The 260,231-nt window shown below is 42.5% G+C and overlaps 7 protein-coding genes across 14 annotated transcripts; 3 read left to right on the top strand and 4 right to left on the bottom strand.

The window, feature by feature from the left end:
- Positions 1–20,818: 20,818 nt before the first annotated feature.
- sost (sclerostin) lies at positions 20,819–26,243 on the bottom strand. Its single transcript, XM_055657194.1, has 2 exons — positions 25,899–26,243; positions 20,819–22,976 (listed from the first exon to the last, which is right to left on the bottom strand). The coding sequence occupies exons 1-2, from the start codon at positions 26,143–26,145 to the stop codon at positions 22,561–22,563; spliced, it is 663 nt and encodes a 220-aa protein (XP_055513169.1). The 5' UTR covers positions 26,146–26,243; the 3' UTR covers positions 20,819–22,560.
- A 6,677-nt stretch (positions 26,244–32,920) lies between these two features.
- Positions 32,921–109,780, top strand: LOC129710299 (ras-related protein Rab-18-like). The gene is made up of 8 exons (XM_055657196.1): positions 32,921–32,926; positions 90,524–90,606; positions 96,104–96,159; positions 96,276–96,337; positions 99,518–99,590; positions 106,406–106,524; positions 107,444–107,510; positions 108,428–109,780. Exons 1-8 carry the CDS (start codon positions 32,921–32,923, stop codon positions 108,595–108,597), a joined length of 636 nt encoding a protein of 211 aa, XP_055513171.1. The 3' UTR covers positions 108,598–109,780.
- dusp3a (dual specificity phosphatase 3a) lies at positions 48,717–89,382 on the bottom strand. Of its 4 annotated transcripts, none has more exons than XM_055657199.1 (4): positions 89,243–89,382; positions 79,506–79,762; positions 62,600–62,826; positions 48,717–51,429 (listed from the first exon to the last, which is right to left on the bottom strand). In XM_055657199.1, the coding sequence occupies exons 2-4, from the start codon at positions 79,625–79,627 to the stop codon at positions 51,224–51,226; spliced, it is 555 nt and encodes a 184-aa protein (XP_055513174.1). In that variant the 5' UTR covers positions 79,628–79,762; positions 89,243–89,382; the 3' UTR covers positions 48,717–51,223. The 4 variants fall into 4 exon arrangements, with proteins under 4 accessions (XP_055513174.1, XP_055513172.1, XP_055513173.1 ...); XM_055657197.1 differs by lacking the exon at positions 89,243–89,382 and adding an exon at positions 82,603–82,866; XM_055657198.1 differs by lacking the exon at positions 89,243–89,382 and adding an exon at positions 79,888–79,997.
- Positions 109,781–125,073: 15,293 nt separating the features above from the next.
- LOC129710301 (deoxyribonuclease-1-like) lies at positions 125,074–145,990 on the bottom strand. Of its 2 annotated transcripts, none has more exons than XM_055657202.1 (10): positions 145,945–145,990; positions 141,595–141,742; positions 141,434–141,522; positions 138,881–138,964; positions 137,610–137,725; positions 135,804–135,916; positions 131,884–132,041; positions 131,680–131,776; positions 130,720–130,771; positions 125,074–125,294 (listed from the first exon to the last, which is right to left on the bottom strand). In XM_055657202.1, the coding sequence occupies exons 2-10, from the start codon at positions 141,730–141,732 to the stop codon at positions 125,089–125,091; spliced, it is 1,053 nt and encodes a 350-aa protein (XP_055513177.1). In that variant the 5' UTR covers positions 141,733–141,742; positions 145,945–145,990; the 3' UTR covers positions 125,074–125,088. The 2 variants fall into 2 exon arrangements, with proteins under 2 accessions (XP_055513177.1, XP_055513176.1); XM_055657201.1 differs by lacking the exon at positions 145,945–145,990 and adding an exon at positions 144,824–144,843.
- A 1,074-nt stretch (positions 145,991–147,064) lies between these two features.
- LOC129710302 (deoxyribonuclease-1-like) lies at positions 147,065–160,224 on the bottom strand. Of its 2 annotated transcripts, XM_055657203.1 has the most exons (12): positions 160,186–160,205; positions 157,936–158,062; positions 156,849–156,989; positions 156,686–156,774; positions 154,166–154,249; positions 152,330–152,445; positions 152,074–152,186; positions 150,451–150,608; positions 150,245–150,341; positions 149,458–149,509; positions 147,865–148,071; positions 147,065–147,174 (listed from the first exon to the last, which is right to left on the bottom strand). In XM_055657203.1, the coding sequence occupies exons 3-11, from the start codon at positions 156,984–156,986 to the stop codon at positions 147,866–147,868; spliced, it is 1,053 nt and encodes a 350-aa protein (XP_055513178.1). In that variant the 5' UTR covers positions 156,987–156,989; positions 157,936–158,062; positions 160,186–160,205; the 3' UTR covers positions 147,065–147,174; position 147,865. The 2 variants fall into 2 exon arrangements, with proteins under 2 accessions (XP_055513178.1, XP_055513179.1); XM_055657204.1 differs by lacking the exon at positions 157,936–158,062 and having other exon boundaries at positions 160,186–160,224.
- A 10,964-nt stretch (positions 160,225–171,188) lies between these two features.
- On the top strand, positions 171,189–198,774 carry haus7 (HAUS augmin-like complex, subunit 7). The gene is made up of 10 exons (XM_055657205.1): positions 171,189–171,330; positions 179,118–179,233; positions 180,000–180,082; positions 182,424–182,485; positions 190,326–190,435; positions 194,354–194,503; positions 195,038–195,140; positions 196,318–196,524; positions 197,430–197,541; positions 198,000–198,774. The coding sequence occupies exons 1-10, from the start codon at positions 171,229–171,231 to the stop codon at positions 198,068–198,070; spliced, it is 1,116 nt and encodes a 371-aa protein (XP_055513180.1). The 5' UTR covers positions 171,189–171,228; the 3' UTR covers positions 198,071–198,774.
- A 1,780-nt stretch (positions 198,775–200,554) lies between these two features.
- On the top strand, positions 200,555–226,980 carry LOC129710305 (uncharacterized). 3 transcript variants are annotated; one of them, XM_055657207.1, is made up of 13 exons: positions 200,555–200,682; positions 202,773–202,861; positions 205,615–205,724; positions 206,314–206,428; positions 209,912–210,030; positions 212,181–212,223; positions 212,437–212,555; positions 215,403–215,496; positions 217,775–217,887; positions 221,472–221,571; positions 223,240–223,358; positions 224,756–224,861; positions 226,501–226,980. In XM_055657207.1, the coding sequence occupies exons 3-13, from the start codon at positions 205,651–205,653 to the stop codon at positions 226,555–226,557; spliced, it is 1,059 nt and encodes a 352-aa protein (XP_055513182.1). In that variant the 5' UTR covers positions 200,555–200,682; positions 202,773–202,861; positions 205,615–205,650; the 3' UTR covers positions 226,558–226,980. The 3 variants fall into 3 exon arrangements, with proteins under 3 accessions (XP_055513182.1, XP_055513181.1, XP_055513184.1); XM_055657209.1 differs by lacking the exon at positions 200,555–200,682 and adding an exon at positions 201,364–201,381; XM_055657206.1 differs by lacking the exon at positions 202,773–202,861.
- Positions 226,981–260,231: the final 33,251 nt, after the last annotated feature.

A 260,231-nucleotide genomic window follows, 5' to 3' on the forward strand; every position in this document is an offset into this window, starting at 1 on the left:
AAAACCTTATGGTTGGGTGACGAGCCAAACCATTTTGAAATGGCTCAAGCAGGTGCTAAAAGCTGCTGGGATAAACACTAACATGTACAAATTTTATTCCGCCAGGGCAGCATCCACGTCGACGGCTAAAAGAATGGACGTGCCTATAGACCACATCCTGGCTACAGCAGGATGGTCGGGGGAAAGACCGTTCAGAAATTTTATAATAAGCCGTTGGCAAAACCTGTTTTATTTGCAGAAAAGATTTTACAGACTGCAAATATTTAATTTAAGCCCAGGGGAGCAATTTAATTTCTTTGTTGTTATTGTTAAAAAATACCATTGTGTTTTTCTACAAACAGATTCATTGGTTGATTACGATAACACACTTCCTCCCTCAAGGACTTCGGCAGTGCATGAAATAATACCTGTTACACGGTTTGAAATCACAGAGCTTTGAAGTCTTCATGTAGTCACTCAAGTGACTCCGAAGTAAAATAGTAAGATTAAACGAGAACTTACCAGTTTGAAGTTTGATCTGTATTTTATGAGGAGTTACGATGAGGGATTATGTGCCCTCCGCTCCCACCCTCATTAATATGGTTCAAAATGTTAAACTGATGTCTCCTTTTCTTTACTATGTTTACTTCAATAACTGTGTCTATCTGTGATTCCACACCGCTGCTTTGAAGTATGCCGCGCATGCGTGCTGAGCGGGTTCTTCACGTAATCCCTCATCGTAACTCCTCATAAAATACAGATCAAACTTCAAACTGGTAAGTTCTCGTTTAATCTTACTATTTTTCTTGTATGGAAACTAGTTGCTTACGATAAATTTAATGTTAAAGTAGAAAACCAGCAAGAAAATCAAATGAATGAAAAAAAAAAGCAAAAGCACAGAAAACAATGTTAGACAAAGCTATCGACATTGCTAAACACACTCAAAGGTTCACACACAGCACTTTCTTTGTATCTATTTCTCCAGGGCATCTTGCTATTTGACGGTTCCTTACCTCATCTGTTTGTTCAGGCGATGGCATCATACTCTCCTGTGTGAATATTTGTCAGTGTCCTCCTGAAAAACACTGAAGCATCCATTTCATTCCAAAGATTTTTAATCCTTTAAAAAAATATATTGACAGATGACTTCTACATCCAAGTCGTCCTGAGACATGTGTGCAAAATAAATGTCAACACTTTATTGGAAACACTTTCATTGTCACAGCTGGTTTCAACATAACCTGCATCCCATATATCCTGTGTGGAAAGAAAATGCAGATGCTGGTTTATACCATAGATAGACGCAATGTGCTGGAGTAACTCAGCGGGTCAGGCAGCATCTCTGGAGAAAAAGGATTGGGTGATGTTTCGGGTCGGGACCCTTCTTCAGACTGGTCTGAAGAACCAGTTTCTGGTCACTGAATTACTCCAGCACTCCAGCACTCTAAAGTCGCTGAGTTACTTCTGCATCTTGTGTTTATCTTACCATATATCTCTTTCAAGACTTAAAGGGTTTAACTCATTTTCTTCAAGGTGCAAATGTAACCATTTAATTTTTGGTAGCTTTTGAATATTGAACCACATCGAACTTCGCGGCATTGCAGCTGGTCGAGCTGTTGCCTCACAGCGCCAGAGGCCCAGGTTCGATCCTGATCTTGCGTGCTGTCTGTGTGGAGTTTGCACATTGCCCTTTTGATTGCATGGGCTTCCTCTGGGTGCTTCGGTTTCCTCCCATACTCCCAAAGATGGGCAGGTTTGTAGGTTTATTGGCCTCTGTAAATTGTCCCTGATGTGTGGGGGGTAGATGTGAAAATGGGATAGCATAGAACTAGAGCGCTAGAGACCAGGGTTCGATCCTGACTACGGGTGCTGCATATACGGAATTTGTATTTTCGCCACACTCCAAAGACGTACAAGTTTGTAGGTAAATTGGCTTTAGTTAAAATTGTAAAAAATGTTCCTAGTGTGCAGGATAGCGCTGGTGTATAGGGGTGAGTGCTGGTCGGCACAGACTCTGTGGGGCCGAAGGCCTGTTTCCATGCTGAATCTCTAAAGCCTGAAGTCTAAACTCTAGTGTGAATGGGTGATTGATGGCTGCCGTGGGCTCAGTGGACCGAAGGGCCTGTTTCCATGCTGTATCTTTCAATTAATTCCATCAATCAAAAAACTATTGATGATAAGCTTTGGGGAAAGACTGCAACACTTGTTTCCCGGATTGATCTACTCATGAATCCTGAATAAAATGTGAGTTTAAGAACTCCGATCACGCAGAACATTAACACTTGAAACAACACGCGTGTCATGTAGTTGTACAGGGTCTTGGTGAGACCACACCTGGAGTGTTGCGTACAGTTTTGGTCTCCAAATCTGAGGAAAGACATTCTTGCCATAGAGGGAGTACAGAGAAGGTTCACCAGACTGATACCTGGGATGTCAGGACTTTCATATGAAGAAAGATTGGATAGACTCGGCTTGTGCTCGCTAGAATTTAGAAGATTGAGGGGGGATCTTATAGAAACTTACGAAATTCTTAAGGGGTTGGACAGGCTAGATGCAGGAAGATTGTTCCCGATGTTGGGGAAGTCCAGAACAAAGGGTCACAGTTTAAGGGGGAAATCTTTTAGGACCGAGATGAGAAAAACATTTTTCACACAGAGAGTGGTGAATCTCTGGAATTCTCTGCCACAGAAAGTAGTTGAGGCCAGTTCATTGGCTATATTTAAGAGGGAGTTAGATGTGGCCCTTGTGGCTAAAGGGATCAGGGGGTATGGAGAGAAGGCAGGTACAGGATATTGAGTTGGATGATCAGCCATGATCATATTGAATAGCGGTGCAGGCTAGAACTATTACAATCACTTATCATTCACCTGGCTATTTATACCAATAGGTTCAGTTGAGGTGTTCAGTGAGATGAACCCCAAGGTAATGATATAACTGCAGGGGTAGAATATTGGCCTAAAAATTCAATCACAGCATGTTATTTTTCCAGCATTGCATAATTTACACTTGACTTTCATGTAAGTGCAACAAGTTTTTTTTCCGGGTCTTTTCTGGAATTTCAGCCAGATATTTCCCAGACTGACTTACCCTTGTGATACAGACATGAATTCCACATCGGATAAATTGGGTTGGATTCACAACTCTCCGCAATTTTCTTCTGGCTTTGGGCAGAATAGTTGCCATATCAAACAGTGATGCATTGCGATAGGTTGTTTTGTATGCTGCATCAGTAGAAATTGGTAAGAATCATTGGAGACACACCAAAACATCCGTTGCCTTCTAAGGACATAGGGGCATTGGCATGCTTTTTAAAGGTACATCTGTAGAAATTGGTAAGAATCAATGAAAGCGTTGGTGCGTTTGTTTCTGGCCGTAGCATCAACATGGTGAGATCAGGACAAATTGTTAGAGATATTTACACACGGGTAAGTCAATCTTGGTTGGACTTCCAGAAACTTGAAACTCTTAACCATCTCCACTTCAGCACCATTGATAGAGACAGGGGCATACATTCCACCCTAATTCGATTACCAGAACCTGCATTTTGCTAACATTGAGGGAGAGGCTATTGTCGTGATGCCATTGTACAATGCTGTCTATTTACTTCCTGTACACCATCTTGCCATTGCTTGAAATCCTGTCAATTACAGTGGTGTCTTCTGCAAACCTGTAAATTGTCAGAGCAACTGCCCCCCCCCCCCCTCCCCCCCCCCCCCCCCCCCCCCCCCCCCCCCCCCCCCCCCCCCCTTCCCCCCCCCCCCCCCCCCCCCCCCCCCCCCCCCCCCCCCCCACCCTGGTGTACACCAAGGGGCTTGCAAACACACCCTGTGGGGACTCAGTGTCGAAACAATCATGGTGAATGTTTGGTGAAGAGTCTGATGAAATGTCTCGACCAAAAACGTCACCTAATCCTTTTCTCCAGAGATGCTGCCTTACCCGCTGAGTTACTCCAGCGTTTTGTGTCCACAGTGTAAATCAGAATCTACAGTTCCTTCTTACACATGGACAACGTTTTACTGCCTATCATTACTGATTGTGCTCTACAGGTCAGCAAGTTCTTATGGATAGGAAAGGTTTTAGAGAGATATGGGCCAAACCAGGCCAAGCAGAGACTAGCATAGTTGCAGTACCTTTGTTGACATGGACGTTGGGCCGAATGGCCTGTTTCTGTGCTGTATGACTCTATGCCTCCCTGTGACTCGGTGAAGTCAAGGATCCAGTTGCAGAGGGGTCCATTGGGTCCTACATTCAGAAATTTGGAGATGCGTTTGGTTGGAATTATGGTATTGAAGATGGAGCTACAGTCAATAAATAGGAGTCTGTTGTAGGTGTCCTTGTTATGCGGATGATCTATGGTGAAGTACGGGGGCAGGTCCAATAGTTTGCTTAGTCATTCCATCTCAATAAAGAAATGACTACTCAACCATAAGAATACTCACAAATTTCCTCTTAACTGCGATCAAAACAAAATTTGCTCCATCTAAGTTAATTAAAATGAAATAACATTTCCTTTTATTTTTCAGTCACTTGAAATATATAGTAGTTTATATTTTATGCTTCTGTCCTTTCTTTTTATTGTTCTCAACTCTCGTGTATTTAACACTGATACTTAGCGTGCTTTGAAGTTGAGTTTGTGTTGGCCATTAGACCATTGATCCCAAGATGTGACATTAGATTCCAAAGTAATGTCCATGTGGATAATAGATCTGAATATTTTGGTTGATTCACGTTTGGTTTTAATTTTTAGGTGATCCAAAACTTTGAACGTTGAATTGTTCCAAGCTGAAGTCAACCCACATTCCTTTGTCTGGATTATACTCCCACTAAACTCCTGAGCAACTTGGACAATTTCTGGAGGGATATTTTTTTTCCTTCTCAGCAAACGACTAAGTGCTAAAAAAGAAAATGCAGATGTTGGTTTATACCAAAGTTAGACACAAATGCTGGAGTAACTCAACGGGTCAGGTAGCATTTATGGAGAAAATGGATAGATTGCATTTTGGGTGACATTCACATGGCAACCTGAAACAAAACAGGATCAGTCTGAAGAAGGGTTCCAATCCCTAAACCCAGACTGATCAGTCTGAAGACGGGTCCCAGCCCGAAAGGTCACCAATCCATTTTCTCCAGAGATGCTGCCTGACCTACTGAGTTATTACAGCATTTTTGTGTCTATCGAAGGACTAGGTGATGTTTGTTTTCATGATAATTGACAGAAGGGGAAAATGCACATGAATCTCCCAGTCCAGAGCTTCACACAACCATGTGCACATCACCAATTAGGCGTGGGTGTTAACAATGCCCCCATGATATTCTGAGCCGGTTTTCAGTTACCCTAATCCTAGGAAAAACGTTACTTGACATTCAAAGTCATTCCTAAATGGGCTAGCTCTGCATTATGTAATGCTGCAACCCCCTATCTGGGGAAAGAGCTTTCCTGCATAAATCCTATTGAATTATTTTATCATTGTGATGTTAATCAAAATCAAATCTTTTACATGCCTGTATGTTTCATCTCATCGGAAACTCACCACTGTCCTTGCTTTAACAGGTCATATCTTACTAACGATTGAGTTTTTGGGGAGGTGATGAAAGTGATCAATGGGTGGAACTGCAGATGCTGATTTAAACTGAAGATAGACACAAAATGCTGGAGAAACTCAGTGGGACAGGCAGCATCTCTGGAAAGAAGGAATGGGTGTTGCTTCGGGTCAAGACCCTTCTTCAGACTGGAGAGAGGAATGGGTGACGTTTCGTGTAGAGACCCTTCTTTAGACTGGAGAGAAGGAATGGGTGATGTTCAGGTCAAGACCCTTCTTCATGCGAATGTTGACCATGGATTTTAGTGAGGCATTTAATGAAAAACTTCAACGTAGGCTGATCCAGAAGATTAATGTACATGGGATCCACAGTGACTTGGTTACTTGGATTCAGAATTGGCTTACCCATTGAAGACAGAGGGTAGGCTGTTATTCTGGTTGGTCTGAGAACAGTGGTGTTCTGCAGGGATCTGTGCTGGGATCTCTGTTATTTGTGATACGTATAAACATGTTGGACGTAAATGTAGATGGGTTTCCTGGTAAGTTTGCTGGTAACGACATCAAAATTGGTGGAATTGAGGACAGACTGAAGAAGAGTCCAGACCTGAAAATCTGCCTGGCCATTCCTTCCAGAAATGCTGCCTGATCTGCTGAGTTCCACCAACACTTTGCTCTTTTTTTTTTCTGGTGCCTTTAGAAAAATTATTAACACGAACAATCTTAATTGTCTGTCCGCATATCTTATGCCAATCACAGGGGTCTAACATTTCAAATTCTGTCTTCTTGGTTGCTTTTCTGAAATTTATGAAGCCAAGCACATTATCTGAAGTGCCTACTGTTGATGGATTATTTTGCAAGACACAAGGTTGTCAATTTGAGTAAGATTGGAATGTGGAATACCTCATTGAAACACACAGGATAATGAAAGGAATAGACAGAGTGGTTGTGGAAAGGATGTTTCCACTGGTGGGAGAGTCTAAGACCAGAGGTCATACCCTCAGAATTAAAGGGTGCTCTTTTAGAAAGGAGGTGAGAAACCTCTTTAGTCAGAGGGTAGATAATTTGTGGAACTCATTGCCACAGAAGGTTGTGGAGGCCAAGTCAGTGGATATTTTTTAAGGCAGAGATAGACAAATTCTTGACTAGAACGGGTGTCAAGGATTATGGAGAGAAGACAGGAAAATGGGATTAGGAGGCAGAGATCAGCCATGATTGAATGACGGAGTGGACTTGATGGGCCAAATGGCCTAATTCTACTGCTATAACTTGTGAACTTGTGAACTTGTTTCTTCAGTGTGTGTGCTGTAAGTAATTAAGACATTAGTTGCAAACACATTTTTGTCAATTATTCCTGTGGTCGTATTGGAGCCAGACTCAGGACATTGGTGATGCTGATAGAAGAACAAGTACTAGTTGGAATCTCTGACAAGGCTGTTTTTGCTTTCATTATTTTGTTGTCCCATATTTTGGCAGCAAGTCTCCCCCCAGGTTCTCCCAACCAACAGTGTTTGAATAAGGGAATACTGCAGAGATTGGTGGGTCTTTCTGGGTTTTTTTTTTAAGAGAAACGTCTTTGCCGTGAATAGGCTTACTGAAATGCTAACCATTAAGCTTTTTCTACCCCCTTGGTTAAATTTTACTAAGTAGCTGGTAGCCACAGTCACAAGGAGAAGTTGCTGATAAATTCATAAGTTCATAAATTAATTGTCAATTTGCCAGAAATTACAGGAGATGGTCGTTATTCTTTACAAATTCATCTCATTCCAGAATTTTAAAGATTCATAAAATTTAAGGCTCAGGATAAATCCAGTTGTTGCCTGTGTGTCTGTGACAGCTCATAGCGAACTTTAGGTTAATCCCTTCTCTTGGTCCATAGATCCCATCAAGTGATTTTAAATGTGCCACGAGGCTCTTCACAGAGTGACTTCCATACCCCACTATGCGATGGAAGACATATTTATTTCTCAACTCCGGCACAGTGACACAGCGGTTAAAGTTGCTGTCTCACAGCGCCGGAGACCAAGTTTCTACCCTGACTATGAGTGCTGTCTGTACGGAGTTTGTACCTTCTCCCTGTGACCAAGTGGGTTTTCTCTGGGTGCTCCGGTTTCCTCCCACTCTCCAAAGACATACAGATTTGGCTTCAGCAAAATTGTAAATTGTCCCCAGTGTGTGCAGGATAGTGCTAGTGTATGGGGATCGCTGGTCGGCACGGAGCTGGTGGGCTGAAGGGCCTGTTTCCATGCTGTACTGCATCTCTAAAGTAAAAGTTAAACTAGAGATTAAAGTTCTAGTTGTTCAAATTTGCCCACAAAGACTCATCTTGCTTTAAGTTCCTCATTATTTTACATGACTCAATTTAATCTCTCCTCAGACTCCCTTTTTCGAAGAAATCCGTCCCATTATACAGCCTCACCTCAGAACTACAAGTCTGCAGCATCTTTTTAAATCTTTTCTACATTCGCTCACTTGTGTCAGAGTCAGAGTCAATTTATTTGTCATTTGGACCCCTGGAGGTCCAAACGAAATGCCGTTTCTGCAGCCATGCATTACACACAAATAGACCCCAGACACAACACAATTACATTTAACATAAACATCCATCACATAACTGTGATGGAAGGCCAAATAGACTTATCTCTCCACTGCACTCTCTCCCCCCCGATGTCAGAGTCAAAGTCATAGCCCCCGGCTGGCGATGGCGATTGTCCCGCGGCCATTAAAGCCACGCCGGGTGGTGCGAGGTCGCACACCGGGTCTTGATGTTGGAGCCCCCGGTGTGCGCTCGCAGAGTCCGCGGCCATTCCAGCCGCACGGGGCAGTGATGTAGGCCCCGCTCCAGGAGCTCTTCGACCCCGCAACTCGGGCGGGAGAAGTCGCCGCCGCAGAAGCCCCGAAAAGCGGTCTCCCCCCAGGGAGCCGTGGGCTCGGCGCCGTCGTCCGCAGACCTGTAGAGAGCCTCCGACTCTCCGGCAGCAGCAGCAGCAGCAGCAGCAGCAGCATCAGCAGCAGCAGCGCTCCTCCACCGCTCCGGACTCGGCCAGCTCCGCGACGGCAACGGTGAGTCGACACCTGAGTCCCCGGTCTCTTCCTGTTGGAGGCCGCTCCTCGTTGCGGCCTCAACGACGACTGAGACCCGACGAGAAAAGGTCGGGTCTCCAGTGCAGGGAGAGATTCAAAAAGTTTCCCCCCCCCCTCCACCCCACCCCCCCCCCCCCCACACACACACCCCAACATAAAATAACAAACACTACATAAAAACACAGACAAAAATAATAAAAACGCGGACAGGCTGCAGAGGCCGCTGCTGGCCAGAGCCGCGCCGCCTACCGGACCGGAAGAGGTGTCATCACCTCTTTCCTGCACACGTATTCCTAGTTCTAATTATCTTTTTATGTATTTCTAGAAAAAAATCCTGCCTTCTATATTTTTTTATCTCGGCCAACAAAGGCTACCTTATCTACTTTATCACCGGGATTTAAAGATGTACATTCAAACTACCCTCCACAACAGAAGAAGGACCTCGACCTGAAACATCATCTGTCCATGTTCCCCAGAGATGCTGCCTGACTTGCTGAGTTACGCGAGCGCTTTGTGGCCTCCCCAATTCATTCCCCTGCCACACCCCCCCTCCCCCACCCCCCCCAGTGTCCACACACATCTCCCCCCATCTCCCACCAACCCCAGACATCCTGTTCCTTTCCCCTCCTCCACAAACTCATTGCCCATCCCCGAGTCCCCATATTTCCCTTTTATGCCCCCTCTCTCCCTTCCCTGTTCCTTTCCACCTACATCCCTCCTTCTGGCTTTACATTTTACTCCTCCTCTCCTTTCCTTATCTGACTCCCTTTAATCTCCTTTTCACCTCCCGCCTTTGTCATTTACCCCATCCAGTGGTTAACCACCCCATTTCCCCTCACCTGTAGTATGTTCCTATCATTTGCCAGGCAGGCAGTTACACCGACATAGGGCAAACTCGAGACAGGCTGGACCCGAAGTTAAGATCGAACCTGGGTCTCTGACCGAGTGAGGCAGCAGCTCGACCATCCTTGCCACCCTGCCACCCTATTGTGGACAGATTTCTTAACCGTAGTCCTCACCTTCAATCCCAAGATCAATCACAGCACGTGCCATGAGGTCCCTCAAAGTACAATTAACGAGTGAACCATTAGAGAAAATAACCTGATACACTAACATTGCTGCACTGATCAAAGGCTTAAAGGTCACCTCAACACCAAATTCCCCTTGAATCTTTATTCTCAATGCACCTCCCACAAATTAAGTGCAGTGCCTCAAGCTGAACATTTGTTCGTTGTTGAGATGCATGCATGCGCTGTACGGCTGCCTCTTTCAATAGTAGCTTCAGGCGCGGAGAAATGCAATTGTCAGGAAGATTAGTAGTCAGCACCCAAGAGGAATGACTTCAACTCCAAGCTGAATTTGAGAAGAGCTCACTACATCATTAGGAGTCGATCAGGGTAATTCTATGTTTGGATCTTGGAGCCAAAGAAAATTTTACACTGGAGTGGAAATTGATTCCATTGCTCTGGAATGTTCATCGCTGTAGACTTATCTTCTGGACTTGGTCCTATTCCATCTCACGCATATGAAGTGCACATTTTAGAAATGCATTTCCATTTTAAAGATAGCCTTGAGCATTAGCTCAAGTATCTTAGTAAACAAAGCCAGCTTAAGTGTGGTTGAAGAACTCTTGCTTTTTATAAAATTTAGCATGACTGGAGCCCCCAACATTCTCACTTCTAAACTTTTTGTTTTAGTTTAAAGGTGCGGCATGGAAACAGGCCCTTTGGCCCACCCAGTCTGCGCCGACTAGCGATCCCCACACACGAACACTATCCTGCACACACTATCCTGCACACACATAGGACAATTCATAATTTTACCAAACCACTTCGCCTACAAACCTGTTTGTCCTGAGTGTAGGAGGAATCAGGAGTACTCGGCGAAAACCCATGCAGGTCACAGGGAGAACATGCAAACTCCGTACAGACAGCACCCGTAGTCAGGATCGAACCCAGGTCTCTGGCGCTGTAAGGCAGCATCTCTACTGATGCGCCACATAATCTATTTCTAAAGAGAAGGGCATAACATCCTATTTTTTAAAATATATATTTCAAAAATTAAACTTTATTCATCATAGAAAATACATATAAAACAAAAACCAGCAAAGTGGCATAGCGGGTTGAGCTGCTGCTTCACAGCACCAAAGACCCTATGTTCAATCCTGACCTCGGATGCTGTCTGTGTGGAGTTTGCATGTGCTCCCTGTGACCATTCCTCTGGGTGTTCCGGTTTCCTCCCACATCCCAAAACGTACGGGTTTGTAGGTCAATCGGCCTCATAGAACTAGTGTGATCGAAGGTCAACATGAACTCAGTGGGCTGAAGGGCCTTCTTCCATGCTTTACCTCTAAACTAAACCAAACTAAATTAAACAATATATTATGAAGGTACTCAAAAATGCTGGAGAAACTCAGCGGGTGCAGCAGCATCTATGGAGCGAAGGAAATAGGCAACGTTTCGGGCCGAAACCCTTCTTCAGACTGATGGGGGGTGGGGGGGGGGGAGGAAGGAAAAAGGGAGGAGGAGGAGCCCGAGGGCGGGGGGATGGGAGGAGACAGCTCGAGCGTTAAGGAAGGGGAGGAGACAGCAAGGGCTAGCAAAACTGGGAGAATTCAACGTTCATGCCAATCGGACGCAAGCAACCCAGGCGGAATATGAGGTGCTGTTCCTCCAATTTCCGGTGTTGCTCACTCTGGCAATGGAGGAGACCCAGGACAGAGTGAGCAACCCCCACCCCCCATCAGTCTGAAGAAGGGTATCGGCCTGAAACGTCGCCTATTTCCTTCGCTCCATAGATGCTGCTGCACCCGCTGAGTTTCTCCAGCATTTTTGTGTATTTTCGATCTTCCAGCATCTGCAGTTCCTTCTTGAACAATATATTATGAAGTTGCTTGGTAATCTATCTTTCAAAAAGAACTGTGCAAACTTTTAATTTATTCTTAGTGCCTATACATTCAATTTTGCTGGTATTATATCCAATAGCGTTAGTGCCTTCCTTTTCCTTTGCACGTCTCACCATTGTCACTCGTGGGGACCCCTGAGGTGATATCCACACAATAGCCTGGTTTGCACCACGTGATGTTTTCTGCTCATCTGCACATCTTTTAGCCAGACTCGCAGACATTTTTTTTACCTTCTCTTTTATTGCATACTGACAAAATTATTCATTTTTCTCCTAAGCCTATCATTTAGAGGATGTTTTTGTTCCTCATTCGTGATACTAATAGGTTTCTGTAATGAAGAGCTAATTTTCTCCACCTTCTAACCTTGGAAAATGCGACTGCCCATAACACAGAAAAACTGTTATCATCCATCACTCCCATCCAGACATGTGTTTTCAATATTGCACATCACGTAAAGAGATATTTCCAAAGCAATGTAAAATATTATGTAAATAGTGCCACAGATGAAATCAGGTTCTGTCTTTTGACGACGGAATTTTTATTCATAAAGGTCGCTGTATATATTTTTTAAATATACAACTTAAACTGAGCAGAGGAAATCACAATATCACAATGAAACACATTGACTCATGACTTTACTTTAGCAACTTTAGAGATTTCACCAAGACAATTAATAGCACCAAAGTAAAAGTGAAAGGTTTTTCATTTGAAATTTTTTTAAATGTAACATTTTCATTTTTTTGCCTGATTAACATTAATGTGCTGATTAATATTGATGTTTAATGGCTAGAATGCCATGCTTTTTACTTCATTAATCCAGTTTTAAAAATCAAGGTGAGGGAGGAAAGATTTAATAGGATCCTGAGGGGTAACTTTTTTACACTTGGTGAAATATGTAAATGCAACGAGCTGCTGGAGGAGGTAGTTGAGACAAGTACTATCATAACACTTAAGAGACGTTTAGACAGGTATAAGAGTAGAAAAGGCTTAGAGGGTTGATGAAACTAATGCGAATGGGGCATGTTGGTCGGCATGGGCAGGTAAGGCTGAAGGGCCTGACTCCACGCTGTATGACTCTATGATTCCATGACTCCGGTATGTTGAAGGATTTACTTTTTTTATTCATCACTGCACAGTAAACATGAAATAAACAATGGAAATCCGGAAATTTACAAAAATGTTCAGGAAAATACAATAGATTTCCCAGCATCTAGTATGAAAAAAAACTATTAACAATTGTATATATGTATTTGTCAGAACTTGGACATGGTCAGTATAGTGGCGCAGTGGTGGATTTAACGCCTTACAGCGCGAGAGATCCGGGCTCGATCCTGATGACGAGTACAGAGATTGTACTTGCTCCCTGTGACTGTAGGTTTTCTCTGGGTGATCCTGTTTCCTCCCAGACTCCAAAGACGTACAGGTTGGAGTCTTTGGAGTCCATAGAGTCCAAAAACTGTGTAGGATAGTTAATGGAGTGATCACTGATCAGCGCGGACTCTGTGGGCCGACGGGCCTGTTTCCACGCTGCTGTGTGTGTCAAAAGTTACTAAATTTACGAGCCAGTGTGTTTCATTATCAAATGTACCAGTAATGGAACAGTGAAATTCATACTTGCTGTAGCTTTGCAGACTTGTAAATGCAATAACACACGAATAAATATACAATGATCAACAATATCATAAATTAATTAGAATAGTGCTCGGTAAGCATAGTAGTGCACAACCAAACTCTGTTTTGCAACCAATAGGCAACCCATAGTAATCACAGTTACTGAGATTAATGTGCAATGGTTACTAGGGAGCAGCTGTTCTTGAACATGGTGGTCATATTTGCATGCTCCTGTACCTCTGTCTTGATGGTAGTAGCGATATGAGAATGTGGTCAGGGAGGAGTGGGTCTTTCATGATATCATAATCATAATCATAATAATCACAATCATACTTTATTAGCCAAGTATGTTTTGCAACATACGAGGTATTTGATTTACCATACAGTCATACCAATAAAAAGCAACAAGACACACAAAATACATTTTAGCATAACAATCCACCACAGTGACTCCTCCACATTCCCCACTGTGATGGAAGGCAAAAAAAAAGTTTGATCTCTTCCCTTCTTTGTCCTCCCACAGTCGGGGGCCTCTAGCCTTCCGTTGATGGGGCGATCTTGGCTCCAATAGCCGGCGGTCGGGCCCTCTGCGTCGGGGCGATTAAAAAATTGGGAAGAATAACATTGAAACATAGAAACATAGAAAATAGGTCCAGGAGTAGGACATTCGGCCCTTCGAGCCAGCACCATCATTCAATGTGATAATGGCTGATCATCCACAATCAGTATCCTGTTCCTGCATTCTCCCCATATCCCTTGATTCCACTTTCCCTAAGAGCTCTATCTAACTCTCTTTTGAATGCATTCAGTGAATCGGCCTCCACTGCCTTCTGAGGCAGAGAATCACACAAATTTACAACTCTTTGGGTGAAAACGTTTTTCGTTATCTCAGTTCTAAATGGCATACCCCTTATTCTTAAACTGTGGCCCTTGGTTCTAGGCTCCCCCAACATTGGGAACATATTTCCTGTATCTAGCTTGTCCAATCCCTTAATAATTTTATATATTTCCATAAGACTACCTCTCATCCTTCTAAATTTCAGTGAATACAAGCCCAGTCGTTCCATTCTTTTATCCTATGACAGTCCCGCCATCCCAGGAATTAAACTCGTGAACCTACTCTGCACTACTTCAATAGCAAGAATGTCCTTCCTCAAATTAGGAGACCAAAACTGCACACAATACTCCAGGTGTGGTCTCACCAGGGCCAAGTACAACTGCAGAAGGACCTCTTTGCTCCTATACTTAAATTCTCATGTTATGAAGGCCAACATGCCATTAGCTTTCTTCACTGCCTGCTGTACCTGCATGCTAACTTTCAGTGACTGATGTACAAGGACACCCAGGTCTCGTTGCAATTCCTCTTTTCCTAATCTGACACCATTCAGATAATAATCTGTCTTCTTGTTCTTGCCACAAAAGTGGATGACCTCACATTTATCCACATTGAACTGCATCTGCCATGCATCTGCCCACTGACCCAACCTGTCCAAGTCACCCAACATCCTCATAGCACCCTCTTCACAGTTCACACTGCCACCCAGCTTTGTGTCATCTGTAAATTTGCTAATGTTACATACTTCATCTAAATCATTAATATCTATTGTAATTAGCTGTGGTCCCAGAACGGAGCCTTGCGGTACCCAAAATAGAGAGAGTACAGAGGAGATTTACTAGAATGTTGCCTGGGTTTCAACAACTAAGTTACAGAGATAGGTTGAATAAGTTAGGTCTTTATTCTCTGGAGCGCAGAAGGTTAAGGGGGGACCTGATAGAGGTCTTTAAAATGATGAGAGGGATAGACAGAGTTGATGTGGACAACCTTTTCCCTTTGAGAATAGGGAAGATTCAAACAAGAGGACATGACTTCAGAATTAAGGGACAGAGGTTTAGGGGTAATATGAGGGGGAACTTCTTTACTCAGAGAATGGTAGCGGTGTGGAATGAGCTTCCAGTGGAAGTGGTGGAGGCAGGTTCATTGGTATCATTTAAAAATAAATTGGATAGGCATATGGATGAGAAGGGAATGGAGGGTTATGGTATGAGTGCAGGCAGGTGGGACTAAGGGGAAAAAATTTTTTGTTCGGCACGGACTTGTAGGGCCGAGATGGCCTGTTTCCGTGCTGTAATTGTTATATGGTTATATGGTTATATGGTTACCCCACTAGTCACTGACTGCCTTTCTGAAAGGGACGCGTTAATTCCTACTTTTTGTTTCCTGTATGCCAACCAATTTTCAACCATGTCAATATCCTACCCCCAATACCATGCGCTTTAATTTTGCTCACTAATCTCCTATGTGGGACCTTATACACTACATCAACTGGCTCTCCCTTATTCATATTACTTGTAACATCCTCAAAAAATTCCAGGTAATCCAAAGGTGTGTTGCAAACCTTTCAAAAGAAATACTGCAAACAAAAACTTTGCATATATATGGTATTAAACATTCAAATGTCCTGATTCACAGTACAAGGCATATCATGATAGTCATTTGCAAGATGTACATGATATCAGTGTAACATCAGTTGTTCCTGCACATGACTGATGAGCCCAAGGTTTATAAAAAAATTGGACTTAAAATGTAACTGTTTTGGTAGAGACTTTGTAGTGCCCAGAACAAACTACAGCACATTCGAGAGTCAACTTATTCTGACAATGATCGATGGTTTGTCATTGAATGATCTGTTTTGTCCTGGATGGCAATGAGCCCCTGTTGCTGCCACATGGCACCAGAGACCCTCGTTCAAACTTGACCTCAGTGGCTGTCTGTGTGTAGTTTGAACGTTCCCCTACTGACTGCGTGGGCTTTCTCTGAGGGGCCCGGTTTCCTCCCACAACCGAAATACTTGTGCATTTGTAGGTTAATTGGCTTCTGTAAATCGCCTCTCGTGTGTAGGGTATGTGCAAAAGTGGGATAAGTTAGAACTAATATGAGCAGATGATTGATGGTCGGCGTGGACTCGGTGGGCTGATGTGCCTGTTTCTGTGCTGTATCTTTCAATTCCATTTTTTATAGTCATAGAGAGATACAGCACTGACCAACTAGCACGCATTTTTACACTAATCCTACCCTACCCTACCTGATTTTCTCATCCAATTAACCTCTCTCCCCCCTGCAAATTCTACCATATGTGTTTGATAGGCCAACATGGTATTCAGAGGGCAAGGACTCTGAGTACTTCAGCTATAGTCTTCATTAGTTTTGCTGGATGATTTTTGAGGTACTAAGTTTGGACAATATGCTACAGTTATATAAAGCCCTGGTCTGATGACTCCTAGAGCATCGTGTGCAGCTTTGTACTCCATGCCTTATGATACATTAACTTTAGAGGAAGTATTGCTTAAAATTATCATATCTGATCCAAATCAGATATGAGGAGAGATTACACCATGTGCGTGTGTTTTTTCCAAGAATGGAATGTGATAACTTTAAGGTTACAATTGAAATTGCTGAGGCAAAGTGAGGGAATGTAGACATTTAGTTTAGTTTAGTTTAGTTTAGAAGTACAGAAACAGGCCCTTTGGCCCACAGAGTCCCCGCCGACCAGCGATCCCTGTACACTAGCACTATCCTGCACATTCGGGACAATTTGTACAATTTTACTGAAGCCGATTAACCTATATTTGTGTATGTCTTTGGAATGTGGAAGGAAACCGGAGTACCCGGAGAAAACCCACACAGGGAGATTGCACAGACTGCACCCGTAATCAGGATCGAACCGGAGTCTCTGGCGCTGTAAGGCAACAACTCTACCGCTGCGCCACTGTGCTGCCCAAACTGATGTTTAAATCAAGTTCACACGTCCCTGGAGAGAGATTGGATCAAACGTGCATACAGAGTACAAATTCCCTTCTGCAAATAGCAATTGATTTTAGGTTAAATGCTAATATTTAATTTGCAATGGATGGATATTTTAAATTTAAAGGCAGTAAGTAAATATATTGTATCCATAGTTAGGTCAGGGATCAAACAGAAAGGCATAAAATGTGTGTTCTTGAGTTCATATTCCCATGTTTCTATTGATAGAAGTCAGGCCATCAGGAGGTGAAAAATTTAACAAAAAATATGAAGAATTTGACATTTTCATGGCTGTTGCATTTAGGTGGTTAGACCAATGATGTTTCTGGTCAATAATAACTCAAGATGTTAATGCTAATGGATTTGGCAATGAAAATGCCTTCAGGAAGAAAGTACAATTGCCTGAAAATGCTGACCTCCTGGTTGAAGAACAACTTCTTCACAGCAACAAGTAGGATTGTAAACACTGCACAACACTAACCTCAGCAACAAATTACTTTGTTTTGGTTGCACTGAAGAATTAGGGTGTTGCGCTGTTATGGTCTGGTTACCTGGTAATACTGATTATTGATTTATTGTATTCTTGACATATATATTTATTACTGTGTTATTGCATTCGTGGATCTGCTAAGATGCAGCAAGGAATAATTTAATTGTTCTGTTGACAGTACATATGACAATTGAACACCTTGGAATCTCTTAACACTCTTGACACTTGAACTGTTGTTTAATGTTAATGAGAGCTGAGTAGACTGTGTTGGGTCCCAGCACTTACATGGCACTAGTCAAATTTAGTCAGAAATATTGTTCTTGCCATATGCAACAAGACCTGCTTTGGAAATTTTGGAATTGAGAACATAATTATCAACAAAATCCCTTTATTCTTTCCTTTGGATATCAACCTGTGGAAACATCTACAGCCGTGTCCTAGTGTTTGATATTCAATAATGAAAGCCTTTCTTTAGGATAATGCCAGTGGAACTTTGTTGTTTTGTCAAGGCAGAGTGTGGTAGTATTATAGTTGTGTGACAAAAATGCCAAGCCAGAAACGTCTTCCATAGATTTGGAGGCATGTGTTAAAACTAAACACAGTGATCTGGGAGATTAGAGTTAAATTGATTAAAATATTTTTTTAACATGGTCTCAATGGCGGTGACCATGAAACCACAGGATTGCTATAAAATACCATCTGTTTCAATAATTCACTAAGATCACTGATGATGTTATAGTGGTGTATAAAGACCTGAGGGAATTAGATAGAATGAATGCATAGAGTCTTTACCCAGGGTCTTTGTCAAGGGCATAGGTTTAAGGTGAGAGGGGAAAGATGTAACAGGAACTGGAGAGGCAAATTTTTTTTCACACTGTTGGTGGTGAGTATATGGAACAAAGAAGTATTTGAGGCAGATAAAATAACAATGTTTAAAAGGCATTTGAACAGGAAAGGAATATGGCTAGAAAAGGTTGGCAATGATTTGGGCCAAACATGGGCAAATGGGGCAAGGTTAGAAGTGGCATCTTGAACGACATTGATAAATGGGTTGAAGGGCCTGTTTCCATGCTATTTGTCTCTGATTCTAGAGGGAATAAAATTATTTTCTTTGCCTAATCTGGTATATATCAGTCTTGCAGCTGTCCTTCTGAAATAATCTAGCAAACCATTTGGTTCTCGGGCAATGCCATAATTTCCAGCATACACATATAATCCATTGCATGAGTATCTCACCTCTGGAGTTCAACTATTTTGTTCATGTTTAGACCAAGGGTGCACTGATTATGAGCTGAGTGGTCTCTGCAGAGCCCAGTTGGAGGTGTACAGGTATGATACATTTGATAATATGTTACTTTGCTGATAATCGAGAATAGACTGGCTGAGCCATGAATGGGCTAGTTAGATAGAACATTCTCGGACAGTACATACTTGGCAGGTTTCCACCAAGTCAGGTACATGATATTAATTTGCAGCCGCACAGAAGCAGCTCAGTTAGAGACACAGATTAACCTGAAGCAAAAATCACCAATGGACAATTTAGGTTTAGCCAGGATGACTATCTCGAGGCATCATTGCCATCTTGATGCGAGAGATGAATTCTGTAGATGGAATGATAGTTACTGCCCTTGATATCAAGGCAATAATTGGTTGAATGGGACATCGCAGAGCCCTGATTAAACAGAAATCAGTGCAAATCATAGAGATGGTGGGGGGTCTGGTCTTTGTTCTTGTCAGGAAATGAAGTAGTTCATACCTGAACCAGAACTAAAGAACTAATCTTCAGGAAGAGATTGTTCAATCAACTACCTTTGGCACTCAAGTAAATTACCATCAACCATCCTTCATCGACTCTATTGACAAGAAGTTTTAACTAGAACAGAAACATAAATACAATAGGTAACAGAGCAGATCAGACACAAAGTAAATGGAGAGGTGAGTGACGCACAGCTAAATGACCCAAAGCATCTCTGTCATCCAGAAGGCTACATTCAGAATGAAAAACTCTACATTTGCCTTAAAATTGCAACACTCAAAAACTGTACCTCTTGGAGGCCAAAGCAGCCCAATTGATTGGCACCATAAACAGTCTTCTCCACACCTCAGTGATCAAGTTCAATTGCAAAAAAAGCAAAGCCAACTCGTCCAACTGATCCATCGTCCCCCAAATGCCAAGATGGGTTCAGAGAAGGCAGTGTATTGGATCGGATAACCAAGGTGAAACTGAAGTTGGAGATGTAGAAGCAGCACCCCCTTTCAATTGCAGAATAGAAGATGGTCGTGAAGCTTGAGGTGCTCTTGCTGCTGCTGTTATGTAGGGCAGGCGTTGCCCACATGGGCAATCACGCAAGCCATACTCCATTTTGTCTGGAGACCTAAAATGGAGCAAGTGTCCGGATCCGATATACAGGTCTCCAGAGAATGAAGGATAGAATGCGCCCAAGATAGACCTCGTCCTAACAGCCAACTTTGTGTGCAGCTGCATTAAGCTGGGCACAGAGCCAGAATACCATGTGTTATTGGAGCTGGAGTTCTGCCTGTCTTTGGTGTTGTAAAGGATAGGACAAGGCATGTTTTTGTAGAATGCTGCATTCAGTTGGACTGTGCCACACCACCAGACCCACACAGAAAAGCTTTTGCAGAGGAGCGGCTTTGCCTATAAACAATCATGCAGCAATCTGCATGGAATGTGTTTTCTCAACCAAAGTGTCAAAGCCCCAAGAACTTTCAAATGAGCAGCAAAACCACACGAAGCTGCAGGGCTGTGCTCATGCCACAAAAAAAGGCCTCAAGATGCATGCTGTGGTCTTTGTCAAGAATCATGATATTGGACTGTGTAGTTGATGTGCTTTTCTAAGTTGTGACAAACATCAACTGCTGCTGGAAGGTCATCCTCAGTTGAAGACATACCTTGCTGTACCCAGAACTGGTCAACCAACCTATGAAAGGGAACTTCCACATCAAATGGTGTAGACTTTCACATTCCAAGGTGCAGGAGTACTTGGTGAGGGAGAATCTGAAGCTTGGAGCAGCCACCACAGAAGTTCTGTGGAGAAAGGTCACAGTCTATGGACCCCCCCTCCACCACTGGACATTGAGGGACTGTTCTATTCCTTCATGGAGCATCTTAAGTATTACACTGAAGAAATGTTTAGGAATTAAACAGTAGTGACATTTTGAGCTATGTTAAATATGGTAAACAAATAATGTGCAGTGATTGCCCACAAAGTCATGTCCCACTTGCATTTTATGAAGAAATCTATGGGAAAGATTATGCTGGGGCATTCTGCAGTCAAGAGTCAGGAGGTTTGTATTCCAGTGTTGATCATTCCAGCATTTTGTCAGGTATTGGCAAAGCGTTGGCCTTAAGCAACTGAGGTCATTAATGACACTTGAAACAATACAAGGAGTTGCTGTTTGTTTTAACTTTTATTTTCATGACATTTAAAAGTCTGCAAGTAAACAATACTTTACATGGCAAGAATAGTTCTCATACATCTGCACATGAAACATGGTGCTTTAAATAATTTAAATGAGAAAAATAAATATGATTCATACTTTAAAAACAATTACTTGCGTCTATGTATTTTGGCCACATTTCATAATTCCATTAGGAGGCTACGTTAGTTTCCAGTACCATTTATTGGACTGTGGAAACTCAACACATTAAACTTCATACAAAATCTCTCAAATACAAGTTCACAAAATAGCCTTGTGTGGATTCACGTCCTATTGTGATATTAAATTAAAGAACTGCGCAGTATAGCGGCTGCGATATTTACAGCAATTTAACATTTATTGTTTCGTATTGCAGATATAAAAAGCAAAGTACAGAAGATGCTAAAAAATATTGTGAGGGGAAAAAAAAAATCACAATTAAAAATAGAATTGTGCTGGTCAAAGATATTTCTACCGTCACCCTGTCATCAATAGGTAACAGGAGCACTTCGGCATCTAGATACTTTTCAAACACTGCTGCACAAATCATTTGGTACAAAATATCTAATATATACAAACTTGAAATGAGTAATAATTTACAAATGGTTCCTGGAAGATTTCCTTTTTCACTTCCATTCTTTACCCCAATCGAGTGTATTTGGGAGGTTTTGTCAGCATTAATGGATCAATAAGATGGCAGGGAAATCTCGGAATGGGATTCGGACTCCTATCACTCTGATTTGCGCATTTAGTATTTAGCACACTTCAGCGGATTCGCTCTGAAATCGCGTCAGCTTTTGGCTGATTGTTATTGCAAACTTGCCAGTGTCCCTTTGAAAGACGGAAAGTAAATTGAATTTGCATTTGTCACTGCTGTTTGTGGACATTGTAAAATGACTGAGGTAAACACATTGAATGATGGAAAAGGCATTTAGACAGCTGGAAACATTAATCTGAAAATCAAAAGTACTGCAGATGCTTGAAATCTGAAACAAAACCAGAAAACGCTGGAGAAACTCAGAATGGTTGACAAAGTTTATCTGCCACGACAATGAGCGACTCATAATGTCAAACCAGTTTCTCTCTCTACGTATGCTTGGTGACCTGACAAGTATTTCCAACATTTTGTGTACCTTATTTCCAACATTTTCTGTTTTTCGAAATTAGGAAGGGCTGGACTCTTTTTTTAAATTTTATTGTCAAAAAAAGTGGTCTGATATTAGTTTAGGGACCCCAATTTACCTTGGTTTTCCTGGAACAGATAGATACCGGCTCAAATGAAGTACAACCTCTTTCAAATGAAAGTTGATCTGTGCCTGTTAATAGTTCCAATATGCATTATACATTAAATATTATCACACAAAAACTATCCTACAGAGTAATATTATAACCTGTTGGAGGAAATATCACTAGCATTTACAAGTTCCCTGTCAAACATGGGTAAGTAGTTTTACAGAGAAATTATGGATTAGTCGCTTTTGTATGGGATATCCTATAATACATTTTGGTCAGGATATATCATTGAATTTGGATATATTTCATCTCAGACCAAGTAGGAAGTGCAATGTTCCCATCTATTTAAGAGAATCATGATTATATGCTAAACAATACACACTTTAGGGTAAGTGCTTTAGAAAATGAACATCATGGACTTTCCATATAGTAAGAAACATTCATAATGTGAAACAATATTACACAGTTATAAAGTTTAATATCAGTCAGAATTATCATGTTGGTTGGTTACCCCTCTATTTTTGGATCGTGCTACCTTCTTGCTTTTTCTCCTCCTGGTTGCTTCCATCTCAAACTGCTTCTTGTCTGACTGGTTATGATGGCGGGAATAGCGTTTGCACTTGCAGGAAGTCACCACTTGGATTTTGTAGGTCCTTGTTTCCCGGTTTTGGCACTCGAGGCGAACCCGTTGGGTGCGGGAGTGGGCAGCGACGCACCGATAGTCAGAGCTCTGGTGCCGGCTCCACCACCTAATGCGCCCAATGGAATTAGGGAGGAGATGAGCTGGCATACACTGACCAGAGCAAACCAACTCCTTGACTGGCTTCACGCTGCGACACATCCCGTCCGATATGTACCTGGTGGATCGCAGCTCTCTGCAACTGAACTCGCCTGCACCTAGAGAGGAAGGGACATGGCAGACCAGTTAATAATACAAGAACACAGCCAACTACATGGAAGACATTGGAATGCATCACACCATTAATAACTCATTAGGGCAATTTCATGCAGACGTTGAAAAACTGAAATTTGTTCAAGTGGCTTTTAGATGGGCACAAAGATATGCAGGGAATGGCAAAATGCAAGGATATTGATCATGTGCAGGCTGCACTGTTCTGTGCAAGCACTAGAAATACTGCACAGCATCTTCAGAGAGAGAAAATTAGTTAGTATTTCACTTAATGACTTTTCACAGAATTGAAGTTATACAACTGAAGACAGGATAACATTTTGATAGTATTGATGTTATTCGGTTGCTCTTTGATTGGAAATCTGCTAAATAAAAAGAAAATCAGCTCAGTACTAAAAATGTTAGGAGCAGGCAATAGGGAAGGCAGCTTCAAATAGGAAATAATCCAAGTTTCCAATTGAAATCACAAAGATTCCAATGCATAGGAAAGAACTGCAGATGCTGGTTTAAATCGAAGGTAGACACCTTCATGACAGGCAGATGGGTGGAATACGTGACAAAGGTTAAAGGTAATAATCAGATGAGGAGGTGGAGGGTGACATTTAGGGAGGGATATGGTGGAAAGGGATGGGGATGGGAGATGAGTGTACAAAGTTGGGGAAGACCAGGGTGATTTGGATGGTGGAAGATGTATGGCACCAAAAAGGGGGGTGTGTTATGTTTTTATTTTTAAATTGGAGAATTCAATGTTCACACCATTGGATTATTTAATGTTAAATAGTTCATTGGACTGTTTTAATATACTTTACTGGTATCCTTACTAAGCTGAAATCCAGCTACATTATAAATTATAATGAGTTACAATTTCAGCCTGTATGACCTTAAAAACAGATGAGCTGTTCAATATAGCTATAGTCGTGCTTTTTTGTGAGGTGTCTCGCCATCTTCGCAAGGGAAATCCACACTAATTCACTCACAAGATAGAGAAATACTGATGTTAGAAGTGTATTTGCGACAGACACGTGTCGGGATTCACTCCCACAGATGCTGCCTGACCCGCCGAGTTCCTCCAGCACTTTGTGTTCTGTTCGAGAATCCGGCATCTGCAGTTCCTCGCGTCACCGCGTTTAACGACATGGCCGTTTCAGATGTCATCAGCAAATACATGAAAATTGTTTCGGTTTTAAAAATATGATAATAGCTACTGGGAAGCAAGACACCAAGCGAAATGTTATACGCCGGGAGACCTGTACAACCTACATATGTGTTTAAAACTCCTAATATATGAGAAATTATTACATTTTTCTGCGCTGTGCTCCTCTATTGATTATTAATATATTGCATTATTATTATATATTTATATTGCGTTATTGCAATAGACCTGTTAAGCTGCAGCAAGTAAGAATTTCATGCTCGCATTGATGGCACTGCGACAATGAAACGCTTTTGATTGTACCTTTGCCTGCCGCTCTATTTACACAGTTGTACTCCTTCAAAAAAAAGGTACGAAACTCTTGTTGTGGATTTTAGTTCAATATTTCCAGGTGAACACTTAATTTACACCCCCAAACCTGATCGCGCCTTGGCATGCCGTGAATCACGGAGACACAAGGCACTGCAGACGCTGGGATCTTGAGCAAAACACTAAACGCTGGAGGAACTTCCAACGGGTCGGGCAGCATCCGTGGAGAGAATGGACAGGCGACGTTGCGGGTCGGGACCCTTCATCGCGAATCCAAACATCCCTCCTCAGATGGTGCCTGACCCGCTGAGTTCCTCCAGCATTTTGTGTTTGAATCCTGAAATTCATCGCACTTCAGATATCTAATTCTATAAAACATCTTGAAATTATGCCCAGGTATATCAACTCATCACCGAACCATCTTAGAGAGTCAAAGCTAAAGAATGAGTATGCATTGGAGATACACGATGGATTGCATGAACACAGTAAAGTACCGGGAATGTGAATAAATGGTGGCGGGGCGCATGTGTGTGTGTTTCCTTGACAGCTATTTAAAATACAATGCATTGAGCAGAATCAACACGCCTTTGCAACGCGTTATTAGTTGTGAGACACAGTTTACGGTGTTGGTTTGACGGTGATTCGGGTGGAGGAGATCGCGGGGCGAGCATGTCAGACGGAAAGGCAAGTAACTGCATTGGACATGAAACAAAAACACGTGTGATAATTCACACAGCAACGTTCTTCACAGGGATGATCCAGATAAAGAGGAGACACAAGGACCTGCAGATACTGGTTTCCAATCATTCTCAGATCATTGACCCGCCGGGTTCCTCCAGCACTTTGGGTCACGATCTCGATAAAAGTTTCCATTTACCAACCAGGACCAACAATGGATAGTGTTAGGAAGGAACCGCAGATAGACACAAAAAGCTGGAGTAACTCAGCGGGACAGGCAGCATCCCTGGATAGGAATGAGTGACGTTTCGGGTCTCGACCCTTCTTCAGATGGGTCCCAGCAATGGATAAGGTCTGACGAAGGGTCCGAACCACAAATGCCATCATCTGTCCATTCCCTCCACAGATGCTGCCTGGTCCGCTGAGTTCCTCTAGCATTTCGTGTTTTGATCGCCATTACAGCATCTTGTGCACCGATTGTGATTCTACTGTTGGGGACTGTAGATGCTGGAATCCTGATCAAAACGCAAAGTGTTGGAGGAACAGACAGCATCGGCGGAGGGAATGGAAAGGTGACATTCCGGGTTCTGACCTTTACTGGGACCCGTCTGAAGAAGGGACATGGAAGATGGACACTAAAAGCTGGAGTAACGCAGCAGGAAAGGCAGCATCTCTGGGTGACGTTTCGGGTCGACCCCACTGGGAATATAATTTTTTTTGTGTGTTTTGACTGATCATTTGCAAAATAACTGCGAGGTTGCGCCCTTACCTCGCACCGCCAACTGCAGACGTCCTCTGCCCCCGAGTTTCGCCTGGTTGGAGCTGTGATTCCTCAGATCGCTGCCAATGTCAGTGTACTCGTGAACGATTTCGGTGGCGTCGTTTTTCAGGGATCTCCATCCTTCAGGGAGGCTCATTCCGCCCCGGACCAACAAGGTACAGAGGCTGGCGACGATCAGGTAGGGCTGGAGGTGCCCCATGTTTAATCCTGACTTTGGACAAACCATCGCCGGCATCCAGCTTTATAAAGGCAGCCCCGACCCCAGCGCCGCTCCACGTCGGGGGAGTACAGTTACGTAGCCTTCCCCCACACCAATCTTCAAGGAGGGGACTGCCCTGCCAATTTGCCGAGAGGCGTGACAAAGTGCAGAGATCCGCAAACTTTCACATGCGCAGGGAAGTAGATTTCATCTTCTCCATATGTCTATCACCAATAACTATCCACACCAGACATCACCTCCCCCTCTCCCTCTCCCTCTCCCTCTCCCTCTGGTAGACGCGTTCTCACACACTTCCATGCAGACAATCGCATTTCTATGTAATATGCACTCATAGACGTCTCCATTCGCTGAGAACTGGGTCAGGGGGTAAATGCTGCCGGGTCCGCTGTGCCTGTTACTGTGTTATTCGTAAATGCAATCCAGTTTTTTCCCTTTCTCAGAGGGTGACACGCACAGCAGAATTTGCAGATACATGTATCCGTTTCTTGCTAAATATTAGATTAACATTCCCTTCATTCTAATTCTCCAATTGATTTTTCACATAGGTATTAAAATAACTTCTGCACGCTAAGAAGTGTATCGCCGTGGAGTTACTCAGCGGGTCAGGCAGCATCTCTGGGGAACAGGTAGAGGCGAAGTTTCAGGTCGAGACCCTTCTTCAGACCTGAAACATCACCTATTCCTTTTTTGCAGAGCAGCTGCCTGACCCGCTGAGTTTACTCCAGCACTTTGTGTCTATATCTTCAGTATGAAACCAGCACCTGCGGTTCCTTCCTGCATTATACGTACATCATTATGGGCTAAATAATTGCAGGATTCAAAGCCGTTTAATCTGAAACAAGAGTCGTGTAATTGTTTGAATTAATCGCAGCCAACGTGGTGGCGTCGTTCATCTGAGGTAAACAACTCGCCCCAAAGAATGCGAGATATTGGGTTTTAATTTCAGTCTCCAGTTCAAGCGTGACTCGGTCACATTGATAAGCGGAGTCGCCAATCCATCCCCTGGGGTTTGGGGCAGCGGTGGGCGGGGGTTACACAGTCCTGCAGCTTCCTTTTCCTCTGCAGAGCCACGTTTCGTTAAATAAACAGTGGTAAAGCCTCGCTGCTTTTAACAACTTCCTGGAATTTTGTTTTGGAATAATTACCACTTGATGATTGCATTTAAATATGCCGCAAAAAAAATTAAATCATGATCATAATGTGAAAATAGGGCACAGGCTTTCCTCTGCACAAAAACCTCAAGCCGTCACAAACCAACATTAAAAAGTGGTTTTGCAGACCAATGTTTCCCTTAAGCTCCCTATTATAGTTCCTCTATCCACTGAACATAGACAATGTCAGCCCACAATGTGCTGAGCATAATGACAGGATAAACTAATCTCACCTGCATGCACCTGATACATATTACCTCCATTTCCAGCATATCCACGTGCCTGTCGAAAAGCCTCTTAAATGCCATGACCATATCTGCTTCTTTCACCTCCCTGAAAGCATATACCAGGCGCCTAAAGGGCATACGCGACCTTTACAAGCGACTGCCGGCAACCGTCATGGGTTGTCGAAATTTTCAACATGTTGAAAATTCAGTCTCCTATTGGTCATGAGAGGTCTCCAAAGAGCTGTAGCATCTTTCTGGTCACCACTGAATTTTCAACACGTTGAAAATTTCGGCTACCTATGACGATTGCCGGCAGTCGCCTGTAAAGGTCGCGTAAGTGGGACAGGCCCTTTACACTGTCTCTGTAAAAAAAAAACTTGTCCCGCTCATCTCTTTTAAACTTTGTCCCATTTAGTTTAAAGCTATGCTCTCTACTCTTTAACAGTTCCGCCCTGGGGGGGAAATATTCTGACTGCCTAGCTGATCACTATTTTATATACTTCTATAAGATCTGCCCAGAATAAAACAATCCAAATTTGGCAAACATCTCATTGTAGTTAATCGCCCCTAATCCAGGCAGCATTCTTATCATATCTTCATCGTAGCATCTTCCGCACCTTCCAAAGCCTCCACATACTCCCTGTAATGAGGTGAACATAACTGCATGTAACGCTCCAAATGTGGCCTGATTAAAGACATCTAGAGCTATATCATAACTTCCTGACTCTTATCCTCAATGCCCTGTCCAATGAGGGTGAGCATACCATGTGCCTTCTTTACCACTAACTACTTTTCTTGCCACTTTCTTTTAGTTTATACTTGAGTTTGGCTTGATTGCATTGATGTATAGTTTTATCTGATTTGATTGTTTAGCATGCAAAACCTCTATTCACAAGACAATAATACACATAACCCTAAACCTCTGTGTGAATAAGTTTCCCTTCAGGTTCCTATTGAAAGCTTTCCCCTTTCATCTTAAATTTATGTTTTTCTTGATTCCTCCATCCTGGGAGAAACTCCCTGTGCATTCACCCTATCAATTCCCCTCATGATTTTGTACACCTCTATTATGCCACCCTTCAGCTTAGAAACATAGAAACAGAAAATAGGTGCCATTCAGCCCTTCGAGCCAGCATCGTCAAGCAATATCAAGCGGTGGAGTTGCTGCCGTACAGCGAATGCAGCGCCGGAGATCCGGGCTCGATTCCGACTACGGGTGCTGTCTGTACGGAGTTTGTACATTTGTACATGACCTGCGTTGGTTTTCTCCGAGATCTTCGGTTTCCTCCCACACTCCAAAGACGTACAGGTTTGTAGGGTAATTGGCTTGGTAAATGTAAACAATGTCCCGAGTGGGTGTAGGATAGTGTTAATGTGCAGCGATCGCTGGTCAGCGCGGGCCCAGTGGGTCGAAGGCGGTGTTTCTGCGCTATATCTAGAAACAAAACTAAAATATGATCATGGCTGATCATCCAAAATCAGTACCCCGTCCCTGCTTTTCCCCCATATCCATTGATTCTATTAGCCCTAAGAGCTATATCTAACTCTCTCTTGAAACCATCCCGTGAATTGGCCTCCACTACCTTCTGTGGCAGAGAATTCCACAGATTCACAACTCTCCAGGTGAAAAAGCTTCCTGCGCTCCAAGAACCTTGCCTGCTCAACATCTCCTTGCCTGCCCACCAGCGGCCTCGGAACAGTTATACCATGTTAAAAGAAACTATTTGCAGCAATAATCTAATGATACTAAAGGAGGCAAGGTGGCACAGCGGTAGAGATTCTGCCTTACCAGGGTTCGATCCCGACCAAGGGTGCTGTCTGTAAGGAGCTTGTACATTCTCCCTGCGACTCGGTGGGCCGAAGGACATGTCTCCATGCTGTATCTCTAAACTAAACTAAACTGAACTATTCAGGTAACTTTCTCCGGTGTAGATCATAGGACACATATGGTAATACCAGACAAATCATTGTGACCCATGCCATGTAATGAAGGGGTGACATCATATTCTCTGACCCACGCCAAATTGTTTAGCAGAGGTAACACAGTATAAACCAACACGGGTGAAGGCAGACATGGGTGAAATTATTATGGGCAACAAGGAAATGGCAGAAGAGTTGAATAGGTACTTCGGATCTGTCTTCACTAAGGAAGACACAAACAATCTCCCAGATGTACTGGAAGGCAGAGGATCTAAGGGGGTAGAGAAACTGAAATAAATTTTCATTAGGCGAGAAATAGTATTGGGTAGGCTAATGGGACTGAAGGATGATAAATCCCCTGGGCCTGATGGTCTGCATCCCAGGGTCCTCGGGGAGGTGGCTCTAGAAAGAGTCGACGCACTGGTGATCATTTTCCAATGTTCTATAGATTCAGGATCAGTTCCTGTGGATTGGAGGATAGCTAATGTTATCCCACTTTTCAAGAAAGGAACAAGAGAGAAAACGGGGAATTACAGACCAGTTAGCCTGACTTCGATGGTGGGAAAGATGCTGGAGTCAATTATTAAAGAGGTAATAATGGGGCAGTTGGATAGCAGTAAAAGGATTAGTCCAAGTCAATATGGATTTATGAAAGGGAAATCATGCTTGACTAATCTTCTGGAATTTTTTGAGGATGTGACAAATAAAATGGATGAAGGGGTGCCAGTGGGTGTAGTGTATCTAGACTTTCAGAAATCCTTTTCAGAAAGTTGTGAATTTATGGAATTCCCTGCCACAGAGGGCTGTGGAGTCCAAATCACTGGATGGATTTAAGAGAGAGTTAGATAGAGCTCTAGGGGCTAGTGGAGTCAAGTGATATGGGGAGAAGGCAGGCACGGGTTATTGATAGGGGACGATCAGCCATGATCACAATGAATGGCGGTGCTGACTCGAAGGGCCGAATGGCCACCTCCTGCACCTATTTTCTATGTTTCTATGTTAGTTAGTTAGTTAGTTGGGCTCCATCAAGGTTGGATCAGGTAGGCAGGTGGTCTGGTATTCTCTCACTCTCTCCCACTGTCTCACAACCTCTCTCACTTTCTCTCATTCTCCCTCCTTCTCTCACTCTATCTCAGACTCTGGAGAATTATCTCTAGAGAACTTGGATGGACTTGACTTCATTTGGAATCACTGCAATCTTGTACTTGATTCTTGGAGCCACGTTATACCTCCTTTCTTTTTTTATTTTCAAATACATTCAACCCAATCTCCAAGCAATGGTTCAATGGTTGCATGGTACTTTATTTGTCACATGTATTGAGATGCGGTGAAATTATTTTTTGTATACAGTTCAGTACAAATATCACAATGTTAAAGGGGCTATCTGATGGCGCAGCGGTAGAGTTGCTGCCTTACAGCGCTTGCAACGCCAGAGACGAGGATTCAACCCCGACTACCAGTGCTGTCTGTGCGGAGTTTGTATGTTCTCCCTGTGACCACGTGGGTTTTCTCCGAGATCTTCGGATTCCTCCCCCGCTCAAAAGACGTACAAGCTTGTAGGTTAATTGGCTTTGTATAAATGTAAATTGTCCCTAGTACGTGTGTGATAGTGTTAATATGCGGGGATCGCTGGTCGGCGCGGCCTGTTTCAGCGCTGTATCTCCAAACTAAATTAAAGTAAAGTAAACTAAACTAAACTAAAAGCACTCAGACACATCTTAGATAAGCATCTCGGATTCAGTACAGGTGCATCGTAGCTGTACACTGAGACAGTCTCAGGAAGGCCCATTAACCGTTGCAGGGTTGGTCTGGCCAAGCATGGTAGTTGGTGTCCTCCACCGCTGCTCTGTGACACTGCCGGCCAGGGAACCATCTCGGGATGTTGGAGCATGGCAGTTTACTAAACTAAAAGCATGTAATCCACCAAGTGTTTGATTTTTTTTCATGTATTATATATTATCTGTGTTTTGTGCTCACAGATCTTTTATGCTGCTGCAAGTAAGATATCATCATCTCGGGAGCCGGTCCCGCACAATCCGAGCCACCTTTCCTCGACACCCTTCATCTCCCTCCGAGACGCAGGGAGGCGTCTCCTGTGCGGGCTCCTCCTCCACACCCTGCACTTCCTCGCCCTGGTGCACCACATGGACACAAAATGGCAGTCGGAAGGGGCGGAAAACCGGGGGGGGGGGCCAGGGGGGACACGTCCTCTCCATATTTTGATAGCGAGTTCCGTGCCTGGTGGACCGTGTTGCCTTTTGGTCGCGAGAGCGCCCCCCATTGGGGGTCCCTCTACGCAGGTATTCTGCCCCTCTACATCAGGGACCTGGGGTGGATTGTACTGCACTGAGGAGTCCCTTGTAACCTGTTTCTTTCGCGGTTTACGGACTTGCCAGCCGCCTGCCACTTTTCCGGATCTGGAAGAGTCTGTATTCCACATGTACATGGAGTGTGTGAAGTTCCAATATCTAAATATCTTGTGGCTAAAGGGATCAAGGGGTATGTAGAGAAGGCAGGTACAGGATACTGAGTTGGATGATTAGCCATGATCATATTGAATGGCGGTGCAGGCTCGAAGGGCCGAATGGCCTACTCCTGCACCTATTTTCTATGTTTCTATGTTTCTAAAGGGGCTGCTCCTTGCCTTCTGGCTGCACTTCACACCCACCATCTTCATCTTTGGGCACCCTGGGCGTAGGGGAGAGGCTGGAGCTAAAGATGTCCTGGTTGGGTTGCTCCTGGGCCTGGCCAAGCTGGCAATCTGCGAGTCATGGCACCAGGCAGAAGAGGGCTCTGCCCGAGCCAGCTGCCTAACCCTATTTCCGGAGTTACGTCCATGCCTGGGTAGTGCTACAAAGGGACTACGCGCTGCCCACGGGTGCCCTGGGGGATTTCTGGGACAGCTGGGCACCTAAAGGGGTAGAATGTGCCCTCAATAAAGATGGTGATATAGTTGTATAATTAGTATATTTGTTTGACTTGACTTGGGATTTAAAAAAAATTATTTCGTACTGTAAATATTATTGTAAATAATCTATTAAATTATTTTTGGTTGAAAAAAAAGTAAAGGGGCTGTCCCACTTGGACGACCTAATTGGCGAGTTTAGAAGAGTTTAGGAGAGTTTGAAAAAATGTCAGGTTGAAGACCTCCTTCGACTATGTAGAAAACCTCCTTCAACCTCCTTCGACTATGTTGAAGATTGGATTTGACTAGCTACATCTACGACTAACTTTGGAAAAATTGGACACCGAATAGTGGACAGTGAAGACGATCTCCTTCGATCTCCTTCGACCTCCCTTCGACTATGATGAAGACTATCTCCGACTACCTTCGACTACCTTAGACTACCCTCGATTACCTATGACTAACATGCCAACCTACTACGACCTACTACGACTAAATCTACGCGTAAAAAAGTATCGATTTTTCCATGGCGACCTTTTTTTACTCACGAGCATTTTTCAACATGACCTAGCTGAGGCCTCGAGTACATGGGGACTACTCTCGAGCATGAAGAGAGTTACAAAGACCTCCACCGACCTAGTGTCGACCATGCTGCGAGTATGAGTCGAGGGCAAACTCGCCAGAACTCGCTGATTAGGTCGCCCAAGTGGGACAGGCCCTTAAGAATATCATTGTTCCGTTGTCAGTATAATTGACAATGAAACACTTTTGACTCCAGATTCTTCAGTTACCGTCATCAAGGTGTGAAATCTATATGTGTTAATGTTCCGTTATTCCACAGCAAACCCTTGGTCTCCAATCATTCCTTCACCTATTTATCTTCGCTCATCACAATATCTGGTGATCGTTACTAAAGAGGTCGTGCAAATAAACAAAAAGATTAAAGCTAATCTTAAAACATTGTTTGATTGGATAAAATGAAAATGGAGTCAATCCAGGCTCAAATACACTGACTATCTTGAATAAATATAAATGGACTGAAAGTGGTAAGTCAAATGTCACTAATTAACTCACATTTCAGGCAAGTCCATTGATAATATTAAATATTTACACACTTGAGATGCAAGGAGGTTATAGCCCATCTAGCTTCAAATCTGAGAATGACTGAAAATGTGAATAGAATATGAATGTCCATTTTGGTTGTCAACTTCATTTTGTTGGCCATGTCAGGCATTAATTCTACAATAGTCAACGTTCACACATGGTCACAAAATATGGTCATTTTCGTAAGAACCTTGTCCAGCTTTGGTAGTTTTATTTTCCTTTTATTTAAAGTTGGAAAGGATTGTTTTTAAAATGCACGCACACCATAACAAGAATCTGCTGCCAAATAGGCTGCGTGAGATTAAAATTTATTGAAAATCAGCAAAGTTTTAAGACACATTATAAGTAGAGATGCTGTACATTTTCACCACTAAAGGATAGCAAAATAACAAATGTGTTTAGATCAGTGTACCACTGACCCAGGGAATCAGGAGGTTCTGGATTATATTTCCAATCAGCGCTGTACTAATTCATTTCAGCTGAGATAACATATATCCGAGTTGGCCTCAGCATCTCCCATCAAGGAACACCACAACCAGCCAGTGTTTCTGCTCCTGATTGCTATCCAGTGATGCTTGCTGGATTCCAGTCCGTATCTCAGTGGATGAAACATTTCATTCTTGGCATCCAACTTCTTCAAGTTAAACATATTTCCAATGTTCATCTTCTCAGCTCTCACTGGAAATATATACACTCAGATCAAGTCCTGACTCTCTGCCAGGTCCTGTGGAACTGTAGAGTATTGTGAGCCAGTGACTGCCAAATACAGCGGAGAATCTCAATGCATTAAGACTTTGTGAACTTACATAAAGTGTCTCTTAAGAACAAAGCCAACTGAGCTGAGGGATATAACAACATGCTCTGTCCTGTAAAAAGCTCCGAAGTATGATGAAGCAATATATTCAGCAACTTGCACTGGGCCATTGCATACAGCTCTGGGAATCCAATAACTCTAATGTTGTAAACTTTACGATGAGCTCAGAAGAACTGTCCATCTTCCCTATACAAACCCTGGGAGAATATCATCACCTCTTCCAGCCTCTATACCATGAGCTGCAAGTACCTTCAGGATCTTGGCTCCGATCTGCCTATGATATCAATCAACACTGCATCAGCATGCATTTGAATGTGAAAATACATCCAAGCTGCTAAACAATAGTACTTTAAAATTGATTCTGAGGCCAAAGAGAGTCAGAACCTTTTCCCCAGGGTGGAAATGTTAAAGACTAGTGAGCATAGCTTTAAGGCAAGTGGGGCAAAGTTTAAAGGGCATGTGTGGGGCAATGGAAGTGGTGGGTGCCTAAAATGCACTGCCTAGGTTGGCGGTGGAGGCAGATATGATAGTGGTATTTATGCGACATGGATATGGAGGGAATAGAGGAATTATGGATCATGTGCAGGCAGCTGAGATTCATTTAGTTTGACATTATGTTCGGCATCATGTTCCTACGCTGTACTGTCCCGTGCTCCATGAATATTTATTAGAAAACAAGGCGAAGCTAGGCAGATAAAGAGTAGAGACCAGTGATGAAGTAACAGAACGGTAGAGTCTCCAATTCAAGATTTGGTGCATGTTGGGAAAGGCGCGGCAGAGTTTCGGAGTGGAGAGAGGTTTATACACGAAAACAATGAAATGGCTGCACCTGGGTGTGGCCACAGAAAAGTGGAGGCTATTGAATGCGGGTGCAGAGAAGCAGAGCAGAACAATGTCATGTTGAAATGGTGGAAGCAGGTAGATTTCATGCCAGTGAAGATGTGGACTCAGATGATCAGCTCAGCATCCGGCAGAGAGCTGAAGTAATGACTGGTTGGTTTGACTCAAACAATCAGGGTCAGTGGAGTCAAGAGTAAATTATAACTTCTGTCTTTCTTATATTTAACAACGGGCATTTGCAGATCAGGACAAGACAACAGCAGTGGAAGAGTTAGGAAACACGTGATGAGTTGTGCAACATGAATGCAAAGATAGAAGTGAACCCACTCAGGGTAACAGTGGGGGAGGACAAGGTGATCTCAGGTGGGTCCTAAGGAGGCTCCAGGGCTAATAGATCAGACAAGTGCAATATAAGCTGTCCCTAGACAAAACAATAGAGACAAAATGCTGGAGTAACTCAGTAGATCAGGCAGCATCACTGGAGAAAGTGGATAGGTAACGTTCTGGGTCGGGATCATTCTTCTCTAGTCATGCTGTGGCACAACGTGGATGCACGTCACAATCTGCATTGTGGTTTTGAAGTAGAGATGGTCAAGAACTTCAAGTTCCTCAGCATACATGTCACCTACAATTTTCCCTGGACTAAACACATTGAAACTGTGGCCAAGAAAGCTCTATATCCTCCTAAGTCGAAGGTTGTTCGGCATATCTCTGACCATAGCAAGTATCCTCTCGGGATGCACCACAGCTTGGTTTAGGAACAGCTCTGCCCAAGACCACATGAAATTGCAAAGAGTTGTAGATGTAGCCCAGTCCATCACACAGACCAGACTCCCCGCCATTGATTCCGTCTACACTTCATGCTGCAACCAACATTATCAAACACTTTTTTCACCTCAGTCATTTCCACTTTCTCATTCTCCAATCGGGCATAAGATACAAAAGCCTCATAGCATGCAACACCAGACTTAGGAACAGCTTCTTTGCTCCTGTTATCAGAACATCAAACAGCACTCCCATTTGTTAGTGTATTGACCAGGAATCCCAATCAATCTCATTGCAGATACTGGACATTTTCTGTGTAACTATAATGCTGCAACTATATAACACTAAATGATGTAATTGTACTTGTGTATATTCATGATCTGATTTGCTGGAAAGCACACAAACTACGTGTGCTGTCTGTGTGGAGTTTGTACATTCCCTCCGTGACTGCGTGGGTTTTCTCCGAGATCTTCGGTTTCCTCCCACACTCCATAAAAAGTACCAATTGTAGGTTAATTGGCTTGGTGTAAGTGTGAATTGTCCCTAGTGCCCTAGTGTGTGTGGGATGGTGTGAATGTGCGGAGATTGCTGGTCGGTGCGGACTCGGAGAGCCAAAGGGCCTTTCTCTGCAATAAACTAAAAACAAATGTTTTCACTGTAGCCCAGTACACGGGACAATAATAAACCAATACCATAGGAATTAAAAGAGTAAATGTGGAACCAAAGTGGATAGTGAAGGTATAGGCTCAATAATCACACAGGATACCATTTGTGACGGGTTCAAATCATTCCTGGACTCTGTCAAATATGGAAATCCGACAGAGATTCAGGCTTATAATTGTAAAGACCAGTGGATGTGTGTTTTGGAGTAGAGAAGATAGTTAAGGACATCAGCACTGATTTTCCATTTGATTTATTACTTTCGCCTCGGGTTTTATTTTCTGTCATTCTTTTCTGTCTCATTCCATTTCAGAATGACATGCCAGCAACAAAACCATGATTGAATGGCGTAGTAGACATGATGGGCCGAATGGGCTAACTCTGCTCCTAGAACTTGTGAACTTAAGAACGTTGAAAAAAGTTCTCCATGTGAAAAATAAAATGCCATGAGATATTTCATGCAAGGAATTTGCAGAAAGCCACAATCTGTCTCTTCCAGCAGCCTGTCAGTGAAAAGGCAGACAACACTGCCCTCCGGTGCCCAGTAATATGTTTAAAATATAAAAACGAGGAACTGCAAATGCTGGAATCTTGCTTAGAACACAAAAGCACTGAAGTAAGTCAGAGGGTCAGGCAGCATCTCTGGAGTACGGGGATAGAGTCATAGAATCATGCAGCATGGAAACAACCCCACCATGCCCAAGTTGACCAAGATACCTCATCTACACTATTCCCATGCACCCACACCAGGTCCATATCACTCTAAACCTTTCCCATCCTAATGTCTTTTAAATGTTGTTATAGACAGGCATTATTTTGGGTTGGGACCTTTCTTCAGACTATGAAACATTGTCAGCGTCTCCATTCTCTCCAGAGATGTTGCCTGACCTGCTCAGGTACTCCAGGCTTTGTGTTTGACGCAACATATTTAAAATACATACCACTTGACCTGAGACGCAGGATATAGACATGAAGATTGCATCACGTGGTAGGGCCTGAGTCCAAATGGATCTGTCTACATGTGTTGGATTTAGGTTGGGGTCAAACTTTTTTTCAAAATCCTAAATCCTTGTGAGTGATGTAATTTCCCTGGAGAGAGAGCAACGACTTACAAAATCTTGCCTAGTCTAGAAACTCGTAGCAATGAGAAAAGATTGGATAAATTAGGATCATTTTCTTTGGAACAAAGGAAACTGAGGGGAGGCTTAACTGGGATGCCTGAAACTACAACGGGCTGAAATAGAGCAAATGAAGAACTTACTCAGAAGACAGACACAAAAAGCTGGAGTAAAGGGCCTGTCCCATTGTACGCGGTAATTCTAGAGTTCCCCCGAGTTTTCCCAGATTTGCGCGGAGAATGTCCGTAGCGGGTCCGTTTGAATTTGTGGATGTCTCATAGCGGCTCGTACGAGTGAAAAGTAACCATTTTTTTCATCACAAGTATTTTTTTACTCGTGGACATTTTTCAGTGTTGGAAAAACGTCACGAGTTTACGGATTTCCTGAGAACCTACTGTTACTCGTACGAGCCGCTACGAGACATCCACGAGCTCCTGCTAACCCGCTACGGACATTCTCCGAGTTCGAATCAGGGGAAAACTCGGGAGAACTCTTGAATGACCTTGTACAGTGGGACAGGCCCTTACCTCATCACATCAGGCAACATAGAAACATAGAAAATAGGTGCAGGAATAGACCATTCAGCCCTTCGAGCCAGCACCGCCATTCAATGTGATCATGGCTGATCAATTAAAATCAGTACCCCGTTCCTGCTTCTTCCCCATATCACTTGATTCCGTTAGCCCTAACAGCTAAATCTTAGAGCATCTCTGGAGGAAAGGAATAGGTGACTTTTTGGGTCAATGCCCTTCTTCAGGTCTGATTGAATCTGAAGGTCTGAAGACCCAGGAAGTTCAAAAGAAGGGTGTCGATCCAAAAAAAGTCACCTATTCCTTTCCTCCAGATATGCTGCCTGACCCAGTTGAGTTACTCCAGCCTTTTGTGTCTGTCTTTGCTTTAAACCAGCATCTGCAGTTCTTCCCTACACTAAGAACTTACTCACCTTGGTAGAGCAGCCAAGAAGCAGGAGGCATCAATTTATTGTAATCGGCAGGAAGATGAGACGACAGATCAGAATAAAATATATCAATCAAATTATGGCAGTGATGTTGGGTTAGTTGTGTGAACCTGGTGTTAGTGGTAGAAACCTTCTCATGATCAATGAAGATGGGCAAATAACGTGGACAGGTTGGGCTGAAGGGCTCACTTCAAAGACCCTATGGAAATCATACTTCAATGTGTATTTGAAGAGTAGTGACCTGCAACCCTGAATCCAGTGTAAGAAAGAGGGGTTAGACTGGGTTTTTTCCCCCCTCCATTTAGCATAGACCCAATGGGCTGAATGGCCTTCTTAATGTGTCACGATGATGTTTATTGACTCCATGAATTGCTCAGGTTGAGATTGGGCTGGGCCAACCAGGCATGGAGGTGAATTAAACCATGAGAGGAGAAGATTGGGGTGAGTGCATGGCTGGTATATGAAACAAGCTGCCGGGGGAAATAGTTGTGGCCGGTACAATACCATTTACCGTTTGGACAAGTAGATGGATAGGAAAGGTTTAGAGGAAGACACACAGTGTTGGAGTTGCTCGGCAGGCCAGGCAGCATCTCAGGAGAACATGGATAGGCAATCTTTCAGGTTGGAACTCTTCTTCAAAGCCCCTCCCCATCCCCAAGAACCGGAGAGAAGCTGGAGGAAGTCAAGCGGCACGGTGGCGCAGCAGTAGAGTTGCTGCCTTACAGCGCCATGGATCCGGGTTCAATCCTGACTATGGTTGCTGTCTGTACGGAGTTTGTTCATTCTCCATGTGACTGCGTGGGTTTTCTCCGGGTGCTCCGGTTTCCTCCCACCTTCCAAAGGCGGACACGTTTGTAGGTTATTTGGCTTCGGTAAAATCGTTAAATGATCACTAACATGTTGGATAGTGCTAGTGTACAGTGTGATCACTGGTCGGCGTGGACTCGGTGGACCGAAGGGCCAGTTCCTGCGCTGTATCTCTAAAGTCTAAGGAGTCGTCGACGATGGATGCAAGAACAAATGACCAGTAAGAGGAACCTGGCACTTACCTTCCTCAAAATCAACAGTGTGAGGTGCCCCCAGGCACAAAGGCTGAATGGTGGCCGGGCGAGGAGAGGGACGGAGATTTACTGGATGGCTGCAATGGGCCTCTTTGGCCAGCTGCAGCTTGGACTTTGAAAATGGTGCCAAAGATTGGCGACTCTTGTATATGGTCTCAGTGGGCTATCTCCATACACTTTGTATTAAATCAGGAATTGTGCATTGTATGATAATAATTTAGTGACCTGTATGCAAAAAAATAATTTCACTGTATCTTGGTATATGTGATAATAAAGAACCGTTGTAACGTCTACCAACAGACAAAGGCTTCAGGTACATGGGATCATCACCCCCTGCAGGCTCCCCTGCAAACTGCAGGCTGTCCGGACTCAGAAATATGTCGTCCATCTTTCAATGTCACTGTATAATGGGACGATCTTCACCAGAAGGAGGGCAGCAAGACAGCTGGTCACCACCATCTCAAGGGTAATAAGTGCTTGAACCAATTAATTTGTTGATCAATTAATTTGATTAATTAAATCAATTAAGTTTTTGTTTTTTTGGAATTGTTAAAATATTAACATAGACGTAGCGCCAAGGCACGTTGGCACCAAGTGTCACTACTTGCTGAGGTTCTACCTGTCCCTGGTGTTGCGAAGGATGGGCCTGGCGCAGATGCCACACAATGTGCCAGTCAGTTGGACATTGCCGCACCGTCAGTCATTCGTGGAAAGGTTCTTCCGGACCAACACCTTTGATCACAGGTCCATTGGGCAGTGGTAAACAGGGAACGTCCTGCAGGCACTGCAGGGAAATGACTCCATGGGTCCGGTGCCGTGGTTACCAGAGCAGACTGCCCAGCTTGTCTGGCGAAATGCCTCATCGCCAGAACTCACCAACATGCACCGTCTCGGCTTGGCTGGCGGTGAGGGGAGCCCTCCCTGTCAGATCCTTCCTGCAGTCGGAACCTCACCACTGGCGCACGCTGCCCTCGGGACGGCTGCTATGGAGAGGAGACAGTTGCCCACCTCAATTGTGGATTTGTGGATTTGCAAAGAAAGTCTGGAGAGGTTTGCAAGGATCCGTCGTGATTTATTCCAAACTGCTGTCACAGAGGACTCTGTGATTTACTGACTGTTCCCATGGACGCATTCAGAGACTGACATCGAGTGCTGCTGGAAGGTCATCAACTCGGTGAAAGACGCTCTTTGGTCTGCCTGAGCTTTGTTGACCTCCCAGTGGAGCAAGAAGTCCGTCGGGGAATGTTACCGACTGGCTCGCTGCAGATTGCAGGAGTATGTGCTGGGGGACGGACTGAAGATGGTGCAGCCAATGCCAAGGCTCTGTAGTGGAGGACCACAGTCTAGGGTCCTTCCGCTGCTGGACATGGAGGGCAGGGTGTGGTGGAGACGCCCCTCAAAAATAAGGGAAGGGATTCCACGCCAGTGAGCCACATGAGTGGCAAGGGTGGGGGAGAAATTTGTGAAGTTTGGGTAATGTGTGTAAACAGTATTGAATGTTTGTATAGCCTCCTAGAATGTTGGATGAATTTGTTGCACGGTTCCTGTATTGTATGAATTTATTACTTGAATAAAGTTAATTTGAAATTTAAAAAAAAACAAAAAAGTAAACATTATTCCCTTATCATGTATCTAAAACCTGTAAATGGCTCAACTATAATCATGTATTTTCTTTCTGCTGACTGGTTAGCACACTGCAAAAGCATTTCACTGTACCTTGGTACACGTGACAATAAACTAAACTAACTGAATAAACTAAACTAGAGTTTGGCTTGAATGCATTAATGTATAGTATTATTTGATGTAATTAGATAGCACGCAGTACAAAAGCTTTTCACTGTAGCTCGATACATGTGACAATAATAAACCTAAACGTAACTATAGAAGGAAGATGAAAGCCCCTTACAAACTTAGCGATCACACAAGTACAGATAATAGACATTGTACAATATATATGCAGAATATTTCCCCCACTGCAACATAGTCAACTTCACAACATTAGAAACAAATAGCCAGAAGTTTGCCTTTTTATTTTTAAACAGAAAATCCTTGCGTAGAACAGATCTCAAGGCAAGTACATTTGCAAGAGATTTCAGATTTTTTTTCCTGTTTTTGTCAAATCACACACTTCTTTTACATTCAGAAATAAATACAGAAACTCAGAAATATATACAAGATTTTTTCAAGTTTGAAGCTTCAGGAACATATAAACCTAATTTCTTTAAAATATACTTTTATATGGCAGCTTGTAGCCTCTGCTTTCCGCTTACAGAAGACACTTATATTCAAAGTAGATATTCTCAATGGTTACCACAGCCTGCAGAAGATACATCCCTCACCATCTTCTCGGCTTGTAGAGTCCCACAATGGAAGTACTAACCAATTCCCAAAATGCAGCATGGTGAGCTTAATAGTTCTCCTTCAAACACCCTCCATGGCCTTTCCGATCAGACGGAAATGGAGACACAAGGAACTGCAGATGCTGGAATCACGAGCAAAGCACAAAGTGCTGGAGGAACTCAGGAGGACTGGCAGCATCTCTGGAGGGGATGGACAGATGACGTCTTGGGACAGGGCCCTTCTTAAACTGTAATGGGGAGAAAGCTGGAAAAGAGATCTAGGGGCAGGCCAAAGCCTGGCAAACGATAAGTGGATACAGAGGAGGTTTGATAAGACAGTTTGGTGGGGATAGTGACAAAGGAAAAAAAATGGTATGAGGTAAGAAAGGAGGAGTGAAATGTAAAGCCAGGGGGAGGGATATGGGTGGAAGGAGACAGGAGGGCGGGTAGAGAGAGGATAGACACAAAAAGCTGGATAGACACAAAAAACAGGCAGCATCTCTGGAGGAATGGGTGACGTTTTGGGTCGAGACCTTTCTTCAGACTAGAGTCAGGGGAAAGGGAAACGGGAGGTATAGATGGTAAGATAGATGAAAGGGAAGGAGAGATGGAAAAGACTTATACTTGGGCTATCTCATAGAAATTCCTTGACTTTGACTTCAATAATCAAAAACTCATCAAAAACTAATAAGCTTTCACCAGAACGATTCTTTTGCTGCTGAAATTCAATGGTTGCATCGGATTTGGTTGTAATGCACTGTTATTAAAGCCTATAGAGTTGGACCTCTTTGCCTACGTCTTAAATGACTCGCAAAGTCACCCACTTGCATTGAAAACGTACAAGTGCAAGCCAGTCGTGCAGATTAAGATGCCACGATTAGTCCGCAATTTGAATATTTTCCCCTCACGGTGTCAGATGGATCATGTACGGGAATTGGCAAATTATTTAAATGCAAATCATCGTGACAAGTTGAACATAAAATAATTTGGCATCTCTGACCAAAATATACCTGTCAAGAAATAAGAAAGAAGGCAGGAGGAAATCATTGGTTCAGACATCTGTGGAGGGAACGGACAGGTGACATTTCAAGTCGGGACCCTTCTCCAGTCTGAAGGGTCTGTAAATATAACTCCAGGCAGACCAATGTGATTGATGTAGGGGAAAAATAAATACCATCCTTGCTATCAATCCACACATCCCAGCAATGGATAACTATGCAGGGGAAAAAACTGTTGCATTAGACTGAAGAAGGGTCCAAATCGAAACATCGTCTATCCATTCCTTCTACCGATGCTGCCTGACCCGCTGAGATTCCCCAGCACTTTGTGTTTTGCTCAGGACTCCATCATCTGCAGTTTCTTGTGTCTCTGTGAGGTAATACTTCTATTGCTAGAATGCATGTCCTTCAGATGTATGAAAAGTATGGGTTGCGGTGATATGCATACGTCAGTCTTGTGTAACATACTTATAACAAATGGTCTGTAGTTATTAATGGCAGGAGGAAAGGGAATTGCTTATCTTGTTTTATATCTCGGGCATCTGAATTTGTTCCCTTCTAAACCAAGCTCTATTTTGGTGGTTATTTTCATTCATTACACAACAGTGCAGAAGATGCTTTCCCACTGAAAAAAGTCACAAAGGAAGAGAATCGGAAGCGAAGTGGAAAAATAACAACGTAAGTGGCGTGGATTAAGAAGACATTGCCAACAACCCAACAGCTCTAGAAACTGGCAATACACAAGATCTCAGGTTGTGCCGAGAAAATATAACTCCACTGGAAAATATGGGATACATTTTCAACTTTGTGAGTATGAATGAGTGGAGAACCTGGACCACGATCAGCGTATTTTTTACTGAATTGGTTTGAAAGATGCAGCATGGAAACAGGCTCTTCGGCCCACTGAATCCATGCCAACCATCGGACATCCAGTCACACTAGTTGCATTTAATCCCACTTGTTCATCCACTCCCTGTACACTAGGTGTAGGAAGAAGCTGCGGGTGCTGGTTTACACCAAAGATAGACACAAAATGCTGGAGTAACTCAGCGGGACAGGCAGAAAATCTGGAGAGAAGGAATGGGTGAAGGGTCTCGACCCGAAACGTCGCCCGTTCCTTCTCTCCAGAGATGCTGCCTGTCTCGCTGAGTTACTCCAGCATTTTGTGTCTCTCTTCCCTATACACTTGGGGCAATTTACAGGGGGCAATTAACCCACACCTTTTTGGGATGTGAGAGGAAATCAGAGCACCTGGAGGAAAACTAGGTCCATGTTATCCCACTATCTCCAATTTACAGGAACCAATTAACCTACACATCCTTTGGACGTGGTGGGAGGAAACCGGAGCTCCCGAAGGAAACCCACGTGGTCACAGGAAGAACGTGCAAACTCTATGCCGGCAGCACCCAAAGTCAGTATCGAACCCGTCCGTGTCTGTGGCACAGCGAGGCAGCTGCTCTACCAGCAGAGCCACTATTTCTCTATTCTTTGCAAAACACCAGTCATGGGGAAACTGAAGATTAGAGGCCGTGGCACTGCAGTGGTGAGATTCAAGATTGTTTTCCACCCACATCAATGTCGATGGAGGTAAAAATGGGAGACAAGGAATCTGTAAAATTACATTCATGTAGCGTATTGGAGTTAAAACTGCACCATATCATCGAGCTGTACAGCCTAGGGCCACATCTTGTCCATACACTCAGTTAATGTCCATAATAATGCTAACTAGGCAGGGTAAAGGAAGAAGCTATGGCTTAAATTGTAAACTGACATAAAAACTGCATCAATTTAATGATCTATTTCACTGCCAATTTATTATCTGCTTCACTGAGCACCACAAGATAAGCAAGCACATTCTCCTCTCTAATGTGCATTCAAGCATCTGACCTTCAATCTTCATTAAACCTACATTTTCTTGTTGGTGTTGCAATTGCTTTCACAGGGATATGTGAACCTCCCCGGCAAATTGCCCTCTCCCCCATGTTGTGGTAGTGATGCATTGCTGCCCTATACTCTGCTGACCAAGATGGATAATTACAACTGCCAAGGTTCAGATGCAATTGATTTTTTTTTTAAGAGTTGAAAAGCACCTCCACAAGATCTGTAATAGTAAAACATGAAACACATAGATTTCAGTCCAACTGCTTTGGCGTCATGTTGATTAACCTTGTAGTTTAGACACAAAATGCTGGAGTAACTCAATGAGAAAGTATCACTGGACAGAAGGAATGAGTGAAGTTTCGGGTTGAGGCCCTTCTCGACCCGAAACGTCACCCATTTCCTCTCTCCTGATACTGCCTGAGTTATTCCAGCATTTTGTGTCTATCTTAAAGCAGCAGCTGCAGTTTCTTCCTACAAACCTTGTAGTTTAGTTTAGTTTCAAGATACAGCGGGGAAACAGGCCCTTCGGCCCACCGAGTCCATGCAGACCAACGATCCCCGTACACTAGCACTAATCTACACATGAGGGACAATTTACAATCCCTGCCAATTCCAATTAACCTACATACCTGTACATCTTTAGATTGTGGGAGGAAACCAGAGCACCTGGAGGAAACCCACCTGGAGTGAATGTAAAAACTTTGTACAGACAGCACCCGTAGTCAGGATTGAACCCGGGTCTCTGGCGCTGTAAGACAGCAACTCTACTGCTGCGCCACCGTGCAGTGTAGCTGCTTATAGTTTTAGAATCTTCAGAGTGAATTCACATCTTCTTTCATTGAGAATTCCTTTGTGCAGGGAATAGAAAGGGATGCACCACGTACAGGCAGATGAGATTAGTTTAGCACATAGCGTTCTGCACAGACTTGTGGGCCGAAGGGCCTGTTCTTGTGCTGTACTTTTTCCATGTTCTATGTTGTTTGAAGGAATGTGGCTTCAATAAATATATTTGTTAGTTCAAAGTTAGGGTTTGAAACATCAATGGCAAAGACAAACTGTTTCTGTGAGTGTATTAGAAGTCAACCAATCTTTAGCAATGCAGCTAAAATAGAAACATGTTCATAATCATATTTGAGTAGAAACACACCAATAATTGTCGGGAAAATCTGGTCATCAAGTTTTGGGACTGTGGAAATCAGAGATCATATGAAAGAAGTTGGATAAATAAAAATATACTCCTTTTTGATAAAACTCATTTGGCAAAAAGAAGCCCATAATAACTACAGCTATTTGAAGCATCTCCATTTTAGTTATTTGTTAATCACAGATCATTTAACCAGGCCAGATGTTCACCAATTGCTCTTCACTCTCAGACAAATCAGACGTGTTACCTCCTGAAACTACAGCAGCGCAGAATAAAACATTGGCCCATGAAACTGCAGACGCTGAGATTCTGAGCAAAACACAAAGTGCTGGATGAACTTCACGGGTCAGGCAGCATCTGTGGTGGGAATAGACAGCAACGTTTCAGGTCCGGGCCTGTCTTCAGACTGATTGGAGTAGGTGGAGAGAGATCTGGAAAAGAGAGGTGGGGGCAGGGCAGGACAACACATGGCAAGTGATAGGTAGATGCAGGTGAGGTAAGAAAGAACAGTGTTAATAAATGAGGATAAATGGGATGGGAGATGATAGTACGACGGAGAAGAAAGGAGCAGGGTGACTACGGGGAGGGGGGAGGCGGGAAATGGTGGAAGAAATGTGTACACACATGAGAGTGAGGTGCGGGGTGTGTGTAAGGGGCAGGTGCCGTTTATATCCTTGAGATCTGATCTACCGCTACAACACGTGACTTAACACTATTGAGGTTACCACGGTAAGATTATCAAATTCTATATTAAGCAGTGCTGCTCAATTAATTTAGGCTGATAAAACATACTAAACTAACAAATACTATTCTGTGCTGGGAAAGACCCCTTAAGCAGATGATACACAGCAGAATGACCACTGATAGATATCTAGTACAATTTGCCATCGTCTCTGTCGGTAATCACAGCCAAATCTAATCAGTCTTCAGCTGACAACCATTCCAGTCGGTGCACTATGCAGTTACTTCCACTGACTAGTGATCAGGAAAAGCAACCTTTGCTGACTTTTGATTGATTGAATTGATTGAAAGATAAAGCTTGGAAACTGACCCTTCGGCTCACCGAGTCCACGCCAACCATCAATCATCCGTTTACATTAGTTCTATGTTATTCTACTTTCTCGATCCATTCCCTACAGGCTAATGACAATTTGCAGAGGCCACTTAGCCTACAAACAAACCTGCACGTCTTTGGGATGTGGGAGGAATCCCGGTGCACCCTGAGGAAACCCACACGATCACAGGGAGAACATGCAGACTCCACACAGACAGCTCCCAGGTCAGGCTGTTGAGCCCAGTTCACCTCTCTTTTGCAGCATTCTCCCCATGCTACAATCAGTCTGAAGAAGGGTCCCAACCAGAAACATCGCCAATCATACCCTCCATAGATGTTGCCTGAGCCGCTGAGTTACACCAGGACTTTGTGTCTTGCACAAGATTCCAGCATCGGCAGTTCTTTGTGTCGTAACTTCAATCGTTCTTCATTTCTGCAAGTGGCAAGAATTTTTGTTGGATAAGAAGGGGAAATATGTTGTCACTGTGATAATCACAGATCTTTGGAAGACAAAAGAAAGATCCCAAACCAGCCTTATACGGCTTTCAATTTGTTCATTCTACTCAACTTTCTGGAGTCCATTGTATATGGGCGTTCAGCTACAATGTCATCTAAAAAGAGCCTCATATGAATTAAATACAGTAACAACACATTCTAAGTCAAAGCATGATCGTCGAATGAGATAAACATCAGAAGCCATTAAATTTGTACTTAACTTTAATTTTGCACACCTTCCAATCTGTTCTCACTTTCCTTCTTTGATTGGGCATCCTGGAGTGTAGATAAATGGGTTCTGGAGGCTACAATTCCCATGTGAACGTTCTTTGTGGGTAAGCAACCATCAGTTTCCTCTCTGAACCTGTTCCTGCATTCATTCACTCAATATTATTGAATAGACACCTTCCGACATCAGTCTCGTGATAGTGAACTGGGGTGGGAAGGGCTTCCTAGCCCCACTCATGATTCCTATGAACAATTTAGTTTAGTTTACTTTAGAGGTGCAGCATGGAAACAGGCCCTTCAGCCCGCCAAGTCTACACCGACCATCGATCGATCGCTCATTCACATTGGTTCTATGCTATCTTATTTGCTCATCCAATTTACAAAGGCCAATGAACCTGCAAATCTTTGGAATGCGGGACGAAACCGGAGCACCCGGAGGAAACACACGAGGTTATAGGGAGAGTGTGCAAACTCCATACAGGCAGCACCCGAGCTCAGGATCGAACCCGGGGGTCTCTGGCACTGTGAGACAGCAGCTCTATCAGTTGTGCCACTGTTCCGCCCAGATTTCTAGTGCACAGCCACTGTTGGCCAGCAGAACCTAGAGTAGTTGTGAGCTTACCAGTTTATGTAGGTTACCGCTATACCTGGGACTGAGTATGTACCCACTGGGTCATTGGGAAAACCCATATGTGTTAGCACACCAAACATTTAAGATGGCGTTTACTTCTTTTCAATACTGAATGCACTTTGCAACCTCAAGTTTTCTAAGCCACATGAATTGACTTTTCTTTGTGAATCTGGACCAAAAACACTGAACAGTTTAGCAGGAGGATGAAGCAGATAAATAGCAGGGATTATGTTAGTATCTGCAATGTGGGTGATGGTAAAGAGGTTGAGGTCATGCAAGATTCAGATGTTGCCTACAATGTTAAAAACCCAGTTTATATTACAAAGTACACAAACAACTGACAATATTAAAGGCATCTTATTGCTACAGTCCTAACAACACACACTTTTTAGATATAGAAATAGTCACAACATCTTGCAAATGCAAATTAGTTAGACATGGCTGGGACCAAAGGTGTTTTTCAATTTTCTTCAGCGGGTCCATTAAAAAACCTATTTAAACAAAGTACTGGAAGAGCTCAGTGGGTCAGGCAGCATCTGTGGAAGGAATGGACATACAACGTTTCAGTTCAGGAGCCTTCTTCAGACTCTACTAAAAACTGGGGATTATGTCAGAAGAGGGGTCCTGACCCGAGACGTCGTCTGTCCATTCCATCCATAGATGTTGCCTGACTCGCTGAGGTACCTTGTTTTTTTGTTCACCAAATATCCAATCTGCTTCTCCAACCCTATTTTCCAATACTCTCTACTTGAAATAGAGTTTTCTCCAACTGACAAAGTAGCACGCTGAGCCATTATTGGCAACTCTCCACGGCTGAAGCTTTACCATAATTAAAGGGATTAGATTCTCCAACTAATTTGTCAAGGAACATATTTTACAAAAATGGGATCTGTGTTGGGAGCAGCAGGGACGAGAAAGGTCACAAGATCTGAATTGGACCCAATTGTTCACAAAATCATTGCAGATTTGTATCAATTTCAGCTCACAGCCTCCAAATCCATTACCAATTGCGACTTTTAAAAGGTACATGGATAGGAAGAGTTTACAGGCAAATGCGACTAGCCCAACACGCCAAATTGGTCGGCCAAAAGAACTGTCTCTGTGCCGTACGGTTCTTTGACGCTATAACGACTCATAACCAAGTGATCGAACTACCTGCAAATTATTGATTTCAAAGCTTTTTCTATCCCCAAGCACAGGAACATATACTTAGGCACATGTAAGAATGCAAGTCTTTTACACAGAGGATGGTGGGTGCCTGGAATGCGCTGCTGGGGCAGATGGTGAAGGTAGGTACAATGGAGGAGTTTCTGAGGCTGACAAAAGTGCTGGAGAAACTCAGCGTGTGCGGCAGCATCTATGGAGCGAAGCTGCGGCTCCATAGGTGCATGGTAACACAGGGAATGGATCACACAGAGTAGTTTAACTTGACATCATGTTTGGCACAGACATTGTGGGCTGAAGGTCCTGCTCCTGTGCTTTTCAGTTCTCTGCTCTATAATGCAACAGTTAGGAGAAAACACATTTGGTCAAAACATAGAGTGTTCATGTAGATTAACTAAAGATAAATGTAATTTAAAAAATATACAAAAAAAAAACATTCGGCTGGGCAGGAAGATTCTTTGGAAAAAAAAATAAAAGTCAGGAACCCTTTAGTTTTTGATTTTCATTCGTGGCCAAATGTCATTATCTACCAGTTACACCATTCATTTGTTTAAGGACCCAGCGCTAAAATTGAGAAGCCTGGGGAACACCTAGAGTTTAACTGGAGAGCTTCATACCTTGTTGCACAGTGTGCTAACTTGTCAATGGTGCTGGGCAGTACAGCCCGCAGGTGAAGTGAAAACAGAACGGAAGTTAAATTTAAGTTCACTGAAAATGCAGCCACTTCGTAATGCAAGAAAATTTGCAGGTTTATGATACTCACTCGGTAACTGCATCAAGTCCAAATAAATGAACTAATTGCAAAACAGTAAACTACTATTGTGGGCTTATCTCCGAGGGTCACCACTTTGTGGTGGTGGAGATGCATGCGTGTGCCTATGATCCTCAGAGCTAAAAACAGTCAAGTGCTACGCTCTTGGCAGGGTCACCCGTGGTGGGCGGGTCGAGGGGGAGGTCCCTGACCCAAGCGTGGCCCAGGAAGAAGACCTCAACGGTGGAACAGGAGGAGGACGGTGAATGGCCAACAGGTGGAGCACCACAACGGCTGAGAAGGTGGAAGAAGGGAGGGACTCCTAACTGTAGTGGAGTCCTTGCTGTTGCACCCGGGTCTGTCTCTGTCAAGGACCGTGTGGTAGTTGTCCGTGCGCCAGTCTCCCCCACAGTAAACGATGCCACACACGGGCATCCATCTGAAGGAACACACCACCTGAACGTCCCACAAAGAGGACCCACCAGGAGGACAATCATACTCGACTTCGAGAGATCGCCAATGATGATGGTGGGCTATCTCTAACCGGTTCATTTCATTAGCTGTAACATGATACAATAACCAAGCACGATAAACCAAGAAATTTCCCTGCATGATAAACGACCAAAGACCAACATTCCCCAATCAGATTCTAAGGGTGCTACGAAAGTTGTTGGTAATAAAATGATGTGTTAAATGTAACGCAGGACTATTCATATCTTGCCCCCTCTCTCTTTCTCAATTCCTATTAACAAAGTTAGTCCCACTGAAGAAATTATTGAAAAAATGAAACTTTGTCCCAGCCCTAAATTCAACACACAACATTTGGTACATCGAAACCTCAGGCATCTATTAATTCTGATCAGGCACTGGCTACTTCCAAGATGATTAAGATTTAATTTTACCCTCCTTAACCAATTTCTCATTTAACTGACAGAGCTGTCGCAAGAATCCATCATTTGGGCCGATCTCCCGTTTCTGACGGACGGTGAGGAGGGCCAATTTGACATCCATTTTCTGTCGGAGCATGAGGTAGGCGATGACGAGAGTGGGTGAACGGCTGTACCCTTCACGGCAGTGCACGAACACTCGCCCTGGGGGGGGAAGAAAAGGAACGGCGTACAAATTAGTTTCTGATTCTCCCCAAATCAACAAAATGGCCAACTCACTGTCAAATGCACGCAAATGGTTGCCAACCATTTAAACTCCCCTTCACAATCCCACACCGACCTTGTGAGAACCGCAGATGCTGGTTTACACAAAAGGACACAGAATGCTGGAGTGACTCAGTGCTTCAGGCAGCATCTCCGGAGAATGTGCGTAGGTAACTTTTTGGTTCTTCAGCCTGATTTAGTCCAAAATGGCACCTATCCATGTGCTCCAGAGATATTGCCTGACCCAGTGAGTTACTCTAGCACATGTCCCTTTTCCAACGACCACTTGCCAGGCTGTGTCCTGCCCTCACTGCTCTTTACCAACTTTATTCCCCCTGGTCTCCAATCAGTCTAAAGAAGGGTTCCGACCCAAATGTTGTCAGTCCATTCCCTCAACAGACGCTGCCTGACCCGCTGAGTTCCTCCAGCACTTTGTCCATTGCTCCCAGTAAAATATTTTCTCCCAGACCCGAGCTGAAGTTGTGATGGGGCACAACCTTCCCCCAAACATTTTCCATCACGTTTCAACGTCCAGCATCATGACCATCACCCTTTGTTATATAGATTATGTCATTCTTATTCTTGCTCGGTTAAGTATAACAAAAAAAACTAATTGGACACTTACAAAAGAAGAGTGTGAATAGATTCACATTTCTGGTGAGTTTGGAGGATGGTTTGAATCCTTTGCACTTCAGGGTGAAATCATGTTTATTAGCATAAGGTCTTGCAACATTTTTAAAGTTAGCGGACCCCTGAATAAAAGACCTCGCATCCATAATATAATCTAAAGAATAGGCACTGCCCATTATCAAGCAACTTCATGTTCACTCAATGGCCACCAGGGGCGCCGGGGTGATGGCAGCCGCCGACAATCTGTTCATTTTTTCATTCTTTGTTATTTTTTTAGTGTGTAAAAAGTTTATTTTAATGTTCTTCGGTTTGTTTTATGTAGGGGGAGGGGATCGGGGGAAACTTTTTTTCAAGTTCTTACCGTGCCGGAAATGTGATTAATTTTTGGATCACATTCTCCGGGCACTCTGCGGCCTTCCATCGATGTAGCTGGAAGCCTCCCCGGACTGAGCCCTATCGCGGGCCGCGAACTTAACATCGGAGCTGTTAAGCCCTTGCCTGGGATCGCTCCCACTGCGGACTTACCATCAAAAGCTCGCAGTCTTCGGGAGAGGCTAGTCGAGAGCTCCAAAGTTGCAGTAGGTTCAACCAGCCCCGACGTGAGGTTCGATCACCCGGCGCGGGGGATCTGACATCCCCCCCCCCGATGCGGGAGCTGATCGCCTCGACGAGGAGGGCCCGAACGCTGCCGGCTACGGGAGTCAAGGTCGTCCCGTCAACAGGGGCTCGAGGCCCACGACCGGGGAAGAACTAAGGGAAGGGGTGGAACGGGTAGAAGTCACTGTGGTGGATGTTTATGTTAAAATGTGTTTTTGAGTGATCTATTGCTTTTAATTGTGTGACTGACCTGGCCAATGAAATTCCTCGTATGTTGCCAAACATACTTGGCGAATAAAGTGTGATTCTGATTCTGATGTTATGTGGTTAAGTTTACTTTGCTATAGTTTAGAAATATAGCATGGAAATAGGCCCTTTGGCCCACTGAGTCCAAACTGACCATCGATTATCATTCACATTAGTTCTATTTTGCACCCAGTCCCTACACATTCGGGGCAATATACAGAGGCAAATTACTTTACAAAGCTGCACGCCTTTGGTATGAGGGAGGAAACCAGAGCACCCAGAGGAAACCCATGCGGTCACAGGGAGAACATGCAACCGCCACACAGACAGCACCCAAGGTCAGGGTCGAACCTGGGTCTCTGGCGATGTGACCACTACTACCAGCTGTGCCACTGGGACACTATTGCTATTAATACTAAGGGTAAACAAAAGTGATTAATTCAATAAGAAAGAATATTACTGGATCTGAGTATTACTGGTTAGATCAACATTTAATGTCCATCCCTAATCACCTTTGAACAAGTGGATAGGGCAACTATCTTGAACTGCCACACTTCACAAGACGGTTCTGCCACAGTGCTGCCGGGGAGGGAGTTCCAACATTGCAACCCAGTAAATCATTCGCAAGTCAGGATACTGTACATCCTTGAAAGGAACCTGCAGGTGAGGAGATGACAGGAACCTGCTGCCCTTGTCTATCTTGGTAATGGAGGCCTGAGTGATTAAATGCAGTACATCTTGTGGAAACTCTTAACCTAGGCCTTGTGGATAGCAGAAAGCCTGTTGGTATCAGGAGGCATGTTACTCATCACAAGTAACTCAGCCTCTGACCAGCACATGTAGCCACAGTGTCTATGTGGCTGGCCCCCGATCATTTCATGGTCAATGGCAACCCCAGGTATTGATAGTGGGAGACTGAGCAATTGAAGGTCAAGGGTTGGCAGTTGGACAGAGATGAATAACAGAAGTAACTCTTGGTGTAAACCCAAGCTACCCTAGGGGCGCTGCACTGGCAGCAGCCTCTGCCTACAGCCTGTCTGTTATTTCTATCTTTTTTATTATTTTTAGTTAGCCTAAAGTCTTGTGTTGGGGGAAACTTTTACTTTTCTATGTGGGGGAGGGGGGCAGGGTAAGGGGGAAACCGTTTCCCAGTCTCTTCCGGGCAGGGACTCGACTATTTCTCCGAGTCGCGTCCTCGCCCCCCACCTCGCGGCCTACCAGCTGGATTGGAGCGGCCTTTCCTGCCGGGGACCGGGAACCGGACTGGGGCTGCTACAGCGGCGGCGCAGTGCTGAAGTCACCGCGGAGCGGGCGATACCTACCCGGGACGCCGTTTGGAGCTCCAAAGCGTTGAGCCGCTGCTCCAACATCGTGGAGCTCTGGTGCGGAGAGCTTCCAACGCGGGAAGCGCTGACCTTTGTCATCGTGGAGTCCTGGGGCGCCTTGCAGAGGGTCTCCAGCAGCAGTATCCACCCGGCGCGGCCTGCGGACTTTGGAAGCCGCCGACTCCGGTAGGAGGGGGCCAACACTGTGTCCACGCCGCTGAGGACGTCCCGCAGCCCCGACGTCGGACTTACATCACCCCGGTGAGCGGTCCTGAACATCGGGCCGCCCGTGGCTGCAACTGCGGAGGGCACGGGGAGGCCCTGACCACGGGGAACAATGGAGGAAGAGACTGACTTTGGTGCCTTCCCACACAGTGGGAAACTTTGATTCTGCTGTGTGGGGATGTTTTATGTCAAACCCTATAGTGTGTTGTGTCCCTTTTTTATTGTATGGCTGTATGGGAATTTCATTTCACTGTGCCATCTGGCACATGTGATGAATAAATCTATCTTGTATCTTGTATCCTGTAATTGAGTCCAGCCTGGCAATTTTGCCTTTGTCTATCCAAATTCAAGTCGCATTCCACTTCGCTCAGAACAAATCTGCAGAATAGAACGGCAGAAATTTTCCTTTAAAACTCAGCATCATCAGCAACCTTGCCTACGTGGCAAACTTGCTGGAGATACAGAGAATAGTTAAAATACAGCAAAGAAGTAAGCTCACATCTGTAGCTTGACTTGGTTACCATGAACATTAATCTAAACATCTGAGGCACATTTAATTGCAAAATTGCATCTTCAAATTGACAAAGAAATATTACAAACAAATCTACATTAGATAGCCGAAAATATCTGTGATGCATTAGTTGGTTGATCTTACTTGAATGAATAATGTACTTATTTACTTATGTACATTAATGTACTTATTTATCCATAAAATATAAGTCATGCAAAAGTTACTAAACTATTTATTGTATAGTTCTTCCCCACCCACACTATAGTCCTCATGCCCCGCTCCTCCCTGACAACCCACCACCCCCCTACCAGACATCGCCTCCGTCTCAGTCCACTCACCTGCCTTCCTCCGGCACCAACCTCTATCCTTGCCGTGTGTTCACCATCCCCCCTGACCTCCCTCTCTCAGATAGCTAACGGTCTGTCCTCAGCAGAGGCCTCACCTTTGTTCCCCTCCGTCCCCACCTCAATGAGTTCCGCGTCCACCACGATGTGGAGCTCTTCTTCCTTCGCCTCCGCATCCAAGCGTTTTTCCATGGGAAGGAGTCCTCACCCCCCAGCGATGACCCCTTCTCCCGTCTCCAACCGACCCCCTCCTCTTGGACTCCTCCTCATGGCCATCTACCGGCTTTAGACCTTTATATTTTCAACTGCCGGCGGGACATCAACCGCCTCAACTTCTCCACTCCCCTTTCTCACTCTAACCTCTCCCCCCCGAACGCATAGCCCTCCACTCACTCTGCAACAACCCAGAGTGGGTGGAGGGCTATGCTGGGTGAGCAAACCTGCCGACAAGGGAGGTGCCATGGTAGTCTGGCGTGCCATGGTAGTCTGGCTCTACAAGGCTGAGGCCACGTGCCAACTCTCAGACACCTCCTCCTACTTATCCTTGGACCATGTCACCACAGACGAGCACCCGGCCACTATCTCTAACACTATCATTGACTTCATCACTTCCAGCTCCCTGCCCTCCCAAGCCTCCAACCTCATGGTTCCCCAGCCCTGCACAGCCTGATTTTTACCTTCTCCCCAAAATCCACAAACCTGACTGCCCTGGCAGACCCATTGTTTCTGCCTCGTGTCCTACCGAACTTAATTCCCCATACCTCGACTCCATCCTATCCCCCCTGGTTAAATCCCTCCAACCTCCCTTCAAGACACCTCACATGCTCTTCGTCTCCTCCATGACTTCCGTTTTCTAGGCCCCCATTACCTCATCTTCACCATGGATGTCCAGTCACTCTACACCTCCATCCCCCACCAAAAGGGCCTTAAAGCCTCTTCCTCGACCGCAGAACCAATCAATCCAGTCTACTGATACTCTCCTCCACCTAGCGGAGCTGGTCCTTACCCTTAACAACTTTTTGTTTGACTCCTCCCATTTCCTCCAAATCCAGAGCGTAGCTATGGGCACACGCTTGGACCCAAGCTATGCCTGCCTCTTTGTAGGATACGTCGAACAATCCTTCTTCGAGGTGTACCATGGCCCTATCCCCGAACTCTACCTCTGCTACATCGACGACTGCATTGGTGCTACCTCCTGCACCCACACACAACTCGCTGACTTCATCCATTTCACCACTAAGTTCCATCCGGCACTCAATACACCTGGACCATTTCCGACATTTTCCTACCGTTTCTAGATCTCACTATCTCCATCGCAGGTGACAAACTACTGACCGACATACACTATAAACCCACTGACTCCCATGGCTTTCTGGACTACACTGCTTTCCACCCGATTTCTTGTTAGGACCCCATCCCCTACTCCCAATTTCTCCGTCTACGCCGCATCTGCACCCAGGATGAGGTGTTCCAAACCAGGGCAACAGAGATGTCTTCATTCTTTACGGAACGGAGGTTCCCCTCTTCTACTATAGATGAGGCTCTCACCAGGGTCACTTCTATACCCCGTAACTCTACTTTCACTCTCCATCCCCCCACTCGTAACAAGGGCAGAGTCCCCCTTGCTCTCACCTTCCACCCTACCAGAACTCACGTACAACAAATAATCCTCCAACATTTTCGCCACTACCAACAGGTTCTCACCACTTGCCACACCTTCCCATCTCCTCCCCTTTCGGCTTTCCGCAGAGACCACTCCCTCCGTAACTCCCTGGTCAACTAGTCCCTTCCCACCCTTCCCACCTCCTCTACTGGCACTTTCCCTTGCAACCGCAGGAAATGCTACACTTGTCACCTTACCTCCCCCCTTGACTCCATCCAAGGACCCAAGCAGTCTTTCCAGGTGCGGCAGAGGTTCACCTGCACCTCCTCCAACCTCATCTATTGCATCTGCTGCTCTAGGTGTCAGCTGCTCTACATCGGTGAGACCAAGCGTAGGCTTGGCGATCGCTTCGCCTAACACCTCCGCTCGGTTCGCAATAACCAACCTGATCTCCCGGTGGCTCAGCACTTCAACTCCCCCTCCCATTCCAAATCTGACCTTTCTGTCCTGGGCCTCCTCCATGTCCAGAGTGAGGCCCACCGTAAATTGGAGGAGCAGCATCTCATATTTCGCTTGGGTAGTTTACACCCCACCGGTATGAACATTGACTTTTCCAATTTTAGGTAGTCCCTGCTTTCTCCGTCTTTCCCCTCCCCTTCCTAGCTCTCCCACAGCCCACTGCCTCTTCCTTTCTTCTTGCCGACCCCCCCCCCCCCACCCCTACATCAGTCTGAAGAAGGGACTCGACCCGAAACGTCGCCTATTTCCTTCGCTCCATAGATGCTGCTGCACCCGCTGAGTTTCTCCAGCATTTTTCTCTACCTTCAATTTTCCAGCATCTGCAGTTCCTTCTTAAACTATTTATTGTGATCGCTCTACATTTAAAATGCAGATCTTTATGCTCTCTCTTGCTCTCTCTCCTCCTCTCTCTCCCAACTACTCACAACGGCTTAAATCAGCATCTGCATTTCTTTCCTACACATATTTACTTCAATTGAAAAGATTCGATTTCCCAGTATCAATTCATTGATTCAATTCAATGATGCTTTATTCTCACATGTACCTACGTACAGTGAAATTCTTTGTTTTGCATACAACCGATAAATTCATACAATAAATAAGCACAATCAGAGATAAGAACAACAATGCAACGATTGTAGTGTAAGAATAGTATTCACTGAGGCAGCACATAAAGTCACCATGATTCTTGCACCTTGAACAAGGGGTTCAGAGTTTGCAAACCAGAATTGTTTGAACACAAGGAGAAGCGAGGCATTGAAATGTACAGCTGCTACATATGCATACATATGCATACATGCTGAAGCATATTTTCAATGTTATCTCCTTACTAATGGGTGGCAAATTCACAACACCCCTGACATCTGATACAGAAGAATGAAAAGTGTGTCAGACAACTGAACCAGCATTCATGTTCACAAGATGCAAACCTTATCAAAAAAAACTACTACAGCTGATGTAAATCTGAAATTAAAATAGAAATTCTGGAAACACTCAACATGCCGTGCAGCATCTGTAAAGAGGGAAACGGAGCTAATGTTTTAGGTTCATGAACTTTCATCAAAGTTTCATCAAGGAAGAACAAAGGAGGACCTGACGTGGGGGAAATAAAAGGGGGGGGGGGGGGGGGGGATGGGGAGGGGGATGGAACAAAGGAGGACCTGGCGTGGCATGCTTTGTAACTTTGCGGCACCATTGGTCTTTCCATACCTTGGGTTTGTGAAACAAAGTATTTCACAGTTACTCATCAGATGTGACAATAAAGTTAGGTAGTATTCATTCATTCATTCATTCAAATCATTAATTAATTCAAGTTTTGCATCACCTGCATATTCAATTTTTATTTGTGGTCTTGTCATAACTCATCTGCAAGCCTAGGAATGGAAATTACACCACCACTCCTCAACAAAGGTACTGCATGGTCACAAAACCTCAGGGCCATTACACTGAAACATATCATCAAAAAAAAAGATTTTTGTTTTCCCTCTACAAAAAACTCAACGCCCTATGGGAATGATGTTGGTGTTTTATGTTAACATATTAGAAAAGTTTTCAGATGGGCCTTAAATTCTCTGATTTATTAACTGTGTCTTTGCCAAATATTATCTGTATTTCAGTGATGGATTATATCATTATTATATCAGCACCGAAAGAGAAGAGAGATGGTTGCCTGATATGCGTGATCATTAAAAAAAAAAATCATCAACCTCCTAACCTTGACCAGAGGAAATGCTTAATGGGTCATCAAAAGTGGAGATCATTACAAAGTCACAGGTCAGAATTAAATAGCCAACATCAATCTCCATTATATTCTAATAGTATTTATTATAAATTGCAGATGACCTATAAGTTTCAGTTTCCTAATTTCCCTTTCTTTATTACCTAATTATTTCTATTACACAGCATAAATTGCATACCTTTTTTTTACTGTGGAGTTATGCAGTTTCATCAAATTTGGTTCCAATTCATAGCAAGGACTGATATTTTAGGTAGACAAAAATGCTGGAGAAACTCAGTGGGTGCGGCAACATCAATGGAGTGAAGGAAATAGGCAACGTTTCGGGCCGAAGCCCTTCTTCAGACTGAACAGATATTTTAGTGCCACCATGCTGTCCAGACAGATATTTTAGTGCCATCATGCTGTTTTACATTCTGTTTAATTCAGTACAACGTCTCATTTAACTTTACTCCACAATGCCAAGAGCCAGTACTTTATTTTGTGATGGTAAAAGCCATCAGCTCTAAAAAGTAAAAAACTACATTTTAAATGTTTTAATATTGCAGTCTGAAGGATCTCGACCCGAACGCATTCCTTCTCTCCAGAGATGCTGCTACTCCAGCATATTGTATTTATCTTCTGTGCAAACCAGCATCTGCAGTTCCTTCCTGTACACTTAAATTGCTTAACAGCTTATAAAACAACGATCCTCCACAGACACCAACAGCAAGGAATGAAATCCATGCAGGAACCTGTTTGTCCTCAAAAGATGCACTGCCCAAGAATCAATGGATTACTTGCACAGAAAAATGAAATAAATTTGTTTTTTTGCAAAATGAGAACTGGTTTGCTTTTGATTTGGATTCAGTTAATATACATGAAAAACAACTTGGTAACATAAAATACTCATCTCTAATTGTCCTCAAGCTGATCATTTATTGAGCTGTGCCAGAGGTCACCTCTAAACATGGTCTGTGTGGGCAAGCTGGGCCTGTTTCCACACTGAATGACTCTATGACACCTATCTGTTACCACAGTGATGGTCACAGTTATTCAATGCTAGGAGTGAAGGATGATTGTCTTCCTTAAAGAAACAGGTGGATTTTTAACCAATACTTTTTTTAAACTCCAGTATTTTTATTTAAATCACTGAATTATATACACTTATTTTTTATTGAAAACACTTAATTTATTTTTTGAACCAATAAGTTCAAGAATAGCTTCTTCCCAACAGCCATTAGCCTGTTGAACATTACACAATGCTAATCTCAATCATGAACTTTGTTGGACTGCATTATGTTGTACCTTTATATACCCATGATTAAATAGATACCCAACTAATTGCAGCTAGTCAGAGTCATACGGTGTGGAAACAGGCCCTTTGGCCAATTGACCACACCAGCCAACATGTCCCAGCTACACTATTCCCACCTGCCTGCGTTTGGGGCCATATCCCTCCAAACCTGTGCTATCACAGTACCTGTCTGACTGTTTCTTAAATATTGCAATTGTTCCTGCCTCACTCTGTCCTGGGCCTCCTCTGTCCTGGCCAGAGTGAGGACCACCGTAAATTGGAGGAGCAGCACCTCATATTTCGCTTGGGCAGTTTGCATCCCAGCGGTATGAACATCAACCTCTAATTTCAGGTAGTCCCTGCTTTCTCCTCCTCTTCTCAGCTCTCCCTCAGCCCACTGGCTCCTCCTCTTCCTTTCTCTTCCCCCCCCCACCCCTCACATCCGTCTGAACATGGGTCTCGACCCAAAACGTTGCCTATTTCCTTCGCTCCATGGATGCTGCCTCACCCGCTGAGTTTCTCCAGCAATTTTGTCTACCTTCTCTGGCAGTTCGTTCCATACATCCACCACCCTTTCTGTGTTAAAGTTACCCCTTAGATTCCTATTAAATCTTTTCGCCTTCACTTTATCAGCTTATAGGTATTATCAGCTAGTTATGTGCAAGGCTGCTGGACAATGGAACTAGAGCTTACTATTGTGTCGAACATCAACTCAGTGCATTAAGTAGCAACAAGTGTTGTAGCTGAGATAACAAATTCACAACCACTACAGCAAGTTATCTATAGCAGTGCTTCTTAAACTATTTCAGTGTCATTCACCCTTGAGTCTTTATCACAAAATTTCATTCACGACTAAATTTTCCTATGTTTTTTGGTAACTTTCGTCTTATTCTCCCTTGTGTATAATTTTATATATCATTTATTTTATCACATGAGCAAAAAACATAAATTAACTAATTTCTTAAGAGTTTATTTTATTCAACATTTTGAACATCCTAAAAATATGTAAAGAAAACTGTAAAATATGTAAAGGAGTGAAAAAAAAAAGTTTAATTACCACTGCTGTTGGAAAATCATTCTATTAGAATGATAAAGAACCATTCCAACATCTCAACACTGGGTACCTTCGATTTTCCAGCATCTGCAATTCCTTCTTGAACTCTAAACACTGGGCTTCTGCCCCATCCTACCCTTTCGGGCTTTGATTACTGCAGTTTTTTTCTTGGAAAACTTACTCAAAAAACCATGGAGTATGTGATTTAATATATTAGTATCCAACTTTTTTTTTGGAATACTTAGAAATCAAAATTTAAAACTGAAAATGCCACCAATCAGTTAACGACTGCACCACAGAGCAAATATTTTAATAATATTTTTAAAGAATGTATGTGAATTTCACAATGGCCCAGGTGTTGTTCCCGCGCTGCCCTGCCCTGCCCTGGTCTGCAGCAGTGGTGGTGTAACCAGGGTTACCAAATCAAACTCACAAAATACTGGTCGCTAGAATATAAAATGCAGAATATCAAGACAGGAAAATAGCACAATCTGACCTTAGATTGCCCAAAAACCTGGCTCAAATCTCCTTAATATAGCTAGAATTCATGTTGCTTGATGCAAATAAGTGCTGGTAGATTGAAGTACAGTAAATATATATAGAATTCTAGTTCTAGCAGAAAAGTAGCTAAATTGGCAACACAAAGTAATGTTACAGTTCAACAGTTGCCCACGGCCAGCCTCCAGTGTTGCCATTTCTACATTTATGATCCCACAAGCTCGTCTGGTCTTCCGTTAAAGGTTATATCACAGTAAATTTGGGAAATATCCTACTACTTTGAAATGAGAAAATCATAGGTAGAGAGAAAAAAACATATCAAATTTCAAGCTCCACTGCCATTAAAACCAATAAGAGCTTACTAACCACTTTAATGGCCATGCCTTTTTTAAGTATAGAAAATATATATACATATAAATAAATTAAGTAATTCACCCCTGTAGTTTCATTCACCGCAAAATAATTTCATTCGCCCTTGGGTGGACCCTTCATCAGTTTAAGAAGCACTGATCTATAGTAACAGTTTTGTGACACACGTCTGACTCACCATCCTTTTGCATCAAACTCTTGTCGATGAAATCAGCAGCTGCTTCAAAATAGGAGCTCAGGTTGAATGTCTCTGTGTCGTTGGCTTTGATCCCGTAGTAGATGATCCCTGAGCCTGCGTAGAACTCTGCATTGGTGTTAACATGCATGAATGATTTTCCTTCTGCACTGTTTAACACGTGCGTTATCCCCAGTCGCTCCAACCTCATCAGATTTTGTGCAACAAACCTGCAGAGTGAAAGATTAAAAGCCTAAATCTCTCAAAGGTTGTCAGAAACCAATAACGGAGGTCATCATTCTAAACCTGCATCAATGTTTCCTTCTGCACAGTTACTGTACATATGACATAGGAGCAGACTTAGGCCATTCGGCCCATCCAGTCTGCTTCGCCATTCTATCACGGTTGATCTATTTTCCCTCTCAACCCAATTCTCCTTCCATCTCCCCATAACCTTTGATACCCTTACTATTATCAACCTATCAATCTCTGCTTTAAAAATACCCAACAAAGCAAGAACCACAAGAATACCTGAAGTTAATAAAGAACATAAACTACAGGTAAGTAACAAGCCCTTCGACATATCTTTGTATGCATTACCTGTGCTGAACAAGATGCCAATTAAACTAGTCTCATCGGCCTGCACCTGATCCATTCCCCTCCTTTCATTGCATATCTATGTTCCTATCTAAAAGCCTATTAAATTCCACTCTTGCATCTGCCACCAACACAACCACTGGCAGTGCGTTCCAGACACCTACCAATCTCCGTTTAAAAAAACTTACCCTACATGTCTCCTTTGAATGTTGCTCTTCTCATCTTTTATGGAATTCCCTGCCACAGAGGGCAGTGGAGGCCAAGTCACTGGATGGATTTAAGAGAGAGTTAGATAGAGCTCTAGGGGCTAGTGGAGTCAAGGGATATGGGGAGAAGGCAGGCACGGGTTATTGATAGGGGACGATCAGCCATGATCACAATGAATGGCGGTGCTGGCTCGAAAGGCCGAATGCACCTATTTTCCATGTTTCTATGTTTCATCTTCAAACCATGCACTGTAGTCCTGAATATTTCCATCCTGGGAAAAAAGTTCTTACCGTGTACCCCATCTATGCTTCTCATAATTTTATATACTTCTATCAGTTTTCTGGTTTTATTTTCTATGTCCAGCATACGTGGCAGCAATTATTGAGAAACAAAATGGGTCCCACAGTCAAAATACTGGCTCACATGTTTGCTTGGGAGGAACTGCAGATGCTGGTTTGCACTGTGGACACAAAATGCTGGAGTAACTCGGCGGGACAAGCAGCATCTCTGAAGAGAAGGAATGGGTCACCCATTCCTTCAATCCAGAGATGCCTCCTGCCCCGCTGAGTTACTCCAGCACTTTGGGTCTATCTTCAAATGTTCGCTAATTCCACTGGACTGAAAAAGAATTGAAAAGCAAAAAAACGCAGATCTTGGAAATTTGAGATAAAAATTCATGGAATAAGAATTATGGAAATACGCAGGTTGTTGGGCAGCTTCCATAGTGAGATAGGGAAACACCCAACATTTCAGGTTGGTGACCTTACACAGGAATGTTGATGATAAAAAGAAATTAATGCTGGAAGCACACATTAGGTACGCGGAAAGAGAAGTGGTTTTAATGCACCGTAAAGCTCTTGATAACGCTGAACTTTCACACAGGAGTAAGCAGAGATGGGGAATTCGCTAAACCTGCCCCTGCTCTTATATTTCCCGCAACCTTTGTTGCCTAATGGCAACACGAGATTCGGATTATTCTAAGCTATCAATTCAAAGGAGGGGCCGTTAACAAATGAGGAATTCTAAAACAATTGACCCACCAAACCTGTAATACAAGTATACCCAGAAGCAACTGATCACGACAAATATTGCACTGAACTTGCTCAGTATTGCAATGCCAATTACTACTTTTAAAACTGGGACATTTTCATCCTGAATTTGATTTCTAATGGAGATACAAGGAACTGCAGATACTGGAATTTTGAGCAAAACACGAAGTGCTGGAGGAACTCAGCGCGTCAAGCAGCATTGGTGGTGGGAAATAGACAGCCAATAGACAATAGGTGCAGGAGTAGAACATTCGGCGCTTAGATCCAGCACCGCCATTCAATGTGATTATAGCTGATCTTCGCCAATCAGTACCCCGTTCCTGCCTTCTCCCCATATCCCATTTCAGACGTTTCAGATCGGAACCCTTCTTCAGACTGGAAAAGAGATATGGGGGGGGGGGGGGTGGGGACAAAGCCTGGTAAGTTGATTGGCAATGCATGGAGATAGTGTCAAAGATTGGAGATGAAAAGGAGACAAAATGGTGTCAGATAAGGAAAGAAGATCACACTTCAGTCTCATGTGCTCCAAGGGATAACTCCTGCCCAACCCCTCCCTATGGCTCAGGCCTTCAAACCCTGGCTTGGATTTATACAGTATATAAATAGGCCCATTGGTCCAACTCATCCATGTTGACCAAGATGCCCCATCTAAGCTGGCACGGTGGTGCAGCCTAGAGTTGCTGCCTTACAGCGGCAGAGACCCAGATTCGATCCTGACTACGGGTGCTGTCTGTAAGGCGTTTGTACGTTCTCCCCATGACCTGCGAGGGTGTTCCCTGGGTGCAGGTCCTTGGAGTTTCCTCCCACGCTCAAAAGACATACAGGTTTGTAGGTTATTTGGCTTGTAAATTGCCCCTTGTGTGAAGGATAGTGTTAAGGGCCTGTCCCACTTGGGCGCCATTTGCGCGTCATTTACGCAACAGGCCGGTAGTGACTGACTCGCGACAGTCGCGCGAAAATCATCTAGTGCGAGCCAAGTGTCCCTGAGGGCCCTACCCCCTTTGGGAGCCATTTGCGATGTCGTTCGTACCTAGTCCGATCTCCGTGGCAAGGATTTTCCCAGTGAAAATCAAAGATACTATGGTCAAAAATTTTCAAAACTACGCGCGCTACACACGTGGTCATGTGGTTCGGCGCTCAAATGGCACGCCGACGGCGTACGGGCGGCGCATGATTACAGACGTTGACGCACGGTGGCACATAATAAATTAGCATAGGCAATGTTCTTGCGTCACCGTGTGTAACCATGCGTCACCATGCACTACACGTACACCGTCAGTACGTCAGCGTACGCCATCAATACGTCAGCTTGCGCAAGGGATGCGTCACGCAGGTGGCGTGCAAGGATTTTGAGCCTCACAATATCCTAGGGCGCCGTACGTTACCGCGTGTCACTGCATACGCCACCACGCTTCAACACACGCCATGTACACGTCACGACGCGCCAACCAATTTTTAGGATGTCGCGTAAATTATGCCCAAGTGGGACAGGCTCTTTAGTGTGTGGGTATCGCTGGTCGGCATGGGCTCAGTGGGCCGAAGGGCCTGCTTCCGCGCTGTATCTCTAAAACTAAACACGAAACGAAGCAAGTCCCCATTTGCCCGTGTTTTACCCATATCCCTCAAAACCTTTCCGACTTGTGTATCTGTCCAAATGTCTTTTAATATCTAAGTCACCAGGGGAGCTTAGTTTTGTTTTTAAAAATAAGTACACGTAAACTCCTTGGCATTAGAATAAGGAAAAAATGAAACTGAAAAATTATTGTAAGTTTTTTAATCCCAGAAACACAATGGATTCCGAGATAGCAGCTGGTTTTTGGAATCAATGTGACGGGAACATGCCTTAGCTTTTCCCTGGAATACTCGGCAATGTCACAGTCGTAAGCAATGGGATTTTATTCAGTGTTTTCAAGAGAGGTTTTTGTTGGCCAATTACACAGAAATCCTACTGGACTACCAAAGTCCTGAGAAGTCAGGCATGGCGAACAGCCTCTCTGGGGATGGCCTGACTGCTCAGCAAGTGTCCACAGCACTCTCACAAACAGTGCAGCTGCCTGACGCTGTGAGCTGACGTGATTCCTATAATTAGCTGCGTATGTTCCCGGCAGATGTTACATTTCGCCTGGGCCGTATTACCGTTATTAACAAATAAATGAATCTAACCGTATTGCAAAGACCTACTGCATTTCTTTCTAATGCACTTACTTTTTAAAATTCAAGGTAACTTTCAGCTGTTATAAAATGCAACAGTGGTAGAGAACGTAAATTCACAAATGAGAATTTATGCTGTAATTAATACAATTAAATGAACCAAATGAACCATATGACCTTGAAATAAATGTTTCAATTTATGCAAACACTCCCTGGTCAATTCTAAAACTAATACGAGTCAAATGGCCTCAGAAATAATCTCCTTGTCGAAAAATTCCTTCCCACCAAACCGTAACGGATTAAATTCCAGTCACATAAAACGTGGGATTAGTGTAAATGGGTGGTTGATGGTCAGCGTGGGCTGAAGGGCCTGTTTCTATGCTGTATCTTTCTATGACACTTGCCTCAAAGTGCACTCAGTGCACTAAATTTCATTCTCTCTTGAGTAAAAGGCAGTTTGATTGACCAACACGATGGAAGGTGCAATAGTGAAAGGTGGAGTCACAGGTGGGGTGGTGCAAAAGGCTTCTGGCACGCTGGCACTCATCAGTCAAGGGCTGGAGTACAGAAGTTGGGATGTTATGTCACAATTATATAAGATGTCGGTAAGGCCGCACTACAGGTGGTTCAGCATCTCCTTTCATCTGGACAAAATATGAGAGCTTACTAGAACCCCCCCCCCCCCCACCCCGAAAATATGGTTACTAAGCCAGGTGAGCCGGCCGATCTCAACCTCATCAGGTCTTCCGCGCCGATCGATGGGTTGAATTTGCCCCGTTGCGGCCAGGGCTCTGGAAGTCATGGATCCGTTCCCACAGCCGACTTCCAAGGCTGAGTCTGCGGCCTGATATCTGGGCTCCCCAGCTGCCTAGGTGGACCGGTACCATTGGACCCCTCTCAGAGGCCGTGAACACTGATCCTCTAGCAAAACGGATGATCCAGAAAGGTTCTGGAACCAAGGATGCTGGAAAATCGGTGGTGGACCTGTAGTAGAACCGCGTTCAGTCTTGGTCTCACTGACAAAGGAAAGATGCCATTAAGCTGGAAAGAATGCAGACAAGATTTTCGAGGATATTGCCAGCACCCAAGGGCCTGAGCTAACAGGGATTGATTAGGCAGACTTTGGCTTTGTTCATTGGAGCACAAGAGGCTGATGGGTGGTCTTTTAGAGGTGTGTAAAATCACGAGGGGAATAGATATGGTGAATGCACATAATTTTTTACCCAGGGCAGGGGAATTAAGAACTAGAGGGCATAGGTTTAAGGTGAGAGGGGAAAGGTTTAATAGCAACCTGAATTGCAGCTATTTCACATAGAGGGTAGTGGGACGAGTTGCCAAAGGAAGCACAAAGGATATAGATCAGTACAGTACAGCACAGGAATGGCCCTTACAGCCCACAATGTTTGTGCCGAACATGATGCCTAGTTAAACTGATCTCATCTGCCTGTACATGATCCATACCTCTCTATCCCCTCCCTTCCATGTGCCTATCAAAAAGCCTCTTGAATGCCACTATCGTGTCTGTCTCCAGGCCCCCCCACTCTATGTGTTAAAAACTTGCCCCGCACATCTCCATTAAATTTTCTCTCTCTCACCTTATATCTATGCCCTCTAGTGTTGGACATTTCCACCCTGGGAAAGAGGTGGAAATGTCCTTCGGCGCACTGAGTCCATGCTGACCATCAACCACCCATTTACACTAATCCCACTTTTTATGTGACTGGAATTTAATCCGTTAGGGTTTGAAAAAGTTCTGACCGTCCACCCCACCTATGCTTCTCATAATTTTATACACTCCTATCCATTCTCCCCTCAACCTCCAAAGTAAGTGAGGCAGGTACAATAACAACATTTAAAAGACATTTGGACAGATACATGAATCAGAAAGATTTAGAGGGACATGGATCAACTGCGGGCAAACAGGATGATCTAAGATGGGGCATCTGGACCGAGAGGCCTGTTCCTGCTCTATATGACTTTATGTTTTTAAGATAAAGATTCCTTCTGTGAAGCTGTGAGGTGAGAGAGTCATGCCCGCACTTTGGCATCCAGCATCCTTGGATCCATGCCCTTCGTTAAACAGAACGCCACTTTCCCACGGGGCATGAGAAACGAAGGGAATGCAGGTCACCGATGGGCCGAAACAGTTCCAGCAATCCACTGATTCACATCAAGAACCACGTTGCCAACCCTTGCTCTCTGATACTGTGTGTGATATAAAGAGACCTGGAGAATATTACTAAAAGGATTCATACATTTTTCAAAAAAGTCTTTGCATTTGAGACCAAGCCAACATCAAGTGACTGGTCACACTTGTCGATGGTCCATGCACATCCATCTCAGAGAACATTCTTCCTCTTTCTCTGACAAAGCAGTCAATATCTACATGTCGAATGATGATAAGGTCACCAAGCCGTATGACTTGGTTTTCCAATCGCCATGAGAATGGAAGATAGACACAAAAAGCTGGAGTAACTCAGCAGGACAGGCAGCATCTCTGGAGAGAAGGAATGGGTTTCAGGTCGCTGCCCCGCTGAGTTACTCCAGCATTTTGTGTCTATCTTCGATTTAAACTTGCATCTGCAGTTCTTTTCGTCACGCCATGGGAATGGAGCTCCCTAACTATTGCCTTCTGGTTTTCAGCTGCACCTAAGTCATTTTGCGCAAAAAGACAAAGTGCTGGTGGAACTCAGCTGGTCGGGCAGCATCTGTGGAGGGTAATGGACAGACAGCAATTTGAAGCTCACCCATCTGTTAATTACCCCAACCTCTCTCACGTGTATCTGCCTATTACCTGCCACTCACTCTTGTTCCCCCTCATTCAATCAGTCTGGAGAAGGAGCCTGACCTGAAATATCCACTGTCCATTCCCTCCACAAATGTTGTCTGACCTGCCGAGTTCATCCAGCACTTTGTTTTTTGTATCTGCAGTTCCTTTTGTCCCCAATAAATAACCTTGACACATCATTAGATGTTGCTCAAACCAATATGCGAACATAGGAAGATGAAAGTCTACAAATAAAATTCTATTCATAAATGGTTCATGAGGCAAAATAGTAAGATTAAACGAGAACTTACCAGTTTGAAGTTTGATCGTTATTTTATGAGGAGTAACGTTGAGGGAATACGTGAAGAACCCCGCTAGGACGCATGCGTGTCATTCTTCAAAGCAGAGGTGTGAAATCACAGATAGCTGTAATGACTAAACATAGTAAGATTAGAGAAGAGATACCAGTTGAGTATATGATCAAGGGTGGGAGCGGAGGGCACGTATTCCCTCAACGTTACTCCTCATAAAATAACGATCAAACTTCAAACTGGTAAGTTCTCGTTTAATCTTACTATTTTACTTCGGAGTCACGTGAGTGACTACGTGAAGATTTTAAAGCTCTGTGATTTCATGCCGTGGAAAACGAGTCCATGCATCACATCTGCCTTGATTATGGGGAGAATAGTGTTAACATCATAGTAGACATCAATGCGATATTGAAAACAACGATAAATTTATTAACACCAAATCATAGCCCCTATTTGTGGGGTAAAATCATATTACAGAACTTAACATTGTTTCTGCAAATGTTCCAGGTTCAATGACTGGTTTATTATAAAATCGTTGGAAAGTTATCTCCGTTGACCATCCTGCTGTCTTGAGGATTTAGTCCATTGGAACATCCAACTTCATAGCTGCCGATGTAGCTGCAGCCCTGGTGGAGTGAGATTTAAAAATGTTAGTGTCTACTCCAGCCTTTATTAGGACCTGTCTTAGTGATCTCGAGATGGTCTGGACTGTCACTTTTTTGTGTGGCTGTTTGTAGCTGATTAAAAGTGCCATTTCTTTGCCTCTGATGATCTTTGTATACTGCATATATAATAGTAAGTGAGTTACAATACAGAGACGATCATCTGTCGGGTAGGCCCTGAATTCTATTTTTAGCCCTGCTGACCCCTGTCTGTTCTGTTTGACTAATTCATAGATGTGAAAAGTCAAATTCCCAGATGAAATAGTCATGTTGTCCAGCCTTAGTTTCTGTAGCGACTGGACCCTTTGTGCCGTGACCAAGGCCATCAGCATGACTGTTTTCATAGTCAGTTTCTGTAGGAACAGAGCTGTAGCTGGAGACCAGTTTCTTAACATGGTCAGTACAATGCTCACATCCCATATTTGGGAGTACCTGGTTCTTGGGGGATTAGCATTTAAAATGCCCCTCATGAGTTTGGTTACCAGGGGGTGTGTCCCTACAGAATGCCGCTCTGTTCCTTGCCACAGGTATGTTGACAGAGCACTTCTGGCGCAGTTGATGGCACTATAACTGAGCCCCTCATCGTAATGGAGGCTTGCCAGGAATTCCAGAATAGATGGGATGTTCATAGATCTGTGCGTGATGTTATTGTTGTGACAGTACATTCCCCATTTCTTGATGTACACCAAGTACTGTTTTTTGGTGGACTGTCTGCGATCATGCGATCATATCCACTGTTCGGTCTGTCAGTCCCAGGTGTAGTAGAGGTGCTTTCAAACTCTACAAATTAATAGGTTTGTATAATTATGACATGGGTGACTTTCCTTTGTGACGGGATGAACCAGTAAATTAGGTCTATGATGGATGGTGATGCATGGTTCTAATACCATGTCGAGTATCACCGGGAACCATGGTTGAGTAGGCCAATCAGGTACTATCAAAATACCAGACGCAGAGTCTTGCTGTATTTTTCTTAATACCCGACTGATGAGGCAGAAGGGAGGGAATGCATAAATAAACAATTTCCCCCAATGCAGCGAAAATGCACCTGTTGCCGCTGCCCCAGGGTATGGTTCCCATGAAACATAATTCGTTAACTGGTGATTGAGCCTGGATGCGAAAAGATCGATATCTGGTGTTCCATACCGTGCTGTAATTTCAGCAAATACATTTTTATCCAACATCCATTCAGTGTTTTCATTGAATTTGCGTGACCTGGTGTCTGCCACTAAATTTTGTTTACCTGGTAAGTAGGTAGCTGATATCCAAATATCTCTCTGGATACACCATTGCCAAATTGTGTTGGCCAGATTGTCACATGATGTCGATTTGTTTCCGCCCATATGGTTGATATATGCTACCATGGTGGTGTTGTCAATTTGTAGTCTACCATGCTGGTGATATAACCCAGAACAATATGACTTAAGGCCATGGAATGCACTTAACATCTCCAGGTAGTTTATGCCCAGTGTTTGTAATAATGATGCCTCCTGTGCATTCCATCTCCCTCCACAGCTGGAGATGGAATTGGTAGCACCCCAACCAAGTGCACTGGTATCAGTTTGTAGTACCATAGACGGGTTGCTGATAATGATTGGATTGGAACAATGCCTAATGTTATGTTCCCACCATTTTAGTTCCATTATGGCTTCTGTTGGTAGCTTCATTGGTCTGTCAAATGACCACCATTAATTTTGACTGCTCTTATTTTTGCTATCTGTAAATTTCGATAATGTAAAGGTCCAAATTGTGTGCCTGGAAACGCAGCCACTATCTTCCCAATTATTCTTGCTACCAGTCTGATGGATGGTTTAGTGATGTCAATGATTTTGCTGCAAGCCTCTATTAAGGCTGTAACCTTTTCTTTCGACAAAGTCAGAAATGTGAACTGAGTTAATGGTGAACCCCAGATAATCCATTTTGGTTGAAGGCATTAATTTAGACTTAACTGGATGGATGATAAACCCCAGTTTTTCAAATAATTGTTTTGTGGCTGTTACCGCTTGTTTAGCCAATTCCAAAGTTTTGCCCATAATAAGTATGTCATCTAGATATGCCATTACCATGTGTTTTTGTTTCCGCAGAAACGCTAGGGCTGGTTTCAAAATTTTTGTGAACAGACTGGGGGCTGATGTTAGCCCATTAGGGAGTGCCCTGTATTTCCAAGGCTGACCCATCCAGTTGAATTTAGCGCCAAACGCGAGCTTTGGTGTGCAGACGACATCCTAGAAAAAATGGCCGGTTTTCGGAGTTTTTGCCCACAATAAGTATGTCATCTAGATATGCCATTACCATGTTTTTTGTTTCCAAACAACATCTGTGGTCACCTCTTATGGGTACTGTATAGTAAGCATCTTTTTAAATCGATGCTTGCCATGTAGTAACCTTTGGAAATAAATTGTTTAGCAGTAACACAGGTTTCCATCTTGAAATGAATATATTGTACGAAAGTATTCATAGTAGTTAAATCGATGATGATGCGGCAACCACCATCTTTCTTGTTTTTGATAAAGATGTTGGACACGAATTCCTGTGATTCGTGTTGGGTTTTCTCAATTACTCCTTTTTTATAAAGCCGCTGTAGTTCAGCATGTGCTTTAGATTTTTCTATGCCTGTAAGCACGAACATTCGGTTCAGTACATGCTGAACTGGAGGGTTATGTTTTTGTATAAATTCTATGGTATAACCCTGGATACTGCTTAAAATATGTGTCAGTAGTTAACTTATTCCATGCATCCAGATAGTATTGTAATCTCCCACCAACCTCCATGCTCCTTTCAATTCGTAAGGAACCAGACCCACCTACCTCCATGGTTACCAGTGGTAGGTTTGTTACGTTTTCGGCATCCTCCGTGGACGTTGAGGCGCCGGTGTCTGGATCTGTAGTTGGGTTGATGTTGGGGGCTTGCGCATTTTCCAGGAAGGTCGGTCTGGTCCATGGCCTAAAAAAAGACCGATGTTGAGTGTTCCTGGCCTTTGCACTTTCTCCAGTTTGTCTTGGCCGACTGGTGGGTGCGTAGGGGTGCTGTTTCTGGCCGAAGTAGTTTTTGGACGCTGCTTTTATGAGCCCCAGGATTTTAGCCTCTTCGTCACGTTCTTTGACCTGTTTGGATAAGTCCCCTCCAAATAGTATTATTGGTGGTTTGGAGGTTCCAGGTTTGCAGAGGCCTGCAAATTTGGGGTCTAATGCCGGTTGGATAGCACTCTTCCTAATACTGTTTAACTCATATTGGGAGTTGCAAAATAAAGCCAGTGCATCTTGGTGATCTTGGGTCATGTCTTGTTCGTTCAATGTGCGGGCGAAAGCCATAATTCCTGCTGTTAGGACTTTCAGAACTTTTTGTAATTTCAAGTCCCTGGCTGATCAATGCCCCGTTCACGGGCACTGGCCGCTCGCGGCTGTTCAAAGTCGGACTCATCGGAGTCAATGACTCTGTCTGTTTTTTGCTTCGCTTTACCGCCCGGCCGTGTGGCCGGGGCGGGAGCGAAGTCGGGCACAGCTGTTCCCATTACGGGAGATTGGCGTGCCATCGGCTGCTGCTGCTGGCTGCCCGCAACTCCGCGGTTCTCCCCCGCCAGCTTTTTCGCAGCCTTCTTTCTCGTGGATCTGTCCATGCCTCCACCTGTAAAGTAAGTGGGAAGAACGCAGAGTCTCCTTACCTGCTGTTCCCGGTTTTTAAATTCTGCCGCTAAGGGGAACAACGTTCCCCCTGCTGTGACTCGTTACAATGCGTGTAGCGATATGACACACATGCGTCCTGGCGGGGTTCTTCACGTAGTCACTCACGTCACTCCGAAGTAAAATAACTACTCGTGGCTTACAACATAGAACAGTACCGCACAAGAATAGGCCTTTCGGCCCACAATGTCTGTGCCGAACATGATGCCAAGACCATCACATATCTGCCTGCACATACTTCATTCAGTACTTCATCAGAGGCAAAAGCATTTTTAAACAAACTTGGTTGCTTAGATCTGATACTATCATCTTTGGCAAAGTACAAATAAGTAAGGATAATTTGCAACGAAGATAGACACAAAATGCTGGAGTAACTCAGCGGGACAGGCAGCATCTCTGGAAAGAAGGAATGGGCGGCGTTTCCGGTCGAGACCCTTCTTCAGACTCGACCCAAAACGTCACCCATTCCTTCACTCCAGAGATGCTGTCTGTCCCGCAGAGTTACTGCAGCATTTTGTGTCTACCTTCGGATTCAACCAACATCTGCAGTTCCTTCCTACAGATTAATTTGGAAAATGGTTAGGTGAAAGGAATAACATCGCAACCACGATTCTTGTTTCTGATGAAGAATTCTGGCTCATGGTCCTTGTGCCACATTGTGTACAGTTCTGGTCACCCCATTACAGGAAGGATGTGGAGATTTTGAAGAGGGTGCAGAAGAAGTTTGCCAAGATACTCTCTGGAATATCAGGAGAGGTTGGACAAACTTGGATTGTTTTCTCCAGAGCGTTGGAGGTTGATAGAAGTTCCCAAAATTATGAGAGGCACAGAACGGGTGGAAAGTCAAAACCTTTTCCCCAGGGTGGAAATATCAAATACAAGAGGGCATAGCTTTAAGGTGAGAGGGGGAAGTTTAAAAATGATGTGAAGTTTTTACACAGAGCAGCGTATGCTTGAAACAGGCAACCAGGGATGGTGGTGAAAGCAAATCTGATAGTGGCATTTAAGAGGCGTTTGGATAGGCACACGGATATGAAGGGAATAGAAGAATATGGATGATGTGCAGGCAGAGAAGACTACTTTAAATTAGCATTATGTTTTGGACAAACATTGCAGGCTGAAGGGCCCCTTCCCTGTATTGTAGTGTTCTATGTTTTATCTTCCTTATATCAGCTTTTCTCCAATGTCAGAATTAGCGTGAAGATATCTGGACATAATTTGCAGACGGCAGTATTTTTGATCCTATTTTTAATCTGTGAAAGATGATCCAGTGCAGTACTTCAACTGTGAATGCTTCCAGCTAAAATAAATTGCAATCTGTACACACTGAGCCTCCCATGTACTGCCATTTTCAGTGTCTTTTGCATTACCTCTGCATCCAAAACTATACAAAGGCATTGTGAAGTTTTAAGATTAACTTCCCAATGTTTAAATAAATTATTAATGATAGTATTCAACAGATCACCAAATGCAATTGGTACCTCGCACTTAAGATACAAAGAACTGCAGATGCTGGAATTTTGAGCAAAACACAAAGTGCTGGTGGAATTCAGCGAGTCAGGCAGCATCAGTAGAGGGAACGGATGGGTTATGTTTCAGGTCACGATCTTTCTTCGGATTCAAAATGTTGTCTGTCCATTCCTTCCAAAGATTCTGCCTGACCCGCTGAATTCCTCCGGCATTTTGTATTTTCTCAATATTTTGGACTAGTTCAGCTGCCACATATATTATGGCAATTTCAAAATGTAGAAGCTGGTCTTTTTACGATGTTGTTTCAAACAGCTGCAGCTGAATTGCCTGCTCCCTATTCAGCAGTTTTCAAGCATAAATCTGTCTTCTGAGAGTGAACTGAGAGACAAACAGATTCATCTCCCTTCACAACATTTGGGAATAGCCCCAGTTCAGACGATCATTATTTATTTTTCCAGAGTAAATCAGAGTCTAAAAACAAATGCTAAAGAAACAGACGGAGGAACATAAGAAGGCAAGATCACCCATCAAGCTCTGTAATCAGATCATGGATGCCTGTCCCGCTGAGTTTTGTGGTTTAAACCAGCATCTGCAGTTCCTTCCTAAGCATGGATCCACCTTGGCTGTTTAATCCCTGACACTGTTGATATTACAAACCCTATCATTTTCAGCCTCAATGGACCCAGTATCCACAGCATATTTGGGACAGAATTCCAGATTATGACCGCTGTGTAAATAAGTATTTCCTGATTTCACCTCCTGACGTGTGTTTCCGTGCTGTGTGGCACGATAACCTCTCAGCCGAGATGCTCCAATAATCAGCCCCTTTGTTATAAATTCTCCAACCAGAATAAATTGCTTATCTGCAACAACCCTATCCGAACCTTTGGTTTCAAAGAATTCACCCTTCGGTCTTGAGAGCTGAATTTTTAACATAGTCCTTATAATTTAACCCTTGAAGACCTTGAAGCATGGAATTTCAATTCGAAATTCCCCACCATCCCAACGGCTACACATTAGACTATATCTTAAATCATTCAAATTCTTCACACATTTGCTAAGAGTAATTCATTAGAATTAAAACATCAGTCTTGGTGATGAATTCCTAGCTGTCTCGCGGCAGAAAAAAAACCTTCTGAAGGAAATCCTCTGAAGGCAACGCTTTAGAAACATTTAGACAGGAACATGGATAGGATAGGTTTAGAGGGATACGGGCCAAACGCAGGCGGGTGGGACTAGTGTCCATAGGACTTGTTGGCCAGTGTTGGCAAGTTGGGCTGAAGGGCCTCTTTCCATGCTCTATGACTCTAAAAACATTACAAATTACAATTAAAACACAGACTACTTGCGCTATAACACCAGGATAAGCATTCAACTATGAAAACCAAGCCCAAAGCCAAAGTACTATCAAACTATCTAACTGAATATACCAACTTATGTTAAGGGCAATAACTAACTCCATATGCAATTATCAGCTACCTATATTTTAACTGGTTCAACATGTTAATAATGTTCACTTTTGGAAAGTACAGGTTGTTTTAACATTGCATCTGACATCATTGCATATAAACTCTGCTAAATCAATCAATCTCACCTTCAGATTTAGCCTTGATTGACAGACTACAACCACTCAAAAGGTTGAGAATCAATATCACAAGGGAAGTTGCAGAATTTACAGTAAACCACATCATGTATATTTTTTAAGCTCATCTGTGGCCTTTTTGAATGCATACTATTTTTGGCCAAAGAGCGGTCAATCTGTGGCCAGGTCCTCACCCGCTTCCTCCTAAGGTCAACCCACGGTTCTCTCACCCATTGTGTGAAATCACTCCTGCTGAGATACTGACACATGGACAACTACAAAAAGCTGGAGCAACAGCATCTCCGGAGAGAAGGAATGGGTGACGTTTCAGGTTAAGACCCTTCGAAGGGTCTCGACACGAAACATCACCCATTCCTTCTCTCCAGAGATGCTGTCTATCCCGCTGAGTTATTCCAGCTCTTTGTGTCTATCTTCGCTTTAAACCAGCATCTGCAGTTCCTTCCGACACAAGTCTGACAGATTGCACCTGCACAATGACTGGTTACATCACGGTTTGGTTCGGCAACACACAGGAACAAAGGAGACTGCAAAAAGTGGTAGACACTGCCTGGTCCATCACAAGTACTGACCTCTCTGCCATTTAAGGAATGTATGGGAGGTGCATCCTCAAAAAACCCAGAGAAAATACACGCAGTCACAGGGAGAATGTTCAAACGCCATACAGACATAGTTAGGATCGAACCTGGGTCTCTGGTGCTTTAAGGTAGCATCTCGACCACTGTGCCACTGGTGTTTAATTGTCAGTACACATAACAATTAAACAATCTTGATATTTGAATCTCTTTTGAGGTAAACATGCACAGTAAAATTCACTATCAGTTAAATTATTTTTTTTCCCCAATATTCCCAATACTTTTTTTCTTCAGGAGCCCAGCAAGAGCCATTTCCTAATCCGAGCATTAATAATAAAAGACTAGGTTATTTTCTTAATCATCATCAACTTTGATCTGTTTTTTTCCACACTTCACATGTTCTTTGTACCCTCCCAAATCTCGTTTCCCTCTCCACTGACTCTCAGTCTGAAGAAGGGTCTCGACCCGAAACGTCCCCCATTCCTTCTCGCCAGAGATGCTGCCTGACCCGCTGAGTTACTCCAGCATTTAGTGTCTACTTGACTGACATGCCAGGTTCAATGTCTGCCGATTTGCCACAAAACGCATGTGGATTTTCTCAAAGGATCATCAGACAGCATTCATGAGGCCGTTCTCCCCAAACACATTAGTCCAGCATTCACCATAGCAACATCCCTTCCCCAAGACACCACCCAGGAGAATAAACCCAGGCTGATCTGTGCAATTCATTGCCACAGACGGCTGTGGAGGCCAAGTCAATGGGTATTTTTCAGACGGAGATTGATAGAGTCTTGATCAGTATGAGTGTCTGGGGTTATGGGGATAAGGCAGGAGAATGGGGTTGAGAGGGTAGAGGAAGATAGATCAGCCATCATTGAATGGCAGCGAAGACTTGATGGGCCGAAATGGCCTAATTCTGCTCCTATAACTAATGAATTTATAAAAATTATTACACAGCAATCAGGTTAGGGAACTCAACCTCTGGAATTCACTTCCGATTATCTTTTTAACAAGAGACTCATAAAGTTAGTAAATACCTATTATGTACTAGACACCTTGGGCTCTGTTGCACATCCACTGCCACCGCACAGGCATTTGAATTGACTTTTGCCCACGAGGTCTCACTTCCACTGTGAAGTCATCTTTACACCTGCTTCGTTTTTGTAAAAAAAAGCCTCCATTGTTGCAACCTCCATCCTCTCCCGGGTAGCAACAGGGCGGGATGCAAACTACAAGCGGCTGCACAATCTCACCTCTCTAATTCAATCCACAAACCCATTTCCCAAACATAACCAGAACCTTAGATACCCTTGCAAAAAAAGATTAGCTGCACTTAAAAAAAAAAACAGCAAGGCAAATATCTAATGCACATTTTATATTAATATATATAAATGCCATGCATTGTATATATTAGGTATGTAACGTATTTGTAGACGTAGACAAATATATTCATACACATATTCGATTCCACCACCGCGAAAATGTAAGTAGGTTGGTGAGATTGCAATTGATAGCTGAAAGGATAGAAACAATATTTTATAAGGTTCAACTGAAGCAGACGAACGGGAGCAGCGGGCTCACTGTCAGATCAATTACACCCACCATCGATTTGCTAGTAGGGAACCCAAGAGGGAGGGGAAGAGGGAGAGAGAGTGGGAGGGAGGGAGGAAGAGAGAGAGGTGAGGGAGGGAGGGGGTTGGAGAGGGGAGGGAGAGAGAGAGAGAGAGAGGAAGGAGAGAAAGGGAGGGAGGGAAGGAGAGGGAGGGAGGGAGAGGGAGAGAAGAAGGCGAGTGGTTGCAATGCCTTTAAGTGTGCAGCAAGCGGTGAACAAAACACTTACGCATTGCCCACATAGATCCTGGAGTAAACTTCGTTACAATGCTGCGCCGGGAGGCTGTAAAAGCCGCTGTCGCTTGCCAGCAGCTCGTTGAGTTCCTCCACCATAAGCCGGTGCTCTGACATGGTCCGTGGCTGCAGCTCGGACGCTCCGAGACGGGGTGGGGTGGGAGGGGTAGGTGGTGTTGTGTTGTGGGGGTGGTTTGTTGCACCGGTGCGAGGCTCGCTTACAGTGGCTGCCGCCCGCTGCCAAACTTCACCCTGGAGGATAGGGGGCAGAGAGAGAGAGAGAGATAGTGAGGATCAGCCCTTGCCAAGCACAGCAGCGATGCCCTTCCCTGGCTGTCACCTTGGTATCGACACACACACACAGAGGCCACACATACCAATCCCCCGGACTACATCGATTGCAAACACTAAGCTGCTGCAGCATCCGACTCCCACCGCCGGGCGGTCGGCTCTTGCGCACCGAAGCTGGCTGCACCCCCTTGCAGAATGAATGCAACAAACTTTGAAGCCTGAGCCCCGAGGGAGGAGGAGAATGCCATGGGCCAGACTGATAATGCCAGCATCATTGTGGGGATCTGTGTGCACGAAGGCGGCAGCACTGTCATGTGCATGCTTTGCATTTCAAGATACCCTGGCTGGTCCCAGTTTGGGGATGGAAAGGGATCACGACCGCCTCAGAAACGGGGCGAGTCTCCAACCTCTTCCTTGCTCCCAACTATCACGACGTTTAAGAAACGTTTAGTGGATAGGACATGTTTAGAGGGATATGGACCAAACGCAGGCAGGTGGGACGAGTGTAGATGGGACATGTTGGTTGGCCTGGGAAAGTTGGGCCAAAGGGCCCGTTCCCACACTCTATGGCTCTGCTGTATAGGTTTCAGAGAAGATCCATAGAGCCTGTGATGACCTTGACGATAACAAACCAACATGTATACAGTCCCAAAGATAGACACAAAAAGCTGGAGTTACTCGGCGGGACGGACAGCATCTCTGGGGAGAAGGAATGGGTGACGTTTCGGGTCGAGACCCTTCTTCCTCGAACCGAAACATCACCCATTCCTTCTCCCCAGAGATGCTGTCCGTCCCGCTGAGTTACTCCAGCATTTTGTGTCTACCTTTATCAGTTCCTTGTTCCATCAACTAATCCTTCAAGGCAGGAGAATGGGATTAGGAGGGAGCGATAGATCAGCCATGATTGAATGGCAGAGTAGACTTCATGGGCCAAATGGCCGAATTCTCCTATCCCTTATAACTAACCATGTTATAGCTACTGCTTACAAAAAAATCCCATGCCTCTTTCTTTCTTCATTTTAGATCGCATCAAAAGCACTCATTGCAAAGGTGGGTTCATTAATACATTCACGGCATGTGGGTTCCATTCGCAATGGCATCCGTCAATCCACATCCTTCAGTGTTCCTGAACTTAGTTGGTTCCTGGGCTATTTTAGGAGGCACTTATATCTGCCATCGCACATTGGACTGGCAACTTCCGATCGCTGATTATATTTTTCAAAACACATTGGTCATTTAGTTGGGTTTATGCAGGGATTTGCAATTTCAAGTCACAGTTATAGTTTTTAATTCCAGAACCACAGGTGGGATTTGAACTCATATTTCCCAATGCTGAATCCAGACTTCTGGATTATTAAAATCACAGAAAAGAAAGTTGTGTAAACTTTACAACATAGGAGACCCGTTAGACAATCTTGGCCATGTTGGTCAAAAGAGAGCTACCCTGCCTGACCCGACCTTCCAATGTTAAACCTAGAGCCTTGCAGATCACATCTCTTCATGGACACGTGCAGGTATCTTTTAAATATGGAAAGAATTTCTACCCTTTTCAGTACTGAGATGCAAAGTAGTCCTATCGCGCGTTTGCTGGGGCTTGAGGGCCTGAGATATAGCGAGGGGTTGTGCGGGCTAGAACCTTATTTCTTGGGGCACAGGGGGTTGAGGAGTGATCTTATGCAGGGGTACAAAATCATGAGATGAATAGGTAGGCTGAATGCACAGAGGGTAGGAGCATCAAGAACTAAAAGCCAGAGATTTAAGCTGAGAGGGAAAGATGTAATATGAACTGGAGCGGCAATATTTTCACAAAGTGGGTGGTGGCTGAGAAGTCCGCAGAAGTCAACTCTACAAAGAACCGATTCCTTAATTTTATCAGTTGAAGCAGAAGTTCAGAATTTAAATGGAATTAAAAGCAAAACTATTTAACTGGTGTCTGGAATTGAATTTATATTATCTGGTTATTCCCTTGTATTGGCTTACCTGTCAAGCACCTAATTTCATGATTGTATTTCTCTGCCATTCTACTAAGTTAGATCTTTGAGTTGACCACTTTGATATCAGTCCTGTGATCCGAATATTATCTATTTTGAGGACTTACTCCGCAACATAAATAAAGTCCTTTATTGCTGATGTGTTTGTAATGTTCATTGGAAACTTATTTAAACTGGTGATGAACTTTCACTGCAAATATTTGATTTTTGAATCTGATTTGATTTGAAAGGTATAGCATGGAAGCGGATCTTTCAGCCGACTGTGTCCATGCCGACCATTGATCACCTCGTTCACACTACATTAATGTTATCCCACTTTCGCATCCACTCTCTGCACATCTTTCCACAATCAGGGCGGCACAGTGGTGCAGCTGACAGAGGCTCTGCACCAGAGACCCGGGTTCGATCCCGACCTCGGGTGCTGTCTGTATGGAGTTTACATGTTTTCCCTGTGACCTGCATGGGTTTCCTCCGGGTGCTCTAGGTTTCCTCTCACATCCCAAGAACATGTGGGTTTGTGGGTTAATTGACCTCTGTAAATTGCCCCTAATATGTGGGGATTGGATTCGAAAGTGGGATAACATGAAGCAAATGTGAATGGGTGATCTATCGTCGACATGGACTTGTGGGCTGAAGAGCCTATTTCCAGGCTGTAACTTTCAATCAGTCGACCATATAAACGAGGGACAATTTACTGAGGCCAATTAACTTACAAACACGCACATCTTCGGGATGTGGGAGGAAACAGGGGAAGCCAGAGGAAGCCCACACGGCCACAGGGAGAACGTACAAACATGACACAGAACGCACCTGAGATCAGGGTCGAACATGGGTCTCTGGCGCTGTGAGGCAGCAGCTCTACCAGCTACACCACTGTTCTCAATCCGAAGGCTGGATTAAAAAAAAAGATTCAATGACTCCTGAGAATAGAAGTCTTCACTTATCTGTGTTGATGTGAGGGAGTGGGGAACCGCAAAGCGGAAATCATTTCAAATTAACGATGTAATTAATGCCACATTCTGCTCTCTTTCCCCTCTATTTGTCCCTCATTTGCCGGTGACCTCCAGATGTTGACTACATGATGACTACCCCACAATGTTACTCTAATGACAACCGATGATGTCACAAGGACAGCTTGGTGTACAACTCCTGCCTCATTATATGTGTGTGTGTGTATGTGATTCTGATCTTAACTGCTTTCTATTGGTGCTCCAGCTGTCTCCCACATTGCAAAGATGTTCCAGCAAATTACCGCTTTGCTGTGGATGACTGACAAATGCATCAATGACGAGTTTTTGAGGATGTAAGAGGAAATGGATTAAATGGGGGGATTTAGGGAAATAATAAGAGATATGGGATGACTCAGATGGGAGATGTAATAGACCAGACAGCTGAATATCCTTCCACTTCATAATAGCTTAATTCCGTCAAAATGCCATCTGAGCAAAATCCATTGCATTTCAAAATTGTAGTACAGTACATGCATTTATTAGGCCTTATCTACTTTTACCTGCTCCTCGATTGTAATTCCCTGACCAGTGATCGTCTTGATTAGGTTCTTGATTAGTACGGGTGTCAGGGGTTATGAGGAGAAGGCAGGAGAATAGGGTTGAGAGGGAAAGATAGATCAGCCATGATCGAATGGCGGAGTAGACTTGATTGGCCGAATGGCCTAATTCTGCTCCTATGACATGAACTTAGGATCATGAATTGAATAGTGATCCTAGACATTATCCAAACAGTCAAGTCAGCAGATCTTGACCAGCTTTGAAAGATGGAAGTTATATCAGGTGAATCCAATGCTAACTCCAATTTGGGCAATTTAACATTTAATGGGTTGTACACTGTGAACGTGATATGCATGATTCAAGGGTAAATTGCATTAGTAAAAGCTGAACATGCAAAAACAGCAGATGCTGGAATCTCAAGCAAAAAAAAACAGAAACTGCTGGTAGAACTCTGTGGGACAGGCAGCATCTGTGGAGAGAAAGGACAGATGTTTTGAGTCGGGGCACTTCTTCAGACTGGAGGAGTAGGGGAGAGAAAGCTGGAAAAGAGATGTGGGTGAAGCAAACCCTGGCAAGTGAAAGGTGGATACAGGTGAGGGGTGGGGGGGATATGATTGTCAGATGGGTGAAGAAAGTGACAAAGGCTAGAGGTGAAAAGAAGACAATAGGATATCAGATAAGGGAAAAGGAGGAGTGACATATAAATCCGTAGGAAGGAATATGGGTGGAGGAAAAGAGTGGATTAAACGAAATATGGGACTCGTGAATTGGAGATGACTATATGGTGGGAAAATGGACAGTGGGACAGGGGTTGTGGGAGAAATGTGTGCCCTTGGGTGAGGGGTGCTGGGTAAAGAGAGTGGAGATAGGGGAAAGATGACTTGAAATTGAAAAATTAAATGTTCATACTATTGGGTGTAAGCGTATTAAGCGGAAGATAAGGTGCTATAGTTTGCTCTACAAGCATGCAACAGATGTGGGCAAATTAGTGTAGATAGGCATCTTAGTTTAGTTTTGTTTAATTTAGAGATGCATTGCGGAAACAGGTCCTTTGGTCTGCCGAGACCGCACCGACCAGCGATCCCCGAACACTAACACAATCATACACACACAAGGGTCAATTCACAACTTTTTCCAAAACCAATTAAACTACAAACATGTACGTTTGTGGAATGTGGGAGGAAACTGGAGCACCCGGAGAAAACCCACGCAGTTCACGGGGAGAACGTACAAACTCCGTACAGACAGCCCCCGTATTTAGAATCAAACCCGGGTCCCTGGCGCTGAGACAGCAACTCTACTGCTGCGCCACCGTGCCTCCGTTGGTCTAGGTCAGCATTGGCCAGTACGTCTGTACAATGAATCTCCAAAAGACAAATTAGATTGACGACTTAAAAACAACCCTAATTAATGACTTGAAAACATGCCTTGCACCCTCTGTTGACATAATTGCTATGAATTTTATGCCAAGTTCTCATTTCTCGTGCTAATTAAATTTCTGACAGAAAGTCAAAAGTTACATTTGGCTTCTGGCATTAACGGAACTGGAAATAGTTACAATTTTGCGCTACCCTTGAGTTTAACTATTTCAACTGCATGGTATTCTTTGTCTTAGCACTAGGCCAAGAAGTGATAAAAAGCAATAAAGGAGCCAAGAAGTTGACATTTCTCAGTTCACTCCATGACCAGAGGCAAAAACTCCGTGAAATCCGTGAAGGATGGATGGTCATAACTGCACAGCCTCCAGCCAGATGACTAATACTTTGATGAGACGTTTGCTAACGGGTTCATTATTAGAAAAATGCTGCAGGAGAATACAAAGGCCTTGTCTCAAGGCGCCGGGCTGAATCCATTAAATTATTCCAATATATTTGATAGTTTGTCAACTGTTGGTGGAGTGCTTGAATGTCTGGCAGATTCAAAGGTCATAGTTATTAAGTAACTATGATTCAAAAGACTAGTTTTAATCTACAATCCACAATGCAGCAGTAAAGGCACACTGCACTGTGGATAATGTCTTAATCTGTTAAAAAGAGTTCATTAAATATTTACAAAATGTAGAATCATACATTTTGCCAAGTTAATTTCAGATGAAGAATCAATCACTTTAAACAGGTAACCACAATCATTCAATATTATTCATCCCAGTCTACATTTGCTACAGAATAGAACTAATTAAATATCTTAAAAGTAAAAATGAATGTCTTTAAGTAAATATATCGATATAAATTATACATTTTTAACTCTCACTTTTGTTCCATTGTTTAAGATCAAAATAAAACAGGCATCAATATAAAATGCTTTACAAATAAATCCAAACCAATGTTCTTAAAATAGATTACAAGCAGTTAAACACAAAATGCTGGAGTAACTCAGCGGGACAGCCAGCATCTCTGGAAAGAAGGAATGGCTGACGTTTTGGGTCGATACCCTCCTTCAGACCAAAGGTCTCGACCCAAAGCGTCACCCATTCCTTCTCTCCAGAGATGCTGCTTGTCTTGCTGAGTTACTCAAGCATTTTATGTCTATCTTTGGTGTAAACCAGCATCTGCAGGTCCTTCCTACGCAGTTAGGAATCTAAAGTTGCTTTAAAGATTTCTTTCAGATACCTCAACATGAATAAGTAAGATACAACAGATCGTGTTCCTATCTTTAACCGGATGAACATGTTTGGTTAAATCCATTGGTTCTGATGTTTTATTGTAGTATGGGTTTGATTAAGGTCGCTTTGCTTCATGCACAGGGGAAAAGCATGTTTGCCTCAGAAATGGCAGACATGAAAGTAAAGGACTGTCAAACAAAGATCTGATTGACAATGTCCTTCAAGGAAGGACATCTGCTGTCCTTGCCAGGTCTGGCCTGTTATCATTCAAGATTTGTCAAGGTGATTGTCTCTTAACAGCTTTCTCAGTTCAAACAGTAAATATCAACTTTACCAAGATTGTAAATATGTAAATATATGTAGACAGTGAATGAATAAAGAAAAACGTCATTTAAGACAAAATCATTGTTTTGCAATGTTTTATTTTTGGAATTAATGGATCAATTTAAATACCATGAATGACACAAAGCCAGTTGGTCAACATTAAACTGTCTAATCACAAACTATACCCCATTTGCTGAATTACCGTTAATTTCACTTTATAAAATTAATACACAGAAGGCAGATTTTATCATTGTAAAGGAATGAACAATATCTTTACTTTAAATTTTTTTTGTCAATTTGTCAAGAATGCCTTTTTGTGAATGATGTTTTAAGATACAAGATACAAGATTCAATTTATTTGTCATTTGGACCCCTTGAGGTCCAAACAAAATGCCGTTTCTGCAGCCATACATTACAAACAAATAGACCCAAGACACAACATAATTTACATAAACATCCATCACATTGCTGTGATGGAAGGCCAAAAAAACTTATCTCTCCACTGCACTCCCCCCCCCCCCCCGATGTCAGAGTCAAAGTCAAAGCCCCCGGCTGGCGATGGCGATTGTCCCGCGGCCATTAAAGCCACGCCGGGTGGTGCAAGGTCGCACACCGGGTCTTGATGTTGGAGCCCCCGGCGTGCGCTCGCAGAGTCCCGCGGCCATTCCAAGCCGTGCAGGGCGGTGCCGTAAGGCCCCGCTCCAGGAGCTCTTCAACCCCGCAACTCGGGCGGGAGAAGTCGCCGTTGCGGGAGCCCTGAAAAGCGGTCTCCCTCCAGGGACCCGCGGGCTCCCGGTGCCGCCGTCCGCCAGACCCGCAGTTGCAGCCTCCGAATCTCCGGAGGTCGGGCCGCAGCAGCAGCAGCGCTCCACCACCGCTCCACCCACTCTGGACTCGGCCAGCTCCGCGACGGTGAGGTGAGTAGTCGGCACCAGAGCCCCCAGTCTTCCTGTTGGAGGCCGCTCCTCGTTGCAGTCCCCAACGACAACGGAGACCCGACAAAGAAAAGGTCGGATCTCCCGTGCAGGGAGAGTTTTAAAAGTTACCCCCTCCCTCCCACCTTCCCCACACACATACCCCAACAAAAAATAACAAAAACTACATAAAAACATAGACAAAAAATAATAAAAACGCAGGCGGGCTGCAGAGGCCGCTGCTGACGAGTCGCGCTGCCTACCGCTCTAAGATCTTTATGGCAGTTGATCAAAATAAAGCAACAAAGCCTTTTCTACCAACAAACAGTTCAACTTGATAAAATCCCATCAGCAACCTGGTGTGAGAGTCTTACATTGATCTTGTGTTGTTTATTGAATGTAGAACCATAGAGTGATATAGAACTGAAATAGACCCTTTGGCCCATTTTCTCCATGCTGACCAAGATGCCCATCTAAGATAATCCCCTTTGCCTGTATAAAGCCCATATCCCTCTAAATCTTTCATGTCTTTTAAATGTTGTTATTATACCTGCCTCAACCACATTCTCTGGCAGCTCATTCCATATACCGACCACCGAATTTTCCCTCAAGTTCCTATTAAATTTTTACCCTCTCATCTTAAACCTATGCCCTCTAGATTTGATTCTTCTTCCCAGTGATAAATATTGTGTGCATTCACTATATCAATGGCCCTCGTGGTTTTATACACTATAGGGTCACCTCCAACTATATTCTAAGCAATATTTTACTCAAGTTAAAATCATTTTAGTCAATATTTTAATTGCTGCAATGATAATTACTCCAGTTAAAATGTGCGTGAATTATCATTAATTGTTCTAGAACCATCTCAAATAATAAATCGATCATCCCTACAATGACTGTCAAATTGGAAGTTAACTGCTTTCCAAGAGATATCCATGTAAATCATTTGAGAGCAGCGCACCACTTTTGCAGAAGAATATCAGTAATTCAGTTGTTGGCGAGATAATGTAATAGCAATGTCTGATACAGATTGCTTGTCCTGTCGATATTCTTGAAATGGATGCCAGCAAAGTCTTGCCAATAGTCTATGCAACTTTGGTCTGCCAAGTCTCTCCCTTTAACTTCTGAAAAAATGCAGTGGTCCATTCGTGCACAGCAGTTTAAATAAAAAGGATTTGTACAGGGATTGAGGAGTTTGAGTTTAGTTTATTGTCACGTGCACCAAGGTACACTGAAAAGTGTTTTTTGCATGCTAACCAGTCAGCGGAAAGACAATACATGATTACATTTGAGCTATATATGCCTTCCACATATCAATAAGTGCATTCATGGTTTGTTCATACATGCATGAATATAAAATACATCAGTGTCTGTGCCGAACATGATGCCAAGTTAAACTAATCTCCTCCGCCTTGATATCGTTCATATCCTTCCATTCCCTACATATCCATGTTCCTACATACATGCCCCATAAATCCCACTATCATCTCTGCTTCCACCATCACCACCTCCAGCAGAGCATTCCAGGCACCCACTAATTTCCATGTACAAAACCTGCCATACACATATCATTTAAGCTTTAAACTAAATTAAGTGGATTAGCTGGGCATATTCAGCGAGTCTCACAACCTAATTTGACCAAAATGTTGGCCATTGACACAAACATTTCCTTTTAAGGCTCTGCATTTTCATTTGACCACACTCCACTGAAATCCCTTGGAATGTTTTTGCTCTACAAATAGATACTTTAAATATTTTACTGACAAGCTTCTGGTTATAAAAAAATGAAAATATTATCTTTTCTCGACACATTTACCATGGCACCCGAATATGTTAGCCACTAGAGCAAGCCCAAGCATGTACAAATGGAGATACAAGGAACTGCAGATGCTGGAATCTTGAGCAAAACAAAAGTGCAGGAGGAACTCAATGGGTCAGGCAGCAGCTGTGGAAGGAATCCACACACCACATTTTACGTCGGGACCCTTCTCCAGTCTAAAGTCTATCCATTCTCTCCCCAGATGCTGTCTGACCCACTGAGTTACCCCAGCACATTGTGTTTTGCTCAGAATTTAAACAAATATTCAAATATAACATACTTCAATCTTTTCCGTTTTGAGATTATTCGGAAATCTACAACTATGTTATTGTATTTACGGAGAATAAACGAGCATCATAAAGCACATTCACATGCACATCAGGTTTAACCAGCATCTGTAGTTCCTTCCAACACTTTATGAAAGCTCCCCTGGAAATGATCCTTTCACTGCAAACTGATACTGACACGACCGTGACCCACAACATTGACACCCTTCCGGTCACATGTTGTTTACATCATAAAGTTCCCCAAGATTTTAAACGGAAAGTAAAATATAAAAGTTATAAAATCTTTGGAATTGTAGAATTTCAAAATTTGCAAGAGGCTGCATTTACAACAAACTCCCAGGCAGCAGAGTATATTAAATTACATTGATCAAGTTGTAAAGGAAAGCAATCTGTTAGCAAATATGCATTACATTAAAAAAAACTATATGTGTGTGTAGGAAGGAACTGCAGATGCTGGTTTAAACCGAAGACAGACACAAAAAGCTGGAGTAACTCAGCGGGACAGGCAGCATCTCTGGAGAGAAGGAATGGGTGACGTTTCGTATCGAGACCCTTCGTGTGCGTGTGTAATTGTGTGTGTGTGTAGTGTAGCATATATATATATATATATATATATATATATATATATATATATATATACAGTATGTGTGTATGTATGTTTAAGGGTTCCTGACGTGTTAAAATATTCTCGGTTAATATAAAAACAAAGAATAAAAGCAAAGATTACAATTTAAATTTAATTTATATAAAGATTACAATTTAAGTTTAAACAGAATATAATACAAAATAACTTTGTTTTACTGTTAGCTTAAAAACAACTAACTTAATAGCAAAAAAAACAGTAACTGTTCTTTTAAGATTGGAAACTTATGATCTCCATACATTCTTGTTTCACGTTGATTAGATAATGGAAATATTATTTATTTGGTTAATTTGAAATGAGAATAACTCATTGTCTATTGAATAACTTCTCAGCACCAAAAACTGCAATCGGAATGCATGTGAACAGCCCTGGAGACTAAAGTGAAGGAAATGCACAATTTTATTTTCCTGCATAATTACATTATCGCGATGAACAGCTTCCCATATTTTTCAAGAAAAGCCAAGCAAAGCTTGCCTTCAGAATGACTCTTTGCGGGAACAAGGGTTAAAGACACGTGGAAAGCAGGGGAGTTACGACATCGCTGTGTTGTGGCGATACATCGAAGAAGGAAAAGATACATTTGTCCCGTCCCCGGAAGGGGCGCGTCTGAGCAGGGGCTCGGTAAACTGATACATTGGCCCAGACAATGGACGAGGAGGTTGTCGCTACATTGAAGATGCTCTTAATCGGTGAGAGCGGAGTGGGCAAGTCGAGGTAGGAAAGCGGCAAGTAACCTGTCAGTTTCAGTTGTGAAATCGACACCCCAAATCTGCCGGCCGACGACATTCATTGCACTTGGTCGGTCCTCCTTTCCAGCATTATTCTAGCTGAATAAGTAACTGGCAGTCAGTCTCTTGACGAGAGATATATTTGATCGGGTAATGGCTGTCTTATTTTAAATCTAATCCCGGTTTGATCGTGGAACGAAATGAGAGTGCCAAATATACTGAATAAATGTACACCTACTTGGAGTGCGTAAGACATGTATGTGTAGATTCAGAATAACTTTAGTCCAAACTGAAGGCCCCACTGAGGCATAGAATTGCCCAACCTCAATATCCTCTCTCCACTTTGGCTCATTTGACCAGAGATCTCTAGTTTTTAACTTAAAAATGAAACGTTATTTGTAACAAAAGATATACAAAACAATAAAACGTGCAGAATTTATTAATACATTCGTAGTGTGTCTCTACTTGAAATATTGCTAGTGTTAGCACTGCTCTCTCCACATAACACCGTTGCCACTCATGTGGTCTCCTAGGGTGATATTCCCGTTCCCTACTTTGAGGGGTGCCCCCCCCCCCCCCAATGGCCAGCAGCGGATGGACCCCAGACTCCCACATAATCTTCGTGGTGGCTGCACCGAGCTCTCTCCTTCCTTCAACACTCACTTAGACAGGTAACTATCTTTAGACAGGTCCTCTTGATGAAAACACTCTATCATTGTTGTCAGGCATTTCAGAACAAGCTAAAGGCTACTACTATCCTGGTTCAAAAATGGTTGGGTTTTTTAAAGAGTAGAATAGAAAGCAGAGGAATATCTTAAATCGTAGTTGTTGGCCGATGTGAGCAAGTTGAACCGAAGGGCCTGTTTCCATGCTATAAGACCACAACTCTAGTACTCTGGAGTGGAGACACAAGGAATTGCAGATACTGGAATCTTGGAGTAAAACACAAAACGTCTGGAATATCGTGGGTCAGGCGGCATCTGTGAAGGGAACGGGCAGACAATGTTTCAGGCCAGGTCCCTTGATTCTGAAGAAGGGTCTTGACCCGAGATGTTGTCTGTCCATTATCTGCAGTGCTGCCTGACCCACTGATTCTTTGTGCTTTGCTCAAGAACGCTCCTGATATGGTCTAATATGGGTGTTGTGTGTTCATCGTACCTGATGCTTGGCTCGATTATGTCGTGAATGTTCTTTCTCTACTTAGAAAAGTTATGGACAAGAAATTAGACCTTAAGGCATAGGAGCAGAATTAGGCCATTCAGCCCATTGAGCCTGCTTCACCACTTGATCAGGCTGATCTATCCTTCCCTCTCGAGCCCATTCTTTGCCTTCTCCTCTTAACCATTGACTCTCTTATTCCCAGGATGTTGCCTTTTTCTCAGCGTGGCCTGAATCACATCCTTGTATCTTTTCTTCTGTCTGCTCAATAATCCCCTCCAGTGACAGAGGTTGGGCGTCTAACGTCACACATGGAAACAATGTGACCTTCCAAATATAGCAGCAGAGCGTAACTAGGCCCTCGATGCTGCAGATGTGGATCGTAGAGAAGGGAAGAGAGAGAGAGAGAGAGAGGACATTGATGTTGCTTCACTGGGCCTTCTTGGGCATCATTTTGGACAGGACATTCTGAGCTTGGAAGAAATGAAGATTCAAGAGAGTTTATTGTCATATGTCCCTGATAGGACAATGAAATTCTTGGTGTGCAATGGTTTGAAGCACGTGTTCACCAGAATGTTGCAGATCTCCAAGGGCAGGAACTATGTGGAGCAATTAGTGTACAAAATCATGAGAGGAATAGGTTGGGTAAACGCACAGTCTATTGCACAGAGTTGGGGGAATCGAGAACCAGAGGATATAGGTTAAGGCGAAGGGGAAAGGTTTAATAGGAACCTGAAGGGTAACTTTAACTTTTTTTTTACACAAAGTGTGGTGAATTTATGGAACGAGCTGCTGGAAGAGGTAGTTGAGGCAGGTACTATCACAACCTAGGATAGGTTTAGAAGAATATGGGCCAAACACAGGCAGGTGGGCCCATTCCCAGTGTAGATGGGACATGTTGGCCAGTGTGGGCAGGTTGGCTGAAGTGTCTGCATGCCTCTGACTAATTACATAAACTAGACGTAATCCTTGAAATAGAAGATGAATGAATGAAGTAAAGGGATAATTCTGAAGAAGGGCCCCGACGTGAAACACCATTTGTCCATTCCCTGCACAGATGCTGCCTGACCAATTGAGTTTCTCCAGCACTTTGTTTTTTTGCTTGTGGTGATTTGATTTGAGGATTTTGAGATGTGGAAAGGGGCTGATGGAGTGTGAGAGCAATCTTTTAATCTTGCGGAACTGCAAGGGGACTTTGCCATTCTTCTTGCATAGAATGCCAGACAGGCCTTCCTGTCAATGTTGGGTTTTTTTGGAGCAACTCCGTCAATCTCATTACCTCCCCTTAATTCCACGTTACCTAGTATTTTGTGTGTGTCCATTATCTCACTCTGAATTTCCCCCTGGACTGTGAATAATTTACAGTGCAGGCAGTCCCCACATTATGACAAGGAGAACTGCTCCCAAGTCGGAAATGAACAAAAACAGTGTGATGGGAAACAGCTTTGTAGGACTGAGAAAGTCTAAAAATATTTGGTTTGGTTTTAGTTTTAGAAATACAGCATTGTAACAGGCCCTTTGTCCTCCCAAGTCTTTGCTGACTATCGATCACCTGTTCACACGCGTTCTATGTTATCCCGCTTATTCAACCACTCCCTACACACTGGGTGGGAGTAATTTACAGAGACCAATTAACCTACAAACACGCACATCGTGGGGATATGGGAGTGAGCCAGAGCTTCCGGAGGAAACCCACACGGTCACAGGTATAACATGCAAACTCCACATAGACAACATCCAAGGTCAGTATCAAACTAGATTCTCTGGCGCTGTGAGGCAGCAACTCAACCAGCTGTGCCACTGTGCCACCCTTTGTTCAGATCGCAATGTCCTTAACATGTGGAATTGTTGCTTGCATTTTGCCTTGCATTCTAAGAGTTCCTACTGTGGTATTCCGTACCAGATTACCATTTGCACATTAGGCCGCTACTTGTTGTGCAAGACAGGCACTGGATGTGTTGTTCCAGATTCCACTTCATTAGAATGTAACTGGCAACAACTATTTCTAAGTACCAGATCGTGATTCAGTGCGTAGTCAAACAACCCACAACTCATTTCATGAATGGGCACATTGTTGATTAGGTTAATGCACCAACTTTGAACAGCAACTTTGAACATACCTATTTTCAACAAAAAGCAAGAATTATTTTGTGAGGCGTGACAAACCTTGACTGTCGCAACAACCTGTCTCCCAAAATTAATCCTGATAGGGTTGAAATCGTGAACGCTTTGGATAATACCTCTTGGGCCAAATAGCGTAATCCTGCTATTACCTGGTGTTCCAGTAGTTCACTACCATCTTCCTTCAATCCATCAGTCCAATACATTTAACCAGTGCTCTGTTCATAGACAAAAATATGCCGGTATGTAAGATTAATAAATGTGTGTCACGTGGTCAGAAAACAAAGTAATGATGTTTAACCTTTAAAGAGTCAAGAGTGTTCAATTGTCATTTGCATAAACAGGCTGTGAAATTCTTAATTGCAACAGCTTAACAGGCTGTAAATACACATAGATAATATATCATAATTTTAAAAATCTATAAATTAATAGCCGCAATTCTAGTGCAAAAGAAACCCGCAGCCGGAGTGCAACCAAAGACAATCCATTGAAATTCATGGTTGCGGTTAGCATTGTGCATTGTTAAAGAGCCTGATGGCTGCCAGGAAGATGCTGTTTTTGAACATGTTGACCACGGTTTTCTTCCTGATGGTCGGGGTGAAATGAAAGCATGGCCAGGATGTGGGTCTGATTATGTTGGGGTCTGTCAGAGGTGCTGGTTTGCCCTTCTGGCTCCTATCTTCATAACAAGAGCACTGCATTTAACTTGTGTACACACCTCCGGTATTTTTCGGTGATGATGTCTTCCTAAGACACAGGTTTGCATTCCATTCCAGATAGAGTTTTCAGATGGAGTTCTACTGTGGGATGGCTGCATGGTCTTGAGAAATCCATCTCGAGTTTACTGTGTGTTTTCTCAATTCATTTTCCAAATGATTTAGTTGCCATTCTGCTTTTGTCCCTATTTAATTTATTCCTCTTCTGTCTATGATCTTGGCACTGCCCCCCCTAACAAATCAATAACCCCACTCTCACCATCGACGGCACCACTGTCTCACCATCTCCCCAGGCCCACAACCTTGGCGTGATCTTTGATTCCACCCTCCCTTGAGCCTCACATCTGCCATGTCATTAAAACCTCCTTCTTTCATCTCCGCAACATCGCCAAACTCAGACCCTCTCTCACACCTCCCGCTGCTGAAAGACTCATCCATGCCTTCATCTCCTCCCGGCTGGACTATTGCAACTCACTTCTCCTTGGCATCAGCTCCACCTACATCAACCGACTCCAACTGGTCCAGAACGCAGCCGCCCGACTCATCACCCACACCAAATCCTGGCATCACATCACTCCAGTCCTCAAACAACTTCACTGGCTTCCCATCTCCCACCGGATCACCTACAAAATCCTTATCCTCACCTGCAAAGCCTTCCACCATCTGGCCCCCCCATATCTCACTGACCTTCCTCTCCAACCCTCACGGTCCCTCAGATCCACATCAGCCGGTCTCCTCTCCATCCACAAGTCCAACCTCCGCAGTTTTGGGGACAGAGCCTCCTCCAGGGCAGCTCCCAGGCTCTGGAACTCCCTCCCCCAACTGATCCGCAATTCCGTGTCCCTCACCATCTTCCAGTCCCGCCTCAAGACCCTCTGCCTATCCTTAGCCCCACGTCCCCCTCCCTTTTCATCTGTGCATTAATTGCCTCATATTGTGTTTTGAATTGAATTCTGCTTTTACTTTGTGTACTAGTCATGTCTCTACTATTTATTTCATTCCCTTACATGTTTTTCCTCTACCTGCTAAATTTTTGTAAGGTGTCCTTGAGACTCTTGAAAGGTGCCCATAAATACAATTTATTATTATTATTATTATTATTATTATTATTATTATTATTATTATTAACATAAATGGTTTCATTTTGATTTTCAAGTCAATTTAAACTTTGATGGTCAAAAGTGTTTCATTTACCTTGTTGCTTTTTAAGCATTTCCTCATCATTACTGCATGTCTTAGGGGAATTTACATAGGGGATACAACGTCATTAATACAATTTTCTGCAAGGATGCTTGCAGGAGATTGGCTGAGCCTGAACTGTAATTTTTGGAGTGCTCCCCCTTTGGAAAGGGAATGTGTTCCTCACACAGACTGCAAATAGAACTTGTCTTTTGAAATTCTTAAATTGATATAACTGGAAAAATAATATTGCAGTAGAACATCTTTGTGAAAAAAATACTTATTATTCTGCTTGTCTTGTGTCTTTAGCCTTCTACTGAGGTTCACAGATGGCACATTTGACTCTGAAATTGGCTCAACTATTGGTGAGATTTAATCTTTTTTTGTATTTACTATACGCTTCAGTTTTAGAAGATGCTTGGAGGACAGTTTGATGATGTGGGTGTTGACTTGTTTTAAAGCATTTTGTGTGTCGTTTTAGGGGTTGACTTCAAAGTGAAAGCGATGAAAATTGAAGCAAACAATGTAAAGCTTGCAATCTGGGTAAAGAGTTGAATAATTTTTTTATACTTCTGTGTGTGAAAGGTGTTTCTTTGCGTTTTCCCACAAACAATATGACCTTTGTACCATACACATTTTCTGGACACATGGGTTGACTTCCTGATTTAATACTCTATGGTGCATTTACAATTCTTTTGTAGCATTATTAAAGAAAGAATAGTGCAGCACAGGAACAGGCCTTTTGCCCCTCAATGTTTGTGCAAATTTAAACAAATCTCATCTGTCTGCACGTGGTCTATATCCTTCCTTCCCATGCCAATTCATGTGACTGTCTAAATGCCTCTCAAACGATTGCTATTGCATCTGTTTCCACCGAGGTCCCAGCAGTGCGTTCCAGGGACCGACCGCTCTTTAAAAAAACTTGTCTTGTAAAAAAACTTTTTTTTTCTCTCCTCTGACTTTCAAACTATGTCCTCTAGCATTTGACATTTCCACCCTGTGAGAGAGACTCTGGCAGACAGAGTTTAATCTGAGCAAATGTTAGGTGTTGTACTTTGGGAGGTCAAATGTAAGAGGAAAATAGAGAATTAATGGAAAGACCCTTAATAGCAATAATGTACAAAGGGATCTTAGGGACCAAATCCATACCTCCCTGAAAGTGACAACACAAGTAGAGAGAGTGATAAAGAAGACATATGGTATGCTTGTCAGGAATTTTTAGTGCAACATTACAGGACCTTGATTAGGCCGCATTTGTTGTATTCTGTGCAGTTCTGGACATCCCAATACAGGAAGGTTGGGGAGGTTTTGCAAAGGATGTTGAGGAGTTTTTAACCAAATTATGCCTGGATTAAATTGACTCTTGATTGGAGGGTAATAGCTACAATGAGAGGTCGGACAGATTTGGCTTGTTTTCTCTGGAATGCCGTGGTTGAGAGGATATAAAATTATGAGAGGCATAAATATTGTAGACAGTCAGAACCTTTTTGCCAGGATGAAAAAAAATCAAATACTTGAGGACATAGCTTTAAGAGGGCCAAAGTTTAAAAGATGTTTAGGGCGATTTTTTTATTTTTTACACAAAGGGAGATGGATGCCTGGAACACAGTGCCCTGCGTGGTGGTGAATAGACAATAGATGCAGGAGTAGGCCATTTGGCTCTTCGAGCCAGCACCGCCATTCAATGTGATCATGGCTGATCATCCCCAATCAGCACCCTGTTCCTGCCTTCTCCCCATATCCCCTGACTCCGCTATCTTTAAGAGCCCTATCTAGCTCTCTCTTGAAAGTATCCAGAGAACCGGCCTTTGCCGTCCTTTGGGGCAGAGAATTCCACAGACTCGCAACGCTCTGTGTAAAAAAGTGTTTCCTCATCTCTGTTCTGAATGGCTTACCCCTTATTCTTAAACATTGGCCCCTGGTTCTGGACTCGCCCCAACATCGGGAACATGTTTCCTGCCTCTAGCGTGTCCAAACCCTTAATAATCTTGTATGTTTGAATAAGATGCCCTCTCATCCTTCTGAACTCCAGAGTGTACAAGCCAGATACGGTAGTGGCATTTAAGAGGCTTTTGGATGGGCACACGGATCTGAAGGAATAAGGATAATGTGCAAGCAGATAAGAATTGGTCCTGGCAACATGTTTGGTACAGGCGTTATGGGCCGAAGGACCTGTCCTATGCTGTACTGTTCTATGTACCATGTCCATGCCTTCTTTAATCTTATAAACTTCTGTCAGATCTTCCCTCATTATCCGATGCTCCAGAGAAAACAATCTTTATAACTTATACTCTGTGATGTAGGCCACTTCCTTGTGAATCTCTACTGCACCCTCTCCAGAGCTTCCACATCTTTAATGCAGTGACTAGAACTGCACATAATACTCCTAGTGCGGATAGAACAAGATTTTATACAGTTACAACAACATGATTTCCCTCCTTTTATACTCAATGCCCCGACTGATGAAGGTATTGAGCTCTCTGGTAAATTTTGGGCATTGATATCTGGGAGGAATTACACTATAAGTTACAAGGGGTATTACTGGAGTTAATGAATTAAAACATGTATTTAACTTTTACTGGTTACATGTATTTAACCTGCTACTGGTGCATTAGAGAGCCACTGGGGTGGGAGATTGCAACCTTCACGTGGTCCACCCTGTTTCGACTAGTTCAATCAACCCGACGTGCACAAACAAATAGATCAAATAGAACAAGTTGACCTACAAGTTTAGGCTGTGCACGCCATACGCAAGAAGAAGAGAGCCACTACGTAAGTTCTTTAAGACCAGATGTACCTTGAAAGAGTATACAATCAATTCCATATAATGTGATTGATTGGGAATGAGTTCAACAATATTCTTATCAAACAACAAACAAATGAACTTAGCATCTGTGGACGGAAATAGACGGATGTCATTTTGGGTCGGGTCCTTCTTCAGATGAGCATGTTTCAGGAAAGGTTGAGGTTAAAAAGATAGTAAGAGAGATATTGCTACAGCTCTTATTTTAGTGATGCAACTAGGAACAACTTTCTGGCAGTTTATACTTTTCCCAAAATTGCAATACTTCCTAGAAACCCAATGTTTCCATGTGTCCATCAGGAATTCTGTCCCCGTGTGGTTATTTCCTTGTGTTCTCTCTCACCTGTTTTAAGCTGCTTTGAATGATCAGAAATGGTGCTACAGCTAATTTATTCTCATGTGAACTGCCGCCTGAATTCTGCTGAAGATAGACACAAAAAGCTGGAGTAACTCAGCGGTCGGGCAGCATCTCTGGAGAAAAGGAATAGGTGATGTTTCAGGTCGAGACCCTTCCTCAGGCTGAAGTCCCAGTCTGAGGAAGGGTCTCGATTCAAACCGTCACCTATGCCTTTCCTCCAGAGATACTGCCTGATAATATATACTCCAGCTTTTTGTGTCTATCTACCAGTTTAAACCTGCATCTGCAGGTCCTTCCTACACGCCCGTATTCTGCCTCCTACTGATCTCACAGCCACTGTCCCGTTGGGAAACATGTAGGATAGGCCGCGCCAGAGGCCTCCACTCCCCAGCCCGTCCACGGAGCAGAAGGAACCATGAGTTCAGAACCCGACTAAGCCTGAAGCCCCATCCCCAGACACTCCCAATGACCTTTAGTCGGCTTGCCGCTGTCGCGCAAGTCTTTCACCATGTTCTTTGTCTCCGATTGTCTCAGCCCTCATTGTCGATTTCCCAATTGACAGGACACAGCTGGACAAGAGCGATTTCGGACATTAACGCCCAGCTACTACAGAGGGGCTCAAGGTGTTATTTTAGGTAAGAGGTATCGATCAGTATTTTGGGTGGGGTCCTGCGAGTTGTGTATTGCTGTCAGTTTTTGTTTTGTCTTCCTTGGAAGGAGGAACTCCTGGGCAGATCTGACTTGCTGAGCAAAACACAAAGTGCTGGAGAAACTCAGCGAATTAGGCGACGTCTGTGTAGGAAATTGGCAGGCGACGTTTTGGGTCAGGACCCCTTACCAAAAATGTCGCCTATCCTGCCCGGCCCGCGCGGAGTTCCTCCAGCACTTTGTGTTTTGCTCAAGATTCCAGCAGTTCCTTGTGGCTCTACCATACTTGCTGATGTTGCTTGTGCTGATCTGAAGGGAAGGAGAATAATCTGAACCATCCATGTTGTCTTATAACTGAACTGCCTGCTTGCAAAGTCTTGAACATAAACAGGTCATGCTGAAATGCTCGGAAGGTCAGGCAGTGTCTGTGAAAATAAATTGTTGTTATTTTGATTTGTAAACATTTCTATTTCCACGGATGCTGCTTGACCTGCTGAGTATTTCCAACATATTTTTATATTGAATTTCTAGCCTCTGCCGTTGTTTGAATTTCACTTGTGAAGTAGCTGAGTAGCGGTTGTTGCAGTCTACTGCTTCACATCATGAGTCTAAAAGTCTGAAGAAGGGTCTCGACCCAAAACGTCACCCATTTCTTCTCTCCAGAAATGCTGCCTGTCCCATTGAGTTTGAGTTACTCCAGCATTTTGTGTCTATCTTTGGCGTAAACCAGCATCTGCTGTTCATTCATGAACATGAGTCAAAGAGTGTTTAATTGTCATGTGAATCGGCAACGGAACAATGAGACTCTTACGTGCTGCATCATTACAGAACTGTTAATGCAAAACACACACATAAATATAGAATGATCAGTAATACAATAAATTAATAATCAGTAATACTGGGTAATTAGACTATAATAGTCCAAAAATTGTTTTCTGGTTTATTTTGACGGCATAAACGTGTATAGTTTTGAAATAGATTATGGTGTTTAATAATGGACACACGTTTATAATTCTGTAAAATCTGGATGGTGGAAATGACTTTCATATGACATTGCAAGAGACCTCTGGTTTCTGATGTGCAGGTTTCTACAGCCAGTGGAAGGTTGAAATCAAACAGAAAAAGGTTGAAAATAATCAGCAGGTCAGGCAGCATCAGTGGAGAGTCAATGTTTCAGATCAATGTCAGGTCAGGTCAAATATTGTTTCAAATGTTGAAAATACAGAGGGTTCGGAGAATGGTGCCAGATGATATGTTGGGTATAGATGTAAATAGGAGAGTGGAAAGGTTGGGGGGGGGGGGGGGGGGGAGAGCAGCTCGTACTGAGAGAAGCAAAACGTACAGACACTGTAAATCTGAGATAAATCTGAAATATTCCAGATTAGGTGTCATCTGAAATCGGAGGCAGAATTAACATTACATGTAACATGTAAGGCAGGAGGCAGAGAATGGTAGCACTCTGACCCAAAATGTAGGGGAGAGAGAAGAAAGAGAAAATAAACAGAGAATAAGAGATGGTGCGTTTCTTAAATGTGTATATTTTAATGCTAGGAGCATTGTAAGAAAGATGGATGAACTTAGAGCCTGGATTGACACCTGGAAGTATGATGTTGTGGCGATCAGTGAAACATGGTTGCAGGAGGGCTGTGATTAGAAACTAAATATTCCAGGATTTCGTTGCTTCAGGTGTGATAGAATTGGAGGGGCAAGAGGAGGAGGTGTTGCATTGCTTATCAGGGAAGATATTACAGCAGTGCTTTGGCAGGATAGATTAGAGGGCTCGTCTAGGGAGGCTATTTGGGTGGAACTGAGAAGTGGGAAAGGTGTAGCAACACTTATAGGGGTGTATTATAGACCGCCAAATGGGGAGCGAGAATTGGAAGAGCAAATATGTAAGGAGATTGCAGATATTAGTAGTAAGCACAAGATAGTGATTGTGGGAGATTTCAATTTTCCACACATAGACTGGGAAACACATTCTGTAAATGGGCTGGATGGGTTGGAGTTTGTAAAATGTGTGCAGGATAGTTTTTTGCAGCAATACATAGAAGTACCTACTAGAGAAGGGGCAGTGCTGGACCTCCTGTTAGGAAATGAGACGGGTCAGGTGGCAGAGGTATGCGTTGGGGAACAGTTCGGGACCAGTGATCACAATACCATTAGTTTCAATATAATTATGGAGAGGGTCAGAACTGGACCTAGGGTTGAGAATTTTGATTGGAGAAAGGCTAACTTTGATGAGATGCGAAAGGATTTAAAAGGAGTAAATTGGGACAGTTTGTTTTATGGGAAAGATGTGGAAGAGAAATGGAGGACATTTAAAGGTGAAATTTTAAGAGTACAGAATCTTTATGTCCCTGTTCGGTTGAAAGGAAATCGTAAAAATTGGAAAGAGCCATGGTTTTCAAGGGAAATTGGACACTTGGTTCGGAAAAAGAGAGAGATCTACAATAATTATAGGCAGCATGGAGTAAAGGTGCTTGAGGAGTATAAAGAATGTAAAAAGAATCTCAAGAAAGAAATTAGAAAAGCTAAAAGAAGATATGAGGTTGCTTTGGCAAGTAAGGTGAAAGTAAATCCTAAGGGTTTCTACAGCTATATTAATAACAAAAGGATAACGAGGGATAAAGTTGGTCCATTAGAGAGTCAGAGTGGACAGCTATCTGCAGAGCCAAAAGAGATGGGGGAGATATTGAACAATTTCTTTTCTTCGGTATTCACCAAGGGGAAGGATATTGAATGATGTGAGGTAAGGGAAACAAGTAGAGTAGCTATGGAAGCTATGAGGATCAAAGAAGAGGAAGTACTGACACTTTTGAGAAATATAAAAGTGGATAAGTCTCCAAGTCCGGACAGGATATTCCCTAGGACATTGAGGGAAGTTAGTGTAGAAATAGCAGGGCTATGACAGAAATATTTCAAATGTCATTATAAACGGGAATAGTGCCGGAGGATTGGCGTACTGCACATGTTGTTCCATTGTTTAAAAAGGGGTCTAAGAGTAAACCTAGCAATTATAGACCTGTTAGTTTGACGTCAGTGGTGGGCAAATTAATGGAAAGGATACTTGGAGATAATATATATAAGCATCTGGATAAACAGGGTCTGATTAGGAACAGTCAACATGGATTTGTGCCTGGAAGGTCATGTTTGACTAATCTTCTTGAATTTTTTGAAGAGGTTACTCGGGAAATTGATGAGGGTAAAGCAGTGGATGTTGTATACATGGACTTCAGTAAGGCCTTTGACAAGGTTCCTCACGGAAGGTTGGTTAAGAAGGTTCAATGGTGTGGGATTAATGGAGGAGTAGCAAGATGGATTCAACAGTGGCTGAATGGGAGATGCCAGAGAGTAATGGTGGATGGTTGTTTGTCAGGTTGAAGGCCAGTGACTAGTGGGGTGCCACAGGGATCTGTGTTGGGTCCACTGTTGTTTGTCATGTACATCAATGGTCTGGATGATGGTGTGGTAAATTGGATTAGTAAGTATGCAGATGATACTAAGATAGGTGGGGTTGTGGATAATGAAGTAGATTTTCAAAGTCTACAGAGAGATTTATGCCAGTTGGAAGGGGACATGACATGAGAATTAAGGGACTGAAGTTTAGGGGTAACATGAGGGGGAACTTCTTTACTCAGAGAGTGGTAACTGTGTGGAATGAGCTTCCAGTGAAGGTGGTGGAGGCAGGTTCGTTTTTATCATTTAAAAATAAATTGGATAGTTATATGGATGGGAAGGAAATGGAGGGTTATGGTCTGAGCGCAGGTATATGGGACTAGGGGAGATTATGTGTTCGGCACGGACTAGAAGGGTCGAGATGGCCTGTTTCCGTGCTGTAATTGTTATATGGTTATATATGGTTATTACAGTCTGATGACTGAAGAAGTTAACTGAAACTCCTCAGTTCTTGCTCTGAATCGGGCTCTGCACACACAGCTCACAGCAATTAAGTTCCAAGGGGTGTACTGTGCTGAGTCAGAAACGATTCGGCACAGTACAGCCTTTGGAACTTAATTGCATCGAACCAGCCTGCGTTGAACTTTGTTGGAAGAATGCAAGAGGCCAAAGGTGAGTGAGAGTGACGTGGAGAATTAAAGTGACGCACAGCTGGATGTTGTGGACCGAATGGAGTCGTTCTCCAAAGCAGTTACCCGATCAACGTTTGGTTCCCCCAGTGTAGAGGAGATGTCATTGTGGGTGCCGAATTGTGAACATGACACTAAATTGGAAGAAGTATATGTGAATTGCTGCTTCACCTGGACAATTGTTTGACTGCCCGGATGATTGAAAGGAAAGATTAAAAGGACTCATGGCATGGCTGTTTGAGCTGCTGCCTCACAGCCACAGGCACCCGGGTTTGATTCTGACCTAGGTTGCTGTCTGTGTGGAGTTTGCAGGTGGATCCTGTGATTGCGTAGGTTTCCTCTGAATTCTCTGGTTTCCCCCCACTTCCCGAAGGTGTTCAGGTTTGTAGGGTAAATTGGCCTCTGTAAATTGTGTGGGGAGTGGATGAGAACGTGGACTAACAGAAAACTTTAGTGAACAGGTGATCGATGACCAGCATGCACTCGGTTAGCTGAAAAGCCTGCTCCATTCTGTATCTCCCAAATAAATACTAAAAAAAACCTGTATGCGACTTTATTGTAAGAAAGAGAATCGATGTTGGTGGTTCTGCAAGAGAATTGAAAAAGAGAGAGATAGAGTGTTTAATTGTCATATATACTAGCAACCAAACAATGAAAAATTTCTTTGCTGCATGCCAACAGGCCCAGTAACAATCAGATAAATAAAAAATGAATCATTGTGCAGACGAATTGTGCAGATTCCGATAACATGAAGTCATAGTCTTAAAGCACAGACGCCCAGGAGCTTCGGCCCAACTTGACCATGCTGACCATGATGTCCCATCTAGTCTAGTTATTTATGTCTGCGTTTGGCCCATATCCCTCTAAACCTTTCCTATCCATTTACCTGTCCATATGTCTTTTACAATGTTGTTATAGTACCAGCCTCAACTACCCCCTCTGGCAGCTCGTTCCATATAACCACCATCCTCCGAGTGAACAAAAACAGAACGTCTATTGACCTTGTGAGTTGCCTGTCTCTAATGTTGCTCATGAATTATGTGGCAAGCCTAATATGGCGCCCCAGTTGGTTGACCAAGTCCCTTAGCTCGACTCTGTACTGTGTGAGGTATCGCATTGAATGTACAGTCCAGGGGGCTGCATCTGTGGAGTTTGCATGCTCTCCTCATGTTTCCTTGGCTGGTTTGGGGTTTTTTTTCATCCCAAACATGTTAATTGGATACTCCCCAAGTTTTCTCTTGGTGTGCATGTGTGGCCAAAGGATGAAGGGGACGTTGATAAGTATATGAGGGTGAATATGTTGCAGGGCTTCAAGGCGAGTAGGGAAGATGCTAGTGTCTTAAAGGTTTATGATCGGTTCAAGAAACAAAACCTCTGCGCAGGGGCGGCTGCGGGAGGTGGCGTGCGGCGCGGTTGCAAAGCTCAATGAGGGGACCGTGGGAGAGCCTACAGCAAGTGGGTGAGCAAACCAACCGAGCGCAGCCTGCAGCTACTGGACAGAGCAGCGGTAGAAGGAACAAACAACATCGTGTTGGACCAGGCCAACTCTTACTGCATGGATCCAGTGAGAAAATAAGGGATTGCACAACTCGTTCAGCCAAGATCAGATTCTTCAGAGACTTAGAAGTTGCAAGATGGTGCCAGAACGTGGCGACTCTTTGTGTGCTGTTTCAGAAGAGGAACTACTTACAATCGTTTAACTCTCTTACTTGTGTATCATGTATAGTATGATTTGAAGATGGACACAAAAAGCTGGAGTAACGCAGTGGGTCAGACAGCATCTCTAGAGAAAAGGAATAGGTAACATTTCAGGTCGAGACCCTTCTTCAGGCTGAGAGTCAGGGGAAAGGGAAATGAGAGAAATAGACATATATCACGCTTTTCCCTGTATCTCCCCTGTACACGTGACAGTAAACTAAACTAAACTAAACTGGAGTTGGATGAATAGCATTGTTTTGCTGGGAGCTGATTGAACTTAATGGATTGAATGGTCTTGCCGATCCCATTATAAATATTTTTGGCCTAGCAAGCCCATACTTGTGATTTAGCTCAGTGCACTGTCTCCCTCCTCTAACCTTATTAGTATTCTCCATTCTCTACCTTCTCATGTTTAACTAACTGCATCTAAGCTAATTACTTCAGGCATTCTCTGTGCTAACAGATTCCACATTTTCCTTGTTCTCTGAATAAAGACATTTCTGTAGAGTTTTATAATTAGTTTCTCTGTGATCATACATTATTGATGGCCTTAAATTTTCCCTTCCTCACAAGTGGGAAAACTCTGGATGGCACAAGGTAGAGTTGCTTGGGACCTGGGTTCGATCCTGACCACGGGTGCTGTATGTACAGAGTTAATAAGTTTTCTCTGTGAGCGCATGTGTTCTCTCCGGGTGCTCCGGTTTCCTCCCTCACTCCAAAGAGTTTGTAGGTTAATCAGCTTCTGCAGATTATCCCTTATGTGTAGGATAGAACTAGTGACCAGGTGTTCGCTGGTTAGCCTGGACTCCAAGGGCCATAGGGCCTGTTTCCACGCTGTTTCTCCAAACTCAACTAATCTGTGTCAATTCTTCTCAAAATCTTTCGTAAAACAACAATTAGATCGCCTTTTGTAGAGGAATTTGGAAATAATCAGTAATTACCCTTGCTTAGTAAATTTAAGCGGAGCTGTTTTGACAGACTTGGCCTTTTCACTCAATTATATTTAATTTTATTTTTAGTGTATGATGTCACAAGAAGAGAAACCTTTGCCAGGCTTGAGAACTGGTTGAATGAATTGGATACCTACAGCACAAAACACGGCGTTGTAAAGATGCTGGTTGGGAATAAAATTGACAAGGTAAACATAATAGCATTTTGTCTTACAAAAATGATGAGCATTTAATATGCGTGCGTTACTGATTCTGTTTTATCTGTATGCATTTTTTTTTCCACTGGTTAAAGGCTGAATTTATGTTAAAATGTAATGAAACAACTTCATTTTACTCATGACTGCAAACACGTGGGTTGGCTTGAGGGTCAATTAAGAAGAGAGAGATTGTGCAAAGCAAGTCAGAATTTTTAAATTGTTACGTTGGTTAGAATTATAGACTCATTCAGCATGGAAACAGGCCCTTCAGTTCAACTTGTCCATGTCATTAAGATGTTCCATCTAAGATAATCCCATTTGACAGTGTTTTGTCTAAAATTAACCCTTATTCCAACAGGCTTTTTGGCCACACCATCCATCAAGCACCCACTCACATTAATCCTAAACAAATCCAATGTTATTCTTCTCTGATTCCTATCAACTCCTTCCAGATTTTCATACCTAGGGGCAGTTTTCTGTTGCCAGTTAACATACTGACTATATGTCTTGGGGATAGGCACAAAATGCTGGAGTAACTCAGTGGGACAAGCAGCATTTATGGAGCGGAATGGGTGATGTTTTGGTTCGAGACCCTTCTTCGGACCCGAGAACTCCACACAGCTGTGCTGCTCTGCCACCTCGTGTGCCATCTAGTTTGCTGCTGTTGAAATCAGAAAGTGAGAAACTAAAAGAAGATCTATGTGCACTGTGTCCCACATTCCATTTGTGAATTTGAACGCAGAAATATTGGAGCTCATTCATTCTAATGAATTTTCCATGTATTTAGCAAATATTTCTTGGCCATTCTCTGAGCATTGAAAATAACTTAAAATGTTATGATAGGGCCATGAGAACGTGCTATGCATCGATAATACAGATTTAAAAGTTATTTAAACATGTGTTTTCTTAGCAAAATCATGAAGTTGACCGAAATGAAGGACTGAGATTTGCCAGAAAGCATTCAATGCTTTTTATCGGTAAGTGCTACGTCTTTGGGCATTTTTTTTTCTTCTAATTTAATTTTCTAATCCAACAATTTACACTTTAATCCCAAAGGCAGGGGGATGATATTGCCTCTGGTCACAACCATTAAATTGAGGGAATATTGTCAATTGCACATTTTACATTGCTATCTTTCACACAGAGGGTAGCTGGTATGTGGAATGAGCTGCCAGAGGAAGTACATTCACACAAAACTGCAGATGCTGCAATCTTGAGCAAAACACAAAATGCTGGAGGAACTCAGCGGGTCAGGCAGCATCTGTGGAGGGAATGGGAAGATGATATTTTGGGTCGGTACCGTTTTTCAGACCGGGAACGTGGTCAAACAGCAGGAGAGCAGCAGGAATCAAGAAGGGTCCCAGCCCCAAACGTCATCTGTCCATTCCCTCCACAGATGCTGCCTGACCCGCTGAGTTCCAACAGTACTTTGTGTTTTGCAAAAAGGGTACAGGGTTTGTCCATTAAAGTGGATGGGTCAGACATTTAAGGCTGCATGGTCTGCTTTTGCGTTTGTATGATCGTTCCACTATGAGTGAAATAATGTGGTTTAAAAACTAATGGTTGTAAAAACAATCTTAATGTTAATTGTCATTAGGAATTGTTTTCATATTTGTTAAATATGAAGGTGGACCCAGTGAGAAGAAGATAAGAGTATTCAATGAACTTTGTGTAACTTTGTCGGGAACTCTTTGCATGCTGCCTAGGTGAGGGCTGCTGTATCATTGTATCCAGAATTTCACTATGCCTCGGTACATGTGACAAATAAGAACCATCATCATCATCCAATTTTCTCAGCTGCTCTGGTGGGGTTTGGGCCAGTCTCTAGGCGAAATTATTGTGGATTAACAGTATGCTCCAGTACTCCTGTAATTCTTTTGCTTTTTGTGTGCAGAGGCCAGTGCTAAAACCTGTGATGGAGTCGAGTGTGCGTTTGAGGAAGTGGTAGAAAAAATTATCCAAACGCCCGGACTCTGGCAAGCCGAGAATCTGAAAGGGGTGATATTATCCGACGCTGCGACGAGTCCAGGTGGAGCATGCAGTGGCTACTGTTCCCTATTATAAATGGATGTGAAATACTCCACCTCTTAATGCTGTCATTGTCAACAGTATTGTAAGAATGATTTCAGCTCTTCCTGTAAATACAGAAAGCTACCGTCAGCTTGGATCTGGAACACTAAGGATATGGGAGACGTGTACTCTGCCTCAATGAATCCAGTCATATTCCAGTTGTAATCTCCCTCTGGGAGACTTTCACATTGTCTTGCCTTAACTTAGACCTCTGCCCTTTTAACTAATTTTGAAGCTATCAGGTTTGTTTCGACCTGCAAACGATGTAAAAAATGGAAGGCAGTGGTACAGTTTAATTGTCTCAAAAGTTGCGGGAATCAATGTCAATAGTGAATAACGCCGCAATTTAATACATTTCCATTACTTTTTCACGCATGTTGCTTCATTTATGTACTTCCATCTGTCTGCTGCCACTCTGAGCCTGATGTCGGGAGGCTCTGAGATGTCTGATCTGATGTTTTTCCTGTTCTATGATGTGGAGGGATAAATTAAGGTGTTGATAAGTAAAGGGCTTCTGATTCGATCAAACGATGATTCAAATCTAATCTTGGGACCTCGACAATTTGATAGATCTTTCTACCTACCCACTTAAACATTGCAAGAGTACCTGGTTTTAGTTGTAGCCTTTTGTAACAGCATCCTTTGGTGCCATAAATATGAAACTAATGCAGAATATTTCATTGTATAATCACTTGTATCAAGGCTATTTAATAATTATCATAGAATATTGCTTGAATATTATGGTGTTGAAGATTTAACTTATGTGGATGAAATGGTATATGTTGTGATTTTTACTTTGTGCAGGGTCTTACTGATTTCTGCATTGGTTTGTTTGCAGTATTAATCAGAATTGAAAGCACATTCATAGGTAGAGGCGGTGAAAGTAGCAGGACTTGTGATGCCATCTTGATCATGGATGGTTCAGAAACACTATTTTCAAAACTTTTCAAGACTATATTCATTTGTGTTTTAAACCATTTGCACAATTTATAAATGAAGCGTAATCTATTTATTATCACGTTTTTCCAAATGATCCACCACTTGTTTAGATCTGTGAGATAAGTATTTACAAGCTCTTTTCTAGGATGGGAAATGTGGATAAATTGTTCAATGAACCTTTCCAAATGTAATTGTTGGAGTGAATAAATAGCTGCTTAATACATCTTTACTTTTAAAATGCTGGTTCTTGTGTATTTAATGTTACAGTATTAACATATTGGGGAGGTAACGTACAGGGGCAGCGCAGTGGCGCAGCTGGTAGAGCCGCTGTCTCACAGTGTCAGAGACCCAGGTTTGATCCTGACCTCGGGTGCTGTCTGCGTGGAGTTTGTACATGGGTTTACATCAGGTGCTCCGGTTACCTGCCACATCCCAAAGACATGCGGGTTTGTGGCCAATTGGCTTCTGTAAATTGCCCCTAATGTGTAGGGAGTGGATGCAAAGATGTGAAGAACAAAGAACTAGTGAGACTGGATAACCGATGGTCAGCATGGACTCCGCAGGCCGAAGGACCCGTTTCCATGCTGTTTCGTCCATCAATTGATGAAACTGTTTTCTCAAAACCAGGTAACAGACTGGGTTTTGTTCCTTTCCTGTTCCTGGATGTGTTGGCTGTTTGTTAGATGCTGGTGCAAAGCGGGCAATAATTAGCCAATCTTTCATTCCTTCCGTCAGGTTAGACTTTAAAGACTTGGTATCTTTTCTCTTGGCTTCCACCAAATTGGGGAGGAATTTGGGAAAAACTAGTTGGTGGGGTCCAGCTGCCACCCTGACCGTATTACCTTCGTTAACCGAGTCAAGTTTTGTAGCGACAGAAACAGAAAATGATGGAAAATCTTCACAGGTCAGACAGCATCTGTGCTAAAAGAAACAATCAGTGTTATGAATTAGAATGAGTAGAACTTCAACACTACTTTGGCACTATCTGAGCTGACATTAAATAACCTGATACCAGCTGGAGTAATACCCGCAAGTAGACAAAAGTGCTGGAGAAACTCAGCGGGTGCAGCAGCATCTATGGAGCGAAGGAAATAGACAACGTTTTGGGCCGAAATGCTTCTTCAGACTGGTTCACAACTCTCTGGGTGAAAAGGTTTTTACTCATCTCCATTCTAAATGGCTTAACCCTTATTCTTAAACTGTAGCCCCTGGTTCTGGACTCCCCCAACATCGGGAACGCGTTTCCTGCCTCGAGCGTGTCCAAATCCTTAATAATCTTATATGTTTCAATAAGATATCCTCTCATCCTTCTAAACTCCAGAATATGCAAGCCCAGCTGCTCCATTCTCGCAGCAAATGATAATCCCGCCATCCCAGGAATTAACCTTGTAAACCTACGCTGCATTGAATATAGATAGCCAACTAAATATAGATTCATAGAAGCATACAAAAGCATAGAAAATAAGTGCAGGAGTAGGCCATTCGGACCTTCAAGCCAGCATTGCCATTCAATATGATCATGGTTGATCATCCAAAATCATTCCTGCTTTCTCCCCATATCTTTTGATTCTGTTCGCCCTAAGAACTATATCTAACTGTCTTGAATACATCATAGAATTATACAGTGTGGAAACAGGCCCTTCGGCCCAAATTGCCCACACCGGGCAACATGTCCCAGCTACACTAGTCCCACCTGCCTGCATTTGGTCCATATCCCCTCAAACCTTTCCTATCCATGTACCTGTCTAACCTGTCTTCTTAAAAATTAGGATAGTCCCAGCCTCAACTACCTCATCTGGCAGCTTGTTCTATACACCCACCACCCTTTGTGTGAAAAAGTTACCCATCAGATTCCTATTTAATCTTTTCCCCTTCAACTTAAACCCATGTCCTCTGGTCCTCGATTCACCTACACTGGGCAAGAGACTCTGCATCTACTTGATCTCCTCTCGATTTTATACACCTCTTTAAGATCACCCTCATCCTCCTGCGCTCCAGAAAATAGAGTCCCAGCCAATCAACCTCTCCCTGTAGCTCAGATCCTTTAGTCCTGGCAACATCCTTGTAAATCTATAACATGGTGCCCAGAACTGAAAACAATACTCTAAATGCGGTCTCACCAACGCCTTATACAATTGCAACATGACCCCGCAAATTCTGTGCTCTGACTGGTAAAGGCCAATGTACCAAAAGCTTTTTTGACCATCTTATCTACCAGTGACTTGACCTTCAAGGAACCATGCAACTGCACTCCTAGATCCCACTGCTCTCCCAACACTCCCCAGACATTTCCATTCATTATGGAGGTCCCGCCCATGTTAGACTTCCCAAAATGCAAAACCTCACATTTCTCTGCTAAATGTTAGATGGTTTAATATGCTAAATTAAAATACAAATGTCTGTTACAAGCACTGTGGATTGATATTTGCTTATATTACTATTACCTTGGTGGTCTACAATGAGCATTGCATATGAAGGGAAGATTCTCTGGATAAACAAATTGCAGGCAATGCAATGTCTGGAACTGCCTTTGCTGAATCTCACCACCTCTTTACTCTGACTCATTCTCTGGTTCCCTTGACTTGCTGTGCCCCACCTAATCAGCACAGAGCCACTTGAGAAGTCCCGGAATAAAATAACTTTGTTATTTGATCCAACCTTCAAACAAAATGCTAGCACATGTTGGAGGTCAGTTCGCTGATTCTCAAAATATTTTTGTTGCACCCCCTCTCCTTATTCACCTCTTCATCCTGCACTCCAGATTAGCATTATATATTAATCTTTAGCTAATTGCAAACATATACTAACATGAGAACAAGCTTCCGCGTTTGATTCAACAAAGAGCTTGCATTAACATTCCTTTCAACTCCTGCCTGCTTTTTATTTTAGTTTAGCGACACAGCACAGAAACAGGCCCTTCGTCTGCACCGACCAGCGATCCCCGCACATTAACACTATCCTACACACACTAGGGCCAATTTTATATTTATACCAAGCCAATTATCTGACAAACCTGTGCGTGGGAGGAAATGGAGCACCCGGGGAAAACCCACGCGGTCACGGGGGAGAACGTACTAACTCCGTTTGAATCAGCACAATGAAAATACTGGTGTTCTAAAATCTTTATTATAACTTTTATGTGCAAAAAAAATCTAGATTTTGCCCAAAGCATTTAATTGTGTGAGTTTAACCAATGTCTCCCCCCAGTGGATATTGTATTCATAACTTCATTGGATTTCTAATTGATGATCACATGATATTTTTCAAATACTTAATTGCCCAATTATTGAGCATCACAAGGGAATGGTTTATTTACCGTGATCAGCCGTAATGCCATCCTTTCCAGTAAACCTTTCAATGCCCCCAAAATCTCTGGTTGCGAGTTTAATTTAGAGGTACAGCATGAAAACAGCCCCTTCGGCCCAGCGAGTCCACGTCAACCATCGATCACCCATTCACAATAGTTCTGTGGTATCCCACTTACTCATTCACTACTTGCACACGAGGGGTAATTTACAGTCTAATTAACCTACAAACCCACACGTCCTTGGGATGGGGGAAGAAACTGGAGCACCCGGAGAAAACTTGTGGGGTCATATGGAGAATGTGCAAACTTCACACAAACGGCCCCTGAGGTCAGGATTGAACCTGGATCCGGGGCACTGAGGCAGCAGCTCTACCAACTATGCCACTGTGCTGCCTCTGGTGTTTCTGTTCTATTAACCTAATGGATGCTTCTGTAAGCTAACATCCAGGCAACAGTTTACCATTGTTAATTAGTTTGTAAAGTGATATTATCGTTTTAAAACATCAACACATATCTTTTTATAAAAATCCCAAGCAAATTTTATTTTTATGTAATTAGCAAGAACAATTAAAACAGTAAATCCTTACTTTCATAATAATGCCACTGGAACTTTTAATATGTCATTAGTCTTCATGATATCAAATGATATAGGGAAATAGAGTTTACTGGCAGATTAATTAAAATTCTGCGGTAGGCCTGATGAAATAGTTTAAAAATCAAATGTGTTTCTATTTGGCATTCTTGAATGCCACTTGCACACATGAAAGTACATGTACACGCGTGCTTACATACATGACATGAATCATGCATAGCAACTTGCCCATTATCCCTTTGCATAATCTGCCATTATGTTATCTCGTATCAGGAAGATTTGTCATGCGCATCAGAGTCTTATTTGCCATTGAGAGCCATTCAATATCATGCGGCGATGATCTTTAATGAGCTGAACTTGTTAAAGAATCCTTCAATACGGAAGTAGGCCCTTCGGCCCAATTAGGCCCTGTTGACCAAGATGCCCTATCCACACAAGTTTAACCTGTTTGCATTTGGCTCATGTCACTCTAAACCTTTTCGATCTAAACCAATCGATCAAACCTAAACCAAAACTCTTAAAGGATTGGACAGGCTAGATTTAGAAAAAAATTGATGATGTTGGGGGAGTCCAGAACCAGGGGTCACAGTTTAGGAATTACGGGTAGGTCATGAGATGAGGAAAATAATTTTCACCCAGAGAGTCGTAAATCTGTGGAATTCTCTGCAGTGGAGGCCGATTCACTGGATGTTTTCATATGAGAGTTAGATTTAGCTCTTGGGGCTAAAGAAATCAAGGAATATGGGGAGAAAGCAGGAACGGGTTACTGATTTTAGATGTTCAGCAATGATCATATTGAATGGCGGTGCTGGCTCAAAGGGCCGAATGGCCTTCTCCTGCACCTATTTTTTTATGTTTTCTCTTTCTATGTTTTCTACGATCCATGTATTTGAAATGCTGTTCTACTACCAGCCTCAACTACCTCCTCTGGCAGTAGTATTAAAGAATTATAGGTACTGGTACCTCCTCTGAAAGCTTGTTCCATATACCCAACGCTCTCTGTGTGAAAAAGCTTCCCCTCAGGTCCCAATGAAATCTTTCCCCTCTCATCTTTAACCTGTGACCTCTGATTCTTGATCCCTACTCTGGATTAAAAAAAACTCTGCCTTTTAGGTATCCCAATGTCACCAGAAGCTATATGTTAACGTCTTGTTCGTTCACAATGGCTGCCTCATTGACGCTGGAAATTAACGACTGATAAGTGTTAAGTTTAGAATCTTGTGGATTAAATCACTTTATATTTAAACAGTAAAAATGTAACTTTCTTTTATTTTCATCTTTCGTTCCTTTCTCAACATGTTTTTTCTCTCCCTGAGTTATTTCTTTTTGCAGTGAATTCACCCACTTTAATTTACAACTCCTTCTCAGTCCTTCCACTGGTAATCTCACAACCGTTCAATGTGACAGGTTAAAGCAATGCCCCACTCACTCAATGTTTCATAGCCTTTGTCCCTGCCTGCAAAGTTATCAGTGCTCGCTCTGGGCAAGTTGATGTGCAATATATTAAAAATCTAAACCTTCAAGGTCAAGCTAAATTACCAGCATACTACCCTCCATGCTCAGATGAACAAGTTATGGCCCAGTGGTCGTGGGTTCTTATTATTTTGCTATATATCTTCCAGTTTAATGAAGACCATTTTCTATTACATGTCAAATAAACACCGTTTTAATATAACCTCAATTATCTGACCTGTCGTCAGATGCTTCCAGCAAGAAATATTTAACTTGCGATGAACCAAAACTGACTGAACGTTCCAGCCCATGATGTTGTGAGGAATCTTCAATATTATTCCGATCAGAAACCGAAAGGAAATGTAAAGATCTTTGCACAAACACTGACTTCTGTCTGGCCCCTTGCAGAGTGCTAATATCACGAGTGGTGCCAGTATATTTGCTCCGACCTTCGATGTCTATTTGTGTTATTATACTGTGATAATTATGATAAAAGTAAATGATTTGTGAATCAATAAAACTGCTCTCTTTTGTGACCCTGTGGGCAACCTGTGATCTTTGGAAAAGGTTAACATCTATTTCATGGTTACTACAATGATGGTGAGTTGCACTCGATGGCCCTGATGTTGCATCATGCACACGTTTGCCCGCATCTCTATAGGTTTACAGCTGATGCCAATTTCCATTCAGGATAGGCCATTTGGTCCATGGCAGATTTATCTTTCACTCTTAATCCCATTCTCCTGGCTTCTCCCTGTAACCCCTGACACCTGTACTAATCAACACCTGTGGCAATGAATTCCACAGATTCACCAACCTGTGACAGAAGAAATCGCTCCTCATCTTCCTAAAGGATCGTCCTTTTATTCTATGGCCTCTGGTCCTATTCTCTCCCACTAGTGGAAACATCCTATCCACATTCACTCAATCCAGGCTTTTCACTATTCGGTATGTAAATTGCTGATGCAAGTCTCTTGAATCTTTATTATACAATCTATGGCAGTATCTAATGGCATTTCAATATAATTGCTTACTTAACAAACCTCTTCACTTAATCATCTGTCTGCTGGTGTTATGGCGTATATACTGTGTGATCCGAAACAATTAACTTCCAAACAGTGAAGTCCTCATATACGTATATTGAATTGTCCCTGAAATTAGCTTTGTTGCCTGTCTTAGATGGAACTGCAATCTGTTGAAATGTGATCTTTCTTTTGGCAGCTGGCTGTTTTCCCTAATTTCTGTTAGTTTATATTAGTGGTTATACATTTTTCCACATTATAATATTAGCAGAAAAGGGTGGCATCAATAAAATTGCACAAGCATATTGGTCATATTGGACATGTTATTCCAATTGCACGTGAAAGATCCTTGCTGTTGTATGAAGCATTTCATGTTATTAACCAGACAATAGGCATGCAGAATAAGTGTTGCGGTTTACTTCATAGATTGCTGCAATGGTAAGGAGCTGTAGACACTATTTATTTCAATGTACCATGCACTCCATTTGCTGTAATGCCCATAAAACATCATTGGGCTGTACTGATTAATTGGGAGCTGAACTCCCAGAGGAAGACAGTCCCAGGACCACATTGGAAGAAAAAAACTTGGTCTAAGTACAGGCTATCGCCTCCCCCTCCGTGTCTTTTCCTATGGGATGGAATCCTCACCACCCAGTGATGACCCCTTCTCCCGTCTCCACCGGTCCCCATCCTCTTGGACTCCCCAGAACGGCCTTCTTACCCTCTCTGGACCTCTTTATTTCTAACTGCCGGCGTGACATCAACCATCTCAACTTTTCCACTCCCCTTACCTACTCTAACCTCACCCCCTCTGAATGTACAGCCCTCCGCTCACTCTGCAGCAACCCGAAACAAAAAAACACAAAAAGGTCTGAAGAAGGGTCTCGACCCGAAACGTCACCCATTTCTCCTCTCCAGAGATGCTGACCGTCCCGCTGAGTTACTTCAGCTTTTTGTGTCTATCTTCGGTTTAAATCAGAATCTGCAGTTCCTACACCTATCGGCAAGCTCGGCAGTTTAATTATTTTACACTAATTTTTTTACATTATTTTGCACTAGTTTTTTATTACATTAGTTACATTGCATTTTGTACATCACCTATACATACAATAGTTAATGCACCGCATATTTAAGGTAATGCAACTTCTCGCACTATTCTTCTCACTGCCCACTCCAATTCTATTTTTAAGGAATTCGACACTTTTTTTGCTATAAGAAAACAAACTGCTGCAGGAACAGAGCAGGACCTGTCACATTGTGGAGGGAAACAGCAGGTCAGACAAAGTCATTCAAATAAATGGCTCCAAAATCTGATGAAGGATTATCAACCTTTCTCCACAGACTCTGTCTGCACCCATTTTTAGTAGTTAATTATTTTAATTTTAGGTTTCCAGCAGTATTTTGCTTTTTGTGTTTTCATAAGTATCTTCTTGTACTGTATGGGTTAAAATGTAGTGTGGAAACAGAACCCTTATTTATAGGTCTTTTTATTTGTTTTCTGTTGCGATGAATCACTCGGTGTTGCCTTGGGGACATGACAGTCAGTCGCTTCTTTCTGTTTCTTTTTTGTTTTACGTCCCTATATCATGTTGCTGCAAAGATACCCAGTGATTTAGTGGTGCATGTGAAGAACCTTTGTGCTCTCCAATGAGGATGAAATGGCCATTTAACATTCCAATACTCGTCATATATTTGGCTTTCTGGACCAAATTTATTACACTGTCATTTCCATTGCATGACAGGTAGGCTCAGCGAAGAAACAGAATGCTTGCAAAAGTTAACCTCGACAAGTGTAAGTATAATTACTTTCGAGTTTAGTTTATTGTCACGTGTACCGAGGTACAGTGAAAAGCTTTTGTTGCGTGCGAACCAGTCAGCAGAAAGACAATACATGATAACAATCAAGCAGTCCACAGTGCGCAGATACATGACAAAGGAAATAATGTGAATAATGTTTAGTGCAACATAAAATCCAGTCAAGATAAAGACTTTTCATTATATTTTTTTAAAAAGTGCGAACTTAGTGGGTCATGCAGCATCTGTGGAGGAAAATGGACAGACAACTGTTTAGGTTGGGACCCTTCTTCCGTCTGATTGTAATAGGGTGGGGGGGGAGCTGTAAAATAAATATTGGGGTGAGGCAGTGGAACAAAGCCTGGCAAGTGATAGGTGGATACAGTTGAGGGTTGAGGGGGACGGGGGGGGGGGGGGGGGGGGGATTGTTAAATTGGTGGAGTAGGTGATGATAGCTCAAAGTGAAAAGGAGACAAAAGGGTGTTGGACAAGGAGAGAAGAGGAGGAATAAATTGTAAAGCTGGAGGGAGGGATATGGGTGGAAGGGGGATATGGGGATGGAATAGACAGGGCAATAGATGCTTGATATATATTCAAGGTCGAAAAGCAGCTGTTGATACTAATCAAATTGCAGAATGCACACTCTTTGATGTAATAAATGAAAGATTTGTTATTAATTTCCAGGTATCTATTAATGATATTAATTCACTCAAGATACAATAAATATAAGGTGTTGCTTGGCAGTTTATTACCAGGAAATAATAAAGATTATGAGATTACAGTTTTGCTATTAATGTGCTTGTATTATTTACCACACTTTCACTCTGTTGTTATATAAAATAAATAGAAATACAAATGTTGGAATCTGATACTAAAGCAGAAATGCTGGAAGAACTCAGCCAGGCAAGTGACATCCGTGAAAAATAATATTTTAATGTCAAAATTAAAATGTATTCATAATAAAAAAATATACAAAACCAATGCGTGCAAAACTCTTAATACATTCGTAATGTACCTCTTTCGCTCATCGAGTCAGCGCTGACCAATGATCACCCGTACTCTAGCTCCGTTATCTCTTTTTCACATCCTACACACTAGGGGCAATTTACAGAAGCCAATTAACCTGCAGGTCTTTGGGTTATTATAGGAATCCGGAGAACCTGGAGAAAACACGCACTGTCACAGAGAGAACGTACAAACTCCATACAAACAGCACCTGTAGTCAGGATCGAACCAAGGTCTCTAGCATTGTAATGCAGCAATTCTACCACTGTGTCACTGTGCAGCTCTTTTAGAGAATGTACAAGTTCTTGTGATGTGCACAAATCAATGTTAGCACCTCCCTTTCTCCTTGCGCATAAGACCATTGGCACTTAGGGTGATACCCCTTTCTTGTTTGAGGGGTGTCCTCATCAGACTTAGCTCCTCAATGTCTAGACTGTGGTTCTTTCCCACAGAGCCTTCATATTGGTTGCACTGAGCTTCAGTCCATCCCTAAGCAAGTACTCCTGCAGTCTGGAATGGACATGTCAGCAATTGTCTCCAACGGACATTTTCTTGTGCTGCAAGTCCAATAGACCAAAGAGCGTCACTAGAAGTCCGTCTGTAAAATAAATCAGTCGATGTTAGATCTATGGCCCTTCCTTAAAACTGAAGGATGTATAGAGGGTTTACGGATTACAAAGCCTAGCCTGGGGGAGGAAACATAGACAGAGAAACATAGAAAATATGTGCAGGAGTAGGTCATTCGGCTCTCCGAACCAGCTCCGCCATTCAATATGACCATGGCTGATCATCCAAAATCAGTACCTCATTCCTGCTTTTTCACCATGTCCCTTGATTCTGATAGCCCTAAGAGCTAAATCTAACTATCTCTTGAAAACATCCAGAGAATTGGCCTCCACTGCCTTCTGCGGCAGATAATTCCACAGATTCACAACTCTCTGGGTGAAAAAGCTTTTCCTCATCTCAGTCCTAAATAGTCTATCCCTTATTCTTAAACTGTGACCCTTGGATGTGGACTCCCCTCAAAACTAGGGGCCACAATTGAAGCATAAGGGGTAGGCCCTTATTCCTTACAGGCCTTTACAGCTGTAGGCCCTTATATCTACAAAGCCTAGCCTGTGGGAGGACCAGTGTTTAGCCTCGCAACCAAGGCCAGAATAATTCTGAGGTTTCCTAATGTTACTTTTCCTCCAATTTCTTCCAAAGTATGCGGTAGTCCAGTTTCTCGGTAACATATTAGCAAAGACATGTAGTTCTCAGCAACAATTATTGAGTTGAGAGAGCCACCTATGAGATTGAATTTTATGAAAATTATATTTTATTGTTTGATAGTGTGATATTTAATTATAATTGTTAATGTTCATGTTCCCTTCAGGCAGCTCATCGGCAGTGCCACTGAAACTTAGAAATAGGCCCACTAAGTCCATGCCAGTGGATGGACCAAAGATAAACAAAAAGCTGGATAACTCAGACCCTTCTTCTCAACCCAAAACATCACCTATTCCTTTTCTCCAGAGATGATGTCTGACCCGCTGAGTTACTCCATCTTTTTGTGTCTATCTTCGGTTTAAAACAGCATCTGCAGTTCCTTCCTACCCACCATTGGATAGACCACCTATTTACATAGATAGTATGTAGGTAATACATACCTATCTACGTAAATAGGTACATCGACCACCTACTTACATTAATCTTACATTAATTCCATTATTTATTATCCCCACGGTTTCATCAACACCCCTCCAGATTTTACCACTCACCAACACATTAGCAGTGACATACATGCTCTAATTAACTTACCGATTTAAAAGTCTTTTGGATGTGGGAAGATACTGGAGCACCCGGAAGAATTCCACACGATCCCAGGGAGAACATTCAAACTCCACACAGACAACATCCGTGGCCAGGATTGAACCAGCATCTCTTGCACTGTGAGCCAGCGTCTCTACTAGCTGCATTACTGTCCTGCTATCCTGCAATGTTTTAACTCACAAGAATGCATGAATTTGAGTAAATTGTCACCTGGAGCTATGGTTGCAACAGCATCTCAACAGTAAAGTGAATCCTGGGCACATGACTAACTTCCACTCCTCACTTAGTTGTGAATAGTACTTTATGCAAAGAGTGGGCATTTGTAATTTGTAATATGGCAGTGGGCAGAATAACTCAGTGCGGAGGGTTGATAGAATTCTGCAATGGATGCTTCGGGTTAATGTCAACTGTCAGAACGATTTCATGCTGCATTTTAGTGCGGAGTGATTTAATGTTGTTATGCTAGACTCGTATAACTCAAGGCCAATGGTGCCTTTCACAATGTTGTCTTAACTCTAAGCATTATATCCTTGCAACTTACAATTCTTGGTTATATTTAATGCATTGATTGCATATGAGTAGGAATAAATGAAACAGTCCAGTAAAACTTTGATAACCTCGTTCATTTGGGATTTTGGAAGTGCATTACTGGCAGACTATTGGATATTGTCCCTATTAGTATAGTTTAGAGATACAGGGTGGAAGCAGGCCCTTCGGCCCACTGGATCCATCCTGACCGATGATCACTCATACACTAGTTCTATTGTAGACACTGGGGACATAAGCCAATTAACCTGCAAACTTTACTTTATGGATAAAGTGTGGAAACAGACCCTTCGGTACACTGAGTCCACGCCGACCAGCAATCACCCCAATCCTATATCCTAGGGACAATTTACAATTTACAGACACCAATTAACCTACAAACCTGTACGTCTTTGGAGTGTGGGAGAAAACCGGAGCACCTCGAAAAAAACCCACGCGGTCACAGTGAGAACGTACAAACTCCATATAGACAGCACCCATAGTCATGGACGAACCCAGGTCTCTGGCGCTGTAAGGCAGCAACTCTACTGCTGCACCACTGTTCCAACCCAACAATCTTTAAATTCACTATTTTTAGATGTAACGGAGCATTACAATAAATATTCCAATGAACCCAGTAAGTTTAAAGGGTTCAATGGAAACAGGGCTCCAGTGAGTTCCGGGGGTGGATAGGAAACATCATCTGTTAGACGCTTAACCAAACCTTTGGAATTTCAGAACGGTCATGCACTGATTCAATTAATCTCAATTTGGTTCATGGTGATGGTCTTAAAAAAAGATTTTTTTTTTTAAATCTTCCTTGGAAAGGAAAGGATAAATCAGTCAGGAATCTCCCTTCCTGCTACCAAGCAGCAGCTGGTACAGTTGTTGCCTCTCAACATCAGAGAGCCGGGTTCGATCCTGACCTCGGGTTCTGTCAGTGTGGAGTTGCACATTCTATCTGTGATTGTGTGAATTTCTTCTGGGTGATCAGGTTTTCTCCTACATACCTAAAGACATGTGGGATTATAGGTTAATTGGCCTCTGTAAATTGCCCTGCGTGTGTAGGGATCCATAGAACCAGTTATGTTCGGTGTGGGTCGCTAGGCCAAAGGACCCATTTCCAGGCTGTATTTCTGTAAGAAAATTCCTGATGAGTTTTCTGTCAAGAGCTTGGGTGGCTACTTGGTTAAATGGCTGCTGACTATCATTGGTTCACAATGGGGTCACTAGAACAGTATATTAAATGATCATTTCTATATGTGATATGTATCTCAAAGTTTGTTAGCTCCATTAAGAGTATAGGAGGACATTTTTATGAAAAGCACTGGAAATGTGGAGACACAAGAAACTGCAGATGCTAGAATCTTGGGCAAAACCAAAGTGTTGGAGGAAATTAGCGGGATTAAAACTATTCAAAACCACGTGTCAGAATCCAACAGGATCTATATTTAGTATTCTATATTCCAACTGTAAATTAGTATCATGAGATTACATGTTTTGCAGAACTATTTCCATGCTTAGATCTTCTATTTTCATTTGAACAATGAGTGGTTTAGTTCCTCAAGTTCTTTCTTGCTAGAATCTTGGTCAAAACCAAAGTGCTGAAGGAAGTTTGCGGGACAGGCAGCATCTGTGGAGGGAATGGATAAGCAACATTTCGGGTAGGGACCCTTCTTCAGACACACTTTGAAAACTAGTCACCTGGCAACATTAGAACTGCAATAACCAAATCTAACATACAACACTGCTGTTAAAAATTAAATTTATATTTTCTCCTCTGGTACATTTTTTTCTGTGTGGTCTCTTTGGAACGAGGCAGACAGGCGATAGGTTTATTTGGTCAATAATACCCAAACACATAGTCATTGCAATTATTGGATTTATTTTCATTTTCTTGAATGTTTTTTTTAATTAAACGTTCCTGCCCCTGGCAACTTTGTTACCACAATAATGTGGAACCTGGAAGTAAAAGAAATAAATAATTATCCAAGGGTGAAGAGAAGTACACATTCCTGATACATTGCAGTAATGAGCATTTATGTTGTGGATAAGTTACACGTTGCTCAGGAAGTTATGCAGTAAGTTGGTGAATTTGAATACCATCCACCTAGATTTTGTTTCTTGCCAAAACGACTCGAGTTTTGTCATTACAATGCAAACCACATCAAATGAGGCAGTGAATAGTTTAGTTTAGTTTAGAGATGCAGTGTGGAAACAGGCCCTTCGGCCCGCTGAGTCCGCGCCGACCAGTGATCCTTGCACATTAACGGTACCTACACACACTAAGGACAATTTACGATTATACCTAGCCATTTAACCTACAAATCTGTACGTATTTGGAGTGTGGGAGGAAACTGGAGATCCCGCAGGTCATGGTGAGAACGTACAAACTCCGTACAGACAAGCACCAGTAATTAGGATCAAACCCGGGTCTTTGGCGATGTCAGGCAGTAACTCTACCGCTGTACCACCGTGTCACCCACTTACTGTACACCAATGTTCAGCTCATTGTTTGGTTGAACAGTACAAATAAAATGGAACAGCACTGGTGAAGTGGCAGCCGTAAATAGATTCATGATTAGTGCGGGTGTCAGGGGTTATGGGGAGAAGGCAGAGGAATTGGATTAGGAGGGAGAGATAGATCAGCCATGATTGAATGGCAGACTTGATGGGCCAAATGGCCTAATTCTGCTCCTGTCACATGAACTTGTGACCATGTTATTGATGTTAAAAACAGTACTTGCCGTTCTTAATCTCTGCCAGTTTGTCCCAAATACCTTGGCAGCCAACAAAGCTCTTTTGAAGCTAATGTTATGGCACACATATCTTCATGGGCGATAACCTAGCTAGCTCAGTGCTGACAAATATTTTAGGTTAAAAAAATGATGTGATCTTCATAATAATTCCATTCATTAGGATAAGCAGAATTAATATTAGTTTGCATTTGCAGATTACAGTTCTGTCCAAGTATTAATGCAGGATTTTTTACATAACATCGATACTACAACACATGAATTTGCACTATCCTCACCAAGCTAGGTTTCATTTAATTAGCTCCATTGAGTCATAGAGTTATACGGTACGGAAACAAGCCCATCGGCCCAACTCGTCCATGCCAACTAAGATGTCCCATCTGAGCTAGTCCCATTTATTCATGTTTGGTCCATATCCCTCTAAACCTTTCCTATCCATGTACCGTTTCAATTTAAAAGTCTTTTAAATGTTGTTATTGTACTTGCCTCAACTATTTCCTCTGGCAGCCCGCTCCATATACCCACCACATTTTGTGTAAAAGTTGCCACTTGGGTTCCTATCTTTCCCTTCTCACCTTAAACCTATATCCTTAAGTTCTTCATTTCCCAACTCTGGGGTGGGGATGAGGGGGGGGGGGGGGGGAGACTGTGCCTTCATCCTATCTATCCCCTTCATGATTTTATACCCCTCTGTAAGATGACCCCTCTGGTGACTCTGTCTTGTTTATGAGCACTTGGCAACTGGTTTTGTTTTGTTTGTCGGTCATTATCATGTCGCCAATCTGCAATCTGATCCATGTGTGAGGTAGTTGTGTTAATGTTTGAATGGAAACTCAGTAACATACTTTCTTTTCCTCAATTGATTGAAGGGTCAGGTTTCTCTCAATTGATTGAAAGTACAAGGTTGTGCCTAGAATCATTTAGATGGGATATCACAGGTTTTGGATGGAGACTTTGCTATTGGGCACTGCAATTACTTAGAACGTACAACAGTATAGCAGAAGAATGGGCCGATCGACCTATATTGTCTATGATGAATATGATGCCAAGTTAAAGTAATCTTGTCTACCTGCCTGCAATCCATATCCCTCCATTCCCTGCATATCGGGATGCGCTTGCCCAAAAACGGATTAAATGCCAACTTTTGTATCTGCACCATCTCCCTGGCAGTGTATTCCGGGCACCCACCAGCCTATATGCAAAACAAACTTGCCCCACACTGCTCTTTTAAACATAGCCCTTCTTACCTCAAAACCTTAAAGCTACGTCCTACGACAAACCTTAACAGTGGCTGCGATAGTCAGCACAGCAGTCGTTAATTTTTTTGCAGCTTTTCGCGCAGCTGCAAGGAAAGTCACTTGAAAGGGCACCACATCTCCCAGCGCAAGAGTACACATCAACCTCTTGGCAACTACAGGGGCCACCAGAGGTACCACCACCGATGCCGATTTTCACCTTTGTCAAATTGTACTTGACCAAAGATTCAGCTGCAAGAGGGAGACAAAAGGTAGATGAGAGACGAGGAATCTTTACTCTGCAAGGATTATGCAGCAAACACTTTAACAATACATTTCTCATTGTCCACTCCCCCAGGTACAGGTACAGGTATCTCTTCATCATCATCATCGTTGAAAACATTAGCGACGCAGTGGTGCTGGTTTCCGACACTGGGGCACGGTGATGGACTCACCACACATCTCTGTCCTCTGGCAAGCTTCTCTTTTGTCTCTACACATGCATCTTCCATCAATGTCTTCAGCATTGGCCGTCCCGGGTCACGTCTTCCATGGGTGGGTTCCCACAACACAACCTTGTTTGCTGGCATTTCTGGGTGACGGTGGCAGTGACCAGCGAGCCTCATCCTTCTCCACCTGATCTTCTCCCCATAGAGCTGGGCATTGCTGCTGTGGTCCCTCCAACTGACATTTTGAACTTTTCTGAGTGTAGGTACCATCGCAAAACTTGGACAGTGCTCAAGTGAGAGTCCATGCCCCACACCCGTACAATAATATGGTCTCCACAGCTGCATGGAAGAATCTCAGTTTGAGACCCTTAGACATCCGAGAAGTCCAGATTTACGCCATGTTGTTGAGGGCTTTCCGTGCGATGTCATTGATGTCTTGATGTCATTCTCCGAGATCTGCATCCTCGCTCCCAGGTACTTGGTCCTCCACTTCCTTGAGAGATGCACTGCCACTGGTCTTGAGAGGCTCGTGGTCACCAACGTTGTACGCCATGTACTCCGTCTTCTTGGCATTGAGGTGGAGGGCCACTTTCCTGCACTCCGTCTCGGCCCTGCCGAGCAGCTCCTGTGCATCCCTAATCTGGTCTGACACCAGGACGATGTCACCAGCGAAGTTGAGGTCTGACAAGTTGACTGGTCCGATTCTTCTCTAACGCCTTGGGGTGATTGTAAAGCCTCATGTTCTCATGTTCCTTGAGCGCCTGCCTTATGGCATAATCAAGGAAAATGACGAAGAGAAAGGGCGCCAGGAGGGGCTCTCTCTGTAAGACCCCCGCGAAGATCGCGAACCATTTTGCTCTCGCCATCCAGGGTGACAACTTTGGCCATGGTGCCCAAGTACATATCCTCAATTGCTCTAAGGAGACGAGGAGGGATACCGTAAGCCTTCAAAATCCTCATCAATTTGCATTGATGAATCAAGTCAAATGCCTTCTTGAAGTCTATGAAGTTTAGGAGGCCGGCAGGTTGTTATTCTTCACCTCCTCAATGATTCTTTGCAGGCCAAGGATCTGTGTGACCCTGCTCCTCTTCTTTCTGAAGCCGTTCTGATTGTAACGTAGTTTTGGGTCGATAGCAGCCCTAATCCGGTTGAGAATCAAGCGGTTGTAGACTTTGGCCATAACACATGTCAGGCTGATGCCACAATAGTTGTCAGTCTTGTTCAGGCTCCCAGATTTGGGGAAGGGGATGATGTTGGATTGTGACCACTGTGTTGTCTTATTCGTCATTAGCGCTGCGTTGCAGAACTTGAGCATGATGTCGTCGAGCTCACAGTTTTTCAACACCTGTGGAGGGATGTTATCAGGGCCCGGACTCTTCCCTTGCTTCAGCAAGGCCTTCACTTTTCGCAGCTCCTCCATGGTGAAGGGGTTGTCGTGAATCTGTGCATCCATGAGGACAGTCTCGATCTCCTCGTCTTCCTCAGTGACAGTTGGAGGAGACCCAAGCAAGTTCTTGAAGTGGGTGAACCAAGTGTTGATTCGGTCCTCTGGAGAGTTCCTGTTGACTTGACCTGACTTGGCCTTCTTCCTGCCACTGATCTCATTCACAACCCTCCCTCCATCGCTATACCGCTTGCCATTGTTGGCTGCCTCTATCATTCTCGCTACCTCCTCCTCCTTCAGTTTGTCATACACCTCAAAGAGTTGGGATTTGGCCGCCTTCAGGTCCACCTTGTGCTGCTCCATCCTGCTCCTAGTGTAGGCCTCCTGGCATTCAACAACTTTCCGTGCTGCAACAACTTCCGGGAGCTCAGAGTTGCGACTTGTCTTCACACGCTTCACTTTGGGTAGACTCTTCATTGCTTCAGAGTTGGCCTCTATGAACTGTTCGTAGTGAGCCGTAGCATTTTCCCTCTTATCTTTTGCAGCTTGGTTTCTGGTAGACAATTGCACTGAGAGTATTGGCCAGTGTAACATGCAGATTGACCCAGCACACAAACCAATCTGCACACTCACAAAATGGCTTTGACAACTGATAAAGTCCTGCAACAGCCATTAATAAAAACAGCACAAATATCTCCTGATCTCAACAGCCTGAAAGAAATGTTATTAATAATTGCAGAAAGGCTTTAAAAAACAGGATAGAGAATAGAGAATGTCAGTGATCTGAGAAAACTTCAAGTTTCAAATTGTATCTAAGTTTCTCAACAGTTTCAGTATCCAGTCCCACCTTCACCTTGGTTAATAAACAATGTAAATCAACCCATTTGGAGACACACAAAAACTGCAACTGGAATCTTGAGCAAAACACCAGGTGCTGGGGAATCTCTTGCGGGTCCAGCATCTTCCTTGGAGGGAACTGACAGATGACGTTTCGGGTCAGGAACCTTCTTCAGACCAAATCCTCCTCAATCTGTAGTCTGGAGAAGAGTCCCGACCCAAAACATTGTCTGCCCATTCCCTCCATTGACGCTGCCTGACCCACTGAGTTCCTCCAGCACTTTGTGTTGAACCCATTTTGGGATTTCTGTATATCTGAGATGTCTAATCACAAATCAAATGCCTGAACAGTGTTTTTACAGTTAAAAAAATTACTGATGTTTATCAAGGTCTTTCTGAAAATTTTTAAAAAAGCACAAGTAAAATGCAAATTGTTTTGCATTCTGCATCTTATGGGATGTGTGTAATTAACAATAGATCTTGTGGAAATTATTCCACCTCTTTTCACTTGTCAGAAAGAATAGAAAACCTCATGTGTGCAAAAACCGCATGATTTATTTTGTTTAGTTTCGAGATATAGCGCTGAAAGGCCCTTCGGCCCACCGAGTCCACACTGACCAGCGATCCCTGCACATTTTTTAAAGATGTTTTTATTGCATGACTTTGATGTTACACCAGAATTTAAGCATTTGTTCATTCTGGAGAATAAATTTCTTGCTGTGGAAATAAATGTTTACTAAGTAGTGGGTCAAACCTGACACCTTTTTGGTCCTTTATTGTTCTTTGGCATTGTCTGAGTAACACTGCGTCTAAAAATGGCAGAGCATTGTTTTGTTGTCGACAGTCAGTCGACCGCACCCAGGCTTCATGCTAGCAGGGCCAAGTAGCCAACTTGCAACTATGAAACCAGTGAAAGTTGTCAGGGCCTCAGTGGGAAGAGTGAGTCTCTTCTTGTTTATTGTACAATGCCATAGTTGCTGGATAATTACAATATCAATGTGGAGTCATGGAGTCATGCAGCACAAGAATAGGGGCAGCGTTAGCGTTGCTGCCTTATGGGCCCGTTCCACTTACGTAACTTTTTAGGCTACTACAGGAGACTATACAGGCGCCACATGGTCGCCACATGTTCGTTGGTGGTTGCCGGTGAGTTGCTTTCATGGTCGTGAGGAGTTCCCACATTCTGGGAACTAGTCGAGGCCTCATTATGGTCGCCATGGAGAGTAGCGAGAATTCTCATGCCTGGGTGGGTCGCTAGGAGGTCCTAGTGGATTGTCAGGAGGTTGAAGGTTCTCTTAGTTTCTCATAGGTTGTAGCTGATGCAGACCGTTGAATTTCATTGGCTCATTGGGGAACAAAAAAAGCAGTCGTTTTCAGAACCAAGGATAACCGACCAGTAACGTTAAATGTCCGCCGAACTTCACAGCTGTGTATCTCTGGCTTATTAAAAGTTGTCTGGCTTCTTAAAAGTTGTCTCCACTCCTTCTCCTTCCATCTCCCCCCCCCCCCCCCCCCCCTCCTCCCCCCCTTTTAAAGGACTGACTGTACACTGTACTTTAGCTGTCTTAATTATAGCGCCAACCTTCCTGTTCATCGAGGTGTGTGTCTGTATCACCTTGGCTTTGCACCGTGTGAATTTCAGACAGTGCACCCCCCACTCGCCCTGGCCCCCACCTTTGCGATGTGTGTGTGTGTGTGTGTGTGTGTGTGGGATGTGTGTGTGTGTGTGTGTGTGTGTGTGTGTGTGTGTGTGTGTGTGTGTGTTGTGTGTGTGTGTGTGTGTGTGTGTGTGTGTGTGTGTGTGTGTGTGTGTGTGTGTGTGTGTGTGTGTGTGTGTGTGTGTGTGTGTGTGTGTTGTGTGTGTGTGTGTGTCCACTCTGACAGTCGCCGTTCCAGTTGCCGGGTTTTTCAGGCGACTGCCAGCAACTTGACAGTCGCCGGCAGACCGCTGAAAAACCGCCAAAGTGGGACAGACCCATTACAGTGCTTGCAGCGCCAGAGACCCGAGTTTGACCCCGACTACGTTCTCCCCGTGGCCGTGTGGGTTTTCTCCGAGATCTTTGGTCTCCTCCCACATGTATAGGTTTGTAGGTTCATTGGCTTGGGTTTGTATACTTGGTATAAGTGTAAATTGTTCTTAGAGTGTGTAGGCTTGTGTTAATGTGCGGGGATCACTGGTCGGTGCGGACTCGGTGGGCTGAATAACCTGTTTTTGCGCTGTATCTCTGAACTAAACTAAACTAAACTAAAGAGGTCCTTCGGCCCAACCTGTCCGTGCCAATCTAGATGCCCCATCAGAGCCGGTCCCATTTGTTTCTCCTATCTCTGCAAGCTGCAGTCTTTTGAACTCAACATCAAATCCCACAATATCTTGCTTTCTCTGTCCGTATCAGAACTGGTCAGCTGATGCATGACATTTCACTTTCAGCCCAGCTTGTCATGTCCTACATTTCGCAAATGTAATATTCCTTTGCTTGTTTTCTCACTCTCCAACTAGCTCATTGACAGCTTATCCACATGGCAAAAAAAGAAATTGTTGGAGGAACTCAGTTGGCCAGGCAGCATCAGTGGAGGGAATGGACAGAGGACATTTTGGGGCGGGATCCTTCATGAGACCTGACATGAAACGTCTTCTGTCCATTCTATCACGAATGCCACCTGAACCCCTGAGTTCCTCCAGCATTTCGTGTTTCTCCTCAAGATTCCAGCACCTGCAGTTTTGTGTGTCTCCATTATCCTCCTGGCAATCTGGTTTTCCTTTTCAGAAATGTTATTTTTGTCATATCATCTGACCTCCAACCTCTACAACTTAAAATCAATTTTTTTCTCTAATTTCACTCAGTTCTGACAGATTCATATTCTTTGACCCAAAGCATTAACTTTATTTCTCTTTCCATGGAAGCTGCCCAACCTGCTGAGTTTTTCAAGTATATTCGGACATATTATTTTGCCCGAGCACCATGCAGTTCGAACGCTGTCATTAAGAGGTAATATTTATATACTTACGATCATCTTGTAGCTCAAATTCAATGGGATAATGATCTGAGACTCTTTGGCCCTGTAAAGAGAATTATATCTAAAGCTTGCAGTATGTATATTGATCAAATATTCTTATTTCTCACATCTAATCAAAGACCAAATATTGCGGATGCTTTCTGAACTTATGATGGAAGGATTGAGTCAAATTTCTGGTATCTTAAATCACGCATGGATCCCTATCACGTATATCTCCTCAACTCATTTGATGACTTTTGACATTTTCACAGGATGACCAGTGGGATTTCTGAAGATGTTTTCTATGAAGAACTAGCCTCTGAGAAGAGACCAATTGGGAACCTACATCCAATTATTGAAGACATCTGTAAGAGGAAGTTAGAAGCATCGGAAATCAAGATGGAAAACCAGGAGGTAGCATCCTGGGAATGCAGTCTATGGAACCACAAACTCTGAAAAGGCTTCCCAGAAAGAAAAGAGAAGCAAATGCTACATGCAAAGGGGGGGGGGGGGAAAGCCCTCAGAAGGAATGAACATGGTACAGATATAGCTAAGTCCACCTAGAGATATACTTGATCTAATAGAGCTGTCATTCCCATCTGGGCCTTTATAACTAAGGCAAACACTGCTCTCCAGCAATGGAAGGCGCTCTCGTAGGCACATGGCCATCATCTGTCAAGGTGCTTACACAGATATAATGCACCCAAATTAACTACTTCAATTTGTGTCTTTGGTATTTTGTTGGTAAATAGTTTATAGATTAATAGATAGATATATGGATAGGAAAGGTTTAGAGGGATATGAGCCAAATGTGGGCAAATGAAACCAGCCCAGAGTGCCAACTTGGTTAGAATGAACAGGGTGAGCCAAAGAGCCTGTTTTTGTTGTATACTGCTCTAGGACTCAAACAGCATTTAGAAATAGGATTTCTCTTCCAGGTTAATAAAGATGCCCAACATTTTTTATTCTTACTGTGTGATATGAGAGGTTAAAAGCTCTCTGGAAATTGAAAGCTTTTGCTGAGCCAGGAACTATGGTGTCAATGAGTCCTTCCCCGGTCACCACAAACCTAAGGAATGAATACAATGTCACATTACGATCAGAAATGTGAAGCGATCTTTGAATGACTAAATACATGCAATACAAATACTTGAATCTCTGTGTTCCGGACAATACCTGTCATAGGCACAGTGTGTGTTTGTGTTAAATGTGGTATCGACTTCATCTCCAATCAACCAATGGAAAATAGGATATTGACGCAATCGTATGTTGGGCCAATCTTCGTTTGTGACGTAGCGACAAGCTGCATTGTAATCTCCGAGGATCAGGATGTCCTGCATCAGCAACCAAGAGACAATAAAGTGCTTAGAGAAAACAGACACAAAATGCTGGAGTAACTCAGCAGGATAGGCAGAATCTCTGGATAGAAGCAATGGGTAATGTTTTGGGTCGAGACCAGTGATGGAAATGGGGGGGTTCGCAGGGGGATGGCGTTCCCCTAGTTTTCAATTTCCTGCTCGGGTTTAATCAGTACTGCAGAAAGATGCGAGTCGTTTATCACTTTATTCAACTCAGATGAAAATTATTTGTTAACTGCCACTGTTAGTACTTGTTAACAGCCAGTAGTTAACAGACAGTAGTTATACAATGTGTCACCAATACACCGATCCACATTCCTCAGTAAATGTATTACTCAGATCATGTATTAATGACACCGAGTTCCTTTGAATACAATCCAAGGGAGAATTTCTTAAACTCGCTATCAGGGCTACCGGACCGCGAGCACGGGCTCAGGCAAAGTCATGTTATTTTATTATTCTACATTATTTTATTTGCCGCCATGCCGCTGTGCCTCTCTGCCGCTGTCCTCCCTGCCTCCGTGCCTTCCTGCCTCCCTGCCTCCGTGTTCCCTGCCTTCATGCCTCCGTGCCTCTCTGCCTCTCTCCCCCTCTGTGCCCCCCGCCTCTGTGCCCCCCTTCCTCTGTGCCCCCCCCTTCCTCTTTGTCCACCTCTGCCTCTGTGCCCCCCTCTGCCTCTGTGCCCCTCTCCCCCTCTCTGCTGCTGTGCCGCTGTGCCCCTCTCTCCCGCTCTCTCTGTTTTTATGTAGAGGGGTAATAGAGAAGTGCTCCGACCGCGGGTTCACTGACTGAATGATACAGATGTCCTGACTGAACATCACACCCTTCCGATCAATTATTTTAGGGTGAGCCTTTTTAGAGAACATGCTACTTTTTGCTTTGCCCATTTGCAAAATATAGAATTTTGAATTTGGCATTTGATTGGTACAAGGAGACTACAAAGCTCGTAATATCTATGTTTTTTTATGCACTGTAACATTCTACATTTCTACTTTTGGGTATGTATATGGCAATTATGGCTCATGGAATTTTTCCCACACTACTAGTTATATTCGTAACAACATATTTAAATACGTTAAATTTTGTATCTTTCCCAACCACTTATATAATGCCTGAAAAAGGGACCTGACCCTAAACGTCACCTAGCCATTCCCTCCATAGATAGACACAAAATGCAGGAGTAACTCAGCGGGTCAGGCAGCATCTCTGGAGAGAAGGAATAGGTGATGTTTTGGGTCGAGACCCTTCTTCGGACCCTCCATAGATCCGGCCTGACCAGTCGAGTTCTCCAGCACTTTATGTTTTGCTCTTAAAATAAATCCGTCGTCCGCTGAAGAAACAACACGATAGACCACTCTGGAAGTGCAAGTTTTGCTGTACACTTCATACTGTAGAACACATCATAATACACCCTGAGTGATTTAATGTCTATTATGATTGATGAATCTTCTACTATTAATGGGAAAACTGTTAGAAACATAGAAAATAGGGGCCGGAGTAGGCCATTCGGCCCTTCGAGCCTGCACCGCCATTCAATATGATCATGGCTAATCATCCAACTCAGTATCCTGTACCTGCCTTCTCTCCAAACCCCCTGATCCCTTTATGGAATAGAGAGAGGTACAAGAAAGCAGCTATGACATATAATACACAATAAACTATATTATAAATACACAATAAACAAGTTATGCATTCTTGTACTCTTACCCGCACATAAAAAAATTCCCCCCCCCCCCCCCCACCCTCTCCCTTCCAAACCTCAGCCTCACGGAACTTAGAGTACCCCTAGTTCCTAAAACCCATTTCCATCACTGGTCGAGACCCTTCTTCAGAATGAAGTCATGGGAGAGGGAGAGACGTTGATAAGGAAATGTAAGGTGTGAACACAGGACAAAGGGGATGGAGATCAAGGAAAATGTAGATTAGATCATTGTTAGTTGGGAGAAGATAACAGCAAAGCCAACAGAGATAAAATATAGTTGGAGACAGTCAGAATGGTCGGAGAACTGGGAAGGGGGCAGGATGGAGAGAGAGGGAAAGCATGTGTTACTTGAAGTTAGAGGTCAATGTTCATCCCAATGTTAAAAAAAAAAGTCCTCGTGCTGTTCCCAGGCTGTATCTTTAAAGTAAAGGTTCTTATGCAATTTAGATGCCAATCGATAAACGATTCAAAACATGTTTGGTTTTACTTCGTGCTATTTTTGATTTTTAATAAATTCCCATCCAGTTCCTGGTCAGTTCATCGGTAATGTATTTATGCATACTTTTGCAGAATAGAGACATTCTTTACATTGGCTCCCATAAGATAGACCCCAGTTACAGACTGGCTGATCCAAGCCTAGCATTGTGCCACCTATGGAACCCTACAGGCTGAGTTGAGTCCACAAATATCTGTTTGCTGTGTAAAAGGATGCTGGCATGTTTGGGGATCCTCAAATGCCAAAGGCTAACTAGCTTTAACCTGTTCAGTGTCACCCCTGAGTATACTCGGGTCATGGCAAATTGTTAAAAAAAACTTGGCAGTGAACGGGTTAATGTCATGATAATTATTGTCTGGAACTATATTTTGCCTGTCCGAGCCATTCTTTTGGTTTGTCTATATTTCTTCTCCTTCTGGGACTATTAGGTCGGTGAACCTCAACCTTTGTCTCCTACTCCATCCATCTGTCGAACTAACCTCCCCCATCTGTATCCATATATCACGTGTGGAGACAAGGAACTACATATGCTGTATAATATACAAAAGGACACTAAATTAACTCAGTAGGTCAGGCAGCATGTGTAGAGGACATGGGTAAGTGAGATTTTGGATTGAAGAAGCATCTTGACCCGAAACGCCACCTATCCATGTTCTCCAGAGATGCTGCCTGGCCTGCTTAGTTACTCCAGCACATTGTATCCTTTTCTATCTATCACTTGCCAGGTTTGTCCCACCTCTGCCTCTTTACTAGCTTTCTTCCCCAGTCTCCTACAGTCAGTCTGAAGCAGAGTCCTCACCCAAAACATCACCTATCCATGCCTTCCACAGATGCTGCTTGATCTGCTGAGTTACACTGAGCACCCTTGTGTTTTGCTCAGGATTTTTATCCTCAGTTTGACAAATTGATGCCCAAAAATGCAACATTCTGAGAACTAGGGTTTTTTTTTTCATTTGATGCATGACAATTTAGTAAGCTTTATGGAACAGCAACACAATGACACAAAATTGTGACAATGACAACGTTGTTTGCCAGTGTTCAGCCTTCCACATGATGGAGTAGAGTGACACGGATCTGTAGCTAAAGTTCAGCAAAAATGTCAAACTTCTGTTCTGGGTTGCATAATAATAGAGATATGAAGCAGGACTCCACCTTCCTCACAGAGGATGAAGAAAATCTAAGCTGTACTTGGATTTCTATATTATCTTTGTATGTTGGAAAGGGTGCAAAAGAGATCCACCTGCATGTTACCCTGACTTGCAGGCTTGAGTTATAGCGAGAGGTCGGATAGCCTGGAATGCAGGAGGCCGAGGGGTGACCTCATTGAGGTAGCTGGCAGAGGCTCAGAAAAATAGTGGATTGTAACCAAATTATTGCAAACTTACCGGGGAACTATAAATGACAGGGAAGAGGAAGCCAAAGAAAGTGCAGGTAGCCAGCTTGTTCAGAATAAGCATGAATTATTTTTTTGAGCAGATGGATTTGTGCTTTGTGCCATTATACAGAGTGCACATTTGCTACTAGGCTTTGTCGACCATACCTCTGTATTGAAGTGTTTTCTTGCATCAGCCCAAACATCATACAATGCATCAACCTCTCTGACTGCATAATTTGGACTGGTGTGGATGGCTGCCAGAACAAAGTCCTTCACAACTGTCAATACACATTGTGCCGCATGTTAATAGGAAAAAGTTTGTGAAAGGAGCTTATTTCTTACAATACACTCATCAAACATCTTTAAAGGGCAAACAAATTGGCACTAGAGCTATACATAGATCTCTCTTTCATCTTTGGATGTTGGAAAGGGTGCAAAAGTGATTTAGTGACCAGGGCTTGGGGGCTTGGATTAATGGTTAGATAGGCTGGACCTTGTTTTTAGAGCGCCGGAGGCTGAGGGGAGATCTTTTTAAGCAGTACAAGATAATGAAAGGTAGGGATAGACTGAACACTCACAGTACTGCTTGATGACTCTATGACTCTTTGGCCACAAATGACAAATAGCACCAGGACATTGATTTCCACAGAATTGCTGATCACAAAGGGGGCAGAACGGCAGGGGCGGGTTCATGCTACAGTGTTAACCTATGCCCCTGTCCCACTTAGGAAACCTGAACGGAAACCTCTGGAGACTTTGCGCCCCACCCAAGGTTTCCGTGCGGTTCCCCCGGAGGTTGCAGGTGGTTGCCGGAGGTTGCAGGTAGTGGAAGCAGGTAGGGAGACTGGGAACAAAAACCTCTGGGGCGCAAAGTCCTCCAAGGGGGACAGCCGCAGGGGGCATCAAAAACCAAAGACAAACTTCTGGGTGGGGCGAACAAAGTCTCCATACAAACTCAATGAGGCTTTAAAAAAATATATGTTCAAGTTTCCACTGAATTAAGACTCTTAAATCAGTATGTGGGACAGCCGACAGGGGCATTAGCATCAAAAACCAAAGACAAACTTCTGTTGCAGAAAAAATTGACACATATTCCAAGCATCCCCTGTCAAGAACCATTAAATATAAATTCAAAGGCATAACTGTACACTTAACAACCTATTGTAATCATGTTTCATCAAGCATGCAACAAAAGCTAATGTATTAATCAATAAACTGAATTTCACTGGAAATGGCTGCTTTGCTTATGCAGTTATAAGAGTTCCAGATATCTAGAGAAATGGCAGAAGAAGTAATGCATTCCCATGGATTGGAGAAATGCACAGTTGCACCCTTAATCTTGCATGCAATGAGCTTGTGATATTCAATAATGTGGCCTAAGGTTTAAGAGTTCCATTATCTAGAGGGCAGGAAGATTGCCAATCTCATATCTAATTCCACCACCACTCCTGGCAGCAGTTTCCAGGCATTCGGTGTAAAAATAACATGCCCCACTGATCTCCCTTAAACTTTGCCCCTCACCTTGAAGCTATGCCCTCTAGCATTTGACATTTTCACCCTGGGACTCGGTTCTATCTACCATATGTATGCCTCTCATAACTTTATATCATTCTATCAGGTCTCCGCTCAGCCTCAGCTGTCAGCCTCCACATTGTATACATGGATTTTGTAAGGCATTTGCCAATGGAAACATTTAGACCAGTACGTACATGGATAGGACAGGCTTAGAGTGATATGGGCCAAACGCAGGCGGGTGGGACTCGTATAGATGGGCCATGTTGGCCGGTGTTGGAAAGTTGAGCCGAAGGGTCTGTTTCCACACTGTATGGCTCTATGACTCTATAAGTCCAACCTCTAATCCAGGTAGCGTCTTGATGGATTAATTCTGCACTCTGTCCAAAACCAGGAGCAGCCTTTTTCCCCAAATAAAGAATCAAAGAAATGCTCAGTAATCAGATAAGTAAGCCTTACTTGAGCTGCGTGAGTGAAAGTGCACGATAAAGGGTTCACGCATGAAAGTGTCAGTCCCACACTTTTCACATCCATCGTCAAAGTGGTACCATCCCACCGGCTTCAGAATGTTCTCTCTGTCAGAATTAAAACCCAGAGAATGAACCTCATTGACAAAAAAGGTGCATGTGTTCTGAACATGGTCTAAAGAGGTGTTTTTGAATGCTTCTGAACTCCGGCAGATCTAATGCACATGCAATATATTGTTAGATAACCACAGTGGATTTAACCAGAAACATTGACATTTAATGCTTTTGTGAAACTTCACTCAGAATTGAACAGTGCTGACTATGTTGTACATATTTACACAATGGGACAGACCTATCACCAATTATTAATTACCTCTGAGAAGATGGTGGTGAATCCTTGACAAAACAATGGCTTGCTTAAAAATCAAACACATTGTTGTGGGACTGGAATCCATCTACACTACATCAATAAGATCATTAATGACTCAGATAGGTTTATATGAAACCTGGTTGGTTGATGCACAACATTACTCGTGTCATTTAAGATTATTCAATTCACCTGTTATTGGGCTGTGATTAATATTTATGTCAATGACTGAAAAGTCTGCAGGAGTGTTAACTCAATTAAACTTTACCTCTGAAACTGTCAAGCATAATATTAAACTATGATTTATTACACTGATTTATCATACTTTAATAAAGTAATATTACAGTATGATTTAATCTGAAGAACCATGATTCCAAATAATACACAAACATTTCGAATGGTTTTTGTCATTGATCATATAGTACTGAAACAGGTCCTTTATCTGACCATCTGTGTACTCATTTGTAGTAAGTTTGTCGATAGTAAAATGCCTTTGGAATTATTTATTCCAAAACAATCTTCATCCAAAATTCAGTCAGTACAGTCACACTAAAGTGACTGTTAAATGTTTAAAGAATAAAATGATGAATAGGAAGAGCAAATGTTTTAAATCTTCCATAATATTTTCTGTTTTGTGTCTTTATCAGGATCATCACTGAATATTTTGCGTATCAATCGTGAGCTTCCCTCAATGAAAGGAGGTCATTACTAATGGGATGGAGGACCAAACTTAATTGAGAAAAAGTGACAATTTTGATAGAACAAATAAACAAATGCTAGCAACATGACCCAACTGTTTGGTTAGTTCCCACTTCCCATAAGTAATGATCTGCCTAATCCCAAGTTTCCATCAGTACAATGATGGGGGAGTTATAGTTGAACTAAAATGGACTTACTTGAAAATAAATGCATATTTTTCTCTATAATTTCTACGTCCAAGGTGATCAGAGATGATATAATTGTATGTCAGATTGGTTACACTGAAAATTCAAAAAAAAAATTTAGTGACTTAAAATGATTCAAATGAAAAGTGGGAGACAACATCTGAAAGATTCAAACTATAGCTTAATTATTGAAGAGAAGCTAAATTCCATCTTCGGTGGATGTTATTGGGTTCCATTAAAATAATACTCAGTTGTGTGGTGTAAAAGCCCGACGGAGAGTGGGGAGAGTTAATCAGATTATCTTCTGTTCAAAAGAGTAACATTTGATATTGCACAGATTTGCAATGTGTAGACTCGTAGATTAGAAGGAATCCCACTTCTGCACCTTCTCTCCGCAATGGCTCACAAATTCAACTGCGCCCTAAAGGTTGCTCTGGCTGGGCATTGCAGCGGGATGAAACAGTGAGCATTGGGTCTCAGGCACAAGTAAAGGGGCATAACTGACTGCCTTCACAACTCAGGATTGAGTGAGTTTCTAAAGAAGCAAACCGCAAAAGCATTCCAAGGTGGGACCAGAGGATCAGGATGGAGGATGGCATCGGCCAAATGGGCCTGTGCTCTCTCCTGTGTAATGAGGGAGTACATGATGGTCTGGTGGCAATGATTGGTTGGGAATGATTATTCTTTGGTAATGGGGGTGGCAAATTGGAATCTTAGGAGGAGATGGGAGAGAACTTGACCTGAAATAACTTGACTTACTGATGGGTAATTGTTTCTTTAGAAATGGCCTGTTCTTGGAGACTAATCCAAGTTTGGCTGCAATGCTCCAAGTGAGGAGACACAAGAGACTGCAGTTGCTGGAATATTGAGCAAAAATCAAAGTGCCGGATGAACTCAGCAGACCAGACAGCATCTGTGGAATAAAATGGACAGACATCAGTCTGAAGGAGGGTCTCGACCCAAAACGTCAACCATTCCTTCTCTCCAGAGATGCTGCCTGTCCCGCTGAGTTATTCCAGCATTTTGTGTCTACCTTCGATTTAAACCAGCATCTGCAGTTCTTTCCTGGACAGATGATGTATTGGGTTGGGAAACTTCTTCAAATTGAGGAAGGATCTCAAATTGAAACATCGTCTGTTCATTTCCCTCCACAGATGCTGCCTGATCTGCTGAGTTCATCTGGCACTTTGATTTTTTTACTTCAAAAGGAGGATTGCATAGGAAACTGTGCCATGCTGTGCATCCCAATGAGAACATAAAGCAATTCACACCTGAAAGCTCCCAGTCAAATTTCCAAAGAGGCACCAAATGAACTGGAAATGTTAGTTTTGGTTTTGCTTTTTGGTCGCATAATGCTGCGAAAACGTAGGCCAGAGACCTGGGTTCGATCCCGACTATGGTTTGTACGTTCTCCCTGTGACTGTGTGGGTTTTCTCCGGATGCTCCAGTTTCCTCCCACATTCCAAGGTCGTAGAGGTTTGTAGGTTAATTGGCTTCAGTAAAAATTGAAAACTGTCCCTAATGTGTAGGATAGTGCTTGTGTATACGATATGATAAAACTTTATTCATCCCCGGAGGGAAATTATTCTGCCAACAATCACAACGCACAACAAGGTACAAGAAAAATGTAAAATTAAAAGTGAAAACAAATAGAATAAGACAAGCGACTGTTGTGTGCACAGCTCCTTCACCAGAACAAATCAACAAACAAACAAACAAACACAGACTTATCCGCTGGGCAGAGGATTCCAAACGAGAGTGCTCCCCCCCCACTTTGTTCTCCTACTGTCCCTCACAGTGGTCCCCCTACACTGGGTCCTCCTTTGTTCTTCACAGTGGTCCCCCTACACTGGGTCCTCCTTTGTTCTTCACAGTGGTCCCCACACGCCGGATCCCCATTGTCTTCCCCTCCCCCTCTCACGCTCATTGACCATTGATTGTGGGTCGATCACGAGATCCCACCGCCGCCGAGGTTCCTGCCGCCCCTCTTGCCACTGAGGCCCCACCACCGCCGGGGCTCCTGTTGCCGCCGAGGCACCCGCTGCCACTGTCAAGGCTCACTTCGTCACCACTGCTGAGGCTCCTTTGGCCCAGGCAGGCCTGTGGGGCGAATTGGTCCTACTGGGACGCGTTCCGGTCGTCAGCGCCACGGTTGTTCGGCGGGTGGATCGGGCCTGCGCGGCCACCCCAGGACGCTTCTGCCGCTCGCGTGGCAGTGATTGCTGGTCGGCGCGGACTCGGTGGGCCGAAGGGCCCGTTTTCGTACTGTATCGCTCATGTCAAGTCTAGTATGGCATTACGCAATAACATTTGTTGAGCTAGTCTATCAAACTTTTAGCATCTGAGTTTTAGGTTCTCACTAGAACTGTAGTCCCTCCCACCCATCCATCTTCTCTTCCCATTGGTTTTGAGTGGATACACATGGGGCACTGTGGAGATGGGGCTTGACAATTAAACTTCCATATGTCACTGTCTAAATCAGCACAGCTTATTGTTCACCTAAATATCAGCCTGCATTACACCAGTACAGAACTAAAACAGTAAATAAAGTTTCTCTTTACTTACTAATTCAGTTCTCTCACTAGATCGGTAACCGCTGAGTTTTCCGCACCCATGATTTCTTGAATGGTGATGAGATCATACCTTTGTAAAATCTAATAAAGAACTAAATTAAATGCCTGCTCAATGGATTTCTGCCTTTAAATGTATGCTTGAATTTTGCTTACCTGGATAAGAATGTCAAGAATAGGTCTATCATCGACTTTCCGTTGACTAAATCTCTGGATGTTAAAAGATGTAATCATAAGTCCCTGGCTACCTTGCAGTAAGCAACCAAGCACAATGAACATCACACGGAGTTCCATGGTCTGAATTCTGGATTAAAATAGAAATGAAAAATTAATTGAAGCACGTGCTTAAATATTGATGTGGTTTAATGTAAAATTATCCAAAATGTTGCAAACCTGGTCAGAGTAAAAAGTGCAGGAAAGATTCGGCGGATCCAAAAATTTCAGCAGAAAGAGGAAATAGAGTTAATGACTCAGCAAAACACAATGTGCTAGAGGAACTCGACGGGCCAGGCAGCATCTGTGGAGGGAATGGACAGACGATGTTTTAGATCGGGATACTTCTTCAGGTGGGGGAGGGGAGGGGTGGAGAATGCTGAAAAAGAGAGGTGGAGGTATTCCAAAGCCTGGTAAGTGATAGATGGATACAGGTGGAGGGGTAGGGATGATTGGAATGAGTAGAGTAAGTGACAAAGATTGCAGGTAAAAAGGAGACGATTCTTCAGCTTTGAACAGCATGCCTTTGACTTGCATGGATGCATGGGCAAGTGCTGAAGTCTTAGAGAAGCTGGAACTCAAATTTTAAAGTTGTGACCACTTGCTTTCCACTTGCTGCTCCGCTCCCACACCCATCTCTGAGTCCGGTAGCAGCACTAACATCTCCTCTGGCAGTTCGTTCAAAACACCCAGCACCCTACACCTCGGATTCCTATAAAATCTTTCCCCATTCATCTTAAACCTATGCCCTCTGGTTATTGATTCAACTACTCAGGGCAAGAAACAGTGCGTCTACCCATCTATTCCTGTAATGATTTTATACACCTCTACAAGGTTACCCTTAATTTTCCTGAACTCCAACAAATAGTCCCAGCCTGCTCATCCTCTCCCTGGAGCTCAGACCCTCGAGTCCTGGCAACATCCTTGTAAATCTTTGCACCCTTGCCAACTTAACAACATCCTTCCTATAACATGGTCCCCAGAACTGAACACTATACTCTACCAACATCTTATATAGCTCCTATACCTGTCCCATGCCTCCTTCTTATCTGAAAATGGATCTTGACTCGAAGCGTCACCCATTCCTTCTCCTCAGAGATGCCGCCTGTCCCGCTGAGCTACTCCAGCTTTTTGTGTCTATCATCGGTTTAAACCAGCATCTGCAGTTCCTTCCGACACAAGTGATGCCCTCTCCTTGTTGGGGCCTCTACATATTGCCGGAGAAAACTCTTCTGAACACTTTTGAAAAATTGCACCCCATCAAAACATTTCACAATATGACATTCCCAGGCAATATTGGGAAAGTTAAAATCCCCTATACCACAGCCTTATTTGATCTGCAGCTGTCTGCAATCTCCTGGATAATTTTCTAAAATGTTTTAGAGAGGAAACCTGCCATTCTTGTCTGATGCCAGATTTGACTCAAATCCTCAGAAATGTAGTTGATTTCTAACTGATCTTAGAAATAAATAACTAAGCAAGCCGTTTAGTTCAAAGACATTTTGTTATATGCATAACACACTGTTCTCAGCATGTATTGCACAACTTGGGGCCAAAGTGGTGCTGCTGGTAGAGCTGAAAACCCGGGTTCAGTCCTTATCTCAGGTGCTGTCTGTGTAGCGATCGCATGTTTCCCTGTGACCATGTGGGTTTCCCCAGGTGCTCTGCTTTCCTCCCTCATTCCAAAGATATGTGGGTATGTTGGTTAATTAGTTGGTTCTTGATTCCCCAACTCTGGATAAAAGAAACATGCATTTACTCTATTTATTCCCCTCATGATCTTATCCACCTCTACAAGATCATGCCGCATCCTCCCACAGTCCTAGTTTGTCCAACGTCTCCCTAGGGACATCCCAAAGCTATGTGGGCTTTTGTTGATTAATTGGCCCCTGTAAATTGCCTCTAGTGTGTAGAAACATAGAAAATAGATGCAGGAGTAGAGGCCATTCGGCCCTTCGAGTCTGCACCGCCATTCAATATGATCATGGCTGATCATCCAACTCAGCATCCCATCCCTGCCTTCTCTCCATACCCCCTGATCCCTTTAGCCACAAGGGCCACATCTAACTCCCTCTTAAATATAGCCAATGAACTGGCCTCAACTACCTTCTGTGGCAGAGAATTCCACAGATTCACCACTCTCTTCTCATTTTCTCATCTCGGTCCTAAAAGACTTCCCTCTTATCCTTAAACTATGACCCCTAGTTCTGGACTTCCCCAACATCGGGAATAATCTTCCTGCATCTAGCCTGTCCAACCCCTTAAGAATTTTGTAAGTTTCTACAAGTAGGGAGTGGATGGCAAAGTGGGATAACATCAAAGTATTATGAAAGGGTGATCGATGATCAGCATGGACTTGGTGGGTCGTAGGGCCTGTTCCCATGCCGTACCTTTCAATCACTCAATCTGATGAACTTAACATCCAAGGTTCCCAGAACTACACACAATTCTTTTGTCTTACAGAAATTAGATACATTTCTGACAGCGAGTAAATCTGCAGTTTTCAAACAAATCAAAACCAGATTTTTATAAAATAAATTTAGCTGTCAGTTACAAAGGAGTGAGAGTAAGAATTCACGTTTTGGATTGATTACTTCAACCAGAATTGTTAATTTTTTTCACAAATCCACAGAGGTGACCCGACTAGGATGCTAGGATTTTGGCATTTTCCATTTTATTTTTGATTTTGTTTTGTTCTCTTAGCCACTGGGACAAGCTGTTATGCAGCAAATGTTTATGCCATCTGTTCAACAGCGCGCTTCCAGTATGTAGAAGCAACCAGTATGGATGGAGCAATCAGATTCATAAAGCAAGAATCTACCAACTTTGCATTCTACTGCATAGCAATGGCATCTTAATTCAATAAGCTCTTCTACTAAGTCTTTTAATGTAAATCCTGAACTCGTTGACAGATTAATAGCTAAAAGAAATAGGGTTTTAAATTCTCTACATTTTATCCATAAGGTTTAAAAAAAATACTTGAATATCCCCATGTATTTCTAAAAGTATATAATTTACCTTTATCTATATACTTATAAAACTCTGACCTTGGCTGTGGATGTAATTGTGTGTGGATTTGTGTGTTTATTTATGTGTTTGTCTGTGATTCACATTTCCTCGAAAACCCGACGCGCTAACGGTGAACCTTTTACATATTCTGGGAGAGATTTACCTCATGATCTCAAAAATCACCTCATCTGAGAATTTGATTTCGTATTTCCCGAGTTATTTCTTCAAATTGTTCACAAATCTGAGATCTTTTTAAAAGCTAACGAGCGGGATGCGCCACAATGGCTCTGCTCCTCGCGGCCAGCTGCGTAAAGTTTTCAAAGTGCAACTTGCTGGGCACTGTTTTTGCACGCACTGTGAGTTATGTTAAATCCCCCCCCCACCCTCCTGGTTCTTGAGAAAAAAAAAATTAAGCGAGTAGGCTCTGTTCTGCTGATCCCGAGGGATTCCGAGGGCTTCCGAAGGCGCTTCCAAGAGCTTCAGAACGATTCCGAGGTCGACGCACGATAACGCCTTGGCTCAACTTTCCCCAAGAACTCCTGAGAACTGCCGAGGGCTTTGGTCGATGCACGACGCACGCTCGTACCTCGGGTTTCCCGAGAACTCCCGAGAGCTGCCGAGAGATTTGTACTAGAGTCGAGCCCTGTGCTAGTGCGCCTCTCTCTCTCCCCAGGTCTCTCTCCGCTTTTCCGCTTTTGGCCGTCCCGTGCTCTCGCCTCGCCTGGCTCCCGTCCTCCTCTCCCCCCACCTCCTCTCCCCCTCCTCCTCTCCCCCTTCCTCCTCTCCCCCTCTCCCTCTCCTCCTCTCTCTCTCTCCTCCCCCCCTCACTTCTCCTCCTCCCCCCTTCCTCCTCTCCCCCCCTCTCCCCCCCTCTCTCCCCTCCCCTTCCCCTCTCTCCCCCTCCTCTCTCTCCCCCCCTCCCCCCCCCTCCTCCCCCCTCTCCTCTCCTCCCCCCCGTCTATGCCCCTCTCCTCCCACTTCCCTTCTCTCCCCAATTTCCTCTCTCTCTCTCCCACTTTCCTCCTCTCTCCCCCCCCTCTCTCCCCCCCTCCACCCATCTTCCCCCATCCCCATCCCCCACCTCCCCCCTGAATTGAGAGTTGACCTCCCCCCTCCCTCCCTCCCATCCCCCTCTTGTCTATGCCTTGATTTTTACTTTCCAAATATTTTAATAAATTTGGAAATTTTTTGCACAAATCCACACTGATCAGTGACATTTACAAAAGCAGTTCCAAATGCTTTGACAGTTGTGAGTTGTGAATGGACATTATAGAATCATAGTACCTGCACCTGAGACCAGTTTACAGTACGGAGCCTTGTGGAATGCTTCTCAGGGTCAGAGGCTCGGACTCTCTGGTCCTCTGTACACGTAGCAGGTTAGTGCAGAGGGAGGGCAGTGCCAGCTGTGAGCTTAGGCGCGGTGCCAGATTCACACCGATCCGCCCAAAATTGCACTACAACCACCTTTCATCAGAACTGCCTGAATTGAGAGTTGACCTTTCTCTCTCTCCAGAGATATTGCCTGACCTGCTGAGCATTTTTACCAATTTCAATATTTTTAGTTGAAGTTTAGTGAGACATTAAGTCCTGGATGTTGGCAAAGTAACTGTACATCTTTTTGACTGAGCTCGTTATCAGTGTTCTTGCATAAAGTAATACAACAACTTCAGTTCTCTTGTTTTTTGGGTGGGGAATGATTTAATAACCACATATAATTATTCTTCATTTTAGTTTATTCAATAGTAAAATGATAGACCTTTCTTTTCTAGCTCCTGCAAACTTCATAAAACGTACTCTCTACCATTTAATCTACAATGTCTTGATTAATTTCATTTTGTTATAAATGCCTATATTTATACACACTATATAACTAGGTTCTACATCTAGGTTTCTCAAAAATGGAACTATTCAAAACCAAGTGTCAGAATCCAACAGGATCTACATTTCATATTCTATATTCCTGGTCATGGAAATATTTAAACTGCAAATTAGTACCGTGAGATTCTGTGCTTTTCAGAACTATTCCAAACCTCCTTTCCGAAATAAGATTTACTTATTTCCAAATCTAGATCTTCTATTTTCATTGGAACAATGAGTCGTTTAGTTCTACAAGTTCCTTCTTGCTAGAATCTTGGGCAAAACCAAAGCGCTGAAGGAACTTGGCGGGACAGGCAGCATCTGTGGAGCGAATGGATACGCACCATTTCGGGTAGGGGCCCTTCACCAGACACACTTTGAAAACTAGTCACCTGGCAACCTTTGAGCCCAAGGAACTGCAATAACCAAATCTACCATATAACACAGCTGTTAAAAATTCCATTTATATTTTCTCCTCTGCTACATTTTTTTCTGTCTGGTCTCTCTGGAACCAGGCAGACAGACGATAGGTTTATTTGATTAATAATACCCAAACACATAGTCATTGCAACTATTGGATTTATTTTCATCTTCTTGAATGTTTTTTTATTAAACTTTCCTCCATCTGGCAACTTTGTTACCACAGGAATGTGGAATCTGGAAGTAAAAGAAATAATTAATAATCCAAGGGTAATGAGAAGTACACCCCCCACATAAGACATCCTGAGAAACATTAAAACATACATTTAGATGCACTAGAAATAACAAAAAGGATGAAAGGACTAACAAGCTGCTGGCGAGGCAGCCGCTGCGATTTCAGATGGAAACTTTGCAATTGGCCACTGCAATTATTTAGAACATTGAACAGTATAGCAGAAGAATGGGCTAATATTGTCTATGATGAACATGATGACCAGTTAAGGTCATTTTGTCTGCCTTGATCCATATCCCTCCATTCCCTGCACATCCATGTGGCTTTCCAAAAACTTATTAAATGCCCAAGACAGAACAAAAAGCTGGAATAACTCAGTGGGTCAGAAAGCGTCTCTGGAGAAAAGGAATAGGTGATGTTTTGGGTCTGAAGAGGCGTCTTCGACCTGAAACATCACCTATTCCTGTTCTCCAGCAATGCTGCCTGACCCACTGAGATACTCCAGCTTTTGGGTCTGTCTTTGGTTTAAACCAGCGTCTGCAGTTCCTCCTTGCACTTATTAAACGGCCACTTTTGTATCTGCGGCATCTCCCGGGTAGCACTCTCCGGGCAACCATTTTGTATATAAAAAACACATCCCTTTTAAGCATAGCCCCTCTTATCTTAAAACCTTAAAGCCACGCCCTATTACAAACCTTAACAGTAGTTTTTATAGTCGGCACAACAGTCGTTATGTTTGGAGCAGCTTGATGTGCAGCTGCAAGGAAAGTGATTTGAGTAGGCACCACATCTCCCAGCACAGGAACTCATATCGACCCCTTGGCAACTGCAAGGGCCGCCAGAGGTACCACCATTAATGCCGATTATCTCCCCTGTCTTATAGTATCTGTCAGGAGCTTGAGCTGCAAGAGGGAGAGAAAGGTAGACGTGAGATGAGGAATATTCACTCTGTAAAGGGCCTGTCCCACTGTATGAGGTAATTCAAGTGTTCTCCCGAGTTTTCCCCTGATTCAAACTCAGAGAATGTCCACAGCAGGTCCGTAGGAGTTCATGGATGTCTCGTAGCGACTCGTATGAGTTAAAAAGTACGTTTTTTTCATCACGAGTATTTTTTTACTCGTGGACATTTTTCACAGTGTTGAAAAAACGTCACGAGTTTAGCGGATTTCCCCGAATACCTACCGTTACACATACGAGCCGCTATGAGACATCCAAGAACTCCTACGGACATTCTCCGAGTTCGAATCAGGGGAAAACTCAGGAGAACTTCTGAGTTACCTTGTACAGTGGGACAGGCCCTTAAGGATTATGCAGCAAACACTGAGAGCAACTTTCTGACTTTTCCATAAAGCCTGTCCACTCTCCCAGGCACAGGTATCTCTTGCAGCCTGGTAGACATTTGCACTGAGAACATTGCCCAGTGCAACATGTTGGCTGCCACGCTCACTCATGGCCTTGACAACTGGTAAAGCTCTGCCCTAGCTATTAATAATAGTAGCAAGAATTTATATTTTGATCTTAACAACCTGAAATAAATGTTATTAATAATTGCATTTACACTTTAAAAAGGGATAGAAAATAAAGAATGCCACTGAAGATGAGAAACTTTCAAGTTTCAAATTATATCTAAGTTTCTCAAAAGTTTCAGTATCTAGTCCCACCTTCACCTTAGTTAATATACAATGAAAAACAACCCTTTTGGAGGCACAAAAAAACCCGACAAATGCTGGAACCATGAGTAAAACACCAGGTGCCTGGGAAAACTCAGTGGATCAGGCAGCATTTGTGGCGGGAACAGAAAGATGACGTTTAGCGCTGGAACTAGATCCTTCTTCAATCTTAGGTCGGAAAAAGGGTCTTGATCATTGCCTGTCCATTCCCTCTACTGAAACCTGCCTGATGCATTGAGTTCCTCTAGCATTTTGTGTTTCACCCATTTGGGGATTTCTGTTTTTCTGGTATGTCTAATCGCAAATCAAATGATGAAACAGTTTATTTACATTCTATTTTTACATTTACTGATGTGCATAAAGTATCCATGATTCTCATGGCAGCCTGGTTTATCTTATCAGAAATATTCCTTATGTCATATCCGTCCCACCTCGAATCTCTGCTACTTAAAATTACTTGTTTTCTCTCATTTCACTCAGTTTTGACTTTCATAATCTTTGCCGTGCAACATTAATTTTATTTTACTTCACGCAGAAAGTGCCTGTCGTGCTGAGTTTTTCCCTCGATCAGCATCCAGTTCCAATGCTGTCATTAAGAGGTAATGTTTATATACTTACGATCACGTTTCAGCTCAAGTTCAATGGGATAATGATCTGAGACATCTTTGACCTGTAAACAAAATTATATCTAAAGCTTATGTACATTTATTAAAAGTTCTTAATTCTCACTTCTAATCACAGACCCACTTTTGCTTCTGATGCATTCTGAACAAAGATGCAAGGATAGAGCAAAATTCTGACATCATAAATCACACATGGATGACCAGTGGGAGAGTTTTTTCAAGATGTTTTCTATGGAGAACTAGCTTCTGAGAAAAGACCAATTGGGAACCTACATCCAACCCATGAAGCCATTTGTCAGAGGGAGCTAGAAGCATCGGACATCAAGATGGACAATCAGGAGGTAGCAATCTAGCATTACAGTCAGCGGAACAACAAATTCTGAAAAGGGAAGAGATGCAAAAGCTACAAGCAAATGGGGTTAAAAATAGCTCTCAGAAGGAATAACCATGTAGCTTAAGTCTACCGAGATATACCAGATCCAATATGGCTGTCATTCCCATCTTGGACTTTATATCCAATGGAATGCACTACCTTGTGTACAAGGCCATCCTCTATTAAGGTGCTTACACTGATATAATGCACCAAAATTGACTTCTTCAATCTGAGCCATTGGTATTTCGTTGGTTAATATTGTATAGCTTAATGGATATGAAATATGATATATTAAAAGATATGGGTATGAATGATGGGCCAAAAAGCATGTTTCTATTGTCTACAGTTCTATGTTGAGAGGAAATTTTCTTCCAGGTTAATAAACTTGATCAACGTTTTTCATTCTTACTGTCTCATATGGGAGGTCAAAAGCTTTCTGGAAATAGAAGACTTTCACTGAACCAGGAACCACGGTGTCAATGAGACTTTCCCCGGTCATCACAAACCTAAAGAATGAATACAAAGTCACATCACAATCAGAAATGTGAAGCGATCATTGAATGACTAAATACATGCAATACAAATACTTGAATCTCTGTGTTTTCTGGACAGTACCTGTCATAGGCACAGTGTGTGTTTATGCTAACAGTGGTGTCGACTTCATCTCCAATCAACCAATGGAAATTATTATATTGACGCAACCGTATGCTAGGCCAATCTTTGCCTGTGACGTAGTGACAAGCTGCATTGTAATCGCCGAGGATCAGGATGTTCTGCATCAGAAATCAAGAGACAACAAAGTGTTTAGAGGTGCTGCTTGTTATCAACGAGCTAAATGCAATTGGGGAGTAGAAGTTATATGATTTGTATTACTGAACATTAGTACAAAATACTTGTAATTTCTTTCATTACAACTTTCAACTAAACATACTCAACTAAACAACTCAACTTTCATTCTTTGAACTAAACATAAATTAAAAATTAAGAAAAATCTTTAAAGAGGTATATTATTAAAAGCCAGGAGGGGGAATTTCAAACTGTATTTAAAAAACTAAATTCTGAGACACTAGGAAGATCATGAAGATTTTGTAGAAAGAAAATCTATGAAAGATCTTTGTCCTGACTGTGTCCCACCTCAGCCTCGTTTCATCCAACCAACTACAATTAGTCGGAAGAAGAGACCTGACCCGAAACATTGTGTAGCAATGTCGTCCACAAATTCTGCCTGGACTGCTGAGTTACACCAGCATTTTGTGTTTTGCTCCGAATTTTTAATCCCACATTTGACAAATTGATGCCCAACAATTCAACTTTCCTAGAACCTAGCATTTGTTTCTGCACGACAATTTAGTAAGTTTAATGGAGCAATAACACAATGACAATGTTGTATGCCAGTTGTTTAAGAAAGAACTGCAATTGCTGGAACAATCAAATGTAGACAAAAATGCTGGAGAAACTCCGCGGGTGAGGCAGCATCTATGGAGCGAAGGAATGGGTGACGTTTCGGGTCGAGACCCTTCTTCAGACTGATGAGGGGATGGGGGGGGGGGGGGGGGGGGCGGGAAGAAAGAAAGGAAGAGGCGGAGACAGTGGGCTGTGGGGGAGAACTGGGAAGAGGAAGGGAAAGAGGGAGAAAGCAAGAACCACCTGAAATTAGAGAAGTCAATGTTCATACCGCTGGGGTGTAAACTATGTAAATTAATGTTGTTTGCCAGTGTTCAATCTTCCACGTGATGGAGCAGTGTGACATGGATCTGCAGCTAAAGTTCACCAAATGTCAAACGTCTGTTCTGGGTTGCATAATAATAGAGACATGAAGCAGGACTCCACCATCCTCTCAGAGGATAAAGAAAATCTAAGCTGTACTTCGATCTCTATAATATACTTACTTGTATGTTGGAAAGGGTGCAAAGGAGATCCATCTGCATGTTACCTTGACTTGCAGGCTTGAGTTATAGCGAGAGGTCGGATAGCCTAGAATGCAGGAGGCTGAGGAGCGACCTCGTTGAGGTAGCTGGCAGAGGCTCAGAGAAATAGTGGATTGTAACCAAATTATTGCAAACGTACTGGGGAACTATAAATGACAGGGAAAAGGAAGCCAAAGAAAGTGCAGAGTAAAAACAAAGTGAGGTAGCCAGCTTGTTCACAATAAGCATGAATTGATTTTTTGAGCAGATGGATTTGTGCTTTGTGCCATTATACGAGTGCACATTTGCCACTAGGCTTTGTCGACCATACCTCTGTATTGAAGTGTTTTCTTGCATCAGCCCAAACATCATACAACGCATCAACCTCTCTGACTGCATAACTTGGACTGGTGTGGATGGCTGCCAGAACAAAGTCCTTCACAACTGTCAATACATATTATGCCGCATGTTATTAGGAAAAAGTTTGTGAAAGGAGCTTATTTCTTGCAATACACTCAAGAAAAGTCAATGGTTTTCTCAAACAAAGAATCAATGAAATGCTCAGTAAGCAGATGAGTAGATCTTACTTGTGGTGAGTGAGTGAAAGTGCACAATAAAGGGTTCACGCATGAAAGTGTCAGTCCCACACTGTTCACACCCATCGTCAAAGTGGTACCATCCCACCGGCTTCAGAATGTTCTCTCTGTCAGAATTAAAACCCAGAGAATGAACCTCACTGCGTTAAAGAGTTACTGAACATTGTATTGACAATAAGGTGTATGTGTTTTGGACGTGGTCTGAAGAGGTGTTTTTGAATGCTTCTGAATTCCGGCAGTTACAGTATAATACGCATGCAATATATTGTAAGTTTACCACAGTGGATTCAACCAGAAACATTGACAGAATGTTTTAATGTTTTGTGAATTCATCAGAATTGAACAGTCATTGTGTGCTGACTATGTTGTACGTATTTACACAATAGGACAGACTTTCTTACCCATTTTTATTGCCCCTGAGAAGATGGTGGTGTAGCCCCCTTCTTGGCAAAACAATGACTTGCTTATAAGGCAATTAAAAATCAAACACATTGTTGTAGGACTGGAATCCCATCTACGCTAGAGTAATAAAATCATTAATGACTCAGATAGGTTTTTATAAGATCTGGTTGTTCGACAGCCAATATTACTCATGATATTTAAGATGATTCAATTCACCTGTTACCATGATGAGAATTATATTTATGTCAATGACATAAGTCTACAGGGGTGTTATCTATGAAACAATCAAGTTTAATATTGAAGGTACAATATGATTTTACTTGAAAATGTTTACAGCTGGAAGAGCCATGATTCAAAACAATATGTAAACATTTTTAATGGTGTTTGTTATTGAGTAATATAGTACCAAAACAGGCTCTTGATCTGACCATCAGGTACTCATTTGTAGTAAGTTTGTCAATACCAAAATGCCTTGGGAATTATTTATTCCAAAACAATCTTCATCTAAAAAACAACCACCCACAAGTGACTATTAAATGCCTAATAAATAACATAATGACAAGGAAGAACAAATGTTTTAAGTCTACTAAGGTCTTTGTTTTAATTCTAAATTATCCCAAAGATGCATTGACCATGAATTGATCCTAATTGAAATGGTGGCAGAGGAGATAACATTCATGTGAACAGCGTTGATGCTCTCGGGAGATGATTAGGTGTCAATTGAAGTGGAACTGGAAGGGAACAACAACATTTCGAGTAACTGAACAAATAACAATGTCACAGAGAAATTCTGAACTATGATCATTCCAGGGAGGTGGTGTTGACCAAGGTGAGTATGTTTTCAGCTGGAGGACGTGGTCTATTTTTGTTTAACTTTTGTGCCTCTCTTCACACCTGCTGCCTGACCAGCTGAATATTTCAAGCATTGTCTATTCAAATGTCAGATTTCAGATTCAACTTTAATTGTCATTGTCAGTGTACAGTACAGAGACAACGAAATGCAGTATTCCAGCTTTTGTCTAAGACAATAAATGGTGCAGATGCTGGAATCTGGAACAAAGCACAAAGTGCCTGAGGTACTCAGCAGGTCAGACAGCAGAATGACGTTTCAGGTCAGATCTCTTCCATATTATTTTCTGTTTTGTGTCTTTATCAGGATCATCACTGAATATTTTGCACATCAATCATGAGCTGCCTTGCTTCAGTTTCCTCAATGAAAGGAGGTCATTGCTAGTGGGATGGAGGACCTAACTTAGTTGAGAAAAAGTAACTGTTTTGATGGAACAAATAAAAAAAGCTAGCAGCATGACCCATCTGCCTGGCTAGTTCCAACTTCCCATAACTAATGATCTGCCTAAACCCAGTTTCCATCAGTACAATAATGGGAGAATTGTTGATGAACTATTTGAACTAAAATAGACTTACTTGAAAATAAACGCATATTTTTCTCTATAAGTACTACGTCCCAGGTAGTCAGAGATGATGTAATTGTAGTTCAGTTTGGTTGCACTGAAAAAATAAACATTTTATTAGACTTATTCAAATGAATCTACAAATAGAAAAGCATACAATATGTGGTTAACACAAAAAATAAATAATTTAAAAAATGGGAGATAACATCTGAAAGATTCAAACTTTAGCTTAATTCTTGAAGAGAAGCTAAATTCCATCTTCAATGGATGTTATTGGCTTCCATTAAAATAGTACTCAGGTGTGTGGTGTAAAAGCCCAACTTTTACTGTGGTGTAAAAGCCCAACCTTGGGGAGAGTTAATCAGATTTCAGTAATCTGAGAATCAGTAATCAGATTACTTTCTGTTCAAAAGAGTAAAATGTGATGTTGTGCACATTTGCAACGTGTAGACTCATTGATTAGAAGGAATCCCACTTCTGCATGTTCTCTCCGCAATGGTCTACAAATTCTTTTTTTTTAATTTTTTTAATTATTTTTATTAGAATCAATTGTACAAAGATAAAACATTCGGCATTAAGATTATACAATTATTGTACAGCTTCATTTTTAACCTTATAACCTGAAAATGAAAGAAGAAAAGAAAAAGAGAAGTGAAAAGATTGCGCGAAAAAGCACAAAGAGCACAAATGGTCTACAAATTCAACTGCGCCCTAAAGGTTGCTCTAGCTGGGCATTGCAGTGGGATGAAACAGTGAGCCTTGGGTCCCAGGCACAAGTAATGGGGCACAACTGACTGGCTTCACAACACAGCACTGATTGAGTTTCTAAATATACAAATTACCAAAGCATTCCAAGGTGTGATTAGAGGATCAGGATGGCGGATGGCATCGGCCAAATGGGCCTGTGCTCTCTCCTGTGTAATGAGAGGGTGCATGAGAGCCTGATGGCAATGACTGGTTGGGGGTGATTATCCTTTGGTAATGGGGATGGCAAATTGAGAGATAGGGGTCTAGTGATGATAGTCAGTGAGACCAGCAGATCAAAAAATAGTTGTAGGCCAATCAATGCATCATAGCTTAAAGGGTCAGCAAGAAGACTGATGGTAGGACTGGTGTAGGAAGGGGTGAGGAATGATTAGAGGTAAGACTTACTGATGAGCAATTATATCTTTAGGAATGGCCTGTCATCCCAGACTAGCCCAAGTTTGGCTGCAATGCTCCAAGTGAGGAGACACAAGAGACAGCAGTTGCTGGAATCTTGAGCAAAAATCAAAGTGCTGGATGAACTCAGCGGGTCAGGCAGCATCTGTCTTCATCTATATATTGTAAATGGATTGGTTGTAATCATGTATTGTCTTCCTGCTGACAGGTTAGCTGCAACAAAAAGTTTTTCACTGTACCTCAGTACATGTGACAATAAACTAAACTGAACTGAACTGAGAGGGAAATGAAAAGATTATGTTTTTTTGGGTTGGAAACCTTCAGTTTGAAGAAGGATCTCGACCTGAAACAACGTATGTCCATTTCCCTCCACACCTGCTACGTTCATCCGGCATTTTTTTTTACTTCAAAAGGAGGATTGTGCTGGAAACAGTGCCTTCCTGAACATCCCAATGAGAAAAGTCTGCCAGGAACACATGGCAATTCACTCCTGAAAACTCCCAATCAACTTTCCAGAGAGACACCAAATGAGCTGGAAATAGTTGTTCTACCAGAAAAGACAACATTTTGGTTGCACAATACTGAAGAAAATGAAGGGGTGGCATGGTGGCGCAGCAGTGGAGCTGCTGTCTTACAGCGACAGAGACTTTGATTCAATCCTGACTACGCATGCTGTCGATACAGAGTTTAAGAAAGAACTGCAGATGCTGGAAAAATCGAAGGGAGACAAACATGCAGGAGATCTCAGCGGGTGAGGCAGCATCTATGGAGCAAAGGGATAGGCGACGTTTCAGTTTGAGACCCTTCTTAGTCTGAAGAAGGGCCTCGACCCGAAACATTACCTATTCCTTCGCTCCATAGATGCTGCCTCACCCGCTGAGTTTCTCCAGCATTTTTGTTTATACAGAGTTTGTACGTTCTCTCTGTTTCTTCGGCTCACACAGTCCAAAGACCTGCAGGTTTGCAGGTTAATTGCTTTTGGTAAAAATTGTAAATTGTTCCTAGTGTGTAGGATAGTTCAGTGTATGGGTTGATTGCTGGTCGACGTGGGCTTGGGGAGCCAAAGAACATGTTTCTGCACTGTGTCGTTAAAGTCTAAAGTGGCATTATGTGATAACATTTTTTCAGCTAGTCTATCAAACTTTTAGCACCTGACTTTTAGGTTCTCACCAGAACTGTAGTCCCACCCATCCATCTTATCTTCCCATTGGTTTTGAGTGGATACACAAGAGGCACTCTGGAGATGGGCTTGACAATTAAACTTTTCCAGATGCCACAGTCTAAATCAGCAGAGCTTATCATTCACTTAAATATCAGCCTGCATTACACCAGTGCAGAGCGAAAGCAGTGACTAAAGTTTATCTTTACTTACTAATTCAGTTCTTTCACTAGATCTGTAACCGCTGAGCTATCGGAATCCATGACTTCTTCAATGGTGATGAGATCATACCTTTTTAAAATCTAATTAAAAAAAACAAATTAAGTGCTTGCTCAATAGGTTTCTACCATAGAATGTTTGCTTGAAATGTGCTTACCCGGATAAGAATGTCAAGAGTAACATGATCATCAACTTTCCTCTGACTAAATCTCTGGATGTTAAAAGATGCAATCTTAAGTCCCTGACTCCATTGCAGTAAGCAACCAAGCACAATGAACATCACACGAAGCTCCATGGTCTGAATGTTGGATTAAAAGAGAAATGGAAAATTAATTAAAATGCATGCATAAAAATATAAATGGTTTAATTAAGCATGTAAAATACTCCAAAATGTTGCAAACCTGAAGCCTGATTAAAAAGTGCAGGAGACATTGAGTGGATCAAAGAATATTTGCAGTTACAGAAAAGAGAATTAATCACCCAGCAAAACACAAAGTGCTGGAGGAACTCAACGGACCAGGCAGCATCTGTTGAGGGAGTGGACACGATGTTTTGGATCGGGATACTTCTTCAGATGGAATAATGGAGGGAGGTGGGGGGAGGGAATGCTGAAGAAGAGAGGTGGAGGTATTACAAAGCCTGGCAAGTGATAGATGGATGATAGACGCAAAAAGCTGGAGTAACTCAGCGGGAGACAGGCAGCATCTCTGGAGAGAAGGAATGGGTGATGTTTTGGGTCGAGACCCTTCTTCCTGACCCGAAACGTCACCCATTCCTTCTCTCCAGACATGCTGCCTATCCCGCTGAGTTACTCCAGCTTTTCGTGTCTATCGTCGGTTTAAACCAGCATCTGCAGTTCCTTCCTACACATGATAGAGGATACAGGTGAAGGGCAGATGGGTGGAGTAAGTGACAAAGGCTGGAGGTGAAAAGGATATGGAAGGTTATCAGAGAAGTGTAAAACTAGAGGGAAGGCGAAAGAGAATGAAAATGAAAAGGAAAGGGATGACTAATGACTCATTTTGGGCTGATTCTTCAGCTGTGTATCCATAAACAATAATTGACTATCAGACATCAGATCAGTATGCCTTTGACTTGCATGGATGCATGGGCAAGTGCTGAAGTCTGAGCGAAGCTGGAACTCAAATTTTAACATGTCTGACCACCCGCTTTCCACTACCTGCTCCGCTCTCACACCCATCTCTGAGTCTAGTAGCACAGCACTAACATCCTGATGCACTTACAGTATATCAACCCCCTCAGCTACGTTAAGGAGGGCTTGCAGGTTGACCTTGGCTCCTCGGAGTAGATTTGACAGGCCAACAGGCCTAATTCAGCTCCTATGTCTTAGGATGTTCCCGTTTTAAAGGGCTTACAAATCAAGTGACAAAAGATAAACAAATGTAAGTAATTTAATTTACTTTATTGAACATTTAAAATGTAGGCGACCCTGCGTTATTGCTATTTGGATAACATAAATTTACCCTTACAGAATTCACAAATTGCAAGCCAAAAACTTTAGAAATCGAATGAAATTAACCTTCACAGAATCTATGTGAAAAAGTTAAATTAATAACCATTAAATGTGTTTTTTTTTACACATGCTTGATGACGCATCCATAGGTAATATGGCCTTGTATTACAGAAAATCATGATACTGACTGTTTTCTAAGAATGCTACCCTCTTAGCATGTGTATTTGCTATCACTTTCAGTTCATAGTCATACAGCACAAAAACAGGCCCTTCAGCCCAACTCATCCATGCCGTGATTTCATAAATTTAATATCTTTTATCTTCCAAATATTTGAATAAATTTGAACATATTTTGGTACAAATCCTCATTGATCGGTGACATTTAAAAAGCAGTTCCAAGTGCTTTGACAGTTGTGAGTTGTGAATGGACATTATAGAATCACAGTATTTGCTCCTGAGACCTATATTTAATATCCTATATTCCTGGTCATGTAAACTGCAATTAAATATTGTGAGATTACATGTTTTACAGAACTATTTCCAAACTCCTTTCTGAAATAAGATCTACTTGGTGTCATTTCCAAACCTAGATCTTCTATTTTCATTGGAACAATGACTGGTTTGGTTCTACAAACAATATTTCTTTCTTTCCACTTGTTTCTTTGGCACGAGCCTTTAAAAAAATTATAGGCACTTCCAAAAGAAAAGACAGCCAGGGTAAAAAAAGGGTCCCACACAGACAGAATTTTGAATGAGGAATCGGGACGGCAGAGGAATTAAACAAATTTCTAGCTCGAAAAATAAAAGAAGAACTGAAGAATTTAGAATGAATTAAAAAAAACGTACTAGAGAAATTGATGAGGCTAAAAGGCAAAAAAAATCCCAATATCTACATCTCACTGAAGAAAGTAGCTAATGAAAAAGGGTACATTCTGATTATCATCGACCAAAATTCCATCATCTGGAATTTTTCCTATGGTTTTGCAAATGTGACCCAACCTTTAAGAAAGGGACTAACCAACCTGTCAGCCAATGTCAATAGCTGGGAAAATGATGGAAACTAAAATGAAGGATGTGGTCACAGAACACCTTAAAACATATAGGAAGAAACCATTGGATGTGGAGTACTTTAAATTTTCAGCAAGATTTCAATAGATTCCACAGAGGAAGTTAGATTGCAAGTTGAGAGCACATGAATTCTTAGAATGTACTTAGAAATGGACTGAGAATTGGTTATTGAGCAGAATACAACACGTGAGAACGAACATATCTTTCTCAGGTTGGCAAATTTTGATTTGCGGGGAATCTCAGGCTTTGATGCTTGGGCGTTGCTATTCATAATCAACCAGACCAATTGTCAGATTTCCAAGTAGGCTTATTAGCAATAGTGGTGATGTAGTTTGTTGCTTTTCTTCCCAAAAGCAAAGTTTGGAAGTTTGAAATTTGAAAATTATTGTTATAAATAATAGGTCAATATTTTATCTGTCTTCTCTTCAATTTAGCACAATTGATCTGAAGTTTATTGTCCAAATAACTATCAAGGATATTCCTTGTTCCGGTTTTCTGGTGGCTTCAAGAACAACGTTGGCATCTTCAGGAAGAATATATATTTTTAACTGAAATACTGCACAAAGGAAAAACACATCAATTTGCACACCAAATGGGCTTCCACGATGTTCCTCTAGATACGTGACATTCAATACTTTTGAGCTAACATAGTGAAAAGTATCTCACCATACTGTTTTTAAAGACAGTAGAGCAACAAATGTAGATAATAAGCATGAATCATTTTACAATAAAATCCACAAAGATGATAAATAATTACAGCTAAAAGCTACACAATTGTTACTATTAAATTAGGAATAATATAAAAAATGTAATCTATTAATATTATTTACAAAATTGAATTTGAACTAAACTTTGCAAATACTACAGTAGCAATATCAACATTTTAACCAGAAAATAGGAGTAATCTTAGAAAAGGTGCAGAACAAAAATGTGGAAATCAGATGTACCGTACCTGTAAATTACTGTACCAGTTCCACTCCAATGAACTTCAAAGTAGTGGGACTACAGTCAGTTTGTGTTTTTCAGCTGCTAATATACACTTTGGCTAGATAAACATTATTGATCGGTTTCTCTAGGATGGGGGAAAAATTGTGTTGAAGTCACCTGTTTTTAGACTTCAGCCTGCTGTGAATGAACACCTGTGTTCATGTGTTAACAACTGTAGGATTGAGGTGGGAATGTTTTCCTGGAAAAACGCATGTGTCCAACTGCTCTCTGATAAAAAATTTGGAATTAGATATGTTAATAACACAATAACAAACGGACTATATTCTGTTTACAGACTTTATAGAACCAGATAGATTTAATTTGTCCTGTCGTGTTATATAAAAATATACAAAAAATAAGTATTTTCTGCTTTCTGAAGAAGGGTCTCGACCGGAAACGTCAACCATTCCTTCTTTCCAGTGATGCTGCCTGTCCCGTTGAGTTACTCCAGCGTTTCGTGTCTACCTTCGATTTTACCAGCATCTGCAGTTCTTTCCTACACGAAAAAAATAAGTATGGTTGGTTCCATAGACGTTGCTGATTTCAAATATATTTGTCTAAGTATGCAGCTCTTCATTTGCTGGTCAAATGATAAGGATTCAGAGGGATCCTGAAAAGATTTATGAGGATGTTGCCAGACCTCGAGGGCCTGAACTATAGAGAGGTGAACAAGCTAGGAACTTATTCCTTGGAGCCCAAGAGACTGAGGGGTGATCTTATAGAGGTGTATAGAAATATGAGTGGAATAGATAGGGTGAATGCACAGTCATTTTCCCAGGGCAGGGGAATCAAGAACCAGGGGTAGTAACTTTAAGGTGAGAGAGGAAAGATTTAAAAGGACCCCGAAGACCAAATTTTTCACACAGAGGGTAAGGAGAAAGTGGAACGAGGAAATAGCTGAGGCAAATACAATGACAACATTTAAAAGATATTTGGACACTGTTGACAGGAAAGATTTAGAGGAATACAGGCCAAATGCAGGCAAATGGGACTAGCTTAGATGGAGCATCTTAGTTGGCATGGATGAATAGGGCTGAAGGCATGTTTCCATGCAGTATGGCTCCATAACTCTGAAAAAGCTGGAGAATAGAAGTAATCAGCAAACGTGGCAGTTTTTACTGGTGGGCCGTTGGTGCGGAGAGTTTGCAGCTTCAGATTCCTAGGTGTTAACATCTCGTATGATCTGTCCTGGACCCAGCACAGATGTACTCACAAAAATTGGTATGTCTCTGAATACACTAACAAGCTTTTACAGAAATACGGCACAAAGCAACCCGACAGCTGGCATCACAGCCTGGTATGGCAATACCAACGCACGGGAATGCAAAATGCTGTAGAGAGTGGTGGACTCGGCCCAGTCCATCACTGGCACAGCCCTCTCCAATATTTTGAGCATCTGCATGCTACTTTCCTACAACTATTAGGTTCTTGAATCAAGATACACATATCTCAACCATACCTCAACAATGGAACACTTTGACCCACCTCTTGCACTATTATGGGCTTGTTCTATTTTTCTTTTTCTAATTTCAAATAAAATTCCAATGAAAATAGATCAAGACAATCGTGCATTAGTGCTTTCTTCCCAGTCTTTTCTTCATTTTCAATTTTTAATGTATAATTTGCTTTTTGTATGTTTGTCTGGGTCTATGTGTCTGTGATGCTGTTGCACGCAAGATGTTCTTTGAACCTGTGCCTTGTGCCACTCGTTCATATGGCAATACACTTTAACTTGAGAAGAGGATAACAAGAGAAAGAGCCATAGCAACAATGTGCATAGAATTCGATCACTGAACAACTTCACAAAATTCCTTATCAATATGTAACCTAATGACAGATATTGCACCATAGTAGTTAATAGACTGGAGGAAGCATTCAGAATCCTGGTTTAATCAGGAGAATTTAAATTAGTTAATTAATTCAGGCGGCAAGGTGGCGCAGTGGTGGAGTTGCCGTCTTGCAGCGCTTACAGTCCTGGAGACCCAGGTTCGATCCTGACAATGGGTGCTGTCTGTATGGAGTTTGTACGTTCTTCCCATGACCGCTTGGGTTTTCTCTGAGATCTGCGGTTTCCTCCCACACTCCAAAGACGTATAATCTGTCGGTTAATTGGCTTGGTATAAATGTAAATTGTCCACACAGCGTTGACCACTATGATTCTTGAGAGGCCACACTCTCTCTCTCTCTGGTTACCCTTTTTCCCTTTATGTACATAAAATCCCTTGGGATTATCCTTAATGCTATCTGCCAGAGCTATCTCCTGTTCCCTTTTTACCCTTCTGATTTCATTTTTTCTCCTTTGTTCCCGAAGCACCTACAGGGATACACTTGATCCCAGCTGCCTATACCTGTCCCATGCCTCTTTCTTATTCTTGACCTCAATTTCCCTCGCCATCCAATCTTTCTTATTTTTGCCCTCCTTGCCCTTCACTTTAATACATGTGCATGTCCTGTGCTCTTGTCAGCAAAGTTTTAAAAATATCCCAATTTTCTGACGTTCCTTTTCCTTCAAACAACCTACTCCAATCAACTTGAGCAAGTTCCTCTCTCATGCTGTCAAATATGGCCTTCCCCAACTTAACATTTGGGGAATGGGCTCTCTCTGCCCCATATCAATATCTATCTTAAACCTAATCGAACAATGGTCGCTGGTCCCAAAAGGCTCATCCACAAACACTTGCCCCTCCCAATTTCCCAAGACTAGATCAAGTGTTGCTCTCTCCTGTGTGGGGGCCTCTACATATTGCCGGAGAAAACTCCCCTGAACACTTTTGGCAAATTGCACCCCATTTAAACCTTTCACACTATAACGATATTCCCAGTCAATATTTGGAAAGTTAAAATCCACTACTACTGTTAAGGTTTGTTTTTACTTCAAACAGATAAAAACACAATAATTAGTAATAAATCATTAAAGTCTTTATTTCGCCCAGGCGGGTGTGGCAGTCAATTCTCACAGTATGTAAAATACAGACTATAGCATCACTCTACCCCCATACAAAGAGGTAATGTTCAATCAGATATATTTATACCCCAATAATCAGCAATTCAGCAATTCTTTATCTTACAGAGCATTGTACAGCCTCTTGCCTGTTAGGATTGACAGGTTCTTCTGATAGAGGAAAGGTTAGCCCATATATGGTTATGCTGAAGAAGCTGTTTTTTGCAGATACATGCACTTGTTTTTTTTACCTTGTTGATGCACATTACAATCTTGTAAGAGCCAAGTGTCTGAACATTCTCTTGATTGTTTATATCATAGAGAAAAACATTAATGTATTTGTGCTGTAATCTCGCTAGTAACCTTATATGGGCTAACCTTTCCTCTCGCTAGTAATGGAAGCAGGGCGAAAAATTTTTTTTAATGATGCTGCAGCCTTGTTAGTGTAATGGGTTAAGCATCCATTTTATTGCTTCTAAATCTACAGCTGAATCAATTTTGTAACTTTTAAATCTTTAATCTTTCTCACTACGACAACCTTATTTGATCTGCAGCTGTCTCCAATCTCCTGGCTAATTTTCTAAAATGTTTTAGAGGAAACCTGCCATTCTTATCTGATCTGCCAAATTTGATTCAAATCACCAGAAATGTAGTTGATTCATAACTGATCTTAGAAATAAATAACTAAGCAAGCCGTTTAGTTCAAAGACATTTTGTTATGTGCATAACACACTGTTCTCAGCATGTATTGCGCAACTTAGGGCCAAAGTGGTGCTGCTAGTAGAGCTGCTGCTTCACAGAACCAGAAAACCCGGGTTCAGTCCTTATCTCAGGTGATGTCTGTGTGGTGTTGGCACGTTTTCTCTGTGACCATGTGGGTTTTCCCCAGGTGCTCTGCTTTCCTCCCTCATTCCAAAGATATGTGGGTATGTTGGTTAATTAGTTGGTTCTTGATTCCCCAACTCTGGATAAAAGAAGCATTCATTTTATTTATTCCCCTCATGATCTTTTACACCTCTACAAGATCATGTCTCAGCCTCCTGCAGTCTCCTGTAGTTTGTCCAACTTCTCCCAACGACTCATGCCCTGGTGTTCTGGTAAAATCCTTGTAAATCTTCTCCGCACTCTTTCCTGCTTAACCACATCACTCCTCTGGCAGGGTGACGAAAACTGAACACAATAATCCAAATGGGGCCTTACCAACATCTTGTACAACTGTAACATTACTTCCCAACTTTTAAACTCAATAGCTTGACTGATGAAGGCCAATGCACCAAAAGCCTTTTTGATCACCCTTCTAACTTTGACACCACTTTCAAGGAATTATGTACCTGCATTCCTAAATCCCTCTACTCTAAAGCACTCCCCAGGGCCCTGCATTCACTGTGAAGTCCTGCCCTGGTTTGATTTCCCAAAATGCAATACCCCACACTTATCTGCATTAAACCTCATTGATCTCTCCTCAGCCTACTTGCCCAACCGATCAGGATTTTGCTGTAATTTTTGATAACCATCTTTGCTATCTATGATACAACCCACTTTAGTGTTATCTGCAAACTTATTAATCATGCTTCTACATTCTCATCTAAATTGTTGACATAAAGTCCACAAACAGCAATTGGCCCAGCACCGATCTCTGAGGAACACCATCGGTCACATGCGTCCAGTGTGAGAAACAACCTTACACCATCACCCTCAGCTTCCTTCCTGGAAGCCAATTCTCTATCCAGTCCATTAGCTTTTCCTGGATCCCATGTGAGCTAACTTCCAGAGTAGTTTACAATTCAGAACCTTATTGAAGACCTTACTGGAGTCCATATAGTTGGTTATGGCTTTGCCCCCAGCAATCTTTTTGATTACTTCTTCAAAAAAACCCACATTCGTTAGACATGATCTCCCTCTTTACATAACCATACTGACTATCCTTAATCAGCCCGTCTATCCAAATGCATATTGGTGTGCAGGTGTGCGTCCTTGGACGTAGCTTCAATGGTGTTTACTGTGGAATGCATCACGGTAGGCAAGCAGCAGTGGATGAAGTCGGTGTGGAGGGCTGGAGTTAATGTGTGCCTCTTGAAGCACCTCATTACAGTAGATATCAGAGCAACTGGACAGTAGTCATTAAGGCACGCAACCTTGCTTTTCTTTGGCAACAAGATGATAGTGGTCTCCTTAAAGGGGATGAGAACCTCAGAACGTAAGTTGGGAGAGGTTAAGGTACTCTGGTTTCTTTATTGTCACGTTTACCAAGTGCAGTGAAATACATTTTTTTGCAGACAGCTCAGCAAGATTATCTCAATACATAAGCACAATGTCCACAGTTAGTACAGAATGCACAGAACAGCCCACTGAGTCCATATGCAAGTAATGCCATTTTGGTGGCATTTTACAGTCCCAGCTGCAACCGGCCACCAAGCCTGTTGCAGCCATCACCTCTATTCCGGCCGTACTGTGATCCGATGTCCCTCTGCATGTCTGGCCCTCTTCAGCCCTTATTCCCTGGGGAGTGTGGGGAGGGGGGCACCTCCCACAACTGACCTTGAGGTCCCATAAGGTAAGATCCCCTCCTGGTTCTTCTTTGTCCAGCGCCCACCACCGTCTCCACTCTAATCCTGCAGAGATCAGGGGCCAGGCTCGGCCGCCTCCCCTCTCTGGTCTCGCCAGGCCTGCGGTTGGGATACTGCCGTGGCTTGCCAGGCCGAGCCCCAGGCTGCGACCGGGCCTCGAGAGGCCCTCTCCACCGCCGCCAGTCTGCTTACTGGCCTTCAGTCTTTCTTCCTCCGCTCCAGTGTACGGGGTGAGCAGAGGCCAGGCTCGGCCTCAATCTCTCCGGGCTGGTTCTCATTACCGGGGGAGCAAGCCAAGCCTGTTGTCAGGCAAGTCTGAGTAAAGATAGTTCAAATGCCTCCAATGAGGCAAGTGGAAGGTTAGGACTGCACTCTACTGGTGATTGACTAATTGATCGAAAATCACAACATGGAAACACGTTTATAAGTTGGAAATTTTGTCCTTGGTGTAAGCAAGGGGTGGTATAAGCAAGCAAAAAAATATTGTTTGAAATATGTTGAATTTTACATCACTTTCATTGGTTAGCAGATTTGCGAAACACTGCAACCCTGTATATCTCGCGCACAAAATGATGTAAATTGGGTAAATATTACCATGAATGACAGAAATAAAAAGTGTTTTCCTTGTTTATGGTTCAATTTAGAATTATTTGACATTGTGGGGGTTGGTGCAATATACTGCAGACCCACAAATGTATCGTTATGAGACGTTCACATTTTAAAAATTCATGTCTCAAAAAAAAGCAAGAAGGTCCCCATGTTATTTGACCAACTTATCGACTGAATTTAAATATGTAGGTATGTATTCACTACATTGTATTACACTAATATAGTATGAAAGAATGGAAAAATATCTTGACATTGTGTTCAAGGATATTTTATTCCCAATATTAGGATTTCATATATATTATACATATATATATATATATCTATACTGTTACTAAAACTATCATCTCGTCTTTTTCCAGTTTGCGTTTTTATTTAAATTTGTGCAAAAACGGTACCCTATATCGCTAGGATTTTTTGCCACCTTAGAACTGGTCTCCTGTGCTCCAAGCGCACCAGGTTTTGTTCCGATCAGTGGAATATTACAAAACTTATGAAGGTTTAAAAAATCGTGAGTTCAACAGATTGGTCTTCTCGCCTGTCAGTCACCATGAAGGTAACGCCCCTTCTCGCACCCACTGTCAATCATCGCGGTGAGGAGGGTAAAGCCCTGTGGCGGGGATGAGCCAACAAGCCGTGCTGATTGAATCCGCACACCGTGCTGATTGAGTCAACAAGCCATGCTGATTGAATCCGCAAGCCATGCTGTCCGCAAGAGTGGAGACGGGGAAGCCGCTGTGTGGAGATGGGGAAGCCGCTGAGTGGAGCCGGCAGGTGCTGTGTGGGGTCCTGTCCCCCCCACACACACCCTCTCCACACCCCCTTCCTCCTTTCCCCCTCCTCCCCACACAAAAGGGGAGCCCCCTTTACCCCTCCCCCGTTCCTCCCCCACACCTGACCCCCCACACACCACCTCATCCCCCCCCCCCCCTCCCCTATTCTGATGCCATTTTCGGAAACTTTCCTCAATGTGCTACTTTTCTTACATTTGGTATTGATACTATTTAGTCATGAACCCAATAAAGTGCTTGTAAACTTTATTTAAGGAATTTGAAATTTGACCACATGTCATATATTTATGTGCAGTTTTGTAAAAAAAAAATGTGTATATATATATATATATATATATATATATATATATATATATGCATTAATATATCATATGTATTAATGTATTTATATGTATATATTTATAAATATAATTGCCTTTATGGTTTATGTACATAATCTGACAAATAAGATAAAGAGAGAAATAGTATTAAATCAAAGTTCCTTCTGATCCATTAGAAGGAACTTTGAGATCTATTTATCTCTAACTTGCCTCTCACACACAAACACACATTCATATATACATTATATATAAATATATATATATGTTAAATTGAATTTTGTGCTCAGTGTAGGTATGTTACAATACTTACCTTCAGCGGCGCTGCAATTCTGCCACTGGCTGTGTGCGCGTTTTTGGCGCCTTTGAGGGGGGCGGGCGGGGTTAAAACGCGTTTTTTTTCCTACCTTGTCCTGGATTATATTTGGTTGGAGTGCAAGCTTTTGCTGAAGAATCGTTCCGACGGCCGTTCTGTGTCTTTTTTTTTTAATTGCCCGACTCGTTCAGCGCTGGAGTCATTTTAAAATCAGCTTCCAAAGCCGTCAACGCCGACAACGGGGACGGATTTCATGTAGGTGACAGGTAAAAGAAAGCTGTTTATTTTTATGTATAAAAGTGGTCCTTAAGATGCCTTTAGTTCACATTTTTAGTTGCGAAATGGTGATTTAGTCCCCATACCAACCGGCAGTGTTTTGCATGCCGATATGGGGGTCTAAATCACTGCAAACCGCAACGTTCCAAATGGTCGCGTTCCAGAAAAACCCACTCGCAAGATGATTTAAATGGCCATTAATTTACAGGTATTAAACATTAAATTCCTTCCATTTGGCTTATAAATCCATGACAATGAGATTTAAAAATTATGTTATATTGTGAATTCTTGTGTGAATGTTATTTGGACACTTAGGCTATTTAAAAATGTTAATCTATTCTTAAGAAATTGATAGATGTTTAGATCTAGTAATTGAATTTTGTTATTAGTTACCATTAGGTAACTAACTAATTATATGCTATAATTTCAAGTCATCTAAGTAAGATTGTTTCATATTTGTTTCAGAATGCTTCAATCTATTTATAACTGAACATTTCTTTTAGTTCTCTTAATTTTTAAGAAAGTTATGGCCATTTGACTGTCCTCGATCACAGCTTTTGTGTTAAGTCCATGGAAAAGAAATAGGGAACAAGATGCTAATTTCCGAGTAAGAAAATGGCCATAACATTTTTAATACTGAAGATATGAAAGTGAATTAGGTGACAAATTAAACTTATTTGTATGCTTTATCTGATGGGATAAATTACAGACTTGATTTTTTAAATCTCAAAATGTTGTAACATTGTTACACAGTGTGTGTTAAGGCACTTAGGCTGTGGGCCGAGGAGCTTTATTCCAGTGTTTCGGGACCCAAGTCACAGAACTACATAAAATTTTCACATATTGTGTAAAAATATCATATAAATCACCCCTAAAACTCGTCAAGAACAAGACTTGCACATTTTTTATTAAATTAGAGAAAAAACAGAAACATTTCAGGTATTATTAGTCCAATCAAAGCACGTTTAACATTGAGTTGTATGCCAGTTGGCCAATCACGCGCTTTGCTTCAGGCTAGCACACATCATAGCTGAGAGGGCTTCACTGATGCCTGTTTTACTGGAGATTCCGATTAAGGTTCTTTGTCGTGGAAACTTGCAGCAGGGTAATTGAATTTAGTGAGAAAAGCATTAAGAAGTCTGAAGAATGTGCAGCTAAGTGGATAGAAGTGGAAGAAAGTCTTGAAAGCAAAGTCCCTGCTGAGGTGCTGCAACACAAAGTTGTGAAACTTTGTGAATCAACTCAAACTGAAAGGTAAGATCTAAAGTCTGAATTTATGAAAATTAATCTGTATGGGCTTTAATTAATTTAATTACACCCTTTATAATGTGAAAAAAATGAGATTTGGAGGCTGTACATTCACTCACTCATTCACTCACCCACTCATTCACTCATTCATTCACTCATTCATTCACTCAATCATTCACTCACGCATTAAATCATCCACTCATTCATTCATTCATCCATTCATTCGTCATTCATCATTCATCCATTCATTCATTCATTCATACATTCATCATTCATTCATTCATTCATTCATTCATCATTCATTCATTCATCATTAATTAATTCAGTCATTCACTTATTCATCCATTCATGAAGTTGAGGGCCTAAACTATATGTATCAATAACAAGGTAAATTAAACATGTTCACTAATGCCAGCTTGTTGTAGAGTAATGTCTTAACCATCTAATCTCGGAGCTGCCTGCGATAACTCACCGGGAAAAAGTGCTCCGATCGCGGGGCCCATGTATTTAACATAGTGAAGCCGCAGTCTCAATTAAAAAGCGTCCGATTCGCGAATGCGGAGCCGCGGATCACTGCGGGTGTGGGGGGGGGGGGGGTTTAGACGGTACATAGTGCCGTCCGTAGGGGCCGTTTCCATAAAACGGAGGAATATTCATTGCACTTTATAGGCTGCCATTGGAGTGAGAAATGGTAAGAAATGGCTGATGTTTATGTAGAAATGAATTGGTGTATGTGAACTTAAACTTGAACTAATTTATCCATGGTAGTAATAGTGGTATTCTCATTAACATGAAGAAGAGTTTGAAATGTTATGAATTGAAGTCCATGCAGACTTAATGACCATGAGATTTTTTTTGTAGCCTCTGCCTGACCCTCCATATATGAGATTTGGAGGTTGTACATTCACTCATTCGTCTATATCTATATATATATATATATATATATAGATATAGGTGTAATAATATAGTTTAAAAGGACTGCAACACGGAAATAGGCTGCCCATCGTGTAATATGGGCATTGGCCACTAGATGGCGCTTACTTTTTTAATTAGTTTAATTAATTAATGTGCAACTTTCGGCAATGACGAGCGTGAGGCTTGGACATCGGGAGAGAAATTGAGAGCAGAGGAGAGAAAAGACTTTGCCTTTGTGTGACTTTGTGTGAATTTAATTGTGTGTATGTCTGTAGGACATTGTCTTTGTTTGTATGGCTGTGTAAATGAAATTTCGTTTGAGTCTCACTGGGGCTCAAATGACAATAAATTTGTATTGGATTGTATTGTATTATATTATGACTTCCTTCTCAATTATATTTCATCTAAATCTGTGGAAAATTTCATGTAGTTCTGTGACTTGGGTCACGAAAACTGATTTCTAGACATTTTTGATGCTTGGCCCACAGCCTAAATGCAAGGGAAACTGCACAATACAAGGGAAACTGCACAATACAAGGGAAACTGCACAATACAAGGGAAACTGCACAATACAAGGGAAACTGCACAAAGGAGGGGCTGGGGAGGAAGGATGGGAGGGAATGAGCAGAAACAGATAGGTTAAGCAGGGGGGAACATTTCAAAATAAAATTAACTAAAATATCTGAAGTGATAAATGAGCTGTATCACACACTGTTCCCCTAAAACACTGATTACGAAAGATCCTATAACAAGATCTTTGGTGATTACACCGCGAGATGCATAACGGAAGTGGCGTTTTGCATGCTAAGATGGCGGCCGTGACGCTCCGTCATGTACTACATGACCTCAGTGCATTGGGTTCCGCAGGAGTGGAGCATCTCGCTCCACATCTTTGCTCTTGCCTGTCAAACATTAAACCGGTAGCGCGCACGCGCGCGGCCATGTTCGGTCCCGCCCATATGTGGGCGTGTACCCGCTGTACCGGAGCCAACCAGCGAGCGCGGCCGTGTGACTGACGCGCGGTCTACCCAATGGGCGGAGGGGATTCGGTGACGGAGCGCTGGTGGCTGTCGGCGATGGCGGCGGGTTTGAACGCGGAGCAGTTGGGATGGCGGCTGTTGCGGCGACTGAAGGTGAGGGCGGAGATTGGCGCCAATAACCTGTGGGATGGGCGGGGGAAAGAGGGAAGGCCAGAGCGGTGGCAGCACGGCGCAGGGGGAGGCACCGCTGGCCCCGGCGCCCCCCGCTCATCCGGAGTCCCCCCCCACCCACAGTCGTCCCGTATGCCCACCGCTCACCCGGAGACCCCGGGCTCCTGTTGGCGCCCCCTCCCGATGCGGAGTCCCCCATTTGACCCTCCGCCTCCACGGACGCTGCTCGACCCGCTGAGTTGAGTAGCGCTTTAGATCAAGACCGAAAAAAGCTTAGCTGAAATAGATAATAAGCAAAACCAATAGTGGGGCAGAAAGGAACACAGCAATAGGTTCAGAGAACAGGTTTATAGGTTAGAAACAAGGAGCAGACGATACTGATTTACAACACAAAAGGGCACTAATGCTGGGGCATTTCTGGAGAAACAGGGATAGGTGGTGAGGTTTCAAGATTTATAGGTTAATTGGCCTATAAATGCCTGTGGTACGCAGAGAGTACATTTTTGAAAGTAATGATAGCAGAACAAGTGATGATAGACACAAAATGCTGAAGTAACTTAATAGGGTAGGCAGCATCTCAGGAGAGACGGAATGGGTAATGTTTCAGGTTGAGACCCTTCTCCAGTCTGAAGAAGGGTCTCGATCCGAAACGTCACCCATTCCTTCTCTCCAAAGATGCTGCCTGTCCTGCTGTGTTAAGGCCCTTTTTTTTGGCAACTACAGGTGATTAGGCTGTTGCCACATGGTTGCTGGGTGACGCCTGTATGGTCTTGAATAGTCGCCGAAAGAGTCGCAACATTTTTCTGGTTGCCGCTGGATTATGATATGTTCAAAACTTTCCGGCGACTGTGTGCTTGTCATAGCTTGCCTTCTCCTGTCATAGATTAGATTAGATTCATTTATTGTCATTCAGACCTTTTGGTGCTGTTGCCGGTTGTCGCCAGGATGAGGTAGGTTGTTGCCAGGTGTTGCTGAATGTCGCTGGGTGCTGACTTTGATGAATTCCATTGGCGACTCCTACGTCAACTGGCGACTGAAATGTCTTCAGTTGATGCCGACAGGGTTGTTGCTTGTCGCGGGTGGACGTAGCTGACTTTGGTTGTCACCTGTGTGGTCGTAGGTGGTCGTCCAAATGGGTCGGCGGTTGTCGGTTGCTTGACGTTGACTAGGTGGTAGGTTGTCGTAGCTTGTTGTGGGGGGGGTCCAGTCGCAGCTTTTTTGGCGACCTGCTACGACTGACAGTCGCCAAAAAAAAATCACCTAAGTGGGATAGGCCCTTTACTCCAGCATTTTGTGTCTTATCATCGCACATCTTGGACAATACAGCTCTCCCCTCCATGACATACGGGTCAACCTGAGGAGTACCTTCAGCAACAGACTGGTTCCACCAAGATTCAGTACAGAATGCCACAGGATATTCTTTTCCCCTGTGGTTATCAAACTGCAAAACTCCTCCCCCTTCTGTCATGGGGTAGACTGACTTCCCCCCCCTTCCCTCGCCCCAATCTTTGCACATCCCCATTCCTTTCCATTTGCCACTTTAATGTCATGTATTTTGTGTTTTATGACTGTTGGCAGATCAATTTCCCTCCTAGGGTAAATAAAGTTCTATCGTATTGTATTTTGTGTCTATCTTCGGTGTAAGCCAGCATCTGCAGTTCCTTCCCACACATAATAGAACTAGTGAATGTGTGATTAATGGTCAGTGTGACTCGGTAGGCCAAAGTGCCTGTTTCCATGCTGTATCTCAAAACTAAACTGAAAAATATTAAAAGGCTAAATTTAAGAGCTGTCTCTAAATGGAAAATATATTACTGCACTCCTGTATTTTTCTCTCTATATTACTTTTACTCAAAATCAGTCTGAAGAAGAGTACACACCTGAAATGTCGTCTGCCCATTCCCTCCACAGATGCTGCCTGACTGGCTGAGTTCTTCCAGCACTTTGCTTTTAACTGTTTTAGCTGTTGGAGAATACACAAAATGCAGAAGTAACTCAACAGATCATGCAGCATCTCTGGAGAGCATGGATAATGATGTTCAGGGTAGGGACCTTCTTCAGATTCTCATTCAGAGTTTTCTTGTGACTGCTTCCATTACTGACACATCCGTTCTTATGCAGGGGACTAAAACAGTATACTGTACTTCAGGTGCAATACCCAGTTTTTAAAGTAGCTGGGTGAGTCCCATCACATTCCGTAGAGTGGGAATTGCAGTAGTTTTGGAGGTTCTGTGTGTAGTATGCTGTCAAATGTGGTTTTAGTATAATATAATCTAGTTTTCTTTTATGTCCCATGTTACTTGGTTGTAGGCCGTCAAATCCTAAATTAATAGAAACATAGAAACATAGAAATTAGGTGCAGGAGTGGGCCATTCGGCCCTTCGAGCCTGCACCGCCATTCAATATGATCATGACTGATCATCCAACTCAGTATCCCGTACCTGCCTTCTCTCCATACCCCCTGATCCCCTTAGCCACAAGGGCCACATCTAACTCCCTCTTAAATATAGCCAATGAACTGGCCTCAACTACCCTCTGTGGCAGAGAGTTCCAGAGATTCACCACTCTAATGGTATATAACCATGGTTACATCTGGATTTGTGCAGGATAATCTGATGTCACTTTGTGTCCTGAATTAGTTGATTGCAACATTAATTTAGGGGCACAACATGACAAATCCCAAAATAATTGGGTGTAATCTCGTCTCAAATCCTGAATTAGTGGAGCGTAATTGGACTCCAGTCCTGAACTAGGGTGGCACAATGATACTGCTGGTGGAGTTGCAGACTAACACCGCTGGAGACCCAAGTTCCATCCTCAACTCAGATGCTGTCTGTGTGAAGTTTGCATGTTCTCTGTGTGACCATGTGGGTTTCCTCCGAGTGCTCTGGTTTCCTCCCCCACCCCAAATAACGTGCTGGCTTGTAGGTTAATTGGTCTCTATAAATTGTCCCTACTGTGTGGGGACTGGATCAGAAATTGGGATAACATCGAACTTGTGAATGGGCGGTCGATGGTCGATGTGAACTCGGTGGGCCGAAGCGCTTGTTTTTATGTTGTACATTCAATCAATCTGGTCTAAAATCCTGAATTATTGGAGTGAATTCTGTTGATGACCATGAAGGGTTATAATCATTATTGATTATGAAGGTGATGTTGTTGAAGTAGTATTTATTTCCTCTGTACTTTTCCACTGTGAACATGATAAAGTTATCCTTATGGGCAAGGGCATTTAACAAATATAGGCTCTTTGTGGGGCCGACAGCGTCACCTCTTGATAGGTTATTGGATGGATAGTTATGTTTATAACTGATATTTTTTTGAGAGGTGTCAGTCAGTACACCTAGTGCTCTTAACTGCATGCTTGCAATAAAGATTTTATATTTTCATCCACTTCTGGTTCTGAGGTTTATTGTCTCACACCAGATTTGTCATGTATGACGAAGGACATTCTTGCTATTGAGCGAGTGAATATCTCTGAAGATCTTTCCTGGTCCGAGAACACTAACGCAATTATCAAAAAGCTCATCAGCGCCTCTACTTCCTGAGAAGATTACGGAGAGTCGGATTGTCAAGGAAGACTCTCTCTAACTTCTCCAGGTGCACAGTCGAGAGCATACTGACCGGTTGCATTGTGGCTTGGTTCGGCAATTTGAGCGCCCTGGAGAGGAAAAGACTACAAAAAGTAGTAAACACTGCCCAGTCCATCATCTGCTCTGACCTTCCTTCCATCGAGAGGATTTATCGTAGTCGTTGCCTGAAAAAGGCTGGCAGTATCATCAAAGACCCACACCATCCTGGCCACACACTCATCTCCCTGCTACCTTCAGGTAGAAGGTACAGGAGCCTGAAGACTGCAACAACCAGGTTCAGGAATAGCTACTTCTCCACAGCCATCAGGCTATTAAACCTGGCTCGGACAAAACTCTGATTATTAATAACCACTTTCTGTTATTTGCACTTTACCAGTTTATTTATTCACGTGTGTGTATATTTATATCATGGTATATGGACACATTTATCTGTTTTGTAGTAAATGCCTACTATTTTCTGTGTGCTTAAGCAAAGCAAGAATTTCATTGTCCTATACAGGGACACATGACATTAAAGTCGCTTGAACTTGAACTTGAAGCATAGGTTTACAAGGTTAATTCCCGGGATGGCAGGACTGTCTTATGCTGAGAGAATGGAGTGGCTCGGCTTGTATACTCTGGAGTTTGGAAGGATGAGAGGGAATTTTATTGAAACATATAAGATTATTAAGGGTTTGGACACGCTTGAGGCAGGAAACATGTTCCCGATGTTGGGGGAGTCCAGAACCAGGGGCCACAGTTTAAGAATAAGGGGTAAGCCATTTAGAATGGAGACGATGAAACACTTTCTCACAGAGAGTTGTGAGTCTGTGGAATTCTCTGCCTCAGAGGGCGGTTCTCTGGATACTTTCAAGAGAGAGCTAGATGGGGCTCTTAAAGATGGGGGATATGGGGAGAAGGTAGGAACGGGGTACTGATTGGGGATGATCAGCCATGATCGTATTGAATGGCGGTGCTAGCTCAAAGGTCTGAATGCCCTACTCTTGTACCTATTGTCTATTGAACCTGCATTAGTGGAGTGTAATCTGGGAAAACCCAATGCTATGGTGTGAATGCATCCTCATTGTAAGATGCTTAACAGTGAAAATTAATTGCTAATTTACCTTGCTAATTAAAAGATTGTTTTATCCAAAAATAGAAATATCCTGAGTGATATTATTTCCTTTCATTCAGGCAGGGTGCAATCTTCCATCTATTAATTTAGTCTAGTTTATTGTCACAAAGGACATTCAGGTACAGTGAAAGCTTTTTAGAAACATAGAAATTAGGTGCAGGAGTAGGCCATTCGGCCCTTCGAGCCTGCACCGCCATTCAATATGATCATGGCTGATCATCCAACTCAGTATCCCGTATGTGCCTTCTCTCCATACCCTCTGATCCCCTTAGCCACAAGGGCCACATCTAACTCCCTCTTAAATATAGCCAATGAACTGGCCTCAACTACCCTCTGTGGCAGAGAGTTCCAGAGATTAAAAGTTTTTCTCATCTCGGTTTTAAAGGATTTCCCCCTTATCCTTAAGCTGTGACCCCTTGTCCTGGACTTCCCCAACATCGGGAACAATCTTCCTGCATCTAGCCTGTCCAACCCCTTAAGAATTTTGTAAGTTTCTATAAGATCCCCTCTCAATCTCCTAAATTCTAGAGAGTATAAACCAAGTCTATCCAGTCTTTCTTCATAAGACAGTCCTGACATCCCAGGAATCAGTCTGGTGAACCTTCTCTGCACTCCCTCTATGGCAATAATGTCCTTCCTCAGATTTGGAGACCAAAACTGTACGCAATACTCCAGGTGTGGTCTCACCAAGGCCCTGTAGAACTGCAGTAGAACCTCCCTGCTCCTATACTCAAATCCTTTTGCTATGAAAGCTAACATACCATTCGCTTTCTTCACTGCCTTCTGCACCTGCATGCCTACTTTCAATGACTGGTGTACCATGACACCCAGGTCTCGCTGCATCTCCCCTTTTCCTAATCGGCCACCATTTAGATAATAGTCTGCTTTCCTGTTTTTGCCACCAAAATGGATAACCTTACATTTATCCACATTATACTGCATCTGCCAAACATTTGCCCACTCACCCAGCCTATCCAAGTCACTTTGCAGTCTCCTAGCATCCTCCTCACAGCTAACACTGCCCCCCCCCCCCCCCAGCTTAGTGTCATCCGCAAACTTGGAGATATTGCCTTCAATTCCCTCATCCAGATCATTAATATATATTGTAAATAGCTGGGGTCCCAGCACTGAGCCTTGCGGTACCCCACTAGTCACTGCCCGCCATTGTGAAAAGGACCCGTTTACTCCTACTATTTGCTTCCTGTTTGCCAGCCAGTTCTCTATCCACATCAATACTGAACCCCCAATACCGTGTACTTTAAGTTTGTATACTAATCTCTTATGTGGGACCTTGTCGAAAGCCTTCTGGAAGTCTAGATACACCACATCCACTGGTTCTCCCCTATCCACGCTACTAGTTACATCCTCGAAAAATTCTATAAGATTTGTCAGACATGATTTACCCTTACGTAAATCCATGCTGACTTTGTCCAATGATTTCACCACTTTCCAAATGTGCTGCTATCCCATCTTTAATAACTGACTCTAGCAGTTTCCCCACTACCGATGTTAGACTAACTGGTCTGTAATTCCCCGTTTTCTCTCTCCCTCCCTTCTTAAAATGTGGGGTTACGTTTGCTACCTGCCAATCCTCAGGAACTACTCCAGAATCTAAAGAGTTTGAAAGATTATTACTAATGCATCCACTATTTCTGGAGCTACTTATGTACTCTGGGATGCAGCCTATCTGGCCCTGGGGATTTATCGGCCCTTAATCCATTCAATTTACCCCACACCACTTCCCGACTGACCTGGATTTCACTCAATTCCTCCAACTCCTTTGACCTCTGTTATTTCCCCTGTTATTTCCGGCAGGTTATTGTCTTCCTTAGTGAAGACGGAACCAAAGTAGTTATTCAATTGGTCCGCCATATTCTTGTTCCCCATGATCAACTCACCTGTTTCTGACTGCAAGGGATCTACATTTGTTTTAACTAATCTCTTTCTTTTCACATATCTATAAAAACTTTTGCAGTCAGTTTTTATGTTCCCTGCCAGTTTTCTTTCATAATCTATTTTTCCTTTCCTAATTAAGCCCTTTGTCCTCCTCTGCTGGTCTCTGAATTTCTCCCAGTCCTCTGGTATGCTGCTTTTTCTGGCTAATTTGTACGCATCATCCTTCGCTTTGATACTATCCCTGATTTCCCTTGTTATCCACGGATGCACTACCTTTCCTGATTTATTCTTTTGCCAAACTGGGATGAACAATTTTTGTAGTTCATCCATGCAGTCTTTAAATGTCTTCCATTGAATATCCACCGTCAACCCTTTTAGAATTAATTGCCAGTCAATCTTGGCCAATTCACGTCTTTGTTGCGTGCTCTCCAATAGGTGGAATTACTATACATGAGTACAATCGAGCCATCTACAGTGTACAGATACAGGATAAAGGGAATAACATACAGTGCAAGATAAAGTCCAGTAAAGTCCGATGAAGAGAGTCCATGGGGCTCCAATGAGGTAGATGTAGTTGTGGTTGTTGATAGGATGGTTCAGTTGCCTGATGACAGCTGGGAAGAAGCTGTCCCTGTATCTGGAGGTGTGGATTTTCATACCTGTACCTCTTGCTTGATGCTGTCTATGTCTGTTTATGTCAAGCATGGTATTTTTTGCATAATTTCACTTCGAGATGCTGTACTAGTTGAATAAAATTATGCATGCATTTATGATTTTTATTAGGAAAGGAGATTCCTGGATCCACTTTAACCAACCCGGGAAGAATGAATAAAGAGATGGGAAGGAATTACCCTTCTACAGACTGAAGAAGGTCTGAAGAAGGGTTTCGGCCCGAATCGTTGCCTAATTCTTTCGCTCCATAGATGCTGCCTCACCTGCTGAGTTTCTCCAACATTTTTGTCTACTTATAGAAATAAATGTGTTGTTTTTAGATGTAATTTTTTTTTTCTATCCCATTCAGGAATTTTGCATGGCATATTGTTTCTGTAAAAAAAGTAATAAAATGTCTTCGTCCGTTGTGCAAGCAAGAATTTCATTGTCCTACCTGGGACATATGACAGTAAAACACTCTTGACTCCTGACCAATGTTGGTGTTGCTCTTTTAGGATTTGAAATGCCCTCTTGTGGAAGAAATCGGAGTGGATGATTCGGCTGCAGTTATTCAGTTACTGTGCACACCGGGAGAAGACAGACTTCAGATCCTAGAATGGTTATGCATCAGGTACTCACTGGTTTTCCATTCATACTTCGTTGTTCTTTGGATTTATGAAATGTTTGCTCATATTTTATATTTAGTAATATTGACGAAAATGAGGCAGAGTGTGAACCCTGTGCTTAATGTCCGATGCTCCCAGCAGCGTTCCTTTTTCCTTCTGCAGTTAACAATCGGCATTGACTAATGACAAACCTTGATTATTTGTTCCATGTAATTAATATTGAGCCTGAATCCTTTGACTAGTCATCATATAACTAGGGTCATATATTTTGGTCACTTCTGGGTCGTTTCTGAAGCTGATGAACTTTACTAGGCTGTGGGAGATGTTGAAAATGTTGATGGCCTAGATGAAATATAAATAATATGTAGCTTGCTAATTCAGTCAATTTTTAAGATAATTAAGGCTAATCTTTTATGTCAATGCTGGAATCTTCCTCCAGAATGACTCCAAATTTGAAAGTCACACAGCAAAATCTTACTGTACTTCAGGATACTGAAGTATCCTTGTACAAGGGGTCAGAAAGCCTAGTTCTGCTCTTATGATGATCTAAGATGATCCAATAAGTGAAGCTGTTGTTTTGCAGCTACACTGTAGGAGCAGGGTGGAGAGACTTGATTTCTTTCCGACCGTAAATTCCAACTGGCTTATAACTTTAATGAGATATTGATTTGTTTTAGCAATTAATGCAGATTTTATGCAATTTAAATATCTTATTTCACCATGCAAGTATCTAATAATAGTAAAATAATCAAATCAATTCCGGTTTTGTAGCATCGATCCACGGCTCAAAATGAAATTTGAAGAGCTACATTTCAAGTCCATTCAAGACCATGGAACAGAACTTGTCATAAAAGGTACGTCGTTTCCTTATTTTCCTGCTGTTTATTGTAGAACAGAACGTTATAGTCCAAGGCAATAGTTTTGATGGTTTTTTTTCAGTTATTTGAGCATTGAGATATTGTGAAATATTATTTTGAGTATTGTCATTGGGTTTTTTTTTTTTAAAATCACTTATTTTTAGAATAAATACCTGGTACAAAAAACAAAAGGCTACAGGAACTCAGTGGGTCAGGCAGCATGTGTGGAGGAATGGACAGGCAATCTTTTGTGTTGGGACATTTCTTCAGACTGATCAGCAGACGACAATTTGTATTGGAATCCTTTTTCATCTGTCCATTCGCTCCACAGATACTGCCTGACCTGCTGATTTTCTCCAGCCTTTTTTTTTGCCCAAGATCTACCTTGCAACTTGACTTCCTGCAAGTGGCACAGCAAAATTCTTATGATTGTTGTCATTTTAAAACATGTATAAACTGAAAAATCTCAAAAAATTATTTTTGATCAGCATTTGGTGTTCACCACTTGAACCCGTCGGAACCTTAATATTTATTTGAATAGTTTACTTAATATCAGCTACACGGTGAAATGTAGGGCAATCACTTGTTTTTAAATTAATTATTTCTATTTTTGAGTTTGCAGTTTCAGAGGGGAAGCAGTGATACTGACTAGTTTTATTGAGGTTTTTGTTGTGAATCATTTATATCTCCATCACCAAGGCATTTAAATAGTGTTCACTGCTCTATACTAATCTGATTAGCCTTAGGAAGTCTTCAGTTTAGACTTTCCTGCAGAATAAATATTTATTTTGGTCCACTCTATATCAATCATATAATCTAATGTGTCTCATTGAGATCATCTCCCATTCTTGTAAACGTTGGTGTCTGTAGACCAATCTCTTCATATCTCTTCATTGGACAGGTCCCTCACATCAGTGAATCTGCATTGCACTGACCTAGCATTGCACTGACCTAGTATATCCGAATGGCAGGCAGTAACAAGTGGGGTGCCACAAGGCTCGGTGCTGGGACCGCAGCTATTTACAATATACATCAATGAATTAGATGAAGGGATTCAAAGTAACATTAGCAAATTTACAGATGACACAAAACTGGGTGGCAGTGTGAACTGTGAGGAGGAGGCTATGCAAATGCAGGGTGACTTGGACAGGTTGGGTGAGTGGGCATATGCATGGCAGATGCAGTGGATAAATGTGATATAAATCTTCGCAATACTCCCAACACTTAAGATTTTTTTTTGTAATAATAACCCTTTGTATGTTTTGTGTGCTTTAATTAAAAATATAAAACACACTTCACACACAGAGTGGTGAATCTCTGGAATCCTCTGTCACAGAAGGTAGTTGAGACCAGTTCATTGGCTATATTTAAGAGGGAGTTAGATATGGCCCTTGGGGCTAAAGGGATCGGGGGTATGGAGAGAAGGCAGGTACAGGATACTGAGTTAGATGATCAGCCATGATCATATTGAATGGCGGCGCAGGCTCGAAGGGCGAAATGGCCTACACCTGCACCTATTTTCTATTTTTCTATGTTTCTATAATGCATAATTCTGCTAAACTATTACATATCCTGCCAGCTCCATAATAGAAATACTGAATTTATCAAACATGATGTTCCTTTTCAATAAACTATGCTGCTGCTGTCTATTATGATTTTCTAAGAGTCCTATTTTCATATAGGACATCAATGTGCTTAATGAGCCGAAGGGCCTGTTTCCATGCTATATCTCTAAACCTAAGTGATGGTTTCCAATACTTCACATTGGCCAGATGAATAGCCTCCATTTTTTCTCTCTGGTTAAATGATATATCTCATTTGCAACCTTTCAATCTGTTGGATTTGTTCCAGAATTTGAAGAATTTAGTGAGACGATCGTTAATGGGCATATTATTTTTGGAGCCAATTATTTTCGTATCTTGCAATGTTGGGCTGTCACGTCAAGTTCTAATACCTTTTAATTTTGCTATTTTAGTGGTAATACTTTTAGGTTATAAAAACATAGAAAATAGGTGCAGGAGTAGGCCATTCGGCCCTTCGAGCCTGCACCGCCATTCAATATGATCATGGCTGATCATCCAACTCAGTACCTGCCTTCTCTCCATACCTCCTGATCCCTTTTGCCACAAGGGCCACATCTAACTCCCTCTTAAATATAGCCAATGAACTGGCCTCAACTACCTTCTGTGGCAGAGAGTTCCAGAGACTCACCACTCTAGGTTTTCCAGAATTTCTACCATACTCGAATATAATTCTGGATGGCTATGATATCTAAGCAGTGTATCTTTGTGTGAAATTAATATCGTACTCATGACATCAAGTTAATTGTACTTCACAGAAATGACCTGGCTTGGACAGAGATTGGGAGTGTGCAGTGCGGAGGACTTGGATCTCTTTCGGGTAATATGTTTATGGTTTTTTCCTAACTCATAAAGTTACATTACTTGAATTTCAAATTTACTCTACACGTGGAAAGTTTTCATCTTGTTTTTCTGAATGATTGATATTTAATAGCAAGTCTTTGAGTTATTGGTACTCAGTATGGTTTTTGAAATCTTGTTTTGGTATTCTTGACTATTCATATAACCATATAACAATTACAGCACGGAAACAGGCAATCTCGGCCGTACAAGTCCGTGCCGAACAATTTTTTTTTTCCCTTAGTCCCACCTGCCTGCACTCATACCATAACCCTCCATTCCCTTCTCATCCATATGCCTATCCAATTTATTTTTAAATGATACCAATGAACCTGCCTCCACCACTTCCACTGGAAGCTCATTCCACACCGCCACCACTCTCTGAGTAAAGAAGTTCCCCCTCATATTACCCCTAAACCTCTGTCCCTTAATTCTGAAGTCATGTCCTCTTGTTTGAATCTTCCCTATTCTCAAAGGGAAAAGCTTGTCCACATCAACTCTGTCTATCCCTCTCATCATTTTAAAGACCTCGATCAGGTCCCCCCTTAACCTTCTGCGCTCCAGAGAATAAAGACCTAACTTATTCAACCCATCTCTGTAACTTAGTTGTTGAAACCCAGGCAACATTCTAGTAATCTAGTATTCAACTTGCATTTTAGGATAATTTTCCAATGTCTTCCCATATGGCATTTATATTTTCTTACAGCATTGGAGGCCTTTCAGTCTATGCCAACTTTCCTAGCAATCCCATCGATCCCATTTACTACATCTTTCCTTGGAAATATTTCCCTTATACAGGTGCACAACCTTTTATCCGAAAGCCTTGGGACCAGACACTTTTCGTAATTCGGAATTTTTCGGCTATCGGAATGGAAGATTTTTAGCGTAGATTTTAACAGCTGGCTCAGTGGTAGAGTGCTCGGCTCATATCCGCGAGTTTGCGCCTCGATCCCGGCAGTTACTCGAGTCTTCAATGTAGTTTTTTCTTGCAGAATAGGAGAGAATAGGGAGGGTTAGGCTGGGATCATTCTCTGCGAGATGATCTTAGTGCGGGAGACAAGTGTAGGAGAGGTGTACTGACTGTGTGGGCAGAACTTTGGAAGTGATTGCCCACCATTCTCAAAAGCCGCTGTGTCTCCCTGTCCCTGGGATAGCAGGGGGCGATTAAACAGCACAATACCCCCCTCCCCCTCCAACTCCAGAGGAATCCGCTCCCCGATGGGCCGCTACGGCGACAAGTGGCGGTTTGCCCACAGCCCGAGCTGCGCCACCCCAAGAACAAGACCTACCTTGCACACCATCAGCTTCTGCCCCTACGTGTTCCTCTGGAGTTGGAGCGGGGCTGGGCTGGAGTTGCTGATCTGGGATCTCCGTGCTTGCAGTGGGCCTGGGGGTCGGTGTCCCGATGAGGGGGCGCAGTTCGGGCTGTGGGCGAACTGCCACTTGTCGCCGTAGCGGCCCATCGGGGAGCGGCTTCTGGTGGTCCTGACGTCTCCGGCCAGTTTGCAGTTTTCCTCTGGAGTTGGAACGGGGCTGGGCTGCTGCTGGCTGTGGGTCTCTGGGATCTCCGTGCTTGCAGTGGGCCTGGGGGTCGGTGTCCCGTTGGTCCTGACGTCTCCGGTGACTGGCACTGACCTGCTGGCATCGCCGACGTGAAGACAATGCAAAGCCCCCGCGCCGGTGCAATGGGCGGGGAGCTGGAGAGGGGAGGGAATGGGTCACACACATGGCCGGGAAGCAGAGGGGTGTAGATGGGGTGAAACTGAAGGGAGCGACAATCTGCTGCTGCCTGCCCGCTGAGTTAAAAAGTTCCCACGCAAGACTCACGATACACTGTGTATCGTGAGTCTACCGTGGGAACTTTTTAACTCGGCAGGCAGCAGCAGATTGTCAATTATTAACCCTCCCGCGCAATATACCCTCACCTTCTCTTTTATGAATGGGGATTTAGTTCCCCTTTCTTCGAGGACCGACCGGAGATTCCGCAGATTCTGCCGGCTGCCCTCGGTAAACGTCTTCAAGGACCGAAAAAATGTCCGCTATTCGGAGCTTTTCGTTATTTGGAATTTCGGATAAAAGGTTGTGCACCTGTACTCTGTTTCTCATACCTTCCAACTGGAATAGAGGTAGTTTGCTGTAACCAATTAATTACCAGCCAGCAAACGTTTGGCAAGTAGGTAGAAACTATTTACACTCGGGGCAAACACAATTAGTCACGGAGAAACAGGTAAAGATCACAAATTCAATACAGGTACACGTAGTTCACAATGCAAATTGGATATAATGTGATTAATGAATTAGGGACCATTATTTATTCGAGTCAAATAGCTTATGACATGAAGGTACACAAAAAAGCTGGAGAAACTCAGCGGGTGCAGCATCATCTATGGAGCGAAGGAAATAGGCAACGTTTCGGGCCGAAACGTTGCCTATTTCCTTCGCTCCATAGATGCTGCTGCACCCGCTGAGTTTCTCCAGCTTTTTTGTGTACCTTCGATTTTCCAGCATCTGCAGTTCCTTCTTAAACAGCTTATGACATGATTTTGATCGGGAATTGGAGAACCATTTAAATGGAAAAATGGCTGTCGTTGTGTTTGAAATAAAAATACTCCAGGTGAAATAATGTTTCCATGTAACCTCCCTGCAGGAATCAGATGCCATTGTTTCCTAAGAACACTGGTTGCTACTTTCACTGTGTATGGTAATTGAAATTGACAAGCAATAGCTTCTATTGACACGTGCAATGATATTCTATTAAACAATGTGCTTTTTTGTGATTTTTAGCTTGTAGTGGCAAAAATAGACATCGTTATTTAAAGATTCTGCAGGAAAAATAGCATTACAGTCTCTACCCCACTTTCCCCCTTTGACACTATTGGTTTTGTAATACAATTTTCTATAAGGTGAAGATTCTTAGGAAGGCAGTTATGTTACAGCAGAACTACCTGTATAAGATGTTGGGATCAAAACGGGTTCACTGCAGCTGTGAGGCAGCAGCACTAGTCCAGGGCTCTCACTTAACTTTTTTTCTCTGTTGCCAACCTAGTCAGCTTTTTCAAGAGTCAAGAGTCAATTTAATTGTCATTTGGACCCCTGGAGGTCCAAACGAAATGCCGTTTCTGCAGCCATACATTACACACAAATAGACCCCAGACACAACATAATTACATTTAACATAAACATCCATCACATAGCTGTGATGGAAGGCCAAATAAACCTCTCTCTCCACTGCACTCTCCCCCCCCCCCCCCGATGTCAGAGTCAAAGTCATAGCCCCCGGCTGGCGATGGCGATTGTCCCGCGGCCATTAAAGCCACGCCGGGTGGTGCGAGGTCGCACACCGGGTCTTGGTGTTGGAGCCCCCGGTGTGCGCTCGCAGAGTCCGCGGCCATTCCAGCAGCGCGGGGCAGTGGTGTCAGGCCCCGCTCCAGGAGCTCTTCGACCCCGCAACTCGGGCGGGAGAAGTCGCCGCCGCAGAAGCCCCGAAAAGCGGTCTCCCCCCAGGGAGCCGTGGACTCCCGGCGCCGTCGTCCACAGACCTGTAGAGAGCCTCCGACTCTCCGGCAGCAGCAGCAACAGCATCAGCAGCAGCAGCGCTCCTCCACCGCTCCGGACTCGGCCAGCTCCGCGACGGCAACAGTGAGTCGACACCTGAGTCCCCGGTCTCTTCCTGTTGGAGGCCGCTCCTCGTTGCGGCCTCAACGACGACTGAGACCCGACGAGAAAAGGTCGGGTCTCCAGTGCAGGGAGAGATTCAAAAAGTTTCCCCCCCCCCCCACCCACCCCACCCCCACCCCCCCACACACACACCCCAACATAAAATAACAAACACTACATAAAAACACAGACAAAAATAATAAAAACGCGGACAGGCTGCAGAGGCCGCTGCTGGCCAGAGCCGCGCCGCCTCCGCCTACAGGAATAGGTTGCCAAATGACAGTTTAGGTGGTCATTTAAGACGGTTTGCATGACGCTTACGATAATGTGCTCGGGCGAAGTGCTCAATGTCGGAATTATGCTCAATGAAGCATTCACATATTATTTCTGCTTCAAATAAAGTCAGAAACTAAACATATTCAGCGGGTGAGGCAGCATCTGTGGAGCGAAGGAAATGGGCAACGTTTCGGGTCGAGACCCCTCTCCTGACTGTTACCCCCATTCTTCTTGAATGGGTGGGATCAGTACAGGATGAATGGGGAGGTCAATACAGTGTGGATCAGAGGGTCTGTGCAGGATGAATGGCGGGATCACTACAGGATGGATGAGGGGCTCAGTACAGGATGAATGGGGAGGGATCAGTACAGGATGAATGGAGGTAGACAAAAGTGCAGTAAAAACTCAGTGGGTGACGCTGCATCAATGGAGCAATGGAAATAGGCAATGTTTTGGGTTGAGACCCTTCCTCAGACCATTCCCCCCGTTCTTCTTGAATGGGGGGATCAGTACAGGATGGATGGGGAGTATCAGCGCAGGATGAATGGGGGGGGTCAGTACAGTGTGGATCGGAGGGTCTGTGCAGGATGAATGGGAGATCATTACAGGATGAATGAGGGGATCAGTACAGGATGAATGGGGGGACTCAGTACAGGATGAATGGGCGGATCAGTACAGGATGAATGGGAAGATTCAGTACAAGATGAATGGGAGATTCAGTACAGGATGAATGAGGGGATCAGTACAGGATGGATGGGGGATCGGTGCAGGGTAAATGGAGGGTAGGTCAGTACGGGATGAATGGGGGGGGGGGGCAGTGCAGGATGAGGGGGGGGTCCAGTGCAGGATGGATGGGATGGGGGGTAATTACAGGATGAATTGGGGGACCAGTGTAGGATGGATGGGGAGTGGCAGGAGAATCAATGCGAGGTGGACAGGGTGATCAGCGCAGGATGAATAGATGGGGGTGTGGGGGGGGGGGGGGTAGATGGGGAAGGGAGCACAGGGGATGTCAGTGAGGACTGAATAGAGGCGGGAATGCGGATCTGTGCGGGATGGAGCGGAGGGATTCCAGAATAAGAGGGGTGCAGGGGGGCGTACGAGAGAGAGAGGGGGGTGGGGGGGGGGAGGGGCAGAGGAGGTGGGGAGGAAAAAAGGTCAGCGCTCCTTGGACAACATGCCTTGGTCGTCCCTGTTCACCGCCAAGTGCTGCCGCCAAAGGTGGAGGTGGTTGGGTTCTCCTCGCCACCAACTGCCCTCCTCCGCCAGCCAACTGCAAGGTGCGGGGCCGAGCAGTGCAGCTCAAAGATCCTACAGCTGTAGGATTATTGGTGCAGCTGCTATAGACGGCGGAAAGAGGCCTCCCCCTCCCTCCTCCCGGCCTCGGCGTGCAAGAGGGTTTGTTTTGAAAGCACCGCTGGTGGAGTGGCAGGCAGCGGCCGCTATCAGGGCGGGCGGGGTGCGGGAGGAGATGGAGCCGCTGTCACGGACGCTGCTGCCGCTGTGCAGGGCCCGTCATTCGCTCCGACCTTTCGTCACCACACACCTAATATCTTTGCCCCGCAATACAAAGCCGTCGCCGACACGAAACGTCACGTTCCTTTTCTCCAGAGATGCTGCCTGACCCGCTGAGTTACTCCAGTTTTTTGTGTCTAGGGTACAAACCAGTATCTGCAATGCCAAGCCGGGCAAAATGACTAGCCGTTTACGCTTCCCGGCAGCACTTTGGTGGCCATTGGCACCGGGGCAACTGTTAATTTCAAGCCCTGACTACCTGCTGCACCCTTAAATTATTATACTGTGCACCAATCAACTGAAGTGCCTGAAAATTGTGCATGACGATGTAACTTGTCCCAGGCAATTTTATTTCATCTTCTCCGTGTGGAGTTTTGAGGTGATGCATATCTGCTACTCAGGAGGTCATATATTACATCTACTTTATGGTATATACAGGTACACAACTTTTTATCCGAAAGTCTTGGGACCAGACACTTCTCGGATTTCGGAATTTTTCGGATTTCGGAATGGAAGATTTTTAGCGTAGATTAGTTAGGTAGCGCGGGCGGCTTGCAAAATCTGGAGCGGCTGCCTACTCCCCGGAGACCGGGGAATCATTGTAAATCATTGCTTAAATGTTAGTCAGTTAGTTTGGAGCAATTTTATGTGGTGGGGGGGATGAAGGGGGAAACTTTAATTCTTAGTCCCCTACCTGGGCGGGGAGCGGGCAATGCCTTACCGGGTTGCCGTGCAGTAAGCTCCGGAGCACTGTGGCCGCAGACTCCCAACATCGCGGAGCTGGAGCTGCGGGCGTCCGGCCGATAACGGCGCCGGTTGGAGCTCCGACCCCGGCAACTCTACCCCTGGCTGCGCAGCGCTTCAAATCCAGCGACGCCCGCAGCCCCATCTCCGCGATGTTGGGAGTCGGCGGCCACAGCGCTGGGATACCAGCAGGGAGCGGGCAATGCCTTACCGGGTTGCCGTGCGGTAAGCTCCGGAGCGCTGTGGCCGCCGACTCCCAACATCGCGGAGCTGGGGTTACGGGCATCCGGCCACGGCCGGTGCTGGATTTGGAGCGCCGCGCAGCCAGGGGTAGAGTTCCCGGGGTCAGAGCTACAACCGGCGCCGCCGGCGGCAAGACGCCCGCAGCCCCAGCTCCGCGATGTTGGGAGTCGGCGGCCACAGCACTCCGCAGCTTATTGTACGGCGACCCGGTAAGGCATTGCCCGCTCCCCGCCGCTCCGACCAGGTAGGGGACTAAGAATTAAAGTTTCTTCCTTCACCCCCCCCCCTTCACATAAAAGCCCTCCAAACTAACTGAGTAACATTAAAGCAATGATTTACAGATGTTTAAGTGTCTCCCCGGTCTCTGGGCAGGAGGCAGCCGCTACAGTAGTACAGACCTGGGATGACCGAGGGTCGTTTCGGGTCAAGTTTGGCGCCAAACGCGAGCTTTGGTGTGCAGACGACATCCTGGAAAAAATGTCCGGTTTTCGGAGCTTTTCGGTTTCCGGAACTCCGGATAAAAGGTTGTGCACCTGTATTGTCCTGGCCATCCCGGTTTGCTACTCTGCCTGCTTGAACTTAAATTTTTATGCATGAAGAAGATCAGATGTTAATCGGTTACATCTAATGTGTCCAGTGAGAGTGATGGGTCGCTGAACAGCCTCAAGCACTGTTTGCAAAGTCTGTCGCTGGGTGCTCGTTGGCGGACAAAGGCTTTTTCAGTTTAACATTTCAGTTCTTGGCATATGAGACCAGCTTAGATGAAGCATCTTGGTCGGCATGGACATGTTGGACTGAAGGGCCTGTGTCCTTGCTCTGTCTCTATGGGTCTCGCTGTATCTTGACTATTCTATGACCTTTTCTAATTTATTTTCTCAGTTACTAAAATTACCTCAGTGCATGCATGGTTATAAAAGCTGACTACAGCTTACGTTGTGCTCAAATCATCCAAATTTCTTAATTTTCTGACTTGATAGAATGTTTAAAATTCACCAAAATAGCTTGTGGCTTCATACTTTGTGTTATCGTTATGGACTGCAATGTTGGAACTGCTTAAAATGTGAGACAGCCAACCATTTGCCAGGCAATGTACAAACATGTACTGATATTTTACCTACAGCTCTGGAGTTATTGCATTACCACTGACCTAAATGTGCCTAGATTAATATTGTGAATGCATGAACTCCTAAATTGTGCATTACTTGGGTGATCAGCCACTTGATTTGTTTGATATTGTATTCTGTATGCATAACTGTACAGATGGATGTATACAATACTCTTTGGAGGGTTTAGGCCAATTTAGAGATGAAGATTCCAAAAGCTTCTTTATTAGTGGCTGCAGGTTATCACCATTGGAATTATAATGATTTCCTTTTGGTTATTAGGGTCAAGCATGTCCTTTAAGGCAATTGGTGATGATTGATCTGATGTTAGGTGGACTCCAACAATTTAAGCACATTACTGCAGCAACCTCAACGGACAAGGAACGTATTATGTAAGTAGAATAACATTAATTTAAATTGTTGCCTCGTTCTATTTTATAATTCGATCATTCCTGTTTCAACAAAATTAAAACTGACCTAACTCACTTTTGGGTACTGAGTGTATCTGTCGCAGGACGATGTAGATTGTCAAAACGGATACCTCATAAATATTTGGTTTACTCTTAGCACACTGATTAAGAAGAGAATGCAGAAAATCAGAGCGGAAGTACAAATCTGATGCTTCAAATTTCCTTTGAACTGCTGAAAAATAATCTTGACAAATACCAGGAAGCAGTAAAATTTGCAAGAACTAAATATTTTTCCACCCTTATCTCCAAAAATGTGCAAAACTCCTCCAAGGTCCTTTTTAGCACCATCACCTCCATCATCTGTCCTGCCACCAGCACCAGCCTAACTGGGTCCCCTGCTAAATGCGAGGAATTTACCACATTTTTCACCAGCAAGGTAAAGAATATAATAATGAATATTTCCCCTCCAACCCGTGACCTGGCTGTCTCATTGGTCTGCTCTTCAAAATTAGACTGTTTCCAACCCGTTACTTTACCCTCCCTTGTAAAACTGATCACCACCATGAAACCTACTACCTGCCCCCTCAACACCGTCCCCTCTGCCCTCCTAAAGGACGTCATTACAACAGCTGGTCCCAGCATCCTCGCCATCTTCAACAGCTCTCTGGCCACTGGCACTGTACCTACCTGCTTCAAGCATGCGGTGGTCCAACCACTCCGGAAAAAACCTAAACTCGACCCCACCTTGCCAAGCAACTACAGACCCATTTCTAAACTGCCTTTCCTCTCAAAAGCCCTTGAAAAGGTAATTTTAAGTTAACTTATACCTTACCTTCACCAAAACACTATCCTGGAAACTTTCCAATCAGGTTTCAGGGCTCACCATAGCACAGAGTCTGCCTTGTTGAAGGTACACAATGACCTACTGCTCACCGTTGACTCCGGCGACTGTGCAATTCTGCTCCTTCTTGACCTCAGCGCAGCATTTGATACTGTCGACCACACCATCCTAATTGACCGTCTCCGGTATGGAGTTGGTATTGATGGCACTGCCCTGAGCTGGTTCATCTCCTACCTCAAAGGTAGGAGTTTCTCGACTAACATAGGCAACTCATTCTCCTCCCCAGCTAATCTCTGCTGTGGGGTTCCACAAGGTTCCATCCTTGGCCCCATTCTCTTCTCCCTGCATATGCTCCCCTTAGGCCAAGTCATTGAAAGGCACGGCATTTCCTTCCATTGCTACGCAGACAATACCCAACTCTATCTCCCCCTGAAGCCCAAAAACCAATCTAATCTGTTTAACCTTACCCATTGCCTCGAGGATATAAAGTGTTGGATGGCCCAGAACTTCCTCCAACTAAACGAGAGTGAGTCTGAGGTCATCCATCTCGGCCCCTCGGACTCAATCAAAATGATAGCAGGCAGCCTTGGAAGCCTTACCCCGCTACTAAAACCTCACGTCAAAAACCTTGGCGTGATATTTGACTCAGCACTGAAATTTGATAAACAAGTGAATGCCGTGGTAAAAGCTAGCTTCTTTCAGCTTCGGATGATAGCTAAAATAAAAAAATTCCTCCAGTTTGATGACCTGGAAAAGATCATCCACACATTCATCTCCTCCCGCCTAGATTACTGCAACTCCCATTACACTGGCATCAGCCAATCTTCCCTGTCCCGCCTGCAACTGGTCCAAAACGCCGCAGCGAGACTCCTGACGGGCACCCGAAAAAGGGACCACATCACTCCGATCCTGGCCTCTCTCCACTGGCTCCCTGTGCAGTTCCATATAAACTTCAAGATTCTCCTCCATGTCTACAAAGCCCTCAATGGGCTTGCCCCCACCTACATAAGTCTTCTCACCCACCACTCCACCTCCAGGCCCCTCAGATCGGCCGACTTGGGGTTGCTGAATATCCCACGGTCTAGGCATAAGCTCAGGGGCGACCGCGCCTTTGCGGTTGCAGCCCCTAGACTGTGGAACAGCATCCCCCTTCCCATCAGAACTGCCCCCTCCATCGACTCTTTTAAGTCAAGACTAAAGACTTATCTATACTCCCAAGCCTTTCCTGACGTCCTCTGAGTGAGGGCTACATGTATATATGTATGTAGTCTGTTTTGTTGTGCTATTCTTATAACAAATGTAAAGCACTTTGGCCAACGAGAGTTGTTTTTTAAATGTGCTATATAAATAAATGTGACTTGACTTGATTACCTTCATTTTGGCACAGAAATAAACTGATAATTGCAGTTTTATTTTTGTAAAAGATGGTACAGAATGTTTCAATAAGACAATGAAGCAAGGATTTATTTATTTATTTAATTCTTTCTTTTTGAACAGAATAAAAGAATAAAAAGCAAGTGTGAAACAGCATACAAAAAACAAAACAAGAATATTTATAAAGTGTCATAAACAATATCTATAAATAAATGAAATCGTATGTGTCCGAAAAAGAGCAGGAAGAAGCCAAAGCTTATTAATTCCCACCCTTTATTCAACTGCTTATAATTATCTTATACATATTTAGCAGCTATATGTACACCATATGTAAACCAGCAGCTATATGTACACCAAATGATTCACATTTATACACTAATCAAATATTTACAAAGCCATACAAAAAAGAGAAACAAAAATAAAAAAGAAAAGAAAAAACCCTCATATACGCTCAGTACTGCTGTAACACAACACAAATTAGGTTATTCGGCCCATCATGTCTACTCCACCATGGCTGAACTATCCCTCCTAACCCCATTCTCCCGCCTTCTCCCCATACCCGCTAATGTTGTGAGATTGCATTTAGTTTTAATACTGCTTGGTCAAAGGAAAACTTAATGATAATTAACATATTTCAAAGATATACACCAGAGCTGGCACCCCAGATGGGAAGAAGAAGGGTTTCGACCAGAAACGTCGCCCATTCCTTTTCTCCAGAGATGCTGCCTCACCTGCTGAGTTGCTCCAGCATTTTGTGTCTACTTCAGCTTTTTAAACCAGCATCAGCAGTTCTTTCTTACACATTTTATACACTAGGGCTAACTGTGGTATATCTAAAACAGCAAAACCATTATTAAATAAGTTTGTTAAACGACTATCTATAAGTGATTTTCTGTTATAATGCCCTGGGGTTCAATAAAGCATAATAGTGAGAATTTGAAATAAACAACATTGCACCTATTTTACATGGAGCGTTTAATACAACCTCGATGATTATACAACAGTTTGTGCTTCATCGACTTGAACGATGAAATGTATCTAATCACACCCTCAGAGAAATATTCTTTTTGTAGAAAGTTTGACTGGGAAAAAACATGGTGGGAGCAACTTGGGAAAAAGATTAGATGTATCCTACAAGAAGTATAACAAATATGTTGCATGTTTCTGTTGGAGTTCTGTGGAAGTAGGCCCTTCGGCCCAGCTTGCTGACACCGACCAACATGACCCATAAATGCTTGTTCCACCTGCCTGCGTTTGGCCCATATCCCTCCAAACCTATCCTATCCATGTACCTGTCTAAATGCTTCTTAAACATGTACTAAAACTGTTGATAACATGATTTCTCCACATTAATGCTTCTTAACATTCAGCCACTGAAATATTTGTGATAAAGTGATGGTTATACAACAAGCATTTTGGTCTATTTCCTTTAGGGGCTGGGCCTATCTGAGTTAATTTGCCATTTGTCTGCATTTGGCCCATGTCCCTCTAAATTCTTCCACACCATTAACCTGTACAAATGTATTTCAAACGTTTAATTGGAACCCACCTCCTAAAACCCTCCATCAGTTTGCTCCAAATATTCCCATCCACTGTTGAGAAATTAATTGTTTAGGGTCAGTAAATTGAGATATTTACATGGAACTTTGAAATATGGTAATCAACTTTTATTTATTTATTTTAAGGTGTATTAAAAAAAACAATGCCCAGCTGCTAAATGATGTTCTGAGTGATCCTCATCTTCGCTTGCCAGCAAACTTGGACTGTACCCCCTCTCTCGATGCACACAGACTACTGAAGAAAGTTGAAGCCAAATTTGAATCACGGGGGAAAACGTAAGTAAATTTATTGTTATTTTGCCATGACAACCTGAATTAACCGTAAGAAATTCGAGCCTAACATTTTGCTGTCTATAAAATAAAACCTCTTGCATACCGTCCCTAGGATCTCATAAAAAACGACAAATTGGACCAAACTTACCCGTTAAGTGATATGGAGTGAAGGATAAGTCTTGGCCTAGATGTCATGGGAACTATTTGTCCTTATTTTTATATTTTACACCCACTTGATGGACCTGCTGCATCTAAATGGCCCCTCGAACTGTGCCACTTAAGTAATACAATGGAATATCACCCTGAATTGAATGGCAACTTCTTGGAAGAGGGCCTGTGCCAATGATCTTCTGATTCAGTGATTAGCATCGCTGCTGAAACAAAGCTCATGTTAAGTGGCTACATTCTATTTCTTCATCACGCTGGAGCTAATTACATGCAAAGTGGTATAACAAAAGTGAGATTTGTTGAATTAATTTATGAAAAGAGTGTGTTGTGTGAAATTATTTACTCTGTTTATCTTAAAAATGATTTCAGGAAATCCCCTCCACCGTCTTTTGAATCCCTGGAGAGATTGTTAACAATGCTTTCTGAGGAATTAAAAGAAACAAATGAGCATCTTGAAGAAATGAAGAAAACAGTAAGCTCTTCAATGCATTTTACAATGACCTGATCGATTGTTTGTTAGTTCTTTGTTAGTTCTTGCCATGAAAGAAGCTGATTTGGATCTTTTAAATTTGTCCTTGTGTTAAAGGGATTGGTTGGTATGGAAGGCCATTTTATTGTTGATATCCGCATGGAGCAGTGGCTTGCTACTCATTTCTCAAAGATCAGTTAAGAGTTAACGTTATAAATGGGCCTGGAGTCGTAGCCAAACCAGATTCGGATAGCAATTTTCCCCCCTTAAAGAGCATTTGGTGAATTTTTGTATTAAAAAAACTAAACAGTCCAGAGTTACGCAACAGTCCAGAGTTTAATTGTCACCATTACTGTTACCTGTTCAATCTAGATTTTATTTAATCACTTCAATATAAGTTCCCTACTTGAGAAGCTGAACTTGTGTCTATGAATCGGTTGTAAATAGGACTCAATTTAAGCATCATTCTGCTGTGTGGATGATTATCCGTGAACCAAATCCAGATGCAACATTAAACGGTCCATTAGATTGGGTGAACGAGGAGAGGAAAAAGCTCTCAATTGGTGAATGTAAAAAAAATATGTACTGATATACTGAATTCAGGTATTGGCAGAACCTCATATTTTTGAGAACAATGTGCCTTTACAAATTAGTTAGAAGCAAAATTAGATTTCTAGTGCTTTTTGTGAATAGATTCGTCCATGTAACATTTGCACGAATTTCACAGCAAAGGTGAATTATGTATATTCTGGCAAAGTCTTCCCAATTTGGTCACTAACATTAGTAACTAGCATTCCCAAGTTAGATACATACAGTTAAATGCTGAATCTTGATTCATTCTCCAAAAAACTTCAAGATTATGCTATATGTATTATTGATGCACAAATTTGACATTGACCATTTCGCTCATTAATTAACAGTTCTGTGTCTGTCAAATGAAATTTCTAATGTCAGCTTTTCATTGGCCTCATGTCTATTGGAAACAGACTTAGACTTTCTAAGGTAATAGCATTCTTACAGCCAGACTGAAGTCTATATCTAACTATTGGAAAATTAAGATCCTATGTTCGATAATGGTAATACTATGCTTTTCAATATCTCATTTGCACTCTTTGATCAGTAAGGAATTAGTTTCATAATACCTAAATTTAAAATTTTGGATAATTTTTGTTTTGCATAGAATGCTTTCATGGGATCCACGGAAAGTAGTGATACCACCATCCAAACCTTGAAGCTCACACTTTCAGACTTTCATCAACAGATGACTGTGTTTTCCTTAGCATTTGAGCATGAATTCAGTATGAACTGTAACAGAGCACCGCCTCAACTTTGCAACTTTGGACCACTCTGTAAAACTGTGCATAAACTGCTCACAGCTTTCATCAATGTAAGTTTCTTACTTCAGTATATGTTTTCTTATCAGCACCAGCATTGTTGCATCTTAATCATTGTCCTCTGTTTACTGATTGGATTGTAGCATGAAAGCTCTACCCATTGGGATACTCCAAAGTGATAAGAATCTGTGTTTGAGAGTAAAATATAATCTCTGATACCAACAATAGAAATATTTGGCTGAAGAAGAGCACTAAAGTAATTTCATGACGTTTTCATAATTTTATTTTCAGCATTTGTGTGCATATCTAAAAAAAAGACATATTTGTTTAAAATCCAGACTAATCTTATGTAATGGTTTTTTAATGTGTTCTTGAAGAACAAACCAGATTTATGCATTATTGATTGAAATCTAGGAAAATATATATGTTGCAAAAAAAAAGCTCCACATTCATTGGAGATTGTGTGGATGGAAGGTAGATTTGAAGTTTGTTGCCAAGTCATTGGCTTGGTTATTGTCAAGAATTAATGAATGTGTGATCCATTGCATAAGGATGACAATATTAAATTTCCATCAAATAAAATCAGATGCTAGTGTACGTATGGAGATGTACCTGGTCCATTGGTGGTTAAGGATTTTTTCCCCTGTATTAAGGAAGTATTATGAAGGCCATGCCTTCCACCAAGTTGATATAATTTGTCTACTCATCACAATTGATCACAAAGATCCATTGATTTGCAAGCAGTGCTTGATATTGCATCTCCTCGGTGAAAATGACTTTTTCAGCAGGCCTGTTCTGGCTGTCCATTCCTCCTGGTTAATTGGACAATTTAGGCTTTGTTTGTTTATCTCATAATATAAAGCAACAATTGTACTCTTTGCTGATGTGGATTATGGTACAGAATTCAGTGGCGAGACTGAATCATACATTACTAATAATCTCCCAACTCTTTGTGAAGGAGCTTGCTGGCACAGCAGAGATAAATGCCACGTGCACAAAGTTGGAGACGATTGTGAATGGGCTACAGAAAGATGTCGTATGCTGGGATGATGGTGAAGTTGCTACGCTGTGTGAGTACAAAATACTTACAACCAACATCTTTTAATGAGAATTTCTGTTGCATGGTCTTTCCAGCAGAAATGTAATTACAAATAGGTTTTAAACCTTATGGGACATTAAATTTATAGTCAATAACCGTTATGTGCTGTTATATATTTGAAGCACATTTAAGTTTTACAAGATTACATAGTGAGTTTTGTAACTCTTATCCCAAAAAGGGATAAACATGTGACAATAAACTAAACCTCGGTAATGTGACAATAAGCTAAACTGAACTGAAACTGAACTAATTCTTATTGGTATTAGCCAACGAGCATGTAATACAAAAAAACGTTTTTTTAATGACTTGAGATGTCAAGAAATTTAAAAGAAAAGAATAGCTAATTTCATAACTATTTCTGCATACTGAACATGCATGACGTTTGTGCATTAACACGCCACTGAAAATTTGATAATGTTTTTATTTCAGCAACACGGGTTGAACAGATGAAGAAGAAATATGTAGAATTTCTGGAAACCTTTCAGAGCCATGCCTCATGAAGATATATTTATAAATAGTGTATTTATAGTTGTACTTATATACATAGTGTATTCTTTTAATGGTAACTCTTACAAAGCTGCTCTCATCTTCTGTTTGAAAATAAAAATATTTTTTAAAAAATATTCTAGATTGTAATGTTTTTAAGCTTTCTGTATTGTGCTGTAATTTAATATAAGTTAGGTGACAAGATGCATGATTATTGAAAATATTTTGAGGTTAAAATTACATCATTAAGATTTCTGTAATCATTGCACTTAAGGTTCAAGATTTTCTTTTGTTTACTGGTTAATAGTATACATGTTCCAATTGAAATTGCTGAGGAAATATTTTCCTTTTCACTTCAACAGATGCCATATTACAAATATGCAAAGATGTCAGTTCATGTTTTTTAAACTCTGGACATTGTACTCTAGCATGTCATTGTGTCAGCCCCCTGGAATCTGGGACAGGAGACTGAGAATTCAAATCCTACACCAGAGATATTCACATTGAAAGTTGTGAAAGTATTGCAGAGTTGGTAGTTCCATCTTTGCTAAGATGCTCTGGCTGCAAAACATCCCATGACAATTATTTCAAAGGAAAGTAGACCTAGTTATGTGGAGCATGCCATCCACTGACTTGCTAATATAAATCCTTTGAAGATCACCAAAACACATGGACAAATTGGCTGTTGCATTTCCTCTTTCACAGGAATAGCATATTTTTTAAAAAAAAACATGTAATTAGTTTTTGGACAAAGTCCCAATACTTTTTTTCTTGCAGCTAATTCAAACTTGAACTATGAAGGTAAAAATTGTGGTATTGAAATATCTAATAATATCTGAATTTTAGCCCTGTACATCATTTAATTTTTTCCTGTAACCTTGAGCAATATATAGTTTTATTTAGAATACCTGGTTAAAATCTTTATATTGATTACCTTAAAATATGATTTAAATAGACAGAAGTTAGGATGTTTTTGATATTCACAGAATTGAGAGAAGATAGCACTGAGGTAAAAGATCAACTATGATCTGAATGGCAGACCAGGTACAAGTAGCCAAATAGCTTCCAGCTATTATTTTTATATTTTAAAAATATTACACGTATAATGGAGCTTGTTCATGAGAGACACACATTCCTGTAGTTATTTCAAGTTCTAGAAAAAGTACTGCACTTTCAATGTTTTTCTACAATATGTTTTCATGTGCAAATATTCCAATTTAAAGTATTTCCATGTGTCCATGTAATTTGCTTTCAATAAAAAAGACGCCACATTTTTCAAAATTCTGTATGTTATGAATGGCAGATGACCAAGACTCCAGTGCCACTCGGTTAATTACTGCTCTTTGAAGGGTTTTGGCAGATATCGTTGGCTCTAATTTTTTGCTGCTACTGAATTACAAAAAATGAAGAATTGTGTGCACTATATTTATTAGGTCTATCATGTGCAAGCTTGCTGGAAGGAAATATATCGGCCTAATGTAATTTCTTGAGTAAAAGGTGTAGGAGGAAGTAGGAAGTAAGTCAGCATCTGTGGAAGGAATGGACAGACATTTTTACGTTTGGACCGTTTTTCATATAATTTCTAGCTTGTCAGCTGTAATGTTGAAGGGCCGAATGGCCTACTCCTGCACCTAATTTCTAATTTCTATGTTGTGGATTATGGCACCTCATGTACACATCTCTGCAAACGTATTGAGAAAGATAGATTCACAATTTAAGTAAAAATGTTTTACTGCCACTGAAGTAATTCTGCAATGTAGGCAAGTCTAACTCATCTCATTTGAACTACAATTTGCAATTGATGTCCGGATGTGAATGAGTTGGGAGACTGAACTACAAATAATTGTTGGCTTATTCACTGAAATATATAAATATGAAGTTTGCATCTAGCATCTGCAACAAAAAAAAACTTCTCTACAACTTACTTGCTGCACATCGCCTATTGATTATAAAGACCCATAATGAGACAGTGGATGTAAAGAACAAAGAACAAATAGTACAGCACAGGAACGAGCCCTGCGGCCCACAATCTCTATGGTGAACATGTCAAGTTAAGATGATGTCATCTGCATACCCATGATCCATATCCCTCCATTCTCTGCATATCCATGTGCTTATCCAAAAGCCTCTTAAACACCACATATGGACCATTTTGAGACCTACAACCTTGCACAGAACTCACAATCTAATGAGCACCAGGACTTTTTACCCTCCTGTACACTTCTGAGACTTTGAACTACATTCAGATGCACCTGAAAATGCTGGAGGGAGATACTGCTAATCATTTCAGCAATATCCTCCAAGTGATTCAATTTTCACAGCTGGTTTATAGTCACCGATTCCTTTTGGGTAAGGACACCTATTGTGATGTCATGGGTTTTGGCAGGTCAGGTTATAAATGACTATATTGTAGCACAGTGTGTCCATCAGTAAATACAACAACTGGGTGATGTAATAATGACAGTGTCCACAGCAACGACTTCAGACAAATGTGAATCGGTATCTGCGATGGGGGTTTTATGACCTCTGACTTTCACTGGTCACCTTTTGTACGGGATGATTAGATAAACAGACACCATGGCTGGTGCAGGCTGAGTTCCGTCAAATTCTACAAAATTAGGAAGCGGTCAGTAAATTTAGGCACAAGTTTTAAATTGCTGAATATCTAGAAGCATCAGTTAAATATTACACAGTACTAGTTTTGCTTTCAGTAATCTGTTTTTCTTAAAAGAAATAAGTGAATTATGTACAATCAGCTATTGTTTCTGAGACTGGATACTTGTGCACTTTCAGATATGTACTACATGCTATTTAAACTGCCCATAAAACCACATAAGCACTATGTTTGCTCAAAGAGGGTTTTGAGCAAAAACTGTACTTGGGTATTTCTCTTTGACTGTTTTGCATCTTTACTGTATGCTTTATAGCATATTATCAACTTTCATCTTGGTGTTTGGCTCTTCATATAGTAACTGCCCATTACTTTGTTCTTTCTTTACAATTACTTGAATCATATTTGTTACGCTACTTTGCAGATACTGGTCCTGCAAATGTGTACGATTTGACATTGTACCTTGCTTGGGGAATTTGAAAAGACTATGTGTGATATTGAAAAGTTAATATTTTATTTATTTATTGTTTGCGAGCAGTTTAAGCCTTTGTGACTAAGAGTATGTGACATGGGGCATGCCATTGATTGATGCAATATTTATGCAAGACATTATTGATTATAGAATTATAATAACACACAGGGAAGACAGTCATCCCACGTTGGTTCTTGCTGGACTAATCTCTTTGCCCTGCTTTTCTCCTTTCGCCTCGTAAGGTATTTTCTGTCAAGTTTCAATTGAACATTTTTTTTTTTAAAGAGCTTATTGACTCAGTTTTAGCTAACCTTGCTGTGGGCAACTTCTAGAGCACAACCACTTCAAATATATAAAATCAATTCCTTTCACTCCCCCCCCCTCCCCATCCCAGCACCTTACCAGTAATACCTTTTGTATGTCAGTTTTGATCTGTGTGTGTCCTACTGCCATTTCTCGATTTACCTTCTCTAAACCCATCATGTTATTGTACACCTGTCAAACCTCCTAATCGTGTTTAATCCAAGAACAAACGTCTTCACTGAAATCTTTCATACTGGGAATCATGCGGTCTTTTGTCCATCTTCTCTGGCACCCACATATCCTTACTATGTGTGGTGACCAGAAATTGATGCAGACCTCCAATTATAGTTTAACCATTGTTTTTTATAAATGTTTGACATAAGCTCCTGTGAGGCAAAGAATTACCAACAATGTACTAACTATTCTCTCAACATGTTAGGTTAGGTTAGGTTAGGTAAGGGGGAGGTGCAGCGAGACCTGGGTGTCCTTGTACTGAAGTCACTGAAAGTTGGCTTACAGGTACAGCAGGCAGTGAAGAAAGCTAATGGAATGTTGTCCTTCATAACAAGAGGATTTCAGTATAGGAGTAAAGAGGTTCTTCTGCAGTTGTATAGGGCACTGGTGAGACCACATCTAGAGTATTGTGTACAGTTTTGGTCTAATTTGAGGAAGGACATCCTTGTGATTGAGGCAGTGCAGCATAGGTTCACGAGATTGATCCCTGGGATGGCGGGACTGTCATATGAGAAAAGATTGAAAAGACTAGGCTTGTATTCACTGGCGTTTAGAAAGATGAGGGGGGATCTTATAGAAATATAAAATGATAAAAGGACTGGACAAGTTAGATGCAGGAAAAATGTTCCCAATGTTGGGCAAGTCCAGAACCAGGGGCCACCATAGTCTTAGAATAAAGGGGAGGTCATTTAAGGCTGAGGTGAGAAAAAACGATTTCACCCAGAGAGTTGTGAATTTATGGAATTCCCTGCCACAGAGGGCAGTGGAAGCCAAGCCACTGGATGGATTTAAGAGAGAGTTAGGTAGAGCTCTAGGGGCTAGTGGAGTCAAGGGATATGGGGAGAAGGCAGGCACGGGTTATTGATAGGGGACGATGTTCACAATGAATGGCGGTGCTGACTCGAAGGGCCGAATGGCCTCCCCCTGCACCTATTTTCTATGTTTCTATGTTCCTGTCATCTTCAAAGACTTCATATATACAGGCCACTGCACACTATTTAGAAATGTGCAAGATAGTCTCTATTTGCTCTCTTTGTTCTTTCTGCCAAGATATATCTAGCATTCTGCTGCCTATTACTTTTTTTTCTGCTTACAGTTTGTCACACCTCCATAAATGGTGTCATCTGCCAATACACCCTATCCAGATAAATCTATATTGGAAAAACAAGGACAAGAAATTGAAAGGTACCCAAGCTAAAACATTTGGTGCACAAGGGGCCAACTATTTATTTGAGGGCTTGCACTCTCCAATGCTGTTGATCACACATCTATCATTTTATTATGAGCAGTTAAGGGATAGTAATTGTTTGAATGTGTCTTGCCTATTGTGGGCAGCACATACAAGGCTATTTTCAATATTTGGCTCTAAATCATTTGGTGAGGTTAGTTTTTGGTCAGTATCAAAGTTGGGGTATTGAATCAATCTGGTGCTTGAATCATTCAGCAAGGTATCAAAAGTGGGTACAAAATAGTTATGGGAAGAATGTGGCTCTATACTATGGGAAAAGTAATTTGACCTCTTCCCTGAGTACAAGTGGTCGCTGCTACATTTTGCGTGGTTTCTCAGGGGTTGTAGGATTCCCAAAGACAAATGTAACCATAATTTCCTCCTGCGGTACCTTCATATGAGGTTCATATGAGAGTCCAAAGATAGACAAAGATGAAATGGATTTCTCTTTTTGAACATCAAGCTGATTTACAACCAATTTTAAAAGATTATGACGTGTCAAATGTGATTGATCCCTACTCTGACAGACTGCATTGTCCTCTTTTTTTGAATCACTAAGCCAAAACAAAGGTGCTTACGTGGTTACAGATGATCATTTTTGATACCTGACACCTATATCACACAGATGACCATGATGTTGAAGTAAAACCATCCTGGTTTCATGGTGTCATTGTGCAAACCTGACCTCACCTTTGCCTGGATTGCTTGGGAGATGCCTTTCAGAAGGACTTAGAAATGTGTTGTGGGTTCTGACCTCCAAAACCTGCCAACAACCTTTGCTTAGTAATGCAAGAAACTGTAGATGCTATAACTTAGAACAAAACACAGTGCTGGAGGAACTCAACAGGTCAGATAGTGTCAAGGAAGTTGAGTGGGTTATATTTAAGAGACATTTGGACATACATTGATGGGATAGGTTTGGAGGATTATTAGCCAAGTGTAAGTTGGTAGGACTAGTGTAAATGGGACACGTTGGTCGGGGTGGGCAAGTTGTGCGGACGGGCCTGTTTCCACGCTGTATGATTCTGATCTGTGGAGGGAATGGGCAGATGATTTTTCAGGTCAGGACCCCTTTCAGTCTGATAAGGCCTGATCTGAGTTGCTCCAGCACTTGTTTTTTTTTCAATAATGCTTGCTTAAGCAATGCTAACAGATGATGGGTTAATGTTGGGCACCCTTTTCTGTCAGTGATTAGGAAACGAATAATCATGTTCTTATTTGATTTCAATTACTATAAATGAGACACCACTAAATCAACATTAAAAACTAGTGCATTCAACATGACAAAAATACACACAAATGACAACGACACATTTACATTCTGTTAGTACCATGTGCCTCCATGTGTTCTGCTACATCCTCTAGTGACTGGTTGATGACTGGTGCCTTGTTTAGGGAAGTTACTATAGATGGCCATGGATGACGATTATGGATCAGCTCTGGGTCTTAGAAAATCCACTTAATCAATGAACCACATTTTCTGAACAAGTATCGACAGATGACTGGCTGAGATATGCAACCGTTCAGAAATGCTTGCAATAAGCAGGGATGGAATTGTACATGCTTTTGCTGTTACTGTCATTCACAGTATCCCCAAATCCATATTTTCCACCTGGGTAGCAATTCAGTGGACTAAGAAACATGTTGGAGGATAGGTCATCAGAGTGCCATAATTTTGAATACTGAGAGTGGATGACAACAGTCTGACCCTCTAGAACAATTAGATTCCAGGGCCACTGCTTTTGGTTCAATGGAAGAAAAGACATTAGCAGATCAGATGCAACACAATTTGCACCATGATACTGTTGTTCGCCACTTTGAAGGAAATGCTGTTTAAAAAAAAGTGCACAAATAAGCTTAGGTCGACTGATTTCTCAGGTAATAATTTTAAAATTACTATATCAAAGAAGAATAGTTTACTGCTCTTTACTACGTGCAATCAGGAGTCAATCAAATTGCCATATGCACTGGCAACAGAACAATACAACTCTTACTTGCTGCAGTTTAACAGGGTTATTAATACAACATACAATAATCAATGCAATAATTACTTCTACATAGTGCAAAACCAAAGCCTGAAGTACAACGAAAAGCAAAGTCCAAACATTATAGTTGCGTAAGTAGTGGTTAATGTGTTGTTCATAAGTTATAGGAGCTGAATTAGACCATTCGGCCCATCAAGTCTACTCTGCCATTCAATCATAGCTGATCTATCTTTCCCTCTCAACCCCATTCTCCTGCCTTCTCCCCATAACCTCTGACACCGTACTAATCAAGAAAGTGTTCTAGATCGTGACGGTTGCTGGGAAGAACCTGTTTTTAACCCAGATGTCGTGGCTCTCGTGCTCCTGTACCTTCTTCCGGACGGAGCAGTGAGATGAGAGTGTGGCCAGGGCAGTGTGGGCCTTTGATATTTGGCACAGGATATATTTTAAAAAATCAAAACAACTTTGGAGACACAACGAACTACAGATACTGGCATCTTGACCACAATGCGAAATGCTGGAAGAACTCAGTGGGTCAAGCATCTGTGGAGGGAATGGACAGACAATGTTTTGTGTGAGGACCCTTCTGCAGACTCTGAAGGAGGGTCTCAACCTGAAATGTCAAAAACCCTTGAATTCCTCTGCACTGGAGTCCCTCAACTTTGGTATAGCTTTAACAAATAAATAGCATTCCTGGAAATGATTATATTTATTTTTCATGCCAGAGGGAAGTCTATGAATCTGCAAAAGACAATACTGCCATGGCAGAAAGATCAGCTGCAAAATCAGCCTCCCAGGAAGAGACATCGAGCAGGACAAGCAGTTGGCCAAGAAGGTAGAATATTTGTATTCATTTTCTTCTGTCTAGAGATCCATTTATAAAACGTTTAATATATGAATGTGTCAATCAGGCACATCTGGTTTATGCCATACGAGTGGAATGTCTTAGAAAGAAAGAGGTCAGACCAGTAAGATCTTAGAAGTTGTTCACTTATAAGTTACATTAATTACTTCAAGTCTGAATCCAATATTCCCGTAACATAATTCAAATAATAAATATATTTTCCTGGCACTTCAGATTTGTGTCCTTTGTAAAGTTAGAACAGTATATTTTTTTATTATGTAAGGTGGATCCTCCTTCAATCGCAGACATCAAGTGTTTTTCTCTACTTGAGTAGATGGTATTCACCATATGCTATATGATGAGCAATCATAAGTAAATGTTACGATTGTCTTAACAATTTTGCCACATGTCATGTACAGAAGATATTTTCTCCTGAATAGGTTTCTCGTGACCAGACATTTATTGCACATTTTGCTCTATGTTTAGTGTAATTAATAGTGTACTATTCTGTGAGATGGACTATCACAGTATTGTACTGTTATTTCTTGAACTGTTTGATCAGGTAACTCATTTCTTATAGTTCGAAGAAGGGCAGACACCAGAACACAATGCAAAGACGTTCTTCATCTAATCAGATTGCTTCTCAGAAAAGAGGCACAGGCAGGAATCAGGGAACATATAACCAAAAGCTTCAGGTAGGATTTACTTCAACCACTTAAAGCAAATTGACTTGTAAATTGCCCCTCCAGACGAAATATCGTACATTTTGTTTTGCTCGGCAGACCTTCATCAGGATCTTTGGTACATGAGAAATAAGGATATCTTGTGGAAAGAATAAATAAAATCATTTTAAATACTACAGGTTTACAAATCAATTTGTGCTTGTATTGGATGGAATTTAGAGATTTCTACCAGATCCTATTTTGAAGTGGATTATATTTATTGCTTTATCTGATTTTTTATGGGTGTTATAATCCAGGGGCATGATTTGCTCTGGGCATTTCTAGACATATGCATTTGATATTTTTCAAAGATGGTGAATACACGAGAATGATAGCTCATTGGAGATTTTATTGGAGTTTGAGTCGAAATGCGACCCTCTATTGGTTTAGGTTTAGATTTATTATTGTCACATTTTTCTATGTTTCTATGTACAAGGAGCAGTGAAAAACCTTACTTTGCATGCTACCTAAACAGATCGGATATACCTTACATAAATGCAATTAAATCTAACCCATGGACGATAGGTAGTGAAAAGTGAAAGATGTTTAATATTTATGACATTACATGAAAACAGCCTGTTGCTGCACTTTATTGGATAGCATTAGTAAATTATCCTTGAAAGCGTCCAGATTATTGAATAAATCCAGTGGTTCTCTAATTTCTCAGGGAGGGCGTACCTAGGGTATTTCTGCATGGCCTGAAATACTTATTCCATTATAAACACAGACATGGCTGGAAATACTCAGTACACATTGAGGAAGCATACGTGGGGAGAGAAACGGGGTTAATATCCTGATATAGTGGTGGCCAGAGGATCTGGGGTGACGGAGGAACTGAAGGAAAAGCACTTTAGGCAGGAAATGGTGTTGGATAGACTGATGGGACTGAAGGCTGATAAATCCCCAGGGCCTGATTGTCTGCATCCCAGGGTACTTAAGGAAGTGGCTCTAGAAATCGTGGATGCATTGGTGATAATTTTCCAATGTTCTATAGACTCAGGTTCAGTTCCTGTGGATTGGAGGGTAGCTAATCTTATCCCACTTTTTAAGAAAGGCAGGAGAGAGAAAACAGAATTATAGACCAGTTAGCCTGACATCGGTGGTGGGGTAGATGCTGGAGTCAATTATAAAAGATGAAATAGCCACACATTTGGATAGCAGTAACAGGATCGGTCCGAGTCAGCATGGATTTACGAAGGGGAAATCATGCTTGTCTAATCTTCTGGAATATTTTGAGGTTGTAACTAGGAAAATGGACAAGGGAGAGTCAGTGGATGTAGTGTACCTGGACTTTCAGAAAGCATTTGATAAGGTCCCACATAGGACATTAGTGGGCAAAATTAGGCCACATGGTATTGGGGTAGAGTGCTGACATGGTTAGAAAATTGGTAGGGAGCAGGAAACAAAGAATAGGGATTAACCGGTCCCTTTCATAATGGCAGGCAGTGACTAATGGGGTACCGCAAGGCTCGGTGCTGGGACCACAGTTATTTACAATATACATCAAGGATTTGGATGAAGGGATTCAAAGTAATATTGGCAAGTTTGCAGATGACACAAAACTTGGTGGCAGTGTGAACTGTGAGGAGGATGCTATGAGAATGCAGGGTGATTTGGACAGGTTGGGGGAGTGGGCAGATGCATGGCAGATGAAGTTGAATGTGGATAAATGTGAGGTTATCCACTTTGGTAACAAAAACAGGAAGGCAGATTACTATCTAAATGGCATCAAGTTGGGAAAAGGGGAAGTACAACTGGATCTGGGGGTACTTGTTCATCAGTCTATGAAAGTAAGCATGCAGGTACAGCAGGCAGTGAAGAAAGCAAATGGCATGTTGGCCTTTATAACGAGGAGTCTTTATAACGAGGAGTCGGGTATTGGAGCAAAGAGGTCCTTCTGCAGTTGTATAGAGCCCTAGTGAGACCACACATGGAGCATTGTGTGCAGTTTTGGTCCCCTAATTTGAGGAAGGACATTCTTGCTATTGAGGGAGTGCAGCGTAGGTTTACAAGGTTAATTCCCGGGATGGTGGGACCGTCATATGCTGAGAGAATGGAGCAGCTGAGCTTGTACACTCTGGAGTTTAGAAGGATGAGAGGGAATCTTATTGAAACATATAAGATAGTTAAGGGTTTGGACACGCAAGAGTCAGGGAACATGTTCCCGATGTTGGGGGAGTCCAGAACCAGGGGCCACAGTTTAAGAATAAGGGCTAAGTGGAATTCTCTGCCTCATAGGGCGGTGGAGGCCAGTTCTCTGGATACTTTCAAGAGAGAGCTAGATAAGGCTCTTAAAGATAGCGGAGTCAGGGGATATGGGGAGAAGGGCAGGAACGGGGTACTGATTGGGGATGATCAGCCATGATCACATTGAATGGCGGTGCTAGCTCAACCCCAGCTATTTACAATATATATGAATGATCTGGATGAGGGAATTGAAGGCAATATCTCCAAGTTTGCGGATGACACTAAGCTGGGGGGCAGTGTTAGCTGTGAGGAGGATGCTAGGAGACTGCAAGGTGACTTGGATAGGCTGGGTGAGTGGGCAAATGTTTGGCAGATGCAGTATAATGTGGATAAATGTGAGGTTATCCATTTTTGGTGGCAAAAAAAACTGGGAAAGCAGACTATTATCTAAATGGTGGCCGATTGGGGAAAGGGGAGATGCAGCGAGGGACCTGGGTGTCATGGTAACCCAGGCATTGAAGGTGGCCTACTCCTGCGCCTATTGTCTATTGTCTATATAATATCCCAGGACATTAAAATGTTTGAGATGAAGCCAGTTTTGTGGTGCGGGAACAGGAAGGAAGGTTGGAGGGAAGCAAAGAGACTGCCTGCAATAGGGTGGAAACCATGAGAGAGTGAGTGACACAAGCAGTTATGGTGTCAGTTGAAAGAGAGTGGTCAAAGTTTTGTTGGTGTTATAAAGAAGATATTCAGGAAATCTGAAGTACCAGCAAAGGAGAGAGGAACAGAATTGAATGCTTCTATCTCTTTCCCAAAGCAGGACAGCTCTGGCAGCCCTATTGCTTCAACCTGCTCTTGCCCCACCAAAGTTATTTCTTCCTGTCTTCCTATCATTCAGTATCTCCACTATATAACAGATCTTTCCTTTATTCTCCCTTCTCTGACCTACTTTCTCTGAAGATTAAAACTTATTACATTTCCTTGTTTGAATGAAAGGTGATCGACCTATCTCTGATTCTCTATGTACTAACGCTGTTGGCTGCTGAGTTACTAAAGCTTTACTTGTTTTAATGTCAGATTTCCAGCATCTGAGGTATTTTGGACATCACCTTCTTAATCTGGCTAGTAAATCATGGCAGGAAAACATGGAAGAAGCTTTCAAAAGTGGGCAAAAATATTTCTGTGGCAATGCCTCAGATTGTTTTATGAAGAATAAAGGCAATTTGACATGTTGATTCTCATTTGTTATTTACGTTTGGATTTTAATAGGATGATGCAAGAGCCCGTCAAACCATTGAAAGGGACAATATCTGCTTATTGGAAAGGATTGCTAGAGTAATGAACCCGCCAGGAGGTGCACTTGTTTCGAGTGCTTATAGTTTGAGAAGGTAGGATGTAATTTGCCAGTAGCAGTACTTGGTTAGTTTGGTTTAATTTAGATTAGTTTAGAGATCCAGCATGAAAACCAGCCCACTGGGTCCACACTAGTGTTCTATGTTAGATGTTTATTTAGATGGTATTTTCAATTAGATGTTAAAAGTCTGCAGATAATATCTAACCAGTTGAATATTTTGAAAATTCACTGTTTTCAGTGTTTCCAACTTCTGGTTTTAAATTTCTCGAGGGTGTGCTTGCTGAGAGTAATTAGATAAGTATTATTGCTGAAAAAATATTTTATTTTGCAACAGATGATTGTACAGCACATGAACAGGCCCTTCAGGCACAATGTCTGTGCCAACCATAATGTCAAGATAAACCAATCTATCTGCTTGCATGTGATTCAGATATTTCCATTCCCTGCATATACATAGGACGATCTAAAAGCCTCTTAGAAAATAGAAACATAGAAGAAATTAGGTGCAGGAGTAGGCCATTCGGCCCTTCGAGCCTGCACCGCCATTCAATATGATCATGGCTGATCATCCAACTCAGTATCCCGTACCTGCCTTCTCTCCATACCCCCTGATCCCCTTAGCCACAAGGGCCACATCTAACTCCCTCTTAAATATAGCCAATGAACTGGCCTCAACTACCCTCTGTGGCAGAGAGTTCCAGAGATTCACCACTCTCTGTGTGAAAAAAGTTCTTCTCATCTCGGTTTTTAAAGGAATTTCCCCCTTATCCTTAAGCTGTGAGCCCCCTTGTCCTGGACTTCCCTAACATCGGGAACAATCTTCCTGCATCTAGCCTGTCCAACCCCTTAAGAATTTTGTAAGTTTCTATAAGATCCCCTCTCAATCTCCTAAATTACTTAAACACCACTATCGTATCTGGTTCCACCACCACCCCTGGCAGCATGCTCCAGGCACCCGCCACTCTCTGTGTAAAAATAAATCCTGCCCTGAATAACTCCTTTAAACTTTCATCCTCACATCTTAAAGATATGCCTTCTGGTCTTTGATATTTTCATGGAGTTTGCATGTTCTCTCTGTGGATCTGTCAATGGAATGTGAACCAGAATGAATAATTCAGGTGAATGACTTCTCCATTGCCCCAGAACCTACACCTTTTCAGGAACTCTAGTCTCACAGAGTTCAACGAGCATGAATGAATGTGGGTAAATGCTATACTCTCCTCAAGAATTGCAGTCCTTCACTATGTTAGCATTGATGAGGACATGGATAGATAACCTATCACTTGCCAGGATTTTTTCTCTCCCCCCCACCTCACTCTTTCCCAGCTTTCTCCCCCCTACTACAATCAGTCTGAAAAGCATCCACTCAAAATGTCACCTATCCAAGTCCACCAGAGATGCTGCCTGACCTTCTGCCCACCGAGCAATCACCTTGTACAGTAGCACTATCCAACACACTAGTGACAATTTACAATTTTTACCGAATACAATTATCCTACAAACCTATGTTTTTGGAGTAGGGAAGGAAACCGGAGCACCCGGAGAAAACCTGGGCAGTCACAGGAGAACGTACAAACTGTATCCAGACAGCACCCAAAGTCGGGATCACACTCGGGTCTCTGGCGCAGTAAGGCAGCAACTCTCTCGCTGCGCCACCATGCTGCCCCTTGCTCAGGAGCACGTCAGCAATCTGTATGCATTAAAACAGAGCGCATCCTATTCAATTTAGCCTATAACTCTAAGGGAAGATCATACCCTCATTGGTGACTTGTTTTTGGATCAGGCTTTTCTTTTGTGGGAGACACAAAATGCTGGAGTAACTCAGCGGGACAGGCAGCATCTCTGGATAAAAGGAATGGGTGACATTTCGGGTCATGCATTTTTCAGGCTTTTCTTTTGTGGTGTTGGTCAAAGGCCCAAAGTGTGCTGATCCAACTTCCAGACTTCAACACACCTACACCAACTGAGATGCTAAGTAAAAGATGTGGCACTCATTGAATTGGCCTCAGTGAAATACTTTCAGCTTTGCTCAATGTTTATTTGTATATTCAATTGACTGGTTGTGCTGGTAGTAAACTAAACTTCTTTTGAGGTTTCCTGGCAGAGAATCCTAAACTCAGAATGCAGACTAATACAGATATTAAGTACACTTCTTTTAATTTGGTTGTTTGTATAACTTTAAAGGACAACAAAATGTGATCGTGAAGAAATGAAACTGAAGAAGCAGGTAGGATGTGCATAATTTAATATTCTGACTCTTATACTCCAAAGCAATGAAGGCAAGGATGCTAAATGCCTTCTTTACCACTCTTAACTACTTATGTTGCTGCTTTCAGGGAGTTTAGGGAGGATAGCTCAGGGTAGGAAATTATTTGGTGTGTCAGTTTCTAATTCCATTTGTCAAATACACAATTGTTATTTGCTCCACTTATGATTGTAGCAACGTGAGTACGAACGTTTACACATTGAAAATGAAAACCTTGCAATGCTGGAGAAATTGGCGACGATAATGGCTCCTCAACCAGGCGGACCTAGCTGGAATGACTATAAGAAAAGCAAGTAGGTCGTTTGGTTTGTGTTTAAGATACTTTTATTAGATCTTGTACTTTTTATTTTTCATTACCAGGAACTGGGGGGGGGGTCACTGGGATGGCCAGCAAGTGGGGGTGAGCTGCTTTCTTGAACTGTTGCGGTCCTTCTGGCGAAAGTAGCTGTAAGCATTTTTTCCATCTATTTTTAACTGTACTTAGTCGTGAAAACCGGTGTTATTCATGAACTCACCAGAATTCGAGAACCTCTACATCAATCAGTCTGCCACGATGATTGTCAGTATTGTACCATTACCTCAGCATAAAGAATTCAAGAATTATCCAGATCTCTGATCTCTCATCCATATTGGTGCTCACATCTAATTATCAAGTTCTCAGGCAATCCTATTTCTTATTTGAATGACAATTTTGTTCTAAATTGATCAGATTGCTTTAGCTTGCATTCCCTTGAGCAATAAAATCACAGACCCCTGAGGATAGTCCTGCATCTGGCATTCTACCCCAGTTACTTGCTTTTACTGAAAATGTTATCCTTTACAACCATCTGAGTGATGCACCAGCTATTCTACTGCCCACAGGGTCTAGAATTGTATTGCTCATCTAAGGTTAAATGTAGACACAAGAAGCAACCGATGACGAGATCCTGAGCTAAACACAAAAAACGCTGGGGGAACACAGCAGGCAGTATCTGTGGAGGGAATGAACAGATGATGTTTCGAGTCAGGACCTTATAAAATCAGTCACTGCACCGTTGTGAACTAGGGAATTGTAATCTGAAGAAGTCTGTACATAAGATATCATTGTGTGCCACTAATTGGGATGTAATTATTTGGCATGATGGAAGAATAGAAGACCAAGGTAATGTAAACTACACTGCATGTAGACTAATTTATTGAATGATAAACAATTATTCTATGTTATCTGTGTATATTGTATTTACAGGCCTGTCAGACTGCTGCAAGTAATAATTTATTGTACCATTGTCATTACATGTGACATTTAAACAGTCTTGACACTTGACCCTTGAAATCACGCTGCAGTAACTTCCAACTTTCTTTTACATTGATTCTTCTTTTTACTCTTGACTTTTCTTCCAATCCATTGGTTACGTGCAACAGTTCTACCTACCTCCTGTGAAAATGGAGGGTTGTATTCCTGATAATATCTGAGCGAATATATCTCCTGAAGTTGAAGGAAATCCATGCCCTCCCTATCCTTGTTCCATGATCAGAAAGCAAATGGAAAGATGGTTGGTGTGGAATACTGTATGCTGCTGGTCTTGTACAATACATTTGTTTATTGTCCAAGTTGCGGGAAACCATAAACACTGGAAACCTGAGCAAAAAACAAAACTGTTGAAGGAACTTAGTCACGCTGCGGTAACTTCCAACTGTGGAGGGAATTGGACAGATAATATTTTGGGTTGGGATCCTTCTTCAGATTGATCAGTCTGGAATTCCCACCCTCGTCTGAGTTGATGAGCTGATCAGTCTGAAGAAGGGTCATAAGAAATTTGACATCATGCAGGAAAATATTAACACAAAGGGTGATGGGTGTATGTGATAAAGTTTGTGTATCAACTCTTTCATATGGAATGAGCTGCCAGAGGAGGTAGTTGAGATAGTATTGCAACATTTAAGAAACAGTTAGACAGGTACATGGATAGGACCAGTTTAGAGGGATATGGGTCAAGCGCAGGCAGGTGGAACACATATAGATGGGACACGTTGGCTGGTGTGGGCAAGTTGGCCCAAAAGACCTGTTTCCACGTTGTAAAACTTTATGACTCTATTTAGCCTGCTTGATTCTCTCAACCAGCTGTGTACATTGGCTACAAAGTGTACTATCTACAGTCGCTCATTAAGGTCACTACACCCAGCAACTCCCAAATCTATGACCACAACCATGAAGGTCAACACATGCATGGGAACATCACTACTTGCAGGTTCCCTTCCAAGTCACACATCCTGAATTGGAAATGTATTGTCTTTATCATTGCTGGGTCTAGATGCTGGAACTTTTGACCTTGCTGTGCTGTGGGTGTTACTTCACCAGAAGACTGCAGCAACTCAAGAAAGTGGCAGCTCACCTCCATATTCTCAAATAAATTTAGGAAACAACGGTAAATGCTGACCGCACACTTTCCAAAAATGAATAATGAGAAAAGAAACGTTATAAAAAACATTTTTATTTGAGAGATTGACTAATACCACACAAAGGTGTTTTCACGAGAGATGTTCTGGGTTTATCAGTCTTTTTTATAATATTGACAAATGGATTTCACTTCAGAGCATTAATCATTTCAACAATCAGAGCACTAATAATTCCAAAAGCTTTTAGGGACTTGGAGGCAAATTTGTGGTATTCCCGTGAATGTTGCAAGTCATGTGAATGGCCAGGGCTTAGAAGTTCCAACAAATAGTTAACAAGAAAGAGTCATCAGCTTTTCAGTCATCTTGTTCAGCTCATAGCAAGGAGGTTAACAGAGGGATCCAAATCATCCAGGAGTTTCAGTCAAGATTCGTTACTTGGTAAAATGGCTGATTAATGGCACCCAATATTAATCCATCATTCCAATAGCGTGACTCTCCAGCCCAGCAATTCTGGTCTATTATTTATTGCCCAAGTTTGATGCATAATTTTGTTATATATTTCCCCCCTCGCATAAATGAAAAGATAAATTATGTTATTGAATAAAATATAGCTATATATTAATGACATTTACTAATGTATATAGAATTATGTTCTTCATCTTTGTTGAAAAAAAATCAAAATAATTTCCTTCAAGAAAACAGCTATAACCTACGCTGTTACGTCAGTAATGGAACTGTTTGACTGAATATCTGATTTCTTTCAGATGGAGCGGTAAACCAGCACAGGACAAGCTGCCGCTGATTTCACAGGAGCCCAGAAGTGTGATGTCCAGAAAGCAAATCCCAAAGGAACAGAAGGTGAACAGGCAACTGATAACTTCCACCTTTCTAGGGCCAAGAGTTTATGTGGAATTTTCATGGTTTTAAACCATTTGTGTGTAGGTACTGGAAATATAGATTATTTTTTATTAGCAATGTTACAAAATTTTGGGATTTAAAAAATCAAGTCTGCAATTTACCTCATTAGATAAAGCATAAAAAGAAGTTTAATTTGACCTAATTCACTTTCATATCTTCAGTATTAAAAAAGTTATGGCCATTTTCATACTCGGAAATTAGCATCTTGTTCCCTATTGATTTTCTATTGACTTAACACAAAAGCTATGATCGAGGACAGTCTAAAGCCCATAACATTATTAAAAATTAAGAGAACTGAAAAAAATGTTCAGTTATTATACCTGTAGATTGAAGCATTCTGAACCAAATATTAAACAATCTTACTTGGATGACCGGAAATTAAAGCATATAATTAGTTAGTTACCCAATTGTAGCTAATTCCAAAATTCAATTACTAGATCTAAACATCTATCCATTTCTTAAGGAAAGATTAACATTTTTAAATAGCCTAAGTGTCCAAAGAACATTCACACAATAATTCACAATAAAACATGATTTTTAAATCTCATTGACATTAATTTATAGGCCAAATGGAAGGGATTTAGTGTTCAATTGCTGTAAATTAATAGCCATTTAAATCAGCTTGCTAGTGGGATTCTGTGGAACGCGCTGGTTTAGAACGCTGCCATTGCGGTGAATTTGTACCCCATGTCGGCATGAAAGATACTGCGGGATTGAATGGGCCCCCAAGTTAGCTACTCGCAACATAAAATTTTGTATAAAGGGATCTTAAGAAGCACTTTTTAATGTAAAAATAAACAACCTACCTTGCCTTGGCCCCTACATGAGATCCATCCCGTTGTCGGGGTTCGCAGCTTTAGAGGATGATTTTTAATCTACTATAACAATTAATTAACCCAATTTAGTTTAAAAATACCTGCAGCGAACGAATTTCGCAGCGATTTTTCGTCAGCAACTAAGTAGGCTGAACAACATCGATTTCAACAGCCTAGAGAAAATCGCGTTTTAAACCCGCCCCCCTCTTCCAGGCGCCAAAGTCGCGCACACGGGCAGCGACAGAATTCCAGCGCCGCTGAAGGTAAGTTTTGCAACATACCTATTGTTATGTAGCCAAAATATCTAGTAGTTTCAAAGAAACAATGACAAACCTTCTCATCGTAAACATTTTGGCCGATTGCCGTATTATTCAGTGCTCCCAATGTCATTGCCATTCATGTAACATTGAATTTAATTGAATTGAAAGATGTGGCATAGAAACCGAGGCCCTTTCATCCATCCAGTCTAGTTCGACCATCGATCACCAGTTCACACTAGTTCTATGTTATTACACTTTCTCATCCACTCCCTACACACTAGGGGCAATTTACACAGGCCATTAAACCTACAAGTCTAAATGTCTTTGAGATGTAGGAGGAAACCGGAACATCGGATGAAACCCGCGCAGTCATAGGGAGAACGTGCAAATTCCACAGGAACAACACCCGAAGGCAGAAACGAACACCTTGGTCGCTGGCAATGTGATGCAGCAGCTCTAACAATGGTGGCACATTGGTGCCACTTTGCTGCCATTATATCAATTATTTTTGAATTTTGTTACAGAGATTATAATCTTACTGTATCACCAGAAGCTCCCGGTCTGGGAACCAAGCTGTAGAATGTGCCATTTGACCAGGGCTGCTGCAGTTTGTGATTGGTGATTGATAGGCAGCACTATGGGCATTGGTGATGATTAACAGTCAATCAATATCTGGTTAACACACAATAGTTCTAAAAATCTAACAGAGCATAAGATGTATTTTTATATTTTATTTTTCTCCTTTGTCCTCACAACATGGAATGAGGCCTTGCCTCTCCTGTGTATTCAATGATTATTGGTCCATGGTGCTTTATTGCCACACGTGCAAATGCACAGTGACATTTTTTTTGCATACTGTTCAGTAATATATTACCATACCCAAGTCCAATCTTTTATTAGCAACGTGTACAGAAATAGTCCACCGAGTCTGCATGCAAGATTCACTGGGTTTTAGCGACTCTTTCCAAAGTCCAGTCTGCACTTTAGGCCTAATGGAGCGGAGCTGAGATATTGTAGTTGGGTGGAGTGGTTGAAAACCACAGAAAGATGTGTCCCTGATCAGGGAAAGAAAACTTTGGCCTTCATGATTACAATGCTGTACCTTCACTCCATATGCCAATGTTTGTGCATGGATTTTCATAGGCAAAGAACTTTGCTGAAATTGAAGCAGAAAATATCAACATCCTAGAAAAACTGGCCACAATAATGGCTCCAAAACCTGGTGGTTCCACATGGGGCAACTATGATCTAAAAAGGTAGGGAATGTTGGCCTTTGTGGTGCTCCTGCTAAATTAGTTTGCACTGTGCATGATCTTTAAGTTTTAGAATTTAAAAGAACAAATGCTGGTGTGTTAAAAGAGTGACAACCATCTTGTTATGTATGTTGCTTACTAAAAATGATTTATCTTAATTTAGAAAGTGTTGGAAATTTTAATCTCCGTCATTTGAAATAAATCCAATTTCACCATGATTATCATTTTATCAGCTTTGGAATTGTTTGTATTGTTCCTGCTACGATCGTCCATTCTGTTGCTCTTTGCAAAGCCTAGATGCAAAAAAAAAAAAAATCTGTCCAATTACTCCCTTCAGACCCTAGGCACACACTTATATCCTTATATCTGTACAAATGTATTTTAAAAGTCATAATTATATCTGCTTCTATAGCTTCCTCTGATAGCCCATTCTAGACACAGACTAGCTAGCATCAGAGTGAAAAGGTTGTCCCGGAGGTCTTTCTTAGATTACTCCCCTTTCACCTTCAGCCTACGGCCTCTAGTTTTAGAATCCTCTACCTTGGGTAAAAGACTGTGAACCTGCATATTATCCAAGCCCCTCATGATCTTGTACCTCTCAATAAGGTCACTCTTCAGCCACCTACAAGAAAAACGTCTCAGTCTATGCAATCTCTCTCTATAACTCAAGCCCTCAAGCAAAGGTGATATAAAATAAATAATTCTTCCCTAAACTTTTCCTGTTATTTGACATAGTAAATTACAATTGCAAAAGTTGTGCCTAAATGATAAAGGCGGCAATTCAAAAGACATTTCAAAGAATCATAAGAATCCACAAAGCATTTAATATGATAATTTACATATTCAACATTGCAGAAATATGCCAAACAGGAAATTTATCAAAACGTTTACTCACCAGGGAACAGAGATAGTTTGCTCAGGTAAAGGATATTTGCTCTTACATAATTCACAAGTCTCCAGCGAAAACATTTTAGATACAGCATAAAATTTGTACTTTTGGAATTTATGCAAGAAATAAATGAAAAAAATGTAACAAGGGAACAGGTTCAAGGATCTGACGTTGAGCAGAAAAAGGCTCACTCGTCTCTGTTTAGTTACAAATCAGATTTATTGGGTATGTTTTACAGGAGCACACCTCCCTCTCTCACTGCCTCCGTCCACGGCACTGATCGCGACTCAGCCCGTCGGTGAACCCCTCTCGTACATTAACTACTTTGCTAGCTTGCCTTTATACAGGCAGAAATCAGTCATTGAGATAACCATGGCAAGTCCTGGCCGATAGCGCCGCTCCCAATTTTCAAACTACAACCAATATTCAGGGGACTGCATCCGAGCGAGCCCCCCACCCCCCCCTCCTGTCAGCCGCAGTCTTGGCGCGTAAAGCAATACTCACAATGCAACTGGCTTGGCACGCAAAGCGCTGTCGGGTGCAGCGCTATGGAGTTTAAATATAGCACTATCGGCCACCGCGTTATGGGCTTTAAATATAGCGCTACCGGCCACAGCGCTATGGGGCACGGACTGTTCGGGCAAAATTCTCGTATTACAACCAACAAATACAAATTCCAAAAGAAACAACACATTTTGTCAAGTTTTATTTTTAGTCTCTATGAAAGGTCATGATGGCCATCGCTCACTGCTTTAAAAGAGCTTGACCTGTGTAAAAGGGGACAGAATAATGGGATATGGACTTGCAGAGAGGCATCACTACCGCAAACTGTGATGATATCACTGGAGGTGTAGGCAAGTGAGTGATTGAGCTATGGTTGTAGATATCAGAGCACTGCATTGAGTTGGTAAGGAGGGTGGAAGAGAAAACAAGGCCAGTGTTGTGTTTCTGTGAATTTGTGGGTGGGAGGAGAGTAAAATCAATTAAAAAAAAGATGGGTGATTACCTGTGATGATCTGGGTAGTGAATAGCATCAGAGGCCTACTCCTTCAATTGGTTGAAAGAGATGTGGCTGCACAGCGACACAGCGACACAGCAGTAGAACTGCAGCTTTGCTGCGCCAGAGACTCAGATTTGATCATGATCATGTCTGTCTGTGAGGCGTTTGTATGTTCTCAATGTGACCGCTTAGGTTTTCTCTGGGTGCTCCAATTTCCTCCCACACCACAAAGACATGCCAACGTAGTTTAATTGGTTTCTGTAAATTGCCCCTAGCGTGTAGGATGCGAAAGTGGGATAACATGGAACTAACGTTTAGAAATGTCAACCCAAAATGTTTTTGTTTATTTGAGTATAGAGCAAAATATAGAACGTCAGGACTACCACTTTGGTGGCAGCAGGAGATGGAATAATGACATTTATTGGTAAATTTATGCAACGATGATCTGTTACTGGAACCATTTGAGGATCTGCCTTTACAAAAATAGCTCTCCTTCATATTTAGTTGTTGCTTCAAGATGTGCAAAGTAGTTATGGTTCTAATTGGGAAAAAAAGTCAGAAGTGGAATAGAATAGAATAGAATATGTTTATTGTCATTGCACAAAACTGAGCAACGAAATTCCATTTGCTTCTCCTCCGTTAAAAGAAATACAACACGACACCAATGCACATATGTACAGTTAATAGTAGAATATAAATACATTTTTAAAAGAGATTAAAAGAATTTAGCGGTATTCCTCGAAGTTACTTCTTGCTTCCCAGTGTTCACTATTGGAGTTAAGCTCTTTTATCGCACAATGGTAGAAACTATTTTTTAGTCTACCAGTGCGAGCCTGCAGAGACCTGAATCACCTCACGGAGGATAGCAGAGTAAAAAGGTGGTTGGCAGGGTGGGATGTGTCCTTCTTGATATTTACGGCCCTGCGCAAGCATCGGGCCTTGTATATTTCATCCAAGGAGGGCAGGTTAGCGTTTGTAATGCGCTGCGCAGTTTTATAATTCCCTGCAGAGCCCTCCTCTCAGCCACAGTACAGCTGGCAAACCACACCAGGATTCCATAGGTGAGGATACTTTCCACGGCGCATCGATAGAAGGACAGCAGCAGCGGCTGTGAGACGTTAGCTCTCCGTAGAGACCTTAGGAAATACAGCCGCTGATGAGACCTCTTCACAAGAGTGACGGTGTTCATTTGCCATTTGAGGTCCTGGGATATGTTTATTCCCAGGAACTTAAAGTCATTGACTCGCTCCACCATGTCTCCTTTGATGTATAATCTTATGGAGTGGATATTCTATTCAAATGTTCTTCATTAAGTGAAATAAATTATTGATATCTGAATAATTTGTTGGATGGAACTATTTCTATTGGGAAATATTTTATAATGTTTAGATAATTTATTTTTGATATTGCAGTTTAATGATTTTTTCCCATATGTGCAGAATTGATTATAATTAATTTAAAAAGCTGTAAAATATAAGGTATTTAATCATTAGCAAATGAAACTAGAAACTTTCTGGTAAAGAACAATGTGTTGGCCATTTCTCTGAGGTAACTTCAATTTAGGAAAAAGAGTTCCCAATCAGTGGTCTGTTTTCTTTATTCCTTGTAGGTACATCATTGAAACATATGCCTTTACGGCATAACGGAGTGACTAATTTCAGTATTTTTATTGTTAACTGAAGGTCATTTCTATTCTAGTTTGAGTACGCCTAAATATGTTTCCAAGATGCCCAAAATTTCAGCAAGTAAGGGTGCAATAAGTCAGACCAACAACCGCACAAAGGAGATTAAACTCAAGGTAAGGAAGCCCCCGTTGCAAACTGAAACAAATGTTTAATTGTTGCAATTAATGCAATTCATATCTGAGTCGTGAATGTGGTATTGCAGTACCAAACACAGTCCCCTCTATTTGGTGTTTACCCTGTCACAGTAAATAATTAACGTGGATTTTCATGCTAATGTTTTGAACATAGCCTGCTTCTTTTTCACGAGATCTTCCTGTCTTTCCAATATCATGTTCCCTGATTCCCTGATCAGTAGTCAAGAGAACTCAGTCAAGAGTGTTTAATTGTAATATGAACCAGCAAAGGATCAATTAAATGCTTACTTGCTGCAGCTTAACAGACTCATTAATGCCATGGATGAATTTATAATAATAAATAATACAATAGATTAATAATAGCAATACTAGGTAACCATAATAGTGCAACATCGAAGTCAGTCGTGCATCAGGAGGATGAGGGGGGATCTTATAGAGGTGTACAAAATCATGGGAAGAATAGATCGGGTAGATGCACAAGTCTTTAACCCAGAGTAGGGGAATCGAGGACCAGAGGACATAGGTTCAAGGTGAAGGGGAAAATATTTAATAGGAATCCGTGGGGTCACTTTTTCGCACAAAGGGTGGTGGGTGTATGGAACAAGCTGCCAGAGGAGATAGTTGAAGCTGGGGTAGACACAAAATGCTGTTACTCAGCGGGTGTGGCAGCTTCTATGGAGAGAAGGAATTGGTGACGTTTCGGGTCGAGACCCTTCAATTCCATCGTTTAAGAAACAGTTGGACAGGTACATGGATAGGACAGGTTTTGAGGGATATGGACCAAGCGCAGGGAAGTGGGACTAGTTTTTAGATTAGAGATACAGCGCAGGAAAGAGGCCCTTTCGGCCCACTGGGTCCACGCTGACCAGCTATCCCCGCACATTAACACCATTATCTACCCACTATGGACAATTTTTGCAGTTAGAGAGCCAATTAACCTACATACCTGTACGTCTTTGGAGTTAGGGAGGAAACCGAAGATCTCGGAGAAAACCTACGCAGGTCACGGGGAGAACGTACAAACTCCGTACAGACAGCACCTGTAAACGGGATCAAACACAGGTTTCCAGCACTGCAACTCTACCGCTATGCCACCATGACCGATGGGACAGTGTTGGCCGGTGTGGGCAAGTTGGGCCGAAGGGCCTGTTTCCACACTGCATCAATCTATGACTATAACCAAAGACACAGTTCATAAGTGATAGGACCAGAATTAGGCCATTCAGACCATCAGGTCTACTCCACCATTCAATCATTGCTGATCTATCTTTCCATCTTAGCTCCATTCTCCTGCCTTCTCCCCATAACCCCTGACATCCATACTAATCAAGAATCTATCTCTGCCTTAAAAATATCCACTGACTTGACCTTCACAGCCTTCTGTGGCAATGAGTTCCACAGATTCACCATCGTCTGACTAAATAATTTTTTTCTCATCTCCTTCCCAAAGGAACGTCCTTTAATTCTGAGGCAATGACCTCTGATTCTAGACTCTCCCACTAGTGGAGACACCCTCTCCACGTCCACTCTATCTGGGCCTTTCATTAGTCCATAGAAGATTGTAGTTGGCGATGAATGGGCTAATTATTTTATAGAAATTTCCACATGAATATTCACTTACTGACTGAAGAGTGTTTATTTTCACAGGAGGTTCCGGTGGGGCGAAATAGCATTGAAGTGGCTAATCTTGTCATGCTAGAACGACTAGCTAAGATAATGGCTCCGCCACCGGGTGGTCTCAGTTGGAAGGACTTTGAGAAAAAAAAGTAGGATGTTGTTTTATATTTTGTGAATTTGTATCCAATTAATGGAAATATACACAATATATGTTCAATTCACTAGTAGTTTGAAAGTTTAAGTAGTTTTATTAAGAAAATCGATTTACTGCCATATAATGTGCAGTTTCAATTCATTCATATATGTGATCTGGCTGTAATATTAGCCAGCATTTATTCACCATTCTCAAGTAGGCAGGACTAAGCCATGCTAAGAAATATATATATATTTTTTAAGTGATTATGACCATTATACTTTGTCAAACCACAATACTTCACTCTTTCTCCGCAGAAACAAATTCTGAGCAACTACACTTTTTTACTCGTTTTTCTCTTGTTATAGAAACATAGAAACATTAGGTGCAGGAGTAGGCCATTCGGCCCTTCGAGCCTGCACCGCCATTCAATATGATCATGGCTGATCATCCAACTCAGTATCCCGTACCTGCCTTCTTTCCATACCCCCTGATCCCCTTAGCCACAAGGGCCACATCTAACTCCCTCTTAAATATAGCCATTGAACTGGCCTCAACTACCCTCTGTGGCAGAGAGTTCCAGAGATTCACCACTCTCTGTGTTAAAAAAGTTCTTCTCATCTCGGTTTTAAAGGATTTCCCCCTTATCCTTAAGCTGTGACCCCTTGTCCTGGACTTCCCCAACATCAGGAACAATCTTCCTGCATCTAGCCTGTCCAACCCCTTAAGAATTTTGTAAGTTTCTATAAGATCCCCTCTCAATTTCTAAATTCTATGAAGAATTCTATTTTATTGACAGCACTCTGGGTATTTGTGCATTTAGAACTTAATCCTTTTATGGCAACTTAATGTTTTGCATTGTGCCTGATGCATTCAAACACATTAACCAAAAATAAAACCCACTCATTGATGAAGGGGAATAGGTGCACTGAATACACCATGTCTTTCTCCCTGGATTGGGGAGTCAAGAACTAGGGCATAGGTTTATGGTGAACGGGGAAAGATTTCATAGGAATCTGGGGGTCAACATTTTTACAGAGACGTTGATGCATATTTAGAATGCACTGCCATAGGAAGTAGGTGAGGCAGGTGCAATAACAACATTTAAAAGATATTTGGACAGGTAAATGGGGGAAAAAAGGATTAGAAGAATATGAGTCAAACATGGGCAAATTGAACTAGCTTAGATGGGCATCTATGCCGGCATGGACAAGTTGAGATGAAGGGCCTGTTTCATGTTGTATGACTCTAATGAACTCTTTGAACAGAAGCATCCCATTGTATAATTAATCACAGTAAGTCATAAATATTTGTAAAACAAATCTTAAAAATGAAAATATTGCTATTGATCTGGAGTGTGCACTCTTGGCATTATTGATCTGTAAATTAAACTATACAATTCCTTTCTTTTAGGCATGAATCCAACCAAGGATCAACTGAATTCCCAAAGATTTCCAAGAATAAGGGTGGAATGAGAGGACAAAGATATAGCACAAAGGACCAGAATGAGAGCTGGAGGGTAGGGACAGTCTCTTGTAGTTTGTTCAGCTCGCTATATGCGTTTTTTTCTTCCTGTATCTTCTCGGCAGCAGCTTGTTAACTGCGTTTACTCGGGCACGTTCAGTCTCTCAGCCGGTTATTTGGTGCATGTTATGAACCTTGGTGTTGCCTGTTATAAACCAGTAAAACATGCTGTATAACAAGCGTGGTCATATCATGGCTGAGCTTTCTTCTCTCTCCCCCTGATGTACACATTGTAGTGCTAATCAGTGCACAATGCACAGGAGAAAAAAGCGTGTTGGGAATCTCACAGATGTTTTTAGCTAGTGAAGATCTAAGTAAGAGATTAGGCTTCTGTAGGCCATGGAGTTATGCACATGCACCACTGAGTACAATCTTCACTCAAGGGAACATATTAAATGTGTTTACTTTGTTTATTTACATTTAATGCATTTAATCATTTATAAATATTTTTGAGTATATAATTAATTTAACTAGTTCTTCAAAGAAGTATTTTTTCAGCAATTTTTTTTCTATTAGGTTTCAAGGTCAGTTTATTGTCACGTGTACCAATTAAGGTACAGTGAAATTTGAAACAAGACACACAACCACATAAAAGTTAACATAGACATCCATCACAGTAGATTCCACATTCCTCACTGTGATGGACAGCAATGAAATTCAATCTCCTTCCTCTTGTTCTTCCGCGGTCAGGGCGATGAAAGCCCCCACAGCCGACGATCGAAGCCCCCGTCGGGGTGATCGAAACTCTTGCATCAGGGCAGTTAAAACTCTCTCCGCAGCATGGAGCTCCCGAGTCGGCCTCTTCTTACCAGAGACTGCGGGCTTCACAATGTTAAAGTCCACGGGCCCCGCAGTTGGAGCTTCGATCCCTGGCAAAGGGATCGCAAGCTCCGCGACATTAAAGGCCCGCATACTCCTGCGGCTTGGAGCGCCCACCGGTCTCCAGGATAGGCCCCAACACCTCGATGTTAGGCCGCAGTGGGTGACGGAGAGATGATATGGGGGAAAAAATCACAACTCCGTCTGGGTAAGAGATTGAAAAAAAGTTTCTCCCAACCCCCACCCCCCTCATAAAACAAACCAAGGAACACTAAAACATGCTTTTAACGCATACTAAAAATAACAAAAAGAAGAAACGACAGACAGACTGGGCGCGGCCAGCCACTGCTGGTAGTGCCACCCGGTGTTACAATAGTTTTTTTTTAAGTTCCTGAATGTAAGAGGCATCTAAAAGCTTTTGAAATAATCCACAGATTTGATGAAAGGGAAAATTCTGCCCCAGACATTGTAGGGCACAGACATTATGGGTTGAAGGGCCTGTTCCTGTGCTGTTCTTTCAGACGGTCTATGTTTACTCTCTCTGAAAGCCTGCTGGGCAGTGTTTTGGGGTGTGGCCTCCATACTGGGCCTCCTATGACTTGCTGCCAGTTAGACCTTGCTATGCAAAGACCAATGAATCATCATCTTCACACCTGGACCTGGATGTTGCAAAACACACTTGGCTAATAAAATATTACTGTGATTGTGAAAGTCCAAGTAACAACTCCCGCCCCATTGTTTGTCCCCAACTTGATCTGCACTTTACTTGTACAAGTGGGGTTTTCTTATTAACCCAGCCAAATATTGTTTTTCAGGACATCAACCAGAAATTACCCCCCGTCTCCTCAAACAGGAAGAAAACTAGCAACTAAAAGGTCAATGTTAAGGATTTGATAAGAAGCTGAAGTTAATTACCATCTGTTATTTGAAGTGTGCTGTATTGATCATGGTGGCCTCTTTGTGTATGCGGCAATTAAATTACAGTTAATAAAACTGTTCACTGTTGTGATGGAATCTTATTTTACTCTAGGAATGGCTCTGTGTAAATTGAAACTACTTTTTCTTTTTCCTTAAAGTGGGAAGGGAATAACTAGAAAACAGTTATAGAGTCATGCAGCACAGAAACAGCCCTTTCAGCCCAACTTGTCCTTGCCGACTATGCATGTACCTGTCCACGTGTATTTTAAAGGTAGTGATTGTACATGTCTCATCTACGTCCTCTGGCAGCTCATTCTGTAGACCCACAACCTCTGTGAAAATGTTGATTCCCAGGTTGCTATTAAACCTTTCCTTTCTCACCTTAAACCCATGCCCTCTAGTTCTTGATTTGATCACCATGGGGGAAAAAGACTAGGCATTTGCCCTATCTATTCCCCTCACGATTTACCACATCTCTATAATATCACCCCTTGGTAGGGTTGCCAACTGTCCTGTATTAGCTGGGACATCCCGTATTTTGGGCTAAATTGGTCTGCCCTTGTCCCGTATTTGATTGCTACTTCTCGGGTCCAAGGGACTGCGTACGGTCCCGCTTCACCCGTTCGGATGTAGTGCAGCCCATGGAGTGCAGCAGCAGCAGCGCCTCGCCTGTGGCACTGTCGGTCGGCAGCCTGGCCAGCTATCCGACCTTCGGACCTTCGCTTACTGTCGACACCACCTTCTCAAGGCCAATCATCGGTTCATGAGTTGGATGGGGTGCCACTTTGGACGTCGTGTGGGTCAAAACTCCTCAGCTGGCCTGCCGACAGGGCTTTGTGTGCAGTCCAGCACCCGGGCCAACTCATCATTCACCCAGCCATGGCCAAGTCGGTCAACAAAAACGGATTTGTCCCTTATTTTGACCTTTTGTCCCTTATTTGGGAGTGAGAAAGTTGGCAACCCTACCCCTTGGCCTACTGCGCTGCAAGGAATAAAGTCCTAGTCTGCTCATCCTCTCCCTATTGTTCAGGCCCTCGTGTTCTGGCAATATCCTCTTAAATCTTCTCTGTACTCTTTCCAGCTGAATGGCATCTTTCCTGCAGCAGGGTGACTAAAACAGTTAACCCACATTGATTCAAACTGTGAAAGATTCTGCTGTGTTTCTTCCTATTAGGCAATCAGGAATATTTTTTTGGCCATCACTGAATTTGGCAAAGCAACTCATTCTTAGTTTACTAAGGCCACTCTGAGTACTTTAGGTCACTGATGATTTAATTACACATTCCATGGGCACTGTTAACTTTTCAATAAAAACTTCAAATATCCTCTACCTTGCTGAGTCGAATTTTGAGACATCTTTACCTATAACCATCAAGAAACCTGAAGTGTTAAACGTTTTCTTTTTGCAGATTGGTCAGAAAGCATAGCGGTTTCATCAGAAGAGAATAGAAGTTCCTAATATTTCTGCATGGATGAATGTTAACTAAATGTTTGTCAATGACCGAATTGTGGCAGATATTCTATCTTAAATATCCATAACCCACAAACACTTCTGCTAAAACAAAAGACACAAAATGCTGGAGTAACTCAGCAGGTCCGACAGTATCTGTGGAGAACATGGATGGGTGACGTTTTGGGTCTGGACCTCCCGTAGCACCTTTGCTAAGACTGAGTTCTGATAGATAGCCCACGAATTATTGAATTTAGCACTTTCGATACTGCTGGTAATCGAATTATTAGCCTGCTTGGAAAGGGGCATTAATCTGAATGATAATCAGAAATTTGGATTTTAAATGAACAAAATCATGGTGGCAGTAATGACAGCTGTAGTAACAATCGGCAGCTTTATATAATAAAATCGTTAACAACTCCACCATTTCCACAAGTTCAACACAGCAATCACAGAAGCACTGCCCTTCGGCCCACAATGTCTGTGTTGAACATGATGCCAAGATAAACAAATAACCCCTGCCAGCACGTGATCCATATCCCTCTATTCCCTGCATGTCCATGTACCTATCTATTTTTCTTCCACAAGAGACTGCAGATGTTGGAATCTGAGCAAATATCCATCTGCAGGAGATCAGCAGATCGAGCAGCATGAGTCGAGGAAAAGGTGTTCCTCCAGCATGTTGTTGGCCTTTATTATGTTTGTTCGTTCAACCAGCGTAAATACATCATTCTTCCACCATGGAAGAAGTCCCCATGAACCAGCACTTGACCACATTCAAAACATAAGTTCCACACCACGGATAAATGAGGTATTTGCAGCAACCTCAAGGATATTGCCAGGACTTGAGGGCCTGAGCTATAGAGAGAGGTGGGGCAAGTTGAACCCGATTCCTTGGAGCACAGGAGGCTAAGGGGTGATCTTATGAAGGAGTATAAAATCATAGGGTAAATGCACAGTTTATTTCCCAGGGTATGGGAATCAAGAACAGGCTTGAGATGAGAGGGCAAAGATTTAACAGGAAGGGGAAACAATTTCACGCAGAGGGTGTTGGGTATGTGGATCAAGTTGCCAGAGGAGGTGGATGAGGCAGGTATAATAATACCATATAAAATACATTTGGACAGGTACATGGATAGGAAAGACTCTAATAGAGGGAAAATGCAGGCAAATGTGACGACCTTAGATGGAGCATAATGGTCACCATGGATGAATTGGGCTCAATGGCCTGTTTATCTGCTAAATGTTTCTAACCTCTTTTGAGATAATTGATACCTTTGCCTTTGTCGCAGGAGTCACTGCGAAAATAAACGCACTTTGAGGAAATGTGTTCTGCATTTTAATCTGAATGGATTATGTTGCTATAAATATTGAATAAAATATCTCCGCCTTTTACATCTTTGTAACCAGCATTGCGTAAATCTTAATGAATACAAAGCCTTTGTGTGGTGTAGATTTTTGATTTTCTATAACATAGGAAGGGGTTTGAACAATAAAGTTAGAATTAAGTGGTTAGAGACAACATTGGCTGTGATTAAGACAAAATTACATTCAATCCTATGTAAAATTACAAGATCAAAAGAATAGCTATTGGAGGGAGAGGTCCGGAGAGGATAGTGAACCCATCAAAGATGTCAAGATCATCCAACGGTAAATAATTTTCCTCTAATTGAATATAAAGAGGAAATAATGTTGCCAAGTAGTGTCTGTGCATTGGACAAGGCATGATGTCATAATGGTTTTCGTAGCTACAGTCTTGGTCAAACATCTTTGCTTATTGTGACATTAAAAAAATGAAAAGAGTTTAGTTTATTTTTTGTGCAGGATATTATTCAACCAATAACTTTAGGAAATAAAGTTATGTAATGGGAAGTATTTAAATTGTTAAATATAGGGTGGAAATTCATATTAATCACTTTCGACAGCTTCAATAGTACAACACAAAACAGGCCCTTCAGCCCACAATGTCTGTGCCAAACATTATGTTCAAAGGAGCAGAATTTGGCCATTCGGCCCATCAAGTCTATTCCGTCATTCAATCATGGCTGATCTATCTTTCCTTCTCAACCCTATTCTCCTGCCTTCTCCCCGTAACCCTTGACATCCTTACTAATCAAGAACCTATGAATCACCTTAAAATATCAATTGTCCTCCAGGGCCTTCTATGGCAATGAATTCCACAGATTCACCGCCCTCAGACTAAAGAAATTCCTCCTCATCTCCTTTCTAAAGGAACGTTCTTTTATTCTGAGTCTATATTCTTTGGTCCTAGATTCTCACACTGGTGGAAACATCCTCTTCACACCTATTTTATCCAGGCCTTTTACTATTCAATGTTTCAATGAGGTCCCTTATCCTTCTAAAATCTATAATAATGCCAGGTTAAAGTAATCCCCTCTGCCTGTATGTAGTCTACTGTACATACCTCCATTCCCTACATATGCATGTGTCTATCTATAGAACATAGAACAGTGAAGCCCAGAAACAGGCCCTTTATGATGGCAACTTCAGAATCCTACCCAACAGTTAGTTTAGCCACTCATCTCTAGTACAAAACCCACATTTTTATTAGACAACATTTATCTATGCTTTGGCCATTTCTAGATTTAATCAATTGATGGAGTGGAACAACACATATAGATTCTACCACTCAATGTGATCAATGGTTGTGGTCAAGGAAGAGCTTCTTGCCCATGTATAATTCAATTACATCATTTGTCAATCTGTTTTAAAAAATACTTCAAAATGGATTTTTATATTTTGTACTTCTATACACATCTGAATTATTAGACTGCGCTGTGCCATTTCAGCACTGCGCCATTTTTTTCCCCATTTATCATAGTCATACTGCACAGAAACAGGCCCTTCAGCCCAACTCTTCAATGCCGACCAAAATACCAAGCTGGTCTAACTTGCCTGTATTTCGCCCATATCTCTCTAAACCTTTCCTATCCAAGTGCCTGTCCAAATATCTTTTAAATGTTGTTGTTGTACCTGCCTCAACTACTTCTGGCAGCTTGTTCCACCACCCTCTGTGAAAAAATTGTCGCTCAGGTTCCTATTAAATCTTTCCACTCTCATCTTAAACCGATGGTCGCTATTTATTGAGTCCCTTACCCTGGGGAAAAAAAACTGTGCGTTGTCTGAAAATATTTTTTTCTGGTTGAATGAGGGATTTGACACATAATCTTCTGAGGTGAACATTTTTGTGATAAAATAATTCCTAAATTAAAAATGTTTTTCTGCTGCTGCCACAATAAGATAATTAAATGGATAAAATTTGATTTTACTATGATAGTCTGTGTGCCAGGACATGACATAATAGTAAACTAGTTAGGCAATAATATGCTTTGGCTGAGTATGTCACAAATACATTTGTGACATCTTTGTTTGATTTTCAGGCACACTGAGTGCATATTGAGGATTACATTGATTGTAACTACTGAAATATATCTTCCTTTAAAGGAAATACGGGTAAGTGTCTCAATTTAACGTTAGTAATAGCCCACTTTTCTGTACGGAAGGAGTCATTAGATGAGGCCACAGCAGAAGGGATGTCATTAAAAAGTATTTGATATATCTGCAGAGTCTGCAACTGCAGTGTCCACTTTGGCTATTTAGCTGTGTTGTCTACCAGGCCAGTTTATTTTTTCATTCTCCAACTGACCGGATGTTGTTGATAAAGGCCGGCCATTGAAGAAAGTTTCTGGCACTTTTTGTTCAGTTGACTGGAACAAGCAGAGCTAAATGACGGAAATGGTTTCCATGGCCATGTTTGTCGTTCACAAGATCAACCTTGTCCTCAAGCTACATACCCTCATCCCCAAAAATAGTCGCAGTTAGAAACAGGAACTTTGCTTGTTTTGAACTTCCAGAGTTGAAAACACATATATTTTGCCACTTCTTCTATCACTGCAAAAATGTTTCCAAAGTGTTTATTAGTGGGGTTGATCAAAAGTTTCAATTCCTGGTCTAATTTAGTTGTTCATTGCTTGGTTGATAGGCAATGAGAATTCTGTAGTCGGATTGGGTAGCAAAGACTGCAGAGGCAATCAAAGGGATTGATCTCAAGTGGAGCCATGTAAAGATCAGTAATGAAGTCATGCAACATGCCCTTTGCACCAACTCAGCCATGCTGAGCAAGGTGACCCACCTAAACTAGTCCCATTTGTCCATGTTTGGCCCATGTCCTTCTATACCATTCCTGTCAACATACCTGTCCAAATGCTTTTTAATTGTTGTTATTGTACCTGTCTCAATTTCTTCCTCTGGCAATGAAGATGTTGTTTTAACATCATTAATCCAGGTGATCTTTTGCAACTTTGTTGGCACCAAAACTTGGCGACACTTGGGTACAGTCTAGGTGAGGTCTGCTACATGATTTTACAGGGCTGAATGCAAAACAAAGCATTTTACTGTACCTAGGTACATGTGACAATAAAGTATCGTTGTTCCCATGATGCCTTTAGTGATTCAATCAGAAAGATTCTATGTATGACAGGAAGATAAATGGAGATGCCAGCATCTGAAGTGAGAAAACGAAACTGCAGGCAAATAATGTGGTCCTCTCCTGTGCAGGGTGTATATCATGCCTGCTTTTGCGTATTTTACACATGTGAATTATGTTATATTATTTGCTGGGAAAAAATCTGGATTCTATGTCTTCTGCAGAAACAAATGGAGTTTTGAAATAAATATCCTACATGCATACAAAACAAAAACAAAATATTCCATGAATTACTTTTTCCAGCCACCTGATGAATAATACAGACAGGCTATAGAGGAATATAGTAATATATTAAGTTCATGTCCTAGGAGCAGAATCAGGCCAATCAGCCCATCAAGTCTACTTTGCCATTCAATTTGCCAATCTATCTTACCCTCTCATCCCCATTCCCCTGCCTTCTCCCCATAACCCCTGACACCCTTAAAAAAATCAAGCATCGACATCTTAAAAATATCCAGTGAATTGGCCTCCACAGCCGTCTGTGGCAATGAATTCCACCAATTCACTACCGTCTGACTAAAGAAATTCCTCCTCATCTCCTTTCTAAAGGTATGTAGCAATAATTATTGGCTAGGATCCTCAGGAAATCTCTGCTGTGGAATCTTTAACGTCAACCTAAGTATCATTCAGGGTGTTGAAAGACAGAACATCTATTGGTACAATATTCCCTCATTGAAGTGTCTGCTTATGTTTTTGTGTTCAGAATTTTTCCTTGGGCTTTTCTGCAGCTCAATAACAAACCATTTACGAGTTTGGTGGTGTTTTTGCTGAACTTCTTTGGTAATGAACTGGATGGAAGTATTGTTGCTTTGGGAATTTCCCAAGAAACATTCTAATACTGGAATAGTTGCCCAATCAATGATTGGCATGGGTTTCTGCATCCACCGTGAGTCTTATTGGATCTCCCTTTTCCTCAGCAAAAACAATGATTGATCACCTGGAACCCAGCGCTTATGTAAAGAAGCAAGGAAAATCTGCCTGGGAGGAAGAGGTAAACCTTTAACATAGATGTTTTAGAATAATCAGAAGACTCGTTCTCTCTTCATCCAATTTGTTGCCATATATAAACCTTTTCAGCAGAGGTTGATATTGAAGAATAGCAAATGATCTACATTTCAAATAATATATTCTTACTAATCGGATAATTAATATAGAAACATAGAAACATAGAAATTAGGTGCAGGAGTAGGCCATTCGGCCCTTCGAGCCTGCACCGCCATTCAATATGATCATGGCTGATCATCCAACTCAGTATCCCGTACCTGCCTTCTCTCCATACCCTCTGATCCCTTTAGCCACAAGGGCCACATCTAACTCCCTCTTAAATATAGCCAATGAACTGGCCTCAACTACCCTCTGTGGCAGAGAGTTCCAGAGATTCATCACTGTCTGTGTGAAAAAAGTTTTTCTCATCTCGGTTTTAAAGGATTTCCCCCTTATCGTTAAGCTGTGACCCTTTGTCCTGGACTTCCCCAACATCGGGAACAATCTTCCTGCATCTAGACTGTCCAACCCCTTAAGAATTTTGTAAGTTTCTATAAGATCCCCTCTCAATCTCCTAAATTCTAGAGAGTATAAACCAAGTCTATCCAGTCTTTCTTCATAAGACAGTCCTGACATCCCAGGAATCAGTCTGGTGAACCTTCTCTGCACTCCTTCTATGGCAATAATGTCCTTCCTCAGATTTGGAGACCAAAACTGTACGCAATACTCCAGGTGTGGTCTCACCAAGACCCTGTACAACTGCAGTAGAACCTCCCTGCTCCTATACTCAAATCCCTTTGCTATGAAAGCCAACATACCATTCACTTTCTTCACTGCCTGCTGCACCTGCATGCCTACTTTCAATGACTGGGTGTACCATGACACCCAGGTCTCGCTGCATCTCCCCTTTTCCTAATCGGCCACCATTTAGATAATAGTCTGCTTTCCTGTTTTTGCCACCAAAATGGATAACCTCACATTTATCCACATTATACTGCATCTGCCAAACATTTGCCCACTCACCCAGCCTATCCAAGTCACCTTGCAGTCTCCTAGCATCCTCCTCACAGCTAACACTGCCCCCCCCCCCCCCCCCAGCTTAGTGTCATCCGCAAACTTGAGATATTACCTTCAATTCCCTCATCCAGATCATTAATATATATTGTAAATAGCTGGGGTCCCAGCACTGAGCCTTGCGGTACCCCACTAGTCACTGCCCGCCATTGTGAAAAGGACCTGTTTACTCCTACTCTTTGCTTCCTGTTTGCCAGTCAGTTCTCTATCCACATCAATACTGAACCCCCAATGCCGTGTGCTTTAAGTTTGTATACTAATCTCTTATGTGGGACCTTGTCGAAAGCCTTCTGGAAGTCCAGATACACCACATCCACTGGTTCTCCCCTATCCACGCTACTAGTTACATCCTCGAAAAATTCTATAAGATTTGTCAGACATGATTTACCTTTCATAAATCCATGCTGACTTTGTCCAATGTTTTCACCACTTTCCAAATGTGCTGCTATCCCATCTTTAATAACTGACTCTAGCAGTTTCCCCACTACCGATGTTAGACTAACTGGTCTGTAATTCCCCGTTTTCTCTCTCCCTCCCTTCTTTAAAAAGTGGGGTTACGTTTGCTACCCGCCAATCCTCAGGAACTACTCCAGAATCTAAAGAGTTTTGAAAGATTATTACTAATGCATCCACTATTTCTGGAGCTACTTCCTTAAGTACTCTGGGATGCAGCCTATCTGGCCCTGGGGATTTATCGACCTTTAATCCATTCAATTTACCCAACACCACTTCCCGGCTAACCTGGATTTCACTCAATTCCTCCAACTCCTTTGACCCGCGGTCCCCTGCTATTTCCGGCAGATTATTTATGTCTTCCTTAGTGAAGACAGAATCAAAGTAGTTATTCAATTGGTCCGCCATATCCTTGTTCCCCATGATCAACTCCCCTGTTTCTGACTGCAAGGGACCTACATTTGTTTTAACTAATCTCTTTCTTTTCACATATCTATAAAAACTTTTGCAGTCAGTTTTTATGTTCCCTGCCAGTTTTCTTTCATAATCTATTTTTCCTTTCCTAATTAAGCCCTTTGTCGTCCTCTGCTGGTCTCTGAATTTCTCCCAGTCCTCTGGTATGCTGCTTTTTCTGGCTAATTTGTACGCATCATCCTTCGCTTTGATACTATCCCTGATTTCCCTTGTTATCCACGGATGCACTACCTTCCCTGATTTATTCTTTTGCCAAACTGCGATGAACAATTTTTGTAGCTCATCCATGCAGTCTTTAAATGTCTTCCATTGCATATCCACCGTCAACCCTTTTAGAATTAATTGACAGTCAATCTTGGCCAATTCACGTCTCATACCCTCAAAGTTACCTTTCTTTAAGTTCAGAACCATTGTTTCTGAATTAACAATGTCACTCTCCATCCTAATGAAGAACTCAACCATATTATGGTCACTCTTGCCCAAGGGGGCACGTACAACAAGACTGCTAACTAACCCTTCCTCATTACTCAATACCCAGTCTAAAATAGCCTGCTCTCTCGTTGGTTCCTCTACATGTTGATTTAGATAACTATCCCGCATACATTCCAAGAAATCCTCTTCCTCAGCACCCCTGCCAATTTGATTCACCCAATCTATATGTAGATTGAAGTCACCCATTATAACTGTTTTGCATTTTTTCGCACGCATTTCTAATTTCCTGTTTGATACCATCTCCAGCTTCACTACTACTGTTAGGTGGCCTGTACACAACACCCACCAGCGTTTTCTGCCCCTTAGTGTTTTGCAGCTCTACCCATACCGATTCCACATCCTCCAAACTAATGTCCTTCCTTTCCATTGCGTTAATCTCCTCTCTAACCAGCAACGCTACCCCACTTCCTTTTCCTTTCTCTCTATCCCTCCTGAATATTGAATATCCCTGGATGTTCAGCTCCCAGCCTTGGTCACCCTGGAGCCATGTCTCCGTGATCCCAACTATATATCATAATCATTAATGGCTATCTGCACGTTCAACTCATTCACCTTATTACGAATACTCCTTGCATTGAGACACAAAGCCTTCAGGCTTGTTTTTACAATGCTCTTACCCCTTATACAATTATGTTGAAAAGTGTCCCTTTTTGATTTTTGCCCTGGATTTGTCTGCCTGCCACTTTTACTTTTCACCTTGCTACCTATTGCTTCTACCCTCATTTTACACCCCCTGCCTCTCTGCTCTTGTACCCATCCCCCTACCACATTAGTTTAAATCCTCCCCGACAGCACTAGCAAACACTCCCCTAAGGACATTCCATTGGTTCCATTCCAGCCCAGGTGCAGACCGTCCTGTTTGTACTGGTCCCACCTCCCCCAGAACTGGTTCCGATCAAAGATCTTATAGCGAAGCAAGATAGGCTACTCCTGCTAAATGCAATGGACTGACGTGTAGTACGCTATGGAGGGGATCATGGGCATTTTTCCATGCCCATTTTAGCAAGCTGAGCTTACCTAACCCGACCCGACTCGCACTGTAATCAATGTTGCGGGGCAACAGTTTGTGTGGGTCAGATTCATAAATCTGTCAGTTCAAACTTCTTGTCAAGAATAAAATTTGATTCTGGTAATTGTCTTTTTTAATGTTTTTTAAATCATTTCTTTTTAAATGGCTCACAAGCAGTGTTTGAGTTGATTTTGTAGTAACCGGAACCGACCCGACTCGCAGGGTGATTGACAGGGGGGGACTTTTTGTGCGTGATATAGGGTTAGATTCATAATTCTGTTAGTTCATAATTCTGTTGATTCTTGTTAAAGAATAAAATGTTTATAAACACACATACATGAAAATTATATAAATGTATATAGCACACACAATTATATTTCTACTAATCCAATAATGAACTTTATTTCAGACTAGCTAAGGGACCTTAAATGAGAAACATTGTAAATAAGAAACATTGTCTTGGGGCACTCTCTCTCCCCGCTATGCCCCGGGCCCCGCACTCCCTCTCCCCGCTGCCCCGGACCCCGCACTCCCTCTCCCCGCTGCCCCGCACTCCTTCTCCCCGCTGCCCCGCACTCTCTCTCTCCCCGCTGCCCCGGGCCCCGCACTCCTTCTCCCCGCTGCGGATCCAATCTTTGGCCGGAAGCAAGAAGGCGGGAGCAAGAAAGCGGAACAAGATGGCGGAACAAGATGGCGGAGTCAGGTTGCTAAAATGTGTCCTATAATCACCCATGAATCCGCCCATGAGCGTACCTCACGTTTGCGTGAGAGTAATCCATCTTGCTTCGCTATAAGATCTTTGGTTCCAATGTCCTAAAAATTTGAATCCCTCCCCCTTGCACCATTTTTCAAGCCACGTATTCATCTGCAATCTCCTCCTATTTCTACTCTGACTGGCCCGTGGTACTGGTAGTAATCCAGAGATTATTACCTTTGAGGTCCTACTTTTAAGTTTATCTCCTAGCTCCCTAAATTCATCTTGTAGGACCTCATCCCTTTTTTTATCTATATCGTTGGTGCCAATATGCACCACAACAACTGGCTGTTCACCCTCCCCCTCCAGAATGTTCTGCAGCCATTCAGTGACATCCCTGACCCTTGCACCAGGGAGGCAACATACCATCCTGGAGTCTCATTTGCGGCCACAGAAACGCCTATCTATTCCCCTGACAATTGAATCCCCTGTTACTATTGCCCTTCCACTCTTTTTCCCCCCCTCATGTGCTGCAGAGCCACCCATGGTGCCATGAACTTGGCTGCTGCTGCCTTCCCCTGATGAGCCATCTCCCTCAACAGTATCCAAAATGGTATATCTGTTTAGGAGGGAGATGACCGCAGGGGACTCCTGCACTACCTGCCTACTGCTTTGCTGGCTATTGGCCACCCGTTCCCTTTCTGTCCTCTTACCTTTAACCTGCGGTGTGACCAACTCGCTGTACATGCTATCCACGACTTTCTCAGTATCGTGGATGCTCCAGTATGAATCCAACCGCAGTTCCAATCGTTCAATGCGGTCTGCCAGGAGCTGCAGCTGTGCACACTTCCTGCAAACGTAGTCACCAGGGACACCGACCATATCCCTGATCTCCCACATGTTGCAGGCTGAGCAAACCACGGGGCCAATCTCCACTGACATATCTTACTCCCAAATTAACTAGCGCAGGTACTCCTCCCCTCGCACCAACGGCTCCCTGAGCCTCTGTGAAAGCAAACCCCGCGATGTATTTTATACTTACAGCGCAGGTACTCCTCCCCTTGCACCAACGGCTCCATGTGCAATCATACATATATTGTATGATTAATTGCACATATTCCAAATGTGATCTAAATATTCCAGCTGTTAAGTATTTGTTTTCAGGGGCATCCAAATCTTCTAATTATTGAAACTTAAAAGGGAATAAGAAGTACATGACTTTTCTACCACATTGGTTAAGGACTGACAAAACATTATTCGCACATACATGATACAAGTATTTGAAAATAAAATGAAAACTTGTAAATATTAGAAACCTAAAATGATACAGGAAATGCTGGAAAACAGCATTCAGAAGGTGCTTGGGCTTCTAAATCTGTGTCAGAATTGGGAAGAGAGAAATACAAAGTTTTCAGTAAAAGAGAAAATGGGGCAAAGATGCGTAGAGTATTTAAAGATTGAGCTTTTGGAAATGGCAGATTCCGAATATTGTTTGAAAACTAAATTAGGAAATTCAGAGCAGTATATATATGAATGAAAGTAAGTTTAACCAAATAGTTCCTTTTACCAAATTCAACCAAGTTGACTCATCAAACGAAATAGTCCCATTTGTCTGCACCTGGCACAGATATCTTCAAAGCCTTCTTATCCATGCATCTATCCAAGAGTTTTATACATGTCGTAATTGTACATGCCACTTCCTCTGTCAGCTCATTCCAGATACCCATTACCTTCTTTATGATAAGGTGGCCCCTCAGGTTCCTGATAAATCTTTCCCCCCTCACCTTAAACCTATGCCTTCCAATTTAAGGTGATATTGACTTTGGATTTTTGAAAGTTAACTTTCATGAGTGAACTGTACCCCAGCAAATGAACACTAATATGTCAAACAAGTAAGAAATCAGAAGATAGACACAAAGTGCTGGAGTAGCTCAGCAGGTCAGGCAGCATCTCTGGAGAAAAAAAGATTCAGGTCGGGACCCTTCTCCAGGAATGTCACCTATCCCTTTTCTCCAGAGATGTTACCTGACCCGCTGATTTACTCCAGCACATTGTGTCTATCTTTGATATAAACTAGCATCGACAGCTCCTTTCTACACAAGTAAGAAATCAGCCTTATCACAAAGTGCTGGAGCAACTCAGTAAGACAGGCGACATTTGTGGACGGCGTGGACAGACGACACTTTGCGCTAGACAACATTTGTGACTTGACTGCTGAGTTACGCCAGCACTTTTTCTCATGATTCCAGCACCTGCACTTTCTCGTGCCTCCAAGAAATCGGCCTTACAGCTTCCACCGATACAATAGTTTATCACTTTCATTCATTCATTCTGACTGTTCCTGTGATTACAGCGGGATATAAATAAAGCCACCATTAAAAAAGATAATATCAGGATGATAGAAAGACTGCTTCATCAAATCCAAAGACCCACATCGATTGATTGCTGGAATGAAATGAGACGTGGAAGGTATGTCAGTAATTTTGTTTTTTTATTCAAATCAACACATTGTGTTCTCTTCTTCCTCTGTTTTTAGGTAAAGGGGTAAATCAAAACAACCCAGACCCTCAAAACTGCTATTAATTTGTAATTTAAAATTAACTCGTGAACAAAACATGCAATCAACATAGTGACAAGTGAACCAGAAATGCATTGTAAATTTAAGCCCAACTAGTCACAGACCACACCTCTTTTCCAGATTTGTCTCCCTCTTACAATCTGTCTGAAGAAGGGTCCCAAATCTGACACGTCCCTCTAGTGATGCTGCCTGACTTGCTGAGTTACTCCAGCACTTTGTGTTTTACTCTGGATCCCGTGTTTGCAGTTCCTGGTGTTTCTAGAGTCATGCAGCAATGAAAACAGGGCCTTTAGCTTTGGGTTTGTGCTGACCGTCAAGGATGCATGCACACCAGTCCTACACTAATCCCAGTATATTCTCCCACATCTCTGTCAACTCTTCCCAGCTTCTACCAGTCACTTTCCAGTAAGCAATATAAGGCAGCCAATCAACTTACTAACTTGCCCATCTTTAGGATGCGAGAGAAACCAGAGATTCCAGAGAACATCCACCCAGTGACAGTACAAATGTGCAATCTTCACACAGGTAACATTAGAGGTTAGGGTTAAATCCAAGCTGCTGGAGCTGTGAGGCAGCAGCCCAACTAGCTGCACCACCCTGCCACTCTAATCTCTTGATTTCATTCTTTAACCTTTCTTCTATTCATTTTAATGGATATAGCATTATGGATAGTATGTACTTAACTTTTCAATGGTGCGTTTTTGTGAGCATAACCTCTCTGTAAGCATCTAATACTGCTAGATGTCATCTTGGCCATCTTGATATCAAGAGGAGGAACGTGCCAAGAAATTCCAGCCTGCCCAGATTGATGAACATTGAAAGGTGTCCGTAACAACAATGTCGGTCATGGGTCTTTGGTGCCACTGAATGGACTAGAGTGAAGGCCGTAGATTGGGACGAGTTAGTGAGTTGGTGATTAGGGCGGTGGTTGTGGATGACAATTAAGTTAGTGGTGGAGGAGTATGACTGGTCCCCACTGGGGCAGTGGTGGGACTCATTGAAGGGTGGGTCCTCTCCCTTAACCTATCAATAACCCTTTACAGCATCTTTGTGTCTGCCTCATAATTTGTTATCCTCCTATCTTTGTAACATCAGCTACAGTTAGAAACATAGAAACATAGAAAATAGGTGCAAGAGTAGGCTATTTGGCCGTTCGAGCCAGCACCGCCATTCAATATGATCATGGCTGATCATCTAGAATCAGGATCCCGTTCCTGCTTTCTCCCCATATCGCTTGATTCCGTTAGCCCTCACAGCTATATCCAACTTTCTCTTGAATACATTGTTGAAGTTAATTCAACTTCTTCACCATTGTAGGTTGTAAATAGATTGCAAAATTGAAACAGACTATCTTTTGTGCTAGTTAGCCAGTTCTCTGTCCATCCCAATACACCATGGACAGCTTGTGTGTTCTTCTCATGTGTCTTTTATTTTGTACCTTACTGGATGCCTTCTAGAAATCCAAAAACACTATAACTACTAAACAGCCACAAAGTGCTGGAGTAACTCAGTGGGACAGCCAGCATCTCTGGAGAACATGAATAGGTAATGTTTCAGGTTGGTACTGTTCTTTGAAAACCAGTTGGTACTACAGATTTGCTGCCAGACCCACTCAGTTACTCCAGCACTTTGTAGGAAAAAGAGTCCTGACACAAAACGTTTTCAATCCATGTTCTTCAGAGATGCTGCCTACCCCGCTAAGTTGCTCCAGCACTTGGTGTACTTTTTTGTAATCTAGCATCTGCAGTTCCTTGTTTATACACTAACTACTAGATCATTTTATCTGTCCTTTTATCCTCTGCTTCCACTAAAGGTCATACAGTCTCTCTTTGTACGTGGTGATATTGGTCAATCGAATATCTTGCTGGGCTACTTCCAAACTGAGTTCAAGAATCATCCAAATTATTTCTAAGACCCCTGAAATTACCTCTTTACCAGTTATTGAGCCTTTCAATAGAAATAAACAATGATAATTTTCTAGAAATTATCGATCATCAATGTGAAATATTTCTCATTAATGTGCACTAACCTACTGGTTCCTTGGTGATTAATGAGATGATTCCTACAGGTTATCCAAAGATTCAAGAAAATATGAACTGCAAAGAATTGCATCAGATAATCAGGCTTTTGCAAGACGCCTGCAAATGATTGCAGCTCAACCTGGAAGATACTATTTTGATCCAATCAGACAAAAGGTAACTTCTTGCATCTGCACCTGCTTTCTTCGACTAAATCTATGGAGTAGAAATTTGTCCTCCATTGTAGCACTAAATGTACAATATTGCACAATTTTAGGTGACAACCCCACCCCACCCCCCCCCCCCCCCCTTCTTCCCTGTGTCCCACCGCCCAGTGCAGCCAATTTTTCCCACTAACCCACACCTCTTCTTTCCCCATTCCCTGCTCTCCCCATTCCCTTCCATTAGATCCCTTCCTTTGGCTTCACATTTCACTACTTTCCTCTCCTTATCTGACAGCCTTTTGTCTTCCTTTCATCTCATGTCAAAAGGGCATTAGTGATAGGAGCAGAATTAGGCCGACCCATCTAGTCTACCGCCATTCAATCATGGCTGATCTATCTCTCCCTCCTAAACCCATTCTCCCCATAACCCCTGACACAATAAACTAAACAAACAAACAAACTAAACTTCAAACTGCAAACTTTTTTTTTTGTTGCTTTTCAAATCTCTAGCCTTCGTCACTTACTCTACTCATCTGTCAATCTGATCTGATAGGTTACAATGCAAAACAAAGCTTTCTTCAATCCCTCGGGACATGTGACAATAATAAACCTAAACCTAAGTCCTCACCTGTATCCACATATCACTCACCAGGCTTTGCCTACCCTCATCTCTTTTCCAGCTTTCTCCCCTCTCCTATAATGTCTGAAGAAGTATCCGGATCTCAAACAACGTCTGTCCATTTCCTCCACAGATGCTGCCTGACCTGAGTTACTCTAGCACTTTGTATTTTGCTCAATATCACACGTGTATTTTCACTTTACTTCTGAAATGTGGTTTCATTGAAATCAATTGGGTTGGCTGTCATAAGTTATGGTTTCACACTTTTACTACATACAGCAGGTTGAATTTTTGCAATGTACAATATCGTTAATATTATCATTATTTTGTTTAAAGGGATATTAATTAGGACTTAATTGACAAGGTTCATCCATGCCCTTTCAAACACTGTGTAGCTTAGATAGACACACAGTGCTGGAGTAACTCAACGGAACAGGCAGCAAGGGATGGCTAACGTGTCAGGTCAGGACCCTTCTTCAGACGCATAACATCCCCCATCCTTTTTCTCCACAGATGCTGCCTGACCCACTGAGTTACTCAAGCGCTGTGTGTCAATCTTTGGTATAAATCAGTATCTGCAGTTCCTTTCTACACACTGTAGCTTTTTCTTTTAAAGAATGTACATGTTTGCAAGCATGTGACCTTTACAGTATATATTTTTAAAGCATTTCCATTGTCTTCCTCTTGTATGAAGATATACATTTTATATTACTGTAATGCAAGAGTACAGGAGTAAAAATAGCCGCATTATTATGTATAAAAAGGAACTGCAGATGCTGGAATGAAGGTAGACAATTTAATTTGGCATCTTAACAAAACAATGTTAAAAGTGATTTCTAAGACATCCTGGACCTTTAAGTGACATGGAACAAATGTAAGGTAGACAAAAATGCTGGAAAAACTCAGCGGGTGAGGCAGCATCTATGGAGCAAAGGAATGGGTAACGTTTCGGGTCGAGACCCTTCCCCACCACATTCTTTTGTTCCATAGATGCAGCCTCACCCGCTGTTTCTCCAGCATTTTGGTCTACCAGCATTATTATGTATGTGTGTTATATTTTCCATGCTACAGAGTATGTGCAGGGGTGAAGTTGTGGGCCAGTGTCCGTTGGAATAGGACAAAGGGCATTTAGTTCCTTGAACGTGTTCAGCCATTCAGTTCCTTCATGGTTAAGCTGTACCTTGAAACACTTATCCATTTATCCCCATTTTCCTTGACAACCCTACCTGACAAATATCTATCCATTTCAATCTTGAAAGGAGTGTTTTCTTATTAAATTGTAGGACATTTAAAATACATTCCAAAATCTTATTTTGGGAAAAAACAAATTGTGTCTCTACAGATGGTATCATTGTGAGAGTTGTGTGGACGTCATTGGGTAAGTTCATGTTTGTTCTCTGTAAAATTAATAAGTTTTGGGACAATAATTATTGCTTCAAGTTATTATCGTTGTATCAATAGGCAGAACATAATCTGTTGTACAAATACTAAATGTCTTAGTTGTACATTCTTTCAAATTTATTTTTGGGAGCTGATGGTCACTGGTAAGTCAGCATGTATTATCTACCTCTACTCTGTAATGGAAGATGGCACTGCGTTCTGAAGAAGGGTCCCAACCCAAAACGTAATCTGTCCTTTCCCACCACAGATGCTGCCTGACCCACTGAGTTCCTCCAGCACTTTGTATTTTTCCTCAAGATTCCAGCATCAGCAGTCTATTGTGTCCCCCACACCATTGTTCAGAAGGGAACTCCAGTAAATAGGAAGGGTTGAATAACATATGTTCAAGCTAGAATGGTGTGTGTTTTGGAGAGGAACCTGCAGATGGTGGTGTTTTCATGCACTCCCTACTCTCCTTGGCCGGCTTGCTGGTTGAGGTTGTAGTTGTGGGAGATCTGTTGGTGTTAGCGACTTGTGGATGAAACCCTTTGGTGAGGATAAAGAATCTTTAGAGTTGTGGACTGGGTGCCGATCCATGAGACTACTTTATCCTGGGTGGTGTTAAGCCTCTTGTGGTGCCGCATTAATTATTGAAGTTTTTGTTGGTTGATTTTCTGCTCATTGATGACTCTCGGGATATTGATGTTTGGAGAATTGGTGATGGTAATGCCATTGATTGCCAAGGTTGGGTGATTAGGCTCTTGCAGCTGGTTATAGCACTGTGAATGTTGCTTGCCTTTTATTAGTCCCTACCTGAATGTTATGTCATAAGTGATAGCAGTAGAATTAGGCCATTCGGCCCATCACGTCTACACCATTCAATCATGGCTGATCTATGATCCCCTCTTAACCCCATTCTCCTGCCTTCTCCCCATAACCTCTGACACCTGTACTAATCAAGAATCTATCTATCTCTGCCTTAAAAATATCCACTGACGGTCTCCACAGCCTTTTGTGGCAAATAATTCCACAGATTCACCACCATCTGACTAAAGAAATTTCTCCTCATCTCCTTCCTAAAAAAACGTCCTTTAATTCTGAGGCTATGACCTCTAGTCCTAGATTCTCTCATTAGTGGAAACATCCTCCCCACATCCACTCTATCCAAGCCTTTCACTATTCTGTAAGTTTCAATGAGGTCCCCCCTCATTCTACTAAATTCCAGCGAGTACAGGCCCAGTGCCGACAAACACTCATCATAGGTTAACCTATTTATTCCTGGGATCATTCTTGTAAACCTCTCCTGGAACCTCTCCAAAGCCAGCACATCCTTCCTCTGATATGATGACCAAAACTGCTCACAATATTCCAAATGCGACCTTACCTATAGAGCCTCAACATTACAACCCTGTTTTTGTATAAAAGTCCACTTGAAATACAAGCCAGCATTGAGTTTGCTTTCTTTACTACTGATTCGACTTGCAGATTACCTTTTTGGGAATCCTGCACTAGCACTCCCAAGTCCCTTTGCACCTCCAATTTCTGGATGCTCGCCCCATTTAGAAAATAGTCTACGCCTTTATTTCTACTACCAAAATGCATGACCCACACTTTGCTACGTTCCATCTGCCACTTCTCTGCCCACTCTCCCAACCTGTCCAAGTCCTTCTGCAGAGTTCCTGCTTTCTCTACAGTACCTGCCCCTCCACCTATTTTCGTATCATCCGCAAACTTGGCTACAAAGCCTTCAACCCCCTCGTCCAAATCATTAATATAGAAAGTGAAGAGTAACCGCCTCAGCACCAATCCTTGCGGAACTCCACTAGTCACTATCAGTCAAGCAGGAAAAGCCCCTTTTATTGCCACACTTTGTTTTCTGCCATCCAGCCAACCTGTTATCCATGCTAGTATCTGCCCTTTGAAACCGTGGGCTTTTATCTTCCTTAAGGGCCTGACCCACTTTGGTGATTTTTCGGCAACTGCCAGCGACTGTCACAGTCGTAGCATGTCGGCGAAAAAGCGGTGACACCTATGGCAACCTACGACCACACAGGCGACAACCAAAGTCAACCTACGTCCACTCGCGACAAGCTACGACAAGCAACGACCCTGTCGGCGACAACTGAAGACAATTCAGTCGCCGGTACCTGTCGCCGGTTGAAGTAGGTAGTCGCCAATGTAATTCATCGAAGTTAGCACCCGGCGACAACCTGCGTCATCCTGGCGACAACCCACGACAGCACCTATGACAGCTACGTCAAGCCCCCAGTCACCGAAACGTTTTGAACATTTCAAAATCCGGCGGCGACCAGAAAAACATTACGACTCTTTAGGCGACTTGAGGAGACGACTCACGGCCATACAGGTGTCACCCCACAACCATGTGGCGACAGACTAGTCGCCTGTAGTCGCTGAAGAATTCGCCTAAGTGGGACAGGGGCTTTAGCAGCCTAGCGTGTGGCACCTGATTAAAGGCTTTCTGAAAACCCAAGTAAACAACATCTACTGACTTTCCTTTGCCTGTCCTGCTATTTACTTCGAATAATTCCAGCAAATTTGTCAAACAAGAACTCCCCTTCACATAGCAAAACTGACCTTGGCCTATTTTATTGTGAACTTCTAAGTGTTCCATAACCTCATCCTTTATAATGGACTCTAATGGATGTTATCCAGTTCTTTCTGTATCCAGGCTCAGGAACAGATTTTTTCTCCTCAGATATCATACTTCTGAATAGTCCTTCCATAAGCTAGGGCACTGTCTGACTCACCTCTTCCCCATTGTGTACATTGGACTTTTTCGATGCTGGAACTATATTCTGCATTCTGTATCTTCCACTTTGCTCTACCTATTCTACTTGAGTTTAACTTATCGATGGTATTATCTGATCTAACTGGGTAGCATGCAAAACAAAACCTTTCACCGTGCTTTGGTGCATATGACAATAATATTTCCAAAGCTAAATTTCCCAGTTGGTTTGGCGGAATTTGAACCCGTAATTAAAACATAAAATGGTGGAAACACACAGCAGCAGGGAGGCAACATTTGTGGAGAGAGGAACACAGTTATTTGTTCAAGATGAATGCCCTTTATTAACATGAGAAAGGAAGAAATTCAGTTGGTTTTAAGTTGCAGAGAAAGTGGGGGGAGGGCCCAGGAAAGATCTGAGAAAGCATGAGGCCAGGAATAAGTTGTAGAATCAATGAATCATCTGATCATTGAGTTAATGCGCTGTGGGGGAAAATTAAATCATGTCTTAGTTTCACCAGACTATAGGCCTCTAAATTTTTATTTTTAACAGCTTTCGGTATGTCTCGATTCATGAAGAGTTAAGTAATGTCAAGCGTGTTTATTATCAAATGTAACAACAATAGAACAATGACATTCTGACATGCAGCAGCTTAACAGGCCCATAAATGTAAAACACACAGACAAATAAAAATATTCACATAAATATAATAAATATAAAATAATCGATAATACAATAAATGAATAACCATAATATTGGTGCAAAACACAAATACAAGTCAGTAGTGCAACCAAAGGCACAGTCCATAGAAGATCACAGCTGCTGAGGTTAGTGTTGTATAATGTTGTCAGGAGCCTGATGGTTGCTGAGAACAAGCTGTTCTTGAACCTGGTGGTCATGGTTCTTTCCATCTAGTGGTTGCAGTGATGAGAGTGTGGGCCTTTGATGATACTGTCTGTCTTTTTGAGGCAGATGTTCAGGATGGTCCATTTTCTTAATTTGAGATTCCAGTTTTTGTACCTTGTGCCATAATTTATCTTAATCTAATTTCATTTTAATCCATGCAGGCAAAGAAGGCACAGACCAGATTACAATTGACATCAGATAGAAGACCTGATTTCTTTATCTTGCTTTCCTCTCAGTAGTTTAGTTTACTATTTACTTTGGAATACGTTCTGTTAGTTTACAAAATAAACCCTTTACTGCGAGCTGGTGCACTGATTCGATCCATATGGCTGTTCCAGGAATAGAACATGTCATGCAGGAAAAGACACTCTGCTCCAAAGGCACTATTCTCAAAGGACTCCCATATGCGACTTTGGCATAATTAATTAAATCTGGTTGAACTGCCATTTGGTTTGGAGAGTTTTCATTTCATTAGTGAGTTTTACTAGTATAAGTTCACTTCATTTAGATTAGTTTTTCCCCCCTAAAGCCATAGGAGGTAAAATTAATGGTACGTCATATTGGAGCTCCAGGGGTTGAGGACATTTAAGCAAATCAGGCTGCTGTGAGTTTTGCTCACCTAAACTAATTTAGTTTAGCTGAAAGCCTTCAAACCTGCAAAAGGAACCAAAGTTGCTTTAAAAATTGTAACTATCTGACTATCGCTACCACAAATTATTTGGAAACCTGTTGTAAAAGCAGACAAGAAATCGCAGAAAAGAGAAAATTCAGCTTGAAGGTTTTCATTGCTATTGAGGGTACAACTTAAATGCCCAATCCTGAGACAGTTAACAGCATTCAATGTTGTAAGAGATTGTGATAGGAGGGGACTCAAAAATCAGTGTGTAGATAGCTCATGAAGTTGCTCAAGCAGAAGATCTCGGTATGATGAGATTTAAAAAATAGAAATGATTTTTTGGATTGTAGGGACATGAAATTAGCAATATAATGCAGATCCAGGACTAAGATCATCGATTTCTTGGTTTACACAGGAAACTGAAGGCTATTTCTTCATTTCATTGCGAAATCTCAAAGCATGCCTACTTCGTTGTCCTCTCTCCAAAGTTCTGTGAGACCCTCTCTCACTGCTCCCCATCTGTGATTCCTGCTGCTCTCCTGCTCCTCCCAATATGTTACTCCATTCATCTGCCAATCCCTTCCCTCATCCACCTGTCCCTTTCCAGGCTTTGACCCTCTACTTTCCAGCTTTCTCCTCCCTCCTCCTATCTGTCTCAAGAAGAGTCCATTCTCTCCATAGATGCTGCCCAACACACTGAAATCATCCAGTTATTTGTTTTTGCTCAAGATCCCAGCATCTGTAGTCTTTTGTGTCTCCACTAATCCTGATTGTATCATTAAGGGAAAAGCACGCAGGTGGTAAATAGGAGTGATCAAAATTAAAGCTTTCAGAAACATCATTGGGTAGTAGGTGAAACAATAAAGGAAATTAATCAGTGAAAATGAAAGCAAAATCAATGAATGCAGAAAAGATAGAAGAGATAGTGAGAAGGAACAGAGATGTACTGAGAATTTTCATCATGGCTGCCTGGCTGATATATGTGTGTGAGTTAAATTAGATCTTAATGAGGTCCTTTGGTAGGTATGTTGCAAAGCCTACCTGAAGCTTCGCTGAAAATCTGTCCCAGCCCGTATGCGCAATTTTGGCGCCATTTAGAGGGAGGCGGGTTTAAAACGCGATTTTTCACTAGGCTGTTCAAATCAAGGTTTTTCAGCCAAGTTAATTATTAACGAAAAATCGCCGGAAGATTCCGTAGCTGGAGCTATATTTAGTTTTAAGGGATTTCTTTACTTGTTATAGTAGGTTAAAAATTAACCTCTAAACCCCAACCGCCGACAACGGGTCGGATCTCATACAGGAGAAAACGGAAGGTAGGCTGTTTATTTTTACATTAAAAAGGGCTTCTTAAGATCCCTTTATACCAAGTTTAATGTTGCGAGTAGCTAATTTGGGCCCCATTATATCCCGCAGTATTTTTCTGGGCATTTGAGGGCACAAATCTAGTGCAATGTGAACGTTCTAAACCAGCGCGTTCACAGGATCCCACTAGAAAGCTGATTTAAATGGACTAATTTACAGCAATTGAACACTAAATTCCTTCCATTTGGCCTATAAATTAATGTAAATGAGATTTAAAAATCATGTTTTATTGTGAATTATTTGTGAATATTATTTGGATACTTAGGCTATTTAAAAATGTTAATCATTTATTAAGAAATGGATAGATGTTTAGATCTAGTAATTGAAGTCTGAAATTAACTACAATTGGGTAACTAACTAATTATAAGCTTTAATTTCAGGTCATCCAAGTAAGATTATTTTATATTTGTTTCAGAATGCTTCAATCTATGATAACTGAAAATTTCATTCAGTTCTCTTAATTTTTAAGAAGGTTATGGGCTTTTGACTGTCCACGATCACAACTTTTTTGTTATGTCCATAGAAAATCAATAGGGAACAAGATGCTAATTTCCGAGTATGAAAATGGCCATAACTTTTTAAATACTTGAGATATGAAAGTGAATTAGGTGTCAAATTAAACTTATTTTTATGCTTTAATCTGATGGGATAAATTGCAGACTTGATTTTTTAAATCTCAAAATTTTGTAACATTGCTACCTTTGGTCAACCGTGACTGCAGTCCCTCTTGCGAATTGGAATGGACATTAATTGATTGAAGATACTGCATGGAACAGGCCATTCAGCCCATCCAAACTAGTTTTATGTTTTTCCACTTTTGCACTTCCTACACACTAGGGGTGATTTACAGTGGCTATAAACCTACAAACCAGCATTTTCTGGGGATGTGGAAGGAAACCACAGCACCTGTATAAAACCCACACAGAGAATGTGCGAACTCCGCTCAGGATCGAACTCAGATCTCTGGCGCTGTGAGGAGCAGCTATACCAGCCGCACCACTGTGCTGCCTAATGCACCCTTTTAATCTGCCAAATGATTTTACAAATAATTTGACTAGAGTATCTCTTCCCCAGAAACAATTGGATCTCAAAGTTTTGCTAGTTCTAATGGTAAACCTCCAATATATGATACATTACAATGATTGGATCATACAATTTGATTACCAACATATTTTATTCTTCTAAAGATCTTTCAAAGTAAAGTGCTTCAAATACATAATTGTGCACATAAGCCATGTAACCACACCTCCTATAACACAAATTAAATCAGTACAACCACAAAATATTGTACAATTTCTTTTTAAAGCATGCGACATTTTAAGTATTTGGTATATAAGAAAATAATGATTTTATATCGAAGTCTCGTGATGAGACTGAGTGAAGAACCCGCCAGCCCGCATGCGCATCAATATGTCGTTGCATGGCATGGGATTTGGAGGCATTCGAAAATGCTCTGGCAGGTAAGCTGTTTTTCTTTTCAGGAATGGCCCGCTGGCTTCGAAAATAGTGCAGTGGGCTCGAAGAGGCTGACAAGCGCGACCTGTACAGCTACCGCCGTTGAGGCTCCGGAAGGGAGCAGGCGGCCAGCCTAGGAGTAAACTGGCAGGTGCGACCTGCACAGTAAGCTCCGCCAAGGATCCAAAGGAGCAGCCTGTCCCACTGGGCTCGCAGTAACTGGCACAGGCTTGGAGATGCTGGCAGGCACGACCCGCACATTAAGCTCCACCAAGGCTCCGAAGGAGCTGCCTGTCCCACTGGGCTCGTAGGCGCTGGCAGGCGCGACCTGCACAGCAATGTCCATTCAAAGCTCCGAAAGGGAGCAGTTTGGCAAGCTTGGGGCCGAAGATGTGGACAGGCACAGCCTGCAGAAGGAACTACGCTGAAGCTCGGATAAGTAGGTTGACGCGGGCTCGGAGATGCTGGTAGGTAAGGTCTGCTTACTAACCTCCGTGAAAGCTCCGAAATGGAGCAGCCTGGCGACCCGGGCTAGGAAACACTGGCAGCATAGTCTGTCTAGTACCTTCCACTGGCTCTGAAAAAGAGCAGGTTGGCGACCCGGGCTCAGAGACGCTGGCAGGGGGGCCTGCACAGCAACCTCTGTGAAAGCTTCCAGAAGGAGCAGCTTGTCTACCCTGATCCAAATTGATCATATTGGCCAGGGAAGCACTGCCTCAACATCTATGATTGGGGTTATCAGGCTGCCCACAAGAGTGAGGGAGGTGCATTGATAGAGGCAGTTAAACTCAGATATTTGAGAATATCTCCTGCTCAGAGGCAGGGAGTTTGAGGATTCCCTCAACACATGCTAAATTCTTTCAGCTCGGCTAAAAAGAGTTGCCAGCACGCGGGAACATCATTTGCCACCATCTCGGGGATAGGTAAACCAGTAAAGGCCGAACTGGCATGTAGCAATTTTACCTGACTTGCAGGTTCGTGTTGTAAAAAGTAAAACAAGTAAAAAAAAAAAATAATAAAATGCAAAAGCTCCGTAAGGGAGTAGTTTGGCGGCCCAAGTTCAGGGTAGGCCAAAGCCAAAACGGCAAAATGTCCAAAAGGACTATATTGGGCAGGAAGGTACTGCCTCAACATCCATTGAGGATATCATCTGTAGGCTCTCAATACTGGAAATCTTGATTGAGAGGCTGATTGAAGGGAATGTGTTGCGCACACTGGTGACCGAGACAATAGTTCCAGTCAGAGGTCTGCGACAGCAATACCTGGTTCAGGGTTGCCTTGTATCTCCCACTCTGAGCAGAGGTGTTTTGAGGACTATTCATGGAGACTGACTGTGAGGTAGTTGACAATGAACTCGAATTCCCACATCAAGTGAATGATATGCTTCAACTCAAGTCTTATAAGGAGTTTAAGAAGGAACTGCCGATGCTGGAAAATTGAAGGTAGACAAAAGTGCTGGAGAAACTCAGCGGGTGCAGCAGCATCTATGGAGCGAAGGAAATAAGCAACGTTTCGGGCCGAAACGTTGCCTATTTCCTTCACTCCATAGATGCTGCTGCATCCACTGAGTTTCTCCAGCACTTTTGTCTACCAAGTCTTATAAGGATCTGTTAGCACTTGTGACTAAGTTTGCCATCCCTTCGGGGATAGGAGAACCGTTAGAGGAAGAACTGGTAAGTAGCATTGGTTATTTGATTTCTCATCAGTAGATTGAGAAGATCATGTAGGACCCAGCTGGATAGTATGCTAGTGCTGATTTCTGCCAGACACTGGAGGTCCGTAGGTTAATGCCACCATTTGGGGCTTATCTGAAGGGTAAAACGTAATAAAACTGTAAACTCCAGCGAGTTCAGAGAATTATCAAAGAAGGATTATGGCCTTGCAAGGTCAGTGGTGGGAACTCAGCTGTCTGGATTGCAGTAGACGCCTTAGCACTTTTGTATAATGCAGTTTAAACTCAATTGCGTTAGGATGGTATAGGCCTGAGATCAACCCAATAATTGCTAATTCTGTGCAATAAGTTTGTGCAGTCTGCAAGTATATCTTTGGAGAAGACTTGGGCTAGCAAATAAAATACTTTCAATAGGAATTCAAGGTTGCGGTAGGTGTGGTAAAGACATCCTTTGAGGGTAAGACTCCCGTTTACCTGCATGCATATCATCCCTACCAAACTAGTGGCAGATTCCGCTACACTGAGGCTGGTTGGAGCACCAAGCCAGAGGGCTTTTTATTCGCAGGTTTTCAGCGCTCACCATGGAGGCAGCGCACTCCACATACTCAGTATCGTTCCCCAGCTGGCCACAATGCCTGAGCCAAGGGGACAGAACAAAGTTTAGGGTCAGTTGACTGTATTGATCATCCGCCTAAGGCCATTTTTGGTGGTCAGTCTAAGGGGTTGCTGGATCTTGGTGGTGAAAATCACCTTTTGCCTATTATTTTATTGGCAGCCCTGGTGGTTTTTATAGCAAATGCTTTCTTAGAAACTGCCTTGATCACATCTACAGCCACCATCTGTCTCGTCATGGACAGCAAAGCGACAATGAGGTGGAGGCCGTTGAGGTATGCAAATATTATTCCATCAGTCGCATGAGATGTGCTGACGATATTCAAGTCGGAGATGTGTTGAGATGGTTCAACAACAGGTGGGGACAGATCTTTCCATTTTACAAATCATAAACGGTTATAAAATTCAGTTTCTGGTTGATCAATTTCCTCCGCGGCAAGAGTATAAAGTATAAAGTTTCCTTTATTGTCATTCAAACATAGTTTGAATGAAATGTATACCTTGCAGTCATGACAGAAAATAAAATAACATAACAGAACACACAATTAACACAGTTTAACATCCACCACAGTGAGTCTACCAGGCACCTCCTCGCTGCGATGGAAGGCAAAAGTGTTAAAGTCCTTATCTCTCCCTTCCTTGTTCTCCCTCTGCGTTGAGGCGATCCAGGTTTTCGGTGTTGGGGCCCCCCGCCGGGTGATGGTAAGTCCCGCGGCCGAATCCGAGCTCCGCGAACGTACCGGTTCAAACTCCGCGACCTGGGGCAGTCGAAGCTGCCACCCTCCAGTCCAGCGGATGAAGCTGTTGTTGCGGGAGCTCCGGAGACTCGGTCACCAACCTGGGACCTGCGAGCTCCCGATGTTGTCGTCCACTGGGCCTGCAGCCAAAGCCTCCAAGGCTCCGAAGTCGGGCCGCCGCAGCGCCACCATAGCCTCGAAGTCGGCCAGCTTCACAATGGTAAGTCCTGGCTCTGCCTCCGGAGCCTTGAGGTCGGTCTCTGCTGGAGGCCGCCAGCTCCGCGATTAGGCCTCAGTGCAGACGGAGACGGGGATACGACAAAGAAAAGGTTGCATCACCCGAAGGAAGAGACAAAAAAACACGTTTCTCCCCCACCCCCCACACATACACAACTAAAAATAAGGACAACAGGACAATTAAAAACAAAACAAAAGGGAAACATAGAAAATAGGTGCAGGAGTAGGCCATTCGGCCCTTCGAGCCTGCACCGCCATTCAATATGATCATGGCTGATCATTCAACTCAGTATCCTGTACCTGCCTTCTCTCCACACCCCCTGATCCCTTTAGCCACAAGGGTCACATCTAACTCCCTCTTAAATATAGCCAATGAACTGGCCTCAACTACCTTCTGTGGCAGAGAGTTCCAGAAATTCACCACTCTGTGTGAAAAATGTTTTTCTCACCTCTGTCCTAAAAGATTTTCCCCTTATCCGTAAACTGTGACCCCTTGTTCTGGATTTCCCCAACATCGGGAACAATCTTCCTGCATCTAGCCTGTCCAACCCCTTAAGAATTTTGTAAGTCAGAATTTTGAAAGAAAGGCGGACTGCGGGCGAGCTGCATGGCAGCACCGCCACTTCCGGAATGGGAAGATTTAAAGAGATTTCCGTACATACGGTCTAAAGAGGAAACTATGGCTATCCAAGTTGAAACAGAGACATTTCACAAAAGGATGAGCAGTCTGCCCATGAACAAGAGGGGTATATATTTAATATCTTCTCAAGGTTGAAGAAAAGCGGAGGATGCCAAATCATTCTAAGATTTGGCTAGTCTGAACATGTGCTTGGAATAACTATTTTAAGATGGATAATTTTCATTCAGCAAAATAACTGATTACAGAAGGATTGCTTTAGGGCCTCAATCGATCTCGAAGATGCATACTTTTCCATATCCATACACGAGAGTCACATGATATATCTGAAGTTTATCTGGCAAGGCCAGTTGTGGAAATTTTAGGCTCTACTTAAGGGGTTGACCAGCCCCAGGCTATTTACAAAGATTCTAAAAGTCAATGTTGCCCTACTCAGATCTAAAGGGCATTTTGTCATGGATTTTATAGAGGACATGTTTATTGTAGGGAAGAGATCAGGTGTCACTGAGTTAGCTGTTTCAGCAACCAAGGCCCTCCTAGAATATCTAGGGTTTGTTATTCATCCAGGAAAGTCCATACTGGAGTTGACATTATCTATTACATATGTAGGTTTTGTCATAAACTCTGCAGATATGTCTCGGACCCTACCCACAGATAATACTCAGGGTATTTATCAGTGGATGCCTCCTAAGATAATTCAAGATGAGGCAACGTGAATTATAGTAGTGCCAAATTGGCCTACTCAACCATGGCTTCCATTGTAAATAAGTCCACTGAAAGAAGCTCCTATATTTGCTGGAATACACGAGCAGTGGCTAGTTCAACCTATCTCTCGTGCATTTATCACTGCATGGTTGTATGGAAAGTTTTATGAAGAGACACATGTGAGCTACTTTTAAACAGAAGGAGCAGAGGTTTGTGGATTTCTTTCACTTTTAGTTTAAGAGAAATGACTATGTTATAGCGCAATTAATACTGCTCGTACTGCTTTGTCATTGTATCTAATACTATAAGTGGGACAATAAATGATTGGTTCTCACCCACTGTTGACTAGGGTTATGGAAGGTGTCTTTTATATGAACACTCTAAAGTCTAGAAACAAAGTAGTGTGGAATGTGTAATCAGTATAAATGTTTATGCAGATTATTATCGGCTGTATCCCTAAAGTTGGAGCAGTTACTCTTAAGTTAGTCATGTTTATGACACTGATTTCAGCACGAAGAGCACAGTCTTTACACAATCCCCGTCTGGATCTCTCGGTTATATCTGACAAGAGGGTAGCATTTTATGTGAATTAACTCATAAAGCAAAACATGCACGGTTGGGTACGTTGGAGTTGACAGCATACCCACCAGATTAGAGATTGGGGGTGTTTATTATGTAAAAAGGTACACTGAGGTTACTAAGAACCTATGAGATGAAGGAAAAGTGTCTTCATAGTTATATAATAGTTTCACAAGAGATTGTTGGTGCAGACTATTTCAAGATGGATAGTGTGTAAGCAGCTGATAGCCGGAGTGAATACAAATCATTTCAAGTCTCACTCTACCAGGGTGGCTGGCTCGTCAGCAGCCAATCGAATGGATATTCCCCTTTGATCACTTTCTCGCACCAGCAAGAGGCTCAGATAAGCGCACTTTCAGAAGTTATAAAATTTTGTTGAACATGTCTGGACGTTTGCAGATAGAATTCTGAACAGTGTTGCATGAGCTATTATCTTACCCAAAGGCAATTGGGACTGTGGTCCAATTAAGGGCGATGTACATGTATGTAAAGTTAGGATCATGTTGTTAATGACCCATGTCTTTTCTACCATTTATGGTTTATCAGTTTAGTATTTTCACATATAGATTGGTTTACTGCATGAAACCACAGAGCTCCAAAGGCTTCACGCAGTCGCATCACGAGACTTCAATATAAAATAGAAAGATTAAACGAGAACTTACCGTTTGAAGTTTGATCTTTATTTTATGAGAAGTTGGCGTGAGAGACTAAGTGCCCTCCACTTCTAACCCTGAATCTCATAAAAATCATTCGTTAAGTCAAGCGTTATTAATCTTTCTATAGTTTAATTTGGTGCAAGTGGTCTGTGGTTTCATACAGTTGCTCTGAAGATTGACGCACATGCAGGCTGGCGGGTTCTTCATGTAGTCACTCACTCCAACTTCTCATAAAATAACGATCAAACTACAAACGGTAAGTTCTTGTTTAATCTCTCTATTTGCGTTTGTTTTTAATGTGAGCTGTGGATTGTTTCTTTACAGCATCGATCCCAGGCAAGGGATCGCAGGCCCCAATGGTAAGTCCACGGCCCCACGGTAGGGCGCAAAGTCAGTCTCGAGTAAGGCCACCAGCGCCATGATGTTAGGCCGCAGAGCGACTGGAAATACGATACAGTAAACAATTGCATCTCCGGCAAGGTAAGAGATAGAAAAAAAAAATTCCTCAACACCCACCCACACCCCCCACATAAAACAAACCAGTGAACATTAACACACATTTTAAAACACACTAAAAATAACAAAAAAGATGAAAAGACAGGCAGACTGTTGGCGAGGCTAATTTCGTTGGTTGCACCACCCAGTCTTAAAGGACTAGTCATCATAATCCTTTTTGAGCAAGTTTTCCCTCATCACCATATCAAATATTCTCTTGGAAACATTTTGTGACTGCAATGACTTTTGGCCATGTAGGCAAAGAGTTCTTTCCCAACAAAGTGAACTTTTGTTAAAATGTTGCTTTCACCAATTCCAATTAGTTGTTTGTTATAAGTAATGTCGCAATCACGAGTAATTCTTCCAGAGAAATAAAATATTTGCAGCTCACAAATCAGATCTATTGTGAATCATGATGTGTGAATATTGATGCTACGGGGGGGAGGGGGGGGAGGGGAGGGGGGGGGGGGGGAAAGAGGGGGGGGGGGGGGGGGGGGGGGGGAAGCAGTCTGCTAATTCCATGTTCCCTTATCATATAAGAAAATTGCACATGCAAAATACAATCAAATTCTCCATTCGTTAATACAAAATGTGAAAATGTGTCTCAACAGATAGTTACAAAATAAGTCTATTGCAGTGAAAAAAAACTTTTTTTTTCTTGAAACTATCCAGTTGTCACAATCATTCTTCCTTATAAAAGGTTTATTGTCAACATGCAAAGTGATTGTTATTTTTAAAAAAGTATTCATTCACAGGACGCAGACAGTACCAACAAAGGTGGCATATATTGTCCACCTATGTTGTCCCTGAACTGATGAGGTGATGAAGAAACCACTGCAGTCATGGGTGTGGAGTCACCTAGAGCTCAGAGTGTGGAGCCACGGAGAGATCATTTCCTTGAAGGAAATTCATGAACTCTGAATTTTTGAAATGGATTTTTGTTACGATCTCGCACTTTCATGGACACCTTTATTGCTATTTAGTCACTTTCCACTTGACTAATTATTGAAATTTAAATCCTCCATCTGTCCTGGTAGGTTTTGAACTCATATCGGTGGATCAATAGTCCAAACTTCTGGCTGCTACCGTTATAACCTCACAACAATATTGCATCTTCAACTGAAGCTTTGTGCGCCTCATTCGATGTAATGTTGGCAAACACCTGGGTGGAAATTTGTCCGAAATTCCATATCTTTTCTTCACAATTTAGTTTCAGCAAAGTCAACTGAAGCAAATGTGAGCAAACTGCGTACAGAATGCAAGGGGAAATTATGGCTAAATAGCAAATTTATGTCTAGTGACCAAGTATGAAGTCCTACCTTTCACAACATTGTACACAAGCTGACATCACAAATCTACATGGTCTATTGCTTTTCCTACAGGAAGCGCAAATCCATAAGGTTATCCTTATGGTCTTTACCTAGCTGCAGTCTCTCTTCATTTATTAATATAGCAACACACAGTGCAACTAAGGACCATTTCATTTTAATGTTTTAAGATGTTCTGCCCCAATACATGAAGGATGTGTAGGCTTTAGAGAGGGTGCAGAACATAATTACATAATTACCAAATGCAGCCTGGATTAGAGGGTATTTAACTATGCCCCTGTCCCACTTAGGAAACCTGAACGGAAACCTCTGGAGACTTTGCACCCCACCCAAGGTTTCCGTACAGTTCCCGGAGGTTGCAGGTGGTTGCCGGAGGTTGCAGGTAGTGGAAGCTGGTAGGGAGACTGACAAAAACCTCCGGGAACCTCCGGGAAACCTTGGGTGGGGCGCAAAGTCTCCAGAGGTTTCCTTTCAGGTTTCCTAAGTGGGACAGGGGCTTAAGGAGATTTGGACAAAATAGGATTGTTGGCTCTGGCGCATCAGAAGCTGAGAGGAGATCTGATGGAAGTAACAAAATTAATGGGTGGCATAGATAGTGTAGACAATGAGAACCTTTTTCACAGAGTGGAAATGTCAAAGACTAGAGGGCATAGCTTTAGGGTGAGAGGGACAAATTTAAAGGAGATGTGTGGGGCAAGTGGATGTCTGGAAATGTCCTGCCAGTGGTGATGGAGGAGACAGATATGATAGTGGCATTTAAGAGTTTTTTTGCATATGAATATGGAGGAACAGAGAGATATAGATAACATGTAGGCCAAAGAGATTATATTAATTTGGCATCATGTTTGGCACGGACACTGTGTTCCTGCGCTGAACCGTTTTACGTTCTTAGTAGAATTCTTCAGAATTTTATTAATGGCAGAACTCAGCTAAATGAAGATGCTTCAAGATGCTAACATTTAATAACCTATTTTGTTATGCCTAATAC

Source organism: Leucoraja erinacea, chromosome 27 (genome assembly GCF_028641065.1).
Source record: "Leucoraja erinacea ecotype New England chromosome 27, Leri_hhj_1, whole genome shotgun sequence".
Taxonomy (NCBI): Eukaryota; Metazoa; Chordata; class Chondrichthyes; order Rajiformes; family Rajidae; genus Leucoraja; species Leucoraja erinaceus.

What these genes read in the sequence shown, in the direction of transcription:
- sost (XM_055657194.1), bottom strand. Translation starts at nt 26,145, where the DNA reads ATGCCGGCGATGGTTTGTCCAAAGTCAGGATTAAACATGGGGCACCTC. An exon ending in TCTGCAGTTGGCGGTGCGAG is followed by an intron (nt 22,977 to 25,898) that starts GTAAGGGCGCAA and finishes CTTCCTCTCTAG; the next exon opens with GTGCAGGCGAGTTCAGTTGC.
- LOC129710299 (XM_055657196.1), top strand. An exon ending in AGCGGAGTGGGCAAGTCGAG is followed by an intron (nt 90,607 to 96,103) that starts GTAGGAAAGCGG and finishes TTGTGTCTTTAG; the next exon opens with CCTTCTACTGAGGTTCACAG. An exon ending in TGAAATTGGCTCAACTATTG is followed by an intron (nt 96,160 to 96,275) that starts GTGAGATTTAAT and finishes GTGTCGTTTTAG; the next exon opens with GGGTTGACTTCAAAGTGAAA.
- dusp3a (XM_055657199.1), bottom strand. Translation starts at nt 79,627, where the DNA reads ATGTCAGAGCACCGGCTTATGGTGGAGGAACTCAACGAGCTGCTGGCA. An exon ending in AGGATCTATGTGGGCAATGC is followed by an intron (nt 62,827 to 79,505) that starts GTAAGTGTTTTG and finishes TTCACTCTGCAG; the next exon opens with GTTTGTTGCACAAAATCTGA. An exon ending in GAGTTTGATGCAAAAGGATG is followed by an intron (nt 51,430 to 62,599) that starts GTGAGTCAGACG and finishes TTCCCCCCCCAG; the next exon opens with GGCGAGTGTTCGTGCACTGC.
- LOC129710301 (XM_055657201.1), bottom strand. An exon ending in CTAGTGAGAGAACTGAATTA is followed by an intron (nt 138,965 to 141,433) that starts GTAAGTAAAGAG and finishes TTGAATTTTCAG; the next exon opens with TGTAACCAATCTGACATACA. An exon ending in TTAACCTCTCATATCACACA is followed by an intron (nt 130,772 to 131,679) that starts GTAAGAATAAAA and finishes TTCTCTTTACAG; the next exon opens with GGCCAAAGAGTCTCAGATCA.
- LOC129710302 (XM_055657204.1), bottom strand. Translation starts at nt 156,986, where the DNA reads ATGGAGCTTCGTGTGATGTTCATTGTGCTTGGTTGCTTACTGCAATGG. An exon ending in AAATATGCGTTTATTTTCAA is followed by an intron (nt 152,446 to 154,165) that starts GTAAGTCTATTT and finishes TAATTCTGACAG; the next exon opens with AGAGAACATTCTGAAGCCGG. An exon ending in ACTTGAGCTGAAACGTGATC is followed by an intron (nt 148,072 to 149,457) that starts GTAAGTATATAA and finishes TCCCTCTTGCAG; the next exon opens with CTCAAGCTCCTGACAGATAC.
- haus7 (XM_055657205.1), top strand. Translation starts at nt 171,229, where the DNA reads ATGGGCGGAGGGGATTCGGTGACGGAGCGCTGGTGGCTGTCGGCGATG. An exon ending in GGCTGTTGCGGCGACTGAAG is followed by an intron (nt 171,331 to 179,117) that starts GTGAGGGCGGAG and finishes TTGCTCTTTTAG; the next exon opens with GATTTGAAATGCCCTCTTGT. An exon ending in TGCTCACAGCTTTCATCAAT is followed by an intron (nt 196,525 to 197,429) that starts GTAAGTTTCTTA and finishes CTCTTTGTGAAG; the next exon opens with GAGCTTGCTGGCACAGCAGA.
- LOC129710305 (XM_055657207.1), top strand. Translation starts at nt 205,651, where the DNA reads ATGGCAGAAAGATCAGCTGCAAAATCAGCCTCCCAGGAAGAGACATCG. An exon ending in AATGACTATAAGAAAAGCAA is followed by an intron (nt 212,556 to 215,402) that starts GTAGGTCGTTTG and finishes GATTTCTTTCAG; the next exon opens with ATGGAGCGGTAAACCAGCAC. An exon ending in ACCAGAATGAGAGCTGGAGG is followed by an intron (nt 224,862 to 226,500) that starts GTAGGGACAGTC and finishes ATTGTTTTTCAG; the next exon opens with GACATCAACCAGAAATTACC.